The sequence below is a fragment of the Cupressus sempervirens genome, chromosome 2 (assembly GCF_028749045.1).
Source record: "Cupressus sempervirens isolate cs-2001-9-10 chromosome 2, ASM2874904v1, whole genome shotgun sequence".
NCBI classification, from domain to species: domain Eukaryota; kingdom Viridiplantae; phylum Streptophyta; class Pinopsida; order Cupressales; family Cupressaceae; genus Cupressus; species Cupressus sempervirens.
In genome coordinates, this window is record NC_143119.1 from 671,439,294 (window position 1) to 671,727,651 (window position 288,358).

Below are 288,358 nucleotides of genomic sequence, written 5' to 3' on the forward strand. Positions count from 1 at the left end.
GAATTAGGAGGCCTAATTGGGCTACTAGGTCAAATGCAGCATCTTGCATTTTGGGTTGTTGGGAGTGGATCCAACTATTGATTTGCTTTGTTTTGATCAAGTTGGAATTGTCACAAGCTTTGGTTGGTGTTAGGAAGGTTGGGAACATCAAAAACCCATTTTTGCCAGGTTGGGGTAGTAAGCCTTGTTGCTCCAAGTAGGAAGTAGTTAGTTTTATGTCTTGATTGAAGAGTTGGGATTGTAAACTTGTTGAAGAGTTTGTGAAATCAGATTATGGTCTATTGGGGAGTGATTCAAGCCCTTGAGTAACCCTTTGTGAAGATTGGAGGTTTGGGTAGAAGGTTTGAAGTAACCTTTGCTTCCTTGTGCTTACTCTGCATCAGGAGGTATCAGAGCCACTTTGATTTTTTAAGACACAATGTCTAATGGAGGAGAAGAGCTTGAGAGGGAGATCCCCTTGAGGATCACCAATGTGGAACTAGCTAAACTAGTTAAGGAATAGATGGTAGAGAGTAGGGTAGTCCGGGAAGAAAATAGGACTATGAAGAGGGAGTTGGATAGAATCGAGAATAAGATGAGGAAAGGGAGTGATGATGAATTAGAACCTGAGGAGATAGGAGGGGATGAAGAACAAGAAAACATTCTTGCAGATCAAAGGCTTTTCCTTGCTGCATTAGAGAGGGTTGGAAAGAAAGGAGAAGGGGACTTACCCACTTTTCATGGTAAGTTGGACCCTGATGAGTGTATGGATTGGATTGAAGCCCTAGATAACCATTTTGAATGTGACAAGACCCCTAAAAATTAGAAGGTTGAGATTTCCAAGGCTAAACTCAAAGGCCTTGCCTTGAGTTGGTGGAACTTCTTGCAAAATGAAAGATTGGATGAAAATAAAGAGCAGATTGCCACTTGGAAGAAGATGAAGGCATAGATTAGGAAGCAATTCATACCAGAAGACTATGAGGTGTTGGTACACAAAAGGTTGCAGAATCTCAGACAAAGGGACTTGGATGTTAGCACCTACACTCAAGAATTCTACAATCTGACCCTCAGAGCTAAGATGTATGAGACTAAGAAGAAAAAACTTGCAAGGTATGTAAATGGTTTGAAGTATGGTATACAAGATGAATTAACATTGATTACTTTAGGTTCTATACATCAATGATTTAATATGGCTTTAAAAATTGAAGAGAAACATAAGAAAAAAGGAGAAACAAGTAGTAGGGGTAGAGGTAGGTTTCATGGAAGAGGATCCTTTAACAAAATCCAAGAAGAGTCTAGTGGATCAAATGCTGATGGGGAGTCTACAAACAAAGGAACTTTTAGGGGCAGGAGACCCAATGGTGGAAGAAGGTCTAGTGGAAGGGGCCCTAGTGTGTTCACAGGCAAATGTTTCACTTGTAATCAGGTAGGACATCAGTCCTTTATATGCCCTAAAAAGAACAAGCAAGGGGATAGAAGAATACAATTGACTCAAAAGGAGGACAATCGAAGTGTCACCTCTTACCAATCTGCCACTTCAAGGCCTACACTTCCAGAGCATGGTGAATCTTTGATGATGCAAAGAACCATGATCAGAGCCCCTGCAACTGCAGAACCACCTCAAAGGAAAACATTGTTTAAAACCTTATGCAAAGTGAATAACAAAGTCTGTAGAGTCATAGTATATTATGGATCCTCTGATAATGTGGCCTCTAGGGAGATGGTAGATAAGTCGAAACTAACAACAAGTCCTCACCCTTATCCCTAAAAGGTGTCATGGCTAACAAAAGACAAACAAACCCTCATTAATGAGTAGGTATGGGTGGAATTCAAGATAGGAGAATCTAATGAAAAAGTCTTGTGTGATGTGGTAGAGATGGGTGCATGCCATTTGCTTCTTGGAAGGCCATGGCAATATGATGTATGTGCCAAACATGATGGTAAGACAAACATATACACCATAACCAAGGATGGGATTGAGGACACCATGCCACCTTTGCGTGATGATGGGAACCCTATTACAAATGGAGTGATGTTAGTAGGTGAGAAAGAATTCATGAGGGTCACTAAAGTGAAGGACACACCCTGCTATGCATTGGTTGTTAGACCTCAAAAGCACCCCATCAAACCACCACAAGATCCACACAAGGTTATCAATGTTGGGCCTAAGGAGGTAAGGGATTTTCTAGAGAAGTATAAGGGGATAGTTGTAGGCAACCAACCAAAGAACTTGCCACCTGAAAGCGATATCAATCACTATATAGAATTTATCATAGGGGCTACACTTCCAAATAAGGTAGCCTATAAGATGAGCCCAGAGAAAAATGAAGAGATAGCAAAGCAAATTGAAGATCTATTAGCCAAGGGGTTCATTAGGAAAATTATAAGCCCATGTGCAATCCCTACAGTCCTAGCTCCTAAAAAGGATGGTACTTGGGGGTTGTGTATGGATTCAAGAGCAATCAATAGGATAACCATTAGATATAGGTTTCCTATGCCAAGAATAGAGGACCTTTTGGACTATTTGGAGAAGGCAAGCATCTATTCAAAGGTGGATCTCAAGAGTGGATATCATCAAATTAGAATCAAGGATGGAGATGAGTGGAAGACAACATTTAAGACCTCATAAGGCTTGTATAAGTGGCTTGTGATGCCTTTTGGCTTGTCTAATGCACCTAGCACCTTTATGAGACTAATGAATGAAGTCCTAAAACCTTTCTTAAGTAAGTTTGTTGATGTGTACTTAGATGACATCTTGATATTCAGCAAGGACAGGGATGATCAGTTAAGGCATCTTGATTTGGTTTTGAATAGGCTTCATGAAGAGAAACTAGTGATAAACTTGGAGAAATGTTCTTTTTTTTCAGAATGAGCTAATCTTTTTGGGATTTGTGATATCAGGAGGAGAGCTAAAGATGGATCCTTCCAAGGTTGAAGCAATCCTTAAATGGCCACCACCCACCACTCCATCAGAGGTAAAGAGTTTTCATGGTATGTGTAGTTTCTATAGAAAATTTATAAGGAATTTCAATGGTGTGTGTGCTCCAATGATAGATACCATTAAGGGAGGAAGAAAATGTGTGAGGAAGAAAATGTGTATTCTCTTGGATCAAGGAGGCTAATGAATCTTTTGAAAGTTTGAAAAGGAGAATTGCAGACCAACCTGTTTTGGTGCTCCCTGACTTCTACAAATTTTTTAAAGTGGAGTGTAATGCCAACAATAAGGCAATTGGAGGTGTTCTAAGTCAGGAGGGTAGGCCTATGGCCTTTTTCAATGAAAAGCTTAATGAGACCAAACAAAAATATTCAACCTATGATCTTGAACTCTATGCTATGGTGTAGTCCCTTAGGAAATGGAGGCATTAATTATTGCCTAAAGAATTTTTTGTAGACACTGATAATCATGCATTAAGCTTCTTCAATAGGCAAGAAAAGTTAAACCATAGGCATATGAAATGGATTGAGTTTCTACAAGCTTATACCTTCACTATTAAACACAAAAAAGGAGAAACTAACAAGGTTACTGATGCACTTAGCAGGAGGAATTTGACAATTAAAGAGGTTCAGTTGGAAAGCATTGGCATACATGCAATGAAGGACATTTATGAGCAAGATGAGGATTTCAAGGAGGCATACCAAGTACGCAAGTCCATGGGTGAAAGATACCATATTGAATTTGGTGAGTACATCTTACAAGAAGGTCTTTTGTTTGAAGGGAGTCAACTTTGTGTTCCGAAGGGATCCATTAGGGAGAACATTATAAAGGAAAAGCATTATGGTAGTTTAGCAAGGCATTTTGGAGTGGATAAAACTTTGGAGTAGGTTAGGAGATTTTATTTTTGGCCAAAATTTCAGATTGATGTTAGAAGATATGTAGGGGAATGTTTAATTTGTCAACAAGCAAAGGGAGGCACATCAAATGCAGGGCTCTATAATCCACTTCCAATACCACATAAGCCTTGGGATTCAGTGAGTATGGATTTTTTTGTTGGTCAACCAAGAACAAAATTAGGATATGATAGCATATTTGTAGTTGTGGACAATTTTTCTAAAATGGCCCACTTCATTGCTTGCAAGACCACTCATGATGCCTCCCATATTGCCAGTTTGTTCTTTAAAGAAGTTGTTAGGCTTCATGGTCTACCATTGTCCATCATATCTGATAGGGACCCTAAGTTTTTGGGGCATTTTTGGAGGACCTTGTGGAGAAAATAAGGCACCAACTTGTGTTTTTCATCTGCCTATCACCCTCAATCTAATGGGTAGACTGAGGCAGTCAATAGGTCACTAGGGAACATGTTAAGGTGTCTTTCCAAGCAACATGGAGTCTCATGGGATTGTGTCTTACCCCAGGTAGAATTTTCCCTTAATGATTCCATTAAAAGGAGTACTAGCCTAACTCCTTTTCAAATTGTTTATGGAACTCACCCTAGGGGTACCTTGGTGTAACGCACCACCAAGGGATCCAAGAATTAACCTAGAGTTTCACTAAGTTTGGTAGCATTTTTTTTTTTTTTGAAACATGAAAGTAAAACCATTCATAACATAGTAGCAAAAGCAATAACATCATTCAACTGAAAGTATACATAAACATACATAACAGGTTCATTCCTTAAGGATCCCTTAACGTTGAATCACCATTAAATTAGCTAATATTAATTCCATCTAATACCATATCCACATGAAATAATAATGAAAACTCTAACGTTCTTAAGACAATAAACTTTGGTTCCAAATGTCCCTTAGTAAAGTACATTTCAGAATGCTCAGTCATCTGTTGTACATGCCACAGGGTATGAAAGACATAAAAGAATATACATGTGTGAAAATAAAGTACATCATCCTATTCTAATCCATAATACAAGTGCAATAAAGTAAACGAAACCACATGTCATACATGATACATCATCATAGAAGATATAAACATCCATCGTAAAAGATAACCATAAATCAAAACACATAATTATCTAAGTGCACGGTTCCTCCCAACTGTAAATAGCATCATTAGACCATCATGGGCCCTAGCCATCCCTCCATGCATAACATTCCAAATCACTGAAGAGATCATCGATATTATCATGGTAGGAATGTCACTCCTAAAACATACTACATCATATGCAAAAAGAAATCTAACATACTACAACATGTGCATAAGAGATCTAATCATGCATATTAAAGCATAAGATAAGTAAATAACATCACCTATCATATGTCAATCATCAATATAAGGATAGCTGTCCACCATCATAATCAAAGAATGCATCAGCCACAGTGTCTCAGACAGATCTCAAATGGTAAGAGTGAAAAAAAACTACCACCCAACCGCATGGAACCTAAACGGTCCACTCCCACCATGCTGAGGAGATAATCTCAAGTCCCAAACAGGCTATCAAATCACATAGCACAAATACTCTCTAAGTCAAGGAATCCTAAAAGTATACTAACTCAAAGGTTCCAATCACAAATTGACATCTAATCCCAGAGGCACATAAAGACATGTAAGAAACCTACTATGTAAGCAAAAAAGTATCATCGCATGGATCACGCTAGAGTTACCCAGGTAGTCTCTCAATAGACCCCGGCCCCCTAGTGATCCCTATGTGGCCACTAGTATCCTATTATACTAACGAGGCATACTACGGAATGCAAGGTCGCAACCAAGCATTCTCTCTACTCCCATCCTAGTCTATACTAGCACTCGAGGCATGGGTGAGAACAAACAATTATCTTATTAGGTTCATTTAAGTTAGTATTAGGTGTGATGTTTTCACTTATTAAACAACTTACAATGAGTTACCCTGATAGCCACTTAGGGCCTCGGCCCCCATTGCAAGCCACTTCCCAACACTACAAGTAGATAACCTACCCTAGGCTCATGGAATCATAAATCAAAAAATCACCACAGTCCTATACAAGCAACTAGAAAAATACCAAAAGATAATCCACAATAAGAGCACCAAATCTCCATGAGCAACTGAAATACATCCATAGATAATCATGAGCACAACAGTTCTCTATTGGCAACTGAAGGTATCACTGATAATCACAATATCCATTGGTTCTCAACAAGCAACGAAAATGGCATATCAAGCAAATAATACTGATTGAAGACTCCAAAATGGTCGAGTCAAAACATGTCACAACATGACATCATCAAGATCAAATAAATAATTCAATCTCATCAAGGTGACTGGAAAGTAATCCAAATACAACTGATCGATACTCATAAATGGTTACATATGTCATAGCTTACACAAGAAGACTGGAAACAATATCAATCAGTAAACCACACACACACCATAGAGCATGCCAGATAATAACCATGGTTGGGTTTAAAAAGATCGAGATAAAAAAAAATCACAATCATAACCCTCGAGCCTCTGGTAGACGTCCTATAATTGGTCAACAATCTAGTCAACCCAAACCCAAAACAGATAGCATAGAGAAAACACAAAATGCAAACACATGTTTTTGGTTCGTTAAAACCTCATAGATGAGCTAAGTATGAGGTTTCAATTCTCCATTTCAGAGTTAACTATCAAGTGAAGAAATGTTATTCATCTTCCCCATGTACTTTTTTGATAGATCAAATATTAACCCCCCCATAATTCTCTTAAACAATTTTCTAAAGTGTTTTAAGAGTGTTTTACTTAATCGCTATATTGATAAACGTTTACTCCTTTTAACAGATAAATTTCCTCTAAATTACTTTAGGAAGAATTATCTAGTTAAATCATTTATCACTTTCGAATAACTAATTTTATAATCTCAATCATTATAAAACATCCTCGCATTTTATTAAACATCCCCATATCTTCTTAAATTAATTCTAATTTATTTTAATGTTTAATTATAACTACATCTTTATTTGATATCTTAATAATTAAATAAAATATCAATAACAAATTATATAACAATTAATAATTATAAATTATTAATATATAATAATTATGAATTATTAATATATAATAATAAAAAATTATATAATATTTAATATTTAAAAATTACTAATATTTAATATTAATAACATATGAAATCGAATTACAAAATTCAATTCATATCATATATTTTACCAACGCCACTATTAAAAAGAACAAGTATACTGTATATGTACCTACGGTCCGCGATATTGACGTCGTCATTTTAAGCAATAGTGTCGTGCAAGCCTATTGACGCAGGTCTGCGACAACACGCTGACGTAGTACCTGCGGTAGCAGTGCCGCTAATACTCTATCAAGTATAATGGGGTGGGGGTACGGGTTCGTCCCTCCCCACCCCTTTTAAATTTGCAAAAAAAATTTAAAACATTTTCGATAAACATTGTTCCAAATTTTTTTTTATAAAATTAAAATTTCATAGCAGGTACACTGCAATATGCAAGTACCCTGCGATATATATATATATATATATATATATATATATATATATATATATATATATATATATATATATATATATATATATAATTTATTTTTTAAATTTATTATTATTATTATTTAAACGATTTTAATAAAAGTTTTTCCCCAAAGCGCTTCAGAATTTTATTTTTTATTTTTTGTATAAACATTTTATAAAATATGAACTCCCTCATAATGATCGATCCCAATTTTATTTAAAAGAACTTACATATATATATATATATATCAAGATCAAATTTAATGCATGAGTTCAACGTATCTCTTTTAAATTTATCTATTTGATTCTTCTAATAGGTTTTCCCATAAGAATTTAAACCCTAATCTCCTATATTCCTCAAATCTACGCATGTGGGGGTTTTCTCATATAAATAGAACATTCACGCATAGAATCTTCAGAAAGTATTCAGAAAACACGATGAAGACAGGAAGTGGAAGAAGCGATAAAACATTTGCAAAAATCACAAGTGTCTACCTGGACATTGATGCTAATTCACTTCTCCTCAGAATCTGCAAAGCAAGCTCCTTCCTTCTCCAACATTCCCGGGTCCTCCAAACATGCTCCGAGCTTCTAGGAGTGTTTGAATATAACGAGCTCTCAGGAAGCACCTAGAATGTCTCTAGAAGCAACCAGAATACAAGATAAGTGTTGCCAACTAAGAACGAGCCTTTTCCAACCTTCTAGATGAGTCACAAGATTGTAGACACCATATGCTGAATTTGTGCGCTAACTCCTGTGTTGTAGACATACGTGCATTCAAGAGGTGCACTTACTCCTAGATAGAATTATAACTTTTATTTTAATTCTTTTACCATTATTATTATTATTATTAATTATTTTTTTATTATTTTTATTATTTTTAAATTCTAATTTCTTTTATTTAATTCTTTTACTCAATTAATTCCTCATTTAATTAATTAAAATCAAAATATCAAAATATCATCACATTATATTAATTTTTCCAAAATAATTAAATTATTAATTAAATCTTTTAATTTTAGACTTAATTAATAGAAAATTCACCAAAGACCTCCAAAATAAAATATGAAAACCCATCATAGAAAAATCCATACAAAATCAGTCTAAGGGGTTAAAATCACGAATTACATCATCCGACACATTCAAAAAGTAAAACATCTCAGATACTTGTCCTACCTTTCCAAGACAAATGGTTTAGGGGTTTAGGATTTGGACTTGAGAATTTATCTCCCCTCTCTTACCATTGAGATAGTGCGATAGGGTACGCTCATCTTGGAAATTCAGGGAAGTCAATACCCGGTACTTGCAACCTACATAAAATCCATGCATGTACATACAATATATATATATATGCTAAGCTAAACAGGCAATGGCAAGAAGTAGTGCATCGTGTAGATCCTAACTAGCAGGTGACTACGACTTCCTTCCTTAACCACATTAGAAATGCCATACATAAAGAGAAAAAACACGCACACCATACACATGCAAGTATGGGGTAAGTATGCATAACAAAACACATGTGATAATAAACCATCTAACTAATCATCATCAATAACCGAAAACAATGTAATAATCATCATGCATACATGAAATGTAGAGTCTAAGTAATCACATCATATATCAACTGAATCTGTAGCACAATATCTAATAGTCTCAAAACAATGCTACTAACCATCATCATAAAACTAGTCTAACAGAGTTCGGCAATAATAGCAACAATGTATCTAGAAAAATGTAAACGAGGGTAGGCACTACACTTGGAACTTAGAGAAGTTAAAGACATAGAAAGGAGAAGTGCACAGGTTGAGGATTTTGTAGAGATCATGAGAGAAGGCCACCAATAGGTACAAGATAGGTTGCAAGATACTTCCACCAAGTACAAGCGATAGGCAAACAAAAGAAGAAAGGAACTTCAGTTCAAGGTGGGGGATATGGTAATGGTCCATCTCAATAAAGCAAGACTTCCAAAGAAAATGCACACAAAACTACAGATGAAGAAGATTGGCCCATTTAAAATAGTGAAGAAGTGTGGCAACAATGCCTATCAAATTGATTTACCACATGATATTAATTCATCTCCAATCTTCAATGTTTCTGACCTGTATGCTTTCAAGGGTGTTGTTTCAAATGATGCAGATGCAGGTACACTTGCAAATCTCAAGGAAGAATTGAAGAACACTATCCCACCAATGCCTGAACCCATGGTGGAGGGCATCTTAGATAAGAGAATCAATAATTAGACCAGGAGGAAGACTTACTATGAATACCTAGTGTATCACCTAGTTTAGTAGAGTAAAATGAACACTAACTATTAAAGAAAGCATTAACAATACTAAAATGGGTAAACACTTAAGATAGGACCAATTTGTTATCACCACAAATGGAGGCAAACCAAGAATGGTAAGCTCCAAATGGTATAACACAATGATGCAATAGATATGTCCCCAATTTAAGGTATGTATGCTCACAAGTATAGCTCAAGCTTAGATGGATGGATGGAGTGAATTAGGAAAGGTTTCAACAATGGAGTCATGGAGTGATTTTGCCATTATAATGGTATTTTGGTAGTTTATGAGCTCTCAAAATAGCATTATAACTTTGCATGGAAGGTGGATTGATTTTAGTGAAGGGAGAGGGTTCAATTTATAGGCCAAGGGTTAGAGGAATGGAGGGCCAAGATGCAAGGATGGAAAGATGGTGAGGGAGGGTTAGGATGCACTTAAAGGGGAGCACATGGATTGTGCTTGTTTAGCACCAATAGGGAGTGGACACTTTTCACAAGGAGGATGGGTGTGAGAGGATAGGATATGGGTTGGTCAAAGGCTTCATGAGGGTGGTTGAGTATGTAAGAGTCGTGAGTGAGGATGTAAGAGCCATTTATGGCTTTGTAAGAGCATTCATGGCTTGGTGGTTGGGATATTTTGAAGGGAGACTTTAGTTTGGTTTAGGAAAGTCTTAAGCTTGATTAGGAATGTGAAAATGATTAGGGGTTGGGTTAGGCTTGGGCCAGGATTAGATTAGGGATGTTAGAGATGGGCAAGTGGATGGTATTAATGAGGGTGGGTGAGTTAGTGGCTAAGCTTGGTTAGTATGGGTGGATGGGGTGGATTAGGCTAGGTGGAGGATTAAGGATAGTTTAGGGGCTATTGGATTTGAGGGTTTTATTTATTAAAGTGATTTTAATAAATTTGGGATTTGGAATTAGATAGGAGAATAGGATTAATTGATAAATAATGGGTTATTTGATTTATCAATTAGGACTATAGATGATTAATTAAATTAATCAACTAGGGGATGGCAAAGGATTTGATAAAATAGGAATTTAATTAATGATGCCTTTAGAGATAGCTAAATAGGAATACCGAAGCAATGTAATCAGATTTAGGTGTCTACACCTAGTACAGTGGAAGGGGCAAACAGCAGCAGCCGCAACTTGGATGATAGAGAAAGATCTTAAGGCTCATGGTTTTGATCTTCCACTCCACAACACTCTAGAGACTAGACCTTCTTTTATGTAGGGAAGAATGTTGTAGAGTACCTAAGAAAATGCTTGTTTTTGTTTAATGTAATAAGGTCTTGGGATTGATTAAGTGATCTCCCTAAGACCATCCACCCATGTAATAGATACAAGACCCCATGGTGCTAATATAAACCTGGGCATCATTTGGTCCAAATAAGGTGAAATTTGGTTTTTTTTATGTTTTCTAGGGTAGTTTAAGTGTTTAGAGCTTTAGTATAACATTTAGGAATGGTTGGAAGTCAATTAGGAAGAAGATTTGGTAATATGGCAAAAATTGCAAAAAGTTGCATTAGCAACTTTTGCAAATTTTTGACAACTTTTTCAAACAACCATCCCCAATGGCTAAAAATGCCATTGGGTGGTTCTACCCACCTAGAATGGCTTATAAAGGCTCTAAGCATCCGATGGATGAAGACACTAATTGTATTTGCTCTTGGGATGAATAAAATTTGTTATTTCTAGATAGTTTTGTCTGATTTTTCTTTTCTATATAGTATGACCTTAGATGATTGGAGGGTGAGAACATTGTATAAATTGGATATCCCTATTCATTTGTGAATTTTTTGTTTTGATTTCAAGTTTCTATCAATCAAGATACTCAAGTTATTGAAAATTTTAAGCCACTTCCCTGTGAAACCCTTAAAATCAGGGTTTGGCCAAAGAAATGGCCCTAACTTGAAACTCCACTGTTGGAATTTGTTCCAAATTGGCATGGAGCAAGTTAGGGTAATATATTTTCATATTTTAAAAGTCTTGGAGTAGGAGATTGCAGCAGAGAATTTTGGGAGAAAGCCCTAGGTCTAATATCCCTTATGTATTAGACCTTGTTTTATGCAATTCGGTTGAGTAATGAGAAGGAAGGAAGTTGGGGACTTTGTGTAAGAACAAAACATCTTTGTTTGGGTTAGGAGAACACTCTAAAGTTGAAGGTTTGATTTCATGAACCCATCTCTTGTCCATTTCCTTGTAGACCATGCCTAAAGTGGCTAATTAGGCCTGAGTGCACAATTTGGGTTGAGGCATGCTAGAGTTGAGTGAAGCCTTGTAACTTTGGAGTCTATCAGAACTAGAAAAAGGGTATTCAAAAATGTGTCTTGTTTTCTAGGTCCTTTGGAAGGATTTTGAGTTATTGGTGGAAAACTGAATTAGGAGGCCTAATTGGGCTACTAGGTCAAATGTAGAATCTTGCATTTTGGGTTGTTGGGAGTGGATCCTGTTGGATAGTGTTGTCCTTGATGTTACACAAAATGTCATATCAGTCTTTAATCTTAGTTAACCGAGTTTAGACAATGATAACCGAGCTCACTCGGTCATCGAAGGAAAGATGGAGAAGTCAGTTTTCACCAAGCTCACTCGGTCATCGAAGGAAAGATGGAGAAGTCAGTTTTCACTGAGCTCACTCGGTCATCGAAGAAAAGATGGAGAAGTCAGTTTTCACCGAGCTCACTCGGTCATCAAAGTGGAGTCGGTTTTACTAAGCTCACTCGGTCATCACAGGGAACTCAGTGCTTACCGAGTTCACTCGGCGACTGAAGGATTTCACGAAATTCTCTGTATTAACCGGGCTCAGTCGGTTAACACAAGAATTATTTTTTAACAGAGTTTACCATGCTGGGTCGGCCAGTAAAGGGATTTGTTAAATCTTGCAATTCAGCCGACTGTTGGAATAATTGTTTTCCAAGTTATTTGAGCCGACTTGATAATCTGAAATATATATATATATATATATATATATATATATATATATATATAGAGTTATTCAAGTTGTAAAAGTGTGTGAGAAAAAAGGTGTAAAAACAAGTGAAGAACAAGAGAAGCAAGGATGCGAAAGCAAATACTTGGATAAGAGGAGACTGAGCAAATCCTGATGAAGGATTAAAGGAGTTGCAAAGTTGTATTTGATCAGTAAGGATCCAATCAAGCCGAACAGAGATCTATAATCAGCAAAAGATAAGTTGCATATTATTCAGGTCACTTCATTGTTGCTTTATAACCTTTGCAGCAGTGAATCCAAATCTCTTAACAGAGTTGGTTTAATAGCCATTTTGTAAATCCTCTAACAAGGTGACAATTTAGTTGAATTGTTCTAAAGACCTCTAGCAAGGCCACTTCTAACAGAGTGTTTAAATCCTCTAACAGGGTCACACCTAACAGTGTGTTTTTGTAACCTTCAACAGGGTTGGCTCCTAACAGGGCTCACTTCATAAGAGTGAAAATAGTAACTAGTTACATTGGTGGTTTTTCCCATATTGGGTTTCCACGTTAAATCTGGTGTCTCTAGTGTTTGAGTTTGCTGAATTGTTTTGATATCAGTTCTTAATGATTGTTATTATTTGCTGCAATATCAAGTTTCAGTAATCTGTAAAATAGATCAAACTTTTAGACATCTAAGGGACTATGAAATGTTTTTGTAGTAACTGATTCACCCCCTCCCCCTCTCAGTTACTTCATTCTCATTTCCAACAATTGGTATCAGAGCATTTGGTACTTTCAGGAAAAGATTTCAAGGATCTAAGCAAAAGATCAGGATGTCTTACAAAAGAGAAATTCCAAAACTTAATAGAGATAACTTCTCAGCATGGCAAGAACTGATGAAACTTCATCTAGCTACTGTTGGTGATATTGGATTGAAATACCTTGAAGAAAAATATGAAGAACCTTCTGGCACACTGTCAGTCAATGATATTGCTGAAAAGAAAACTCACAACAACATGATGATAGACATAGCATTTTCTCTCAGCTATGAAGAATTTGATGACATTAAGGACTGCAAAACCACCTTTGACATGTGGAACAAGATAAAAGAAATCTATGGAGGGGATGACAATGTGAGAAGAGCAAAAGCAGAAAGTCTAAGAGGACAATTTGATCAAATGAGGATGAGAGAGGATGAAAACATTGCAAAGTATGTTGAAAGAGTTAAAGCATGTGTAAGTGCAATCAGGGCAGCTGGTGGTGACATCAAAGGAGAAACAGTTGTAAGCAAAGTTCTCAGAACCTTGCTTCCCGTTTATGCAATCAGAGTGTCTGCAATTCAGGAAAGAAGATGTGAAGCAAATCATCAGATAAATCTTGAGGCCATAGTTGGGAGATTAACTGCATTTGAACTAGATAACTTTGACAACTATGTTCCAGCTTCCAAGAACATGGAATCAGCATTTGAGGCCAAACTTTCACTCAAGGAGAAAAGGAAAAAGAAACTTCAGTCAGAAATTGAAGATGAATTAGATCTAAGCTCAGACAGTGATCTTGAAGTAATTGAAGCTCTTCTAGCAAGAAAATACTCCAGAGGCAGAGGAAAATATAAAGGTAAAGTTCCTCTAATATGTTTTTCATGTGAAGAAATTGGTCATATTGCAACTAGGTGCCCGAACAAGTAGAACAATGATGAAAAGAAGGATCATAAATGGAATGGCAAGAAAGATTTCAAATCATTCAAGAACAAAGGTAAGAAATAATGTTTCATGACTGAAAATTCTAAAGATTCTGATAATAGTGAGGATGAAATTGTTTATATTGTTGTTAAAGATGATTCTGACAATGATGAGGAAGATAAAATTGCTCTTATCTCTCATATAAGTAAGAATGATACATGGATTATAGACAGTGGTTGCTCACATCATATGACTGGTGATAAAACTAAGTTTGATCAGTTTGAAGATTATGATGGTGGCAGTGTAAGGTTTGGTAATAATGAACCTCGTTTCATAAAAGGAAGAGGAAGAATCTGTCTAACCAAAGAACTTGTTTGTAATAATGCCTATTGGGTTGAAGGTCTCAAACATAATTTGCTAAGTGTGGCACAGTTACTCAATACTAGATTCAAGGCAGAATTCATGCATGGAAAGGCAAGACTGTTGAATGAGCAAGGAAAGTTGATAGGACCTGGCACCCAAACTAAAGGTAACTTATTCTATCTAGAACTTGGTGAATGCTCATGTTTTATTGCTCAAATTGAAGAGAGTTGGTTATGGCATAAAAGGTTGCATCATGTCAATTTTGATAATTTGGTAAAAATAAGCAAATTCAAGAAAGTAAGAGGCATTCCTAACATTAAGAAACCTGAGGTTGGTCTATGCAAGAATTGTCAGATTGGTAAAATGGGAAGGACTAGTTTTAAAGGTAAAAACTATCAATCTGAAGATATATTAGAAATTGTGCATACTGATTTATGTGGACCTATTGGAATAGAAAGCTATACTGGAGAGAAATTTTTCATTCTCTTTGTTGATGATTACTCAAGAATGATGACTATCATGTATCTAAGAAATAAATCAGAAGCATTTGAGAAATTCAAATGGTATTTGGCAAGAGTAGAAAAAGAAACAGGGAAAATACTAAAATGTTTAAGGTCAGACAGAGGTGGTGAATTCATTTCACATGAATTCAATAACTTCTGCATTGAAAGAGGTATTAAAAGACAGGTTTCAGCACTAGGAACTCCATAACAAAATGGAATAGCTGAAAGAAGAAACAGATCCATTATGGATTGTGCAAGAACCCTGATGATAGAAAAGAACATTGCTATCAAATACTGGAAGGAAGCCATCAGCACTGCAGTTCATACATTAAACCGAGTACAGCTGAAAAAGGACTCATTCAAGACTCCCTATGAATTATGGTATGGCCACAAACCCAATGTAAGTTATCTGAAAGTATTTGGAAGCAAATGTTATATTTTGAAAGAATCTAGAAAAGGAAAATTTGATGTAAAAGGTGATGAAGGAAAATTTTAAGAATATTCTTGCAAAAGCAAAGCATATAGATGTTTAAATCTATCCACTCAAAAGGTCATAGAAAGTGCACATGTGAAAATTGATGAGTTTGCAGACAAATCAGAAGAAGAAAGCAAAAAGGTACCTGAAGACTACAAGAGATTTGTTTACATTGAACCAGATACTATACCAAGTATACCATTCACTCAAGAATCCTCAACTCTTGAGTCTTCAGTAACCGAGTTGCAAATAGTTCAAACTGAGCCTCAGCAACTTTCAGACACTGCCGAGCAAGTGTCTACCGAGTCTAAATCAACCAAGCCAATATCTACCGAGCCAGAACAGCAAGAATCTAAAGTACAGAAGGATAACAATGAAATTCATTCAAGAGGCAAGGAACCTGTATTAGCAAAATATGTCAAAAGACATCATGCACCAGATCAGATCATTGGAGACAAATCTGAAGGAACCCTGACAAGAAGTAAGTTGAAAAATACTTGTTTACTTGCTGATTTTGAACGTAGAAGTATTAAGGATGCACTGGCAAATGATAGTTGGATTGAGGCAATGAATGAGGAAATAGAACAGATAGAGAAAAACAAGACATGGACTCTTGTACCCAGGCCTAAAGACAAGAATATAATTGGAACCAAGTGGGTATTCAGAAACAAGTTGACTGAAGATGGTAAGGTATCCAGAAACAAAGCTAGATTGGTATGCAAAGCATACTCACAAGAAGAAGGTATAGATTATGGAGAAACTTTTGCTCCTGTTGCAAGATTGGAAGGAGTTAGAACCTTACTTGCATATGCTGCTCACAAAGGATTCAAAGTTTATCAGATGGATGTCAAGTCAGCATTCCTCAATGGAATACTGGATGAAGAAGTTTACATTGAACAACCTGAAGGTTTTGTTGATCCAGGTAAAAGGAACATGGTCTGCAAATTACACACGGAACTGTATGGTCTAAAACAAGCTCCTAGAGCATGGTATGAAAGATTGCATAATTATCTCATTCAGATTGGTTTTCAAAGAGCTAATGATAATAGTAGCTTGTATATAAAGGAAGGTCCAGATAATAAGATTGTCTTGGCAGAAATATTTGTAGATGATACTGTTTTCACAGGGCATGATGATCTTTGCAAAGAATTTTCAGAACAAATGAACAAGGAGTTTGAAATGTCTATGTTTGGTGAGATAAAATTCTTTGTTGGTCTTCAAATCCAACAAAATAAGAATGGCATCTTCATCACTCAGTCAAAATACATCAAGGAGATATTGAAAAAGTTTGGTATGGAGGACTGTAAACCTGTTGGAACTCCTATGTGTACTGGATTGAAACTTACAAAAGATGATGAATCCAAAGAGGTAGATCAAACATTGTATAGATCTATGATTGGAAAATTGCAGTATGTAGTTCATACCAGGCCAGATATTGCTCTCGCAGTTGGTATTGTTGCAAGATTTTCAGTAAAACCAAGAGAAACTCACTTGATGGCAATCAAGAGAATAATGAGATATTTGAAAGGAACTGAAGATTATGGGCTATGGTACAAATTTGGAGGTAATTTGGATTTGAAAGTTTTTACTGATGCTGATTGGGTAGGGAACCTTGATGACAGAAAAAGTACAAGTGGAGGAGCATTCTTTCTTGGAAAGAGATTGGTTTCTTGGACAAGCAAAAAGCAAAATTGTACATCCCAATCTACAGCAGAGGTAGAGTATGTTGCTGCAGCAGTAAATTGTTCTAATATTGTTTGGTTTAAGCAACTATTGCAAGGAATGAAGATGGAAATCAAAGAACCAGTTGTTATGTTCTGTGATAATACAAGTGCAATCAATATATCCAAGAATCCAGTGATGCATTCCAAGACCAAGCATATTGCAATCAAATATCATTTTGTCAGAGAATTGGTGCAAGACAAGGAGATCAGATTGGAATATGTCCACACAAAGGAACAAATTGCTAATATATTCACAAAGCCCTTGTCTAAGGATGCATTTTTATATCTTAGAGGTAAGTTAGGGGTCATTCCCCTATCTGAAGTTCACTAAAGGAAGCTTTAGTGATGCATCAACGCATACTAGATTGAAGATCTATCTGTTGATGCAGTTTAATTAGAAATCATTGCATATGAATCAGTACTATAGGTACATTGCAATTCACTTTACTTCTGTTGTCTTTGGCATGTGTTGTCAAAGAGGGAGAGATTTACTGTCATATCCTTCTGAAATTTATGAGATTTAAAAAATTTTCTATGAAGCTCCTTAAAAGAAGGAGACTAGTGAAAGAGGGAGAAGTCTGTTATCTTGTTTTCAAAATTTCATTCTGTTATGACATGTTGTGTTGCCATCAATGCCAAAGAGGGATATTGTTGGATAGTGTTGTCCTTGATGTCACACAAAATGTCATATCAGTCTTTAATCTCAGTTAACCGAGTTCAGACAATGATAATCGAGCTCACTCGATCATTGAAGGAAAGATGGAGAAGTCAGTTTTCACCGAGCTCACTCGGTCATCGAAGGAAAGATGGAGAAGTCAGTTTTCACCGAGCTCACTCGGTCATCGAAGAAAAGATGGAGAAGTCAGTTTTCACCGAGCTCACTTGGTCATCAAAGTGGAGTCGGTTTCACCGAGCTCACTCGGTCATCATAGGGAACTCAGTGCTTACCGAGTTCACTCAGCGACTGAAGGATTTCACGAAATTCTCTGTATTAACCGGGCTTAGTCGGTTAACACAGGAATTATTTTTGAACAAAGTTTACCGTGCTGGGTCGGCCAGTAAAGGGATTTGTTAAATCTTGCAATTCAGCCGACTGTTGGAATAATTGTTTTCCAAGTTATTTGAGCCGACTTGATAATTTGAAATATATATATAGAGTTATTCAAGTTGTAAAAGTGTGTGAGACAAAAGGTGTAAAAACAAGTGAAGAACAAGAGAAGCAAGGATGCGAAAGAAAATACTTGGATAAGAGGAGACTAAGCGAATCCTGATGAAGGATTAAAGGAGCTGTAAAGTTGTATTTGATCAGTAAGGATCCAATCAAGCCGAATAGAGATCTGTAATCAGCAAAAGATAAGTTGCATATTATTCAGGTCACTTCATTGTTGCTTTATAACCTTTGCAGCAGTGAATCCAAATCTCTTAACAGAGTTGGTTTAACAGCCATTTTGTAAATCCTCTAACAAGGTGACAATTTAGTTGAATTGTTCTAAAGACCTCTAGCAAGGCCACTTCTAACAGAGTATTTAAATCCTCTAATAGGGTCACACCTAACAGTGTGTTTTTGTAACCTTTAACAGGGTTGGCTCCTAATAGGGCTCACTTCAGAAGAGTGAAAAACAGTAACTAGTTACATTGGTGGTTTTTCCCATATTGGGTTTCCACGTTAAATCTGGTGTCTCTAGTGTTTGAGTTTGCTGAATTGTTTTGATATCAGTTCTTAATGATTGTTATTATTTGCTGCAATATCAAGTTTCAGTAATCTGTAAAATAGATCAAACTTTTAGACATCTAAGGGACTGTGAAATGTTTTTGTAGTAATTGATTCACCCCCTCCCCCTCCCAGTTACTTCATTCTCATTTCCAACAGATCCAACTATTGATTTTCTTTGTTTTGATCAAGCTAGAATTGTCACAAGCTTTGGTTGGTGTTAGGAAGGTTGGGAACATCAAAAACCCATTTTTGCCAAGTTGGGGTAGTAAGCCTTGTTGCTCCAAGTAGGAAGTAGTTGGTTTTATGTCTTGATTAAAGAGTTGGGATTGTAAACTTGTTGAAGAGTTTGTGAAATTAGAGTATGGTTGATTGGGAAGTGATTCAAGCCCTTGAGTAACCCTTTGTGAAGATTGGAGGTTTGGGTAGAAGGTTTGAAGTAACCTTTACTTCCTTGTGCTTACTTTGCATCATAAAAGGTTTGAAGATATTCAAAATAATATTCCTAAAGACTTGTATAAAAAACCTATAAAAAAAAGAAGTAGAGTAGTAGAAGAAGATAGAAAAATAAGAGAAAACTAAATTAGAAAGTTGTGTGAGGTTAATAATGATGATGACTTGGAGAGGATAAAGAAGGGCATTGCACCCTTACTTAGGAACAAGAGAAGAGATGTTTTAATAATGGAAGTAAACTATAAGGAGGTAATAGCATAAACTATTGAATCAATCAAAAGGTTTATGATTCTAGAAGAAAAGAGAGCAAAGACTTAGGGGTAGCAGTCCCCACAATAGTTGAATCAAAAGATCAAATAGTGGTTATGGAGAACGAAGAGACTCTAACAATATCCACACCTAAAGCTTTGTTAGTTCTAGAGGTTAGCAAGGACATTGTGATCACATATCTTTCATCATAGGTATCTATCAGTACTAACATCGTACAAATAGACAATGCTAGAATCACAATAAATACTAAGGAAGAAGATCCTTTCAAGAATTATGGAACACATAGTGTTGACAATTTGGTTAGTTATACCAGTTCTGAAGATGATGAAGAGGAAAATTAAAAAAAGGAAGAAGAGGAAAAGAAAAGAAGAGAGGATGAGGAGAGAAAGCAGAGATTACATGAAGAGAAAAAGAAGAAGGTAGGGGAAGAGAAGAAGATATAAGAAGAGAAAAAGAAAAAGCAAGAGGAGAAGAAAAAGAAAAGAGAAGAAGAAGAGGAAAAGAGAAAGAAAGAAGAGGAAGAGAAGAAGAAGAAGGAAGAAGAAGAGAAAAAGAGAAAGGAAGAAGAAGGAAGAAGAAATAGAGAAGAAAGAGGAAGAGGACAAGAGGAAACATGAAGAAGATGAGAAAAAGGCAAGTGTACCTAGTTCTTCTAGGACACTCATTACATTAGCAACATTGACAAGAATAGATGATGATGATCAGACTAAACTAATCTCATCCCTCAACAAAATCATAGAGAAAAATAAGAAGGTGAAGAGTCTACAAAGCACCTTGATGGAAGAAACACAAAGACTTGAGAAAACCTTGCCTACAAAGATGATAGAATTAGATCCCCAAGATAGAAAAAAACTCATGATACAAGCTTTTGATACAGAGTTTACCATGCTATCAAACATAGTAGAGATATAAGCATAGATTAACCATGATGCACAAATGTTCAACACTGTTTGTCAGAACATCAGATATGATTTGGAAAATCTTGATGTATGTATCAAACAACTGAGAAAATGTGAACATGAAAGAAAGACAATGTATGCTAAGTCATGTGTACTAACATTTAGGCTCACTAAGGACAAAGATGGTGAGCTGAAGAAGAAAAATGAAGAACTTGAGGCACTGATAAGTTAGCTTTAGCAGCCAAATCAAAATATTGAAGATGTTGGGGCACAAATTGAGAATTTTTATGATGAGATAAGGCTCATTAAGATGGGCAAAGACATAATTAGAAAGAGATTTTCACTTCTTAGAGAAAATCTATCTCTAAAAATTGGAACATTGGAGCAACAGATAGAAGAACTTCTTAAGGCCAAGACATCATTTGAGAAATTTGTCTATTCAAACTTAAATGCAATTGAGATTGCATATTATGGACTTTGTGTTCTTCTCAGCATATTTGAAGGCATTAGAGATTCATAGAAGAAAAACTTCAAGAGTCTAAAGACAAGCTTTGATGACTGTATGACATGACTATCAGCCTAATGCATACATATTGATCCAAATTTTGACTTATAAATAAAATTTGACATCTTTGTCATTGATGTCAAAGGGGGAGAAAAGGTATGGAAAATTGTATAGATAAGTAATAAATAAAAGGTATGGAAAATTGTATAAATAAGTAATAAATATATGTAAGTCAAAGGGGGAGTAATGTAATGTATTTAGGAGTTATAAGGAAAGATGATTGATATGATGATCCACAATTTTGAATTTTTGAAGTTTTTGTCAAGGTCAATTTTGTTAAAAGTTTTTTTTAAATAATTTTGTGAAGTGGTAACTTTCTTTTTGGGACTTAACCAATTTTCCTCACGTTGCCATCAATGACAAAGGGGGAGATTGTTGGCAATTTGGCTAAGTTAATAATCTAATGTTGTCATTTATGGTAGCATGATTTCAATATGAGTAGAGAAAATCATAAAATGAAGTCAAGGTAGTTGTACTTGGAAAATTTTCTAAGTATCATGAAGTTTATTTGGTAGATCAGATAGGATTTTGATTAGCGAGCTTCATTAGTTGTTCTTTGGCACATGCGTAGTTAGGTATGTAGAATAAAAAGTGTCATGATGATGTGGCTAAGTGTGTGTGACTATACAAACAATATATTTAAATATTTATGGTCAATTTACCAAATAGACAGTTTACAAGAAAGACAAGAGCGTGATAGAGAAATGAAGATTGTAGGTTAAAAGATTATTTTGTTTACGAAATAATTATTTAACAAATTAGGGATGACATCTTAGATGTTAACTTTAAGTTAGCAAGAATTAGTTTTGTATTTTTACCAAGTGTGTGAAAGCTTGAAGGTCGATAGGGCAAGTTTTGTAAAATGAAAAGGTATAAATGAAAGGCTATATTATGCAATGTAACGTGGAAAGTTACATATGTGATATGCAAACTTTATGATGTAAATTATGATGTATGATTAGATGTATGTGAAGATCAATGAAAGTAAGATCAAATATTGAAGATATCAACAGTAAGAGGTTTTTTATCTATCTCTTTTGTATAAAGGAACTGCATTGTATAATTGAATGTTTGGGCAATGGGCTCATCTTGTGTACCTTTTGTAATTGTATATACCAACTCCTAACAGAGTTGAGGATTTTAAAATAGCCTAGTCCTCTAACAAGGGTTGGGACACTATATGTACTTAATAGACTCCTAAAAGGGTCAACATCCTTCACCAAGGTTTGTTAACAAAATATGGTGTCATGAGTTGTCTTTGTACATGGTTATTATTATTATTCAACATTGTTTGTTTACTTTCATATGCATGCTATAAAGTAATTAACAATATTCAGTTGTGGGCAAAAGTTTGTAGAATATTGATTCACCCCCCCCCCCCCCCCCCTCTCAATATTACCTATTTCTAACAGATCGAGCTTTGTAGGATGAAATTTTCAGCTTTTCTCATGTCATTTGATTATTTTGAACGTAAGCCACCAATGCTAATTCGGTCCACAAGTAGAGGCTTGCATCAAAATGTCATGACATCAAAGGTTTGACTTGATTCTACATTAGAGATAGGTCAAGATCATGCTCTCTTTGCATGGATCTTGCATTTCTTTTCTCTCTAGTGACGCACTACTTTTGTGGATCTATCACGCCTCTTGGTGTGAATGCTTCATTTGCTTCCATACTTGATTATATTTATAGACTATCGACACATGTACTTTCAATCAGCAATATATTCTTGTATGGTTGAGTAGTGTCGTTAGGGTCACTCGTACTGATTAACGTGTCATCTACATCCTTAAATCATAGATGTTTTGCCTTTGTTTTTCATCTATTCCTTGTTTGAGGGAGATATGCAGATTATTATCTACTGTATCTTTGATTTGATTGGTAGATGTTTTTTCTTTGTTTGCCATATGCTCATTGTTTGAGTAGTGTTGTTGGGGGCACTCATGCAAATTGATCCTGATCATCACAGTTTCAAAGAAGGTTCTTCATTCAGTACCTTGGTGGTTATGATTTGACAGATGTCCACAATTTTCATGTCACAAATGATTCTCTATGTAGTTTTTTAGGGAGGGTTTTAGTCATACTAGAGTTTACCTCTTTCCTTCTTTCTTCATTAGTTGCTTCTATTCTCCTTAGTTATAATTAAGGGGGTTGTTAGTGTTAGTTATTCTAACCATGCATTGACCTTCTCTTTGGTACATAATTGACAAAATATTCCATTAGTTTTTTATTGCATTGATCAAGATCTCATCATAATTATTGTTCCAATGGTGGTTTAAACTAGATGACGTGTTGATAAAACACCAGATTTACTCCTTAATTAAACTTAAGCTTTTCTAAGAATTGCTATTGTATAAAGAATACATCAATATGCATATTGTAACAATAAATGAATAATGGAAATTCATTCTTCATTCCAAATCTCTATTTTCCTATGTTTTGTTTCTGCAATTATGGTTTCAATTTCTATCTAGATCTATGTAGTTTTAGCTGCAAAATTTTATAGTTACCATATAGAATTTCACATAATTGTTAGATCAATTCAATTAAGACATTTTTCTGCTACAATGGTAAGAAAGTAATAGTCAGATGATTTGTTAGGTTTTAGCACTACTTTGCTTGTTCAAATCTCTATTTTGTTCTATTTTCTTACTTTGATCTTTGTTTAGCTAATTCACTTATTCACATTTTCACTTCTTCACATTTTCACTTTTGTCTAACTCTGCTCGATCTTCCTTTTACTTTGCTCAGTTCAATTTGTTTCTTTCCTTCTCTTTGCTTCGCACAAATCACCAACTTAACAATAACAATTAGCCACCAAAAACTTTCTTGAACCTCTCCTTGGATAGTGAACTCTCTGCTTTCAAATTCTTCCAAGTTTTTTTGCTTAACCACATCCATAGATCTCAGATTCAATGTTTTTAGTCACTTAGAAATATAACTTTCCTTGAACTTTGTGCTCATCCTTATTGTAGACACTTAAAATTGTCCCAAACACTATATTAATTTATTTAATATTTCCTTTGACAATATAATTATTTATTTACTAATTAATTACATTTTATCATATTCTTCTACTTATTTAATTAAATAGGTTCACCTCCCTAAAGTATTTAAATTTAATTTAAATGCATTCCCTCTAATATGTTAAATTTATTTAATGCATAGTACTCCATAAATCCCCTTTTAAATAAATTCCAATTTATTTAATTCCCTTCACTTTATTAAATTCTCTAATCCCATGATTAAGTTAAATCCTATTTAATTTAATCCTAATCCCATCCTAAAACCTAGTCTACATCCACCACTCTGATCCTTCTAAGTCTATCCACTAGTTAATCTCACTTAATTATCCTAAATACCTTCCTAAACACTTTTTAGTCCCTAAAGTGTTTCCTCACACATGTGTGAGCAACTCAAGATCCAAGAAAGCCTCCCTTTTATTAATTTATTCAAAAGTGTCTTACACTCTTACACACTTGTTCCCCTTTCCTTTCTCCAAGGTTGCTCACACATGTGTGAGCAAGCCTTGAGTCATCCCTTTCACCAAAAGGCTTATCTTGACCTTTGCATGGCTTGTCCCCTTAGTCCATGTGTCTCCCTTGTGGCACCTATGTGGATGCCACCTCCCCAAGGCCTCTCTCAAGCTTATAAATAGAGCCCTTGTCTCAAGCATTTCACATCTCCCTCATTTGCATTGTTATCATGCTAATATAGAGTTAGAGCTTTCATAGTTATTTTTATGCATTGTTACTAACCCTTTGGTAGATGTTAGATTTCTTGCAATTATGCTTGCATCTTTCATGATAGATTATTGTTACTAGTTTGGTTCTTTACATTTCCATTTCACATCCTAAAATCCTTTGAGATTGACTCACTCATAGCCATTTCTTGAAGGTATTCTACACTCATTTAGTCTAGATTCACATATTCCATATTGCATTTTCATTACATTAGGATTCAATAGTTGTGTTTGGGAGAGCACATCCACATCCCTCACACTTGAGCACACCAACAAGGCCTCTTATGGGCACCCTTTTTGAGGTGCTTTGAGGTTGTATGAGGATTTTAATTTTTGGTTGCATAAGTTGTTAAACTCAATCTTGGTTTAGTTGTATTTCAACTTGTTTTCAATATTTCATATGCACAAGTACAACTAATGTTTGCTTATTTACGCATGCTCCCGATAGATTAGAATTTTTCTACATACATTTTGGCACGCCTAGTGGAACCCACATCCCTTTTCCATTATCAAAATCACTCAAAAACACAACATTTTCGACAAAAAATTGTGCACTGTCGTCTCTGTTAGGATGCAGTGTCATTTGCAAAGATGTGTTGTCATTTCTACAGATTGTTGTCTCTGTGTTTTGGCATCTCTGCCAGTGCTAGATTTAAAACCACTTGAAATTGCAAAAAAAAAAATTGTTTTGTTCTCTCCATTGTTTGTTCATCTCTGTAGACTTTTTGTTTTGTCGTCTATGTTGTGGGCGATTGAAAATTTGTATTTCCAATGAGCTCTTGTCTCTGCCTGTAGAACTATCATCTGTGATTTCCTGACCACCCAATATTTTTTTGGTAGCTATGAGTTCTGTCGTCTGCATTATTTTGGCATCTATGATTTCCCAGCCACCCATTATTTTGTCATCTTCAATTTTTCAGTAGCTGCGAGTTTTGATATCTGTGTGGTTTGGTGTCTCTTCTCTACTACTTTCATTTATGATTGACCAAAGTAAGTATCAGGTATTCACTATTTCCTCTTTTGTCATCTTCATTTTGTCATCTCTAAAGTTTTATCGTCTGTGATTTTTATTTAAAAAAAGAAAAAAAAGTATAAAAAGTATAAAATGAAAATTGACTTTTAGTGGTTCTGTAGGATATGGCCAATTCTAAGTTGATTTACGTATATAAAAAATTACAAAAAAAAGTTAAAATACTTTTTTTCATAGTTAAGCTTTCATTTTTGGGGATTTTGTTGAAGCTAATCAAATTGTTTATGGAAACATTGTCGATGGGAGCCTTCTAGAAACACCTAACCATGTTTTCTTGTAGGTTTCCTTAATGTTTTACTACTCCTAGGAATAAACTTGAATGTTTAAACACTTGTCTTCGAATGTATGTTGCAATTACTTAGATAAATCAAACACACTGTTGAATGGTTAAACTTAAAACAAACAAATCTAATATTGAATGCATAATCAATTGAAAAAAAAAATCTTTTATTTGGATGAATGTTGTTAAAACACAATCTCGAATGCCTTAAATAAATTTACAATTTTTTTTTTGGAATGAATGCTTAGAAGTCAAATACACTCTTGAATGCATAAAGGTCAAAGAACAATGCTATGATACATGTTTCAATTTGGGTTTAAAATGAATCTCATCAAATCTTGAATGCTTAAGTAAGGTTCAAAGAACATTGCAATGAACATTTGGATTTGGTGCTTAAAATGAACACTTACTCAATCTTGAATGTAATAAAGGAATTCACTCAATCAAAATTTTTTATGTTGAAGTCGATCGATTTATTTTTGTTGACAAACTTCTTGATTTTATTATGTTGACGACACTGTCAAGTTGGAAAGAACATTGTATGCTATAAACATGAGCATCTTCAAAAATAGATTACAAAACATAAAGATTCAATTGGAAAAGAATAAGTGTCTTTTGAACCCAAGACCACTTATGTATTCACTCCTTTTGTACCTTTGGGTGATCTTGAGTGCACAAGAATTAAGTGGCCTTGTTTTACATTTTTTAGAAAGCCTTCTTAGGGATTTCATCACCCCTTGGGATGACCTCAACTCTAGCATTTTGGTGGAGTATAAATATCAGGAGGTGAATCGAAAGATGCCTCTCTTGGAAGCATAATTTTTTCACTCTTGGCCAAGCCCCAAAGAACTTTATACCTTCGAAAAGTGAAGGTGGAGATTTGGGTTACCGTCTCCTCCCAACTGTGTGGCATTATTTTCTTTCATCTACAGATTTGGACCTCACGTACCTTGTGTATATTGAGGACACCCCTAGCAAGCTTGTATATCTTAGTCAAAACCTTATAGGATTGTTGGTGTGTTCGACATTCTAATTGTTCAAAAACCTTCCCATTTGAAGGAGACACACCATCTAAAATTTTCTTGTATATACTTCATTGTATGCTTTTGCATGTTATGTTTGAAAAAAATCCAAAAACATCATAAAAGTTCAAAATTCAAAAACATTTCAAAAACAAAAATAACAAAAAGAAGCTCTTGTTTTCCATATCTCTTCTTGTATTCATGCATTTCATCACATTCTTCAAAATCTCAACCATCCTAATCATTACCTCATTGTCTTAATCATTTAATCAAAACCCTAATCTTCATCCTAGTCATGGTTCATAATCCACATCAAGACCCAATTTCCTTATCCAATCTCATAATTCATCCTTAATCCAATATTTCAAATCATCATCATTCTAATCTAATCCCTTGTCAAATTCATTCTTTTCTAATCAATTCCTAAGTCAGTCCATTTACATATTCAATCCAAAATCAATCAATCATTCTTCATCTATTCAAATATTCTTTTAATTCAATTTTCATAAAATATTCCACTTTGGACATAGGAGCACCATCATAAAACTTGGACTTTAATCCTAGCTATATTGATTGACTCAAAACAATATCATCAATCATCTTTCTCCTTCATCAAGATTCAATCCAATCTTTAGGTAGAAAGAGCTTTCCAAAGTGTGATATTAGACCTTTTTCCTTAGCAAACATTGTCATAGTTACACTCTCTCACTTGGGATCATTTGTCCATCTCCAAGTGGAAAAACATATCATCATCGAAATCCAACATCCAATTGTTTGCAATATCATAAGGTTATCTCAAACCTTCATCGAAAATCAAATAAAATTTAATCCAAATCAAATTAAAGAAAAGTCCAAAATTTCTCCTATTCCTGAAGTCATGTTTCATACATCATCAAATCTATCATCACTCTTTGTCTAAGTTCCATGGATAAAAAATGGCTTAACCAAATGCTTGGGGACCTTCAAAGGAAATATGGAGTCACACCTTTAGTACAAACCCCATATCAAATCAATCCTCAAAACTTCATATCTAATTTTAATCTATCTCACATTTCTTATTCTTCTACCTTTGACAAGGGAAATCCACCTCATGATCCTTCAACCACATATGATTCCATTCATAGCCCACATAATTCCTCAAACAGAAATGTCATTGCCAAAGAAATCGAGGAACTCAAGAATTCTATCTTGAGCCTAGCAAATCAAAAGCAAAAATCTACGTTCCAAGACATATGTCCTCTTCCCCCATGTTTCGAGAACCATAATCCTCATGTCCCATCCAATCTGAATCTTCCATGTAATTCCCCATACTTTTAGCTTAATGTCCAAAACCATCATCCCAATCCCCTATCCATACCTTCACCTTCACACAATCCTAATCCTCCAAAATCAACATCATCCCACCTTGTAATAGGTTTATCTCACTAGAAACCTTGTCCAAATATAAAAACAAAAATAAAGTGATCCAATCACCCAAAGTCAGACACACAATTGCATCTCAAGACCTTCCTCTAAAGCATGCAATTATGGATTCCTCTTCTCCTCTAGATCCTGTAGTGCCTACCCCTAAGTCGCATTTCAGTTATCCTTGCCAAACTCTTTTAGGCCAATTTTATGTTTGATGATTAGTATTATTATTTTAGAGATTATCAGATGTGGTTTTACACTCAGTTATTATATGATGAGATTACTTGGTACTCTATATTTCATGCATGTATGATGATTATTCAATGTTTTCAATTATCGATGATGATTAGTTAGATGGTTTATTAGCACATGTGCTTTCTTATGGATACTTACCCCATACTGCATGTGTATGGTGTGCGTGTTTTTTTTCTTTATGTATGGTGTTTCTAATGTGGTTAAGGAAGGGAGTCGTAGTCACCTGCTAGTCGGGATCTACACAATGCACCACTTCCTGCCATTGCCTGTTTAGCTTAGAATATTGTGTCTGTACATGCGTGGATTTTATGCAGGTTGCAGGTACTGGGTATCAACTTCCCTGAATTGCCAGGATGAGCGTACCCTATCGCATTATCTCAATGGTAAGAGAGGGGAGATAAACTCTTATGTCTAATTCCTAAAACCCTTTAGCCAATTGTCCTAATTGATAATTAGGACAAGTATCTGAGTTAAGTACCCTTCGAATGCGTCAGATGACGTTAATTCGTGATTATAACCCTTTTGTTTTATTTAGTATGTGTTTTTCTATGATGGGTTTTCGTATGTTGCTTTATGAATCCTTGATGTATTTTCTATTAATTAAGTCTAATTAAAAAGGTTAATTAATGATTTAATTTAATAGAAAATTATTATGATATTTAATATTTAATTATATTTAATTAATTGAGAAATTAATTAAATAAAAAGAATTAAATTTGGAGATAAAAGTTTTAAGTATAATTTTAGAATGTGATAATATTTATTTAATTTAATAATAATATATATTTAGAGTTCATTTTTAAATAAATGCTAAATATTATTATTAATTGAATTAATAAATATTTTATCAATTAAAGTTTCTTTAATAAATTAAAAGTGGAAAAGATATTAAATTATTAAAGGTTCTAGATCGCATGATCTAAGCATGAGCTTAAATATGAGAAAATTAATTAAAAGATAAAATAATAGAAAATAATAATGTTGTTTTAATTTCATAAAGTGCGCATGGGTTTTAAAAGTAATAAAGATTAAAATAGAAGTCAAGTAGATTATTAAATAAAGTTATTTAATGATTCATTTAATATGCATTAAAAAGATAATTTTGAGTTAACTCAGTTGAGCAAAGAGTCTTCTCGGGTGAACGCACAATTAGTGCCCCGACTTGAGGAGAAAACTCTTTATCACAACTTTAGGGGTTCATTTTAGAGGACAGTAGATATTGGACACGAACTTGGGGGACCATGAATTTTTGAGACAAGAATTTTGGAGAGAGTTTTTGGAGGCAAATTTCAGAAGGAGAATTCTAGGAAAGATTTTCAGAAGAAAGTTATTGAAGAGGAGCAAGTTCTCTTCCAGATTTTGGGGATTGCGTATTAGCATCAGGTTCAGGTAGGGTCTGGTATTTTGACCCCTAAATGATTTAAGAAATTTAATATGTTCTGTCTATTTCGTGATTGTAAGAATCTTGTCTTCTTGAGTGTATCATTTCTTCGTTCTGGATCTTTTGCTATTCGTTTTCATTTGTAAATCTAGATTGAAAAATTGTTTAGGAACATCCTTCAACAAAATTAAATCAGGATTTAGGATTGTATTAAAATAGAGAAAAGAGAGAATTGATTTGGGGAGGGTTCGAATTTAAAAATAGAATCCTAAATTAAAATTTAGATGGTTAATAATACTCCCTCTATTAGAGTAATGAGAAAATCAAATTTATAAATAAATAAATAAATAAAAATTTAAAACATATATATATATATATATATATATATATATATATATATATATATATATATAATAAAGCAATTTACTTGTTGTCCATAGTCTGAGCATTTTGGTGTTGAAAAGTTGGCAATACACACTGCATGAGGCCATAGACCCTGTTGGGAGGCTGACCAGCGGTTGAAGTGTTAAATCCAAAGCTTAGAGATGTACTTGAAAAGAGATCTGTTATAACCTGATCCAGATTGGTAGAATATGTACTGCCGCTTGTGAAATTCAAGCACTGTTGCAATTAGATTATATGTAACCGGTTGTCACAAATGAGAAATTCATTACAATGAACAAAAGAAGAATAGAGAAGTACGAGCTGGATTTCATCTTGTTCTTCTTGAGTCTCAGATCAGAACTATGCTCTGCAGCGCTGTTAGACGTTTTACCCTACCCCCACCCTTATAAGCCATACGTACAAAGTGTGGAGCCGCTACGATTTTTAATCGCACGACTGCCTTAACTAGTGGCGTCTGTTCTTATACAGCGCCTGCATTGATTTATGCCGCAGGTGGTAATTTAGGTAAAAATCATTAATTTTGATTCAATGTTTTATATGATATTTAATATGAATTTTAAATATAATTGTTAAGTAAGTTTATTGAATGTGTATTATTAATTTTATATAATTAATTATATATAGTATATTTCATATATACATGTTAATATTTATTCTTTTAAATAATATAATATAATTAATTAAATTAATTTTATAATTAACTCATTAATTAATAATAATTTTTAAGTAATAATTTTATCATTAATTATTTAATTAATTAGTGAATTAATAAATGTTATTTACAAAAGGATTTGATTCATAGTTTAAATATTAATTATTAATTTAATTAATATTATTTATCTAAGAATTTTGTCAATAACTTGATTATTAATTAATTAATAATGTAAATGATTATTAGAATAAGATTGAATTAATAATAAATATCAATTAATAATGTTAGTTATATTTATTATTTAATAATTCGATTATTAATGGAATTGGAAGTAATGTATTTAATAATCAATAAATTAATAATTTAATAATTTAATAAACGATTATTATTACTTATAAGCTATCTTATGATCTGTAATTGTAAATACGAGAATGGGTTAAATAATAAGGGTTGAAGTATTAAATTTATATACTCGAAAATTGGTACTGAAACGAAATCGAAATCTTGCTATGAACTGAAACTTTACTTCTAACTCAACAATGTGCTTTCTAGATTAAACCCAACTAAGAGATTATCTTGTTTTTATGTGATGTTTATGTTTAGGGGGTTGGCTTAGTTGTTGACCAGTTTAGGTTGTTACCAGAGGCTCGGGGGTTATGTGTTTGTGATGTCATGTTGATGTTGATATCGATCTTTTATACCCAACCATGGTAATGTGATGGCATGCTTTATGATGTGTGTGTATTACTGGTTGTTATGGCTTTCTAGTTTTCTTGGTGTGAAGCTAAAGTGTATGTATTTGAGATACCTGACTTAACCATTTTTGAGTCTCGATCAGTTATACTTGGATTGCTTTCCGGTCGCTTGAGAGGACTGAAGTGTTTGTTATGTTCTTGATGATGTCATGTTTTGACTTGACCATTCTGGAGTCTTTGATCAATATTGTGATCTATTATTGGGATACCTGTTGGTTTCTCGTTGGAGAACCATTAGATATTGTGACTTATCATTGATGCCTTCAGTTGCTGATAGAGAACTATTGTGATCATTATGATATCATTTGATGCTCTCCAGTCGCTTCTATAGGGCTGAGGTGATATTTTGTGTTTTGTGTTTTCATGAGCCTAGGGTAGGTTATCTACGTGTAGTGTCGGGAAGTGGCTTGCAATGAGGGACGGGAGACCCAAAGTGGCTCTGGGGATGACTCATTGTAAGTTGTTTGTTTTAATAAGTGAAAACATCTCACCTAAATACTGACTTAAATGAACCTAATAAGATAATTGTATGTTCTCTCCCATGCCTTGAGTGCTAGTACAGGCTAGGATGGGGTAGAGAGAACACTTGGTTATGACCTTGCATTCCATAGTATGCCTCGTCAGTACGAGAGGATACTAGTGGCTGCAGGATCAGTAGAGACCCGAGATTCCTAAGGGATTGCTCGGGTAACTTCTACGTGACTTTTGCGATGACACTTTCCCGCTTGCATAGCAGGTTTCCTACATGTCTTTGTTGTGCCTCTGGGTCTAGATGTTGATCTATGTGTTGGAACCTTTGAGTTAGTATACTTTTAGGATTTCCCAGACGTAGAGAGTATTTTGTGTTTTGTGTTTTGATACCTTGTTTGGGACTTGAGACTATCTCCTCAGCGCGGTGGGAGTGGACCATTTAGGTTCCACACGGTCGGGTGGTAGTGCTTTTACTCTTACCATTTGAGATCCGTTTGGTGCTACCATGGCTGGAGCTTCTTGGGATGCTTGTTCTTAATGTTTAGGTGATGTGTTCTACCTTGGAGGATCATCTTATGCTTTATTCTAGTATGTTAGATTTCTCTATGCATATAAGGTAGTATGTTTTAGGAATGATGTCCCTATTACTATACTACCGATGATCTCTTCGGTGACTTGGGATGTTACGCGTGGGGGATGGCTAGGGCCCATGATGGTCTAATGATGTTATTGATGGTTGGAAGGAACCACACACTTAGATTAGTTGTGATTTATGATAGATGGTTTATCATTATGGATGTATGGATGTATCATGTATGGTGAATGGTTTCATATAGTTTTACTGTACTTTGTATCATGGATTCGTGGAGGTTGATGTATTTCTATTTTTACATATGTATATTCTTTTAAGCCTTTCATACCCTGTGACATGTACAGAGGATGATTGAGCATTCCGAATTAATTTGCCAGGAGGCATTCAGAACAAATGTATATTATGGACATTGGACTTTCTGATTATTCTTTCATATGTATGTGGTAGTTGTTAGACTTAGAATTAATTAAATTTAAATGTGACTCAACGTCTTGGGATCCTTAAGGAATGTAACTTGTGATGTATGTTTGTTGATGATTACATGATATTGCTTCCACTACTATGTGTTTGATGTGTATGTTATACTTTCTTATTTTAAAAAGAAAAAAAAAAGTTTAGCAAACTTAGTGAAACTTTAGGTTAATTCTTTTGGATCCCTTGGCGGGGTGTTAAAGATCCAAGGAATTCCCCATCCCATAATTTCCTTATCCCTCAAAATCCATTTATCCCTCTTAATCCATTTCATGATCCCCTTCCTAACCAAGATCAAGACATTCAATGTACCATGCATGTTAATGATTCCATTCCATCTCAAGAGTCAACATCCATAGATCCTTCACTTCATGAAGATGTTCCTTCCACTCCATCCACTAATACTCCTCCATGTCAATATCAAATCACTTCATCTCATGGTTCCATTCTCTCCACTCCATTATATAATTCCTTCCATCCCATGATCCAATTATTCCACCACACAATCCTCTTATAAGTCAAGATCAAAATACCCCTTAATTTGCATTTCAAGATCCCAATCCATCTCACAATCCTATTATCCCTTATAATTCCCATCATGATCCTAATCCTCCACATGATCCTATCACAACTATCCAATCCACTCATGAACCCCATATACATGGACTCACATCTTATATTGAAAATAATAAGTATATCCCATTGAAGAAATAATGTCTCAAGATGTTGGTACGCCTTCAACTCTTTCCAAATCCAAAATTCCTCCATCCAAACCTAAATACTCCCATCATCCATTTTCCAAGTCCATCATGGGCCCTTATATCCATATTTTGATTCCTTCCTCATTTCCATCCATTTTGGGTCCTTATGTTCCAAAGAAAAACCCTTCACCCCTTCCATCCATTTTGGGTCCTTACATACATCTAGCCACCATATCCAATTCTTCCACTTCATCCCCTCACGCTTCTAATAAATATCAACAAAGGCACACATCCTTGAATGCCTTCCAATTTTCACCATCCATAATTCCATCCATAAGCTCTCCATACCATTTATCCTCATACACTCATACCATGGCCAATGGAAGCAAATTGGATGCAAAAGATAAAGTGAATCAAGCCAAAAATCCGCAAAAATCCAAGGATCAACATGTCCCCTCTAAAAGACATGTTCAAGAGAAGAAAAATGTGATCCAAAGGAAAGAAAAAATTAGAAGGCCACAAAGGTTGAAAATGAAAAATGCAAAAATCACGTGGATTCCAAAGCTACTTAAAGTAGTAATGATTCTCAAAGAAAAGTTCAAAATGACATCCAATTTTGCTAATTCAAAGGCTTCCTTCATCCATAAATCTTCAAAGCTTCCATTTACCAACTCTATTTTGAGTCCTTATGTCCCAAAATCGACCATCCTAAATCCATCATCTCCTTCATCCATTTTGGGTCCCTATACCCCAAAATTCAAACTTTCTCCTACATATCCTTCGAAGTTTCCTCCTTTTCACCACCCTTCAAAGTGTGTATCAGTGATGATATTTCCACTTCATCCACTCTTTCACAAGTCTTCCAACCTAGCATCCATCAACCATGTCTTCCTCCTAGCCACTCCACCCCCTTAATCAAAACTTTCACAAGTCCTTGACCTCCATTTACCAACCCATTTCATCCTTCTCTTCACCATCCTACCAACATCTATGAGAAAATAGTAAAAATTACTTGCAAATAACAAAGAAAGAGAAATCAATATCAAGGGATACCATCCATGTATCTAGATGCTTGAGTCCTCCCTTTGTATCCAGTGTCTTCCAATTTCACTTATCCATCCATTCACTTTTCCTCTTCCACTTGCACTCTACACTGGGGGCAAGCTCAATCCATACCACATTGCCTTACATATCTTCCATACTTCCATCTATCATTCATCATCCTTTTCTATCTTTGATCTTGACTATCATTTTCCTTTCGTCCATCCATATGCACTTTCCATATCCCTTTCTCATTATCCACACATTATCCTACATATTTGTATCCCTTTTCACATGTTTGATCTTGACATTCTATCCATATCTTGCATCCCATAGTCCTTATCATGTTCATTTTGACCATCCTCTATCCATAATTCTACATAATTCCATGCTCCTTTCATATGTCTTTGGTCTTGATTATCCCATGGCTTTCCTCCATTTCATGTTCCACATTTCATCCATACTCTTCATATCATTATCCCTATTTTATACCCTCCCTTTCATGTCATGTATTCATTTCTCTTCCACTTTCATACCCTCCCTCCCATATCCCATACTCCTTCCACTTTCAAGCCTATGCTTATGATCAATACTAGAGGTAGGATAACAAAATGTTCATACATGCTTTAGAAGAAAACATGCCTTCACTTTCCGCATACAATATCCTTCACACCATATTTCCATGTTCATTCATCCTTTCCCACCTTTTTTCCTTTCATTTTTCCTATCCTTAGTATGGGGCATTTTAACTCCTTTGAAACATGGTCCTTAGCTCCCCATTGTCCTAAAATGAATCCTTTGATCCCCCATATTCTTTCACCATTCTATCCCCACTCTTCTCATCCATTTACTGTTGCTTGGATCTTCCTTATCAATGGTCCCAATCTAGTCCTTTTCATCAATTCAATTAATTCATTTCTCCTCTAATCTAATCATATTCCCTTCTTCTAATCCTTTCATACATATCAATTTTGATCATCAATTCGTTCATTTTTCCATCTATTTGCATATACCTTGATCAAAGTTCTAGTCTTCCATTAAGTAGACTTTCCTATAGAGAACATTTATCACTTCCTCTCTCACATTCCTCTTCCATTCAATCAAATTCTTTCATCATTTGATCACATCTTGTCTAAATTCTTTTGTTCATCATCTAATCTCATGACACTGAGCTTCACCCCCAACAAACTAAGCTTATCAAAATAGTGATTGCAAACAAACTTACACAAATTCACACTAAGACTAAATTATTTGAGAACCTTGTTCCTTTCACACAATTGCCAACAAACAATCACAAACATTTCCATACAATTCAATCAAACAATCAATTTTTGCCTTACAGGATCAATCCTTCCTACACAAGCTTTATAGATTCACCATCTAAATAACGTTCATGGCAAGAACTATGGATTAATGACTACTTGGTCATAAGGTCCTTTGTTAATTTTATCTTTGTGTGTTAGCGATAGCCTCCCCAAGTGTGCCTTAATCTTCAATATCTTGGTATCATTTGAATGACTTAACCCGATTACATGGGTCATTTTGCAATATGATCTATTTTCATGATTCTTTAGCACACCTCTGTTGGTTTTGGAGTTATGGTTATGCATTGGTCACTGGGGGGCAATGGGTTAGCACACTTTCCACCAAGATCCCTAAAATGAATTTGGGTGTGCCTAGACCTCTCCAGTATGTGTATGCCATTTGTTCCATCATGACTATGAAACCTACATCTATGTTCCTAAAGTCTCTATTTTGTTGAGAGTCTAGTCCATGCAAAATGAATCTTGTCATCTATGCTACTATAGAATTTGGTGCATAACTCCTTTTGCAATATCAAACTAGGGTGTGCTCTCCCATATGAACACAACTGAATCCCTTAGTATCATGTAGTTACAATGCATTTAGATTCATTATCTAGTTCAATCATTATCCAGTTCACCCTGCTTCATTCCAATCCTACCAACAAGTCATGCAACGCCTTCTTTTAAGCCTATTTCCTTCCCTTTTTCTTCCTGTGTCTATTTTTGAGAAAATGGGGCAAAATATATTCCTTTTTCACCCAATTTCCTCATGGGGGCACCCTCATCATCACTACAACATGACTCTTTCCACTCCTCTCCTCGCTAGGGAAACCTATATTTTCTTTTCTTTGATGCAATGTCATCCCGACACTACATCAAAGAGGAGCAAAATGTAGACAATTAAAATAATCCCAAACACTATATTAATTTATTTAATATTTCCTTTGATACTATAATTATTTATTTATTAATTAATTATATTTTATCATATTCTTCTACTTATTTAATTAAATTTATTTAATTAAATAGTTTCACCTCCCTAAAGTATTTAAATTTAATTTAAATGCATTCCCTCTAACATGTTAAATTTATTTAATGCACAGTGCTCCATAAATCCCCTTTTAAATAAATTCCAATTTATTTAATTTCCTCCACTTTATTAAATTCTTTAATCCTATGATTAAGTTAAATCATATTTAATTTAATCCTAGTCCCATCCTAAAACCTAGTCTACACCTATCACTCTCATCCTTCTAAGTCTACCCACTAATTAATCTCACTTAATTATCCTAAATACTTTCCTGAGCACCTTTTAGTCCCTAAAGTGTTTGCTCACACATGTGTGAGCAACTCAAAATCCAAGAAAGCCTCCCTTTTATTAATTTATTCAAAAGTTTCTGACACTCTTACACACTTGTCCCCCTTTCCTTTCTCCAAGGTTGCTCACACATATGTGAGCAAACCTTGAGCCATCTCTTTCATCCAAAAGGCTCATGTTGACCTTTGCATGGCTTGCCCCCTTAGTCCATGTGTCTCCCTTGTGGCACCTATGTGGATACTACATAGATGGCACCTCCCCAAGGCCTCTCTCAAGCCTATAAATAGAGCCCTTGTCTCAAGCATTTCACATCTCCCTCATTTGCATTGTTATCATGCTAGCATAGAGTTGGAGCTTTCATAGTGATTTTTATGCATTGTCACTAACACTTTGGTAGATATTAGATTTCTTGTATTTATGCTTGCATCTTTCATGATAGATTATTGTTACTAGTTTGGTTCTTTGCATTTCCATTTCACATCCTAGAATCCTTTGAGATTGACTCACTCATAGCCATTTCTTGAAGGTATTCTACACTCATTTAGTCTATATTCACATATTCCATATTGCATTTTCATTACATTGGGATTCAATAGTTGTGTTTGGGAGAGGACATCCACATCCCTCACACTTGAGCACACCAATAAGGCCTCTTATGGGCACCCTTGTTGAGTTGCTTTGAGGTTGCATGGGGATTTTAATTTTCGGTTGCATAAATTGTTAAATTCAAGCTTGTTTCAGTTGTATTTCAATTTATTTCTAATCTTTCATATGCACATGTACAACTAATGTTTGCTTGTTTATGTGTGCTTCCGACAGATTAGGATTTTCCTACATATGCTTATCTTGTTTAAATATCCATCATAAGATCTTCATTGTATTTTTCTAGTCACAAATCTTGTAACTAACTCTGACTTTCACCTTCAAACTTCTCAAACATTCTTTATTTTCATCATACTCAGCCTTAGATCTCATCATTCTTAACTTGTTCTTCCAACTCATACTTGGTTAACATTACATTGCACTCAGGCAATACATCACCTAGTTAACATTGAATTACTTGGTTAACATTGAATTACTCGATTAATATTGAAATTTAACTTCTCTTTTTGCCAAACACTTGGTTAATACTATACTCCTTTTATCTTGTTACTCAATGTATCTTGTATAGATCAATGAATACATATACTTCATTATTACATTACATGATTGCAAAACAATCAAACCAACATTACATTATCATTGTCCAACTCATTCAAGTGCCCATAGAATATGATACTTATCAACTTTGTCATCGACATATTTTCTTCAAATCCTCTTCATCAATCAAATGATATGACACTATACTGAATTAGCATAATATCTAGCTAATTAAGACTTTGACATCAATGACAACATAACAACTGATATGACTCTTTCACATACATTCATAACATTCTCAGTTATATCATCAGTTGGGGCTAACAAGTATTTCTTTTAATCAACATAATCTTTAGTGAACACCCTCAATTTAGATGCAAGGGATTCCTTTTATTCAAGTCCTTGGTATCCATACTTTGTGCTTTCACATGCATGGCCTCCAAATTCTGCAAGATCTTTTTCACAAATCCACAATGTTTATCTACACTTGGAAAGATGCTCAAACCCAATTTGGGATTGCTCCTTAGGATCAAGACATATTTGAATTAAGCATATTCCTTTTGTCTCAAGAGCTTTTGCATAAGATTGAAAAATAGTTGATCCCCATGGTGGCAGGTCTGGAGATGATACCCAGATCCAACTTTTCAACATTATCTCGACATTTGCCAATGGTGGAAGTTTCAAATTGACAACAACACTTGCAATCTTCTCATTCTACATGAAGATTACATTTTATTACCATCTAGTCTAGTATTACATAACCCATAATAGCACATTTTAACTAGTGTATTATATTTAAGAGTTTACCTTTGGGTTCCCGTCTCCACCTTTTGGGTATTTTAGATCCTCATTGTCCCTTTTGTCGTTAGTCCAAATCATTCATTCTCTTATGGTTTTGTTGAAGAGCTCAATATTACTCAGTTTGGATTCAATATTTCTTTTCCCCTTTTAATCCAACCATGTTTTCCTGGCAAATGGTCCTCTTGGGCGAAAATCCTAGATTCCCATTTTCATTCCAACAACTTTTGCACACTTTGAGAATGGAGATTTTTATTATACAATGCTTTTTTCAAATACAATAATTGATACTAATGTATCTTTGTTTGCTAAAGTTTATATTTGCAATGTTATAGATTTAGGTGCATGCAGATAAAATTACCCTTGAGGTTTCCCATTTACAAGAGCTCCTCCAGCATTAGGAAAATGCTCCTTACATCGCGACTTGAGTTCCTCTAGTTGCCTCAACTTTTGGTGCTCACACAACTTCTTGTGGTAGGTGTCGTGGTATAAGTGATTCCAATAAGGGCTTGATTCTTATTCTTAGCCTTTGTGTCATTAGTCCCCCCTTGTTGTCATTCACCATAAGGTTCTACCATGCCTTAATGCTCACAAGGTTCTCCCCTAGGCTGAGCATTAAGGACTGCACCCGCTTAACACCACCTGCTACCATTGGTTGGTCGGTTGATGACGACAACTTAGGATGGCCTCCTCTTTTAAAGGTTTCTTTGGCTTGCACTGGCAATCTCTTTTTGGAGAGAAGACAAGGAGGAAGAGGACAATGACAATGGGCAAATGCTTCTAGACCTTGAACCAACATAGGAAATTGATTGAGGAGAAACAAAGATGAGCAAGACCCTCGACCTCTTTCGTTATTGCTCTTGAGGCTTAAGGTGTTCCACTTTCAACTCATGTTCTTGGACTTTGTCAATATGACTTTATTTTTAGTCGTTTCATGTTTCTAGGTGCTACCTATATGACTTTGTTTTAGGTTGTTTCATGTTTCTAAGTACAACTCATATGATTTTAATTACAAACTCTTCCCCATGTTTTCCATCAGAAAGATTAATTCTTTAATTATTTTCCTCCCATTGTTTTACATGTATAAATTGATACTTTTTAATCTTATTTTGATAAAAAAAATAGAATTACAAATACTCCTCAAGCCTACTAATCTTTCATTACATAAATACATTTTATTTATTTTTTCACATCTCATAAGAATACCCATTGCTCACTAAATACAATTCCAATTCAACTCGCACGTGTATTGCCAATTTCACATAGCAATCTTTTATGGACAAGACTATTCTCCCACAAAAATGTACAGTTGCCCAATTTTCAAAAGATCGAAAATATCATGAATTTTTAAAAAAATTTCAGCGTTTGATCTTCATGATCTGCATAGTTTGTAGTTGAGAACAACACAAAATTTGAAAAAAAAATCACTTTATTTTTGTAAATTTGGGAAAAAAGAAGTTTGACTTTGTTCTGTCTTTGGTATTTTTTTGTTGGAGATTAGCAGCTTGCCTTCTTTTACAGGGTAAAATGAAAATAAAAGTTTAAGGGGAAAAAAAAGTTTGACTTTGGTCTGTCTTTGATTTTTTTGGTTGGAAATTAGGCTGTGCCTTTTTTTTATAGGGCAAATGAAACTAAAAGTTAAGTTCACGTATTGGCCATTCACGCCCAAAGCCTTGGCGCCAGTCAGCTTCTTCAGACTCTCGAACCTTGTATGATTTCTTCCATTTCATTATCATTTGTTTTTATGCTAATTCAAAATTATTCCATTAGCAGTCCACACGTTTTTATAGAGCTCTATCGTGAATCCGCTGCTTTTTCATCTACTTCCAGATGAACTAAAATGGCGAGAAATATGTTTGAATGGGATTGACGCGGATAAATCAGAGGAAGGAACATTGTAAATATTCTTCAGCGGGTATGGTGGCCAATCTTTTGAAGCTTTCCCTTCCTCGCGTTCTCCCCAAAAATTTCTGGTTCGTCCGTAAGTATCTGATAATCTTCACTAGCGATTAGAGATAAGATTTTCACAGTCGATTAATACGAGTAAGATGTGTCTGCAGGAAACTATATAATCTAGTATATATCACGATTCTGATCACATTGTCATCTGCCATAAACTAGAGCGAAAATGGAATTATTAAATAATTTAGTAATAAAAAAAAGAGGGAAATGAGGGAAAGGTAGAGCTGAATAATGGTATTGGATCACGTTGCAAAAGAGTGATAGTTGAATTAGAGATGTAGAGTATGGAGTGGAATTCAGATGCAAATTGAATTTACTGAGTTTTCTTCACAAACATTTTACTCATTACTTATTTTTCTAATTTAAGATAATAGATTTTATAATGATCTATAGAAATGCTACTGTCAGTTTTAAATTGAGTAAACGAAGGCTATTTAGTCTAATTTATTGAGCAATCTAATTTATTGAGCAAAATTTGATTATAAGGACGCAGGTGTGATTACAGTATAATTGGAAGGGCAAAGGCATCACAGAGACTTGATCTTGTTATTTCAGCTTCGTCAGCGTGCCACACTTTGCCTGCAACAGTATGATAGTAGCTTTTTCCTTCTCATTTTAGCCACAATCTTAACAATTTTTATTTGATGCTTGTGATGTTAAATTCAATGGTATGAATGTTGACAAACACTTTACTCAATGAAAAAGAAACTCCTATTGGAGTTCCAAAGGGCTTCTTGTATGTGTCTGACATGATTGGGATTTTTAAAGTTAAAAACAATCTTTACACTTCTATAGAGAGTTAATCATGCTATTAGTCCAATTTGTAAGAATATGTCAGGGTGTGTATGTGCCAACCAATGAGGCCGGAACCAAGATGAAACATGTATCCTGAAGTGCATTTGCGAGAATTAAGATCCCCTGCATAGTCTGAGTCTGTATAACCCACTAACCGTACTCTAGTACCAGCTGCATAGCATATCCCATATGTATGTGTACCTTGGATATAGTGTAAGATGCGTTTGGCTGCCTTCCAGTGAAGTTCATGTGCTTGTGATGGTCAAACGGCCGTCAAATTTAGTCTCGTCAATTGATGATGTTAGCAAAAAATTTAGCTTGGCTGGCTGACATGGCAGTCCGTATTGTATGTTGACTAGGCAAATTAAAAACGTCTCCTTTGTGCCAAGGAAAAGGCAGGGTGATGCAAATGGCTCACCAAAAAACACGTAACTAGATCCAATGCCAAGGTTAGATCTATGTTGATGCCTTGCTCAGATTGCTAAGGACTTGGCTAAGCTCGACTTGAATGCAAATGATGAGCTCTGATCGCCAAAAATAAATGTTGTAGATGAGCTCGATTAACAATAACCTCCAATTAGAAATGAGCTTGGGATTTGCAATGTGCCTGATGTGGAATAGGTCTTTGGACCCAAACAATGAGCTCGTTGTCAATTGGAGGGGAATGAATTTGCAATTTAGAAGCGGATCTAATTCTGTGTAAAAGCATGTGCTGGAGTAGCGGATCTGATTTCTCCTGGTTAGGATGCTTGCGAGCTCTATGTGACATCACTATTTGGATCGACTGTTGCAGTGTGTGAATCAAACCCACGTGTAGTTGTATTGGATCATCGACAATGCCCAATGCCCAAGTGTGGATTTCCGGTGTCGGAGTGTCGTCTGGTCGGGACCGAGCAGTGGTAGGTGGATTAGATACACGGTGAGTGGAAGCGCCAAAGCTCTGAAACTAGATCCCGACAGTTAGAACACTGTTTCTGCTATGCGGACGTGGACAGATGGGACATGTTCTTAAATCCGTACTGCGGCACAAATCCTCCAATGTCCATGGTGAGATGAATGGTGCCCTTCGTCGGTTAGATTGGTGCAGAGTGCAACATCTCTAAAATAGATAAGACTGGTGTTCTAGGTAGGGGAACGACCAAAACCAATATATTTGCAAGAAAGCTAAAAAATTTCTAGATCTAAAAAAACAAATAATTATAGATCCAAAAGTTAACATTGCAAATACAATACCAAGCTTAATGGGTTATCATACCGCGATTTGCTTGAGTACTTGTGATCCTTCAAATGGGCAAATCGGGCTTCCAAGTCCGATTTGCAAAATTTTTTTACCTCAAATTTGACTTTTGCTCCACATAGGCAAATTTATAGTCAAAATTTATGGAAACGGCCACCCGGACGAAATGGCGAGGTCAAATCTTGCTCAAAACTCTCCCAATTTGTGCGGATACTTGGATTTGAATCGTGGCCCTCCAAGATGAAGCAAAATGAAGCTCTCCAATGGCTATGCAATGAAGCTCCTTCAGCTCTGATACCATGTAAGAATTTGCCTAAGGCAATAATTGAACACCAAGACCAAAAAGCTCAATAGATAGCACAAGAGAGACTAATAATGATCAAATAAGAATCTCAATAATGATTAAAATAATAATGGAAATCAGATGAATACACACTAGAAGTGCCTGTATATAAAGGCATCTAGAATGACTAGGAGTTAGCAAAGTGATAAGCATCACAACTAAGCACATGTCCACCAAGAGTGGATTATCTTCCATTGAGCACAGGAGTTTGTGCGATGATGAGAGGATAAGTTTACATAGGTGTATCTCGTAAAGATATGTTGTAGACAACATGTGCTTAATTGGAGTGCAAACAACTGTGTTGTCAACATGACAACTCAGATTAATATGCAAACTCCTGTGTTGTCAACAAGGCAACTCATATGATTATGCATACTCCTAGGTGTCTACATGACAACTAATATGCTAATGTATTAACTTGAGTAAACTTAAAGTAAAGTGTAATAATAATTAATTATTTACACTAACACAATTTAATTAGATAGGCCTAGCTTTTGACATTTTGAAATAAGGTATCATCTTTAAAGATTAAACTTGTTCAAAATAAGTACTTGAATTCTGTATATAAAGGAGAAGGAACAAGAAACAGAAATCAAAACAGAGATTATTGGACGTCAATTAATCTTGTTTTATGGGTATTTGTTGAAAAACTCAGTGTTGAATAAAAGGTGAAATTTTGATGCCCTTTTTTGTGAACTGAGTAGTTGGAGTGGGATCATAGTCTCCTAGAATCAACAGCGTGGAGACGAGGAACTGTGCTATATCTCGACTCTCAACTCTATAACATCTCCTGTTTATTATATTTATAACTTCAATATATAATATAACTGTACCCTGATTTGAAATGGTAACCCAATGGCTGCAACCCACGGGAAAATCTCAACAACAAACTAAAATGCATATCTTACCAAGGGGGATAGTTTTGTTTCAAACTCTCCTCATATATTTTACATTTTAGTTTGCTGGATAGCCACTTCCTTAGTTCACTGTGACCATGTGAGTATGAAATGAACATTAACGATTTGAAAAAAATGTGACTCAAGATAGAAAGGACATTGTACAAATATATTTTCAAATAGTTAGGAACAAACCAACGGCAGGGCCCTCAATTTTTTTTCTTAAAACAGTGTGGGACTAACAGATTTTTGTACCTTATTGATTTTTATTTAGCTGCTCTGACTTTGCTGCCTATCTGAAGTTTGAACAGTGAAAGATTTGAATAACCGGTGGTAGATTATGAACACCAATAAACATAGAAATAATCTTCAAAATAAATTGAAATGCTTTTCTGAAAAAGAGGCCTTATCATGACTTAATAAATTTCATTCTCAATTCAAAGCTTCCAATTCATCTTTACCTACATAATGTCCTATTGGCAGACTGCAAGTTTCATATCTGAGAAACTAAATTCACTTAAATTCTATAATTTTTCAATATGTCAGAACTCTAGAATTATATCCTGTTGTGGCTTCTGAATTTGTACCAAAAACCAAGATTGAACAAGATTTCTCAATTTCTCTCTGTTATTCTCTTTGTAGTGTACATATAAATAATAAATTACCTATATATATATATATATATATATATATGCACACACACACACACACACGCATATACAGGCATACACATAGATTCAGAGGCTCAAATAGTGCTACTTGAGTTTCCCAATGCAAACAGACTGGGCACTGAATTCATCTGAAACAATATTTTTGTGTGGGTGTTCCTTTCCAAATTGCAATGGATCATATGCTGGAGCATAGATGAAAAAATCATCAACTTACCGGCGATAAGTAAACTTATTGTGATAAGTTTGGCCTGGCGAGTAATTGCTACATTTTCTCAGCAGACTCATTGCCATAAGTTGGCAACTAATTTCAGAGTGTTTAACAACTTATCTTTGATAAATCGATGGTAAGTGCTTTATTAACCACCCATGGCTGTATAATACTGTTCTGTGTCAAGCAAAAGGATATTTTGCATTACATCAATTGTAATTTGCTCTCCAAGCAAAAAATAAAACTGCCATGGTTTTCAAAGGTTATTTGAAAAGATCTAGATCAATTTGTAGAAGATTTGAAGAGGATTTTGAAGCAAAATTGAATTTGCAGGTAAGTTTTCAGATTTTTTTTTCTATTTAAAAAAAAAAAATCATTTCGTCTTCTCTTTGTTGTATCTAGGTTTATAAAAATTCTATAATAAGATTTCTTAAGTACTCTAAATTGTTTTAGAGTGAACAAGATTTACTACTAATTTTTAATAAATTTTTCAGTTTCATTGTTTCCTCAAGAATCTCATCTTTTCCTAAAAGTTTCAAACCCAAACACTTTTTTTCTTCAAGTTTCAAATATGTTTAAACTTATTTAAACTAATATAGCTTGTTTCCTAATTTTTTTATTGAAATTTAATATATTAATTTTTGGTTTCCATTTATGTGTTGGTCGAAATCTGATTGAAATGGCAAATGGAGATTTTTGCACAACTAGTCAGCTTTAGGGTTTGCGAGTGTGTCAGTAGATGCATGCCCATCTGGATATGTAGGCACATGTCCCAAAGGGGCTAGAGATATGGCTTGGAAGTATGCCTTTGAAGGACCCAAAATTAATTTGGTAGTTTGCATAAAATGTGAAAAAGTAATTAGTGGAGGCATAGACTGCTTGAAATACCACCTTGAAGGCGTCACAAAAAATGAGACGAGGGATTCCGACAACACCACAAGAATAATAAAAAGAGAAAAAACTGCCCTGCTTGCCGCCCAAGAAGAGAAAAAATTGCGAAGGGGAAGTGCCAACCTAGTCATGAGGGCAACAATTGTTGAATCTCAAGGTGTTCCAATCAACCTTGATGAAGAAGCAAAGACATAGTGGGCTCTCTTCATGGCCCATGCTTCCACAAATCCAACATCCCCTCGATTTTGCTACTTCTAGTAGAACCTCACCATCAACATCACAATCGTCTTCTATAGATAGATTTTTCGTGGACAGAAACACACTTGCAGCATAACCATCATTAGAGGGAACTGGGTGGAACAGGGATGTGCATTGGCAAGTAGTCATTGCCTGTGTCAATTTCTGGTACTTTAACAAGCTACAAGGTGCCTTCTTGTGTAAACTTGAGTGAGAGGGTAGTTCACTTTGTTTTAGTTTATAAATATTTTAAACTAGTGTTGAATCTTTATAGCTTATGTTGAGTTTTGATTTTTAGAGTGTAGACTATTATATTATTATTTTTTATTTATGATAATTACTCATTTTTGTTGAATTTAAGTAATTTCTTAGTCGAAATTGTGTACCTAAAGATAATGTTAATTTTACTTCGCACTTTTAGGTTTCTCACAAATGTAGTTTCTAGGAAAGAAGAAGTGGTGGACGAGAAAAAATACAATGGAAACAATGTAGCTGCACCATTTTTTTAGATGAATGGCAAAAACCACACCATCATTAATTTTTTGGTTTCTTGCAAGGATGATGTGGTGCTTTTGAAATTCGTAGATGCTTTCAAGAAGGGGAAGACTACTGAGACTTTGGCTCTAATGTTAGAGCAAGTTGTAATGGAGGTGGGAATTGATAATGTGGTGCAAGCATAACTGATAATGTGGTGACATATGTGGCAGCTGGTAGGATCCTCAAGGACAAATATAACACATTTTTTTGTACTCCTTGTGCAGCGCATGTCCTTGACCCTCTTTTAGAGGATATAGGATAATTAGATTGGATGAGACCGTTAGTAGACAAAATACATCTTCAAAATCTGAATATTTAACTTTTTTTGTATTTAAGTCTTTCATTACCAAACTGTAACTTTAATAATTAATCTTTTTGTACTTCTCAATTGTAGGTGTTAGGGCTCTTGGTTAGGGTTCTTCACTTGTTAGATGGGGATCTTTGTCAGGCCATGGATAGGGCCAAGGAGGCTATTAAAAATTACTACAACGGGGACAACCACAAATTTGACCCCATATGGAAATTATTGATAAGAGGTGGAACAATCAGCACCACCAACCCATTCATGCACTTGAGTACTTCCTTGACCCTCATTTTTCGTTTCTTGCCATCCTACTTGGATCCCATTGGAGAAGTTATGGTGGGCCTCATTGAACACATTGAAAGGATGATACTTGAGGTTGAGGTGAGAGACCTCATGTATTATGAGTTCAACATGTATGAGAATGCAAGGGTCAAGCTATTCTCTTTAGACATGGCAAATAGAGGAAGAAACATTCAAACTCCAGGTATAGTATTTGGAATTTGGAGTCTTTCACATGTATGATAGGTAGATAAAAATTTAATATGTTTTCACCTTTCTTTCTAACTCTTCAATATTTTATTTCGCAGATGTTTGGTGGTGAATTTGGCATGTGTCTTATTTCCTTAATATCAATTGGCCAATCTTCTTCTTCACTAGTAATTGCCATGTCAACTCCATGTTGGTTTTTTGAGAGAGGAGAGTACTCGGTGCTATCACTGTAACCACTTGACTCTGAATTAGAGCTTACCTTGACTGCGGTCTTTTATTCACTTGTGTTGTCTTCTTGACTTCTAGCCTCAATTATACTTTCCCTTAACGGTGCTGCGTGCTGTCTCTTTGCTAGAGGTTTCAGATTTTTTTGCTTTTCGCAACTTCCAATGCTCTCTTCTTGCTTCTAATTGTTTCTTGTTGCCGGCTACTTCCTTCACCCTTCTGTCCGACTGATTCCTCTGGACCCTCTTTTGGCTTCATCTTCTCATAAGTGAGGTGTATCCTTTGACTTTGTAGTTTCCTTAATCTTTCATTCTACCATGACTCAGTGTGCAAATCAATTGTCCTTGTAACTACCTCTTAGGAAGGATCCTGATGATCATCCCAATCGACTGGATTCAACTCTGTTGCTTCTACTGTAACTTAATCTTCTCTTAGCATATCTCCATCATCTTCCAGTTGATCGGGAATATCAAGGCCTCCCCATCTGATATCTCTCATCATGTTCATCGACAATCTCGAGAAAGCTAGCTTTCTCGCATGAAAGTCATCCTTGGCATTGGCCCAAAAGTCTTCTATAGTGGGAACATGTTTAAATGCATTTCCGTGAGATACCTTGATAAGATCATTAGGATCAAATCCTTGCCTTGCTCTGTACCATCCTAGATGATACCATTCCAATTCCTTCTTCAGAGCTGCAAAGGCTACACGATTGGGGCAACTATCATTGCCAATTCTGAATGAGAAGGTAACCTTGTCTTACCCTCGAGTTTCATTATCTTGTCATAATGCTCAAGTTGCCTAGCCAATTCCATCAAAACTACCTTGTCGGGTGGGTATCTTGGAAGCCTCTTGGGACAAACTGTGCTTCCTGCTACTCTAATGTATGTGAATTACGAAAACTGGATGAACCAACTCCCATATTTCTTAATCTTTGCTTCTGCTTCCAATGAAAGCCTCCTAGTAGGTGTCCCTTGTAATACCCTTACTGTCTTCATGGCAAAGGCGTCACAAAACATTTTATAATCTTTGTTGTTGTGCAAATGAAGCTGTGGATAGCATTCATGCACCAAATATTGCCTCGGCCCATTGCCAATTTCCCTTAAAGCCTTAAGTCCAGGATTTTTATACAATCTAGCAATCAGATAGAACAGATAGGACCCCATGTAGAACTGCTTTTGATTCTAAACAGTTCTAAGTATCAACTCTAGATTCTCTCTTATGATCCTAGCCCAATCAAATCTTCTTTTTTCTTTTTCAATTTCATCAATAAAGAAGTACATCCAATTTTCGAATTGCATACCTTGAGCTAGATCCATGATCCGGTTGAGAAGTACAATGAGATCTCTATATTTTGATTTGAAGTTTGCCACGGTGAGCCTCGATGATCTGGTGACTCCCTTCTTGCCTTCGTGTAGCCAATCCTGTTTTAGATGCATGAAATAAGCCTCCTGCTTATCTTGAAATGACTTGGCCGCCTGGTCCATCATTACTACTGTCATACTTTTGTATTGAGGGATGCTAAATGCTTCTTCGATCACCTGTCCATCGATGTTGGCCAACACTCTCTTCCCATCGTCAAAAATGATGGATTTACTAACCAAATCAAACCTGGATGCACATGCCATAACCAATTATGGATAAGGCAAGGTAGGAGGGAAAGCCGCTGTGTGTACAATTCCACTTTTGTAAATCTTCTTTGCCATGGGGGATTGTCCTTTCTTTAGTCTATCCTTTACCTGTATCATGTTCATTGTACCGATATTGGTATCGATAATTCGCCTCATTTTTGAGAAGTGGTTTTGGGGATCATATCCTCTTTGTCTTTCTTAATATTTGTTAGCCTCCTGGTTGTCTTGAAGTGACTTGGCCGCCTGGTCCATCATTACTACTGTCATACTTTTGTATTAAGGGATGCTAAATGCTTCTTCGATCACCTGTCCGTCGATGTTGGCCAGCATTCTCTTTCCATCGTCAAAAATGATGGATTTACTAACCAAATCAAACCTGGATGCACATTCCATAACCAATTTTGAACAAGGCAAGGTAGGAGGGAAAGTTGTTGCATGTACAATTCCACTTTTGTAAATCTTCTTTGCCATGGGGGATTGTCCTTTCTTTTGTTAGTCCTTTACTTGTATCATGCTCATTGTACCGATATTGGTATTGGTAATTAGCTTCATTTTTTAGAAGAAGGTGGTTTTGGGTATCATATCCTCTTTGTCTTTCTTAGTATTTGTTCCCTTAAGGTTCTTGCTTGCACTAACATCTAACATCCTAAACACTTATTTCTGCTCCTTCGTTCTAAGTGATATGGACTACCCTTATCGATCTCCAACCTTCATTCCTAAGGTGGTCTAACTTATTTCTGCCTTGCCAAATGTCCTATCATGGATTCTACACTTATCTCTCCAAACTTCAACCTATAGATGGGATGATGAAGTGGTGGATGATGAATGTAAGAAGAACCAAGAGAAACAAAACTAGACAAGAACAAGGAGTGAAATCTGCTTAAGGACTATCTTTCAACTCTAGAATGAATTGAATTCACCTTTACCAATAGCTAGGTCTTCTTTGAAGTTTGGATCAGACCTAAGAATTTCAATCCCCTTTGCAAATAATGATGCCCTAGCTGAAGAAATCAGAATTCTGTCCTCTTGAAATTGCTCATACATGTGCCAAAAATCAGGTCCTTAATCATGTACTTCTTCACCAACAAAATCGTCCAACTCCTAGGAAAGAAAAATCGCAGCCCTTCAAGAAAATTGGACCTAGGAAGAAATCGTCAAGAAAAAAGTGCAGATCTGTCTTCCAAAATCGCCAAACATAGAAAATTCTGCCCTAGAAACAATTCATTAAGGCCTTGAAATCTGCCTTAAGCACACAAATCTACTCCTCCAATAATCGCTAAGTCTGATAATGTTCTCCCTTTGCCAAGAAAAATCGCCAAAATGGAAGAAGGCTGCCTCAAAATCGCCAAGGAAAGGAAGAGACCTGCTTGTGGAATGAGAAATGAAGGAAGGGGAAAGCCTTCTTATACCCAACTTCACACATTCCTCCTAGCTGGCCAACTCGCCCCGGGAGAGAGAAAATTTAATTAGTGCACAATTCTGACCCAGATTAAATGCCAAGCTAAAAATTAATTTTGCCATAGTGAAATTTTGCATTTTTAATTGCCGGTTAAGACCAAAATTGCAAAAATAAAATTAATAAAGCCTTGGAGATGCTAAACATTTTCATTTAATGATGTTTTAGTAATTAAACTATCATTTAAAATCGGATTTGGCAAGCCAAAATCGATTTTTTCAATTTTAATTTACCAATTTCTTAAAAGATTTTAAAATCTTCAAGGCAAATTTAACCTATTTAACACCAATTTTTGCAATTTAATCCAAAATTGATTTTGCAATGCAATTTTAATTTTTTAACAAAAATAAATCATTTCTCTAGAATCTAAAATCGGTTTTCCTAATTCAATTTCACCATTACAAAATCAATTTTTTTCACCAAAAATTAAAATTTCCGAAACAATTAAATCTAAAAGAAATATTTTGAAAATGCTAAAGATTACATAATTACATCCAGTTCTCAAAATAAAACCGTCTAAGTCCAAAATTTTGTAAATTTATCTTGCCAAGTATAGTCCAAATTATCGAGAAAATGTTGTCTTTGAAATTTGTTCAGCCTAAGGATAAAATTGTCTGTTCCGAAAAATCAATCTAAAACTGGGTGAAAAACAAATCTAACCTCCTCCCTTCTGGCCCGAAGGCGTCTAAGGTGAATTTTTTTCTAAAATTGGAAACTTTTGGACAACTTCAAAAATTTTTGCCAAGGCGATCAAGAAAATGGGGGTCTCCAAAATTTTGGGGCGATGGTGTGAGAACCTCACAATAGTAGGTACGAGGAATAACAACCTAGTAAGTATTCTTCCAAGTATTATTAAGTATATGTCAATAAACAAAATATAAATCCTAGAAATTAGAATGACTTAGTGACAACTCAAGCCAATTGCAAAAGTTGAGGTGGGGTCCATGCACTTTCAATGCAAATTTACAGTACTCATTGCATTTCTTGCTTTCTATTGCAGCCCACAATAGTCATGGTCCTTCTCAACAATGACTGCCTAGATGTGGTCCTTTCCAACAATGTTTACTTCCATAGCATGTTCATTTTGGTATCCATAGCAATTTGTTATTTGACAACAATAAATAAATGATGATCATTGAAGTCTTTAGGAAGGATTCACACAGATATTGTAGATTAATTTGACTTGTAAATGGTAGTCAGCTTTATGCCATGTGTGTTTTAGTGAGCAAAACATAAAATATTTGTATTTTAATACTCACCTATTGCCAACTCATCTCAAAGAGACATTTATTATCCAAGCAATTTGTTACTTAACCATCAGCTTTAAGTGTTGCCTGACATGTGGGATCTTACAAACTTTACCTCATCTTTAGTTAGCCTTGTGCCACTTTCTCGAAACCTCTTGTTGCAAAGATTGCTCCACTCTTGTTATCACTTACACATTTTGTTTGAAATTCAATTTCTTTGTGTCTGCTAGAGTGATCATCAAAATCAAACCAACATTAGTCCTTTGGATAATCACAACAACGGAAACAATAAAACATATTCAATTATCCTTGAGATAATCCATAACTTCTTTAAAGGAAAAAATTAGCTTTTTTTCTAATTATATCTGTTGTTCTTATCTTGAAGATATTATATACATGTCTTGTTGTCTTGAAGGGAATCAATTTTAATATCACCAGCTGCTTGAAGATTGTAATTTTATCTGTTGTTCTTATCTTGAAGATATTACATACATGTCTTGTTGTCTTGAATGGGAACCAATTTTAATATCAACAGCTGCTTGAAGATTGTAATTATTTTCTTTGAGAAATAAGAATACTGATAGTCAGTCTGTGGCTGTTTCCTCTACATATAGTCAAGGTTTTACTATGTATATATGTGTCTTGTTTGTTGTTTTATTATTCTGTTATTTTCTTCATTATTCTTTGCAACTAATTTGTGCTGCAATTTTATTCAATTTTGTGGATTTATGTTCGTACGTCTACAATAGGCGATATCACAGCAATTATCTTTTCGTAGCAGTTGTGTTAGGATTTGTTGCCTGTTTTGCAATATCAAATGGTGACGATTTTGCATGCAATGTTTGTGGCGGAGAAATTCAATGGGAAGAATAACTTTGAGTTGTGGAAGCTCAAGGTGCATGATTTGTTATTTCAACATGGATTGCACAAAGCATGAAATGATCCCCATCTGATCACTGAATAAACCAAGAAAAATATTATTGTCTAAAGGCATGGATGATAATAAGACTGTCATATACTAGTTAGTTTTATCTCTGAACAAGGAGGAAAAGAAAGATAATACGATAATCGCTGCCTAAGAAATGAGTAATCGCTGTCCAGAGAGAGAGATTCAGACTGATCAAAGGTATAAAACAATTCATACATTATCACCACCCAAGGAAGGAACTAATCTGATATGAAGTTGGTTAATTAACTAATATTATTAGCTACAAGGAAGAGGTACGATTTGGTTCACTACTGAATCGGTTTGTTTGTAAGGGTCATGATCGTTGAGATACAACTTCTCCCATCATGCCTCCTCACTACATATTAAGGGAGAATCATTGACTTGTCCAAATGGCATATAGAATTGGTTTTATCTATTTTACAGAATATCGGAGCTCTCTAAGAGCCTCAGAGAAGTCATGTGAAGGTGGTGTCTATCAACCTGTTGCAAAGCCAAGAACGCATGAGCATCAATAACTAATCAGAGATGACATTAAGAGATTGCATGGTTAGAGGGTGATCATTCTGGAAAAGCTATAGGTTATATTTCCTCTTACATGATAAAATCCAATTGCTTGCATGGTTATAAGAAGATAACTCAGAAAAGGCGATCATACTTGTATTGAGCCCGCTGATTCTTCATATAGTTAGTGATACAGTTATTGATCTCATTAGGCACAGTTACTCTGTAGATCAGAAAATCTGACGTTTTCATCAGCATTGAGAACATTTATAATTATCAAGAAATACAAGGATACAATAATCTTTAACAGAATTAACATTAATAATGCTATATTTTTTTTGTGGTAGCACATCTTAAATAACAATAGAAAAAATGTTGTTAGAAAGCTTACAAGGGTCATTACAAAGCCCTGGTAGGCAAGTCAAAAGAAACCTGCATACATGATTGATGAGAATTGAGAGGATCTGGATTCAAGAGCTCTTATCACAATTTGGTTGTCATTGGTAGATGTTCTTTTCAAGATTGTTGGAGAAAAAACAGTAGTAGGCTTGTGGAGCAGAATGGAGAGCCTTTAAGTTCAAAATCCTTGACAAAACAAACCTACTTGAAGAGGTAGTTTCTATAGTTTGTGAATGAAGGTACAAAAATAGGTGTTCATTTAAATATTTTCAATACTCTTATATGGAAGTACTACTGGCTAGAGGTGCCCAAAAACAGGCCCAACATGCCATTTAATGCAGAGGAAAAGGTTTACATAAATTTTGGAAACAATATAATGCCAAATCGGCATACTTCCAAACAAATGTCTACAGGCCTGAACTTGATTTGTGTATTCAAACTACACTATAAGACACCTTGAGAAACTTTTTTAATGATACTTGAGACCTTTCCAAACCATACACGGTCACCAAGCACACAAATACACATATAATAGAGTTTTACCAGCTTGTAGCAACAGTGACAGGAAACCACATAAACAGGACAGCTTTTAGAAAACGTTTTGTTTGACCTTTCAAATCACAAAATGAATTTTTATGGGAAGTAAGAAAGTTGTTCAAAACATGCTAAACTACTCACCCACCAATGTTTAGGTCCTTAGTCGACCATACATAGCTGTTACAAAATATTCTTTAGACTGCAGATTTGGGAAACTAAAATCTGAACAGATTGGTTTTACAAAAGTGGGCATAACTTACTCATTTCTTAATGAAAATGAGTCAAACTTGAAGCAAACAAAGGTAGATTCCATACTCATTCGAAAAATATGACATGCACACCCCAACCTTTCCATACATAATCGTAAAAAGCACTGAAACATACAGGAATTAGAATTTTACCAGTTTGAGACACAACTAAGACAGTCACAAATTCTAGCATGAACCAAGTACAAGTATGGTATATTTCTGCTGTCTTCACATTTTTACGTCTTTAACACGTCTAGGAATACTTCTCATATTCATGCAACTTCCAATCAAAAGATTTATAGTGTTTTTACAAACATTCTACGTACTGCTGTTATGGCTGTCATATTCACCTTCAAAGGGACAATCATATAAAGGGACTTGATTTTCACACACCAAATATTTTCTTAAACTCGTATAATGCATTGAAGATCCTCATTCAACCTCCTTTACAATCTCAAATATTTATCCACTACTCACACATGCAAATTGAAAATCTTGATTGTTTTGACTGATATATATGAAATATCAGTCCTCTTTCATCTCAGAAACCATTGTAAATGTACTCCTCATGCCCTGCACCTGTGAGACAATTACAAACATATAAAAATAGACTAATATACAAGATTTGGGCATTTTCCCCCTAGCCAAATGATAGTTTTACATTTTACAAGTTCACAGGTTGCCCTAGGTAGGGTTTTTAATCCTTCAACACCAAAATCATGATATCTTGGTCAAACCTAAATGAAATAACTTAAAACCAATGCCAAAATAAAGTAGATTCAGAGTACTATCAACCCCAATCAATGTGAGTTCATGGGGATGAAGAAAAATGAATCAAAATAAACTATTTTCAGACTGTTTACACTGAGAAAAAGCAAAAAATTAGAGAAATTTCATTGCAAATCTCACTTCAAATCTTCATTAGTCTCTTCAAATGAAGCCCAAAAGGCTTATTTAAGCCCATAATCGTTTAATACAACTGATCTACATCCATGAGGTGACTTTTCCATTTCTTTTCGATGTTTTTTGCCCTCTTTTTGTAAAAATATTGATATTTATAACTTACCAATTTGAGCAACTTTTGCATTATAAAGCCTAAAGACTTAAAACTTTGGAAAATGGTCATAAATATTTTTAAATGTCTAAAATGACCTTAAAAAATATTATTTAACTAAAACTAAATAAAACTCCTTAAAAATCACTTTTTGCCTATATGAGGCTAATCAACATGTATAGTACCCTGCACCACATTTAATTAATTTATTAATCTAAAATCCTTCTAGAACCCTAATTTTGACCTTCAAGCATGCATTAGATGATTATGATGAAGATGATTTTGAATATTAAATATGGAATTTGGCTTGTAACTTGATTTTTCATTGTGTAATGAGATTTTGAGACTTTTGAAAGTGTTGATGCTTGGTAGCTTTACTAGGATAAACTTGTGAGATTAATTAATATAATAATAATGATTCATATTTATGTATATAGGTTAATGAGAGAGGAAAGAAAGGTCATTCTTTGTATAACCGGGCAGGAAGACCCATCTATCAAACCACGCAGGAAGGCCAATCATTCTCCCCAACGGGAAAAGACCAATCAACATTGAGGTCCTATTTGGATATATGAGCTAGTCTCTTTCTCTTTGGGAATTCAAACCAGTTGCCTCGATAGTAGGGCTATCCGCAACGACTTGTACTATTCTAAAGGGGTGCTTTAAAAGTTATCACATCGACTCCATAACCCTTATTATAAGGGTTAGGCTGTTGGTGTTAATAATAGTTAGGCTACCCACCCCTTTAGAAATAGTACGACAAGAGTGCTTGGAAAGAAAGCCAACCCTACTATTTGTCACTTACCCTTACTTATATAGAGGGGGGAGGGGTAAGGGCCCTTAGAAAGAAGCCGTCCCTTTCAGATCCTTAGAATAGTAGGGGCCACCCAACTTACCAACTATAGTTGGTTGGGGGGTGCAGATCCAGGGAGTTATAGTTGCATAGTCGGTGCTTGGAAGGCCTACAATTCTATGGGCAATCACTTCTAATGTGGAACTATATATAGTTCTCACTCTTTGTTAGCCAACTAATAGAGTTGAAGCCTAACACATAGAGTTAGTAGTAGGCCCCATAGAGTTAGCAGTGGGCAAGGATACTTATTGATATTATTCTTAGTAGACAAGCTACGCGCTCTGTAGAGAGTTCTAAGCATGCAAGCGCCATAGAATTGTAGGTCTCCCCATAGAATTGTAGGGCTTAGGAGTGCTAGGAATGCTTCTAACCTTGATGACAAATCTATCACTATCAAGTGCTTGGAAGGAAAGTTAGTTCTCACCCTGTTGGAGCAGAGTGCTTGCTCTTTGGCAATTTCAATGCAGAGTTGAGGATCAACCATTGAAAGAAAGTTAGTCTTTTGAACTAGACCAATTGCGCATTTGTACTATTTTATCCATTTAGGAATAATAATCTATTTGGGGGCACACACATGGGGATATGCGTGCGTGCAGGGCTGACCAGATCAATATACATACGTTCAGAGAAGCTCTTAAAAGCCCTATTGCCAGAGAGGACCCAAGGTCATTGCCGACCCCATAAGACTCCATCGGACCCATTCGGTCTTGTTGGATCTTGATTCTATACATACCTGACATGGACGGGTAACTCTAGGTAGGTAGGAACCAAATAAAGTACCCAACCAACAATACATCTCTGTGAATGACTAACCATATTAAAGAAACCCCTTGCACCACCCCTCTACAATTTTATGGGCCCCACATTATGAACCCCACTATTCTAAGGCTAAGAGTAGGCATGTTACATATAGAGCAGACACACCCTACTATTCTATGCCCTATCCTGCCCCTACTTAGTGGTTTGTTAGGTTGTGGGCCCCTACAATTTTATAGGACCCCCTACAATTTTATAGGGAACTTGGTTCACCAGAATAATAGAATAATAGGCTTCCGCTTATCCGCTTGAGAATTGGTAGGAGGCACCTGCTGTATCCAATAGAATTGATAGGGGGTGGAGAATTAGTAAGGGGCTGCTGTTGTATCTGCTTATCCGTTACTATATCTAATAGAATTGATAGGGGCCGCTTTTTGCTGTATCCGATAGAAATGGTAAGGGGTCGCTTTCTGCTGTATTTGCTTAGCCGTTGTGCATAGAATTTGTAGGGCCGGCTAAACAATAATCTGCCTATAGCCTATAGAAAGAATGAGGTATGGGTAGGGGCACGTCTACATTCATGAACTATCTATAATAATTGGGTCCACTGTTCCCAAGCTAAGCTATTAGACTGAATTATCCACTACTGCATATACTGCTAGTGTCAATTATTTGCTATTGTATATGATGTTAGCGCCAATTTTCCGGTATTGTATATGCTGTTAGCATCAATTATCCGCTATTACCCAGAATTACCTGCTGCCCATAGAATTTATAGGGCAATAATTTGCATGTCTGCATTCACAAACTATCTATAATAATCGGGTTTGCTGCTAGCTTTCCTATCATTTTCAGAATTCCAGTGGGGTAGTCCACATCATCTCCGCAATGAAAACGCACTTCCATTCATCGAGAGTAGAAAGGCCTTTCTCAGGGGCCAAAAAGAAGGGACCCCCTTCTCATGTGAGACCCTTTCTCTTGATCACCTTGAAGGACCTCTCTGGGTCACCAAATACCGTCAAGCAACTTAAGTCTAATCGATTGCGCACTGTGTTTAACATTGAACAAATCATGGATGGAGCCGAGACATCTACTTCTAATTGCAATTTGTATAATTTCCATGTAGCCTTTCATGTATGCAATGCCTCTAGGTACACCGCAATTCAAAACATTAGGAGGGCCTTCCCTGAACTTTCGGGGGAGCAAATTGGTGTCACTTTCTTTAGGAGATGGGCAACCCTGAAGACATATGTAGGCAAGTTCGACCCCGACACTGCATAGTGGAAAGATCCAGGTCTAAAAGGAGACTCCTAGAAACCATAAACCCCTTGTGATCCCACTCCGTACATGTTACTCCCCCTTAATGCTTCTATTTTACAAAACATAGAAGAATGTTTGGGGATGGTGGATGGTTTTGAGTCTTTTTCTTCCTGAGGAACTGTGAGATTTATGACACATTTTACAGTGGCTTTCAATGGAATAGACCTTGAGTCCTTGACCTCTCGGGTGAAAACAACTTTTGATCTAGGCAAAGGGTGTTCTCATGGGAGAAAGCTATCTCTTTTACTATCTTTCAATGGTGGCTTGAATCTTTCATCCTCCTAGGTTCATTGACGGGGAGGATAAATCTTTCCATCTTATTATGTTTTCTCATCTGGACCTTATGGGCAATGCTGCTTTCACCACAAATAGGGTGGCTTGGGTTAGATTCTTGGAAGGAATCTATTGTCTCTTACCCTGTAAAGGGCCTGATTTTTCTAAAACAACCAATATGTTGGTGGTTATAACCACAACTACAGAGTTTTGGATGTTCTCCTTTATTGATCCAAAGTCTATGGGGCTTTATTCATTCTTTTGCCTCACTCATCACCATTTTGAAACTACGTAGCCCCCCAACAATAGATCTCTTGTCAACGTATGTAGGAGGTCGATTTCTAAGTACTCTATACCAATGCCTGCTTGCAGAAAAATAGAGGGAGAGAGCATGTGCATGCATGGAGGATCATTTAGCTAGAGTAGATATGTAGAGGGATTTAATGATATGAAAAGGGCTACCAGAAAGCAGAGGTTGGGCAAGGGCGGACCACGAGGGAAAAGGAAGGGGGTTTGACTGCATTGGTTACCCGATTGGTTTCTTCGGCTACTCTTTCTTTTATTGGGAGCATGTTGCCAACGCTGTCCAATAGAAATGAAACTCCCTACTGGGCGGGGTGTGTGCATGCATGCATGCAGAGGTAGGGATATTCTATATGTAACATGCATGCTTTCCTACATGAATTACAAACTGCTAAATTGTGCTCGCAAGTGGAGAGTTTTCTTTCTTTTGCACCAACAACTAGTTACTATACCACCCACTAATGTTACGTATAGAATCTGGTGGGTTTATTTCATTCAATATACACCTTTGCACCTCCATCTACATAGCTCGTGCATTTCTATGCAGGGTTCGTTCAATGGCAATCAGTAGAGGTACCTCCGACCTATCCCCTTTTCCATATAGTGCTGGCTCGGTAGGGCCCAACTGGGCACATGTAGGGGGCTTGTTAGATTCAAACTAAAACCGAGCATACGCTATAGCCTAAAATTCGATGGGCATGAAAACCCCCTACTATTCTATTTGTCGGTATAGCATGTTACTTATAGAAGATGAAAGGGTCCCTACTATCTAAATTACTATAGTTTCCTCTACACGCACCACTAGAATTCCACCCACCCCCTTTCACCACGTTAATTCATGCAGATGCACCACTACCCTTCTCTATTCTTCGCTTTCAAGAAGGTATGTTACGTATAGAATCTGGTGCATTGGTCCCCTGCCACATCGACAATAGAATAGAGAGTCCTGTTTAATAATAGTTGGCCCATAGTAGGTGGCCTGGGGCTCTACATGCATTTTGTCGACCACATCATCATCACACACCACATGAACAACCCCTACTATTCTAAGCCTAGAGTCTTCATGTGAATGCATGTATGTAGAACTTCGTTAGCCCTTATCTGAATGTACTCTACACGGGAAGGGCTAATGCTCTACTATTCTAGGTATGCAAGGGCCCTTATCTGAATGCACTCCGCATGCACGTAAAGGTGAAAGGCCAATACCCTACTATTCTAGGCATGCAAGGTAAGGTCCTTTAGAATAATTTGAAATGCAGGGGCTGTGCATTCTGCAACACACATACCCCCTTTCACCAAACTTGTTGTGAGTTCTTGCAGGCCCCCTTGCATGCATTTGCCGACCGACCACAAATTATTGTGCCCAAACAAATTATTGCCATTGAATGCATGCATGCAGAGTAATGGCGAACACTAGTGTGCCATGTCTCTCGCTTCCGCAGTACATATGACATTCTGCACTTAAATCAATAGAATGCACAGGAGTTTACTTGCAATTCCTTTCAGACTCCCCCTTCTAAGCAACCATTCGACCCAACCACCTTAGAATAATAGGGGAAGTTTCAAGCAACCATTTGACACAAAATGAGTAAAGTAGCAATAGCCTTTAGAATAGAATTGAAGTTCTTAACATTTTAAAATAGTAGGGGCAGTTCCCGACAATTGAATTGAAGGTCCAAGCAATAATTTGATTTAGCACCAAGAGATGAATTTTGATAAACAAATAATAAAAAGCATGAGAATCAACTACCTCTTAAGGTAGTCTAGTGATTGCGATTCCTTCTCCCTACTCAGTAGAAGTTCCATTGTTGATATTGTGAGTGATACCTTTTGAAGAGGCAACCAATCTCTTTGCCGCCGAGAAAGGAGGGGGTGGCTCCCCGACCATACCTTTTCTTAGTATTTTGATGGGTATACTTGCTTCCCTTACTACCTTTTTGAAGCAATGATCCAACAAAATCAATTTGAATAGTTCTCACAATTGTGACCCATTCCCACACACACAGTAGGCTGCTACATACGCGATCACTTTTGCGTTGTAAAGTTTTCTCTATTTGGAGATATAGGAGATAGGTCAGGCAGGCGTTGGTGGAAGTGCATCCCAAAGTTTAGACTGGAGTGTTGTTTGAATTCATCTTAATGGGACATTTAGATGTACGTGGCCTCATGCATCTATCAAAACCCAGACTCCTAAGAGGGATAGAGGATGGTCGCCCCTTTGTGTCACGCTTATGGAAAGATCCAAACAAAAGTTTTCCCTCATTTAACTTCTGAACCATGGAGACAATTGGAAGGGGGTCCAATGATTCCTTGACTCCGATGAGGTCATTAGCATATCGTGCGTAATGAAAAAAGTGATAGGTGGTTCCCCATTTCAAGATGACCTGATCAAATTCGTGCAGAAAAATATTCATAAGGACCGGGGAGAGTGAACTGCCTTAGGGAATGCCTATCCTCGATACTCAATTCCCACAATTGTTGCCCTCCTAGTCAAATATGTTGGTAGTTAGAGAATTGTGGAGAAGTGCTATAAATGTTTTGTCAGATATCTACTTATAGAGTATAGTTAGCAATTTATTGTGGGGGATTGTATCAAAACAACTAACAATGTCAGCCTTCATAAAATGGTGAATCAATCCCCAACTCTCTACTAAAGCAAAGAATGTCCATGTACCCCTCCCCTTTATGAATCCATGTGAATGGTTAAGGAATATTGATCGAAATACTTCGTTTAATAGTTTAGCGGTTGCGTCCATTACTCGAACATCCTTCGAGTATAGTATTGTGAGGGGCCTAAATTGGGCTGGCTTGTTTGGTTTAAGAATTAGGAAGGGTCGCATCGCATGAAATTGGAATTCTCCTTTTTGCAACCTAGCCACCATAATAGCTAAATCCACTTCGGACATGAATGGCTCATATTTACTAGCCTTCTTTCTATGCATATTCAAGATTTGATTAATTAGAAAAGGTATTGTAGGTAGGTTCTTCGCTTTCTTTTTAAGGACATATCAAATAGCCCAATAATTGATTTAGATGCATCTATTAATGTAGACTCATTAGGACTAAAGAGGCCCACCACCCATTCCCTCCTTCCACTTGCCGTGATAGTTATCACTTTGTAGAGTGTCGCTGCATGCAAACAATCACAAGAGGATCCAATGATTGCCTGCTTGCCTCTTCACAACCATGTTTCCTCTATCGGCGACATATGACCCACCTTCTTGCTTATTTCAAACTATATTGGGTAGCCCCTGTGAATGGATAAGATTCAACCTATGCGTAGTCCTGAATGTCAGAGGAGAAAAGCTAGCAAGAGAGAGACGAAGTTTAGGCCGAAGTAGTCCATTCACGGGGGAACCCCCAACTTCTGGGACTCGGGACTGTTTGCTTGCCGCTGCTGGCTGGCTATATCTTGAGGTACTGGTAGCGGATGCAGTGCTAATGCCTTCCTTCTCGTTGCTGCAACTTGGGTTGGTCTTCGACGCAACACAAATAAATTTAGTTATTGGCTTATACGTGGATGGGGTTCGCAATCAGTTTGGTTCTCACAGGGTGGTTTGTGACGGGTTTGCGAGGGACTCTATAATAGGGGGACCGAGCTCCTGGAAGGGGGGAATGATTCATGAAGGTAAGGTCATTAGCCACCCCCCCATGTTGATTTCATGTGTGCGTAGGACTGCTAGTTGCTATAGTATGGTAGGGACACACGAAATGAAACACTAACCAAAGTTGATTGGCTCGGGTTCATTTCTTGTCTCGGTTGTATCTTACTGAGTTTGGCCTGAAAGCCAGTGAGATATTCAGATGCATAAACTAGGCTCTCTAAGGGCGACTCTCTCGGGTTTCGACCCAATTGACACATTCTCGAGATGCCCGTTCATGATCAAGTTAGTTACGATTAACGAGGAGTTGAACCCTGCCTTTGCATGCATGCATGGATTCAGATCATAGAACAATTACATGCATATATAGGGCAACTTGCGTAATCTTACTGGATTCTATACCTAACATGCCCCATTGAATAGTAGGGGGCACTTAGAATAGTAGGGTGCAAGGATTCTCTTCACACATCGACATTCTATCTACACATGCCAACCCCTACTTGAATGAAAGCCATATAATAGTTGTTTGTTGCACTAGCTGTTGGATTTGTGGGCAGGCGGGTTCTGTGACTCCTGTAGCTTGCTTCTAAAGATAGCACTAGCACTAGATTACTAATTGATAAGTGGGTTTGAATTTTAGTCCCCCTCTCTATCTCTCTCTCTGAACTTGCTTGTCTTATTTGGAATTCTGAAATTATACTCTGATATTTAGTATTTTTTAATATTGAACCTACTTCATATTTGTTAGTGTAGTTTTTTAATTTCTTAGTGGGTTATTTATTTTTCCCTATATTGCTAGGTTTTTCCTACACTTTGAACTATCGTGCTTAGGTTAATAAAGCATGTCTTATTAGGTGAGTGGTTGCGAGGTGTCACCTTCCTACATGTGAGCATCCATTAGCTATCTTGGGAAGATAATTTGCTGTCTTTAGTTTGATAGATGGTTTCTCCTCATTGCTTGCTGTTGCCACCTCCTCCCTCTTCTTAGTCTATATAAGCATGCTACCTAGCTTGTATTTGATCTCTTGCATTTGCATCCTCTTAATGCTATTTTGCTTCTAGCATTTGCATTACTCTCTTGGAGACTAACTTTGTGTTGCTATTTTGATTTTGTATCATTTGCATTCATAATTTAGATATCTATTCTTTGCACTAGTTTTATGAGTTATTAATCTTTTCAGATTCTAACATGGTATTAGAGCCATTCTATGTGCAAGAGTAGATTTTAATTTTCTTATTTGAGAGATTCAGAGGTTGGGGGGGCTAATAAATCTTATTGTAGGTTTTTGGAAAACCTAGTATGCTCTTCTCTTGCATCTTCGAATGATCTTGAGAATAAAAAAAGTTTGACAAAAATGTTTTTAATCTCTGGGGTTTACATGTGTTTTATGAAATCTGGGTGATTGCAGCATTTTTGGTTATACTGGCAACATTTTTGGTTGTTCCAACGTGTCTAAGAGGCTTGAGAAAGTCAAATTTGGCTTTCATTTCACCCGAGATTGGAGATCGTCATACAAGTTGTGAAACTGGGGTTTCAATCTCAAATCTGACAACCAACTTGCATATTTGGTATTTTCAATTAATATTGTAGGTTTCAATATGCCATTGATTGTCTTTGGTAGCTGATTCAACCTTTGCATGACGTCTTTTGGTTGCTGGGGTCATTTTTTGTTGCTAAAGGCATATAATTTACACTAGATCTACATCTTCTGGACATCAGCAAGAAAAATGCCTTTTGGGTTTTGTTCATAGCACCGAAAAACCATCTGGGTATCTTTTAGTTTTTGCATGCGATTTGTATATTTTGCAGAATTGAGCGCAGAGAAAGCTATAGCTGTACCCCTCTCCATTGGCAGTTGCAGATTTGAATGCGGTTTTCAAATGCCTCGTTCTTGCTCATACAGACTCCGATTTTGACAATTTTTATTATGATCTTCAATATTTTTTTGTGCTCTATCCACTAGTGCAGTCATTTTTTGATTTTCATGCATAAATTTTTTAAAAATTACAGATTCTCAGTCTTGACTTTGCACAATTCTTGTTTTGGGAACTTCGGAGGATCATAACTTTCTCATACGACCTCGTATCGAGGCGATTCTTTTTTTGAAAGTGCATGATTTTTCGAGTAGATCGCATTGGTGCTATTTATTTCTTTGAGTATTGTGCCAAAGTTGCATTTTCCGCGTATGCTCTTCGTGAGGGTTTTGTAATGCATTGAAATCAAGATCACTTATTATTTATTGCTAGTGGTAGTTGTAAATGCACTAATATAAAGTGCCAAATTATAGTTTCTTTGGGGGGGTTTCTTTGATTGAGTAAAAAGGGGGGAGATTGTCTTGGCTGGGTTCTTTTCTTTTTGGCATTTCTTCATCATGGATCAAACAAATATGCCCATCCTAACTCCATACAATTACTTTGAGTGGAAATCATGCATGACAATTCACTTAAGGAAACTTGGATTAAATAGGATAACTATGGGACTTGAAATTGAACCTGATAAAGATGAAGATATGCCTAAGTGGTTTAACAAATGTGATGAGGCATATGGAACATTGTGTTTGTCTGTTTCTCCTAATTTTCTCTTTCACATTGAGTCTTTGGATACACCAAATGAAATATGGACAAAGCTAGAAACACTATTTGGCACACAATATTCAATGAGGGGTCATATGTTGGAAAATGAACTAATTAGTTTAAGTCCAGGCAATTTCAATACAATTTAGAATTTCTTCACTAAATTGAAATCACTAAGGCTGCAGTTAAAACAATGTGGAATTGAAAAGGAAGATGAACAACTAATTCTAAGTATTCTCTCTAAGATAAGTTCAGAATATTTTGTGTTTGTCTCTACCTTGTATGTTACTAAGGGTGCACTTAGTACTCAATTAACCATGCCATCTTTAGATGATTTTGCTATCAGTCTCACTCGGAGTCCTGACTCTTTTTTTGGGGGTCTCTTCTCTCTCTCTTTTGGAGAAATTTTATGTACATGGGTACCTCATCGGACTTGACTTGCTGGGACCCATTTTTACATCCAGCTAAGCTTCGCTTATGGGGGGGTGTTAGTGTAGTTTTTTACATACATTGAGTATATTGATATATATATACATACATAATAAATACTAAACCATAAACCATTATATTGACTATTTGTAAAGCAATTTATCATTCATGATAATCTGATATCATTACTGTTTGTTCCAAGTATAAATCTGAAATAATTGATCTGCATTTGATCGATATTGAACAGCGTAATCTTTGCTATTTATGAGTATTGATATTGGATATAACTTCTGCCATCGATAATGTGAATTTTGCATTGATTATACAGCAGATCCAAATATTGTATTACTTGTTATATTACTGATAACAATCGGATGAGAAACAAGGTATATTTGTTTATTGAAGCAGTGCATAAACATTTCGTATGTGAAATAACTAGTTTGCATAAGCGACTGATAATGAAGAGGCGCATATACATGTTGGTGGAGAGACGGTGTCTCTCCATATGTAGTGACATGTCTATCCATCGACATGTCTCACCAAGAGAATATATATTATATATACCTCAAAGCAGATCGATATATGACAAGTACAGAAAAACAAAAGTGCAAGTCGTATAGTGTTTGAACTCTCTTTACTACATTCAGAATTTTGTGGATTCAAGTTGAGAAATAATATAAGTATTATCATTATCAGATTTCTCTACAATACTTGTGAGATATTATTGCCTCATCATTCTTGCAACAACCTGCAAAGAAGTATAAAGATTAGTAAGAGCCATATTTTAGAGACGATAACATTAAAATTAATCTACATTTCTATATGATATAAATCTAATCTACTTTAACATGGTATTAGAGCCTTGCTAAGGAAGATCCGATAGATTTGAGATTGCAGATTATCTAGAATATAAATTTTCTCTTAAAGGAGAAATCACATTCCATTCCTCATAATCACAAGCAGAATCTGATTTAAAGATCATCTTGAAGGAGCATCAAACTTTGTATCATGGAAGTTCAGGGTTTTGCTAATCTTGAAAGAAAATGAACTAGATTCAATTGTAAAAGGAAACATATCTGAACCAGAGAACAATCTTGAGAAAACACAATGGATCAAGAGGAATGAAAAGGCTATGAAAATGATTGTGGATGCAGTTAAAGACCATATAGTTTCAATTAGATCAAAATTTGATATTGCATACCACATGTTCAAATCAGTTGAAGGTACATATTAAATAAACAATACCAACAGAGCTCTCACATTGAAAAAACAACTCCATTTTGTGGAGATGAATAAGGGAGAAACTGTCACAACTTACTTTATGAGGATCATTGAATTGAGAGATCAACTTTCTACAATTGGTCATTAGATTGACAATAAGGAGTTAACATTGATGGCTCTAGGTGGACTCCCATCTCCATGGGAATCATTCATTCAGGGAATAAATGTAGGTTCAAAACTCCCTAAGTTTGATCAATTAAAAATGGATTGCTTGCAAGAAGAATCCAAATTGATCACTAGAGGGATCAACCAAAATACCATCAATGAAGATATTCATGTATTGAACACTAACACTCATAAGAAAGGAAAGAAAAAGAAAGAAAAAGAAAGAAAAACACCTATGGAAAGGGCTCTTCCAAGAAGAGGAAGTACATATCTCAAATACTATGTTTCAGATGTGATAAGTATGGGCATTATGCCATAAAGTGTCCTGATAGGACAGAACAACACGCCTCCTTTGCTGATTTTGGAAAAGCTAGCATAGAAGATGATTTAGAGAAACTTGTCTTCTATTCATCCTTATCAAGTCAAATTTCAAACAAATTCAACACCTGGGTGATTGATAGTGGATCCTCATGCCATATTACAAGATTCAGAGAACACCTAGCTAGTTTGGTGGAAAATTCTAATGAGGAAGTAACTATTGGAATAAAAAAGGATTGGACCTTGCACCATAAATTTGAAATTAGGCATCTCTCTTCAACTCAGAGGAGTATTATTTGTGCGAGGAATAAAAAAAAACCTAGTCTCCATTTTTGCACTTGAAGACAAAGGGTATAGAATAACCTTTATGGAAGGCAAAGTTCTGGCATGGCCAAATAACTCCACTATCAAGAAAGTGCATACTATAGGAATAAGACATAAATGTCCTTACAAACTATGCACTAACCCAAATCAAGACCTAATTCATGAGACTTTTAACTCAAATGAGATTTGACACAAAAGATTAGGGCATCTTCATTTTTGTGCCCTATCTTGGATTTAGAAAATGGTGACTGGGTTGCCCAAGCTAAATCAAACTCATGAAGGAGTGTGCAAAGGTTGTGCCCTAGGAAAGAATATAAAGGGAACTTTTCAAAATAGTGTTAGCAAATCTAACAATGTTCTAGACCTAGTTCATTCTAATTTATGTGAACCCATGTTTGCAACTTCTATTTGAGGATTCTTGTACTGCATAATTTTTGTAGATGATTTTTCTAGGAAAACCTAGATATACTTTCTTAAATGTAAAGAGTCTAAAGAAATCCTTATGAGGTTGAAAGAGTTCAAAGCTGTTATAGAAAATATGTCTAGAAAGAAAATCAAAACATTAAGAACAGATAATGGGAGTGAATATACTTCAAACATCTTTAAGAGTTTTATGTAAATGCTAGGACTAAGAGGGAGTTAATTGTACCTTATAATCCCCAACAAAATAGAGTAGCTGAAAAAAGAGAATAGGACCATTGTAGATGCTGCTAGAGCTATGTTGTATGATCAAAACATAGAAACTTAATATTGGGCTGAAGTCTCTAGGACATTTGTCTACATTCAAAATAGATGACCTCATTCAGTTCTAGGCAATAAAACCCCTGAAGAAGCATTCAGTGACATCAAACCTAATATAAGTCATCAAAGAATCTTTGGGTGTTCTGTCTACATTCATGCGCCTAAAGAAAAAGATCTAAGTTAGAACCCTCAGGCAGGAAAGAGTATTTGTGGGTTACAGTGAAACATCTAAAGCCTACATGATATACATACATGAACAAAAATTAATTGAACTTAGCAGTGATGTCATTTTTGAGGAATACATTGCTTTCAGGAGATCCACGAGCTCTCATGAGACAAAGGATCAAGATCCTCCTAAAGATATGGAAGAGGATCATGTTCTTGAGGCTCAAAGGGAGTCTCCCAAAGAGATTAAAAATGAACCCAACAATAAAAGGAGACCACTTTGGGCTAGGAAGATGATTCAGGAAGCAAAAAAGTATGCAACACTAGGGAATTTTCAGGGAGAGCAAGAGACAAATTATCTAGTTATGTTTCCGTGATGAGTGAGATCATAAAATCAGAACTATCCTATGTTGAAGAAGCTCTCAAACACCAAGAATGGAAAGATGCTGTGCCAGAAGAATATCAATCCATTGTAAAAAAATGATGTATGAGACATATCCCAAGACCTAAAGGAAAATCTGTTGTATCATCAAAATGGCTCTTTAAGATCAAACATGTTGCATATGGTAGCATTGAGAAATGCAAAGCACGGTTTGTTGCCAAAGGTTTCCCCTATTGCTTGATACACTTCAATCAGAGCCGTAATTTCTATTGCAACATGAAAAGGATGGAAGATCTATCAAATGGATGTGAAGACTACATTCCTGAATGACACGATTGAAGATGAAGTCTTTATAGAGCAACTTGAAGGTTTTGTCATACGTAATGCTGTAATAACCCCAATAGGTTATAACTTCTTCAAACACCAAAAAATCTTTATACTTCAGTGGTTTGACATTTCGTCAAACACTTTGCAAGCAAGCTCTGATACCACTGTAATGGCCCTCCTCAAATCTGCCCTCAAAAATGCTGATGAAAGCTCAAGGAATTTCATCAAACAATTCACATGCAAGGGACGTATGACTGATATAGTATTTCAGCTAGCTTCAAATGACTTTTTCTTCAATTTGCATCAATGAGAATCTTGTGCTAGAAGACTACAATGGACTACACAATGACCTAACATGAGTGTGCTACTAATTTTGAAAATATTCAGTGCATATATATGATCTAAGCATGAGAAATGAACACCTACAGCCAACTGGCATTTTTACAAACAGTTGGTATGCAAACTAACTAGCTGATAAATAATGATATTAAATTGCTTAAATAACACCAGCAACTATTATCTTCTTAATTGCAATGAAAATTACAATGCTCATGAAATATGGCCAAGACTTTGGCATTTACATGGATTACAAAATGATAATGCTGGTATAATGCACACTTACAGCTGAAAGCTTATAACACCCTAAAAAACAATACTAACAAAAGAACCTGGTTGTAGATGGCTGTAATAATTTCTTTCTATGCTGCCCCTTCTGCTTTGCTTTTTTCGAACTGCTTTTTCGGCCTGCTTTTTTTGGTTTTTCTTTTTCGGACTGCTTTTTCGTACCCGCTTTTTCAGCCTACTTTTTCGATTCCGCTTTTTTCAGACTGCTTTTTCGTACCCGCTTTTTTAGCTTGCTTTTTCGGTTTCGCTTTTTCGGATTGCTACTATGTTGAATCTCAAGACCATATCTTTCAATGGTGTCAAGATTTCCAGCTTGAAGGGATTTTGTCCTCCAAACTATTGGGACATAATCTGCAGAAAATTCCCCAATTTCTTCGATATTTCCAAGCCTACTAAAAAGAAGCTCTTCCCTTTCTTTTATAGTGTTCTCACAAGAGCTCAATCCTTCGTTTTCTCAATGTGGGATAAAACATCACTCCCTTTATGTAACTTATGTCTCCAATGTGTTATAAAATAAAGGGGACTCTTTTAATTTAAATATTTCCCACAAACTATAGTCTATGCATTAATAATGTTAAATATTTAAATTTAACTTTATAAAATAGCTTTATCAATGCATAACAAATCTTATCAATGATAAACAAGTCTTCTTGCCAATTTTAAACAATTACCATCGACATACTGCTGCCACTGGATGTCTGACCATCCAAGATGACTTACTATAAATAGTAAGTATGCCCAAAGTTGCCTCAAAACCCCTCAAAAAGACCTGCAACTGAAACTATCTAGGCCAAATGGCCTCTAAGCCCCTTTAATGTCCTGGTTAGCCTACGGGACCGTGGAGAAATAGGCTAACAACAACATCATGCTATGAATGCTAAAAAGGGGACATTACAGTCCGCCCTTCCCAAAATTGCTTGTCCCGAAGCAATGGTCGAACAACAACCCAATCAATCCACTTGGATCCCAAATGTAGTCATGAACTATACTGCTGTCAGTCAACATAGGCTCCTGCAACAACCTTTGAAAATTAACCAAGAGGAATCCATAATCAAATTGGCGAATACAACTCACCCAAACTCCAAAGTCAGGAACCCATGAGAAACAAGCTCTCGAAATATCAGAATCCAAGTAGAGTAGATAACCCAAACTGCCAACATAGTAAATACCATCAACACATCCCACTAGCCTATGTGGAATGTACAATACAATTCTGCAACAACGATGAATACTCCCGCATGAAACTGCACCAAATACAGAGAATCCACACACTGCACACCTACTGCAATTAACACAACTCTGCAGATCACCGGTCACTGTCTCATAACCATAACACCCATGCACTGCTGATGGTGAATAGTCATGACATGGTAGATAGCAAAAACGAGAGCCCAGACCAAACTTGTCTGCCATCAACTCCTCAACACATGGATCAAAAGAAAACCGATGAACATATCCTACAGTATAATGCCGGTAAAAAGAACCAATCCTAGTCAAAGACTCATCTTGCAGACGTGATACAACCAACTGTGACTGATCATCAGCTAAGTCAGAGGATGATATAGCCAAGAGTGCAGAATCAACATCATCACTAGTCTTTGTGCCCTCCAAGTCAAACATACCACAATGCTTAGCTGCAGCGCCCAACTCAGCTGAACCTGCCTCCAGTGGAAACGGACCAAATATGCCAATACTAGTGTCATGGATAGATATATCCTCATCTCCACTGCCTCTATCAACCTCGACCATGGACATCCTCGGATCACCAGACACCACGGTCAGTGACTGTACAAAGTTTGGTAAAGACTGAAGTCGTTCCAACTCCATGGGCACCTTAGCCAAATGAAATTGTGACTCCTCGAAAGTCAACTGTGTACTCTCAAGAATCTTAGAAGTCACCTCGAGCTGCTGAGTAAGCTCACTCACCTCATCTTCCTTGGCCAATAATGCTTCATATGTTGTACTCCTCCCACTCCATAAGATAATCTCTGTCGGCTACCAACTGCATATAATTCTATCTCAGAATCCGAATAGCCTCCCATAAAGAGTGGATCTCCGTCAAGGAAAGATAACTGCCTCCCTGCTCATTAATAGTAGGAGAACCCCATCCATAAACTGCTAACAACTGACGAGTAGCATCGAAATGCTCACAAACGATAGCAATGTCTCGCTCCCTAACTCTCAGCTGACTAGACACATGATTGTGCTGGCTGGTCAAACTTCTATACTCTACCCCTGGTACACTGTCTAAAGGAGTAACCTCATAATAACTATCGTCTGTAATACTGCCATCCGAATTCTGCAGTCCAACTGCTGAACTTGTATCATCAAACGGAGTGACTGAAGCATCAACATAAACCTCCGTATCAAAGGAAGCTGTTGAGGAGACTAAGTCCTCAAAACTGTCCACAACATCCCCCTGGGTGTCATCTGTAATAATCAAATCCTGGGACTCTTCTGTAAACTTTGTCATATTTGAGAGATCATCAACCCATTCCAACAAGAATGGTCGACTGGATACATGAACAATGCCCAACAAAGGTGTGTAAAAACTAATTCCAGCATCAAACAAGCTGCTGGCATGGATGAGAACTACACCTGGCAAACTACTAATCAAGTCCATGATGGTGCAACAGATACTACTACCAAAGAATGATAAATATCTCTGGTCAAAACGACCCCAAGTACTAAGATAAGGATCCCAACATCTAATCCATGAACGGAAACCAACTGGCAATTCAAATAAACTTCTCACCTGAGTAATGTGAACAATACCAACTGACTTCACAAACCTGTCTACAGTCTTTGAATCCAGAGTGTGAATGCTAGACGTACTCATATCATCATCAACATGTGACCCGACTGTAAACGGAAACTGAGTCCCTACTATATGCGCTAACTCCTGAACTGAACTCACCTCAAGACAACGCTCGTCCATATGTCTCTCAGGATCTTGGAGAGCCAACTTCATTGCCTCCATGCCTTCCTTGATCTGTCGTAAGTCGTCACAAGAAGAACCTGTTGTGACTCCTTTCTGTCTCTCTTGCAGTTGAATCATCCAAACGTGATTCTCAATCAATCCATGTATCCTATCATGATGGGATAAAGCCGTGACAATATTCTTGTCCCTTGTCTTCAGCTGGCTTGCCAAACCAAGTAAAAAGCTACTAGCCTCTATCTCATGTGAAGAAGCATCCAACTGTGCCTGATACTCACTTTCTGCAAAGTCCTGAATGCTCACTTTCTGATCAACTGTATAATCCTCAAACATGACAGTATCCTCAACTGCTGTAACTTCATCCAGCCCAACTGTACTGGGATCACTATCTGTGTCAATCACACAATCCGGTGTGCCTGTGATATCACCTTCTGATGCAACTGGCTCAACCTGCACAACATCTGTAACCCCTTCTGCCTGTGAAGATGATGCAGATAAATCATTACCTGAAGATGTGCTAATGTCTCCCTGTATTGACTCAGCATGTCTGTTAAACTCCTCATACAAGTTTCTGCCTGTCATAGGGAAGGTACGATCCTTAGGCCCATCAAAATGTTCAATCAGTCTCTCCATAAACTCCACATATGAGGTAATGTGTGCATGACCCATAATGACCATACCATGATGCCACCACTCGTGTGCTAACCCATCCAGGTGAATTGCTGCATACTTAATAGCTTCTTCCTCAGGCATAGGGTTCATTTGAAAGTATGTGTCAAGCTTTTGAATCCAAGCTCTTGCTGTAGACTTCCTCGAGCCATCATAATATGGTAACTGAAGTTTCCCTACTTTCTTCTGTAGCTCATAGCTCTAGTTCCTGTCATGTCCACGTGGCATATGCTTCATCCGCACATCTATATACTCCCTAAAGGTGATTGCAGCAATAAAATCTGGACCTTCGGCTTCCCAATCTCTCCTCAGCTGGTCCTGTATATTAGTGATCTGGGGCTCTGGTATGGGCTGCTCTGGAGCTCTAGGAGGAAATATGGGAATCATGGGTTGCGAACTCACTGTCCTAGTTTGCTGGGGTGCATGACCGAAATTGTTCCCAACTTGTTCGCCTCCATTATGTGCCCCATCCTGATTATTACCATTCTGATTATTTCCTCCACCGACATTAGCATTCAACCCCATTCGACAAGCCATCATCTGCATCATAAGCTCAAATCTCTGACTCTGTTCTTGTGCTCTTTGCTCTGCTGATCGCTGTCCCTGTGCTAAGGTGTCTAATAATTGTAAGAATCTTTCCTTTCTCTGATCTGGACCGGCAGTCATTTTGTCAAACATTTTTCTCTCTATCTGGCTATTCCAAATTCCCTATAAGACCTCCACAGGATGGCAGGACTTATAGCTCTGATACCACTGTAATAACCCCAATAGGTTATAACTTCTTCAAACACCAAAAAATCTTTATACTTCAGTGGTTTGACATTTCGTCAAACACTTTGCAAGCAAGCTCTGATACCACTGTAATGGCCCTCCTCAAATCTGCCCTCAAAAATGCTGATGAAAGCTCAAGGAATTTCATCAAACAATTCACATGCAAGGGACGTATGATTGATATAGTATTTCAACTAGCTTCAAATGACTTTTTCTTCAATTTGCATCAATGAGAATCTTGTGCTAGAAGACTACAATGGACTACACAATGACCTAACATGAGTGTGCTACTAATTTTGACAATATTCAGTGCATATATATGATCTAAGCATGAGAAATGAACACCTACAGCCAATTGGCATTTTTACAAACAGTTGGTATGCAAACTAACTAGCTGATAAATAATGATATTAAATTGCTTAAATGACACCAGCAACTATTATCTTCTTAATTGCAATGAAAATTACAATGCTCATGAAATATGGCCAAGACTTTGGCATTTACATGGATTACAAATTGATAATGTTGGTATAATGCACACTTATAGCTGAAAGCTTATAACACCCTAAAAAACAATACTAACAAAAGAACCTAGTTGTAGATGGCTGTAATAATTTCTTTCTATGCTGCCCCTTCTGCTTTGCTTTTTTCGAATTGCTTTTTCGGCCTGCTTTTTTCGGTTTTGCTTTTTCGGACTGCTTTTTCGTACCCACTTTTTCAGCCTACTTTTTCAGTTCCGCTTTTTTCAGACTGCTTTTTCGTACCCGTTTTTTTAGACTGCTTTTTCGGTTCCGCTTTTTTGGATTGCTACTATGTTGAATCTCAAGACCATATCTTTCAATGGCATCAAGATTTCCAGCTTGAAGGGATTTCGTCCTCCAAACTATTGGGACATAATCTCCAGAAAATTCCCCAATTTCTTTGATATTTCCAAGCCTACTAAAAAGAAGCTCTTCCCTTTCTTTTATAGTGTTCTCACAAGAGCTCAATCCTTCGTTTTCTCAATGTGGGATAAAACATCACTCCCTTTATGTAACTTATGTCTCCAATGTGTTATAAAATAAAGGAGACTCTTTTAATTTAAATATTTTTCACAAACTATAGTCTATGCATTAATAAAGTTAAATATTTAAATTTAACTTTATAAAATAGCTTTATCAATGCATAACAAATCTTATCAATGATAAACAAGTCTTCTTGCCAATTTTAAACAATTACCATCGACATACTGCTGCCACTGGATGTCTGACCATATCCAAGATGACTTACTATAAATAGTAAGTATGCCCAAAGTTGCCTCAAAACCCCTCAAAAAGACCTGCAACTGATACTATTTAGGCCAAATGGCCTCTAAGCCCCTTTAATGTCCTGGTTAGCCTATGGGACCATGGAGAAATAGGCTAACAACAACATCATGCTATGAATGCTAAAAAGGGGACATTACAAATGCTGAATCACATGTTTGCATATTAAAGAAGGCTTATATGGTCTTAAACATGCCCCCAAAGCTTGGTATGAAAGGATTGATCACTACTTTGTGGTATTAGGATTTTTCAAGAATGATGCAGATCCAAGCCTTTATTTTAAGGTAATTGATGGTGATATGTTAACTCTTATTTTATATTTTGATGACTTGTTATTCACAGGATAGGATCACCTAATCTCCCAATGTAAAGGGGATTTAGCTTTAGAACTTGACATGAAAGACTTGGGCATTTTACATTACTTCCTTGGACTAGAAGTTTGGCAGCAGTTAAATGACATCACTCTTAATCAAGGGAATTATACTATTGACATTCTAAAGAGGTTTGGAATGTTGGAGTGTAGACCCATGTCTACAACTATGGAAATTAATTTGCACAAATTAAAGGAAGCACCAGTAAATTTAGAATTTGCAAGATCCCACTCTCAATAGACAGATAATTGGATCCTTGATGTATTTGGTCAACACAAGACTAGATAAATGTTATGTAGTGAATGCACTTAGCCAGCTTGTGTGTGAACCAAAGGAGATGCATCTTGTTGCTACATAACAATTCTAATATATCATCGAAGTACATCTGGATATGGTCTTAGATACAAACATGTAGACCTAGATCTGCATGGATACATTGACTTAGATTGGGTTGTAAGTGTGACTGATCGAAAGAGCATATTTGGATGTTGTTTCAATTTAGTATCAGCTATGATCTCATGGATTAATAGGAAACAATTCTTAGTCGTGCAAAGCTCTGTAGAAGTTGAGTATATCACAACTTATATGGGAGCAAGAGAAGCAGTGTGGCTTAGGAAATTGCTAGTGGGATTATTTGGCGAGCCCTTGAATCCTACTATTATCGATTGTGATAGTCAAAGTTGCATTAAGCTTTTAGTGAATTTAGTGTTCTTTGATAGATCAAGACATATCGAGATTCCTTATCACTATGTTAGAGACATTGTAGAAAGGAATGTGATTTAGTTGGAGTATATTAGTGCAAGTGATCAGCCAACCAATGTTCTTACCAAACCTCTTTCTAGTGTAAAAGTTGAACACTTTTGGAATAAACTTGGTATTGTTGAAATGTAAGTCAAACTTGAGACCGAGTCTCAATTATTCTTTATTTGTACTAATATAAAGATGTTTAATATGTAAACTCTTTTGTTGTCATGTGTGTGACTCCATGACCTTATGGGCTCCTATGGACATTATTGAAAGATGACAGCTTTTCAAATAATGAACACTTGTATTTGACATTGCAAGGTGATGACTTTACAACAATCTATTTCACTATCATGATGGATATTATGTGACTTGATATCCATGGACAGGTCACGATAATTAATATCTCTTAGACATTGCGATAGATATCATGGGACCTGATTTCATTTGATAGATCATAATGATCTTTAAGAGATAATCATGGTGGATAATGTACCCGTGGATACACCATGATTAAACATCCATATGGTAGACATCACGAGGCTTGGTGTCAGTGCACATACCATAATATGGATATTTGAGTTATAGAGAATTTCATATGACTTGATATTCTTGATATTACAATAAGGTGATATCTCTTTCTCACAATAAATGGATCTATTGTGTTAGATATGTGGATAGATTTTATCTTCCCTAGCTAAGAGGGAGTGCTAAAATAATAGCTTCAGTTAGATAAACATGAATAGTAATTATCAATAGAATGATCTGTGATTCTATGCATGTATATATGTCAATATACATTGAGTATATTGATATGTATACATACATAATAAATAGTAAACCATAAATTATTTTATTGACTATTTATAAAGAAAATTATCATTCATGATAATCTGATTATCATTACAGTTAATCTGATTATCATTACTGTTTGTTCCAAGTATAAATCTGAAATTATTGATCTGCATTTGATCAATATTGAAAAGCATTATCTTTGAGTATTGATATTGGATATGACTGCTGCCATCAATAATGCGAAATTTGCATTGATTATATATCAGATTTGAATCAGATGATACTTGTTATATTACCTCTAACCATCGGATGAGAAACAATATATATTTGTTAATTGAAACAATGCATAAACAATTTGTATGTGAAATAATTAGTTTGCATAAGCCACTGATAATGAAGAGGTGCATACATGTTGATGGAGAGATATGTCTATTTGACATAAATCAAATCTACTTTAACAATTTGTTGTGAGGTTTTCACATTATCGCCTCAAAAATTTTGGGGATCCCCTTTTTTCGGTTGCCTTGGCAAATTTTTTGGAGTTATCCAAAGGTTTTCGATTTGAAAATTTTACACCTTGGACGCCTTCGGGCCAGGAGGGATGTGATTTGTTTTTTTCACCCGGTGTTAACTTGATTTTCCGAAGCATGTAATTTTATTCTTAGGCCTAACAGGTTTCAAAAACAACATATTTTTCGATGGATAAAACGATATCCGGTAGGATAAATTTGCAAATCTTTGGACTTAGACGGATTTTGAAAATTTGATATAATTGTATAAGCTTGAACATTTTCAGAATGAATTTTAGATTTAATTGTTTTGGAAAATCTTGAATTTTTTGGTGAAAAGGGAATTTTTTTTGATAGTGAAATTGAAATTGGAAAATCAATTTTGACTGCCAAAAAAATGATTTATTTTGGTTAAAAAATTGAAATTGTATTGCAAAATTGCATTAATTGGGTTGAATTTTTGCCTAGAAGATTTTAAAATACTAAAGGAAATTGGTAATTTGGAGTTGAAAATCAATTTTGGCTTGCTAGATTTGATTTTAATGATATTTTAATTACCAAAACATTTTTAAATGAAAATTTTGACATCTCCTAGGCTTACCTTGTTTTTATTTTGCAAATTTTGATCAAAACTGACAATTAAATGTGCTAATTTCACTATGGGCTAAGTAATTTTAATGTTGCATTTAAATTTAGGCCATTAATTAAGGAGCTAATTTAATTTTGTTTTCCCTCCAGGCAGGTTGGCCCACTTGGAGAGGCAAAAGGTTTGGTATAAGAGTTATTTTCTCATTCCTTTTTCCTCCTCCTTGGATGTGCAATTTTCTTTTAGAAGTGAATTTTAGAGTTGGGCGATTTCTTCTTGGAGCAGATTTTTTCCTTTCTTGGTGGCATTTTCTTCTTTTTTCTTGGGCGAATTTCTGCCCTAGGGTGATTTTTGGAGCAATTCTGATTTTTTTCCAGCTAGGAAAATTTTGTTAAGGCAGATTTTTTCCTTTTTTGGCAGCATTTTCTTCTTCTTGCTTTGGCGAATTTCTGCCCTAGAGCAATTTTGATTTTTTTCCAGCTAGGGCGATTTTGTTAAGGCAGATTTTCCATTTCTTGGCAGCGAATTTCAGAATTGGGCGATTTTATTTGGTGAAGAGGCTACATGATTCAAAGTTTGATTTTTTGGCATGTGTGGGCGATTTCAAGGAAGTCAAAATTCTGATTTTTGCTAGGGCATCATTATTTGCAAGGAAGGTTGAAATTTCCGAAATCTGATCTGAATTTGAAGAGGGCCTGGTTATTGGTAAAGGCAGATCTAAGGTAAAATTTTATTCATTTTTAGAGGTGAAGATTAGTTTAAAGGCGGATTCCATTCCTTGTTCTTGCTTGGTTTGTTTCCCTTATTTTCTTCTTGCACTCATCATCCACTACTTCATCATTCCATTGATAGGTTGAAGTTGGGAGATATAAGTGTAAATTTAATGATAGAACACTTGAAGAGACAGAAATAAGCTAGACCACCCTAGGATTGAAGTTGGGAGATATAAGTGTAGTCCATCCTAAGGTAACGAAGAGGCAGAAATAAATGGTAGTCCCACCCCTAGGTTGAAGGTTGGAGATTGATAAATGCAGAGATAGGACTTGGAGAGGCAGAAACAAGCTAGATTCCATTGATAGAAAGAAGGTTGGAGATTGATAAGTGTAGTCCATATCATTTAGAATGACGGGGCAAAAATAAGTGTTTAAGATGGTAAATGTTAGTGCAAGCAAGAACCCAAAGGGAACGAATACCAAAAAAGACAAGGAAGACATGATGCTTAAAACCACCTTCTTGAAAGTGAGGCGAATAAGTGATACCAATATCGGTATAGTGAACATGATATAGTTGAAAAACAAATTGAAGGGCAATCCCCCATGGCGAAGAAGATATACAAGAGTGGAATTGTACATGCGGCAGCTTCCCCCCTCCCTTGCCTTGTCCAGAATTGGTAATGGAGTGTGCATCCCGATTTGATATTGTTACTAAGTCCATCATTTTTGATGAAGGGAAGAGAGTGTTAGCCAACATCGGCGGGCAAGTGGTTGAAAAAACATTTAATATTCCCTAGTATAAAAGCATGACAGTGGTAATGATGGATCAGGCGGCCAAGTTATTTCTGGATAATCAAGAAGCTTATTTTATTCATCTAAAGCAGAATTGGTTACACGGAGGAAATAAGGGAGTTACCAGGTCATCAAAGCTCACCAGGTCAAATTTCAAATCAGAGTACGACGATCTAATTGTGCTTCTCAACCGAATCATGGGCGTGGGTCAAGGTATGCAATTCGACAACTGGAGGTACTACTTTATTGATGAAATTGAAAATGGAAAGAGAAAATTTGATTGGGCTAGAATTATAAGTGAAAATTTAGAGTTGCAACTTAGGACAGTGCAAAATCAAAAGCAATTCTATATGAGATCCTATCTTTTCTATCTGATTGCGAGACTATATGAAAATCTTTGACTTAAGGCTGTAGGAGTGATTGGCAATGGGCCGAGGCAATGTTTGCTGCATGAGTGCTATCCACAGCTTCATTTCCACAACACCAAAGATTATAAGATGTTTTATGACGCCTTTTCCATGAAGACAGTAAGGATATGACAAGGGACACCTGCTAGGAGGCTCTCAACGGAAGCACAAGTAAAAGTCAAGAAGTATGGGAGTTGGTTCATCCAATTTTCACAATTTACATATATTAGAGTAGTAGGAAGTACAGTTTGTTCCAAGAGACTTCCAAGGTACCCACCCGACAAGGTAGTTTTGATGGAGTTGGCTAGGCAACTTGAGCATTATGACAAGATGATGAAACTTAAAGGTAAGATTGTAATGTCCCCTTTTTAGCATTCATAGCATGATGTTGTCGTTAACCTATTTCCCTACGGTCCCGTAGGCTAACCAGGACATTAAAGGGGCTTAGAGGCCATTTGGCCTAGATAGTTTCAGTTGCAGGTCTTTTTGAGAGGTTTTGAGGCAACTTTGGGCATACTTACTATTTATAGTAAGTCATCTTGGATATGGTCGGACATCCAGTGGCAGCGGTATGTCGATGGTAATTGTTTAAAATCGGTAAGAAGACTTGTTTATCATTGATAAGATTTGTTATGCATTGATAAAGCTATTTTATAAAGTTAAATTTAAATATTTAACTTTATTAATGCATAGACTATAGTTTGTGGAAAATATTTAAATTAAAAGAGTCCCCTTTATTTTATAACACATTGGAGACATAAGTTACATAAAGGGAGTGATGTTTTATCCCACATTGAGAAAACAAAGGATTGAGCTCTTGTGAGAACACTATAAAAGAAAGGGAAGAGCTTCTTTATAGTATGGTTGGAAATATCAAAGAAATTGGAGAATTTTCTGGAGATTATGTTTCAATAGTTTGAAGGACGAAATCCCTTCAAGTTGGAAATCTTGACGCCATTGAAAGATATGGTCTTGAGATTCAACATAGTAGCAATTCGAAAAAGCAGATATGAAAAAACAGTCCGAAAAAGCGGACCCGACAAAGCAGGCTAAAAAAAGTAGTCCGAAAAGTGGAACCGACAAAGCAGGTTGAAAAAAGTAGTCCGAAAAGCAAAACCAAAAAAGTAGGCCGAAAAAGCAGAATCGAAAAAGTAGGCCGAAAAAGCAGAACCGAAAACGCAGGCCGAAAAAGCAGTCCGAAAAAGCAAGGCCGAAAAAGTAGAATTGAAAAAGCAGGTGGAAAAGTAGATCTGAAAAAGCAAAGCAGAAGGGGCAACATTGAAGAAAATTATTACAGTCATCTACAACCAGGTTCCTTTGTTAGTATTGTTTTTTTAGGGTGTGATAAGTTTCAGCTGTAGGTGTGCATTATACCAGCATTATCATTTTTTGTAATCCATGTAAATGCCAAAAAAGTCTTGGCCATATTTCATGAGCATTGGAAATTTCATTGCAATTAAGGAGATAATAGTTGCTGGTGTCATTTGAGCAATTCAATATTATTATTTATCAGCTAGTTAGTTTGCATACCAACTGTTTTTAAAAATGCCAGTTGGCTGTAGGTGTTCATTTTTCATGCTTAGATCATTTATATGCACTGAATATTGTCAAAATTAGTAGCACACTCATGTTAGGTCATTGTGTAGTTCATTGTAGTCTTCTAGCACAAGATTCTCATTGATGCAAATTGAAGAAAAAGTTATTTGAAGCTCGCTGAAATACTATATCAGTCATACGTCCCTTGCATGTGAATTGTTTGATGAAATTCCTTGAGCTTTCATCAGCATTTTTTTGAGAGCAGATTTGAGGAGGGTCATTACAATGGTATCAGAGCTTGCTTACAAAGTGTTTGACGAAATGTCCCCTTTTTAGCATTCATAGCATGATGTTGTCGTTAGCCTATTTCCCCACGGTCCCGTAGGCTAACCAGGACATTAAAGAGGCTTAGAGGCCATTTGGCCTAGATAGTTTCAGTTGCAGGTCTTTTTGAGGGGTTTTGAGGCAACTTTGGGCATACTTACTATTTATAGTAAGTCATTTTGGATATGGTCGGACATCCAGTGGCAGCGGTATGTCGATGGTAATTGTTTAAAATCGGCAAGAAGACTTGTTTATCATTGATAAGATTTGTTATGCATTGATAAAGCTATTTTATAAAGTTAAATTTAAATATTTAACTTTATTAATGCATAGACTATAGTTTGTGGGAAATATTTAAATTAAAAGTCCCTTTTATTTTATAACACATTGGAGACATAAGTTACATAAAGGGAGTGATGTTTTATCCCACATTGAGAAAACAAAGGATTGAGCTCTTGTGAGAACACTATAAAAGAAAGGGAAGAGCTTCTTTTTAGTAGGCTTGGAAATATCAAAGAAATTGGGAAATTTTCTGGAGATTATGTTTCAATAGTTTGAAGGACGAAATCCCTTCAAGATGAAAATCTTGACGCCATTGAAAGATATGGTCTTGAGATTCAACAGGGTAGCAGTCTAAAAAAGTAGATACGAAAAAGTAGTCCGAAAAAGCGGAACCGAAAAAGCAGGCTGAAAAAGCAGTCCGAAAAAGCAGTTCAAAAAAGAAAATCGAAAATGCAAAGCAGAAGGGCAGCATTGAAGAAAATTATTACAGCCATCTACAAACAGGTTCCTTTATTAGTATTGTTTTTTAGGGTGTTATAAGTTTCAGCTGTAGGTGTGCATTATACCAGCATTATCATTTTTTGTAATCCATGTAAATGCCAAAAAAGTCTTGGCCATATTTCATGAGCATTGGAAATTTCATTGCAATTAAGGAGATAATAGTTGTTGGTGTCATTTGAGCAATTCAATATTATTATTTATTAGCTAGTTAGTTTGCATACCAATTGTTTGTAAAAATGCCAGTTGGCTGTAGGTGTTAATTTTTCATGCTTAGATCATATATATGCACTGAATATTGTCAAAATTAGTAGCACACTCATGTTAGGTCATTGTGTAGTCCATTGTAGTCTTCTAGCACAAGATTCTCATTGATGCAAATTGAAGAAAAAGTCATTTGAAGCTCGCTGAAATACTATATCAGTCATACGTCCCTTGCATGTGAATTGTTTGATGAAATTCCTTGAGTTTTCATCAGTATTTTTTTGAGAGCAGATTTGAGGAGGGTCATTACAGTGGTATCAGAGCTTGCTTGCAAAGTGTTTGACGAAATGTCAAACAACTGAAGTATAAAGATTTTTGGTGTTTGAAGAAGTTATAACCTATTGGGGTTATTACAAAGACAGGGATTACCTTCTTATTTGGAATAGGCAATGATACTTGCCCCAATCCTGTCGCCTTTGCAATTGCAGAGAAAGAGTTAGAATGGTATCATCTAGGATGGTATAGAGTGAGACAAGGATTCGATCCTAATGGTCTTATCAAGGTGTCTCGCAAAAATATATTCAACCATATTCCAACTATAGAAGATTTTTGGGGCTAATGCACAGGATGACTTTCATGTGAGAAAGATAGCTTTCTCAAGATTGTTAGTGGGCATGATAAGGGCAATCAGATGGAGAGGCCTTGATATTCTCGATCAACTGGAAGATGATGAAAATGTTCTAAGATGAGATTATGATACAGTGGATGGAACGAAGTTGAGTCCAGTGGATTGGGACGATCATCAGGATCCTTCCTTAGAGGCAGTTACAAGGACAGTTGATCTACACACTGAGTCGTGGTACAATGGGAAGTTAAGGAAATTACAAAATCAGAAGGTACGCCTTATGAGAAGATGGAAGTAGAGGAAGGTCCAACAAAGCCATTCAGACAGAAAGGTAAAAGCAGTAGCCAGGAACAAAGAACGGTTAAGAGTAAGAAGAGAAGTTTGGAGGTTGAGAAAAGTAAAGAACATCAGGAACCTCCAACAAAGAGATAGAATTTGGATCAAGATTGGATGAGTTGGGGAAGGTTGCCATCAAGAAGAAGCATTTGGGCACTCTTGCCTCTCTCAATGTCTTTATCGGATATGCGAAAGAATATGAGAAGGATCATGAGAAGACACTGCAAGCAGCGAGCAAAATGATGAATTCAGCTAAGCTCAAGATGAAGCACACACTTTGCCCTCCCATGAAGGAAGTCAACAACAGGCTAGCAAAGTTCATTGCTTTGGCTAAAAAGATGAAAGAAAAGGGTAGAATTATATTAGAAGATCATTTGATGTAAGCCCAAGTGACAATTTCTCCTTCTTCTTGGGTAGAATAGTTGTCTGATTCTGATTGGCTACCATTTTGATGCCTTCTCATTGGTTGCCACTTCTCCTTTTTTCATTGGTCCATTGATGAGGTGGCGCCTTCTCATTGGCCGATGGGGTGGCAACCCTAATTAGGATTTTTGGGATTCAGTTTGGATTGTTGATTTTGCCTCTTAATCTCTACCAATGGTTGTAATTTAGGCCTCTATATAAGGCCATTTTCTCTCATTTGTAAAGGGTTGAAGAAAATTGTCGCTAAGATAATACCAAAATTGCTTCTCTTTATCATTGTTGTGACTTGCATGGTGATTAAGAACATTTGGTGTTATTGCATGGTTTCTACTTCCAATAGTTAAAGTTAGATTTCATTGAAGTTGTTAAAGTAGATTTCATTTCAAGAAAGTTGTTAAGTAAGAGTAAGAGTAGATGGATAGTTGCATGGTGATATTAGTGGATGTTTGATAGGGATCTATAACTAGGCCACTAGCATCCTAGCAGCTTTTTAGGAAGCCTTGCGTGATAATCTAGTCTTTTTCCTTTGAATTATTGCATCTATGGAGGTAGAGTCATTGGTAAGCTTTCATCAGATTCGATCCCCGTCCATTTGCTAATCTTTCCATTCATAGGAGTAGGAGTAGAGCGGCAAGTAGTTTAGTAGTTGGAGTTCAATCCAGAAGGAAGTTAGGAGAAGCATCATTGGCAGACACACCCCCCATCACCATCACCATCACCATCACCATCAACATCCTTTGGCATTCGTATACTTTACCAAACCCAGACATCATCACCATCATAACGAGAGTTCGACAATCCATGAATGAACAACATAAGGCCGCTTACATGATTAACCAGCAAATCACATTGATATAACTGAGTTAGTATCCACAGGTGTAAGAAACATTGGAGTTTTTCTCATGTCTTCATGAGTATTTACTTTTCAAGAGAGGGATTGAGTGTTTGATATTCAATATCAAGTATTCAATTGCTATTTGTTATGTAGTGGTACAAAACTGACATTAACACAATCTAACTATGCAATGCCTTGGGAGAATGAGCTAGGAGGATCACATCATTGACAAAAGAAGCACTACAATGAAGTTGTAAGGTAAGGTACACTAATGCTAAACATGAGTTTTTTAATAGAGGTCATCCTTAATTAACTCTATTTCTACTTTTAAATTTTTATTATTTAATGGTTGATTATAGTCACGTCGAGCCCCTTGGTGGCAATAATAAAGCACTCTAAGATATCAGTACTACTTAGCCCTTGAAACATTTTATCCATGTATAGAAGATCTTTGTAGCTTGATTTTCTTTAAATAACTCCCATTCTTAGTCAGGTCACAGACAGGCATTTAGTTGCTCCTAGTTAGGCCAAAAACTCACACAAAGGATGGTATAATGAAAAAGTTAAGCATATGTAAAGTTTTGATCACCATTACTATTAACAAAAAAAGAGGACGATAGCCTGAAGAGTTATGGATAACACCGATTTGAAGATATTTTTATACAAAGTTTTCATAAGGAACTATCATTTAAACCTTAGATCAGAGGCAGTCATGAAAAATCATGATTCCACACCATCTGATCTATGAATACCGCTTGATCTTCGAGTCTAGTTTGTGGTTCGCAGGGATTTTATTTTTAATGAGGAATTTTCATGGCTGCCTCTGACCTAAGGTTTAAATGATAGTTCCTTATGAATACTTTGTATAAAAATATCTTCAAATCGGTGCTATCCACAACTCTTCAAGCTATTGTCCTCTTTTTTTGTTCATAGTAATGGTGATCAGAACATTACATATGCTAAACTTCTTCATTATACCATCCTTTGTATGAGTTTTTGGCCTAACGAGGAGCAACTAAATGCTTCTTTGTGACCCAACTAAGAATAGGCTTTATTTAGAGAAATTCAAGCTATAAAGATCAATACATGGATACAATCCATATACAATGTTTCATGGGCTAAGTATAAAGATCTTCTATACATGGATACAATCCATATACAATGTTTCATGGGCAGCCTGAAGAGTCATGGATAGCACCGATTTGAAGGTATTTTTATACAAAGTGTTCATAAGGAATTATCTTTTAAACCTTAGATCAGAGACAGTCATGAAAAAACGTGATTCTACACCATCTGATCTATGAATACCACTTGATTTTTAATCTAGTTTGTGGTTCACAGGGATTTTAATGACAGATTCTGTCACATGACAACATCCTTGAAGGTAGCCATTACAATTCTAGCAAGAAACAGAGAAATTATTGATGCATATTCTAACCTATGAATGCTCTCATTTGGTTGACAAATAGTACAATCAACCTCGATGGGTGTGGATCACTAATCACCATCTGGTTGTGGATTAATGCCCATATCTTTACCTCTTATGGAAGATCTTTATAGCTTGAATTTCTCTAAATAAAGCCCATTCTTAGTTGGGTCACAAAGAGGCATTTAGTTGCTCATAGTTAGGCCAAAAACTCATAGAAAGGATGATATAATGAAAAAGTTTAGCATATGTAAAGTTTTTATCACCATTACTATGAACAAAAAAAGAGGACGATAGCCTGAAGAGTTATGGATAGCACCGATTTGAAGGTATTTTTATACAAAGTGTTCATAAGGAATTATCTTTTGAACCTTAGATTAGAGACAGTCATGAAAAAACGTGATTCTACACCATCTGATCTATGAATGCCACTTGATTTTTAGTCTAGTTTGTGGTTCACAGGGATTTTAATGACAGATTCTGTCACATGACAACATCCTTGAAGGTAGCCATTACAATTCTAGCAAGAAACAGAGAAATTATTGATGCATATTCTAACCTATGAATGCTCTCATTTGGTTGACAAATAGTACAATCAACCTCGATGGGTGTGGATCACTAATCACCATCTGGTTGTGGATTAATGCCCATATGTAGTCTCTCTGCAGCAACAATTTGAGTAGGAGATTTTTGGAGCTCCTATATAAGAGAATTAGCGTTGTGGACCAAATGCTATGAACTTTCCAAATGCTTTTTGCCTTGTCTTGATTTTTTTTTTGGTTTTTCATGCTATTGAAGATGTGGTCGTCTGTTCTGAAGTCCGTCTTACATGGATCTGGCCTCCTTGGAAAATGATTTTGAATGTGGGAAATTATCCTAGATTTCATTATTATGGGAAAAATTTACAATTCGTAAGAGTCATTTTTATTCTAATTTTCTATTAACTGAATATGAATTTTCTATTTAGTTTCTCTTCTGAATTCTGCTAGCCATGATATTGGAGCTATCTATGCTGCATCATATAAGAAGTTGGCCTTAATGTTTTATCATTGCCAAGGATATTTTGTTTTGAATAATTTATTCACAATGAAGATTTCTGTTAACACCTGCAGTTATGTGCTACTGAATACTGGAAAACTCTAATTAATTGTTTTCCTTATCCAAGACATGCTTTTCCAATTTGTTATAACTTAGAAAAGGATGGAATTTTGTTCAATTTTCAAATTATGCTTGTATATATGTGATTCAAGTTTTCTATGATCTGCTGTTCATATTTTCAAAGACATTTTTCTGCTTGAGAAGAGGGTCTTGCTGCAGACAATTGAAAATAGATAATTTAGATATCCAGAAAAGTCCTGATTTTTTGTCCATGCTTGCTAGTACCCCAGTGATGGATTGTCTGAACTTGCATGGATGCCTGTTAAAAATACCTGAATAAAGAACACTGGCTCTTATAAGCTCTTCTTTTCTTTCTCAAGCAATATGCTTCTGAAAAAATTATGCCAACTGATTTTGTGTGGCCTTTGTAGTCTTGTAGTTGCATCTGGAGTTCTCAGAGGCAAGGCATTTTTTCCATATTTTTTTCTTCAATTAAACGTAATTATCATCAGAGGATTGGAGGATCTGAAGATATGGGAACAAAAGTTGTTCAGTCCCTTAAGCACATTCATGATCCAGAATCAATATCATACATTTCACAGACGGATGCTGCGGCAATTGATGAACTTCTTATGGGTCCACTTGGATTTAGTGTAGACCAGCTAATGGTATGTTACTATTATTATTGACATTGATTCTGATCAATCTGATTTGGATACTAGACCATCTGTACCATGAACATTAGAATATAAATTTTAAAGTATTTTGTCTAGTGTTAGGGTCAACAAGCAGATATTTCTCAGATGCAAGATTTATGCCAATGGGAAATTTAAGTTAACTCTCATGATCATTTGATTGGATGCAGGAGCTTGCTGGCCTCAGCGTTGCAACATCCATAGCAGAGGTAGGATTTTTATTAGGGAAAAGAGAATTGTCTAAAATGATTAATCGTATTTTACTATTCCATACTGGTATGCTACCTCTTTGCTTGTAGGCTTTTTGAGTGGCTTTTTAATTCAATGGTTACCAGTCATATGATACAAACAGATCTCATAAAAATATCACCACTCATAAATTGACAAAATGATAAATTAAATTGATGAACTGACACATAAACATCTGTTTCTCTTGCTAACCAGCTGCAATATCTCAGAAACATTAATAACTTGATTCTTGGAGGTTGGAGGTGTGTCAACCTCATCCTTGATATGTATACAGATTGGGCAAAGAGCCTACTGAATCATCGCCAGGAGTCGGACAATTTTGATGCTGCTGTGTTTAATATTCTAATCTCAACAGTACTAGTGGTTAAGGTTTTTTATAATGTACACTTATCCTAGTGGTTAGTAGTTGGTCATTATTTTTTAAATTATTTTCTTCATTTGAGACTTCTGGAGTCTCGACATTGGTAAAGCTGCTCTGCAGTTAATGTTTTCTTCATTGGAGACTTCTGGAGTCTCGACATTGGTAAAGCTGCTCTGCAGTTAATGTTTTCTTTATAGAAGATATGAGACAAGATACTAAGATATTAAATATTTAGTATTAATACCAAAAAATTGGTAAATTTATAATTTTATAAATATGATATATATTTTTATACAAATTATATTGTAATTGACATTTTAACAATTGTCACCATGTACTTATTTTTTATGCTGTTAGGGTATGTTTTCTGTGGCATGATAAGTGATATGGAATTAAACAATGAAAACCTATCATCTTTAATTAATGGGTTAAAGTGTTCCCAAACTTGGGCGAATTGGCAAGCATAGTCAACTCTACTGAGTTTTGACAACTCGGCTGCTTGGCTCGGCAGGTTTTGACCTATGACTTGCCTAACTTGGTGAGTGGGAAAAACTTGCCCAACTTATTGAGTTTGAGAATGCATAACTTGGCCAGGTCCGAGCATACACTTGCAAGTTCACTTTGTAATTCAACCCTTGCCTGAGGGGGTGAGAGGGTTTATACAATTATAACATTTAAGTCTTATACTTTAAGTTGTATAAATACTGTTTCAGCTGCATAGGAGTTAAGATGCAAAATCTAGATTTTGAGGTTTTCCAATAAATTCCAGACTCTGCCAAATTCTAAGATTCAACATGCCTTCAACACTCTAACCCCCCATAACCTATCATGGCTTTCTAAGGCCAAACTGAAGTTGAACAAAGATTATCTAAAGGTTTTAAGTTTTTAACTCATTTCGTCCAAAATCCCTTTGGTTTCAATTCCATATTTGTAACAAACTCAGCTACAATTTACATTTTACATATATGTTGGACACGGATTATCTAAAGGTTTTAAGTTTTTAACTCATTTCATCCAAAATCCCTTTGGTTTCAATTCCATATTTGTGACAGACTTAGGTAAAATTTACATTTTACGTATATGTTGGATTTAGCATTTATGTTCCTTGTTTATGTATGTTGTTACCAAGGGTTGTAAAACCCTAAGTATCTCCTCTTCACTCAATAATGCGAGAGATTAGCAACTTCTAAAGTTTACAAATTATCTTGCATTTATATTATTTAAAGAATTAAATACTATTCAATTTAAATGCAAAATAATTAAATATTAAACCATTTGTAGGTCACACTAATTTCTCATATAATTAATTCTATCAAGAATTAATTATCATTATTGTAATATAAAAACAAGTAAGTTGGTTAATTAATGGGGATAAGATAAAGTGGAAAAATAATTTGAAATAATTAATTCTTTAAAAGAATTAATTATTATTGTAACATGAGGCATTTGTGGAAAATTTGTATGGGGAGAAACTATTGAGAAATAAGTTTTACTGAAAGGGAGTTATGGTAGTTGGGAAACTACTCGGGTAGAATTTCTTTAAAAGGGGAAATTCTATTGTAAAGGGGTTCTCTAGTTTTCACATGCCTATGCATTTTTGATGGAAAGGGAAGACATTTTTATTTTTCAAATTTGTAACAGAGAAGTGAAGGAAGGAGATTGTATTTACCTTGCAACTTGTTTATGGTGAGGGCAAAATGATCATATGGTTATTTTGCTTATATATTTGGAATGAAGAGAAATATTTTTGAGATCTATTGGTTTGAATTTATATTTCTTTGATTGGAAGTGATCTTGTGGTTATTCTAATCATATTTGAAATATTATCTTGCTCTTATGTATTAAGGGTTTTGTGTCTTAAAATCTTGTGGTTTTACGCACCAAATATGCAAGGTATATTATATCTCCATTTTATTTCTCTATAAATGGGAGATTGTTTAAATGGTCTGTGTCCATATATTTAATTTCCTTCCTAAATCATTTCAAATAGTCATCACATTCATTCTATGTCTATGGGTGAATGTTAGCATGCCTTGCTTGCCTTCTGGTTGGAGGCATGATCAATATTTTAATTCATTGAAAATATAGAGAAGGGAGCCTTACCTTCCTTTCAAAATTTAGAGAGCGCTTGACATAATAAATGCAAGTGACTCAATTATTGGTTTTAGGGTTTGTCTTTTAAATTGGGCATTCAAGAGTTATTTGTGAAGGATTTCATAAGAAGACAAATCTGTTTACTAACATATGTGATGACAAATTAGCTTCTATTTGATTATTTTATAGTATCTCTAAGTTATATTTAATAAAGGGTGCATGAAACAAGTTTGAAATTGTTAAAAATCTATAATTTTAAGGATTTTTTCATTTTCCCTAGTTGTAGCTGAGTTGTTGGCAAGTCCGAGCTAAGTCAAAAATCGAGTCAGCCTTGCTGAGTCTGAGTTTGGGAACCATGGGTTAAACTCTATATATTTTTTGCTCTCAATATTCTATCCTATGCAAATGCACTCTTTAAGAAAAGTAGTTTTTGATTGTTTTTCTTCAATTTTTTACATTTTTTTAAAGTCTAATTTTTTCCCAATTTTTTACCGATTTCTTAAAGAAAAGTATACTCTTCGGTTTGCCGATTTATTTCCCTAGGTAATGAATGCTGCTATGTTCATGAGACACCAATTACTGGTCATTCAAGATTCTACAAGACTTAAAAGCTGGGAAGAGAACTTTTTTGTGGAAAAGGCTTAAGAGTGATGTGTTACAACATATTAGAGAGTATGTGTAGAATGGTTATCAATGCACAATGTATAGAACAATATAACATAGATTCAATAGTACCCATAGAACATTCATTACTCGTACTAGAATACCATAGTGGTGAGGAAATGTTCTTTCTTTATTGATTACCAAAAACATGAGTACATCAACCATATTCCAAAGTTCTTATATAATGGTTTGTTGGTTGGGAAAACCAACGGATGCATCCCTTTGCTTCCTAACTACCCATCCCAAGAAAGCCAAACTAAAGCTTACTTACAATATCACTTAATAACGTACTACATTTATCCCCCCCCCAAAAAAAAAGTCTTCCAGATGACTATTCAACAAAACGAAAAGGAAATCAGACTTCAAGAAGTGAGTTGTGAAGGGATCCTTGGGCTCGGGGCTCCACGGAGGTGTAGAAGTTCCCGTTCAAAAACCTTTTGTCTGGCACAAACTCCTTGTAGAACACGCAATGTATCCATATTTTTCGCTTATGCTGTTGTGAATTTCTCTTCTAGGGCAGCCCTCTCTATCTTCCATTTCTTGTCCAGGATAGCTTGCTTGGCCTTCCATTTCTCTTCTAAAGCAGCTTTTTCTACATCCCATTCCCTTGCCAATCGTCTTGCCAAGTCCTTTTCTTGCTGAAGTTCCAAATATATATCCTTCTAAATGTAACTTCCATTTTTGCAAGTGCCTGTATGAGAGGTGGCTGCTTCGTAGCTGGAGGTATGGTGTATTAGGTTGCCCACTGCGCGGCTATGTCCTTGTACTTGTACCCACCTTGCTGAAGCAACTTCCAATCTGTATGACAGTCCTTCTTCATGAATGATACCAAGGATTTGACCGCTCTAACTATGGCCCCTAGATTCAAATTCTTAGCCTACTTTATAATTTCCTTGGTGGTATGTTCTATGTCTTGTAATTCTTTAAGAAATCTTTCCACTTTGTTTTCTAAGAAGAATATTTCCAAAGGTCCCAAGCTCTCGCTTTGCATCTCTGTTTTGTCATCGCCTTCTACCTCCAAGGGAGTTGGTGAGGGTGGAGGTGCCATTCCCTCTTCTTCAAGCAATTTATCTACCTCATCTAATATTGTGTACTCAACTGGTATGTCTTCATTAACCATTTTGGTTTCTTCCACCTGTCTTATTCTGGGCGTCCATATCTCTTGTGGGTTGTACCACCAAACCAATAGGATGTGCACCTTCTATTCCTTGTGCTGTCTGCAATCTAATCTTGTGCCCACACTTTTTTTGACACCTGAGATCTATTACCTTGGTACAAGTTTGCTCATCTGAAGGAACTAGTTTTGCCACTCTAGGTAATGAAGGTTTTGTTGTCATCTAGTGAGGAATCTCCTGCTTGCCTTTCCCTTCCTTGCTACCTTGATCACTGTGGATATTATGCGTATGGATGGCTTCTGTATGGATAGCATTTGTACAAACATCCTCTCTTGATGTACGGGCAGCCTCCGTATGGATGACCTCTCATGGTCTACGACCCTCTTCTATACGGATGATGTCTTCAGATGTATAGACGTTGTCCCTGGCATCCCCTTCGTGACTTTGGGGGATCTAGGCACTTTTTGGAACCTCTCTTGGCAGTGGCCCTTCCCAAGTTGGTAGAAAAGTGACCTCTCTCGGTGTGCCCTTGAGATGACTTAGATGAATGTGCTCATCCTGCGAGTCTGAAGATGTGTTTGCACTAGTCTCCTCCTTTGAACTGTCCTCTTCCACCTCTTCACTTGAGGTCTCCATTACTTGTTTTGTTTTGTTCTTCCTTGGCTCTCCTCCGCCTATTCCCATTCCAAAGGTGTCCATGTGAATCCAATAGGTCATAGCTGGCTTGTACAGCTCCATCCTGTTTGCCGGAACCTATATCCCTCTATGTTTAGCGACCACCTGTGTTCGCACTGCTTCTAAGAACAAGGCGATGGCATGATGTGGCATATAGAATACCTTATGCTTTAGCTCCATGAATTCTTGTAATCTCTGTGAAAGAAGTTGAGCCCAGTTATACATTGTTCCTTTATTCAACCCATCTACTACTGGTAGCATCCATAAGGTAATATTTGACGTATGACTCCCAACAGTAAGCTTGCTCTTCACCAAGTCAACAATACAACGCCATTCTTCATTAGCCAAGAAGATTTTCTTCAAACCCTGACTATTCTTGTTGCTCATAATATTCTCCTAGCCCTTTTTTGTGAGATCATCCCTGCATATTAACTTCAGTCAATTCTGTTTTTCCTCCATTGTCATTAAGGTTTTGATGAGCTCCTGGCCTTTGTTAGGAATCCCAAAAACTTAATTGATGTTTTTAGCAAAATAGGAAATGGTGAGTGTTTGCTAGGCATATTGGATAATTGGTTTATGATTCTCCTTATCATAACCAGCCACCATGATTTGTAGTGTAGATTCAAACTCTTTCAAATAAAAAATAGGCATGAAAATGACCTTGTCTACCTCGGCTTTGTGCAGGGCTTTTTTTAGCAGGTGATATTCCACAAATTTTTTTTACCAGGTATGACATTCACTTCCCACTACACTTTCAAAAGTGATGTTGTCAGCAGTAATCATATCTACAGCCTTGCATTTTCTCTTTTTAGTCAACATTTTCTTCACCTCCTTCCTCATCTACAAGACTAGTCTGTTCTTTGAATCAATGATTTTGATTTTTGCCTTACTTGGATTGCCCTTGCTTATGTTTACCATCTTATGATGGGGTACCACTCTCCAGGCGACTTTATTACTCAGTTTGCTCCAACCGTTTTGCCTTCCACGTGCTTCCCTGCTACTTGGCCTCGTAACTATTTTGTTGCTAGGATGTCATGCTCTAACTAGCTATCATCTTCCTCTTGATTGGGTACGTACGATTGTTCCATCTTGTTTGTGCTTGCAATGTAAGATTGCCTTACAATGTACTTGTGCTCCTCGTACACACATTTTCTGCCGTTCCTTCCTCCGTTTGCCTCATTCTAGTATTTGTACATGGTCTCCTCTATCACCCTGTATGCTTCTTCCAATTTGTACGCAACTGTGTATGCCTCCTTGTACATGACCTCCTGTAATTACCATGGGTCTTCCTCCGACCCGCAGCCTTGCCTGCATACGCCATTTCTACTTTTGCCTTCACTACTAGGTACACTTCTCTTCGTATGCACTACCCAACTCTTATGTACCCCCCTCCAAGACTTCCTCGCATTCATCCAACCCATCCTTGTTTCTTACCAGTTTTGCATCCGTGGCTCATCCATGCCCACACTCTAATAGAAAATCCTCCTTTATAAAAGTTGCTCCCCCAATTTATATGTATGGCAGCCTCGACCCCAATATTAGGTTTAATATTTTTATTGGGTTTTATTATTCTTTTTTCAATTCTTTCTTCCTTTTTGTTTTCTTTTCTGCCCTCCTTTCCTCCTTTATGCCTATTGAGTAAATAAAGCAATCTCCCTTCCTTAATTTATAAGGTTTCAACTTAGACCCATTAACTAGGTCCTTTAGGGGATTAATATCCAAAGTAGACAATTTTATGGCTCCATTTTCCCTTACTTCCAATATCATTGATGGCCGTAGCCATTGAACTTTAAACTTGCTTGGGTTTATCTCGTTCTTGCCATTGAATTTGAGTACTAGCTGGCCCAGTTTGAAATTCATCTTATTTAAATGCTTATTGTGCCAAAACTTCCACCTTCTTTGTGCCACTTCAGTCGCCCATCGGACTAGTGTCCTCCTTTCATCCAGTTTTATTAGAGTATTGAATCTTTCCCTTAGACTCTCGTCATCTCCTATCTTGTGTTCAACTACTATTCTTAGGCTAGGAACTGTATGTGTAACAACCACTTTTTCCAAGTCTTAATTAACAATTAACATATTCAAAGAAATACAGTTATTACTTCATTTTCATAGGAAGATAGTTATATCAGTTATGTTCATTTGAATGAGATTAACAGTTACAATTACTTAAACGGAAAACTCATAACTAACATCTGAAATCACCATCAATATATTTAAAATTTACATACCATGGTATTTGAAACCAAAATCAATCTAGGGATGCTTCTGCAAACACCTAGGTTAGTCCATAAATACCACCTAGGATCAAATGACGATTACCATCCAAGACCACTATATCAAAATCAAATGACGATTACCATAAAATACCACTTATATCAATTAGGGCATCACATACCGCTGTATCAATTACCATTGGATCATTTAGGGCATCAATTACCACTGTATCATTTGGGGCATCAGATACCACAGTATCAATTAGGGCATCGATTATAAGTGAATTGTTTAGGGCATCAAATACCACTGTATCACTTGGGGTGTCAAATACCACTGTATCAATCATTTTCTTCCTATTGCTAATTGTGTCAATAATATAAGATTAGAAGATACGCTCATAATCATTATTCATATAAATGAAAGATTGAAATAACAATCCTATAGATATATTCCATATTCAGTTGGAAGGTCAACCAATCTAATGATTACCAATTACATTGATGAGTAAAGTTGCTTACATCAAAGGAGATAATTGAATACATCGATATAAATTAATCCATCATAAATTCTACTTGTATAAATATCATAAAAATAAAAATACTTGTTACCGATAAATGTTTGAATGCTCAACTTATCTTTATTAGGTGCACGTCCTGATATCTTGTGGAGAGGGAAACCTTGTCAGGGGCTTAACCACCCAACCTCGGACCATAACTTATCCCCACACAATCTCTGACGAGAAAGACCCTGCCTACCTGGAATAGACATGGAACATCTTGTCATCCAACGAGCATTTTGGTATCTAATCACACCACTTGATTTGACAGCAGGAGAATACAATAAACATGATCATGCATGAGCTATTAAATGATATTATTCCAGATTTAATGTTTCATATCTGACTTTTATTTCTATGTCATTGCAGATTCCATCTCACCTCTTCACCTTTTCCATGGCTATACAGCCGGTGAATCCTAATTGCTCGGATCTCAGAGCAATCGGCTCCGTCTGTTGATTCTCAACTAATTCATGAATATTATATATATTCCAGCTTATCACAATCTGTGATTTGAAAAAGATATTCTTAAAGATTTGCAGAAGATATTGTGTTAAATTCCAATGGCATAATGATTCATGGATTTATATCAAGGTTACTTGGCTTTTACTTGCCATGAACAATCCTAAATTAAAGAGGATTAATCCTATAATATCAAACAAGACATAATTATGATAAATACTGTAGCTTACTGCTATGTAATTTGATGCTATTGCACCATTGAACAAGAGGAACTGTATTTGAAATATTCGATTTTGGGTATTCCACTTAACCCGGATTAATTCGTAATTGTTGCCTTGTTGGATGCTCAGCTACTTACCTCTCCTTTGCTTGCAAAACATCTATTGCAGTCTTAGCATAAGAGTGCTCACGATTTCTGGCAGAGTAAATATGAACAAGGTAGTTGGGTGTTGTAGGAAATAAGAATAGAGTGCTGCTAAACGATTTTGTACCAGCTTTTCTTTGATTTGCTTCCAGGCAAAATCACAGTATGTAAATACGTCAATCTTCAGCATAGAAGGAACAACATGCAACAGACTGTAATAAGAACGGCACTGCTATAAACACAAAGGTTTTCGAATGGAAATTGCAGAAAATTGATTGGTTTTTGCAAGATATCGGTTGTGGAAGAAAGGCAGAATGAGCTAGGAAACACTAGAAAAATAATGGAAGTCGGAAATGTGATTTCTTCTCTCTCATCTCTCTCGACCTCATGTTATAAAAAAGAATTTAAAGGCTCTTTGGTTTCCAAGAGGCCATAACATAAGGAAATGTATTGGCTCTTGGACACCAAATAAATGTGCCAAGTGTTCAATCGGTTTTCAAACAAGAAAAAGAATAAAAAGATGGAAGAAGATTGAAGGTTATAATTCGGAAAATATTATGGTTTAGATCTATCTACGTATATATAGATATATTAATGAGGTGGCATCATTTTATTATAAAAGAAATAATATTATGGTGTCACTTTATTTATATCTATGTGTACGTACATAGGTATATATTATAATAATATAGTGAAAGATCATTTAAAATCTTTGGAGGTACGTATTATATTTTAATTAAATTATTTTATGTTTTAAATTATTTATTTAATAGCTCATGCGGTTTCATCAATTGTATCTTGATGTTCAAGTCGCTAAGTCCTCAACCATGGTGATTCATGATTCATACCCATTTGCCCAGTGATGGTGATGCTTCTGTGCCCAATTCTTTTTTGACAATGCTTCGACTCCTTCAACATGCTTCCTACAAGGAAATTCTCCGCAATTAAATCATATTACCATAACAAGTTATTTAATCATAAATAATCATAATGGCTAACCGCCTTTTCAATTCTATGAATTCATGATAAATAATCAACTCGCATGTTATCTTCACATTAAATTATAATGACTAATCATCTTACCATTTTGCAGGATTATAACAAATTCAATTGTCAATTGACTTCATGTGAACCTCAATGGCTATATGAACATTTTAAATTAGGTCAAAAATTGGGATGTAACAGTATGTTCCATTGGTATCAATGCCTCTTGCTTGTACATTAGGTGAAAGGGGGTTTGCTCTGTGGTCCCCTTGTAGGAAGTCCTGTATGCTCACAATACAGCCAGAAGTCTTTCTTCCCAATCTCCCTTTTCAACTCCACAAGTCTTATACAAAATTGTCACTAATATTTTATTTGTAGACTTTGCTTGACCATTTGCCCTAGGATAGTACGAACTGGAAAAATAATGAAAGATTTTGTACTCACTTGTCATTGTTTTGATGGCCTGATTTACAAAGTGTACCACTCTGTCACTTGTCAACTGCAGTGGTATAGAAAACCTTGTTACTATCTGCTCATAGAGAAATTTAGCCGTATTGAGAGTTGTGTTGTCTAGATGTGCTCACGCCTTTGCCCATTTTGTGAGATATTTGGTTGCTACCACTATGTATTTTCATTGGTGAGTACTATTGGTAGGTAGTGGCCCTACAAAATTCAGTCTCCATTGTTCAATTAATTCCTATGGCTATGATGGGGAAAGTGGCATGAAGTCCCTTTTTAGTAGTTTGCCTGCCCTATGACATGTATCACTGATCAGGTTCCATTCTTGAGCATCTGCATACAATGTGGGCCACCATAGTTCAACCAACAATAGCTTTCGAGCTATTGCATCGGGTCCCACATGGCATCTCCTTTGGGAAGGAAGCAGTTGACAAGTATTGCCTGATCCCTTTGTACCACTGGGGTAGTATGGCAATTTGGAATAGGTGGGCATTCGGGAAGTCCTTAACTCACTCCACTTCTAGGGCCTTCCCGCCATCTTATCCTTGACAACTTGTCTGCAATTATATGACTTTTCCCTGGCTTGATTATGATTTTAAAAGTGAATTCTTCCAAGAGGATTAGCCATCTACTTACTCTCCCTTGGCTCATCAGCTTGTTTACCAAATAGATAAGTGCTTGATGATCAACAAAAATTGTAAATGGAGTAGCTAATAAGTAATGTCTAAATTTTTGAACTGCATAAACCATACCTAAAGCTTCCCTTTCAGTAGTGCTGTAATTCTGCTCCGCTTTTGATAAAAGCCTGCTTGCAAAATACACTGGATGATCAAGTCCGTCCTTCCATTTTTGGGCCAGGGTGGTGCGTATTGCATAATTTTATGCATCCACATGGACATGGAACTCCTTGTTCCAATCAGGGTAGATGAGGATCAGAGCACCCACGAGTCTTTTCTTTAACTCTTGGAAAGGATCCTCCTGTTCTTTCTCCCAACAAAGCCTCTCCCTTTCTGGTTAATTTTTCTAAGGGTAGAGACACTTCCGCAAACCCTTTTATAAATCTTTTGTAGTACCCTACGTGCCCCAAGGACTTGACACTAGTTACATATGATGGAGCTTCCATGTCAAAAATGACTTTGATCTTGTCGGGATCTATTTTCAATCCTTCCTTGTATACTATATGGCCAAGAAGTTTGCCTTGTGGGACCACAAATTTGTAGTTCTTGGGATTCAAAGCCAACCTTGCCCTTCTACATCGATCCATGCATTCACATATGACCTTGAGGTGTTGCTCCTTCCCATTGTAGATTGACCAATCATCTAGGAAGGCCTTGAAGTTCCCTATAGACATCCCGTCAAAGATATGTAGTATGATTCTTTGGAAGGTGGTTGGTACATTGTACATTCCAAATGACATCCTGTTATAGGTATACACCCCCATCTTCTACTACAAATGTGGTTTTCAGCTTATCCTCAACAATGCTGATTTGGTTGTATCCTAAAAACCCGCCCATGAAGGAGTATATTTCATGGCCGACCACCTCTTCTAGGATGCTATCAGTCAAAGGAATTGGAAAAGGATCTTTTATGGTTACCCCATTCAAGTATCTGAAGTCAATGCATATCCGAATTTGATTTCCATCCTTCTTCAGTGATATTACTATAGGGGATACCCACTCACTGGTTTGTACTTTGCATATTATCCCGACCTCAAGCATTTTTGTGATTTCTTTTTACACCTTCGCTGTACAATTCTTAGTCATTTGGTACGGTTGTTTGCGCACTGGTCTTGCTCTTGGTATTAGTGGTATCCAATGGACACAGTTCTGGGGGCACTCCTAAGTCCTTGTACATCAAAGCAAAGACGCCCTTATATTCTAGGAAAATTTTAGAAGCTGCCGCCTTTAACACCGGATCCCAGTCATCTCTTATGAGAATCTCCTTGGGTTGGTCCTTCTCATTTAGGTTAATTGTCTACAACATAGCCTCCTTGTATTCTATTTTTTTCTCAAATATATGTGTCGTTTTATTATTGATGGTTGTCGTACCCTCTCTGTATTCTTTATAGTCTTCCAGGTACTTTTTTCTGATTCAGCTTCTTGGATTTGCAACATATTACATTCTGGCTGGAATACTTCATAGTCTCTCATTTGCCAGTGAAACAAGCTGTTAAGGGAGCTGAGCTTGTTTCATCTTCTGAGCACTCCCCAAGTCGGAGCACTCCTTCATCTAGTTTTGCTTCTTCTTCGTCCTCTCCTTCTGCCTCTGAATCTGATGCTAAGTCCTGACTTACAGATTGGTTCCTTAGATCTATTGTGTACTTTCTACCATCTACCTCTATGGACAAGGTATTCCTCTTCCAATTATGGGTGGCCTTTGCTATGACTAGCCATCCCCTCCCCAACAATGCATCATACCCTTTCTTCCCCAGGGTAACCACCACAAAGTCCAAAAAGAATTGTTGTGTACCAATTACTACCTTTTGCCCTATCAGGGTTCCTATTGGCTCAATTCCATGCTAGTTTGCACCCACCAATTGCAATGTGGGTGGCCAAAGTGTAGGTTTCCCTATTGCCTTCCAAGTCTCCTCAGGTAGGATGTTCACGCTAGAACCTCCATCGACTATAGTATTTGATAGTTTACATCCCATTATTTCCATTTCCACTTTTGTTGGTGTCCTCCCCATTCCTATACTGAACAGCGTGTTGGTTTCTTTTCTCGCTTGCACTTCCTCTTTCTTCTCCTCTTTGGAGGGTACCCCTTTGATACTTGCCCCTTGTGTTATTGCTATCCACAATTGAGGTAGTGTTTCTAATAGATCCACAATTTTCACGGGGATGGTGGTTTCTAGTACTTGTTTCATGATGTTTGGTATTGGCTGGGTGTTTGGGGGTTTAATCGTACTTGCTTCTCCTTCCTTTGTCATATTGTCTCTAATGTCCCTTGTGGCTTCCTGAAATCTTTCTTTTTCTATAGCTGCATCTAGATATTCAAGTTTCTTGGCCTGCATTCTTGTGATGGCTAATACTTCTCTTCTGAGTTCTACAATATTGAGCATGTTCACCCCTTTTTGTCTAGGGCAATCGACATCCTCATGATTACCTGGTCCGCACCATTTACACAACATTCCTCGCCCTCCATTGTTTTGGCAGTCCTGTGCAAAATGGCCACATTTGTTGCATCGCCTACATTGGATCATGAGTCTTCCTTTAGAATCGTACTAGATTGCTCTCCTGGGTGTGTTGCTATTGCTATTGTTATTGCTTCCTAGCTTATTGTTTCTATACCCTCTGTGAGGCTTCTGTATTTGTTTTTCCTGGAGGGGTAGAAGGTGGTGTGGATTGTTCCCCTTGGGTGAAGAATACTTATGCATTCCGTGCCTTTAGATTGTAGGGATTGTCCTTCATTGTGTGGCCCAACACCTGATAGATTTTGCAAAAGGCTTTGTGTGGGCATGTCCCTTTTGTATGTCCTTTTTCATAATTCGTGCATCATAGTTCCCTCCCTTCTCTTTTCTCCTCCTTACTCCCTGTTACTTCATTAGCCTCATCATGTCATTCCTTAGGATTTGGATAGCCTTAGATTCATCTTTGCTCTTCTTTGAACTTTTGCTCTCGCTTCCATGTCTCTTGGCTTTAGAAGTTTTGTTCTCACTTTCTATGCCCATTGCATGGGTGCACGTGTCGGCAAATGATGATGGTGGTACAATTTTCATTTTCCTTCATAAGGATGGGGTTAATCCTTCAATGAACCACCTCTCCTTCAATCCATTTGCAAGTTTATTATCCATCTTTCTTATCAATTCCTTGAGTCTCTTGCTATAAGCTCTGACAAATTCATTTTTCCTCTTGCTATGTATTATAGATCTTTGTGACTATCTCATCATCATCACTTAGAAGTCCAAATTCCTCCTCAAAAGCAGTACAAAGGTCCTTCCATGTGGTCCCCTTCACAACCTCCAAGTTTGTATACCAATCAATAGCTATTCCTCTCAGCATGGTTGGGAATGCTTTCAACCATTCATCGAAATCATTATCTCCGTTGGCTTGCCATATAGTTATACATGTTTTGCAATGATGTTGTGGGATTCTCCGATCCTTCCCCACTAAATCTAGGGGGTTTTTGTTTGTCTAAAGCCATTTTCTTGGGACGTTCCCTCTTGCCGGGATGCTCCCTCTTGCCAGGACTCCTCCTCATACTAGGCTAGATTCATGGGTTGCTCGTCCAGTAAGATCACCTTTGCCTTATGATTCTCCTTCCCCTTCTGTGTGGCTTAAGCTTTGTTCCTGGCGATGCTCTCTTTGTGCGAGGGTTTTAGGATTCTACCACACTTCTTTCGTGGTGCTTCCGAAATAGCCAAGTTGGCTATACCTTCAATGGTGTTTTCAATCAACCTTTCCTTGATATGATTTGTACTCTTAGGTTCCTTCACTAGTCCCCTTACGTTGTGATGTCTTTCCTCCTACTTGTGGAGACGTAGAGTTCGTAGGATGATTTCCTCCTCGGTTTCCTCCTCCAACACTCGCGTGGGATATTTATTTGGAAGCAGGGGATTGAATTATTTTAGCACTTGGTTGTTTTCCTTGGAATGTCACACTCCTCTAGTTCTTGTGTTCTTTCCGCAAACTGTTGGAGCACTTGTTGTCTTCTTCGTTCTCTTTCTATTTCGACTCTTTCTTCCTCCACGCGTACCAAGTTTCTTGCCAATAGTTGAGGGGTCTATACAAGTAGATCATACATTGTTGGTGGTACAGAAAGCTCATCCTGTACCGTGCTCTTTGGGACCGCTCTCTCTCGGGCTTCCCTTTGCACAGAGTGGTCGACAAAAACTTCCCAAGTAACCACTAGATCATGTGTTACTTGATCTTCTCTCGTTAATCCTCCTCTTCTCCGTTACTATTTGTTATTTGTATACGTGGTAGGAAGGGTCTTCTCGTTACTCCATCTTGCCTAGTCGACAACCTCCAGGTTCAGACTTAGGCAACGACGCCAAAATGTAGAATGGTTATCAATGCACAATGTATAGAACAATATAACATAGATTCAATAGTACTAATAGAACATTCATTACTTGTATCAGAATACCATAGTGGTGAGGAAATGTTCTTTCTTTATTGATTACCAAAAACATGAGTACATCAGCCATATTCCAAAGTTCTTATATAATGGTCCGTTGGTTGGGAAAGCCAACAGATGCATCCCCTTGCTTCCTAACTACCCATCCCAACAAAGCCAAACTAAAGATTAATTACAATATCACTTTATCACTAAATCAAGCATCAATTTCTTTCACATTTCAATGGTTTGACAAAATGTCAAACACTTGGCAAGCAGCCCAATTACCATTGAATATATGATGTCTTAAATTTTCAAACACAATGTCAGAATGTACAGGAAACTGATCACAAATTTATTTAATTTTGGCCTTTTAAGTTTTGCATAAATAAATACCAAACGCCAATAAACAATTCTAAAATGATTCACACCGGCCTTTGAATTCATTCATCAACAAACCATATAGCAATATAATGAAAAAATGAATTTAATTGTTGGCTGATTATAAGTCAGAATTTGAAGCCAGCCTGTTTGCTTTCAAACTATTGTAATATTAACTGAATTTTACAAATTAAGAACCTGGTCTTTGTTGTAGAATGTAATTGCAAAGTCAAACTGAAAGCCACCTAGTCCAATTTCAATTTGGCGTTCACAGTCTACCCTTACAAATGCTGCCCAAAACAAATTCCAATCTGTAGACTAAACCCTCGTCCAGCAACAGAGAAATTATAATATTCAAATGTATAAATGCTCCTCGGCCACAGTTAATATAGAAAAATGAGACAATAATAAAACTCAAAAGTCCACAATACCTCAGCTGTGGATTCTCAGAATTAAATCTACAATACTTTAGCTGTAGATCCCAAATCCTTATACTTCAGCAAGGGCACAAACTTCAGACTCAGAAATGTCACAAAGACAACAAGAGAAAAATAAAATAATCAAATAATTGGATGCTTTACTCATCAAATGGGCTCATATTTATAATCTCCAAATGGCACAAAGTTTCCCAAATGAACTTCACTTAAGAAACTTCCCACACACAACATTAAAATATAATAAAGTGCCATTGTAATTTGATTTATTAATTGCTTTTGGCTTCGAAAATGACCTTTTCCACCATAATGTAAAATTTTGACACGTAAGGCCACTGTTTCTTGTTCCCATGATTTAAAACTTTTCGTCCCGGTTCCAATGAGCTATGATACTGAGGTGACCAATCAACAACACTATCAAAAATAACAACTTCAACATATTTATATGAATAATAATAATAGTTCACCCGTCTTGCGAAAACAACTGAAGAGGCATTAGAATCAAAATCTTACAACACCAAAGTGATCCTGATGATGAAAGATGATGAATGAACATGACGGGGTGACTTACTATAAATAGACGCTCCCTCCAAGATTCTTAGAGCTCAAACTGGAAGCCCGAAATAAAAACTAACAGCATCCTCCAACTCCTCTAACTCAACTAAGCTCATCGAAACCAACAGATTGACTTACTATAAATAGTAAGTTCCTCAAACAGAGCCAAAACACACCCTAGGCTGCTGGGAAGCCTATAACCACACAATTGAGACCCTCAAATCCCACTGTTAGCTCATGAGGGTCGCAATGGTGAACTGACCTGGCCAACTATAGGAACTTGCTAAAAATGGGGACATTACACTAACTACCCATCCCAACAAAGCCAAACTAAAGGTTAATTACAATATCACTTTATCACGCACTACAAAATGGAATGCCAACAAAACAAAACAGATTATGTTTTTCTAGCTGGTTATTGCAGCCCCTAACCATTCCAAATCAGAAATTGGAGAGCATATCAATGGATTTTATTATGGGGTTGTCAAAATTACAAGGTAAGTATTGTATATATGTGGTCGTTAGGCTCAATAAATATGCTAATTTTCTGGCAATTTCTTCAGAATATGAAGCCACACAAATGGTGAATTTATTTTTTAGAAAAGTTTCAGACTTCATAGTTTGCCAAATAACATTATAAGGGACAGGGATAGAAAGTTGTTCAGCTTGTCTTGGCAAGAACTCTTTCGATTGACAGCTACTAAGTTAACACCAAGTTATCTATCATCCAAAACTGATGGGCAGACCAAGATCATGAACAAATGGATAGAGGGCTACTTAAGAAACTACATTATAGGGTAGCGAACAACTTCGGTCTGGTGGCTGCATTTTAGGGAATGTTGCTACGACAATGCACATCACATGTCAATTGGTATGGCTCCCTTACCTTTATGGTTATGATGCCACTTCATTTGTGGATTCAATCCTTATGGATAGTAGAATTCCAAGAGCCAAGGATGTTCAACAGAGTATGGGCATCTTGAAAACTCTCAAGGAAAATCCGCAGTAGACTCAAAACTAGCAAAAGCTATATGTTGACAGACACCAAACTAAGAGAGTTGTTGAGTTTGGTGATATGTTCTTGAGGTTGTGATCCCACAGGAAATCTTCGAACAAAGGGAGTTGGAGCTGAGAAGCTAAAGCAATGATTTTATGGACCCTATGATGTATTGAGGAAGACTGGTGAGGCAGCTTTTTAGCTAGAACTTCCAGCTAATAGTGGAATTCATAGTATATTTTATATTTTGTGTCTTAAGAAAGCTTTTAGACAGAAGATCTGCCCTTCACAACAGCTGCCACCGATTGATGATCAGGGCAAATTGATCCTAGAACTTGAAACTGTGTTGGATGTGAGTGAAAGGATGTCGAGGAATAAGATTATTTCTAAATATTTAGTGAAGTGGAAGAATCTTCTTCTTGAGGATGCAATTTGGGAGAGTGTATAGATATTTGAACATCCAAGTATGAAACTGCTTGAGGCCAAGCAATTCTAGAATGGGAGGGCTGTGATGACCTCGATCTAGGTTGGGTCTGCCAGCCAATCATGTGGGGGTGCTGTTTAACACCCCTTTCTATTTGCTAGTTTTATAAAATAAATAATAAAGTATTAACCAAATAAAAAATTTAAAAATATTAATAAATGCTCAAATAAATTTCATATCAGCTCTAGTACATCCTAGTCAATCGTGTGGTAGGTCGATTTTCTCCTTGGGCTGATATATGAAAGTAAAGGTATTAATACAAGTTATATTGGAGATGGAGGCATCAAAAAGTATCATTCTGAGTGCACTAAAAAAATAATACATGCTCCATTGACACGAATAAGACATGTTTGGTAAAGGTATTTGGTGGCATCAACCCAATGATTGAGAAGATAAAGAATCATAAATAAGCGAGCAAGATCCTAAAGAAACTTTTTTGAACTATGTGCAAATAGTTTTTGTTGGGCAATCGAGCAAATTGACTGCTCCACTACATCTTACCTTGCATTGATTTCAAAATATTATAGAATTAAGATCATTTCTTCACCAAGAGGGTCACGTGTAGAGATTTGGAGGATGTAGTCATGAATGGATTTGTTGATTTTGTACACTCCGATGGTCAGAGGATTTCCACCCTTCGTGAAAAATATGAGAAGAATGCTCACAAGTGATGGTATATGCATGGCCAGACATTCCAAAATCTATGATCTTGTGCAATCAATCTTTTATTGCAAGTAAGTTACAGAATTTTAATCTAAAACTCTTTAAATTTGAGTAACAGTATTTTCAGGTTTAAAGTTTTATTTATTTCATAGCTCTAACTCTATAATTTTGTTTCAATTGGTTGTCAATTGGAATATACACTCCATCCACTAACTGCAACTGAATGACATCAAAAAATTAGAGCAATTTGTTAACATTAATTCCAATTTTTGCCTTATTTTGTACAAACAAAATGATTACAAGGAAGGGGAAATGGAGTTGTAGGATGTAGAGCCATAACATGCTGATTTGGATACTTGTGTATCCCAACTATCTTCATTTTTTGAGGAATTCAGATAGCCAACATACCTATAATGCAACTTCTAGTGACCCTTAATTCTTGTGACTCTTCTAGTCTACCTACACCATTTAAAGCCAATGATAGTCATGATAATGATAATCCTTATGAAGACAAACTTCTGATTCCTGAATTAGTATTTTAATATTGAACAATTAATGGATATCTGTCATGGCATTTTAGTTAGAAAAATTGACGTCGAAGTAGTTTTTTGTTTTTTAAAAGACATTTAAATACTACAAATCTATGAGTATTTTATACATAAGATAGGCACTTCTGGTACCATTAGAGGTAATCAGCATTGACATGTGCTGTTTGTAGCTTAGGAAATAATACAGAACAGATATGTTAAAGAAATGGTATCGTCGGTCAGTATGAAAGGATTAATCTGTTAACTGTGTGTGCATGCATGTATACCAGTTCACCATGTGAACTGATATACATGCATACACACACATATATTAACAAAGTTATTATCCTTACCATCAACGAACTCCACCTGACTGTGCATACCATGCTAAGTATGAAATCTGTAATTATCTCTTGAAATTGAGTATTACTTGCCAAATCGATCAAGCATTGATCGACTCTATGATCTTTGCTTTATACAGATTAGTAATGATTTGGTATCCAAACAACACTAATGAGATCGGTGTTTATTAATTGGTTAATTACAATCACCCGATTAGGATCAGGGCTTTTGGGGATAATCCTAATCGAACCATCATGTCGCTTTAGACCAATCAGACATGACCGCCCTTTGGTAGGGCTATACATATGGATAAAACACCAATCAGACATGACCGCCCTTTGGTAGGGCTATACATATGGATAAAACACGAGATAAGAACCATTGAAAACATTAATAGTTTTATTTCTGCAAATTATACTGCTGTCTTATACCTGCGATAAAATCATCAGTGATTATCTCTCAATTCTGAATATCTGTTTGATACATATAAATTCTGAACTCCATCCATCTGCAAATAATGTCAGTCTGATTTAAAGTTTACTAGTACATTTACACGTTTGAAGCTAGTAACAGCAGGAAGACTGAAAAATTCTTCTCTACAGAGGTCCTCTGATCTATGATAGCTCCCAACGGAGATTCTGAGCTAAAAATAATCTTGCTAAATTGACAAATTTATAGTGATGGACTAGTCTAGGAAATTTGAGAGGAAAAATATTGAAAGAAAATAAATAATCTCATCTCTTTCTAGCTTTAGGATTTGCTCCATTCTAGCATAGCAATGTTTTTATTTGCTAAATGATCACCTAGGATATATGATTCTGTGGCAAAGATATTCTTGATTGCAGACTCTAGATGAAATATTGAATCTTAAGAGTGTTTATGACTATGTTGTTTGTATCAGTTTAATTCTGTGTTAATAATTTTTTTTGCCTACTAAAATATGTAAAATAACTGATATGATGCCTTATATTTTTTAATATCTTTGCTGGCTGCACTTAGGTTTACAAACCAAATGAGTATAATAGAGTGCTAATTATTTGTGGCCCTGGCAACAATGGTGGCGATGGGTTGGTGGCTGCACGCCACCTTTGTCATTTTGGATACATGCCATTTGTTTGCTATCCCAAACGCACTGATAAGCCTCTTTACCATGGACTTGTTACTCAGGTACATTTTCTCTTAGATGTAGTTCCCAAAAAAGTTATTGACAGTTCATTCAATGAAATTATAAGCTTATGATAAGAGAAGATCTGCAATCATTTTTTTAAAGAATCTTATACCGTTTTCTTGTGTTTTATAGCTTGAGGCACTTGCTGTTCCATTCTTGCTACCAGATGGTTTACCAACAGAATTGGCCAGTGATTTTGACATTATTGTGGATGCTATGTTTGGGTTCTCATTCCATGGTAAGGCTGTCCACTTACCATTTTTTCTTCCTGGAGTTATATTTAGCAACGACAGTTTGGAAATACACTATAACATCTAGTCTATTTTTCATCTCCATGTTATCTTGTTAAGTTGACAGTTGCATATAAAGTTATAAACTCTTTAACAGAGTTAACTCTCAGTAATGGATAAATCAGTCCCCTGGGTACAGTGGGGAAGGGCTATTGTTATGGTAATGTGAACATCATTCAGATAAGGGTATGTAAATTAATGAATGATGATATGGCTCTATCACATTATAATATAGTTGGCAGATGATATGGATGTGGAAACAGGGACATGGTACTTATTCCTTTACTGGAGTTTCCTTATGGCTGCAAAAGATCAAGATGCCAGAGTATAGTAGAATATAAGGGAGGCACACAAAAATAGCTCATCTGAACCTTTGCAATAACTGATTATAAGAATAGCAGAATTTGAGTGACAGAAAGTGGGCTAACACCATAGTTGTCATTGATGTCACCAACTCAGACTAGAAATTGTAGTTGTTAAAATATCCAACAGGTTATGCCACAATGGCTCACCAGGAGACATAATATGCCGTTAACACTGATTATTGCTGCTGCATCATTAATAAACTGAATAGTTGCATGTAATAACCCTGCCTGGCTATAGCTTTAACAGATACTAATATTTCTGACTTTTGACATTACATCAAAACATTTAGCATACAATGCCAATACTACTGAAAAGAACTCCAAGGTTGACTAAATCACATTGACCAAGATTAGGCAATTTTTGAACAACACAGATGATGACCAAGCTCAATTCAATGGCAATGATAGATTTGCATTAGATTTACCATGTCATGTAACTTAAAAAAAACTGAACTACTCCATATTTATCTCTCAATTCAATTTACATCAGCATTGGATCAAATTTCATCTTAGAATTTCACACACTTTCTTCCAAGCAACAGTAATGACAGAAATGGATGATGCAAACCTTAAGAAATCGATCCACAATACCTCAGTTGCAGGATCAATGCTCAATTCTAAAATTACGAACCCTTAGCCAGATGCTTCAATGAGTATATAATAATCAAGATTATTCTGTAAAGATTCTGCAATTTCTGAATTTTGATCAGATTTTTATTTTGGCCTTTGAATGCTAAGAACAGTCTTCTAAGTTCTCTGAATATTGAGGATGTTTGATACCTATATTTATAATCAGAACTTCTGTACTTCTCCAATACTGATGCAAGAAAGAATAATTACTTTGCTGTGATATTGACTGAAAATATTTATGATTTAATTTACTGGATATAGATGCTAGAAGGAGCAGACTTAATTTTGTTTGTGTGTCCTCCAGAACTGCATCACCATCCTTCTAAATATCTAGACAAAAGATGTCAGACTCAAAGGTCATGTCTTTTCCTTATACTACTTTAATTATGCCTCCTCATGAACCGGCGATTTCAAGTTTAATCTAATTAGTCACTAACTAACACATTGTGTTTTTTTTTTTTTTTTTTTTTTTTAGACTGCAGGAATTGGTGCAACACGGCCCCTCTATAAACTGCAGTGCGGCTGGTAAACTTTTTAACGTGACCGGTAACGCTGGTGCAACACGCCCACCAGTACCACGAGGACGGGGGAGACTAGAACCCGTGACCAACCCCTTGCAACAGGGAAGATTTAGCCAACCTAGCTAGGGCCCCCGCCCAACTAACACATTGTGTTAGGTTAGTGTTAATATCAGATTAATATGGAAAAGGTGCCGTCTCATAATAGGAGAGCAAGGAGAGCATATAAAGTCGTCAGTAGATAATTAGAATAAGAAGAATAAATGCGACTGCATTTCCAGGCCTGTTGATTATCAGGTTATATATATTTAACGCTCCCTCTTAACTTGATAATCATACAGAGAGATATTATATCTAGCAACATCAATACAGATGTATAAGCAAGAACTAATACTCTATATCTGTCTGAATCTTCTCAGTATGTGATATCATAGAACACGTAATACAATGTCATATTACTTAACCTGTGATATGACAGATCACTGCTACTAGTGATAAGGTACAGGATAAATTTGAAGAGTGATTTAAGTTCGTCATTTATCCAAGTTTTGACTCATAGAAACTGATAACTGATATTTCTATATCACAACAAGATCCTGAGTTTAAGATCTACTAGAAAACAGGATAACCTCGGAGAATACTAAAATTCTCCCTTTATCCAACTTGTGACTTGTAAACATAGCAATGTCTACATCACAATATGATCTTGAACTCATCTAGATCTTATAGTAGATTTCTACTGTTTAGCACATTATCTAAGAGATCATCACCTCTCATAATGTTTTATACAAGTGTTTATTATTTTTTAGAGATTGTCACCTCTTAAAATAATAAATACAAATGAATACAAATGGCGGGGCCCATAATAGTCAATAGCCTGACAAATAAAATTATTTTATTAATAATCAAGAGAGTACAAATGGATTACAACTCAACCATACCAAGTCTCCTCTTGAAGTGTTCTATCTTCACTCTAGATAGAGGTTTGGTGAGTATGTTTGCTGTTTGATCTGTAGTGCAAATGTATTCCAATTTTTTAGAATTTCTGTCCACCATATCTCTTACATAATGGTAAGGAATTTCAATATGCTTGGACTTGTCATGGAAAACTGGATTCATTGAGAGCTTGATGAAACTTTGATTATCACAATGAATAATCATGGGATTCATAGCTTGCCCAAATAATCCCACAAGTAACTTCCTCAGCCATATTGCTTCCTGGGAGGCCATCGCTGCTGCAATGTATTCGACTTCTGTGGAACTCTATGCTACTGAAGATTGCTTTCTACATATCCAAGATATAATTGCTGATCCCAAACTGAAACAACATCTTGAAGTACTTTTCCTGTCTTTAACACTTCCACCCCAATCTGAATCAGTGAATCCATGTAAGTCTAGAGCAACTTTCTCATATTTGAGTCTGAGATTAAGAGTGCCTTGTAAGTATCTCATAATGTGTTTAACTGTGACTAGGTGAATCTCTTTTGGTTCACACATAAATTGACTTAAGGCATTAATTGCATAGCAAATATCTGGTCTTATATTTACTAAGTACATAAGAGGCCCAATCATCTGTCTGTAGAGAGTAGAATCTATGGATGGTGATTCTGCAGCTGCTTCCTTAAGTTTATGTAGATTAGTCTCCATTGGAGAAGACATAGGTTTGCAATTCCACATTCCAAATCTCTTTAAAATATCTGATGTATACTTCCCTTGATTTAGTATGATACTGTTAGAATTCTGCTGTACTTCCAGTCCTAGGAAGTAATGAAGGAGTCCCAAATCTTTCATCTCAAATTCTCTAGTTAGATCTTTCTTGCACTGATCTATGATGATCATCACCTGTTATTAGTAGATCATCAACATACAGTATCAGAATTACCATATCATCTTTATCTCTTTTATAATATAAATTTGGATCAGCTTCATTCTTGGAGAATCCTAAGTTGGTGAGATACTTATCAACTCTTTCATACTAGGCCCTAGGAGCCTGTTTAAGCCCATGGAGAGCTTTCTTGAGCCTGCAAACAAAAGCGTTAAGATCATGAGTTTCAAATCCTTCAAGTTGCTCCAGATATACTTCTTCTGAAATCTTTCCATTTAGGAATGCTGTTTTCACATCCATCTAATGTACCTTCCATCCCTTTGATGCAACAATTGCTAAGACTACTCTTATGGAGGTATATCTGGCAACAAGATCAAAGGTTTCTTCATAATCAATCCCTTCTTTCTAAGAAAATCCTTTGGCTACAAATCTGGCTTTATACTTCTCAATACTACTATCAACAGTATGCTTTATTTAAATATCCAGCTGGAAGAAGCAACAGATTTTCCTTTAGGTCTTGGAACAATTTCCCAAACATCATTTTTCATGATAGATTGGTATTCTTTTGTCATAGCTTCTTTCCAAGCTGTATGTTTAATAGCATCAGAGGGATTGGTTGGCTTTGTTTTGGATAAATCACTTATGTTAGCTGTATAACCAGAGAATCTTTTAGGTCTTTTGCTTTCTCTGACTGTTCTGGAAGGTGTAGCAAAATCTCGAGTGGCTTCAACTGTTTTAATGGCTCAAAGTAGTCTTTTCTTTGAATTTTTTCAAGGTTCATATTTTGAATTTCATCTTCGATTTCTTCTAAGTTCTCCCTCTAGGACCCAGATTCACTATTTCTTTCCGAACTAGATAAAGCAGAAGGTTCATCAGAACTTATGGCTCTTTTGAATGCAAGATCTTCTTCAAAGATTATATCTTTGCTAAGTTCAATAGTTTTTTGTCTAGGTATGAAAATCCTATATGCTTTAGAAGTTTCACTATACCCTACAAAAATACCTTTCCTCCTAGAGGGTTCTAACTTGGTTCTCTTTTCTTTTGGAACATGGATATATACAGGACATCCAAAAATTCTAAGATAACTTATATTGGGTTTTACTTTAGTAACTTCTTTAGGGGTTTTATCTTTAAGATAGGATTGAGGGCTTTTATTTTGAATATATATAGCAGTACAAGAGGCTTCTGCCCAAAGATAATATTTTAGGTTTTGGTCAAAAATCATAGCCCTAGCAGCTTCCATAATTGTCCTATTCTTTCTTTCTGCTACCCCGTTTTGCTCTGGGTTATAAGGAATAGTGTACTCCCTCTTAATCTTTGATTCTTTACAAAACCTTTTAAACAAGTCTGAGATATATTCTCCTTCGTTATCAGTATTAAGGGTTTTAATTTTATATCCTGAAAGATTTTCAGTTAATGCTTTGAATTTTTTAAATCTTTGTAGAATTTCTTCTAATTCCTTGCATTTTAAAAAGTAAATCCATGTTTTCCTAGAGAAGTCATCTATGAACAAGATATAATACTAGAATCCTCCAAGAGAAGGAACAGACATAGGTCCACATAAATCTGAATGAATTAATTTTAGTGCATTATTTGTTTTCCTAGTACTATCATGAAAGGGACTTTTGGTGCTTTTACCCAGAACACACCCTTTGCAAATACTAGGGTGGTCTTTATTTAATTTGGGTAATCCAGTAGCCATCTTTTCCATAGTTGATAAAGTTTTAAAATTTAGATGCCCTATTCTTCTATGCCATATTTCATTTGAATCTTTAGCTTCGTGAACTAGGGCTTGAATGGATTGACTAGATTCTGTATTCAACTCATACAAATATCCCTTTCTTTGACCAATTAACTTTTCTTTCTTGATGGAAGAGTTCTTAGCCCAAGTTCATACTTTGCCATCCACAAATGCAACATTGTGTCCATCATCTTCAAGTGTTGTAATTGAGATTAGGTTTCTTTTAATCCCTGGTACATAGAGTACACTTTTAAGAAGAAGAGTATTTCTCGATTTTAGTTTCAAAGTACAATTTTCAATTCCTTCAACGGAGTGTGCTGAGTTATCACCATTGGTAACTTCAGCGTTAACCTTCTCTGGTAAAGAATCTAGAGTTTCTTTGTATCCCGTTATATGTCTAGAAGATCTACTATCAATTACTCATGCTTTATTTGAAATTTCATTTGATAGAGAGAAATACAAAACACGGTTCTCAGGATCATAAGTATCTTCTTCTCTAATGACATTTGTACAATTTGCTTGTTGTATGGAGTTTTCAGGACAATTAGATCTATAATGTCCAAATTTTTCTCATTTGAAACACTTTATTTTAGATAGATCTTTCTTGGGCTTTCTATTCTTTTGATTTCCCTTTTTCTTCTTGAAATGCTTCTTCTTGCCTTTATAGGAATTTGTATTAAGAATGTGAAGTTCTTCATCTGCTACTTTTGGTTTCCCTCCTTTCTTTAGTTTTCTGGATTCCTCTTGAAGACAATCATTCTTGAGTCTGTTAAAGTCCAGAAGCTGATCTTTGGCTCTTATTCCTTGTGCGAATGTCTCCCATGAATCTGACAATCCATCTATAGCCATAAGTGTTAATTTTGTGTCACTAATGATGGTTCCTATGCTTGATAGTACATCTCTAATGCCGGCAACTCTTAGGAAATAAGAATTTATCGATTCTCCTTTCTTTATCTGAATGTGATTTAGTTGCCTTTTTAGTGCAAGAACCCTGGTTGCATTGTTTACTTCATATGCATTCATCATATCAAAGGCAGTTTGATGTTTTGTAAGCATAGGCACAATATCATTTTTAACTCCATCCAAGATGATTTGAATAGCTTTTCTATTTCCTTTGCTCCATATAGATTTGTGAGGTTCAACTGGGGGTTGTTTGGATGCTCCATCAACGAGTTGTTTAACATTGTTCTCTTCAAGAATCATCAAGATTCTGAATTTTCAAGCTTCGAAGTGTTCTTTCCCATCAAACCTGTCCTCGGGTCTGATTGTGTATGCCATTGAAGATAGGAGAAAGCTACTAAACATATATGAAGTCTGATAACTGAATTTTGCAGAGCCCTAGATTTGATAATTTGGCTCTGATACAATGTAAAGATTCTGCAACTTCTGAATTTTCATCAGACTTTTATTTTGGTCTTTGAATGCTAAGAACAGTCTTCTAAGTTCTCTGAATATTGAGGATGTTTGATACCTATATTTATAATCAGAACTTTTGTACTTCTCCAATACTGATGCAAGAAAGAATAATTAATTTACTGTGATATTGATTGAAAATATCTTTGATTTAATTTACTGGATATAGATGCTAGAAGGAGCAGACTTAATTTTGTTTGTGTCCTTCAGAACTGCATCACCATCCTTCTAAATATCTAGACAAAAGACGTCAGACTCAAAGGTCATGTCTTTTCCTTATACAACTTTAATTATGCCTCCTCATGAACCAGTGATTTCAAGTTTAATTTAATTAGTCACTAACTAACACATTGTGTTAGGTTAGTGTTAATATCAGATTAATATGGAAAAGGTGCCGTCTCATAATAGGAGAGCAAGTAGAGCATATAAAGTTGTCAATAGATAATTAGAATAAGAAGAATAAATGTGACCACATTTCAAGGCCTGTTGATTATCAGGTTATATATGTTTAACATATTCTCCTTAGCTACAACTTTTACAGTAGGAGATGTTGACCAATTGTATACTTCAGCATAATTGCCAAGAACTTCTTAAACGCAACCCTTATACTTCAGCAAGGGCCACAAAATATCAAAACTTAGAAAAAGCCACAAAGGCATCAAAAGAAAATGAAATATCCAAGCATGCTTTTTTCAACAAATGGGCTTGTATTTATAACCTCTAGATACCTTTTTTGTTGCCAAAATGTAACTTCATTCACAAAGCTTCACCACACAACATTAATTAGAAGCTTCCATTAGATTCTTTCACTTGACTTGGCTTAACTAATTAATAAATGACTCTTTCCAATGATAACTCAACTCTCAACTGAAGTGAAATTATAAAGTTAAATTATAACTTTATAATAAGCCATTTAATAAATTAATAATAATTTGGCCACTAAAAATATAATAACTCCCAAAATACTCATCATTTAAATATGCCGTTTGAAATAGGAGTCGTACCTATTATTTCTCCATGTGACCAAATGTACTTTCCAAAAATAGAAAAGGTCCATCTTAATTACCACCCAACTTACCACAAATAGTAAGTACACAAAACTAAGCCCAAACAAAGTCCAATTTGAGCCAAACGAAGACCAACTTGTAGCTTACTGAATTGTGGAGAAGACAAGACCCTCCCAAGTCAAGCCAAGCCACTGCCTTAGAAGACCCTCCATCCACAATAATTAGCCTATGAGGATCACAATAATAGGCTAATCCCCAAAACTCTAATGCTGGCAAAAATGGGGACATTACATTGCATTCTCCTTGGTAATATTAATTTCCTTCAGAATTGTTAACATGCTATTAATGATGGTTTAGTTTTAACTTATTGTAAACCATTGTCATTTTTTATGTTATTAGAAATTTGCATGTAGATAGTTTTTGCATTGTTTACGTTTTGGTGTAATCCAACTTTAGTTTTTTGGAAATGTGGCTAATATAGTTTTTTGTCTTGCCACATGTTGACTTAAGGTTTTACTTTTCTTTTATATATCCAAATATCAAAACATAGTTCTTGCATTTTTTTATGTTTTGGCGTAATCCAGCTTTAGATTTTTGAAAATGTGGCTAATATAGTTTTTTGTCTTTCGACATGTTGGCTTAAGGTTTTACTTTTCTTTTATATATCCAAATATCAAATTGAATAGTTGCATGCTCCCTGGTAATATTAATTTCCTTCAGAATTGTTAACATGATATTAATGATGGTTGAGTTTAACTTATTGTAAACCATTGTCATTTTTTATGTTGTTAGAAAATTGCATACAGATAGTTTTTGCATTTTTCACGTTTTGGTGTAATCTAGCTTTAGATTTTTGAAAATGTGGCTAATATAGTTTTTTGTCTTGCCACATGTTGACTTAAGATTTCACTTTTCTTTTATAAATCCAAATATCAAAACAACCAAATGCTTTGAACTTCTTGTGAATCTAGAGGGGCAGTTGGACATATTGGAAGAAGATTATATCAATATCCTAAAAGACAGAGGACAAAATTAATGGAGGAAATAAATTGGTAGGGAAAATCTTAGGCACGGGATTTGAGGGGTGATCTTGGGTACCTTTGAGTCAATACTCAGCATAGACATTGCTAGACTGCAATTGAAATGTCTCATTGAGAATCTTCCAGAAGTTATTCATAAAAGTCATTTGTCAAATCAGAAGTTAATAACTGTCAAAGATGGACAAATTCAGTGATTTTCTGGGAGTAACTGTAACAATTTATGTGAAAAGGATTTTTTGTTGACTCTACAAACACAGGAAAGTCACAACGTGAACCAAAAAGCAATTTTAAAGAACCATCTACCACTGTCCCATGCTCTTACTTCTCTGCCTGCAATAAAATAGATCACTATTCAAACCAGAAAACTTGTGCATTACAGTCTACTATCAAGAATACCAATAGTCACCTGATGTCTATCCAGATATCACACAATGACCCAATAATATGAATTAAAAGATCCTATGCATCAAAAACACCAACTGATATAATGAATCAAAAACACCAACAGTCACCTGATATCTATCTAGATATCACATGACCCAATAATATGCTCACTAAGAAAACACTCCACAATGTTCAAAACTTCTGCCAAAAATACAATGATCACAATACCCCTGCAGTAATCTGGTTTAAATAGCGCTATTCAACCTTTCCATATGCTGTTAAGAACAGAGAATTGAATACACACTAATGAAGGATGCAGCATAAAAAATATTATCGACATTACTGCTGACATAACAGATAGCTTCTGCAGCTATCAATCTTCAACACTCATGAGAGATGGGTTCTTGTGAACTTGACGCAGTGCAAGGCAAGAGAATCCCCAAAGGAGATGTCCTAGCCCCTAGCTATAAAACCACACAGCGGAAACACAACAAGAAGAAGCAATAATGCAAGATCTGATACCAAATCACAATAATATATTTATAAAATATAACTGATTATATGCAATGTGCCGGGCTGTAAGGTCTTCCCAGTTAAGGCCAAATACAAAGCAAGTAATAGTTCTGCAAGATCCCTCAAGATCCAATCCAAACACTAGCTAGTCCAGATCCACACTCTGGTAGAAACCCCCAAGCAAGATCTCAACTTGTGCTCACAAGCCCACCAAGCAATCCCCTTGTTTTCCAAGCCACAGCTACTAACTCTTCTCCAAATTTGCTCTTCAAGCTCCTCTTCTCCACGATGGATGAATAATAATTAAAGACTTCCCCACAACCCCTACTTATACCAATCTAAGCCACAAGTCGGCCCAGAACACAAATTAAATACAAATATATAAATTAAATGCCACAAGTCAGCCTGCAACAACAATTAAATGCCCAAAATCGATATCTAAGTAAAATCACGATTTCTCCTAGCTCCGAATGAATTAGAACTCGTGCTTCGAACCATAGCTAGTACTCTAGGCCCTCCTAAATCCTTGAAATGTTCATCCTTTAACTCATTGTGGAAAATTAGTTATATGGCCTACAACAGGAACCAAATTCCTAAGCAAGGCCGAGCTCCATAGACCATGCCGAGTAACCAAAGACCATGCCGAGCTCCAAAGACCATGCTGAGCTCGCAAACCATGCTGTGCTCCAAAGACCATGCCGAGTCCCATAGACCATGCCGAGGTGCAAGAGCATGCCGAGCACCATTCCTTCTTGACCGAGTACCAGTCCAAGAACTCTCCAAAGCAACTCTCGAGCCTCCTCCCATGAACTCCAAAGTAGTCACCAAGAAAACCCAAGATGCTCCTACATCAGACTCCCTAGGTAAATAGAAAAGTGTGTTTCACACTTTGATGCCCAAAGAAAGAGTAACAACCAACTTCATCTTTACCAAAGGCTTCCACTCCAACAAGGACAAGAAAACCAATCTACACATCATCCATATTTGCATCATGCTATCAAACACTAGAATCTCAACCATCCAATCAGCATGCTCACTCCCAGGAACAAACTGGACATAATGCTTCAACAACAAACCCTCATCCACATCAGCGACTAGTGAATCTACATCAGCAGCAACAAACTCCACATTAGAAGCAACATGTAGATCTCCATCAACACATGTCAAACTCACAACCCCAGCAATCTCATTGCTTACAACAAGATGCTTTGCAATATAGAACTCATCACTAACAGCAACCAGATCATCCATGACCAAGTGCTCTGCAATTTCCATGTCAGATCCAACCAATTGATCATGAAAACCATCCTCTGTCCCAGCATCAACAAGGTTAGGAATATTTTCAACAACAACCTCTAGCTGCTCTACAAGTTCTGTATTAGACTCCACAATCTGATCAACAAAACCAACCTCTTCCACCTCAACTTTGGTATGCCATCTTCTTTCACGAACAAGTCTCTTAATCAACCAAACAACTCTCTTTCGGATCGGTAGACTCCAGCTCCACAAACATCTACGGAATTCCTTCCTCACCCTATCCTTAACTCGATCAGCCAAGCTAGCTTCAAATCGAGCAAACATCTCAAAAAACCTCCTCTCCACCACATCACAGAGATCCACAATCATCTCAAGGTTTAATCCTCTTGGAGCCATCTTCCAAGATCTTCATAAACCCTCTGCAACAAATCCGTCCTATGCTCCTTGTGACAAAACTAAATTGTTTGCAAGTTAGATCTCAACCTACCACCTCGCATGAACAATCAGGAACCAAATCACAAGTCTAGGACCATGGATCTGCAATCCAAAAAACTCTCTACGATCATGCCTCAACAAGATTAGTCTTCCATCTTTGCATCCATCGACCCATCTGCAAGCCCTCTGCAATTGCAAGTTAGAACCACGATCTGCCACCTTGCAACCAAAAGATCTAGGACTCCAGAAAGAAAATCCACCACCAGATCAAGATCTACTCAGATCAACATCTCCAACCCAAGTCTTGGTGCAAATTGCCTCAACTTCAGCGATTTGTCTACACACTTAGGAATAACTTTCAATTTGATACTACCTGATGCAGTGCAAGGCAAGAGAATCCCCAAAGGAGATGTCCTAGCCCCCAACTATAAAACCACACAGCGGAAACACAACAACTGTTTACCGCATAGGGTAAGAAGTTAACACACATATAACAAGCAATAATGCAAGATCTGATACCAAATCACAATAATATATTCATAAAATATAACTGATTACATGCAATGTGCTGGGCTGTAAGGCCTTCCCAGTTACGGCCAAATACAAAGCAAGTAATAGTTCTGCAACATCCCTCAAGATCCAATCCAAACACTAGCTAGTCCAAATCCACACTCTGGTAGAAACCCCCAAGAAAGATCTCAACTTGTGCTCGCAAGCCCACCAAGCAATCCCCTTGTTTTCCAAGTCGCAACTACTAGCTCTTCTCCAAATTCGCTCTTCAAGCTCCTCCTCTTCTCCACGATGGATGAATAATAATTAAAGACTTCTCCACAACCCCTACTTATACCAATCTAAGCCACAAGTCGGCCCAGAACACAAATTAAATACAAATATATAAATTAAATGCCACAAGTCAACCTGCAACAACAATTAAATGCCCAAAATCGATATCTAAGTAAAATCACGATATCTCCTAGCTCCGAATGAATTAGAACTCGTGCTTCGAACCATAGTTAGTTCTATAGGCCCTCCTAAATCCTTGAAATGTTCGTCCTCTAACTCATTGTGGAAAATTAGTTATATAGCCTACAACAGGAACCAAATTCCTAAGTAAGGACGAGCTCCATAGACCATGCCGAGTAACCAAAGACCATGCCGAGCTCCCAGACCATGCCGAGCTCCAAAGACCATGCCGAGTCCCATAGACCATGCTGAAGTGCTAGACCATGCCAAGCTCCAAGACCATGCCGAGCTCCCAGAGCATGCCGAGCACCATTCCTTCTTCAACCGAGTACTAGTCCAAGAACTCTCCAAAGCAACTCTCGAGCCTCCTCCCATGAACTCCAAAGTAGTCACCAAGAAAACCCAAGATTCTTTTGCATCAGAACCATTCCTTGTGAAGCATGGGTCAATGAGTTTGACTCGAAAACTACATAGTTGAATCCTGATAGCAATATTACAATTTTATAAATGTGTAATGATCACCTATAGGTTTGCAGTCAGTGACTGACCCAGATTTCTCCTACAATAGGATCTATTCTCCACCTGATTTGTGTGACAGAGGACATGGGTCTGCAGTTCTAGTGGCGCTATATAAATCAAAATTTCTTGTGCTGTCCAGGTAGAAAGCGTTTGGATTTGCTTGAGATCTGGGCCTAACTCTTCACTGCAAATATTCTGAGTGATGATTGAAACCCCAATAGTGACTGGCAGTTAAATGATGTCTGATATGTGTTAGATGTGTATGGTAGTTGGAAGTGACTTTGAAATGGCGAGTCACAGATTACTTGACTCAGTTGATGTTGGTTTCTTGATTTGGTGTTCTTCCACCTTTTTTATTATTTATTTATTGATAATAAATTATAGACATTTAAAGTTAGTATTGAAAAACACTTTTGGTGAGTGGGTCTGAAGTTGGCCTCAACGAAGAGGGGACATGACATACTCTTAAAATAGAAGGCATGGACAAGCTCACAAGTCAATCTAAGTTCCATTGTAAATTATGATATGATATGTGGTGCAATGTGTTAAATATTAACCTGATATTCATGCTGGTCTGAGAAGTGCAGATTGCACCTTAGTCTTCTCCATTATATCATACGATAGCCTATATATGCACTAGACTTGGCAATGAGATAGGCAGCGATCCTTGGAGAAAATTACATCTTGTACTAACCATAACAATTTGTTATGTTAGTTAAACATTTAATTATTTCCTTTAGGCACCAATTTCTTCAAGTGGTGTTTAGGCCAACCTATAGAAGGTCATGCGCTTTGGTCTTGATATAAAGAGTAGGTATTATTGTAGTTTGAGGACACACAATAATCAAAAGTCTGCTTTCTCAACCAGTACTCCTACATAATTTACTTGCAGATATAAAACAAATTCAGATCAGAGTTAAAGGTAACAACTCCTCCTATTTCAGACCATCAAGAAGATCATCTTCAGCAATAAAAGGATATTGTAAAAGTCTGAAAAGTTTTGAACAGAATTTGTAGAAACTTTACATGGTATCAGAGCTCTAATAGTCAAACCTAGGCTCTGCAAATTAAGTAATCAGACCTTATATATATCTAGCATCATTCTCCTATCTTCAATGGCATACACAGTTAGACCCAAGGACAGGTTTGAAGGGAAAGTACACTTTGATGCCTAGAAATTCAGAATCATGATAATTCTTGAAGAAAATGATGTAAAACAATTTGTTGAATCAACATCCAGACAACCTATAGTTGAATCTCATAAATCCTTTTGGATTAAAGGGAATAAGAAAGCCATTCATATCATATTAGGTGGAGTGAAAAATGATATCGCACCCATGCTAACAAAACATCAAACAACATTTGCTATGATGAATGCACTACTAGTCGAACCTAGGCTCTGCAAATTAAGTAATCAGACCTTATATATATCTAGCATCATTCTCCTATCTTCAAGGGCATACACAATTAGACTCGAGGACAGGTTTGATGGGAAAGAACACTTTGATGCCTGAAAATTCAGAATCATGATGATTCTTGAAGAAAATGATGTAAAACAATTTGTTGAATTAGCATCCAGACAACCTATAGTTGAACCTCATAAATCCTTCTGGATCAAGGAAATAGGAAATCCATTCAGATAATATTAGATGGAGTGAAAAATGATATCGTACCCATGCTAACTAAACATCAAACAACATTTGCTATGATGAATGCACTACTAAATGCATATGAGGTTAACAGTGCAACTAGAGTTCTCACACTAAAAAAACAACTAAATCACATTCAAATAAAGAAGGGAGAATCGATGAATTCTTACTTCCTAAGGGTTGCCAGCCTAAGAGATAAACTTTCAAGTATAGGAACCATCATCGGTGACACAAAACTAACATTGATGGCTATAGATGGATTACCAAATTTATGGGAAACTTTCGCACAAGGAGTAAGTGCTAGAGATAAACTTCTTGACTTCAACAGACTTAAGGGAGATTGTCTTCAGGAAGAATCCAAAAAACTAAAGAAAGGAGGGAAATTGAAAATGGAATATGAAGATCTTCATGTTCTTAATACAAACTTCTATAAAGGCAAGAAGAAGCATTTCAAGAAGAAAAGGGGAAATCAAAAGAATGACAAATTTAAAAAAGATTTATCCAAAATAAAGTGCTTTAGATGTGAAAAGTTTGGACACTACAGATCTAATTGTCTTAAGAATTCTAAACAACAAGTGAATTAGGAAAGAAGATAACTATGATCCTAAGAATTGTGTATTGTATTCATCACTATCAAATGAAGTCTCAAATAAAGCATGGGTGATTGATAGTGGATCATCTAGACATATTACAAGATACAAAGAAGCACTAGACTCTATATTAGAAAAAGTTAATTGTGAAGTCAACATCGGTGATAATTCAACACATTCCGTTAAAGGAATTGGAAATTGCACCTTGAAACTAAAATCAGGAAATTCTCTTCTTCTCAAAGGAGTACTCTATGTACCAAGAATAAAAAGAAATCTAATCTGGATTACAACAATTGAAGATGATGGACATAATGTTGCATTCATGGACGGTAAAGTAATAACGTGGGCTAAGAACTCCTCAATTAAGAAAGCGAAGTTGTTTGGTCAAAGAAAAAGGTATTTGTATGAATTAAGTTAAGAACCTAGTCGACCTATTCAAACCTTAAATCATGAAGATGCAAACATAAATGAAATATGGCACAAAAGGTTAGGACATCTAAATTTCAAAACCTTATCAACTATGGAGAAGATGGTTATTGGTTTACCAAAACTAAATAAAGACTACTCAAGCATATGCAAAGGGTGCGCTTTGGGTAAGAACACCAAAAGTCCATTTCATGATAGCACTAGAAAAACCAACAATGTTTTGGAATTAATCCATTCAGATTTATGTGGACCTATATCTGTTCCCTCTCTTGGAGGATTCTGGTACTATATTTTGTTCATAGATGACTTCTGTAGGAAAACATGGATTTACTTCTTAAAATGCAAAGAATTAGAAGAAACCTTAAAGAGATTTAAAGAATTTAAAACACTGAAAACTTATCAGGACATAAAATTAAAACTCTTAGAACTGATAATGGAGGGGAATACACCTCAGATTTGTTTAAAAGTTTTGTAAAGAAATAGGAATTAAGAGGGAGTATACCTAGTTGCAGTAAAACACATTATGAGATACTTACAAGGCACTCTTAATCTTGGGCTCAAATATGAGAAAGTTGAATTAGATTTACATGGATTTAGTGACTCAGATTGGGGTGGAAGTGTTAAAGACAGAAAAAGTACTTTAGGATGTTGTTTCAGTTTAGGATCAGCTATGATATTTTGGATATGTAGAAAACAGTCTTCAGTAGCACAAAGCTCCATAAAAGCCAAATACATTGCAGCAACAATGGCCTCTTGAGAAGCAGTTTAGCTGAGGAAGTTACTTGTGGGATTATTTGGTCAAGCCATGAATCCTACGATTATTCATTGTGATAATTAGAGTTCCATCAAGCTTTCAGTCAATCTAGTTTTTCATGACAGGTCCAAGCATATTGAAATTCCTTACCATTATGTAAGAGATATGGTAGACAGGAATACTGTAAAATTAGAATACATTTGCACTATAGATCAACATACATTCTCACCAAACCTCTCTCTAGAGTAAAGATAGATCACTTTAGGAAAATACTTGGTATGATTGAATTGTAATTCATTTGTATTCTTTAAATTATTAATAAAATAGTTTTATTTGTCAGGCTATTCACTATTACGGGCTCCACCATTTGTATTCATTAGTTAAGAGGTGACGATCTTTGAGGCAAGAATACGTGTATAAAAGACATCATGAGAGATGCCGATCCCTCCAATGATGTATTGAATAGTATAGAACTACTATTAGATCCAGGTGAGTTCAAGATCATTTGTGACATAAGCATTTCCATGTCTATGAATCGCAACTTGGATAAAGGAAGAATTTATTCTTCAGACTTTGTCCTATGTTTTGGTAGATCTTAACTGAAGATCAAGTTGTGATATAGGATTGCCAGTTCCTATGAATCACAACCTAGATAAATGAACTTAATCTTTCTTCAGATTTTATCTTGTGTATTGCATTACATGCAATACTGACATCACTAGTATAAGTGATGAGTCATATCACAAGATGGTTATATAACTCAGTATCATATGTTACATGATACCATTTTCTCAGAAGATTTAGATAGATATAGAGTAAATACTTATTCATTGTAATTGATGACGCTAGATATGATATCTCTCAGTATGATTATCAAGTTAAGAGGGAGTGTTAAATATTAACCTGATATTCGTGCTAGTTTGAGAAGTGTAGACCGCACCTTAGTCTTCTCCATTATATCATACGATAGCCTATATATGCACTAGACTTGGCAATGAGATGGCTGGCGATCCTTGGAAGAAATTACATCTTGTACTAACCATAACAATTTGTTATGTTAGTTAAAACATTTAATTATTTTCTTTAGGCGCCAATTTCTTTAAGTGGTGTTTGGGCCGGCCTAGAGAAGGTCATGTCCCTTTAAGGGACATGCCCTTTGGTCTTGATATAAAGAGTAGGTATTATTGTAGTTTGAGGACACACAATAATCACAAGTCTGCTTCCTCAAGCGATACTCCTATATGAATCTACTTGCAGATATAAAACAAATTCAGATCAAAGTTAAAGGTAACAACTCCTGTTTCAGAACATCAAGAAGATCATCTTCGGCAATAAAAGGATATTGTAAAAGTCTGAAAATTTTTGAACAGAATTTGTAGAAACTTTACACAATGTAGGGCAACACACAAGCTATAAAAGTTAGTATGATATGGAACAAAAATTGAACAAGGATGAAATGAAAATTGATAAGAACTCAAATTGCTAAACAAATAGAATTTCTTTTTAAAGGAAAATGTTGTTTTGGATGGATGCTTCTATTTGGAGGATATGGACATGCGACAAAAGTGGGTGTAGGAAGTTTTTACTAGAAGAAATGGATAGATAGTTCCCACTACTAGTTAAGTAGAAGTTAATGATTTATTCAGCATGTAAATGAATTCACAATACCACTTATTAGATCTATCAGGAAAAATTACTTTTATGGATTTATTGGCTCTAAAATACCCCAACAAGATGGAAAACCAAACACTTACGACTTTATGAGTTGCATGGAATCTTTGGAGAAGACATATTGCTAAACTATTCCAAAAGTTGTCAATAAGTTGTCGGCAATGATTGTTGCAAAAAGCAAATTTTCAACTATTGTCTCCTAGGGCTTAACTACTTGGATATTTGCAACTCTTAGGATCCTAATAGGATGTAATGACTCATGAAACATACCAAGAGTCATTTTATTAGCTAAAATAACCAAAATGCAAGATCCTTAGGACTAAGTGAACTTTAGGTTTATATAGACACCTTAAGTTCCTTGACCAAACAAAGGATCATCCTTATTACAAACAAACATAAACCAACATATTAAGTGAGGTGGACCATCACCCCATGTCTTTCATCTTGAGCCTCCTTCTATTTTGTTAGATGACCTATCATGTCACCTAGGTGCTGTACCACACGAGAAGCTCAAAAATATTCTTTGAAAGGGAAATGCTAGGATAAATTGAGACATCAGAGCATCAATAGATGACATAGAAGAGGTAGATATTGCAATAATGGTTGTTCCATTATAGGTTAAAGAGACATTTAGGGAAATGTTGCAATTCGGTACGAGGGACAATGTGAACTGTTAATTTACGTAATATTGGTGATGATGTGTGCAGATGTAGTGGATGTAGATTTGTATGCAAATGTTACAAGAGAGATGGATTTGTATGATGTTAGTACAGATATATATTTGTAGTGGTATGCGAATTGTTTTGGTTTTATTCTGGTTGTTGTTTTAGGTATTTGTAGGGATTTATGGAGAGAATACTAACCAAATGGCTTATGGTGAGTTAATTCTGTCAACAAAGGAACATGAAGATGGAATGTAGTGGAGGTGCTTGGCACATGATGGATCAAATACCACAAGGAGGAGCAAAAGAAGATGGATAATGTTTTGGAGGAATAGGATTAATAATACTAGATAGAAAACTATAAGAAGAAAAGAGATTGATGAGGAGAAAATTCATTTGAATAATAGGAGTCGTTCTAGGGAAATGTTGGAAGAAAAAAAAAAAGTATTGCAAAGTGATGAATTTCGTTGCAAGTTGTCTTCAATTTGGAGGGTGGTATAATCACCCAACTACATTTTGTGAGCTATGCTCACAAACTTTTAGTGAGTGTGTCTAGGGGCATGCAAGAATAGAAATAGATTTCATAATGTAGATTAAAAGATAAGTGCAAAGGTGAATTGTGAGTGCAAAATGCCCAATGGAAGTAGAAGAGATTACACAACAAGAAGATGGAAGGTAGATCACATGGAGACTTGGAACTTGGAAGGGCATCACTAGGAAGAAGTGAATGGGTGACAAAGGAAAATGAAGAGGCTTCACCATACAAGATATTTTAGAGGGCGTATACCACACAAATAGAGGGGTTAAATACTTTGTTTATTTTAGCTGAAATAGAATACAATACAAAAGAGATAGAAGTCGTGTTCTTCCTAAAGTTGAAGAATTGTGAGTGTTAGAACTTGTTACATCCCAAATTTTGACCCAATTTAAAATGTTCATATAGTCGTTGAGGTTCACATGAAGTCAGTTGATAGTTAAAATTTGTTATAATCTTGCAAAATGGTAAGATGGTTAGTCGTTATAATTTTATATGAAGATAACATGTTAGTTGATTATTTATCATGAATTCATGAAATTGAAAAGCTAGTTAGCTGTTATGATTATTTATGATTAATAACTTGTTATGGTAATATGATTTAACTGCGGAGAATTTCCTTGTAGGGCGCACATCTAAGGGGTGGAAGCATTGCCGTAAAAGAATTGGGCACAGGAGCATCACCATCACTGGGCAAATGGATATGAATCTTGAATCACCATGGTTGAGGACCTAGCGATTGCATAACATGATACATACATTAGACACACATGAGCTATTGGATAATCTTTAAAACATTTAAACATTTAAACTTAATCAAAGTACATACATTTAATGGCTTATGATTGATATTCTCATCACTTCAATATATACATATATATATATTAATGTGCACATAGATATAAAAATATGGTGACACCATAGTATTAATTTATACAAGCTTATAGCTATTAAAATACATATATCTAAATATGCATACACTTGGAGAAGATATGGAGATAAATAATATTCCAGGTGATACACGTACTTAGATATGCATACCTTAGTAGGTACAACCTTGGATAAATATTAAATATGATGCCATCATAATAATATATATGTGCAAATATATATATATAAACTTATAAATTATCCTTTTGAATAAGTAACCATCGAGTTCTTTTCCATATTTATTTACTTCTTTATAAGAGGCGAGAATATACGCTTGGCATATTTATCGGTGACTGAAGAAGACGATTCTTCTTTTTATAACTGCTCAAGAGCCACAGCTTCTTGGAAGCTTTTATTATTTTTGAATGCCTCCTTTTATATATAGGTCAGGAGAACCAATAACTAGTGTTCTGCATTTTGTACCTCTCTCTCTTTTGTTTTCTTTTATCATTATTTGTTGCGAATGATTGAGGACAAATTGTAGTTACTGTTTACTTTGAGCTCTACACTATGGATTACTCACGTCAAGAGGAGTCGGCTGCATAGAGTCAAGCCAAACTCATGTCTCCCTGATCAGGTTATGTGGTTAGCCATTCCAAGTCGTACTTTGTTATATAAATATTTGCAATCGAATTTACAGCAGTAAGATATGTGTCAATAAATTCCATGAATCATTGTTGAATTGCAAAATCGAATAGACATTCGATGAGTCCATTCTTTCCATGTTAAATCGAGATCAATTGTATATATTATGCACAGATGTCTCTATTACAGTCAGATTCCAGAATCAAACTATTTCCTTGAAGTCTTTAAAGAGAAGTTCTCAAGTCATAAGAACTGTATTATGACAATTCTGAAAATATATTATTCTTTACACTAGCTGAGGTTCAGTAATAGAGTTGGATTACTCTAAGATTTGACAACTAGGACTCACCCGGCCGAATGGCCAAGAAAGAGGGTGAAGAGGTGAAAGAAAGTCTTGCAAGAACAAGCAAAACAAAATTAGAATTGATTCAACAAATTTATTTCTATTAAAGAATCATTTAATAGCTCATGCATGTCCAATTCATTCTCTATTGTCAAGTTGAGCGGTGTGATTAATTACCAGGATGCTTAGTGGCTGACAAGGTGTTCCATATCTATTCCGGGGAGGGAGGGCCTTTCTAGTTAGAGAAAGTGTGGGGATAAGTTTAAGGTCTGTGGTTGGGAGGTTAAGCCTTTTACAGTGTTTCCCCTCTCCACAAGATGTCAGGACGTGCATCAGACAAAGATAAGTTAAACATTCAAACATTTATTGGTAATAGGTATTTTACTTTTATGATGTTTATTCAAGTAGAAGATAAGATGGATTGAGTTATATCATTGTTTTCAATTATTCCTTTAAATGAAAGCAACTCTTATTGTCAATGTAATTGGCAATCAGTTAGATAGTTTGATCTTCCAACTGGACATGAAATATATCTATATGTAGCAGATAGGTTCATCTAATGGATTGTTATTTCAGTCTTCTATTTATTTGAATAATGAATATGAGTGTATTTTCCTAATTGAATGTTATTGCCCTAATTGATACAGTGGTATGTGATGCCCTAAAAGATCCAATGGTAATTGATGCCCTAATTGATACAGTGGTATGTGATGCCTATGTGACGCCCTAAATGATCTAATGATAATTGATGCCCTAATTGATATAGTGGTATTTGATGCCCTAGATGATATATTGGTATTTGTCATTACGATAAAGTAGTATAGCTATTTGTTTCTTAAGAGGTATTTTATGGACTAACTCGGGTTTTGTAGAAGCATCCCTAGACAGTTTTCGGTTTTGAATTCTATGGTATGTAGATTTTAAATTCCTTGGTAAATTCATAATGGTATCTTCAATTGTTAGTTATGAGATTTCCATTTAAGTGATTGTAACCGTTAATCTCATTCATATGAACATAACTGATATAACTATCTTCCTATGAATCTGAAGTAATAACTATATTTCTTTAATGTGTTAGTTGTTAGTTAAGACCTAGGAAAAGTGGATGTTATAGAATTTAATAATATGTACAAATGTGCCCCAACAAGCAACCCCCCAATGCCTCATTGGTCCCAACACCTCCTTTTATTGCGTTTTGAAGGGAATTTCCTATTTTAATTATAATAATTCATATTCTCTCAAAAATGACTTTTTCAAAATAATAATATCTCATTTTCAAAGGCCCCCTTAACTATATGTCCAACTTATAAAACACTTTATTACCTTTCACATGAGTTATTATACTAAGTATGAACTATGGAGTATAATATCTTTTCTTCGAGCAAGTGACCATCAAGCATCTATTACTTGGCATAATCTACCCATGATAGTAGTGAGTTTGATTTCAAACATTTTACCTCAACGAGAACAAGATTGCCAAGTCTAATATCTAATTCAAGCCAATTTTCTTGGCATTTTAAGAGTGGACAAAATATCTCTAGATAGATAAGATAAGATAAATCTATTAATGTCCAACAAACAAGCACAAAGAGGGTCCAAGGGACTTATGATACAAAAAAAGAGGCCAACCCACAATAGAGACACCAAACAATGCTTGAGAAGAGAAACAACTACAAATAAAAGCAATAAACAAGAAACAACAAGATACGAGCTTAGAGCAACCATGAAAAAATCTAAAATTGAAGGATAAGCCATAGGGTGAGAAGAGACCCTAGGCTGACCTTGAAGACCCTTGGTAGAGGAAGATGCCCATTGTTGAGTAGAATACCTGCGAGGTCTCACAAATCTGGTAGGGCCAAAAAGGGGCCCAAGTAGTTGCTTGGTACCACATGTTGAAGAGATCATTGGGAAGAAAGAGGTGACAAGCAGATTGAAATGATAATTCAGAATTTCGAAGGGAATTGATGCTGAAGAGAATGATCTCAAAGTGACAAGGCCTTCTGAATATAAAGAGCCAAGAAATGCTGGTCAATGAACGTCAAAGTGGAGAGAGAATGAGTCTCTATGAACTAGCAATAGAATCTCTCTCAGATCTCATAGTAGATAGGACATCAGATTATGAAGTGTGTCTTTGATTGAACCTCCCCCATACTGCAAAGCTGGCAAACGCTTCCCTCTCTAATCAGCCGGTGGTTAGTCTGGATGTGAAATCGATTCAATTTCATTCTGAAAGAGCCAAGGGAGATACAAAGTGAATGCAACCAACGATGAGAAACGTAAGGACAAACAATGATCCCATCCTTAACCTTGAGAAAGTGCTCAACATAGAAAGCCATCTTGGGACAAACCCCCCATGGGGGTTAACCCAAGTATGCTGTTTATACTGCCTCTATATTTATGTCCAGATGTGCATATACATCTCCAGTCTAGAAGGGAGAAGATGATAGGGGCATCTAGCGAGTACAAGAAGAGAGGAAGACGATCAATCGCATCCCAATTGAACCCAAAAGAGCCAAGGCTTGAGAAAACCAGCCATGTGCATGAACCAAAGAATCAAAAGCCACAATAGCCTCCAAAGAGCAGTAAGGTAGGAGTATCAGTGACGTCACTCAGGGGAGTCTACAAAACCATGGGGATGATGCAAGAACCAAGTCAGGTCAAAGATGGTACTAAGTTTGAAGGTGTGAGCACTGAACTCAGCAAGGATAATACTATGAGGAGTGGACTCCTTGCATCTGATAATGTGCTAAAGAAGAGTCTAGACCCACTCTACTGAGGCTCAATTCGACTCTAGTAAAGGACCCCCCCAAATAACTAAGCCATATAGAATTGATAGTCTAATTAGAGTGTCCATAAGAGTCATCTTGGACATGGTGTCCTAGAAGTGATGCCAGAAACATTGTATCTCAAGAAGGGTGGGAAGGTCTCATGCTGAAGCATGGGCCAAAGAACTTGACCTCCAGAGGTGTAAGAGGAAGAGAACCCTACCCCAAACACCCCGGAAAGATAAGTGAAATTGAGAAGACTTGAGACTATTAAAAACTATCACTTTAATTTTACCCAGGTTAATTGTCAACTGTTGTGAAACATAGAAAGAAGCAAGACCATCAAAAATTCTATGTAATGGAAGCAAGGAGGACCATGTTGTGAAATGTAGAAAGAAGCAAGACCATCGAAAATTCTATGTAATGGAAGCAAGGAGGACCATATTGTCAGCAAAGAGTAAGATTAGAAATCATAACCTAGTGCAGAACACATCTGTTTTCAGGAAGAGAGCGCTCCTGGAGAAAAACCTCTAACTCTTAAATATAAATCCCAAACATAGTAGGGGACAAAGAGCAATCCCACTTCACCCGAATGGTGCTATTGATGAAATACAATACTCTAAAAGGGGTCTTGATGTGACCCACAACCGTCTCATAGAATCTCATGATGGCAGCCAAAAGAATCTCAGAGATATCAATGCCGCGTAGTCTCTAAAATGGGACCGTCTGTAAGAACCCTGATGGTTCTAATACAATTTAACTGACAATGGAATGTTTTTTGTTTAACAAAGTATATGTTTTAACTTTTTTGTGCAATTTTCATAATATTTACTTTTTATTTTGACAATATATGGAATTGAAATTCGAAGCATGAAATTCAACTGCACTTTCAAACTTTATTCTCTAATTTATAAATGCAGATATTTACAAATGCCAAATTGCGTGCATCAACTTTATTGGAAAACAAGCCATGGAAGCTGGGTGACTGGAATATATAACTGCTGTAATCCTCTTGTAGAGATCGCAGCTTCCTGGAAGTATCTCTGACATAGATGCTGGTATTGACAGACTGACTCTTACCAATGCGAAATGAGCCTTCACCATACATTCACGGCCCCCTTGCGCAATATCTCAGCCCCTTGAATTTCTAACACTGCCCAGTAATATAGAAACACAGCCTTATGAATAATGGCCACTGCCCATAATTGATAGTGCTGTCCCAGATGAAGCCACGCCAATCTTTTATGATCAGACACAGTTCTAAAATAGACTGTGAACTGCTTCAATCCTCTGGCTGTACAAACAATCTCTGAAACTAAACGTTGAATCCTCCTCAGCAATTGAACCCTTTTAGCACGTTCATAACCTCTGAATTAAGGTCATAGCCGGCACAATTCACAGGTTAATGGAATACCAGTTCAAAGAGTGATTTTGCTCTGAGAATTTACAATTCTCCAGCCCCAAATTCACAAACCCTCAAACACTGTTCTCAATACTCAAATCACCAAAATCCACAACTGCATGAGAGGTTTGATTTACTCTTCTTGCCTTTATATTTCATTCTTGCCAAAATTGACCAGGCAGCTTCAGCAAGACACTTCACATTTTGAATTTCATACTCTGCTTTTGATGCTTACTTTTTGAAATATGATATTTCCCCCCTATTACTTAGGCGTCCAAAGTCAACTTATAATTAAAACATTTAATGCACTTAACAACTTATAATATAAGGTTATATTTAATCATTAATTAAGCGAGACTTAATTAATGATTATAAGCCAAGTGAATAATTTATTAAATCCCACAATTGATTCCCTCAAAATCCAGATGATCACCATAAAAAACAAACACCTAGGTGCCTTTCCGAAAATAACACTGACCATAAATTGACTTACTATAAATAGTAAGTCACAAGCTGAAAGCTCTGTTGACGTCCTTCACAACTCCATGCTACTAACAACTGTTCATGTGCCCTACTCAAAATAATAAGTCTGGCTTTCCCAAATCAATAACTTACTATAAATAGTAAGTGTGCCAATTTGATGCAAATGAAGAGCAATCTTGAACATCCCTAACCACTGGAGTGGGAAAATAGCCTCCAGCTCAACCAATTGAGACCTAACTAGTTGATTAGTCTACGAAGGTCATTAAAAAGGTTAATCTTCATTGCAACATGGGGTGAGCTAAAATGAGGAGATTACACTGCCCTAGGCACTGAATCAAAAGCTTTGCAGAAATCCACAAAGCAATAGTAGACCTTCGAGGAGTGATGACGAGCCTCCTCAATAATAGCTTTGAGATTCAAAATGTGGTCCACGGTATGATAGTCCAGTTTGAACCCTTCCTTCTCTCTAGCCCAAATGTGATGCTGATCCAACCCCCGAGAAAGAAGAATGTGCAAAACTTTGGCATAAAGTGGAGAATGTGACTGACCATGATGGTCCTGTAGTTATTGGGACTAGAGGCAAGGGCTGCCTTGTGGATCAGATGGATGATATGACATGACCAAGAGGGGGGGAACCCCACGCAAACCACATGGTTGAAGAGATCAGCAAGGAAGGAGCCCAACACAATGATACTGTGCTTGAAGAGTTCCACATGGAACCCTTCCTCATCTGCCGCCTTGCTACTGTTCATGGATCTAACTTCCTCCTTAATGCTAGTGTAGGTGAAAAGATGATAGTGGGAGGAGGGGTGACAAGTGGAGAGATCTGTCAATAACTGGTTGAGGGGTTTTTAGTATGAAAATGGACGCAAGTGATATTTTGACAAAATGTCTGAATTAAATCTAGCAAAACTGAGTTCTGTGTATTAAAATGATTTGTTTAAAGCATATATTCTATGTTCCCCCGAGTTTTTGGGATGGGGTCGGCAAGGGACAGTGGGATGGGTTTTCTGGATGGCAACAAATTTTTCCGATTTTGGGCACAGGGAGGGACGGCAGATGGGGACAACAATATAACAATAGGAAAACTTATACTATATAGAGAAATTTAAAAGATTCATATGAAAACATGTATAAAACATGTACTTAAACATAATAGATCCTCAAAATATAAGAATCAACATAATTCATATGCCAAATTTGTGTTACTTTGAGAGTCAAAGTCTAATTTTCTCTAGAAGTCAAAGTCAAAGTCCCCTAGGTGTCCCTAAGTCTCCAAGACGTTTCTGGGATGGGGACGGCTGAAAATATACCAGGGACGCATCCCCGGGTAACATTGCATATATTCACTGCCAGAAAGATGCAAAACTACTCAGAGCCAAGAATTTCTCACTTGCAAGTGAAAATACAGGTAATGTTATTTTTACTGCAGAAGTAAAAATGTGCACAGGAATCACATATGGGTGAAATTGAAAATCAGTTTTTAGTTGCAAATAAAGATAAATAAGAGGGAAATTAATAGATGCTATAGTAATCCATACAGAAATGAAATAAAACTATGCATACGTCCCTTGGAATTTGGATTGAAAAAAAACTATCTTCCCAAATGAGAGTTTACTGGCTCAATGATCTGTGGAGCACAAACATGGTCTAATCCTCAAGTACCTACAGTTTGCACTTCATTTTCCTGCATGATTAGAACAGAAACTTACCTAGTAAGTGCTGAGGGGAATCAAACACAGATCTCATTGTAGAGCACTCATTCTTTACCATTCAGTCATGCCCGTTGAACTAAGTGGCAATCATGATTCAACTTGTTTAAGCCCACTTTTTCACTCTATGTATCTGTTTTTCTGGCTTTTGTTTGAATCTTCTGTCTTGAAATGATTTGGTCTAGTATCTTTATCATGGATGTGAGTTTTAGGACCCTATCTACAAATGCTAACTTCTGCATATGCTGGTCAATCTTGTTGGGTGTATCCTACCATATTTGAATTTCGAATTTAAATGAATAAACTTTTTTTCCACCGCCTTTTCAATTTTCATTAAAAAAAGCCTCAAATCTTAAGAATGAAAAAGAAATGCAAGGCTTGCCCACAGAATCATCATTTCCTCACCAACGTCAACAACAGAACAGGTTCCGGCACAACAAGAATAGTACTCCGGGGAGGAGGCAGAATTGCTTTACTCCAAGAGGAATTTCAGTATCAGTCTCTAAAGCTTAGGTATAGTTCAGGGGGAGTCCTGCTATAGAAAAGAAGAATATGGTATCCTTGGCCTATTTTTCAATTTGCAAACAATGCCCATGCTCATACTAGGAATGCTTTAACAAGCTGCAATTTGAATGATTGTACTATGTTTGAATGGGGTAGCAATTGAATCCAAGATTTGATTAAGAAAATTGCATGTTAAAATGGCTTAGTTAGTTTTGACACTAATCTATTAGGTATCGTGCTTTTAATGCATGCACCACACTGAACTTACACACTGAACTGTGTAAGTGGTGGCAATATTCCATAGTGGGATTATTATTATAAAAATGTAATAAACTATGATTTTCAGTTTGTTAAGATGTTAACTCTTCTTAATGTCCATGGTCATAATATATATATATGCATTATAAAAGTGTGGAGTATTTAAACCTTGTAGGTACACCAAGGCCTCCTTTTGATGCTTTGATTCACAAACTTGTCATGGCAACTGCTTCTAGTTCCAAACATGGTGGAATGCCTTTTGTTGTGTCAGTTGATATTCCTTCTGGATGGCACGTGGAAGAAGGCGATATAAATGGCTCAGGCCTTAGACCAGATATGCTGGTTTCTTACTATCCATGCTATTTTATCTTTCTCTGCAAGATAAATGCTGCTAGTTGTTCGGCTCAAATCTATTTGGATTTTATCATATAATCTTGGCATATATTCTAACTGTATAGAAATCTAATTGTAGAAACAAAAGCCTACTGTGGCTGGTTTGTACACTTATTGTTGCTTACTACAGACATGCAATTTGCTTTTTCAGGTATCTTTAACTGCACCCAAACTGTGTGCCAGGAAATTCACAGGTCCACATCACTTTCTAGGGGGTAGGTTTGTTCCTCCAGAAGTTGCAAGAAAGTACTCATTACAGCTTCCTCAGTATCCAGATACTGCTATGTGTGTGCGCATTGGAAAGCCCCCATCAGTTGATGTGTCAGCTCTTCGGGAGAACTATATTTCTCCAGCTTTTCTTGAAGAACAATTGAAGGATGATCCAATTAAACAAGTACAAACCATTCCTGAAAGGCTGATTATTTATTTTCTGAAAGCCAAGATAAAAAAGAATGAAGTGGTGAAAATCTTTAGTATAGTTTCACGATCTACAACTTTATGTATAATCAACTTCATGACTAGATAAGGACTACTACATGATTTGATCTCAAAATTGCTAGATAATGATAACATAGTGTTATATCATTGATGTAATGCCCACTCTTTTGCAGTTCCAAGAATGGTTTGAGGATGCTGTAGCTGCTGGATTAAATGAGCCAAATGCAATGGCTTTGGCAACTGCAGATAAATCTGGTCACCCGTATGTTGCTTTATTATATGTCCATTATATATATCATTCTAATTTTTACTGTTTTTTTCCAAGAAAAGCATATTTGTTGTTCAATTAATATCATATCAGAACTCTAAATCCGGGAAAAATCAACAAGGTAGTCTAGGAATAATTCAAGAGTGGAACATTACAGTTTCTCAATGGCCTTGTACAGTAGTTACAGTTAATGTTGTTTTAATGTAGTTCTGTACGCATGGTCTTGCTGAAAGGAGTTGATGAACACGGTTTTGTATGGTATGGCTTCTTTTTTTATACTAAACTTGGATATCGCTGTTTTGATAAATACCAAGTTTCTTTCAGTTCTTAGTTGAGTTTTTCCAATAGTCGTTGTTGCTATGCTTAATATATGTGGTTCTTAATCCCTTCACTATGTGACTATTTATAGAGGGGTGGTTTTTATGGATGAATTGTTAATGATTCAGCATTAGCTCACTCTTATATTATGTGGTATTCATGATAATAAACCAGGTATACAAATTATGAAAGTAGAAAGGCACATGAAATACTTGAGAATCCTTATGCCTCTCTTCTTTTCTTTTGGGAAGGCCTTCATCGCCAGGTAAAGTGTTTGCTGTATCTACTTCAAATATTGTAGAGATGTTGTAGCATGTCTGGAGTCCCAACATGAAGCTTTTAGTTTTTGAATGTTCCTTGTGGATTATCTCAAGGAGGATCTTCCATTCCAGAATGCTACTGTGTAAACTTTAGTACTTAATCTTCTTCCATGATGTGAATTAGTGAAACAACTCTGTCATAATGATGGGAAAACATATTATGAAAGAAACGCATTGCACATTGAATTAATAAAAGTGGGTCCAGTAGCACTCTATGTTGAAGGGTTCACTTCTTAGCTGGAGCCATGCCAGACAACCAAATTTCCAAACTAAGCCTCAGGGTCATTTACATAAATAGAAAGTTATTTTAAAGGCAATAATTTTTTTAAATATAGTAAATTATGCCACTCCATATCTTGTACATTAAGTCATGTCATTTTAGTGCATCTATGCATCATCCCCTGAGTTAATATTTTTTAATGTAATGTTGTGATGATTGCTTCTTATTCAAACACAAGATTTGAAATTAACATCTAATAACTTCTATATATTTAATCTGATGTTGTGATGACTACTTTTTATTCAAACAAAAGATTGGGAAGATGCATCTAATCAATTTTATTTAAACAAGAAATGGTTTTATTGCTGGCATTTTTCCTCAGTCCTCACAACTACTCAACTAAGAAGGAATGGCTCGCTCATCTTTCGAGAATTACAAGATGATGTAGCTTTTTCATAAAGGAGTATGAATTAGTTGCATTATACTTTTTTGAGTTGCTTTGAAAATTTCACAATATGATTATAAATTCCAGTTCTGTACTAAGAAAAGCTTTTGCAAGCATGGTACATAAAGCCTCATACGTGCACTTACATGGTACATAAAGCCTCATACGTGCACTTACATGACAAGACTGATTGCTAAGTTGACTGGGGTTGTTTAGCACCAAGACTCATTGAAATGAGAAACCAAAAAATGCAAGAAAACGGGTGCATACTAGGGCAGATTTTTTCTTTATGGGCACGTTTGGTTGCAGGCATAGGAACTGAGAATAGGAATGGCTATTCCGATAACAGCTATTTTTTGGAATGGACATAAGCTCATTTTAAGGGAAAAATGAGAATATATATTCGTATTCCCTATTCCAATTGGTGTGCACCAAACAGAAAATAGAAAACATATTCCTAATTTCCGATTCCTATTCCAGCAATCAAACGGGCCCTATATGTATGCTTTATTCCATTCTAGGGTCCATGAGAGATTGTCTTATCTGCATGAGTACCAACATCTGTATTATGGTAATCGGGCTGCCTATCCAATGGGTGCACAGTTCCAAAATCTTCTACTTTTGTTATAGGCATATCATATAAGGGAACAGTATCAGCAACAGATGCAGGAAATAACTATAGGCTTAGAACAGAAAAAATATATACCAAAATGTAGCTACCACCTCTCATATGAAGACTTTATTGGCATTAATCTTCGAAAAGAAACATTGTTTTACAAAATTTCAGGAGATAGGGAATGCAATGACAATTTTTTTTCAAAATTTACAGATGGTGGGAGTCTGCAGTATAAATAGTACATAACATAATATATTTTTAAAATAGTTATAAAAAATAGTAAAATAAATTGTAATTTATGATTACAGATATATAAATAAATCTTAATGTATTAGCAGTAATTTAATAGACAGAACAATCAATAACATAATAATTAATATATATTTGAATTTATTATAGTGGGTGGTTTTTGGAGAACTTGGTGATATAGATTATTATTTATTTTTTCCAGATTTTACATAAAGAGGATTGGAATACCATTTGAAGAAGTTGTGAATATTTGGTTGTACATTCTCTCATCAAATTTATATTAAAAATGATTTTCCTGATCCTTATTTACCAATTCATGAAATGAATCCGATTTGTGCGCGTGAATCTGATCCATGGATTTGTGATTTTTTTTCCCAATTATGATTCATGGAAGATTCATGTGTGTGTCTATATATATATATATATATATATGCATTGTATATACTAAAAAATGAGAGCAATGTACATAATTCTAAAACTAAATCATTTCATAGTATGAATCCATGGATTAAAGCCATTATGATTGAGAAAATAATTGGTAATTTTTTTTCAAAAAAAAATAAATCTAGAAGAATCCAGAGGGATCCAGGCATGAATCCGGATTTGGATAGAATCCGAATCTGGATCTGGCCTCTAGGGCATGAATCCGGTAACTAAGTACTGATGTGAATTGGATCATCAAAAAAAGAATAAAGGTTACTTGAAGCATAGGCACTACCATTTTTTGACGGACCTTGAAATGGAGTTCCAGGCTTTGGAAAAGGTTGAAAAGGAAAATAAGAATTCTTGCTCTTGGTGGAGATTCCGCTCCAAGCAAATTGTTTTGTGTTGAAATGATAGCAACGTTCATATAATTATGGATGATAACTTCAATACAAATATCTGAAGATTATATGCATACACTTACATCAATATACATTATGTATATTGATGCATGTATATACACACTTATATCAAACCATTGTCTTGATCTATCACCCAGAATAAATCTGATATTAAATCCAAGTATAATGCTGATTTAACTGATCTGTACTTGATCAAATTCTACTTCCATTTATATGCATTGATGTTAAATGGATTAATGAGAAAATGGTTTCAGAATTCTACAGATCCAAGTCTGATTATGTTTTCTTAAATTACCAATAAAAAGTCACCATAATTACATTGTGTTGGTGCCAATTTGGATCGGTGTGATTAAGGAAACTAATCATTGGTCATGGAGAGACCTCCATGAATGGACATGTCTCCACTCATGTGGAGACATGTCTAGTTATTGACACGTCTTGAAATAGTTACGTATATCCAATTAGATCAGACTTAGAAGGAAGTACAGAAATCGAACAGTGGAAGCCTTCTAAGGGTTTGATCATTATTATTCATATTCATCTACGGTACTGCATTCACAACAATCAGAACTCTTCATTCTTAGGTCAGAATTGTATAATCATTGAAAGTAATAATTACCTTATTCTAATTACAATCTGCAAGAACAAATATCAGTCAATAGGAATATCTTGTGAGAGTCAAAAATTGAAAGAACATACATACAGTTCAGATCTGTTAATAAATCTAATCATTATTGACATTGTATCAGAGCCTTGCTAAGGAAGATCCGATTAAATTTGAGAGTGCAGATTATCTAGAGTATAAGTTTGCTCATTTTTCACAATCAGACAACTTCTAAGGACGCCACATTAAAGCCATGCATGGATAGAGCTTATTCTGCTCTCTTTCCATCTGCAGATGCAATCAAAATAATCACCAACACTGCTTGTATTTACCAAATGGATTATGTCCTTTAAAATGCCATCATCTGACACTACTGATCATATCAGATGCATTAGTATTGTCTACATGCTGATCAGATGCCAACAGTTGCTATACATTCTTGACATTTGACCAGTTTGGGATCTGTTCAATGTCGTGAATAAATGGTGGGCAACTTAATCCACGTGGAGTTTGTACTTACAAGATGCTTGTATTCAACGGAAGCATGACCATTGTGCTTTGATAAATATTTATCAAGAATAACCATTTTTGTTTGCATTAAAAGTGTGTGATAGAAACTCATTACTGACAGACATTGATAATGTTTGAGTGAGTATTAATTTTTGTCTCTTCAGCCTGTTGGATGCAGTTGGGACTTTGGAGTTCTTCATTGAATGAATCCTGGAAACTGTAACACTTACTTGTCATGATCATTCGAGGAAATAATATCACCAGTCAGCATTGAACAATGTCAGGAGATTGCATGTACGGTTCACAGATCTTATGAATCGAGTAAGACATCACCATGGACAGGTGTTAATGGCTTGACCCTCAAATTTGGGGAATATATAAAGGAGTGAATTCAATCAGATGTCTCATTCCCATATGGTAGGGAGCTGCTCTTAATATTACAAGCCGTGTGGTCTCACCTTCGATTTCCCGGTGGATGTGATTATGTAGACAATATTAATATAAAGATGTATAGCGAATTCTCTCCCTTTGTTAAAAACATATTGATTCATATGCATTTTTTCAGACATTAAACATAGTGTTGTCGCTTAAAATCATTTTTGAAGATCACTGTCAAAACTATTGTCCTGCATTTTGTCATCACAAAATGGAGGCAACAGTATGGAACTTTTCCAATTAAGTTTAGCATTTCTCTGAGATAACTCATTATTTAATTGGCAAAGATTGATCATTCAGTTGTTCCCAATTCATAGTTAATCTTTTTACTACAGACTGCCAAGTCCTTTTCGTGTTTTCAGTTTGTTAGCCTATACTTGATTTCTAATGCCTTCAGAGTCCCTTTTATGTTTTTAAGTGTTTGTTTGGATTGTTTTAGTCTTTGTGTTTCCTTCAATCTCTTGCTTTTGATCATGCCCTCATTTCGAGATATCTCGGGGCTTAATAGGAGTTGTCAATCAAAAGCTATAAAGGTTTTGTTGTGAGGTTCTCACACCATCGCCCCAAAATTTTGGGGACCCCCTTTTTTTAATCACCTTGGCAAATTTTTTGAGGTTGTCCAAAAAATTTTGATTTGATTTTTGAAAACTTTTAAGTCCTGGACACCTTCAGGCCAGAAGCGAGAGGGCTAGGATTATTTTCACCCGGTTTTAACTTGATTCTCCAGAACGACCAATTTCAACCTTTGGCCGGACAAAATTCAAAGAGCAACACACTTGGCAGGATAAAATTGTAAATTTTGTGCTTAGACGGTTTTTTTTTGAAAATTTGGATATAATTGTATAAACTTGAGTAATTTTCAAAAAATAAAATTTTTGTTGCATTTTAGTGTTTTGGAAAATCTTGATTTTTTTTTTGTGAGAAAATTAATTTTGTGATGATGAAATCAAATTGCAAAATCGACTTTAGGCTCTAGAGAAATGCTTTTATTTTTGTCAAAAAATTAAAATTGCTTAACAAAATCGATTTGAATTGAATTGCAAAAAATTGGCATCAAATGGATTAAATTTCCCTTGAAATTTTTAAGTCTTTAATGAAATTAGTAATTTAATATTGCAAAAATGGCTTTTGGCAAGCCAAAATCTGATTTTTAATGATATGTTAATTACTAAATCATCATTAAATGGAAACATTTAGCATCTCCAAGGCATTATTTATTTTATTTTTGCAATCTTGGTCTAATTGACAATTTAAAAAAGTAAATTTCATTTTGGCAAAGTTAATTTTGGGCCAAGCATTTAATTGGGGGCAAGTTTTGTGTTCTAATTAATATTTTTTTTGCTCCCAGGGTCCCAGTCAGCCAGCTTGAGAGGATGAGCAAGTGGGGTATAAGAGGAAGCCCTTTTTCCTTTCTCCTCACTTCTCATTCCTCCTCTTCATGGTGTGGGCGATTTTTGGCAAAGGGCAGTCTTCTCTTGTCTTTGGCGAATTTTATCTTGGAGCAGCTCTTACATTCCTTGGCGTTTTTTGTCCTTAAGGCAGATTTCTTTGTTGCCAGGGCAGAACTCTCCATGTTTGGCAATTTTTTTTAGAAGACAGATTTCCCTACTTGGCAATTTTGCAAGCATCTAGGGTTTTTGCACCTCATTATGGACTGTTATGGGCAGTATTTACTTCATTTTCAGATTTGATCCTTGTCATCATTTCTAGTATTCAAAGGCAGCAAGATCCATCATATTTGGAAACCTTCATTTTGGGCAATTTCCCTTGGAGGAGGAAACACATGATAAAGGTTTGATTTTGGGCAAATGGTGGACAATTTCAAGGGATTAAAATTCTGATTTTTCCCAGCTAGGACCTCAAGATTTGCAAGGGATTTGAAATTCTCAAGTCTGATCCTAAATTCCAAAAGGAGACCTGGCCATTGGTAAAGGTAACTTCAAATCATTTAAAGTTGAAAGGGGTCCTTAAGCGGATTTCTCTCTTTCGTTCTTGTCTTGTTTTGTTTTGCTTGGTTTTTCTTGCATTCATCATCCACCACTTCATCATCCCATTATAGGTTGAAGTTTGCAGATTGATAAGTGTAGAATCCATGATAGGACATTTGAAAAGGCAGAAATAAGCTAGACCACCCTAGGTATTGGAGAGAGAGATATAAGTGTAGTCCATCCTAAGGCAAAGGCAAGGCAGAAATAAGTGGTACTCTCACCCTTAGGTTGAAGATTGGAGATTGATAAGTGTAGTGATAGGGCATTTGGCGAGGCAAAAATAAGTGTAGAATCCATTGATAGAAAGAAGGTTGGAGATTGATAAGGGTAGTTCATATCACTTAGAATGAAGGGGCAGAAATAAGTGTTTAGGATGGTAGATGTTAGTGCAAGCAAGAACCCTAAGGGAACAAATACTAAGAAAGACAAAGAGGATATGATGCCCAAAACAACTTTCTTCTCGAAAATGAGGTGAATAGCCAATACCAATGTCGGTACAGTAAATATGCTACAGATAAAGGACAGACTAAAGGAAGGACAATCCCCTTTGGCAAAGAAGATATACAGGAGCGGAATTGTACACGCAACAACTTTTCCTCCCATCTTGTCTTGTCCAGAATTGGTTATGGAATGTGCATCCAGGTTTGATCTGATCAATAAATCCATCATTTTTGATGAAGGGAAGAGGGTGTTCGCCAACATTGGTGGACAAGCGATCAAAGAAGCATTTAACATTCCCCAGTACAAGAGCATGACAATGGTGATGATGGATCAAGCAGCCAAATCATTTCAGGATAACTAGGAAGCTTATTTCACACATCTAAAGCAGGATTGGCTTCACGAGGGAAAGAAAGGAGTAACTAGATAATCGAGGCTCACAGTAGCAGATTTCAAATCAGAATATGGAGATCTCATTGTGCTTCACAGTTGGAACATGGGCCTAGCTCAAGGTATGCAATTCAAAAACTGGATGTACTTATTGATGAAATTGAAAAAGGAAAAAGAAGATTTGATTGGGCTAGGATCATAAGCGAAAATCTAGAGTTGCAACTTAGAACCGTACAAAACCAAAACCAATTCTAAATGGGATCCTATCTGTTTTACCTAATTGCTAGATTGTATAAGAGTTCGGGACTTAAGGCCTTAGGAGAATTTGGCAATGGGTCGGGACAATATTTGGTGCATGAATGCTATCCACAACTTCATTTGCACAACAACAAGGATTACAAGATGTTTTGTGATGCCTTTGCCATGAAGACAATAAGGGTATTACAAGGGACACCTGCTAAGAGACTCTCATCAGAAGCAGAAGCAAAGATAAAGAAGTATGGAAGTTGGTTCATCCAATTTTTGCAATTCACATACATTAGAGTAGCAGGAAGCACAGTTTGTCTCAAGACGCTTCCAAGATACCCACCCGACAAGGTAGTTTTGATGGGAATTGGGTAGGCAGCTTGAGCATTATGATATAATAATGAAACACGAAGGTAAGACAGGAATTACCTTCTCATTTGGAATTGGCAATGATAGTTCCCCCAATCGGGTTGCCTTTGCAGCTGCGAAGAAGGAATTGGAATGGTATCATCTAGGATGGTACAGAGCAAGGCAGGGATTCGATCCTAATGGTCTTATCAAGGTATCTCATGGAAATGTATTTAAGCATGTTCCCATTATAGAAGACTTTTGGGCCAATGCCAAGGATGACTTTCATGTGACAAAGCTAGCTTTCTCAAGATTGTCGGTGAACATGATGAGAGATATCAGATGAAGAGGCCTTGATATTCTCGATCAATTGGAAGATGATGGAGATGTGCTAAGAGAAGATTATGATACAGTAGAAGGAACAGAGTTGAATCCAGTAAATTGGGATGATCATCAGGATCCTTCCTTGGAGGCAATTACAAGAGCAGTTGATTTGTATACCGAGTCATGGTACAATGAAAGGTTAAGGAAGCTACAAAGTCATAGGATTCCCCTTATGAGAAGATGAAGCCAAAAGAGGGTCCAACAGAATCGGTCGGACAAAAGGGTGAAGGAAGTAGCCAGCAATAGGAAACGGTTAGAAGCAAGAAGAGAGCTTTGGAGGTTGAGAAGAGCAAAGAACATCCGGAACCTCCAGCCAAGATGTCAATTCAAGTGATAAAGGGGGCGCGGTAGAGGTGAGCTCTAATTCAGAATCAAGTGATTATAGTAAGAGCACCAAGTATTCTCCTCTCTTGGAAAACCAACGTGGAGATGACATGGTAGTTAGCAGTGGAGAAGAAGATGGGCCGATTGATATTGAGGCAATAAGTCAAGCGCTCGAGGCCGTTGGTGATGCTTTGTTAGTCGAACCAAATCCAGATTTGGGGAGATGCACCGCACCACTATGGTTAAGGCAAATGCTTATGCCAAGAGGCAGTTACTGCCCGAATAGTGGAAGACATCCAAGGATTAATAGAAAAGGGTGATAGCGAGAACCAAAAAAATTGGTGAAAATGGTGGCAAAGGTAATCAGGAGCAACAATGATGGTCATCGAAAAGTTTAGATTGCTATACCAACAATCAACAAGGCATTGGACGAGATTGCGGCTTAGGAATATGAGATAGTGGAGCACAACTTGGGAAGAAACACAGATGATATGGAATGTGAAGAGATCCAAGAGGGTATAGCTTCAATCAGAGAAAGGTTGAGGAAGGCAAATGAAAGGATCGTAAAGTTGTAGGCCGAGAACAAATATTGGAGAGATTGCCAGCCTATCCAACAACTGCACTAGGCATCCCTTCCTCAAGACAGCAGGAGCAACCTAGAAGAGATATCGGCTCAATTGCATGAAGTCGGGGATTGGATCCATGATACAATCTAGGATGGGCGAAATTTCTTGCCTTCATCTCGACATTCCAGTCATTGGTGACTGTTAGAAACAAATTCAAAATATTTGAAGGGGAGTGGAAGGATTTCCTTCCAGTTAAGGATTTGGCTATTCCTAGCCTATAGGCATTCATCGGGCTTCTAGAGATATTTGGAAAGGGCCAAGTTGGTTGATGAAAGAGGATTGAGTACGGTTGAGTCTTGGTTTGTTGCCTTGACTACCAGATTGAGAACACTCGAGGAGATACAAAATGTAGTGGCACAGCATAGCCCAAGCGTCAACACTTCCATTTCAACCATGATGAGCGACGTTGGGGTGGCACTTGATTTTCAAGACATCAGAGAAGAGGACATTGATGAGACAAGACTTTGATCAAGATTGGATGAGTTAGGAAAGGTTGCTATCAAGAAGAAACATTTGGGCACCCTTTCCTCCCTCAATGCCTTTATTGGATTTGCAAAAGAGTATGAGAAGGACCATGAGAAGACACTACAGGCAGGAAGCAGTGTGATGAAATTGGTTGAGCTCAAGATAAAGCATACACCTTGCCCTCCCATGGAAGAAGTCAACGAAAGGCTAGCTAGGTTCATTGCCTTAGCTAAAAGAACGAAAGAAAAAGGGAGATTTATATTAGAGGATCATTTGATGTAAGCCCAAGTGACAATTTCTCTTTCTTCTAGGATAGGACAAGTGTCTAATTCTGATTGGCCACCATTTTGGTGCCTTCTCATTGGTTGCTACTTTTCCACTTTTTTCATTGATCCATTGATGAGGTGGCATTTTCTGATTGGCCGATGGGGTGGCAACACTAATTAAGGTTTCTAGGATTTAATCTGGATTGTCGGTTTTGCCTTTTTATCTCTATCTTTAGTTGTACATTTTGGCGTTTATATAAGGCCATTTGCTTTCATTTGTAATGGTCGGAGAAAATTGTTGCAAAGATAATGCCAAAAAATCACTTTTCTTTCTCATTGTTGTGACTTGCATGGTGATTAAGAGCTTTTGGTATTATTGCATGGTTTCTACTTCCAAATAGTTAGAGTAAAATTTCTTTTTAAGTTGTTAAAGTGGATTGCATTTCAAATTGTTAAGTAAAGAGTAAAGTAGATGAATAGTTGCATGGTAGCATTGGTGGATGTTTGATAGGGATTTATAACTAGGCCACTAGCATCCTAGCAGCTTTTTGGGAAGCCTTGTGTGGTAAACTAGTTCACTTTCCTTTGAATCATTGCATCTATGGAGGTGGAGCCGCTGGTTAACTTTCATTAGATTCAATCCCTGTCCGTTTGCTAATCTTCCATTCATAGGAGTAGGAGTAGAATAGCAAGTAGTTAGGAGTTGGAGTTTTGAAGAGGAAAGTTGGAAAGGCGTAAGTCGTAAGAACATTCACCCTCCATCACCATCACCTTCTCCATCAATATCATTTGACATTCACACTGAATCACCATCACCATTGTTCCACCAAGGACCAAGTTATCTTCGAATGAATAACGTAAGCCCGCCTACGTGATTACCAGCAAATCACATCGATATACTGAGTTAGTATCCACAGATGTAAGGAACATTGGAGTTATTGCTTATGTCTTCATAAGTATTAACTTTTCAAGAGAGGAATTGTGTGTTTGATACTCTGTATCAAGTATTCAATTGCTAATATGTTATGTAGTAGTACAAAAACTGACATCAACAGGTTTAAGTGCACAAAAAGTGGGGTTTAGTGTTAAAGTACCTTTAGTAGAAGTGAAGCTCATATTATATATATGTATTGGAAAAACACTCATATATATATATATATATATATATATACACAATAACAAAGTCAGATAATAAATTGAACCTTTTGATATTATTGGTGTTTATATTAATTTGATTCTGTTGGCAGTATATTGTAATTAGAAGTGGCATGATAAGGGTTGTGTCCACGTAGGGACATGACCCTACGTAGTGTCATGTCTCTACGTAGACATGACTCTAACCTTTAGTACATATAACAAATCGCTGAGGAGAAAAAAAAGTACCAAGGCAGTTACGTGCTTAGTATCTCGTGCAGCATTCAAAGTATCTGAAATATATGACAGTTACAGAGTCATTAATAGTCACAGAGCCATTACCAGAAAGTTCTGAAATATATACAGTCAGATTTAGTTTAATTTATTTTTGAAAGTTACTTTATGTTTTATTTCAAAACATCTAAGTTAAATATTGATATTTGAATAATATTTGCACATGATATATTAATTATATAGTGTAAATGTTATTTTTGACCCAATTAAGTGACATTTCTTCAAAAATCAAATAACCCTGTGCTTTATTGGTCTTTTAAGTTGTGCAAACTTAACTTACATGTCTATTACATGTTTACATGTAAATGCATTCCTAGAGTGCGATTTGCACTTGGAAATGCATGTAATGGACTTCTACTTTGCATGGAAAATCTTCTTTACATGTAATTGTCTCCCGAGAGTGTGATTTGCGCTAAAAAGTCATTTTATGGACTTAAACAAACAAAAGCTAAATTTTTAAAACATGTAATCCAAGGATGCGATTTGCATTGAATTGGCCTTTTACATGTTAAAGTGTTACATGTAATTGCCTTGGGAGAATGCGACTTGGCAATTTAAAACATGTAATAGCATCCCAAGACCACAATTTTGCCTTCCATGGCTACAGATGCCCAATACATATTACATATTACATGTTTTTAAAATATGTATTAGGGTATAGAGATTGTGATTTGCATTCTTTATCATTTGCATCCATTTTTAAAACAAGCAATAGCACATGGAGAGTACAATTTGCATTGTTGGCCAAAGACACCCAAATTTCTCCATTTCAATCCAGGAAATCAGTTTAGGAAGGGGTGTTTTTGAGTTTCAATCCATATTCTTGCTTTTTGCATTCACGTTTTTGCATTTTGGAGACAAAAATGACTCATTTCTTTGCATAGAGAGGGCACGTTTTTGTTACAAGATTCAAGAAGAGTTGGCAAATTAACGGATTTCCGGATGAATGATTGATAGAGGAACAAATGTGTTCCTTATAAAGAATTACAAGGACGTTGTTTCTAAAAGAAACAACGTAGACTGAAGACGGAATTAGAAACAAAACTAGAGACAGGATAGGAAACATTCCTAGCTAGACTGAAAGACGGACTACAGACAAGTAGTTGACTATAATAGAAAGTATAAGATATTATCTTAATACCCTCCCTTAATGGTCAACGTATGGATGTCGGAACATTCTGTGATAACTGAGACCCTTCCTGGATCTACAGAATGCTGAAACCAAGAAGTTTTGCCAGAAGAGTGCTATGACTCAAAATAAGTTGCAATTACAAAACTTCGTTTTTGTGGAAAAAACGGTAAAACCCAGAATCTCACACAACCTTGCGTATTACAGACAACTTGAAATGATTTTTGAGGAGAAAATCAACAAACCCATAAAAACAGAAACAAATTCAGAAGGCAAAAAATACAGCTTCGCCTTGATCAGGACTCGGAGAAGTTGGACGCTGCTTAACACCCAGAACAAGTTGATCGGTGTTTCGATATTTGAAGATTGCGATGATGCGCTGCTTCCAGGTTCCATAATTGCGACCATTGAATTTGGAATTATGCTCGAGCAGAATATTTGTCAGAGATGCCATGGCACGTTTTTCAATGAAAAACTGTGAAAATCTGTGAAGGCACGTTCTTTGAGGCAAAAGTACGAAAGACCCAGAAGAATCAAAGAATGACCCAAAAGAGAGCTTGAAAAACCCAGAAGGAATCTGCTATCGTTTTTTGGATCCGTTGGCTCAAAAATTGAGGCACAAAAATCGAGGCACCCAGAAAAAACGGACAACAACCTAGTTGAGCTCTCGAAAAACCCACCAAGAATCTGCAAACAAATTTTTTTTGACCCAAAAAATTAGGGTTTCGAAAAAAACGGCCCTAGCTGAAAAAAGCTTGAAAAAACTTCAGATTTCTTGATAAAAAATGGCAGATTTTTCTTCAAGGATTGATGTGCATGGACGAATGGGGCTAGAGTGTGCTGAACAAACACAGGCAGACCCGAGTTCGGGAATTTCTCTAGGCCAAAAACCCTAAGCGGGTTTTAGAGAAATTCAACAGAAAAAGTTTTGAAAAAATTTAAACAAATAATTTCACGAAGAAATTATAAATTTTTTCGAAAAAATTTAAGTAATAGCTCTGATACCATGTTACAAGATTCAAGAAGAGTTGGCAGATTAACGGATTTCCGGATGATTGATTGATAGAGGAACAGATGTGTTCCTTATAAAGAAGTACAAGGACGTTGTTTCTAAAAGAAACAACGTAGGCTGAAGACAGAATTAGAAACAAAACTAGAGACGAGATAGGAAACATTCCTATCTAGACTGAAAGACGGACTACAGACAAGTAGTTGACTATTATAGAAAGTGTAAGATATTATCTTAATAGTTTTGGGCAAAAATGACTAGAAATCTTCATTCCCAGCTCAATCGATCCAACTACAAGGGCATGTTTTGGTGTTTGGATGCATATGCATGCATTGAGAAAGCACGTTTTTGACCTTTTCAACCAGATATGTTTCATGTCGTTGCATAGAAAGGGCATGTTTTTCTCCAAAAATGTCCTTAGTACATGAGTTCTTAAAAAATGTTATGTATAAGGAGGTATTGAAGATCACGTTTTGGCATTTCCTTGCAAAAATGCCTCGTGCATTGAAATAGTCAAAGAGTTGTTTGGAAATTCAAATTTGGAGGAAAATCATTCATTCAAACCTCTTAATCTTCCACATTTGGCTCTTTGAGCTTCAATTAAGTAGAAGTTTTCAAACCTTTGCTATTTTGTTGCATATTTTGGCTCATCATTGTATATTTTTTTCAAAGATATGCTATGTATTTTGCAAGTTTTCTTTAAATAAAATGAAAAATTCTATTTTCAAATGCTTGGAATTTCCCCAAACTCCAATTTCGAAATTGCATATAGGAGAGCAACTCGATATTTGTCATGTTTGAGTAAAAACCCAAAGGTATGTTTTTGGTTTTGTGCATATTTTTGTTTGTTGTTTGCTTGCTGTTTTGATTTCCATTTTTTGAATAGGCTAAAGATTCTTTCCCAAGAATGCAAGAGCATTTTACACCATTTCACATTCCACCTCTTCATGCAAGTGCATCACATCTTTTCATATTTCACCAACACATGTCAAAGCATATTACGTCCATTTTCCAATATATGCAATTACATCTATTTTCATTTACATGTATTTCCATCCTCTATACCCACTTAGTTGTAATTACATCCTCTGAACCTAATTACATGTTTGCATCAAGTAACAATGTTAATCACTTTACATGTAATTACATCTAGATAACCTAATTTTGGTAAAAGTTCACTCTTTATATACCAAAGTCATCATTTGCACGTATCCTCATACACCTAGCTTACATTCCTAAAGCATTTACATGAAACCCATCCTTACCCACATGCATTCCATCCTCCTAAGTCCCATTTTGGCCCTCTACATATGCTTTCCATTTCCTATCCAAGCGATTGCATATGTTCTATAAGTATCTAATCAATACTCCAAACATATTGTTCCTTATAGATCCACCTTTGCAAATAAATCAATAGCGTCCGATGATGTTTTCACCCTTTGAAAATTTCATCTTGTAGCACAAGACATGGCCACATCTACAAAGTCCAAAGGAAAGATGAAGTACCAGTATAACAAGTAGTTAGCTCATGCATCTGCATCTCACGTCTCATCTCCTCTAGATCAAGTATCTAACACAGAGATTGGACTCGTTGACATAGTTGATTTCTTACAAAGGGTCGAAGCTTCTTCTAACAAAGAGATGCGATGCATCAAGAGAAGTAATATTCATCTAGTGTCTACTTTTCCTATGGCTAAATTGGAAGCAAAATCTGTCTTAGGACGTGCTCGACATATCGGTCCTAAGACATCAGCTTGGACCCAAATATAATAGAACAAATCTTCCGAGTTCCTCAAAGTGCAGAGTGTGTAGACCTGTCAAAAGAGATGTCTCTAGAGTTATGGAATGATAAGTAAGATTATCAAAGGTATATGAATGCATATTGGTTGGATGTCAGAACAAGTAACTTTTCAAGATGGCCCAAAAAAATTCATAGATCTGACTTCAAGCCGGAATGTAAGGATTTGATTACTCTCCTTAGTAGAGTATGTGGCCTCAAGGAATCTAGTGACTTTGAACCATGGATGTACAAGTTTATCTTTCAGATCTTTGGTAATGAAGAACCCATCTTCTGGGGAGAGCTTATCAATACAACACTATGCTAACAATTGCTTAATGTGGGAACATCAGCACCATTTCACATGAACTTATACTTGGTTTACATAGCAACATCCATGGGATCCTTCTTGGGACTTTCAAACAAAGGGGATTGACTTTAAGTTCCTATTTGGAACTATTATGATCAATTCACATTGACTCAGAGCAGATATCACTAAAGGAGAGTCCAAGATGCATATTTTGGACATTTTAGGTGTCAGTTTGATAAATAGTTGGTAATTAGAAGAGTATCGGATGAAGCTTGGAATAGGGTAAATGAATTTGGTTGCATCTTTATGCAGCTTACAACTTTCACTTATTTGAGAGTTGGTTATTTCAAAGGAGAACCATGTACCTTGCCAAGGTATGCTACTGATAAAATCATTTTGATGGAGTTGGCTAGACAACTCATGGAGGTGCAAACATATCAAGGTACTCAACACAGGGTAGGATTTGGTATTACCATAGCCAAGCCCTTGGTGATTGATCAATATATGCTCAATTTAGTCTACAAGGCAAAAGCTATGGAAGCAAAACTTCAACTTTCACATTAAAGAAATTCAAAGCTAGGTTTGATTTTGATTACTGAGGAATGCATTCAAAAATTAAAAGGGCACTCACTCATGTTCATCACATAGAGGACATATGGATTGACTTACGCATAGAGCTAGATATCATGAAGATGGATTACTGTAGGCTCATATTGCAACAAATCATTGACCTTAACATGGTTGAGATTCCACCCAATTTTCAGATTAAGGATGATGACGACATTTTTGATCTAGAATATCATTAGGCTGGCTTTGACAAGAAGTGTCCTTTTTCCATATATCGGCAGCAGAAAGGTGTTTTTATCTTTGATAGATTCCAGTCCATCTTGGAAAATACTAACAAGTGGTTGAAGATCAATCGTCTCAAGAGAGTATATCCTAGCTCTGGGTAGATTGTGATAATTTTGGACTAGTTAGAAGGACATCTCGGGTGGAGATTACAAGCAAAGATGGCACATCTTCCTTAGTTCCAACTAAATCTCTCACGGTTAAGCTCAAAGGCGGAAAGGAATCAAAATCACTTCAAGAATCCTCTCAAGTGCTCATACAGGCTCAAGAATTTGAGGAAGGATATGAAGAAGAGTTTGAGGAAGAAGATGAAGAGGAAGGAGAGATTATGATCATATCTTTTCCACAACCAACAAATACTCAAGGTTCATCCATTCAGGAAACACCCTTCTTGGATGATATAGACAATGATGTGGATTAATTCTCCATGGTTTTTACATCTGCCATCCCTTCTTTAGAAGTGAACATGTTGGCATTCCCCATCTCTTTGGCAGCTCTTATTCTCACAATTGAGTAGTGTGAGAGTTTGGGAAATGTGTTTGAAGATTTCCCAACTCTCATAGAAGATCAGGTTTCCCAACTTGATACCTCAATGGCTGGCTTCGAAATATTCATGGTAGACTGAAGCATGCACGGTCACAATGGAAATACAATTAGGATCAATGTTTGTGGTAGCCACTATCCTTATTTCAGCAGATGAGCATTTTGGTTTTCCTGTATGGTTGGGTAAAATCACTATGAAGAGAAGAAAGGTCGTAGTACCTCCAGATAATCTTCCTATTAAGAAAACTAAGTCGAAATTTTTGAAAGACGAGATTGTTTCAAGGAATTGTGGTGGATTTTGAAAAGACAATTTTGCAAAAATTGCAGAACCTTTGGTAGATAAACCAGTTGAGGAACTTAACCATTCAGATTTCAAGTGTACTGAAATTGAACTTGGTAAACAATTACGGCTGGGGTGTTTGTAGGATGCTAAAGATGCACTTGCCAACTTGTCAAAAAGAAATCATGGGTTGTGGGAGAAGAAGAATCGGCTTAAGCAAGAAGTTGCTCATCTAAATGAGGTCACCTGCCAGCAATCTTCACAACATGCAGTCATCATGTCTCAGACACCTCAGAAAAAATGGATAATCGAAGTGGCAAAGACTTGGCTTGGAGAAGTTGGCCATCAAAGATGTGGTCAAAGTTCTTGAACGTATCAGAGGTGTTGAAGAGATGTCACATGACTTGATTGCATCTTTGAATCAAGAAGGCAATACCTTAAAAGAGATATTGTGTGATTGGGATGAAATGGCTAATGCTGATCTAGACAACATGATTGCATGTGAAATCATTCCATCTTCAAAAATGTTCTACAGATGTCAGGGACTCATGGGTCAGAAAGAAGAGACACTAGGAAAACTTCTAACAAAGTTGCAAACAACTTTAGAAGACTGTCAATCAATTGAAACAAAGATCATGTGCAATCTAGAACAAATGGGATGCAATGTCCTTATTGAACATGACAACTTGGTCACATAAGAGGAAATAACCTCAAAGTTAATGCTGATCTTGATTCAAAGAGTTTGGATCATACACGATGAACATGTTTGCTGCATACAAATCAATAGCAAAGCGCCTATGGGATTCTCTTTCAGCAAATTACAAGGTTGTAAAATCAGCATATGCCAATGTAGTTAGAATTGAAGCTATACCAAAGACAATGGAGATCTCAGATCTTCCTACAGTGCGCAATTGCATTGCCAAGTATAAGGTGCTTCAAAACAATCCTTAGGATTGTTTCAACTTTCTCCGTCTTCCTCTTTCTTTGTTTTTCATGTTTGTAGTTGGAGAGGATGAATTTCATGAGATGCATTCACATGTAATTCGATTTACATGTCCTTCAGACATGTAATCCAATAATTCCTCACCTAGTTTTACTAGGTCAAAGTTGGTTGAGTTGCTCCCATTTTTTCCTCCTTTTTCTCACTTATTTTTCCTATATAAGGAGTGTCCCTCTCATTGTATAAATCATCTTTTATTGTATGCCATAAAGCTCTGAAGAAATTGTGCAAGCATAACTTTGATTGTGTAGTAGTATTTTGAATGACAAGTGAATACAAATAAGCAATTGGAGTTGAACTTTGATTGAGTGTAATTGTGATAAGTGAAAGTTGGAAGCTTTGACTGTAATTTAAATAATTTAGCATAGAGGTTTAGAGAAAAATCTGAACCGAAGCTTTAATTGGGAGCGATTGTGGTGATACATAGTCTAGGAGCTTTGACTGTAGCTTGTATTGCCTCAATTCACAAAAATAGTTAGAATTCTTTACTTCTGGAAGTCTTTGTGCCCCAATAGTAAATGTTGTTCTTATAGAATATATTTAAATCGGACTTAGAGTCAAATCAGTACGCTTTCAACTAACCTTTGAGTTAGTGTCAGTTTATCGGTATCACTGTTTCCAGTGATTAGATAGAAGTGTAGATAGAGATTTCATCTTGCTCATTACTCACTCCATGGGTAAGTGAATTCTTTCCTAAAATTTAAGAGGAAAGAATATTGGTTGTACCTTTTCAAAATCCCTTAACTTCTTGCTTACCGTGAGTTTATCCAAGGAACGGTGAGAAGGGGGAGCCTTCCCTTTAAGGTAGGAGAGACTCTGTCTCATATGTTGTGGCTGGTCTACCTTTTTTTGCAATTGAATTTAAACAAATTGTCGGTTGCAAAATATCCACCCAACAATGTGCACCTAGTATATGGGTTGTAGATTGAAGTACATACTAGCTGCAACCATACGCTCCAACTTGATTAGTATATAAAAGTATTCGCATTTATATAAGGCTTTTTGGTTAGAGGCAATTTCGTTGCAGACATAACCCAAAAAGTCCAAATTCCTTTTGGAGAACAATAACTAGCATACCTAAAATTTTAATTATTATTTTTAGAAAATTAAATCGAGAGATATCTAATTTAAAATATGTAAAGTTTAGAAATATAAATATTTCATCACAGAAACATCATAGAATTGATTTATTTTAAATAATAAAACAATAGAAACATTATAGAATTAATCAGTCAATATAATCATAACACATATAGATAGAAATTAAAAAAAATTAAAAGAAAAAATAATCAAATGTTATGGATAAGATTTTTGTAATTGGGTTCATGCACCTTCTATTATTATTTTTAAATCTTTATGACATCTAAAACACTATTATATCTATAAGATTTCACAATTTACTATTTACCCAAAATCCAAATCAAATTTTTGCATTTAGCAAATCAAAGATATTCATTCTATTCCAATAAAAAACATAATTTTATATGAAAAAGTTTTAATTTATTTTAAATAATAAAATTATTGAAATATCATAGAATTACTAATTGAATATATAGATAACAAGTAAATAAAAATATAGAATTTAGTTACTTATTGATATTTGTAAATATGCAAAATATTGTTTTTTAAAAAATTAATAAAAACAATCAATGTTGTCTATAAGATAACATAAGATAATGATATCAATGTCCAACAGAAGACCACCAAAAGGTCTATGGGACTGGAGGATTACAACAATGATGTTGGCAACAACAAGAGCACCCAATAGTGCCTGGAAAATAAAGCAAACAACAAAACAAAAAGCAAGAAGATTAGGAGTCCTTTCTAGGCAGAAAGAAATCAGTCATAGAGGGATACGCTTGTCAACGGGTAGAAGCTCTGCATTGTCTTTGGGAACTCGTAGAGGAGTGTCGCTGCTGCAAATAGCCGGTACGGGAACTGACAACTTTGGAATGACCGGAAGAGCTGGTAGAACTAGATGACCTTTTCACACCATGCAAAGGAGATAAAGGTGTGAAAAAGACCGTAATTAGCTGAGTAGAAGTATGCTGGTGAGGAAGTAGTGACTGTAGCATACTATCACGGAGCATAGTGGTCTCCTGAAGATAAAGTGCAAGACATCGCTGATCATAGTAACTGAAAAAATCATAAAGAGAGAAACACTTCCGGAATAGACAGAAAAATCTCTCTCTGATCACATAGTAGATAAGGCAATGGAAGATAAAGTGAGTCTCTGTCTCAGTCTTATCCAAAGTGCACATCTTATAGATCCGCTCCCTATTGTCAATATGATGATCGGTCTAAGCTCGAAGATGGTGAGCGCTAACTCTGAAGGACCCCAGGGAGATACACAGGATGTGAGACCACCGCTGAAAAGGGTAGCTAGGACGAACAATAATCCCATTAGAGATCTCCAAGAAGTGCTCCGCATAAAAGGACATCCTTGAACATAAACTGACAGGCAGGTTAACCCAAGTAGTGGCAATGTACAGTCTATAAATGTCAAGTCTGACATGCTCATTTAACTCAATGGTTACAAATACTAAATATAACTTTCCTAATTTGACTTCTAAACTTTTTTTTTTTCTAAATATAAGATTCGATTTTCACAAGTTTTCGTTTCAATCTAAAAAGCAAACTAATTTGTTATATTTAACCAATTAAAAATATTCATTTTTATTCTAAATAAAAGAAAATACTAATGAAAATAAAAATAGTCTAAAAGTTTACTTCCAAATTTTATGGACTTTGAAAAATATCATTAAATTGTTTTAACAACAATAATAGCTGTCAACAATGATAAAAATGGTTAGTTCTTGTTTCAGCTACAAAATTAATTAAATTAAATCAAATCATGTTAATGTTTAGTAATACTAATATGATTTATCTGCCATTTTAATATACATGACACTAAAATGACTGTCAATTTTTTTTTAAATGCTAAAAAGTTTACATTGATGAATGCTTCCAGTATAGAAAGCCTCTTGGCTTAATAAATGTTGTATAGTGCTTGTCACTAATATGTTCGGTGTTGCAATGTATTGCACCTTGAGGTTTTGATAAAAAATACTCAAACATGATGGTACCTTGTAGATGTAGGAATGTGTGATGATTAATGTGTACTGTGTAGTGAAATCACATGACGGAGTTGTACCACTGAATTTACACAACTGGCTAGTGACCACAAGCTAGAATGTAATGACCTGAATCCAATATTTAATTATACTCTAAAATCTGGAAAATAGATTCACAAATATTACACAGAACTTCACCGAAAACACCCAAACTGGTTAGCTACACTTGCATAGAAATGGCTAAATTAAAATGGAACTTATGGAACATCATTGAACATGAAATGTTTCAGATATGTGCATCCGGTAATCTGGTCTGAAACTGATCTTTTACAGCAGCAACATTAATACATTTAAACTCCAATTTATAAGAAAAAGTTAAAACCCATAAATACTAATACATCCAAAAAAGATTAAATAACAGCAGCAAAGCCCTCTAAACACATCTAGAATTACTACAACAATATTAATGGAGCCCTCAACACACATTAGAAAAGTGTTGAATTTACTAAAATCTTGAAGCTCAAATGCAACCTTTGGATGAAATTGCTGTGTGCGAACAATGGGGTTTTGTTTCTTAACCACCTAAAACTCACGAGTATCTGTCCACAAGCTTCCAATCTACAATGGATTTCCACCCACTGAAGAATTTTGCAGAACGTGAAGTTCATAAAGTGAGAAAATGCAAAGTAAAAATGGCATAATATCCCATTTTCCCAAACATTCTTTGTATTTATCTTGTCCTTGGCCAGTTTGCTGGGAAAATCTCTACTTAGAAATATTACAAATTTTCACTCCACTCTTACTTTCCAAATATGCACTTGGTGGGAAAATCATTATTATATATATTAATTTCTCACTCCACTCTTGCTTTCCAAATCTGTGCTTGGTGGGAAAATCAATATTTCAATTTCTCACTCCACTCTTGGCGGGAAAGTCATTATTATAAACATTTCACACTTTCCATTATGGCACAAAATCCAAATTCCCTTTTAGTGTTTCCAAATATTTAATTTAATATTTGAATATGCTTTTGACATTGATAATATTTGGACACTCATAATCATTAAATTAATTATTCCCCTTAAATCTTTTATCATCAACCCATTGAAGAATAAAATAGGTTACCATTGACCAAAGACTAATTTTAAACAAACGGATACATGACAAATCCTCCGTCCAAAAGTTTCTTGTCCTCAAGCAATGACAAACATATATGTCCAAAATCCTCATGCCAAGATGATTTGTGATGATAAATTGTATGTCTACCATCAACCTTATACCTGTGAAATGTTGATCTTCCTTCTCGCCCCTGAAAATTCTCTGGAAAGTGTGCATGCTATATGAAGTAGTTTGATAATAATACTTCATATGTGACTATCTGTTCCACATTATCTGTGTGCTTGTAGTATGCTTTGCATTTTATTCACAACAACTTCCCCTTTTCAATCTCTTCCAAAAACCTTTTCATCTTGGAGTTATGGGGATACTCCTAAAATGAAACAACACTTATTGCTTCAAATTTTATCTTCTCTTGAAGGATTTTGTATGCAACTTCAAAATTTGGTATATAGCAGCAATAGTACAGCCATGGAGCAGAAATAAACACCATATAATTGCAGCACGGACTCCTAACTCTGGATATTGACATTGCAAAGTGTTCTGGGTCTCTAGCTAGTTGTGCACTGTCTATGGGAAAGTTGTTGAAGAGACTACTCAAGCTTTTTATAATGGAAGTTTGATTTTTGCAACATGATGGGTTATGATGGAAACCTCCATAATATACAATGCATTATTTGGAAATAAATCTTTCATTCATCTCTGTACTGCAAAAATATTCATCAATTACCTCAATTTGGAAGATGATGTCCTCATCTTCATGAGCTGATATGTAAAAATAAGCATTTTGTAGAGGCAGAAAAGAGCATCGCATAACAAGATTTACACCACTATTTCTCAAAATTTGAATTTGCAAGCAATAATTCATTTTGGTAGGAGACTGTGCACCTTCAATGTTCTTTCACATGCATAAACTGATCACCAAAACACTCTCCAAAGAGATGCCGGCAAATACGTTGTTAGCATACCCTCTCATGATCTCATCTGAAAATAACTGCTCTTTACCCACAAAACCCTTCAAATACACAATTTAAAATGTACAAATGAATTTCCATGGTGAACAGTTAGTAAAGAAACAACAAGTTCGCTGGTCAGTTTCTGTTGCAAATACTCCCAAGAAATCTTCACTTGATTATAATTGATCTTTGATAGGAAATAGCAACAAACGAGTCTATTACAAGATAATATCATTTCCACAAACTTCTATAACAAGTTTAGAAATATCTGCTTACAAACCAGACCAAAATGCCAAAAAACATAGTGCATTTTTCTCCTTGTGTAGTAAAATATTGGTAAACATTTTTCAAACTGAAAAAATACAGTTTTGAATGCTTTGTTCTCAATCCATGACTCATCTAGAATTTGAGTCTTCACAGAATTAGGAAAGATGAATCTTCCTTGTATCACTACATCCCATAAAGAGAACTCAACTTCAACCACTTTATTACTTTCTTTATCATGTGGTCTACTTGCGAATTTCTAACAAGGATCTTGTTGTACTTGTCGACATTATTTTGCACCTTTTCATGTGAACATATAAACCATCTATAATGGAAAGACCTTTACATAAGTTTACATTTTTGTTGCTCTTTTTGAGTTCCACCTGTAAGTTGCAATCTTCCATCAAAATATGAAATAGCTTGTTTTCTTTGCACCATCAAGAAATTTTCTGCCCAAGCAACTTGCCTCTTGTAAGAAACTTTCTCATCTGAAGTAGCTGCTAGAATTTCATTAGAGACAGATCTAAAAACATCTTTTCCATAATGAATCTGCAATAACTCACCAGTGAAATGTAGCCATCCTACATCCGTAACCATGTCAATCTCTCCACACCAATTAACATAGAAATAATTATTTATTGCTTTATTCTTTAACACTCTATGAATCATGCTATTGATCAAATTCAATCCATTGTCCAACTTTAAAGGGAAACTCTCACAGACCGTCATTTGAATTGAAAGTTTAAAACCTGAAACCTTGATATTGGTGAAAGTGAAAGAGATACCTATTTTCGTTACTAATCCCATGGCAACCTTGGATTTGTGCCCTTCAGCCTCTTCTAATTGTGTTTACTTTCATCATGACTTGGCACTTACTGATGGCATGTTTTTCTAGAAATTGCAAACACTGATCTTCCAATACTATGTTAGTTCTTATATCATAGTATCGAAACCATACCTTATTTTGGCTCAATGGGGTACTCGTTTTCCCACGTATCCATTTGCTTGAAATGGTGATTTTATGAAGAATTTCAACCTGCATGTGCTTCCAAATATCTTCTTTCGAGTCTTTGGATAAAACACCACAATCCCATATGCAAAAGTATTCTTGAGCTTGGAACAGAAGATCTACATGCCCTTTTCTACAAGTTGTATCCATTACTCGATCACCACTTTTAACATGCTTTCCATGATGACAAGAACTTTGTAGTGGCAAAGAAGAAAATAAATCTAAAATATATTCATACCTTGGGCTACAATTAAGTCCTCATTCTCATTTTCCAAAAGAGAGCTGGTTAATATTTCCTCAACAACTCCATTTTTGTGACTCAAAAACCTTGAATTAGAGGTAGCCAAAATATTCTCGTCAAATGCGTACCCATCTATCAAGCTACTCTGTAAATCGTAGAATAGCTCATGATTTGGAAGTTTAGAGGGCAGTATATGTATTGGTGAATCTTCGAGTTGTAGTCTTGACTATGAACAAGTGAATCCCTTCCATCTCCTTGCATATTCCATTCTTTCTCAATGGAATCCTTCTTTTCACTACTTACAGAACCTATGGGCGTTTCTTTGACTTCTAGCTCTATTTCTTCACGTTTCTGTTGAGACATTTCATTTACTTGATGAACTTGGCTATCCTCCTTCTGATTCTTTACATGTATTTATTTATCCTTTCTCATCTAGTCTTCTTCCTCTCCAACCTTCACAAGGAACCTATCAAAAGATATTACCCTTTTGAAAGCTTCAGACTTGCACTGGTACTCTTTAAAGATTTTGATTATCTCTTCATCTTGAAGCTGTTAGAATTAAATCTTAGACAGAAATAACAATTACATGCAAATATAAACAATATCAGAAAATAATAGAGCACATAGAAGAGAACACAAGACACCAAGATTAAACGTGGTTCACCCAATCCCTGGGCTACATCCACCAAACAACAAGTCCAATATTATTACGATCCAGTGATTACAACCTGGTTCCAATCCGTAATCCCTTACAGCCCAATACCGCCACAGGAAGCAATTTTTGCATCGCCCACAAAATGAAACAATCCCTAACCTTAAGCCCTTTTATACAAGTATTTTTGTTGCTTTAGGGTTAAAATTAGTTACAACATGTCAGCCATAAAATGCCGATATAGTAGTCCCAAAAAAATTTCTCGGGGGCTTTGCCCCCAGACCCCTGACAGTCATAGCCTAATGGTTCTGACTGTATTGGGGGCTGTCGGCCCCAAACCCCCCGTTGGGGCCCAACCCGACCCCGAACCCCACCGAGGAATTATGGAGTATGTACAGTACTTCCCTATTCAGTCACCACAATCTAACATAAACATTGTGCTCTCCATTCGTTTTAAATCTCCTTGGAATTTTGGAAATCCTTTAATAACTCTGTATTCTACATACCAATTAGAATTTTTCTCTCATTGTCATTCTAACCCATTCTCTTGAACATTGAGTTGAAGAAACCCATGATTCATATCAATCATCTAATATACCCAACAGGCTGGCAAGATTATGCTCTGATACCAATGTAATGTTTCAAATCCAAAATTTAGTGATACTCTAAAATTTGGAAAATAGATTCACAAATATTACACAAAACTTCACTGAAAACATCCAAACTAGTTAGGTACTCTTGCATAGAAAGGGCTAAATTAAAATGGAATCTATAGAACATCATTGAAAATGATTTTTCTGGTATGTGCATCCAATATTCTGGTCTGGAACTGATCTATTACAGCAGCAACATCAATATATTTAAACTCAAATTTATAAGAAAAAAACCCCACAAAAACTGTTAAATGCAAATATCACCAATGTCACTGTAACACTACAAAGTACAAACTAATATTTGATTTCTAAATGGAAAATTCATAGACTATGATCTAATACAAATTTAATAACAGAAACAAACCCTTCGAAACACATCTAGAATTACTGCAACAATACTAGTGGAGTCCTCAACACACAATAGAACTGTTGAAACTACTAAAATCTTTAAGCTCAAATGTAATCTTTGGATGAAATTGCTCTATGCAAAAAATGGGGTTTCATTTACTATCCACCTAAAATTCATGTGTTTCCATCCACAAGTGTCCAATCTCCAATGGGTTTTTGTCCACTAAAGAATTTTTCAGAACATGGCATTCATACAATGAGAAATCAAAAAGTAGAAATGACATAATATCCCATTTTCCCAAACATTCTTTTGCATTTATCTTGTCCTGGCAAATTTTGTGGGAAAATCATAAATTAGAAATATTAGGAAAATCTATATTTTTATTTCCAACTCCACTCTTTCTTCCAAATTTGTGCTTGGTGGAAAATCATTAATTAGAAATATTTCAATTTCCCACTCAATTCTTGGTGGAAAAGTCATAATTAGAAATATTTCACACTTTCCATTATGGCACAAAATCAAATGTCCCACTAAGTGTTTCCAAATATTTAATTTAATATTTGAATGTCCTTTTGATATTGACAATATTTGGACATTGATAATTATTAAATTAATTAGTTCCCATAATCTTTATCTCTAACCCATTGAAGAATAAAATGTGTTCATATTGACCAAAAAATGTTTTTTAATAAGAGGGGGCATTGGATCAAAGAACCCACAAAGCATGACATTGAAAATTTGAAACTCTTGCAATGTTAGTGTAAAAGAGAGGGAGGATGCTTATTAAGGAAGTAACTAGTAAATACTTGCTTGTTATTAACAAAGATCGAGAGATCTATATATACAAAAGAATAAAGCGATATTTCCTTAGGAAACTATCAAAAAGAATAGAAACATTCTATTCTAGAGAAAGAAAAAAACGAAAGCAAACTAAAGCTAACTAGATATTTACAATAGATAACCATTAACTAATAATAGACGACTATCTATTATTGTAATACCCTCCCTTAATGGTAAATCTATCTGGAACACCAAGCTGTCCTCTAAATTTGACAAACTTATCAAGACCAAGAGGCTTGGTGAGAATGTCTGTAGTTTGATTTATGGTAGGAACATATAGTCCCATCTTCAACCAGCTGTTGTATGTAATGATAGTGAATATCCACATGCTTGGTTCGTTCATGGAAGATTAGATTTCGTGCTAACTTGATAACGCTTTCGTTATCAATAAACATAGTAGTCGGTCCTGCTGGTGACATCTGCATATCCCCAAGCATCTGACGAAGCCAAACAATTTCACACCCTGCCTTAACAGTCCCTTTGTATTCAGCCTTTCTAGAGGAGAGAGAAATTGCCTGTTGCTTCGTACTGGTCCATGTGACTGCACCAGATCCCAAATTGAACACATATCCAAAAGTTGAATTTTTATCATCAACAGAGCCTGCCCAATCTGAATTTGTGAACCCACTGAGTTTAGGATTAAAACTTCGAAAGTAGAGAAGTCCATAATCTAAAGTGCCCTTCATATAACGAAGCACACGCTTTGCTGCTATCCAATGATCATCCTTAGAGCTGTAATAAAGCGTGAAATATAGCTAACTGCGAAGCTGATATCAGGCCTAGTAGCAGAGAGGTAGATGAGGCTGCCTACTAGTTTCCTGTATGTAGTTTCATCAATGAAAGGAGAATCAGACTTTGCGGATAACTTGAGACCTTTCTCCATAGGTGTAGATGCAAGCTTGCAATCTTTCATTTGGAATTTGTCTAACAAGGCCCTGACGTATTTGGACTGAGAGATGAATATACCAAAAGACTATTGCCAAACTTCAACACCTAGGCAATAATGCATGAGCCCAAGGTCAGTCATATCAAAAGACTGACATAAATTCTGTTTGATTCCCTAAATCAAAGATGGCGAACTGCCAGTGATGATCAGATCATCCACATAAATAACCAGAAGGATGATGTCACTGTTAGTATTCTTGATGTACAAATTTGAGTCTAAAGAACTCCTCTTGAAGCCTTGATTACTGAGGTACCTATCAATTTTTATGTACCGTGCCCGAGGGGCCTGTTTCAAGCCATAGAGAGCTTTTACCAATCTGAGAACTTGATGGTCTTTACTAGCAACCTTGAAACTAGGAGGCTACGTCACGTAGACCTCTTCATTGAGATCACTATTCAGGAAAGCACTCTTGATGTCCATTTGATGAACCTTCTAGCCAAATTGCACTGCCATGGTTGTACTAATCTGATGGTGCTCATCTTTGCAGTAGGAGCAAAGGTCTCCTCATAATCAATGCTCTGACGCTAAGAAAAGCCCTTCGCCACTAAACAAGCTTTGTACTTATCCAAAGTACCATCCGATTTGTATTTGATTTTGTAAACCCATTTGCAGCCAATGGGTTTCTTCCCTGGTGGAAGATCAGAAAGGACCCAAGTGTTGTTCTTCAACAGGCTCTGGTGTTCAGATTGCATGGCCTGTTCCCACTTTGGAATTCCGTTAGCCTAGGAATATGTTTGAGGTTCAAACATGTTGTGAATGTTGGCCATGAGAGCAAAGTTAACACAATCTAGAGTCTTGCTCTTTTTCCGAGCAATTCTCTTATCAATGAGCTCATCATCACGAAGATCAACAAGTGTCTTAGCCCACCACTTAGGCCAGATAGGAGAATGACCGACATGAGTATCATGAGATGCATGATGATCAAGTTCCTCAACAAAAGAATTTGGATCAAACTCAGGTGAAGCATCTACAAAGCGAGGTGATCTTGCAGGGGAAGTTGGAGGTGTTTGTATAGGTATCACTGGTATGATTGGACCTGTAGGAGCTACTGGAGCCCTCCCATCAGGTGGACCTAAGGAAGTCAAACGCCCAAATCATGAGCCTGCATAGGCTGGTTTGCTGGATCAGGAACAAGAGAAAGAAGCATGAATGGTCCTCGCTACTCATCAAAGACTACATCTCGACTATAAATGAGACGAGATGTCTCAACATTGATCAGGCGGTAGGCTTTGTGAAGACTACTATATCCAGCAAGTATGAGTTTTTGACTCTTGGCATCCAATTTGGTGCGTGATGCATCAGGGATCCAAACAAAAGTGAGGGAGGCAAAAACCTTCAGGTGACTGATTCTGGGCTTATGACTTAAGAAGGCCTCTTCTAGAGTTTTACCTTTTACCACCATTGTGGGTGACCAGTTCAACAGATAAAATGCAGTTTTAGCTGCTTATGCCCAAAACTGCTTCGGAATATGTCTGTGTTCGAGCATGGATTGAGCCATCTTGGTGATTGTCCTGTTCCGACGTTCAACTACACTGTTCTGTTGTGGCGTCTGGGGTGTGGTTAACTAGCGTTTGATGCCATGTGTATCCAAGAAGCTGGAGAAAATATTAGAACAAAATTCCCCCCCTTTGTCTGATCTAAGAGTAATAATAGATTTCCCAGACTCTTTTTCAACTAAACGTTTAAACTTCTGAAATATAGGAAATGCATCTGATTTCCTTTTAAGGAAATACATCCACATTTTTCTACTGAAATTATCAAAAAACAATAGAAAATACCTGGACGTAAGAATAGAAGGAGTGGCCATAGGGCCACAGATATCGACATGTACAAGCTGAAGTACCTGAGAAGCTCACCATGAGTTGCCATTGGTGAAAGGTGTGCGATGTTGCTTCCCAGCCTGACATGCATCACAAACTCCAAGCTGTTGAGTTTGAATCTCTTGCAATCCAAGAACAAGCTTATTCCGAGCAAGTTGTGAGAGATAATGTACATTTAAGTGCCCATATCGTTGATGCTAAAGTGTGCTGACAGAAGACTGCCGAGCAGCCTTTGCTAAATCCTGAGAATCACCAGAATCAGTAAGTCTGAAAAGACTATGATCCTCAAGACCCACTGCAACAGTAGACTTAGTCGCCCGACCAGCGATGGTGCATTGATGTGAACTGAAGGTGATTGCCAAGTGTGGAAAATGTCACAGCAATTGACTGACTGAGAGTAGATTTAGTTCCATCCCTAGAACATAGTACACATCAAGGAATATGAGATTCCTCCCAACAGACTGATTCTGAATGTTGCCTTTGTCGACAACCGTGTACTCTTCTCCACCACCAAAAATAATAAGAGTCTGAATAAGGCTGGTAGTTAGTAAACCAATCTCTATGATGAGTGAAATGACGAGAGGCACCTGAATCAATGTACTAGGTAGATGACTTGACATGATCTGTAGGTCTTTCAGTCATGAAGGTGTAAAAGGTAGATTTTGCTTGCTCATTGTGCTCTGCACTGTTCGTTTTGGGTTGCGAACCTAATTGCTTAGACTATGCAGCTAAGCGTTTCCGACATTCAACCTTCATGTGTCCAAACTTGTGGCAGTAGTTGCATTGAATGTTCTTTCGGGAACCATCTGATGCGGGAGCAGAAGACTTTTGCTGAGATGGCTGTTGAAACTTGCCTTTATCCTTCTGAAAGGATTTCGCAGCAAAGGCTTGCTCTGTGGAAGTGGAGGTGGAGCTACTACCAAACTGTTGTTTCCACCAATCTTGCTAAGCAGCAGTGTGCAGAGATCAGTGAACTTCAAATCAACACCGAAAGATGTGATATTGAGAGTCTTGATAAAATGCTCGTAGGACTTTGGTAAACTCCGAAAAGTGATAACCACAATATCCTCTTCCTCCATCTTGCGATTGATGGTTAGGAACTAGTTGATCACAGATTTCCTGAATCCGATCTAGGTGTGCCTGGAGTGAGGTGTGCTCATCCATGACAATAGAAAACAGAGTGTTTTTTAGAAAGAAGGCTCTGCATTTGTCAGAAGTCTAATGAAGACCTTTAAGATGTGTCCAGATCTTGGCAGCTGTCTTGTGGGATGGAATCTGAGAAAGCTGATCCATCACTACCTCCTGATTATTCAGATCCCATGTATCTTGATCAAAACCAGGAGCAGTTGGACGCTTCATAACACTCAAAACAAGTTGATTAGTGTTTCGATATTCACAAATTGCGATGAGCCGCTACTTCCAAGTGCCATAATTTCGAGCATTGCATTTGGAGTTGTGCTCGAGCAGAATGTCTGTCAGAGATGCCATGGCACGTTTTTCAATGAAAAATTGTGAAAATCTGTGAAGACACGTTCTTCAAGGCAAAAAATGGAAGACCCAAAAAAAATAGTGACTTAGAAGAGAGCTCGAAAAATCCAAAAGGAATATGTTGTTTTCTGGATCCGTTGGCTTGAAAATTGAGGCACAAAAATCGAGGTACCTAGAAAAACGGACGACAATCCAGTTGAGCTCTCAAAAAATCCACCAAGAATCTATGATCAAAAAAAATTTTCGAGTTTAGAATTTAGGGTTTTGAAAAAAATATAGTCGGCGCCCATGAACGGTCGAAATGGTAAAAAATTTGTGTTTGCAGGTCAAAAAAATGCCCGTTTTTCTTTAGAACTGAGGCATTTTTGCAAGGACAGTATAGATGAGGAAGAACGGTCACTAAACGAGTAGATTCTTCACCCTTAAAATCGCGATTTGACAGACGCTCTAAAAAACGTGAATGGATGCCACGATTTGTCAAAAAATGGCCTCAGTAACAGCAGATGTGATCTTTCAAAAAAAACTCTAGAAACCTGAGATGTCTGATGACGGAAACCCATGATTGCTGAGATGGAAGTCGTGATTTTGCAGAGTTCAAAAATCGCGATTTGTAGACATGTCTAGTTCCAAACTAGAGGAAAAAACGTGATTTTGCAGACATTGGTTTCTTAAAAACCCTAGCCAAATTTCAAAATTTTTGGAGCTGATAATTTCGAAAGGAATTCAATTTTTTTGCAAAATTTAAAGTCTAGGCTTTGATACCATATTACGGAAGTAATTGGTAAATACTTGCTTGTTATTAATAGAGACCGAGAGGTCTATATATACAAAAGAATAAAGCAATGTTTCCTTAGGAAACTATCAAAAAGAATAGAAACATTCTATTCTAGAGAAAGCAAAAAAACGAAGGCAAACTAAATTTAACTAGATATTTACAATAGATAACCATTAACTAATAATAGACGACTATCTATTATTGTAATAATGCTAACATACTCACTGGGGAACTGACATGCCAAAGTCTACATTTGGACTGATATTTTGTTGTATGTTATGCCTCATACCACATGCGTAAAAATTAAATTATTTGTTGGTATGTTTTGGGATGTATAAACATGACTCTAACAATAGCTCTAGATATCATATTTAAATTTTCCACTCTTTGTTGTAGACATATATCTTATCCCCACTACAGTCTGCAACTATCTGCCTGTTATTAACTTACCTTAATTTAGTGATTTATTCTACTGCTGGACCTGATTTGGATAATTTATGCTTTAACATGAATGGTATAAATCAATGTCTTTTATGAGATTGGTGGCCTTGTATTGGTCATTTGGATACTAATTTCTGGTTTGCTGTGTTTTTCATAATAAGCTTTGTTTTTCTGTCTTTGATATTTCATACATTCAAGATCTCTATTAATACCACTTTTCATACACAGGTTAGGATAGAGGGAATTGTAGAGAAAGTTTCAGAGGAAGAATCAGATGAGTACTTTCATAGCCGTCCACGAGGAAGTCAAATCGGCGCACTTGTCAGCAACCAGGTGCAGTGCTCTATTTTAGTCATTGAACATAGCTCCTATGTTTTGATTTCATGTCTCAAATTATGCAGCTTGCATATTTCAACTTTCTTCATAAGTATTCTTAACATTTAACAATTAGGGTAGTACTTTGTTTCTTTTCTTTAGTGCAGAGTTCTGTGCTATCTGGAAGGCATGTGCTTTATCAAGCCTATGAGGAACTTCAAGCCAAGTATGCAGATGGGTGAGTCACTAATCCTTTTTTCTGGGAAATTGCTATTAGTTTGTGAAATTGATGTTCACTTTTCAGGGATTGCTATTGCTTGAACCACAGAAAAATGTTCGTAAGAGTTGACTGTTATAAGTTAATTAGAAATTGCAGTGAGCATTTTATAATTAATTGCTATGATTTGTGTTATTTGTAGACATTTATCACCTATGTAGACATTTGTAATTAGAACTGATCATAACTATACCACCTATGTAGACATTTATCACTGTTATTTGTTGGAGTAATTTTTCTGTGTACAAGGTGAGCCAGGATATGATTTATTTTAAGGGAGTACCATTGTTGAGCGAAGAGAACAATGCTCCAGTCAGTTTCATTTTCAGTTCGATAAAGCGAGTGTTTTACTTTTCAAATATAATAAAGCAGATATCAAACAGCCTTGGCTGTGGAGGGTGTGCCATAAACAAGTGATTGGCGCTACTGTAAGTCCAGAAAAGCTATTCCACCCAGCTTTCCACAATCTAAAATACTGTCTATTGTCAATTTCCCACATTAAATGCTTGTGAAAATTACCAGAGAATCTTTGGTTATATGCTTTCCAGAGATAGGTAGAGGGATCCAATTGTCAGTTGTAATGTCTTCATCAGCATCTGGACAATATTTCTCTCAGAAAATGGAGCTCCATAAAGCGGAGGGTTGTTGGTTAATCTCCTAGCTCAATTTTCTTTATAAGTTATGAATATATCAGCTTTCAATGGAAACAACTGGTTAGTTCTCTTGGACCCATTATTTGGGCGCTTTTTGTCCTGGGAAAGATTGCATAGACCTGCTAATTAGCGCTTTCTCCTTTAGATGTTGAACTAGGTTTTTCCTAATGGAAAAATGGGGATTTTCTTTTTGGGAGATGGGAGAGAGAAGAAAAGGGGCTTCTATCTTTTGAGGGGAAGAGTTGGACTTTCAATAAGCATGATAGTGTATGAGTTGTAGTAATATTGCTTGGCAAACCTCAGAGGGTTCATTACAAATTGTCATTTGGGAACTTGTGTATTGGGGAGATCCAATGAGTGAGGTTGTGGTCCTCTTATGTAACCATATAACTATGGGCGATCGGGTGTCTAGTTGACTATTAATATATGAGGAGCAAGGGATTTCCTTGCCATGAAGGGGAAGCACAAGAATGCATCAGTAGGGGATCAATGGAATAAAAAGGTTTGAAATGATATATTTGGGTTCAGAAAAATATTATGTTGCTATGGAGGTTTGGCAGTAGTTATCTATTTTTTATTCAAAGATCAGTTATGTGCCATTTGTTGTTGAATAAAAACAAGATGGCAGGTAAGTCATCACTGATACTTATGGGTACAAGCTTGAAGCTTTTGACAAATAAAGATTCTGACAACTAATAAATGAGCTTTATATGAAGAGTGTGCAGACAACCTGATCTACATTTGCAGTAGGTTATATTTCTGTCTCACGGTCAGAATGCCTTCAGATTTAATGGTTTTTCTGAACATGGCACATTTGAAAGTGGCGAAAATAATTACAAGATTGCCAATTGCACTTTGGTTTATGGCTTGGGATATGTGAAACTCCAGCCTTAAGAAACAACGCTTCTGGAAAAACTATTTAATTCTTTTTTCACCAATATTTCTGATCACCCAAAGACATTGGTTAATTGTGCTCATGATATGGAGTTTAATATTATATTGCATGTGATAAAAATACTGCTTGAATCTGAGTTCCACTTGTCATTCGTATGAAATCTGGAGTTTCCATTTTCAACGAAATGCAAGTGGTTATAAAAATATGTTTCTCTTAAGCTTCTTGTAAGACTTAGATTTGATCGAATTAAGAATCTCATCCTTGATCACACTTTATTTTCTCTTAGCTTTCTTGAATATTGCGGATTGTTTTTAGTTGGAATTGTCACAAAGAAATTAACTCACTGTATATGCAGACAGCTGATTCCAAGACCAAAGCATTGGGGTGGTTTCCGTTTAAAACCAAAAGCTATGGAATTTTGGCAAGGGCAAGTGTCACGTTTACATGACAGGTAAGTTTGTTTCATTTAATGTTTTTCTGCAGTGATATAAATTGTAGCTGAACTTGCATGCAATTGCCAATACTTATTATGGCAGGTTGCTCTATTCACAATCTGAAATTAATGGGAAGCAAACCTGGAAAATTGAACGATTGGCTCCATAGCTTGAATATTGTAGGGCAGCAAAACTTAACGAACACATTTCTGTAAGTTTAGCATCTATTTGGTATAATTAGATGTATATTTGTCTTTTATAATTGCTTCCAAACTCACAACTTCTATGCAGCTTTCCCTGTTTTTTTCAAAGTGGTCCATCTACAAAATTCAATGCTTTTGAGTATTATCAAACTGAAATTTGGCTTCTATAATTAGTCATCTTTTACAGTTTCAGGACACCATATCAAATTTTGAAAACTAGATCCAAAAGTGCCATGCACAATGATCAGCATTGAGATTATTGTAATTGTATCTTGAGTAGTGCCATGTTATTTTAGAATTCAAAGGTCTTTGTCATGTAAGATCACAATATAAAATTCCAAAATACACCCTAATGAACCTTTTGAGTTTAGTCCACTAGGCATTTTCAAAAGTCTGATTGTGTATTTCTTTTCAGTTTCGTCTGTTATTTGTAAACTATTTAACTTTGTTTAATATTTTCATTAAGGCAGAAAAAGCTGATGGAAAATTGATGTGAGATTCTCTATAAATCATAAGCCTTTTTTTGGAAATATTGCTTTTGAAGTCTCTTTAATATATGGATTTATAAGAACTTCTGTTGATAATAAAACACCTGGACTTTCTTCCCTTTTCATGACTTTTTAATTTTTCTTCCTTTTGTTTGGATATTATTGCATTGAGAAATACAATCACCATCACTGGTTTCCTATTTTTCTGGCATACGAATATCTAGCACAAACTTTCTAGCTCACCTTGTACAGATGTCGGGCAGAGATGGTTGATGATGAATTTGAGCAATATTTAATCTTACTGACAAAATAACAAATATAACAAAAGAGATTTTTTTTCCAGTTGCCAGACTCCTAGTCGACTCTGGCAACTGGATATTGTTATTTCTGGAGTAGTATTATGTCTAGGCTGATATCCCAATAACCTTTAATTAAAAACACTAAGTAGAGAGTATATGAGCTACAGCTATGAATCAGTTAATTATGATATATTAGTCTTACTATTGATTCATATTAATAGTAATTCAGATGAGAGAAGTTGAATATATTTCTATTTGACTGCATACCATGCTACAAAGATCAAGGGCTGTAGGGCAGCAAAGTTCCTGTGAAAGACTGGAAGAACAATTATGATTTATTGTGATATTGCTATCAGAATTTAACTGTGTCGTTTTTGAGTCAAACTCATTGACTCATATTCATGTGTAGTGATTCACACATGAATCCATCTCTCATGAGAATAAATGGAACACTTAGCACTCATTCTATCTAGGTGATGCTCACAGAGGTGAAGCAGCGAGACTTCTCAGGAGGTCACCCATCCCAGTTTTATTCCAGCTAAGCACACTTGAGCTGGAGTAGTAATGGGATGGGTGACCTTTCGGGAAGTCCCGGTGCTTGAGGAAACTTTGTAGTTAAGCGTGCTTGAGCTGGAGTAGTGCTGGGATGGGTGACCTCCCGGCAAGTCCCAGTGCTTCACCTCTGTGAGCATCACTTAGATCCAATGAGTACCAAGTGTTCCATTTATTCTCACGAGAGATGGATCATGTTGGAATCACTACTCTCATGAAACACGAGTCAATGAGTTTGACTCGAAAACTACACAGTTAAAACCTTATTATGTTATCTACTCTCAAAACGAACTATAGGTTTCCATTGTATCCTATTTCAGAATAAATAAGTGAATGAAAAAATAAACAGAACATATACATATTATATTTAGAGTTCACAGAGTCTGGGAATGCTCACATGCAAGCAAAATAATAAAGCTCATTATCCATGCTAGAAAAAGTTAGAATGAGATGATGAAGTTTAACAACTAGAGTGCAACAAATTTTGAAAATGAACCCATAAATACAACTACAGGTTAAGGAATTTACCACAAAGTATCTGAGACATTCTAGTGGTTCTTTGATGAATGACATCTTACCAATAGTGAGTCATAAGAGATAACAATGTTGTTATGGCTCCATGAACAAAATAAAGTACTCCTGAGCTCTTGATATGCTTGCTTTATCCGTCATGATGTCTTACCAATCAAATTTCTATAGCATTTTCACTAATTTCTTCTAGAGACGTGTTCTCAAGCATATCATATCACATTTTACATCCATTCCAAACCATATCAATAATTGAAAAAAAAAACAATAGGATCATAGTTTTTTTGTTGAAAGTATAAGCCTACACTAAATTTTATTTACCAGTCTTTGATGAACAAGCATGACTCAATGCAATAAACTCTTATGGAGTGTTAAGACACATTCTTAACACATTGTGTATTAGAAGTGGTTGGCTTCTTCATGTGTTGAGTGTATATTTTGCAACCGATTGTTTGTCCAAATTCAATCACAAAATAGGTAGATCAGCCCCAACATATAAGACAAAGTCACTCGTACCTTTAAGGGAAGGATCCCCCTTTTCACCGTTTCTTAGATCAACTCAAGGTAAGCAAGAAGTTGAGAGATTTTGTAAGGCGTGTGAGCAATATTCTTTCCTCTTATCTTTCAAGAAAGAATCCACTTACCTATAGAGCGAGTAATGGGCAAGATAAAATCCCTAACTACACTTCTATCTAATAGTTGGAAATGGTGATATCAATAAACCAACACCAACTCAAAGGTTGATTGAAAGCGTAACGGTCTGGCTCTAAGTCTTGTTTGTCTAATTTATAAGAAAAACCGCTACCATTGGGGCGCAATGGCTTCCAGAAGTAGATGATTTCTATTGTATAACTTATTTTTTTAGTTTTAATTTATTCTATAAGAAAGTCCTCTATCATTGGGGCGCAAAGACTTCCAAAAGTAGGGAAATTCTAACTATTTTTTGTGAATTTGAAATGGTAACACAAGCTACAGTCAAAGCTTCTAATCTATGTATTACCACAACCGCTCCCTGTCAAAGCTTTGGCTCATATTACTTCTTAACTCACTATGATCTATGATTAAACACACAATAATAACATGAATCAAAGACAATAGGCACAAACAACAGTCAAAGCTTCTAATTTGCGCTATCACAATTGCTTCCAGTCAAAGTTTTGAATCTATTTTCTTTCTTTATTCACTTTTCTCCCAAATTGGCACGACACAATTAAAGTTATGCTTGCACAAGTCTTACAGAGGTTTTTTTCATACAAGAAAAACTTGATTTTTACAATGAGGGGGGCACTCCTTATATAGGAAAAAGAAGTGACAAAAAAGAGGAACAAGTGGGAGCAACTCAACCAACTTTGACCCAACAAAACTAGGCGAGAAGAATTATTGGATTTCATGTCTAAAGGACATGTAAATCAAAATACATGTAATTGCATCTCATGCAATGCATCCTCTCCAACTACAAATATGAAAAATAAAGAAAGAAGAAGACGAAAGAAGTTGAAACAATCTTAAGGATTGTTCTGAAGGGCCTTATACTTGACAATGCAATCACATACTATATGAAGATCTGAGATCTCCATTGTCTTTGATATAGCTTCAATCCCGACTGCATCGGTAGACATTGATTTTACAACCTTGTAATTTGCTAAAAGAGAATCCCATAGGCGCTTTGCTGCTGATTTGTATGCAACGAACCTATTTGTCGTGTGCAATCTAAACTCTTCAAAATCAAGATCAGCATTGACTCTGTCTATATGCTCTGAGGTCATTTCCTCTTCTGTGACCAAGTTGTCATGCTCAGCAAGGACATTGCATCCCATTTGTTCCAAATTTTACATGACCTTTGTTTCAATTGATTAACAATCTTCTAAGGTTGCTTGCAACTTTGTTAGAAGTTTTTGCAATTTCTCTTCTTTGTGACCCATGAGTCTTTGACATCTTTAGAACACTTTTGAAGATGGAATGACCTCATATGCAATCATGTTGTCTAGATCAGCATTAGCCGTTTGATCCCAATCACACAAAATCTCTTTCTAGGTATTGACTCTTGATTGAAAGAAGCAATCAAGTCATGCAACATCTCTTCAACACTTCTGATACATTCAAGAACTTTGACTGCATCTTTGACGGCCTAGACTCCTTCAGAGACAACTTGTCCAAACCAAGTCTTTGTCGCTTCAATTACTCATTTTTCCTAAGCTATTGAAACGTGGTGACTGTATGCTGTGAAGTCTATTGACGAATGACCTCATTTAGATGAGTAACATCCTAGTCGTGATTGTTTACCAATTCAATTTTGGTGAACTTGTAATTTGAATGGTTAAACACTTTAGTTGGTTTATCTACCAAAGGTTCTGCAATTTCTACAAACTTAGTCTTTTAAGAATCTACGACAATCCTTGAAACAATCTTGTCTTTCAAAGATTTAGACTTAGTTTTCTTAATGGGAAGATTGTTTGGAGGTACTACGACCATTCTTCTCTTTGCAGTGATTTTCCCCAGCCATGTGGGCAAACTAAAATCCTCATTTGCTGAATAGGGACAATGGCTACCATAGACATTGATCTTGACTGTATTTCCGTTGTGACTGTGCATGCTTCAATTTGCATGACTAAATTTATGGGTGCCCAATGAGAAGATTCCGATAGAAAATTGGAAACCAACAATTGAGGTATCAAGTTGGGAAACTTGACCTTATGTTAGAGTTGAGAAATCTTCAAACACATTTCTTAAATTCTCACACTACTCAATTGTGAGAATAGGAGCTGTTGAAGAGATGGGGAGTGCTAACACGTTCACTTCTAAAGTAGGGATGGTAGATGTAAAAATGATGGAGAATGAATCCACATCGCTGTCTATATCATCCAAGAAAGGTATTTCTTGAGTGGATTTGTTGGCTGTGGGGGAGATGTGATCATAATATCTCCTTCCTCTTCATCTTCTTCATCAGACTCTTCCTCAAATTCTTGAGCTTGTACGTGCACTTGAGAGAATTCTTGAAGTGATCTTGATCCCTTTCCACCTTTGAGCTTAAACTTGAGAGATTTAGCTGGAACTAAGGAAGATGCACCATCTTTGTTTGTAATCTCCACTTGAGAAGTCTTTCCAACATTTCCAAAATAATCGCAATCTACCCAGAGCTTGGGATGTACTCTCTTAAGATGATTGCTCTTCAACAACTTGTTAGCATTTGCTAAGATGGACTAGAACCTATCAAAGTTAGAAATGCCTTTTTTTTTTGTCAATGAATGGGAAAAGGACAATGCTTGTCAAAGCCAACTTGGTGATATTCTAGATCTAGAATGACACCATCATCCTTTATATGAAAATTGGGTGGAATCTCAACCAAATTGAGGTCAATGATTTGTTGCAATGTGAGTCTACAATAGTCCATCTTCTTGATATAAAATTCTGTGTGCAAGCCAATCCATGTGTCTTCTATTTCATGAACATGGGTGAATGCTCTTTTGATCTTTGAATGCATTCGTCGGTAGTCAAAGTTGAACCTAGCTTTGAATTGATTCTATGTGATAAGCTAAAGTTTTGCCTCCATAGCTTTTGTCTTGTAGACTGAATTGAGCATATATTGACAAATCACCAAGGGTTTAGCCATGCTAATACGAAGTCCTGGCCTGTTTAGAGTATTTTGATATGATTGCACCTCCATGAGCTATCTAACCAACTCCATCAAAATGATCTTATTGGTAACATATCTTGGCAAGGTATATGGCTCTCCTTTGAAATAACCAACTCTTGAATAAGTGAAAGTTGGAAACTGCAAAAAGATGAAACTTAATTGATTTACCTGATTCCAACCTTCATCTAATAGTGATACTCTTCTGATTACCAACTCTTTATCAAACTAACACTTGAAATTCCAAAAAAATGCATCTTGGACTCTCCTATAGTGAATTTTTCTCTGTGTCTATGTCTTTTGGTCATGATAGTTTCAAATAGGAACTCAAAGTCAATCCCCTTTTATGGAAAGCCCTGAGAAGGATCCCACAGATGCAACAATGTAGATCAAATATGATTTTATGTGAAACGGCGACAATGTCTATTCACATAATGTTGTACTAATAAGCTCTCCTCAGAAGATGGGTTCTTTGTTACAGAAGATAAACTTAGACATATGTGGTTCAAAATCACTAGATTCCTTGAGGCCACATACTCTACTAAGGAGAGTAATCAAATCCTTACATTCTAACTTGAAGTCAGATCTGTGTACTATCTTGGGCCATTAGCAAAAATTACTTCTTTTGGTATCCAACCAATATGCATTCATATACCTTTTGATGCAAGAGCACCTTGGGTTGCCTTGCTATCCTTCTCATCTTTGTGGATTCTTTGGTTATTGTTGAATTGCAGTTTATGTCGAGTTCTAGTATTGGTCGAGTGTAGTAGTGACCTTGCTCTCTGTGATGGCCGAGTTCCTTCTTTGGTTGAGTTCTATGGTTATTGAGTTCCTTCAAGTGCGGAGTGAGCTCACTAGTTTGCAGATGCTTAGTTCCTTCTTTGACTGAGTTTTTCTGTGATTGGTTCTTAGTGAGAGTCGACTTGTTCATTTAATTTGAGCTATGAATTTAATGTAAGGATCGTGCATTGGGATGTATGCAAATCGTTATGAGGTTGACCTTCTCTTATGTAAAGATCTTGAATCTTTTGTAAGCTGTTTTGGCAAGTATAATTAGTGAGTCTAGTTTAGGTTTAGAGGAGGGGAGATCAAGTAGAAGGATTGTAGAATTCAGCAAGTGAGAGTCTAGATATCTCATCATAGTTGTATCATGTTGGATGCATTTTGATGTATATTTGATCATTGTATTGGCTGTAACTTGGAAGGCCTCACAACCGTGCATGTTGTTTGATATTATGATGAATTAATAAAGATACTGTTGTTTCTTCTCTCCTTAGTGTTGTTGCTTCCGTTGTGTTTACTCAGTAGGGCGTTTGGACAATGAGGTGTGCCTCTGACCCTAATTCTTCATCCATCCTTGCATCAGATGGTATCAGAGCTAGAGGTTCGTCCTAGAGGAGATTGGATTGTGTAGAACCTTGATTGGTTTTTGGTTGTAGGGTGGTAGATTTGCAAATTTGACCTATAACTTGCAGAGGGTTAAGATCTTGCAAGAACTTGTTCGTCAAAATGGTTTGAGTTAGAGGAAATATTGATAATGCCGTATTGGACATGTGAGACAAAGTGCAACCAAATTATATGTCATGGAGACAACTCAAAGGAGAGGAATGCATCTTGATGATGAGTGATGATGAAGCAATGATACCAAACCCTAATCCAAATCTTGAAGAAGATCAAGGTGACGAAAGATTGTTTAGAGTGTTTTCTAGGGAACATCCAAAGCATGATGTGGAAGTTGTTCCTTATGATGGAAAGTTGGATACCAATGTTGTGTTGGATTGGATCTCTATTATGGAGAATTTCTTTGAGTTTGAAAGCATTCCTGATAATAGGAAGGTGAAGATTGTAGTCACTAGGCTGAAAGGTCATGCCTCATTGTGGCGGGAGCATTTGCAAACTGATAGACAGAGAAGAGGAAAAGAAAAGATCATAACTTAGTTCAAAATGGTGAACAAGGTAAAGAAGTTTCTTCCTGCTAATTACAAAGTTAGCTTGTTGAGGAAGATGCAAAATTTGAGACAAAAGGACATGACTATGAAGGATTACATTGAGGAATTTTATAGATTGGACATTAGATTTGGACATGTGGATGATGAGGTTGAGAAAGTTTCCAGGTATCAGAATGGTTTGAGATTTGGAATCCAAGATTACATAAGATTTGATAAATTGGATAGTGTGGACGAGGCATACCAATATGCCCTAAAAGCCAAGGAGTTCTTGACAAAGAAGCATGAGCAAAGACAAAGAGGTAGAGGTGGTAAATTCGAGAGAGGTAGAGGTAGATCTTATGGAGAAAGTAGTGGATTTGACAATTTTGCACAAGATAAGGGTAAATCTGAATGGAAGAATGAAGATAAGGCAAGACCAAGTGGAAAAATGGTAATTCTTACTGAGGAGGTACTAGTTCTTACCAAGGAATTGATAATTTTTACCCTAGAGGTGGTTTTTGTGGTGATTGTTTAAAATGTGGTAAAGAATGACATATATCCTTTGAGTGTAAATATTGTAGTGAAAGTGAAAGTGGTAACATAAATCTTGTGGTCCAAGGTGAACCTATGAATCCTTTGAATGATCCTAAGGTTGGAGAAAAGTTGATGGTGCGAAGAACTCTGTGTAGTGAGAAAGTTGATGAAGAACCTATCCCGAGGAGACGTCTTTTCAAGACCTAATATAAGATAGCAAGGAAGTGTTGTAAAGTAATTATTGATAATGGAAGTCAACAAATTTGGCATCTGAAGAGCTAGTTACAAAATTACAATTGGAAAGATTGAGGCATCCTAAACCTAATCTTGTTTCATGGATCAAGGATGATCATAAGTTATTGGTAAGTGACCAATGTGTTTTGAAATTCAAAATTGGACACTACTTTGATGAAATTCTATGTGATATTATGCATATGGATTGTTGTCACATTATGTTGGGTAGACCTTGACAATATGATAAACATGCTATGCATGATGGTAGATTGAATTAGTATACTATTTGGGTAAATGGAGTCAAGATCACATTGTTGCCTTTGATTGAAGTTCTAGATGAGATAAATTGTACTAATATTAGAATCTGTATGGTTAATGGGAAACAATTTGAAAATGAGATGAAGAAGAACCGAGTTTGCTTTTCTGTAATCCCTAGAGAATCGAGTTGTGATAGTAATGGATGAGTAACATAAAATAGTAATGGCCGAGCAACAAAAGACAGTAGAGGCCAAGTAACAATAGAAGTTGGTAGTGTTAGCTGAGTGCCAGGAGAAGTTGAAAACTTTTTGAATGAGTACGAGGAGATTGTTGTAGAAGATATCCTCGATGGTTTACCACCAATAAGGAGTATAAGTGATTGTATCGATTTGATTCCTAGAGCTAGTTTTCTGGAAAAAAACACCATATAGATTAACACTTACTGAGAATGAAGAACTTAACAGACAAGTGCAAGAGTTGTTGCAGAAAGGTTTGATCAGAGAAAGCTTGAGTCCATGTGTTGCATCTGCTGTATTGGCACCTAAGAAAAATGGAGAATGAAGAATGTGTACTAATTCCAGAGCGATTAACAAGATAACAGTAAAGTATATGTTTTCTATGCCAAGGATGGATGACATAATAGACTATTTGAGTGGAGCCAAATATTTTACTTAGATTGATTTGAAGAGTGGTTATCATCAAATCAGAATCAGAGAAGGGGATGAGTGGAAGACTGTTTTAAAGACAAAAGATGGTTTGTATGAGTGGTTGATTATGCCTTTTGGTTTGACTAATGCACCGAGTACTTTCATGAGGTTGATCAATGAGGTCCGAAAGAGATTCTTGGGTAAGTTTGTCATTGTTTATTTGGATGATATTCAAATATTCAGTAAGACTAAAGAAGAACATCTTGAGCACATTACACAAGTACTACAAAGATTGAAGGAGGAGAAATTACTAATTAATTTGAAGAAATGCTCATTTATGCAAGATGCCTTTGTGTATTTGGGATTTGTGATTTCAGCCGGTGGTTTAAGAATGGATCCTGAGAAGGTTAAATCAATCCTTGAATGGCCTACACTTGAGAATGTGGGTGAGGTAAGATCATTTCATGGTTTGACTAATTTCTACAAAAAATTTATAAGGAGTTTTAGTTCTGTTTGTAATGCTATGACTCAGACTATGAGAGGAGATAGAAATGATTTCAAGTGGACACATGTAGCTAATAAGAGCTTTGAGACTTTGAAACAAAAGGTTGCTTTGTTACCCGTGTTGGCTTTGCTTGATTTTAATAGGGTATTTCAAGTTGACTGTGATGCAAGTGGTAGTGCAATAAGAGTTGTGTTGAGTTAAGAAGGTAAACCTAGTGCTTTCTTTAGTAAGAAGTTGAATGATGCTAAAAAGAATTATTCTGTGTATGATCAAGAGTTATATGCTATTGTTCAAGCCTTGATGAAATGGAGACATTATTTGATTTCTAAGGAGTTTGCGTTGTATACTGATCATAAGGCTTTACAGTATTCAGGAAGTCAACATAAGTTGAATTAAAGACATATGAAGTGGGTTGAGTAGTTGCAGAGTTTCACATTTGTGATAAAGCATAAGAGTTGGAGTAACTAATCATGTTGCAGATGCATTAAGCAAAAGACGTTCTTTGTTGACCGAGATGAAGGTTGAAGTTCTTGGATTTGATGAGATGGAGTTGTATGATACTGACCCTGATTTTTCCAAGGCATGGAGAGAGTGCAGAGCATTGAATCTATCAGATCAACCGAGTAAGTATGATGAGTATTTCATTCAAGAAGTTATGTTGTTCAAAGGAATTTAGTTGTGTATACCAATAAGTTCTATGATAGTTAATTTGATTAAGGAGACACATTGTGGTGGATTGGCTAGACACTTTGGTATTGACAAGACATTGACTTTGCTTAAAGATAAGTATTACTAGCCACAAATGTATAAGGATGTTTAGAAGTTTTTAAGGAGTCACATAATTTGTCAAGTTGCAAAAGGATTAAGTGAGAATGCTGGATTGTGTACACCCATTTATGTTCTTGAGAAACCTTGGATTGATATCAGTATGGATTTTGTTCCTAGATTACCTAGGACAACAAGAGGGTATGATTCCATATTTGTTGTTGTGGATAGAGTTTCTAAGCTGGAACAATTCATACCATGTAAGAAGACATATGATGTAGTGCATGTTGCAAATATTTTCTTCATAGAGATTGTTAGATTGCATGGGTTGCCGAGAAGCATTATCTCCGACTGAGATAAAAAGTTTGTTGGTTATTTGTGGAGGACTTTGTCGAAGAAGTTTGATACTAAGTTGAAGTTTAGTTCTACATTCCATCCACAAATAGATGGACAAACAAAGGTTGTGAATAGAAGCTTGTGTAATTTATTGAGATGTTTAGTTGGAAACAAATTGAGTAATTGGGATATGGTATTGACACAAGCTAAGCTTACATATAATAATTTTGTGAATAGGAGTACCGAGAAAACACCTTTTGAGGTTGTTACTGGAATGCAACCTAGAGGTATATCAAATTTGAGGGATATTGCTGGTGAAGAGAAGAGAAGTGTTGAAGGAAAAGTGTTTGTTGATTTTATGAAATCTTTATATGAGGAATTAAAGTTGAGGTTGGAACAAAGTAATTAGAAGTATAAAGAGAATGCAGATAAGTCTAGGAGACATCATGTTTTTTAAATTGGAGATGAGGTGATGGTTCATTTGAAGAAAGGTAGATTTCTTGTTGGTACATACAATAAGTTGAAGATGAAGAAGTTTGGTCCTTGTAGAATCTTGAAAAAATTTGACAGTGGTAATGCATACGAAGTTGATTTACCTGATGACATGAATATATCTCCTATATTCAATGTTGCTGATTTGTATGAGTATAATGAGTCAAAAGATGAAGTTGTTGTACCAGATGATTATCCTAAGAAGCAGATTGAAGAGATTGAACAAGTATTGGATCAAAGAGTTTGTAAGAGCACAAGAGGAAAACATTACTATGAATATTTGGTGAAGTGGAAGAACATACTAGTTGAAGATGATACACAAATTTCCTAATCTAAATTGGATTCAGCTTGGGTTGTGATACTTTCATGATTCAGGAGTATCATTTCTTTTAACTGCGATTGTTTGATTTAGGAGCATCTTGGGTTGCCTTGCTATCCTACTGGTCTTTGTGCATTTTGTCAATTATTGCCAAGTTGCAGTTTTTGTTGAGTTCCTATTTTGGCTGAGTGCAGTAGTAATTGAGTTCCTTGTGATGGCTGAGTTTTTGCTTTGGCTGAGTTCTGTTGTTGCCAAGTTTCTTCAAGTGCTGAGTGAGCTCGCTAGTTTGCTAATGTTGGGTTCCTTCTTTGATGGAGTTTGTCTATGATTGGTTCGTAGTGAGAGCCAACTTGTTCATTTAATTTGAGCTATGAATTTAATGTAAGGACTGTGCATTGATATGTGTGCAAATGGTTATGAGGTTAACCTTCTCTTATGTAAAGATCTAGAATCTTCTATAAGCCATTTTGGCAACTATAAGTAGTGAGTCTAGTTTGGGTTTAGAGCAGTGGAGATCAAGTAGAAGGCTTCTAGAAGTTAGCAAGTGACAGTATGAAGATCTAATCGTAGCTATATCATGTTGGATGCATTTTGATGTATATCTCATCATTGTATTGGCTATAACTTGAAAGGTCTCATGACTAGGCATGCTTGCTGATAATATGATGAATTAATAAAGATATTGTTGTTTCTTCTCTCCTTGGTGTCGTTCTTTATGTTGTTGCTTTCGTTGTGTTTACTTAATAGGATGTTTGGACAATTAGGTATGCCTTTGGCCCTAATTCTTCATCAATCCTTGCGTCACCTTTGATAATCCAACTTTTTCTCATTCCACAACTCTAGAGACATCTCTTTTGACAAGTCTACGCACTCTGCTCTATGAGGATCTCTAAAGATCTGTTTAGTAACCTCTGGGTCTAGGTTGATGATAAATTTACCATCATCATTCTTGATTGTTTTGGTCTTAGACTAAAATGTTGAGCACATCCTAAGAAGAATTCTAGTTGTAGGGTAGCCATAGGAAAAGTAGACACTAGATGAATGTTACTTATCTTAATGTGCCTCATCTCTCTGTTAGGAGGTTTGACCCTTTGTAAGAAATCAATTGTCAACGTGTCCAATCTTTGTGTCAGATACTTGATCCAGAGTAGATGAGACGAGAGATGTAGATGCATGAGATGACTTGTTGTCTTACCGGTACTTCATCTTTTCTTTGGACTTCGTAGATGCGGGCATGTCTTGTGTTGCAACATGAAAATTCCAAAGGGTGAATACATCATCAGAAGGTATTGACTCCATGAAGGTGTTGATCTTTGATTGACAAAGGTGGTTCAATGAAGAACAATTTGTTTTGAGTATTGATTAGATACTGATGGAGCATATGCAATGGCTTGGATACGATATGGAAAGCATATGTAGAGGGCCAAAATGAGACTTCAGAGAATGAATTGCATATGGGTAAGGATGGGTTTCCATGCAAATGGTTAAGAATGTAAGCTAGGTGCATAGAGATGCGTGTAAATGACGACTTTGGTATTTAAAGAGTGACCTCTTACCAAAGTCGGGTTCTCTCAATGTCATTACATGTAAAGTGGTTTACATGTAATTGCATGTAAACATGTAATTGGGTTTAGAGGATGTAATTACATGTCAATGGGAAAATGGATGTGATTGCATATATAGGGAAATGGATGTAATATGCACTTGTATGAAAATCTGAAATGTGAAAGGATGTAGATGCACTCGCTTTCTTGGGAAAAATTGTTCAACTTTCTTCCAAAAAAGGAAACCAAACAAGCAAGCAAACAACAAGCAAATCTATGCACAAAAACGAAAAACATACCTTTGGCTATTGACTTGGACATGACAAATATCAAGATGCTTTCCTACATATATTTCAAATTCAGAGTTTTGTGAAATCTTAAGCATTTGAAAATAGAAGTTTTCATCTTATTTAAAGAAAATTTGTAAAATACATGGCATGTCTTTGAACAATGTACAATGATAGGCCAAAATATGCAACAAAATAGAAAATTAATAAGAAAAGACAAGCAAAGCTGAATTCTTCTACTTGGAGCTCAAAGAGCCAAAAGTGGAAGATAGAGAAGTTGGAATGAATGACTTTCCTCCAAAATTTGAATTTCCCAAACAACTCTTTGATTATTTTAAAGCTTGCAAATGTGATCTTCCAAGGTCAAAGCATGAGGCATTTTTGCAAGGAAATGCCAAAAATGTGATCCTCAAACTCACAAAATGCAAAATAATTTAGAAAAATCCATGTGTTGGGAAGTTTTTTGGACAAAAAATGCCCTCCAAAAGCGAGAATATGGATTGTTTTTTTTGCAAAGAATGGTAAAAATGTGATCTCCAATAACATATATGTGCATCAAAACTTAAAAATGCCTCCGTGATAGATTTCATGGCTTGGAAGGAAGAAATCTGGGTATTTTAAGCAAAAATGTGTCCTTTCCTTGCATTAACATGAGTCATTTTTGACCTTGGGAGAATCTTGGTCTCCAAATGCATGCATATGCAAGAGTTAAAATGCTCAAACCTAGTCTATGGAGGTCTTTACATGTTTAGAATGAATGCATTTGGAGGTTGAGAAGGCAAATCGCACTCTCCATGGGCAAACACATGTAAATGACCAAGATAAGATAAGATAATTTATTAATGTCCAATAAGAGGCCACAAATGGGCCTAAGGGAATGCAAATACAAGCAGGGGCCAATAGGCAACATGACCACCAAACAGTGTCCGCGAAAGAACAAGCACAAAAACCAAAAGAAGCGAGTGAGAACTACCCCAACAAGGAGTAGGGATCCAAGCTCAAAGAAACAAAGAGAGAGAGAGAGAGAGAGAGAGAGGAGAAGAGAAAGAAAGAAGAAAGGCAAAGATGCTGCTACCTAGGAAATGTTAGTAGCCTTTTAGGACCTACTTCGATCTCGACTCCCAACCAACAGGGAAAGTGTCATGAACAACCTTGAGGTTTCTAACCACTGCCCATTTACCCTCCTATTTGGTAGCCACAACAAGAGCTCGAGCCTCCTTAAGTTCTGCCACCTATGATCTGGTGAGATCCTCATTGAGATAAATCTTGATGGGGAGAGAGAAGAGTTTCCTCTTTGTCCTATGGACCCGAAGGTGGTCAGCAAGTGAAAGGAACCAGATAAAGAGGGTATTGTCATGTCCAACCCAAGCACAATCAAGTGAGATATTAGTGATATCCAGGTGGTCTTTAAGGAAGGAGTAGTTTGCTACAAGAGGTTCGGGGCAAGGAAGAGGGAGACCACAGACCCTCAAGTTTAGCTCATGGGCACGCCTGACCCTTTCATCTACTATCTTAGTCTGGACTAGCTTCTCAATGTCGAAGAGAGCAGTAGGAGGAGTTGAGGAAGAAACAGGGTTGCTGCAAATAGATGCCCACGATTTCAGCTATTGTTCTCTTTCGGTCTATAGGGAACATTGTTTTTTATCTAGTTCCTATTTTTTCATCTTCAAATCATGGATATCCATCGGTTTTTCTTGAATTTTATCGAGGTCAGTGACCAAGTTCTGTTGTAGGCAACAGTCAAGTTGGTCCTTCAAATTTGTTTGTATACTTGTGAGAGAGTTGTCCACGTGTTGTTTCAAATCATTAAGTGTCTCGCGTAGGGACTGCATGGTATCATGAAGAGTTTGATTCTCAGATTCAATCTCTTTCAATTGATTACAGAGCTTAAGAGAGAGCGAGGATGCTGCAACAACAATGTCTTTCAGGGTTGCACTGTCAATCTCAACTTTTGTCATGCGGTCAAGTAGCTGCTGGAATGTGATTGGGTCCGAACAAAGGTCTGACATTCTGTCAAACAGTTTGCAAGCAACCCGTAGACACAAAAGCAAAATCAAAAGCAAACCTTGGTAGGATGATGTTCAAAATGCAAATCACAATCTCCCAACTCTATTGCATATATTTTAATATGCAATATGTAACATGCTTTGGACATTTTTGACCTTTGAAGGCAAAATTGTGGACTTGGGATGCTATTGCATGTTTTAAAATGCCAAATCACACTCTCCCAATGGCTTTACATTTAACACTTAACATGTAAAAGGTCATTTCCATACAAATCACACCCTTGGATGACCATTACATGTTTTAAAAATTTAGCTTTTATTTTGTCGGAGTCCATAAATTGACTTTTTAGTGCAAATCACACTCTAGGAATGCATTTGCATTAAAACAAGTAAAAGACATGAAAGTTTGATTTTACATAACTTAAAAGACCATTTAATCACACACTTAATTGATTTTTAAGTCAATATTACTTAATTGGGTCAAAAATAAAATTGAAAGTATATAGTTAATATATCATGTGCAAATATTATTTAAAAAGTAATATTTAAATTAGATATTTTAAAATAAAATATAAAGTAACCCTTAAAAAATTAAATTAAACTATATAGTTAATAAAGTCACTTAAGTGAGTTTTGTGGAAGCAACTCAACATGAAAATATAATATAAAGTGCTCTATAGTCACTTAAGTGATAAAGTAACTTAAAAACATAACATAAAGTCAAGTTATGTTATATTTTTCAAAAAGTGATTGTCAACATTAAAATATAACATGGTATTTTAAATATGCAATTACATCTGGAGAGTCTATGTCTTGGGCACTTAAATGACCATATCTTTTGACTGCTAAGTTTGATTAAGCCCTATGATATAACAAATCGAAGGGAAAACCAAAAGCAAGGGATTGAACAAAATGAAAAGATCGAAAGCAATTAAACACACTCAAAAACACGAAGAAGGATATCGAAGGCTTCAAAAATCAAGCATAAGCTTTAAAAAAAAACGAAAAAGACTTCACGAAAGCCTTCAATAAAAGGATTCATTATACAAATTGCGGTCAATTGATTGATCAATGTTAACCAATTAAATAATGAACTATCTTAGAGAAATGTGAAACTAAGTTGAAAAAGTTTTATACAGTTACCTACATTTTGTGGTGACAAAATGGAGGACAACATAATGTATCTTCCTTCGTTTATTTTTAAATAAAAGAGGGGTTAAAATATATTCAAACATGAAGAAATACAGAGCACTGACATCAAACAACCTCATCAAGATCTATTAGGTTGTCTCACTGTTGAGACAAGCCCAAAGGTAGTTGAACCTTATCCATAATATTCCAATTTTACATGTGATTAGAAGCCAATTCGGCTAGACAATCCACTACTCCCTGTAGATATGAGTGAAAGTAATGGAGTCCAAACAAATGCACAAATTAAGAATTTGGTTAACAACCAAAGCTAACTACTAATTAACATCCATAGAATATTGTCGAGTCAATAGATGCACCACCAAGATCACAAATGAGCATGATATTATAAGAGCACAAGCACACTCTAGAACATACAAAATAACAATAGTCTCCATCAAATTATTAGTATGATGACCTTTATAAACAAAAAACATAAATTGAGCAGTCCCCAAGCAATCTCTACCAACTCCACCAATACCTACCAGACTAGGGTTTCCCCAAAAAACTCGTTTGTGTTGATATTTACAATGCTTAGCGAAGGAGGACTCCACCTCCCCACCCTATTTATCTTTTGAATTCCAAAGAGAGTGTTTGCATCTATTTCTCATGAGTTGTTCTTGTGGAGGAGGAATGTGGATGTGGTTATAACAAATAATATTACTGGGGTCCACAGCCTCCAACAAGTAACATTTAGCCAAAAAAAATTATCCGAAAGAATAATTTTTCACCACAAGTGGTGAGCCTCCATCAACACATCTTCAAAGATTTGATGATATACCTCCAATTTCCCTCCAAGTAGATATACCAAATAATAAAAGAAGGGCCAAGAGTCCAGGCAACATGGAAAAAAGTAGTCTTGGTAGGAGCCTTGCCCTATCGACCAAAGAACTCGGCCAAAGAAGAGACATACCAACAAGTTTGATTCCACACATCCCAATAAACTGCCAAATACGTATAGTCAAAGAGCACTTAAAAATTAGATGAGAGAATATTTCTTCATTGTTGCAACACAACACACACATCGAGGGTCCTGAAAGCCTCCCTTGCATAAGTTATCCCAAGTAAGGCATTTATTGCGAACAACCAACCATATGAAAATGTTGCACTTGGGCCATGAGAACTTGTAGTAAACCTATTTACACCAAAGAGCCTAAATGTCCCTAGTAGTTTGTCGCACCATCTCATCCTACAAAGACATAAAACTTAGCAGACAAAACATTACTAGCCTAAGGCAGAACATTATTTCAACCTAATGTAGAGCATGTCAGAAACTCTAGAATCTAATCTAACTCCTGCCTATCTTCCTCATCCTCTCGAAGGCCATTTAGAAGGTTGGTTCTGGTGAAAATGAATTGCAAACTCATAATTCTGAGTAATCTTATTCTTGTCCTGCATTTTGTCACCACAAAATATAGGTAACAAAACGAAAAATTTTCAACTTAGTTTTACAGTTCTCTAAGATAATTCATTATTTAATTGGCCAACATTCATCAACCAATAGACCTCAATTCACTTAATGAATCCTTTTATTGAAGACTTTTGTCAAGTCCTTTTCATTTTTCATTTTATTAAGGCTATGCTTGATTTTTGAATCCTTCAAAGTCCTTATTTGGGTTTTTGAGTGTGTGTTTAATTTTTTATAGTCTTTGTTCTTTTGTGTAATCTTTTGCATTTGGGTTTCCCTTCGATTCAATATACCTTAGGGTTTAATCAGGCATGACAGTCAAAAGATATGATCATTTAAGTGCCCAAAAAGTGCTCTCTAGGCACAATCACATATTTAAAATGTCAATGCTATATTTTAATGTTGACATTCACTTTTTTAAAAATATAACTTAAGATGACTTTATGTTATATTTTAAAGTTACTTTATCACTTAAGTGACTATAGTGCACTTTATGTTATATTTTCATGTTGAGTTGCTTTTTTATTTTTCACTTAAGTGACTTTATCACTATATAGTGTAAATATGTTATTTGACCCCTTTAAGTAATATTAACTCAAAAATCAATTAGAAATGTTCTAAATTGGTCAAGTTGTGCAAACTCAATAACATGTCTTTTTACATGTTTACATGCAAATGCACTTGCATAGTCCGATTTTGGCTTGGAAATACATGTGTTTGAAATAAAAAAGCACATTTTAAATATGTAATGGACTTCCAAGAGTCCCATTTACATGAAAACTTCCTTATACATGCAAAAGATGTAATATGTATTAACACTTGCAGAGTGTGATTCGCTCTAGGAAGCCAAGTTGTGGACTTTGGCAAATTAAAAAACTATATTTTTAAATATGTAATGGGCCTTCAAGACCATGATTTGCGTGTAATATGTAATGGCTTGGGAGGGGTGGGGGTGCAATTTCGCATTACAAACGCATGTAATGACATCCCAAAACCTCATTTTTGCACTCCATAGCCAAAACTGCCTAAGGCATGACATCTATTACATATTTTAAATATGCAATGTGCCTTGGAGAGTGTGATTTGCACACAACACATGCATTTCTTTCCAAAATGTTGCATGCAATGACCCTTTTAGAGTGCAATTTGCATCTCCACCTCATATGCATGATTATTTTAAATATGTTAATGCATGTTTAGACCCCAATTTTGATCTTCCCAAAAAACCGTTTGCATTTCAAAGGCAAAATAATACATGTAATGACACTTATTGAGTGCATTTTGAGAAGCATATGCATGTAAATGCATATTCAGCTCATGCTTTTGACTATTTCTTTCCAAAATGTTTCATGCAACATCCCAAGGGCACATTTTGAACAAAAACGCCCAGAAATTTTCCATTCCAGCCCATGTGTCTGAGTTTGGAGGGCACATTTTGGAGTTTGAATGCATGTATATGCATATGGAGTTCACATTTTTGAGCATTTTAACCAAAAACAACTCATGTAAATGCATTTGGAGGGCACATTTTGCTCCAAAAATGTCCAAGGATATGCATTTTACCAAAATGTTTTGCATTTGAAAGGGATTATAGGCCACATTTTGCCATCGACATGTAAAAATGTCCATGCATTTGACCTTGGAGATCACGATTTGCAAGTTTGAATTTGTCAAGGCACTTAGTTGTTACATGTCTTGGTACTTGTAGACCCTGATGTTGGAGAAGACTTGTTCATTTAAACTTCTCTTTCCTCCATTTTTGGATCATTAAGGTCCAAGTAAGTAGAAGGTTTCAACTTCACTTGTATTTCTTGCTTGATTTGCTATTATGTTGCATTGTTTGGCTCGTTTTTGCCCATTTTCTCAAATGAAGCCCATGTCTTTTGCATTTTGTCTTTAAATAAGTTTGAAATCTTCTTATTGCAAATGCAAAAGTCTTTCAATCCCAAAAACGAAACTGCATCTAAGGAGATATTTTAAAGTTTGTCATGCCTAAGTGAAAAGCGAGAGGTAATTGTAGTTTTGTTTTTCGATTTTCTTTCTTTTGTGTAGCTTGTTTTTAATTTGTTTTTGGAGAAATGTTGAAGATTTACATTTAAGAACGCAAGTGCATCTACATGCTTTCACCTTTCATACGAATCCATACTTCATCCATCTTTCAACACATGCAATTACATCCTTCGATACCGATTACATGTTTGTCTCATATAAAAATGATGAATTTTTACATGTAATTGCATCTAGAGAACCAATTTTGGTGAAAGATCACTCTTTTAAATACCAAATTCATCATTTTTCTCATATTCATATGCTTCCAACTTGCATTCTTGGTCATCTCAACAAAGGACCTTTGTTTACCCACATGCAATCCACCCTCCTAAACCCGATTTTGGCCATTTTGGCCAAAATACATGCTGTCTTGTTCATTTCCAGCCACCAAATGCGTTCTATAAGTATCTAATCCATATTATGAACACTCACCTTTCATAGACTTATCATCAACACTCAAAATCCCAAAGCTTTCATGGATGCAATCTCATTGGAACTTTCATGTTGCAACAAGTCAAGATATGCTAGAATTTGTACAAAGAAGGGAGACATCTAGTAAAGAAAGCGTGCTTCGAATCAAAAGAAGTGGTAATTCATTTGGTCTCTATTTACCCAATAGCTGTCAGAGAACTTAAGTTCATGTGGGAATGCGCTATGCACTCTGCTTTAAGAAAAGAGAGTTAAAGGTGTTGATGGAAAGTTATTTCGAGTTTACATCCGAACACCATCGAGGATGTTTTCAAAGTGTCAGACTCTAGAATGTGCCAATCTACAATGAAAATTCATGATAATTCGAATGAGAAAAAAACTTGATCACATCAAGTTTTCAAATGACAATTAGAAACTCATCAAATAGAATGCAATGGTGCAGAATACACGAGTCTTTGATCCCACAATCATTACAAAGAACAAGGCTTTAGTTGATAGTCTACATGATTAATTCATTCAGAATCAAGAGCTTCAACATTTTCTTCAGGTATTTTTTTAAATCTTTGTAGTTTTATAAGATGAATTGCATGTGATGCAATGACATGTAACTTGATTGCATGTTCTTATAACATGTAATCCAACAATTCTTCTCACCTAGTTTTATCAGGTCAAAGTGGTTGAGTTGCTCCCACTTTTTCCTCTTTTCTCTCACTTCTTTTCCTATAAAAGGAATGCCCCTCTCATTGTAAAAACCATCTTTTATTGTATGTAAGAAAATTTTGAAGAATTATGCAGGCATAACTTTGATTGTGTAGTACTGTTTTGAAGAAAAGTGAATACAAAGATGCAATTGGAGCTGAAACTTTGACTGAGAGTAATTGTGATAGTGCAAATTGGAAGCTTTGACTGCAATTTGCATATGTTATCTTTGATTCATGTTATTGTTGTCTTTTTTAATAATTGAGCATAAGGAGTCAAGAAGCAATCAAAGGCAAAGCTTTGATTGGGAGCAATTGTGGTGATACATAGACTAGAAGCTTTGACAATAGCTTGTATTGCATTCTCAATTCACAAAAAATAATTAGAATTTTTTGCTTATCGAAGTCTTTGTGCCACAATGGTAGAGGTTATTCTCATAGATTAGATCAAAACATGACTTAGAGCTAAACCGGTATGCTTTCAATCAACCTTTGAGTTGGTGTTAGTTTATCGGTATCACCATTTCCAACTATTAGATAGAAGTTTAGTCAAAGATTTTATCTTGCTCGTTACTTGCTCCGCGGCAAGTAGATTCTTTCCTAAAAGATAAGAGCAAAGAATATAGGTAACATCCTTTTCAATATCTCTGAACTTCTTGCTTGCCTTGAGTTGATCCAAGGAATGGTAAGAATGGGGAGCCTTCCCTTAAAGGTAGGAAAGACTTTGTCTCATACACTATGGCTGGTCTACATGTTTTACGAGTGGATTTTAACAAACTGTTGGTTGCAAAATACCCACCCAACAGTTTTTGGCAATTCTATTGGAATCAAATGTGCATTTAAGAGCCTCATGCTTTCATTTGAAGAATACGTGTGTCCTTTTTCCATTGTAAATATTCATTGTAATTGTTTCAAGCATTACCAAGGACATCTAAATGGCCTAAGGCCCTTGGGGAAATGCTTTTGGACCATTGAATCTAGCTTCGCCTTTACATGCTCTTCCTGATCGCTTGTGAAAGAATTTTCCCAAATTCTTCAATAATGAACATCTTGATGAACATATTGTTGCTTTCTACATTGCATACGATGTTCATGTTGTTGGATATGGGGATGCGTTTTCTCGATTGTTTGTGGAAACTTTGCAAGGTGTAGCTATTGATTAGTTTTACCATTTACTACCGCATACTATAACAAACTAGGATATTCTCATGGTCAAGTTTGAGGAAATGTTCAAGTCTCTTGAAGATGCCCATGCATTGTTGGCCCAACTTGCTTAGTTGAAGAGGTCATCTCATGTGCCTATGCATGATTTTTTTGCTCATTTTAACAAATTGACATGAAGAATTCTAGTTGTTTTTGATTAAGTAAAACATGTTTTGAAGGGTGCTTGAAACCTTATACAAGTCTAAAGATTTTCAATAAGTGCAGAAGCAAAAGAACAATAGACAAACGAGAAACTAGTCACCCCCCAAACAAAGGGTAACCAAGGTGACAGAAAAGCCCTATCACCAGCCAAAAACAAGGACCCAACTAGAGGGCAAGAGACCGAACTGTGAACTAGATACTACAATGGAGCTCATGATTTGCCTTTTGTTTTAGATCCTCCCTTGCACGATCAGAGGTTCATTTCTAAAGGAGGAGCAGATGGCTTTGTTTTCTTTCCTTTTATCACAGTCCAACCATCCTGCACCTTAGCTGCCTCAGCAATCCAATCCCCAAAAGAAATTGAACAATGGAGCCTAGTGGAACCAGAAGTAACAACAATCTCCCTAGGAGAGCCCGAAGCCAGCTGGCCCCCAACGGGACCAGGAGGAACATTCGATATAAGGATAGGGGCAGGAGAGGGAACAAGGTCTTGGCCCTCGATAGGACCAGGGGGAGCATCCAATACAGGGGCAGGGATTGGAGAAGGAACATGGACCTGACTAGGAGTCCAAGCATCCTTCGCTATCATTGGCACCGACTGACCATCTGTAGGGGGATCATCCACAGGATCCAGAGGTGCATCCATGGACTTAACCATCGTGTAGTGCTTAGAAGATGCCCCTAACCACCAGGAAGGTGGTTGCCTTGATTTAGTCTTCACAACGACACAAGCAACAATGTGACTTGTTTTATGACATTTTCTACATCGAAAAGTGATACCTTCGTAATCCAATATTTGGGTCCAAGAACCCCTTGAGGATTCCAAACAAACCTTCTCTGGAAGACCCTTTGAAATATCCATCTCTACAAGAATTTGTGCACACATCAAATGGAGAATATCCAAAGTGTCTAAGTCCACATATAAAAAGTCACCAATAGCATCCCCAATAGCTTCGCAAACAAAATCTAGCCAGAGATGCATCGAAAGATTCAGAATCCAAACCTAGACAGGAACCCTGTTAAAAGATTCAGTAAGCGGATTGAAATCCATATGCCACCGTTTGGCCATAAGTGGATATCTGTCCTCCCATGAAAAATTGTTATCACACAAAATAGTCTTCTTGTCTTTAACAGTTTCAAAATTTACTATGAAAAATCCTTTAGCCATTGGAAAAATGTGGACATCACGGTCTAAGTTTGGTTCCCAATGCTTAGTGATCCATGCATGAAGATTAGGAAGAGAGGGCCAAAAACCTTGAAAGCGAAAAATAGCAGCGAAGGTAGAGAGCTCTTTTGCCGTACTATAAATATCATCAACTGTATTTGGATCTAAAGGTACCCTTATAGGGTTTGATACACTTACAAGGGAAACTTCACGGGGACGAGAAGGCCCAACATGAGTAGTTGTTGCTCAACCTACAATTGGCAATTTGATGTGTTTCTTTGTCAATTCTCAAATTCCTCAAGTCTATTTTCTATTAAGAAGAGTAGCCCTAGCTACTTGTGCAACTGGACAAATATTGGCAATTGAAATTGACGATGATCTTTATTCTTTCTGGGAAGATAAAAATTGAAGCATGTGGGTTCAAAGAATGTTAGCATTCTTCTATTTCATTTTCTTCCAACACAAGGACATATCATGCAGTGCAAATGCTAGCAAGTAAGTTACTTGCCCTAAATAAGCAAATAGCTCAAGGCATTTTCTTTGTTCCTCATGAAAATGTACAAAGGAGGCCTCTTTCAATTGTTGCTCATAGTTGTGTTGTTTAGAATCAACAAAAGTTAGTTTTACCATCAAAGAAGCTTACACTTAAGGAACCATTAGCAAAGGCAATAGTGAAGCATCTTGTATTCAAAGCTAGTGATCTTGCTATTTTCTTCCAAAAAATGGAATAAGACAAAGTTGGTGACTCTTGTATTTGGTGCATGCAATCTGAGAAGGTCATTGGTGAAAAGATGAGGAAGGAAAAGATTTCTTCCAAGGTTCAAAATAGTCATGTCGTAAAATGAGTCATGCAAGCAAGTTTAAATCAAGCTAAAAATGATGTATTTGTGTCTCAAGATCATAAACTTGGGTATACTTTGTATAAATGTTCTACTTTAGAGCTTGAGAAAGAACTTCTCATAAATAATCAAGACATTCCCATTAGAAGTTTGTGAGCAACAGGTTGAGCTATGCAGTGCAAAAATATACTTACTAGAATCGTACGAGTAAGGTTTTCTTGATCATCCTGAGGTGCTAGTGATTGATGAACCAAACAAGAAAGTTGCAATTGGCAAGAAGAATCTTGAATTTGTTTGGTCAATGGGATGTCCAATCTGACATTGTGTATGGTTAGAGGCTAATGGAAAGTTAGACATTCTACATGTACCCGAACATGAATATACTATTGAAGAAGAAGCCAAAGAAATATGTTTAGTTTAGCACTCCACAGTTTCAATTTATGGACCTAACATGGAGTAGATATACACATCATTCATTCTAAAAAGGTGAATTCTTTCATCTCTTCCAAGAGGTGTTACATCAGGCACTAACATCATTGCTCCAGTTGTTTGTATTCCATTTTCATGAAATTTCTTGTGAAGATTAAAGATACTACAAGTTGCTAAAAATGTAGCTTTTTTTTTGAACCTATAAATGGTTTCATCTAAAATGTTGAGTTATCAACTAGTTTTAATTAGGTAGGTTTTTCTTTGTTTTTAATAAGCGTGCTTGCACATTTTTGTTTTATTTTAACTAGATTCTCTTTGCTTTATTTGTGTTAGAACCTTTTTGTTTTTGGTCACCTAACTCTATAACCCAATGGAGTAGATGGAGGCACTTAGACAATGGGATTCTAGGCCAATCCTTGTTTCCAAGAACAAACGAGTAACATTCCCTAGACAAAGCAAACTGTTGCCTTGCATTTTGTCACCACAAAATGTAAGTAACAGAAAGAAACCTTTTTATCGTAGTTTCACATTTCTCTAAGATAATTCATTATTTAATTGGCCAACAATGATCAAACAATTGACTTCAATTAGCCCAATGAATCCTTTTTCTATAGCTTTCGTCAAGTCCTTTTCATTATCATTTTATTAAGCCTATCCTTTATTTTTGAAGCCTCCAAAATCCTTATTTGCATTTTCGATTGTGTGTTCAGTCACTTCTAATCTTATTTTTTCATCCAATCCCTTGCATTGGGTTTTCCCTTCGATTCAGTATATCTTAGGACTTATTCAGACTTGGTAGTCAAAGGATATGATGATTGAGGTGCTCAAAAAGTGGACTTTCCAGGTGTAATGACATATTTAAGATATCAATGTTATATTTTAATGTTGACATTCACTTTTTGAAAAATATAAAATAAAATGACTTTATGTTATATTTTTAAGTCACTTTATCACATAAATTAATCCATTGAGTATAGTTCACTTTATGTTATATTTTCATGTTGAGTTGCTCTTTAATTTTTCACTTGAATGACTTTATCACTATATAGCTTTAATTTAATGTCGAGTTTTACTTTATAACATCTAAGTTATATATTACTTTTTGAATAATATTTGCACATGATATATAAACTATATAGTCTAAATGTGTTATTTGTCTCTTTTAAGTAATATCAACTCAAGAATCAATTAGACATGTGCTAAATTGGTAACTTAAGTTGTGCAAACTCAATAACATGTCTTATTTATATGTTTACATGCAAATGCACTCGTATAGTCTAACTTTGGCTTGGAAATACATGTGTTTGAAATAAAAAAGCATATTTTAAATATATAATGGACTTCCAAGAGTCCCATTTACATGAAAACTCCCTTCTACATGCAAAAGATGTAACATGTAATAACACTTGGAGAGTGTGATTTTCTCTAGGAAGCCAAGTTTTGGACTTGGGCAAATAAAAAGTGTATTTTCAAATATGTAATGGGCCTTCAAGACCATGATTTGCATGTAAAAGGCTTTTTCCAACCAACATGTAATATGTAATGGGCTTGGAAGAGTGCGATTTTGCACTACAAACACATGTAATAACATCCCAAAACCCTATTTTTGACCTCCAAAGCCAAAAATGTCTAAGGCATGACATCTATTACATATTTTAAATATGCATTGTATCTTGGAGAGCGTGACTTGAACCTAACACATGCATTTCTTTCCAAAATGTTGCATGCAATGACCCTTTTAGAGTGTGGTTTGCACCTTTAGCGCCCATATGCATGGTTAATTTAAATATTTTATTACATGTTTAGATCGCGATTTTGCCTTCCCACCAAAAATGTTTCCATTTCAAAGGCAAAATAACATACGTAATGACACTTATAGAGTGTGTTTTTGCAAGAATATGCATGTAAATGCATTTGAGGCTCACATTTTTTCTATTTCTTTCCAAAATGTCTCATGCATTAACATCCCAAGGGAACAATTTGACCAAAAAAGCCTAGAAATTTGCATTTCCAACTCATGTGTTTGAAATTGAAGGGAACGTTTTGGAGTTTGAATGCATGTATATGCATATGGAGCTCATATTTTTTTATCATTTCAACCAAAAATGAATCATGCAAATGCATTTGGAGGGCAAATTATTCTCAAAAACTGCCTAAGGATATGCATTTTACCAAAATGTTTTACATTTGAAAGGGATTGAAGACCACATTTTGGCATCTACATGTAAAAACGTCCATGCACTTGACCTTAGAAATCACAATTTGCAACTTTGAATTTGTGAAAGGCAATTAGTTGTTGCATGCATTTGCACTTGGAGAACCCGATTTTGGGGAAGACTTGTTCATTTAAACTTCTCTTTCCTCCATTTTTGGCTCATTAAGCTCCAAGTAGAAGGTTTCAACTTTGCATGTATTTCTTGATTGCTTTGCTATTATGTTGCATTATTTGGCTCATATTTGTCCATTTCTTCAAATATTACCCATGTCCTTTTGCATTTTGCATGTATGGGAAATTTTTTAATTCCCATTTGGGATAGAGAATATTATTGCAATATTCCTCTTATATTATTGAATTTTTTTCAGGTACACCGATCAGCGTTGCATTGCACTCTATCTCCGTGAGTCCTTGCAGCTTCGTGATCATACTTTGCATCTTACATTTCCTAGGAGTCAGGCCTAGACACAACTTATTATGACCTTCTTCTCACCCTTAACTTCAGTTCGAGGTGTGAAGTGTCTGTATAGTTTCCCTAATACATGTCATTCTAGATCTGTGAGACCTTGCAGGGGACCTCTTTGCCAGTAACACTCCTCTCATAGCACTTAGCTTTATCACAAGTCCTTTGGTAGGCTAACTGATTAGTCGTTGTTGGAATTTTTCCTTGCAAGGACAGATACCTAATCTTTTCCATGATGTCTCCTGCTTTCTTCTTCTTCTTCTTTTGTTGTACTTGTTCTTTTGTGGTCACTGTTTGGTGCTTTGTTTGTTTGTTATTTTCTTGATGGAAGCTTCCAGTCCCATAGACCCTCGTTGTGGTCTTTTGTTGGACATTAACAATATTATCTATTATCTATTATCTTATTAAGAATGTCATTAGAATATTAAATCCATCATATTACCCTTTGTTAGTGCAAACCCAAATATTAATTAAGGGGGGGAGACATAAATCTGAATACACCAATTTTATTTTAAAAGGTAAGTGAGGGGGAGGAACACCTCATGGGGCCCACCCCACCTTACCTCATTTCTCTTAAAACCTCCTAGGTGAATGCATGAGGTGACATGCCTTTCTCTTTACAAAAAGGGAAAAAAAAAACCCATCTTGCAACATATTCAACTTTCCAACACATTCCACCTTAAATGCTTGGAAGGGTTCCCTTCCCATGAACCACACATCCTCTTTGTCCCTGCATTCAGGCTTTTTGATGTCATCCTCCCACTTTCCTCCGCCCCATTCTCCAAGGAGGGTACGCTTGCATAGGGATTGGGTGAGAGCACAAGTTAGCAAGGACATTAAATACATTGAGATATGCAACTCCCCACATTACTTCTTCCTCTTGTCCTTTTTTACACCTACTTCACCATTAAGCATCACAAGGAAGACATGGGGCAGCGCACCAAGGTCTTGGGGGCTGCCCATGGCCTTGGGGAGAGTGAACGCAAGTGGCCTATGTGGGGTTAGGAGTAGGTTAGTAGGAAAGTATAAGGGGTTGGGAGATGATTGGTAGTTGATTGTAGTTAGTTAGTAGATAATAAAGTAGAAATTGTTTTTGTATATGTGGGTTAGGAAGTTATAATAAGGTTTAGTATTATATTAATTAGGATTAGTTAGATTAATAAAGGGCTTAGTTATTAAAAGGGTTGGTAAATGTGAAGTATTTAAAAGATAGATTAGTATTACTTTGTCCTTTTGTTTAAAGACGAAGTAATTTAATGGGTCAATGAATATTGGAAATTAGTATTCCTTATGTTGTTATTAGAATTTATAGATTTAATTAAATGTACTGAAGTTGTATTGAGCAATAGTCCTTAGGTGAAACATTAAAGATGTATAGTGCTAAGGGCTAGACGTTGTGCTAGGAAGAATGGGTTGTTTTAGTTTTATTTTAATGCTAATAATATTATGTGGGATTAAATCAATTTATTTGTTTATGGAAGCATTTTAGTAATTTCTTATAATGATTTTGTGTATTTAATTATGGGCTCAATTAATTCGATTAGCTAATGTTAATGGTTGGAGGATCATTGAAGGGGTCTTGTATAGACAACTTGATAGTGGTATAGGATTATGTTGTAAGCTAAAATGTATGTCATAATTGATTTAATAGAGAATAATTAAAGTTTTAATTTAGTCCTACATGGTTAGGTTATAATTGGGATGAAGTGGTTAAAGCACTGTGAAGATCACCTATATATGCAGATTAGTACACCTATGGGTTTAGTTTTGCAAAATGAATTGAGTACAAAGGTATTAAATCAATCTAACCTAACACATGTTCACAATATAAGATTTTCGACCATTATGCTATATCTAAACATGAAATTATAGTTTAGTCAATTGACTTATTCAACCTGACCTAGGTGTTCTTGTAGCACTAGAACCTAGGGTTTTGGCCCTATGTAGTAGGATGGAATATTGACTTTGCATCCTCATGTGATATAATCTGAACTCAACTATGTACCTAGACCTTGTAACTCGAAATTAACTGTACCATGTTATCACACTTCTACAATGTACTTAATGATGTTTTACATTTTTATGTGTTAACTTAATTGAATTTACCTTTAAAAAAAAATGTTGGTTTGCTTTCATCCTTGTTTTGGGTATGACATTATCATAAATTAGTTTGCACTTAACAACTACTTATGTTGATCGGTATATGAATGTATTGATTCACTAATGTGCATTTCCTGCACATGATACTTGAATGATCATTAATATTTGATAACCAAGAAACGATTGACTTCTACAGTAATGTCGATGATCATATAAAAAGTAATTCTCTCTCTCTCTCTCTCTCTCTCTCTCTCTCTCTCTCTCTCTCTCTCTCTCTCTCTCTCTCTCTCTCTCTCTCTCTCTCTCTCATATACATAATTTTGCCTTATTTGAAAGAGTGTTATCAGCTAACTCACTATATCAAAGGATATAATATGCTTAAGAACATCAAGTCACATGACATTCCTCTTATATGTATATCCAAGTTTTTGTATGTGCACTAACATCAAGTGGCATGATGTCTGCCATAACTTGTCATGGCATATCCATAGATCTTATATCTCATAATATCCACCATGATTATCTCATAAAGAAGCATAATGATCTTCAACTGATATCAAGTATCATGATATCTATCAATATGTCCAAGTTATATTAACTATCAGATATGTCCTCGAATATCAATTCTGATGATATTCATCATGATAGTGAACTAATTATTATAAAGTCACCGCTTTATAATGTTAGGCACAAAATCTCATTATTAGAAATACCATCACCTTTCAATAATGTATACAGGGTAGGACCATAAGTCATAGAGTCACACATATGACAAAAGAGTTTACACTTAAAACATTTTTATTTATTTTTATACAAATTACAATTTCGGGACTCAATATGAATAGCTTACATTTCAACCATGCCAAGTTTCTTTATAAAGTATTCAACTTTCACTCTAGGAAGAGACTCGGTGAGAATGTATGTTTTTTGATCACTTGTATTGATATATTCCAAATGTATCACATTCCTTTCCACCATATCTATTACATAGTGGTAAGCAATCTCTATATTCTTTGATCTATCATGAAATATTGGATTCATTGATAATTTGATACAAATTTGATTATCACAATGAATTATAGTAGGCTTCAGTGGCTTTCCAAATAGTCCCACTAGTAGCTTTTGAAGCCATATTGCTTTGTCTTTGTCTCATTGTGACTGCAATGTATTCTACTTTTGTTGAACTTTGAGCTACTGAAGAGTTCTTTTTGTAAATCCATGAAATCATAGTTAATCCCAAACTAAAACAACAACCTAATGTTCTTTTCTGGTTAGTCACACTTCCGGCCCAATCAGAATCAGAGTATCCATGTAGGTCTAGACTAGTATTCTCATATTTAAGTCCATATCCAATGGTACCTTATAGGTACCTCAATATATGCTTTACAAAAAAAAAAGACGTATCTCTCAAGGTTCACACATAATCTAGCTCAAGGCATTCACTACATAGCATATATTTGGTCAATAATTAACTAGGTACATTAGTGATCCAATTATTTATTTGTATAAATTAGGATCTGCAAGTCTAGACTCTACTTTTGTTTCCATAGTTTATGAGTGTTGATAGGTTGATAGTTCCACATTCCAAATCTTTTTAGGATATCAATAGTGTACTTCCCTTAATTTAGAAAGATGCTTCTTTAATTCTAACAAATTCCCAATCCAAAGAAGTAATGTAGAATGCCTAAATCTTTCATGTCAAATTCCAATGCCAAGTCCTTTCGTGGATATATAAGGTAATATTCTCCTATAAATAGTAAATCATCAACATATAGGATTAATATAAACATATCACCATTAGTTTCCTTCAAGTAGATATTAGGGTATGCATCATTCTTGGATAATCCAAGAGCCAATAAATTGTTGACATTAATGTCGATTTGTCTATTAGTGACTTAACAATTAGTTAGTTAGTTACATTTCTACCAAGCTCTACAGTTGCTACCGAGCTTATTATTCACCCAACAATGTTAACCAAGTGTTTCAGTTGCTACCGAGCTATGTAGTGTTAACCAAGTTCTATAGTATATACCGAGCTCGTAGTGTTAACAAAGAGAATCTAGGGTTGACCGAGTCATGCAGTGTCAACTGAGTGATTTTGTATCTACCAAGTTTCTCAATGTTCACCGAGTCACACAGTGATGTCCGAGTTCGAGCTACTCAAAGTGCTTCAAGTTCAATTGGGTGCCAGAGTTTTCTAAGCGTTGATAGTGTTTTTCAAGTGTTAGAATATCACCAAGTTTTTCTTTAGATCTCAAGATACAACAGTTGGGCCAACTTTGTAAATTATGATGAATTTGGTATGTAACTAACTCCAATAAGTAATTATTTGGGTTGATATATATGCAACTCATTGTATCATATGTAAGTGTGTTAATGAGAAGTAATATGACGTGTATCAGTGTGAATTGAAAAAGGCTACAAGAAGTATAAGGGACAACAGAGGTTTATCTATCACAACAAGGTGATCATTGCAATTCAAGGAATCTCATTTGGCATATCAAAGTTCCAAATCATAGATCAACCATTGATTCATTCTAATAGGTGTGTCAGTTAAATTCTTTAACTAGGTGGATTTAATAGTCTTTTTCTAAGTCTTCTAACAGACTGCATACTTCATTGTTTGTTTGTAAATCCTTTAACAAGGTGGACCTTGTAATCCTTATTGCTTCTAACAGGGCAGATCACCAGAAGTGGTCATTTGTGAACCTTAACAAGGCAACTTTATATTGCAATACTAAAGCTTGTGATTAGCATCCCCACTCCAGTTTTACTTTCTAATTGGAAGGTTTCTAGGTCACTATATCTTGTGCCAAATTTTTATGAATGTTTTATTGCTTTCGTTCTTTTATGCATGCAATTAGTTCATAATAATATATGAAGGATTAATTGGTGAAGTGAGTTAAAGTTTTATTGGTTCTTGATTCACCCCTCCCCTCTCAGTAACCTAACCTACCTTATATATCCCACAATTGGTATCAGAGCTATTGGTTCTCGTAGAAGAAGTTTAACAACTTGAGAAAAGATCATAGGCAATGGAGGTATACAAGCTAGAAAAGGCTATTGAGAATGAAAAGATGGATCTTGAATTAGCTATTGAACAACTCAAGAAAGAAAATGATAAACTCTCTTAATCATTGCGAAGAAGGAAAGATCTTGCAGTACAAATGGATGACAATCTCTACATCAAAGAAAGAATTGAAGACTTATGTCCATAAAGAAATTTAGTTGAAGATGATGCAACAATCAAGGACCTACTTGAAAATAATTCCAACCTTCAAGAAGAAGTCAGAAAGTTGAAAAGAGAGAAAGAAATCAAATTAGTCACATTAAGTGAAGTCATGGAAAAAAAAGACAAAGCCAAAGAAGTGATAGAAAAAAAGGACAATGAAATTCAGCAACTATCCCTTCAACAAATAGACTTTATTGATCGACTCAATGATGCAAATCAAGAGCTTATCAATCTAAGGACAGAAAATGAAAGACTGTAGAATGATCTTAGTATTGAAAAGCAAACCAATGAGAGAATGATAAAATCTCAAGAAAGAATGACTCATTTGAACGAGCAAACACAATATAGACACACAAGGTAAAGCTAGATTATGATATATAGAAGAAGGTGAATCATCTCAGCAAGGAGCTCAAAAGAAGAAAAAACCTACTTGCAATCATTGTGGTAAGATAGGTCATACATCAAATAAATGTTGGAGCAATGGCAAAGAAAAATTCAATGGAAAATGTTATAATTTTAATAAGCATGGTCATAGAAAAAGTGAATGCACATATAAAACTAATTTTGAAGGAAAGTGTCACAATTGCAACAAAAAAAGACACAAATCTTCAGAATGCAAGACCAAGAAGTGGAACCCAGCAAAGAAAATTGTGAAAGCAATATTTGGTTGAGACTACAACACATGGTGTAGATCTCAATACTATGGTGAGTTTGGGCACATTGGAGCAAACTGTGTGAAACATCACATGAGGAAAAGAGACACAACAAAGAGATGTTTTGTTTGTACAAAACTTGGAAACCTTGCCAAGAACTATATGAAAATAGGTAGAATAGAAGATGAAATGAAAGACAAAGCTGACAATATCATAAAACAAATGAGGCAACGATGGGTGTAGAAATCTCTAGAAAATGCAAGCCAAAGTCCTAAAATTGTTGACACCCAATTCAATGAGTTGGGTGGCCCAACTATTTCAACTTAATTCCCTATGGAGATCACTGGAACTGTGATTCAGAAGAAGTCATCTAACATCAATTCTAGCCAGCAAGCAGAAGGATCCATATCATCATTCAAGATGCATAAGGATCATCGAGTGATAATGAAAGTTCAAGACCTTATTGAGCAAGGTCGGGTTGAATTTCTTTTTTAGGATGCAAATATCAAGTTGGTAGTTCCTACCGAGTCAGTAGACCTTACCAAGTTGAAGGAGTCTTCCGAGTATCAAAGACCAAACTGAGTAGAGGACATCTTATCATCATGTACAAAGCATTAATATTGATTGTAAAGACTAAAATTCGTTAAAAGGAGGAAATTGAATGTATTGTTTCACTGCGAATTTTTAGAGCAAAGAGTTAAGAGTGAATTCAGAGCCTCCAAGTGATTTACGAAGTTGTTGTTGAAGATTACTCCTGTGTTTGAAACCGTACTGAGCAATGGCATCTTCTAGCAGCAAGATTAAGAAAGGTTCTTAAATGTTTATTCATGGAGTTGATTGCAAGGCTTCCACATTCAAATTGAGTTTGACAATTACAGGGGCACTTGAACCTAGTAGAGCACAATCTCAAATTCTACCAAAGGTACTTCTTGTTCAAGACTCCATTCATTTTATCATTGTTCTATTCAGGAACTTGGAACCCTAGAAATAAATGAAGCATTCAACAAACTAGTTGTGGATGGTAGTATGAAACCTGAGCACAAACATTTGGAGACAAAGGGTTTGACACATATTTTGCCTATGTCGAGGGAATTTCAAGTAAAATGAATTAGACTCATCTTGAGTCGTGTTCATTATATGCAACTATGGTTAGAACATCATATCTTGATAACCAAGAAGATGATACACAAGATTACTGGATTACCCATGTTAAAAAAAAGAAAAGACCATTACAACCCTAGGTTGGGCAGAATTGACAAAGAAAACTCTTGCCAAGCGGGATGGAAGAGGCATGAAGCTAAGTGGTGTAACTAACTTGGAATTGAAGTTTGGCATCCATTTGATAGATCACAAAATCTATAGCTTAAGCTAGTTGAGCAGTATGTCATGTGAAGCAGTTGACCTGGCATACAAAGTGGTGAAGAACAATTTATCTTTCGACCTTATCGAGCTGCTATTGAATCAATTGAGAAAGAATATGGAGAGCATATGTGTATCAAAGAACAATCCATGTAAGTTCGGTTCTCTCTTAACATGTTTATTTTTTCATGTTCAGAAGTTTTTTCCTTCTAAAGGAACTGTAGTATGGAAGAAACATACTCTAGTATTGTACCAAATAAATAAATTCATAGCAGAGTTGGGAGAAAACTTTGACAGTATCATGGATAACTATTTTGAAACATTTAAGGAGACAATGTAGAGCAGATTTAGGATTCCCAGGAAAGTAGTAGAAGATTATAAGCATGACATATGTTTCATGGTTGATTGTGACAAAGCTTACATTCAGGGAGTCAGACCTAGAGTGGAATGGGTTAAGCCTCTAGAATATGAGGTTGACATTGATGACACTAAAGATATCATTAAAGCTCTATTGAATGAGCTTGTGGATCTTAAAGCTACATATTTTGGCACTTATGAAGAGGCCAAGGGTAGAATTGAGCTTGAGATCAAGTTACCTCAAGTAGTGAACAGAGGAAGGAAGAGGATAGAGAAAATAATCAAGAATTCTACGTCATCAAGTTCTCCTCTCATGATTACCGAGGGTAAAGGAGATCATATAGAAGATGGAGATGTAGAGGATGATGTAGAGGAAGTAGAACTTGAGGAGGAGTCTCCCAAAAAGAAAGGGAAGGTTATAATAACCAAACCTACCAAGTCTTCCCCTGCTGTATTTATAAAAAGAATTGCTAAATCCAAGAGGAAACTAAAGTTAGGCGAGGAAGATGAAGCTGAATAGATTATCTTTTATAGGTCTACACCTACCCTTCAGGAAAGATTAAAGAAAATGGAACAAGGAACAGGTATGGCATATTTTAAGTCTCTTAAGTATGAGACTAGGAGTGAAGAAGAGAAGAAGAAAATTGAGGATACCCTTGTCACAAAATTGGGTAAGTGGAAGTATTCACTTGATGATCTTTCACAACAAGTTCCTAATATGCTTTTGAAAGAAATTAAACCTCGATGGGTTAGTGCAATGAAAACTGCCAAAGGCATAAGTGAACAAACTTTGAGACAACTTATGTCGAGTCTTAGTGAGAAAGAGGTGAAGGAATCTTTGAAAACTAATGAGAAGAGGATCACACTCAAATTCTATACATGTCTACAACTTTTTAAAGACATTGAATCTATGGTGAAGTCTACTACTACCACATGGAAAAATATCTATGGGTTACACAAGCCTACTGACTTTGTTGTGCAAGTTGATGACGAAGATGGTGAAGATGATGCTGAAGAAGAAGTAGAAACCAAATATGATGAGATAGATGATGTCAATCTTGATGATGAGAAGGAAGAGTAGGAATCGACTGGAGGAAGTCTTCTAGAAATACAGAGTATTAAAGAATATGATGCAAAAAAGATTGCAACACAAATTATGGCTTTCTTTCCTCACTCTTTGAGCAAAGCCTTAGTGCAATCAGGCTCAAAGAAGGCTTCTACCAAGTTGGTTGAGGTCAAATCTACTGCACCAAAAACACAACCAATCTCTGGAGTTTCTCTGTCGAGTATTTCAATGATTGAAGTGCCTAACACTTCATCTACCAAGCAAGAAGTCTTCCCAACATCAGGCTTGATCGAGCAATGGTAAGATATTCCTGTTGTTAGTGTTATTTCAACTATTAGTTTTGTTGGTGCTATTCCTACTTTTTCAACTATTGTTTCCACAATGGCCAGTGCAATGATAGTTGAGAATCAATCACATTCAAGCACTGAAGTTCTAAATAAGGGTAAAGAAATTGTTCATTCTACCATTCCAAAGATTAAGGGTACAAAAGAAGAAATTGATCTAGATGAGGATATTGTTATTCCAAATTGGGATACCTATAACCTCGCCCCTGAAGAAATGGATACCATTGGAGAAATTTGGAAGAAAAGGGCTAAGAAAATGAAGCTTAGAGAAGAGAGGAAAAGATTAATCAAGTCCTTGAGGACATAAAGAGCATATTTATTTGATGCTTTGGATATAGAGGTTGATGCTAAACAACATATTTTGGATCATTTAGCTGAAATTGTCCACAAGTACAATGGAGAATTGAATGGACAAGAAAAACCGATACAGAGGTTAAGAGAAAATTTGAAAATAAAGTGTTGGAGCAAGTAGCATAGAAGATTGCTATAGATCAAGTAGAATTGTTTACTATTGTTGCTTCACTGGAAACATCTATCAATAATGTTGTTTCTATATTTTTCAAGTGACACATCTATCTTTACAAGGGAAATCAAGGATAAATTGTCCAAGATAGATGAGGATATGAAGACAAGTGCACACTAGATGTCACTTGATCCAAGTTATAGTTCTGCACACTTCACAAAGATAAGATATCTAAAAAATCTTCAAGCAAAATTATTGAGGGAAGAAGCTAGAATTAGGACGACACTTATAGAAATTTAGGGCATGATTCTTCCAAACATGGATGCACTACAAAATCACATTGAGCATGAAAATACTTTCATCCATGATAATAATATCTCCATAGATGACCACATGATGGAACTGACAACATAGGTACATATAGCCTTGCATGTAAGTAAGGTATTGCATAGTTATAGATAGCCTTGCATGTAAGTAAGGTATTGCAAAAGAATTCATACAACACTATGGTACTAATATTAAAGGTACATTCTAATTTCTTGTCACATTTTGGTATTAACTTGTAGATATTATACACCTTTTGCATTTATGTAAAAAATGGGGAGAATTAAATATTCTTAGGGAGAAGATATGTATATTATTAATAAAGGGAGAGAAGAAGATTATTTGTATAGAGTATGGGAGAAGTAAATGTAAATATGCTTAATAAAGGTGGAGAAGAATATTATACTCCAGATATATGTATATAGGAGAGATATATGTATGGGGGAGTAATAATATGTACATATAATCAGTAAAATATTCACAAAAGCAATTTTGAAAAATCAGAAAATTAGAGTAATTTATCGAGCTACAACAACAGGAAGTCAAAACCGAGTTGAAGTCACAAAAGTTTGATAAAGGAAATTTTTAACTTATAATTTTGAGAATTTAGAGTTTTGGTTTGATAAGTGTTTGTGTCACTAATGGCAAAGAAAGATATTGTTGACATTAAGGTCAATTTGTCTATTAGTGACATAGCACTTAGTCAGTTGGTTACATTGCTACCAAGCTCTACAGTTTCTACCAAACTTATTATTCACCCAACAATGTTAACCAGGTGTTTTAGTTGTTGTCAAACTCTATAGCATTAACCAAGTCCTACAATGTTTACCAAACTCACAGTGTTAACAAAGAGAACCTAGTGTTGACCGAGTCATGTAGTGTCAACTGAGTGATTCTATATCTATCGAGTTACAACAATTGGGTCGACTTTGTGAATTATGATGAATTTGGTATTGTAGCTTACTCCAGTAAGTAATTATTTGGGTTGATATATATGTAACTCATTGTATCATATCCAAGTGTGTTAATAAGAAGTAATATGAAGTGTATCAATGCGAATTGAAGAAGGCTACAAGCTGTATAAGGGACATCAGATATTTATCTATCACATCAAAGTGATCATTGCAATTCAAGGAATCTCATTCAAAAAATTAAAGCTGTAGATTAGAGGTCAACCACTGATTTTGATGTAGGAGCATCCTAGGTGTAAGAGCAAATTTGCATCATCCCAAAAATATGTGTATTTCAGTCTTTTCTATTTTAATAAGGACTAGTAGACAGGGTGGTTACTATTTATGGGAACTTGCTATTTTTAGTAAGTTTGTCATATGAGCTTGGAATGTTCTCATTTTCTACAGGAAGGTTCCTTTTAGAGTTGTAAGCCTACCATAAAAATTTCATTGCAAAATATTTAAAATAATTGTCAAAGATGTATTTGGCCGACTCTATATGTATTGTTACGGTCTGTCGGCCCTAGGTATTAAGTTTCAATATCTAGAACCTTCCCCGGTGGCATAAAATTGCCTATTTAAGAAAGCTCCGAACATTGTCTAGGATAGCTCTGGGTGATAGTTCACAGCTTGTCTCACAGATTATTATAATGAAGGCGCCCATGTGGGTTAGCATATTGTACTTATGAATTCTATAATTCCGCATTTGTAGTTTAAATAAGAAGTCCATATTTTTTTTCCACATTTGTTGTTGTTTCTTTGTTTCTATTATGAGTTTATTATATTAAGGGGAGTACCCTTCATCAAGTGGTATCAGAGCTAGAGTTCTTAAGTGTGTGGACAGATCATCGATTGTGAAGTAGTTCACACCAGGATCGTGGTTTGGGCTGAGTGCATAGACAAATCGTCAATTGTGAGGTAGTTTACACTAGGGTTTTAGCGGAAGCACAAAAATGCCTCCACCAAGGGACAAGCAGAAGAGTTGTAGGTATTACACCTGAGGGTTTTTGAGCCCTCCAAAGGCAAATGCAAGCATTGGAAGAACAAATGTGAAGAGGAATAAATCTTCTTATGAGAGATGAAAGCGAGGATGAGGATAGAGTAGAAGAAAATGCCAGAGAAGAGGCAGTTCTAAACCCAGAGGAAGAGAGACTTTTTAGGGCCATCTCCAAGACTGGAAAAATACCTAAGTTTGAGGTTCCCACATTTTTAGGAAATCTTAACCCAGAAGAGCTAATCGATTGGATCAATGAACTGGAGGAGTACTTTGAGTATGTAGATATTAAGGATTCAGATAGGGTCAAGTTCACGAAGGCAAAATTGAAGGGACATGTAAAGATTTGGTGGCAAAAGGTTCAGTTGGAGTGAAATAGAAAGGAAAATGACAAAATCACCAAATGCGATCAGACGATAGCTAAAATGAAGCAACAATTCATTCCTATGGATTATGAGCTTGATTTGTTGAAGAAGATGCAAGGAATGAAGCAAGTGGGAAAATTTGTTCAAGAGTATACCAAAGAGTTCTACTAAGTTCTCATTAGAACCGGCCATACAGAAGTTGATAAGGAGAAATTCACCTATTATCTTAATGGGTTAAGGCCAAGCATTCAAGATGAGTTGAGTTTGGTTCGAATGAACAATATTGAGGAGGCATACCATTTTGCCCTAAGAGTTGAGGAGAAATTGAGCAAGAAGTTTGACAATAAGAATAGTGGAAGAGGTCATGGTGGAAGATCTGGCAGACGATCCTATGGAGGCCGTAATGATGATCAGAAGAACAAGGATTAGGCTAGAAGTAGCAATCAGAACCAAAGGGGAAACAATTCCAATCGTTTCCACGATCAGAACAATAGAGATCAGGGAGGAAGAGGCAGAGGACAAGGATTTGGAAGAGGAGGCTTCTGTGCTAAATGTTTTCACAGTGGAGAAGTAGGGCAGAGAGCATTTGAATGTACCCAGCGCTAAGGAAGGACAGATCGAAGAACTGAAGACCCGACTAGTGTTGCACATTTGATGAAGATGTCAGATTCTCACATTCTTAAGATGTTGAAAGAGGAGAAGTCCTAGTTAATAGAATAGTCCTGCTGAGTGGTGAGAATGAACTTGATCAAAGGAGTTTGTTTTGCAAAAGGTACATATGTGAAGATAAATGTTGTGATGTGATCATCGATGGTGGAAGTACTAACAATTTGGTGTTAGAAACGATGGCCACCAAGTTGAAGCTAAAGAGATAGAAATACCTGCGTCCATATCGTATTGCTTGGGTGCAAGATGACCATAAGGTTATGGTCAATGAGCAGTGCTTAGTGAAGTTCAAGATTGGAAGCTACCAGGATGAGGTACTATGTGATATCATACCTATGGACATATGTCATATGTTGCTCGGTAGGCCATGACAATTTGGCAGGCTTGTTGTACACGATGGGCAAGCAAATACCTACACTATGACCAAGGATGGAGTGAAACATAAGTTGAAACCATTGAAGGATAAATAAGAAAAGGTATGTAGTGCTGCTAGAATATGTTTTGTTGATGAAAAAGAGTTTCCCAAAGGTATGAAGCGTGAGCATGTATGTTTTTCTATAATTCCAAAAGATAGTAAAGAAGTAGAGGAGGTACCTATAGAAGTTGCAAATATGTTGGGAGAATTTTCTAATATTGTATCAAATAATGTGCTTGATGGATTTCCCCCAATGAGGAAGATCAGTTACCAGATGGATTTAGTTCCAGGAGCAAGTTTGCCGAACAAGGCAGCGCACAAAATGACACCAACAAAAAGTGAAGAATTGAACATACAAGTTCATGAGTTGTTGCGAAAGGGGTTGATTTGAGAGAATCTAAGTCCATGTGTTGTACCAGTAGTATTAGAACCAAAGAAAAATGGAGAATAGAGGATGTGCACATATTCTCGCACTATCAACAAGATCACAATCAAGAATAGATTTCCATTGCCAAGGATGGACGATATTATGAACTGTTTGAGTGGAGTTGAGTATTTCACAAAGATAGATTTGAAGAGTGGATACTATCAGATTTGTATCAAAGAAGGTGATGAATGGAAGAATGCTTTCAAGACAAGGGAAGGACTGTATGAGTGGTACTCATGCCTTTTGGGCTAACCAATGCACCGAGCACTTTCATGAGGCTCATGAATGAGGTACTGAAGGAACTTTTGAGTAAGTTTGTCATTATTTACCTTGATGATATATTGATGTTTAGTAAGACATTGGAGGAGCATTTGATCGATATTCACAAGGTGTTTGATAAGTTGAGGGAATAAAAGTTGTTGATAAACCTGAAGAGGTGCAATGTTGTAAGGGATTTAGTGTACCTGAGATTTGTTGTCTCAACAGAAGGTCTGAAAATGGATCCAAAGAAAGTGAATGCTATCCTTGAATGGCCTACTCCAAGGAGTACGATAGAGGCAAGATCTTTTCATGGACTGGCTATGTTTTATAGAAAATTCATAAGAAGTTTTAGCAATATTTGTGGACCCTTGAGTAAAACAATGAGGGGATAGGAAAGAGTTTAAGTGGACTGTAGGAGTAGATAAGAGTTTTAATCATTTGAAATAGAAAATTACTGAGCAACCTAGTTCAACACATCCTGATTTTAACAAGGTGTTTCAAGTAGACTGTGATGCTAGTGGTACTGCAATAGGAGTTGTTTTGAGTCAAGAAGGTAGACCTGTTGCTTATTTCAATGAGAAGTTGAATGAAGCAAAAAGAAAATATTCTGTTTATGATCAGGAATTTTATGCTATAGTTCAAGCATTGAAGAAGTGGAGACACTATCTTGTTCTCAAGGAGTTTTATTTTGTATAGTAATCATCAAGCTTTGCAATATTTGAATAGTCAAGGAAAATTGAACCAAAGGCATTTAGAGTGGGTTGAGGTTTTGCAGAGTTATACATTTGTTTTGAAACACAGGATTGGGAAGTCTAATGAAGTTGCAAATGCTCTTAGTAGAAGACAACTTTTTTTGACATAAATGCAGATAGAGGTGGTTAGGTTCAAAGAACTCAGTACTTTGTATCCAAATGATCCTGATTTTGGTGAAGTGTGGAAGGCTTGTATAGAACCTGTTACACTTGACAAGACAAGGTGGTTGGATTTCATGATCTAGGATAGTATGTTGTTCAAAGGAAGCCAATTGTGCATTCCTAGAAGTTCAATGAGAGAGAATCTCATCAAGGAGAAGCATAGTGAAGGATTGGTTGGTCATTATGGTAGGGATAAAACCATAGCTTTGGTTGTTGAGAATTATTACTAGCCACAATTGCAGCAAGATGTGAAGAAGTTTGTACAGAGTTGCAGAGTATGTCAGAGGGCGAAAGGAGTGAAGCAGAATACAGGATTGTATCAGCCATTACCTATACTAGAGAAGTCGTGGGAAGATGTCAGCATGGATTTTGTTCTTGGATTACCGAGGACTCAATGTGGGAATGGTTCTATTTTTGTGGTGGTTGACAGGTTTTCAAAGATGACACAATTTATTCCTTGCAAGAAGACTAGTGATGATGTTCATGTAGCAAAATTATTTTTTAGAGAAGTAGTGTGACTACATGGCCTACCAAAGAGTATAGTTTCAAATCGAGATACCAAATTTGTTGGGTATTTATGGTGTTCATTGTGGAAGAAGTTGAAGACAAATTTGAAGTTCAATTCATCACATCATCCACAGACTGATGGATAGATAGAAGTTGTGAATCATAGTTTGGGAAACTTGCTGAGATGTTTGGTTGGAGACAAGCCAAAAGGATGGGATCTGATTTATCCACAAGTAGAATTTGCATATAATAATTATATACACAAGAGTACTAATAAATCACCATTCCAAATTGTATATGGGAGTAGTCCTAGAAATGCTTCTGAATCGAGGTAGTTGGATACAGGAGAGATAAGTAGTGTTGAAGCATAAGATTTTGCTGAACATTTGAAGAACATCTGTGAGGAGGTGGGGAAGCACGTCATAAAGATGAATACACAGTATAAGGCTAAGGAAGATGTGAAAATGAGGTATAAGGAATTTCAGATTGGAGATGAAGTCATGGTTCATTTAAGGAAGGAGCGTTTTCCAGTGGGTACATATAATAAGTTGAAGATGAAGAAGTTTGGCCTGTGCAAGATAGTGAAAAGGCATGATTTCGAAAATGCTTATGAAGTGGAGTTGCCTACTGAATTGAATATTTCACCAATATTTAATATTTTAGATTTGACAGAGTACTATGAAGGAGGTGATGGAGATGAAGTTGTAGAAGTGCAGTGGAGTATTCCAACAACTAGTTCGGCTACAAAGGAGATTGAGGAGATACTGGACAGTCGTGTTGGCATAAGTATAAGGAACAAAACTTATGAGGAATACCTAGTCAAATGAAAAGGAAGGCCAATAGAGGATTCATCATGGCTAGCAAAGGAGGAGGTTAACTAGTTTGGTTTTCCTCTAAACACTTGAGACGTGATGGAGTCACTTCTCAAATTACCTCGGGTGTCTGATGCAGGAGCATCCTAGGTGTAAGAGAAATCTTGCATCACCTCGAAAATATTTGTATTTCAGTCGTTTCTATTTTAATAAGGACTAGTAGACTGGGTGGTTACTATTTATGGGAACTTGCTATTTTTAGTAAGTTTGTTATATGAGCTCAGAATGTTCTCATTTTCTACAAAAATGTTCATTTTAGAGTTGTAAGCGTACCATAAAAATTTTATTGCGAAATATCTAAAATAATTGTCAAAGATGTATTTGGCCGACTCTATATGTATTGTTAGAGTTTGTCGACCCTAGGTATTAAGTTTTAACATCTAGAACCTTCCTAGGCAGCATAAAATTGCCTATTTAAGAAAGGCTCGAACATTGTTTAAGACAACTCTGGCTGATAGCTCACAACTTGTTTTGCAGATTATTATAATGAAGGTACCCATGTGGGTTAGCGTATTGTACTTATGAATTATGTAATTCCCCATTTGCGACACAAATAAGAAGTCCATATTTTGTTCTCACATTTGCTGTTGTTTCTTTGTTTTTGTTATTAGTTTATGGTATTAAAGGGAGCTCCTTACATTAGATTCATTCTAACAAGTGTATCAGTTAAATCCTTTAATTGGGTGGACTTAGTAGTCTTTTGTTAAATCTCCTAACAGAGAGCACATTTCATTGTATGTTTGCAAATCCTTTAACAAGGTGGACCTCACAATCCTTATTGCTCCTAACAGGGTAGATCATCAAAATTGGTCAATTGTAAACCTTAACAGGTCAACTCTATACTACAATACTAAAGCTTGTTATTATCATCCCCACCTTAGTTTTAATTTCTAATTGGAAGGTTTCTGGGTCACCATATCTTGTGTCAAAGTGTTATGAATGTTTTATTGCTTTCATTCTTTTATTTATGCAATTAGACCAGAATAATAGATGAAATATTAATTGGTTAAGTGAGTTAAAGTTTTATTGGTTCCTAATTTACCCCTCCCCTCTTAGTAACCTAGCCTACCTTATATTTCTAATATAAACAGCTATTGATTATTTCATATCAGGCTCAAGAAGCCTGTTTAAGTCCATGTAGGGACTTCTTGTATTTAAAAACATGTGAAGTTGCATCATGAATCACATAACCTTAATTTTTTTTTTTTTTCAATAGTTCCATTTAGAAATGCAGATTTCACATCCATCTAGTGGATCTTCCAACCTTTAGTGACTGCAATAGCTATCACTTCTCTAACTAAGGTATATTTAGCAATAGGTAGAAATGTTTCTTCATAATCTATACCTTCTTTTGTGAGAATTCTCTAGCTACAAAGTGTGTTTTATGTTTCGCTATCCTACCATCTGCAACATGTTTAATTTTGAAGAGCCACTTGGATGAAACAACATATTTCTCTTTTGATCTAGGCGTTATGTCCAAAACATCATTTTTTAGAATGGATTGATACTCTTCTATCATAATATCTTTTCAAACTTGATGATTGAGATCTTTAGTAACATTAGTAGGTTTAGAGTCAAGAATCTCACACTTTTATCCAACATATGTTAATTTGTGAGGTATTTTACTCTCTCTGAATGTCTCTTTAGGTGTTGCAAATTGATTGCCTTCCTATATTATCTTCATTTCCCAAATTGGTCTCCCAGGATTATTGTTTTAATTATCTTCTTGAATCTCAGGAGTATGACATTCATTTGTGGTTACTTCTGGATACTCCCTTTGAATCTCAAGAGTTGGATCCTCTTTTATAGCTTTAGGTATTTTTTGAACTTCTATTTCATTTGAGATCTTTTCTCTATTAAAAGCAACGTCTTCTTCAAATATGAATCTCTACTAAATTCTATTTTTTCGTTTTCCAAGTATGTATACTCTATAAGCCTTTATGGTTTCACTATAGCCTACAAGAATTCATTTCCTTCCACTAGGTTCTAATATTGACCTTTTCTCTTTAGGTACATAGACGTAAATTGGGAAACAAAGTATTTTTTAAGTATTGATGTCAAGTTTTGCATCCATAAAGGATTATTTATGAGAAAATGTGAGTGAGGACATCTCTTTTGAATGTGTACCATTATATTTGATGCTTCTACCTGAAATGGGATATTCAACATTTGATCATATAGAATAGCCCAAGAAGCTTCATATTGTTGAGGATTATAAGGTATGGTTAACTCCCTTTTAATCCCAACATTTGTAGAAAATTTTAAAAATATTTTAGAAGTGGATTATTTCTCATTATTTGTTCTCAAAATTTCAATTTTCTCCCCTAAAGATTTTTCTATAATTGCTTTGAATTCTTTAAACTTTCTAAGGATCTCTTCTGATTCCTTGCATTTTAGGAAGTATATTCAAATCTTCCTAAAGAAGTCATCAACACAGATTACATAGTACAAGAATACTCCTAAGGATGGTATAGACATGGGTACACATAAATCAAAGTGAACTAATTCTAAAATAGCTTTAGTTCTAGTAAACCTATTAGGAAAAGTACTCTTAGATTTTTTCCCTAAGGTGCACCCTTAACATGACTCACTATGAGATTGATTCAGTTCAGGTAGTCTAGTTACAAATATATCCATAGAAGTTAGGACATGCAAGTGAATATGGCCTAATCTTTGGGGTCAAATCTGATTTGAGTCATAGGTCTCATGAATAAGAGCTTGGTTTGTTTTAGTGTAGACTTTGTATAGAATTCCTTGTCTCATGCCTATAGTTTGAGCCTTCTTTATATTTTAATTCTTTTCTTGTGCTAGGCCTTTACCCTCTATTAATATAACTTTATATGCATCATCTTTAGGAGATGATATAGATATTAAATTTATTTTAATGTCTGGTCATAGATTACTCCAGAGAATTAAATAGAGATCCTTGATTTCAATTTTATAGTTCAAGTTCCTGTAGGATTTGAGAAATACAAATCCACAAAACTTGAAGAACACATGTATGCAAGAACCAGCCATAGAGAAGAAAAGACAAAGAAGAGGCAGGGGTTTTTCTCTGAGAATATGAAAAATATATGATTTAGGGAGAAAGAGAACAACCAAGGCCAAAGGCTCACCCAACTATCCAAACCACCCTGCAAGAGTTAACACAATGGAAGAAAACACAAGGAACAACCAATGGAGGAAGAAGAGTGAAATACTTTTATTGTTTTATCAAAACACCTTCATACATGCCTAGCTGTGAGGCCTTCTTGGTTATGGCCAAATACAAAATACAACTTCCTAATCCACGATCCAACTTTAATTCCGCATTTACAAAAACCTATGCATTCCCTTTACAAACTCTCTAAAATATGCCTTAACTCTAAGCCTAAAGACCCTATTTATACTTGCTAAAATGGTTTACAGAACATTCTAGAACATTACATAAGAGGAAGGCCGACCCAACAATGGTCTGGACACATCCCAAGAAAAGATCTTAACATAAATGTCGTGATCGAAATAAATCTCGCAAGTTGGCTCATAGAAATCACTTCAAAATGCTGACACTCAACATAAGTAGGAAAACTCGGCACATGAAGGGTCACTCGGCATACATTGGGTAACTCGGCACATGAACGGTAACTCAACATACACTGGGTAACTTGACACATGAAGGGTAACTTGGACACATTGGATAATTCGGCACATACTGGATAACTTGGCACACACTAGAATTCAACACACACTGGAGACTGGCACTCGACAAGAACTGGAAACTTGCACTGGACAACAACTGGAAATTGGCACTCGACAATAACTGGAAACTCGACATAAAGAACAAAAAGGTGCAGGATTACGAGGAAACCCAAGATGCTCTTGCATCAATATATTATTAGACTAAAACTATGAGAGATGTTTACAAATGATCAATCCTTATAGAAGGAGACCAAAAACCCCAAAAGGGAAATCCTAAGAGGTTAAAGACATTTAATAATTATTAATAACTTATTAAATGAAAATGCAAGTGCACAAAGGGAAATCTTAAGAAGGGAGTAAAGGTAATTTAATAAATGAAATGAAATTAACCTTTTACTCTAACACCACCCGTTAAGATTAGCAACAATGCAACTACAAACAATGCAGAAAGAAAAGCTTGGGTCCTGGTAACAAGGCATAATAAGGTACCCAATCACTACCAAATCTTTATGAAACAGGGAAATAGAGAAAACCCAGTGGTAAAAACCCTACTCTAAAAAGAGATAGAAAAGAATGCACAAATGAAATATATCAAGAGACTCTCTCAAGACCATAATTATAATGAAACCCCCCATGATAGAAGAATGAGACTCCATAGCCCCCCGAGAATGGCATAACTCATGTGTCGATGAACATACCGATGTGGCTCCAATATGAAAGAAATAAAGGTAGTAGACAAGGAGGGTGAAACCCCTGAATTTAAGATAAGATAATAATATTAATGTCCAACAAAAGACCAGAATGAGGTTTATGGGACTGAAAGATTACATCAAAGAAGGACAGAAACCAGCATGAGCACGCAAAGGTGTCCGAAGAGAAGCAACAAAATACAACAAAAAGCACTATGATGCTTTCATGGGTAAAAATAAATCAATCACAGCATGAAACATGTGCCGATGCATAGAAATATTATACTGTCTCCGACCATTCCTAAAAAAGTGTCGCTAGTGGATATAAGCAGAACGAGATCTGACATGTCTAGAAGGCTCATCAAGTCGAATAGAGCTAGAGGGCCTTTTCACACCACACAAGGGGGATAAAGGTGTAAAAAAAGCAGAAATGAGCTGAGTAGAAGAGTGTGGGTGTAGAAGTGGAGTCCAAATCATACTATCCCGTAGCATAGTAGCCTGAGGAAGATACAGTACAAGGCATCTCTGATCATAGTAGCTGAAGAAATCATAGAGAGAGAAACACTATCTGAACAAACAAAAGAACCTCCCTCTGATCTTATAGTAAATAGGGCATCAGAAAAGAAAGTGAGCTTCCTTTTCCACCTCCCCCAAAGTACAGAACACACAAGTCCGCTCCTCTCTGGCAATCTGATGATCCGACTAAGCTCGAAGATGGTGAGAACCAACTCTGAAAGAACCTAAAGAAATCCGCAGGGCATGAGACCAACGCCGTGAGAGATAGCTTGGCCGAGTAATAATCCCATCTGAGATCTCCAAAAAGTGTGTTGCATAAAACGACATCCGTGGGCATAACCCACCAGGAGGGTTAACCCAGGTAGCAGTAATATAACATCTATAAATATCAAGACGAACATGCTCATTCAACTCCTGCCGAGAAGGGAGAAGATGAGCAGGGGCATCCAAAGAGAACTGAAAAGGAGGGAGAAATTCAATATAAATCCCAATAGAACTCAACAAAGAAGAAACCTGCGCATACCAACACTGCGCCCGAGCACCAGACTCAGCAGCCGCTGTGGAAACTGAGGAGCAATAAGCTAAATAGGAGTAACTCAACACAAATGATACTGTGGAGAGTAGATCTATGACATCTGATGATGTGCTGTAAAAATAAAGTCTGAACTCGCTCAATCAATGCCCAATCTGAGCTAAGGAGAGAAGGGCCCCAAACCACAGAGTCATAAAGAATAGTCAGTCGAACAAGGGCATCAAGGAGAGATAGCTTAGACGTGGTATCCTGGAAGTGATGTTTGAAACACTGTTTCTCAAGCAAAGCAAGAGAACCCATACCCTTATTAACTTTGGGCTGAATAGCAGGTCTCATACTGAACCACAGTCCAGCAAACAAAACACCCAGATATAAATAGGATGAAGTAATCTTAATCTCCTGGCCCTGAAATATGAAGCGGAGATGAGAAGTCTTTAAACAATTAAAGACCATGACCCGAGTCTTACCCAAATTAATGACTAGCTGTCTCTGATCACAAAATAAAGCCAATCTATCAAGAATTCTCTATAACCCGTCAGGAGAGGATGCAAGGAGAACAATATCATCTGCAAAGAGGAGGATCAAGATCAAAACCTGATAAAGATAACAACCATCACCCGAGAGCGAAGACTTCAAGGGGAAGTCCTCAAGCTCATCAATATATAACCCAAATAAAGTCGGGGAGAGAGGACAACCCTGCTTAACCCCAATAGTACTGTGGATAGGATCTGAGAAGCCATTAGGAGTTCGAAATCTGCCAACCACAATCTCATACAGTCTCATAATAGCAATACGTAGCATCTCAGAAATACCAATCTCCCTAAGTCTCTCAAACAGAGCCACCCTAGGAACAGAATCAAAGGCTTTACGAAAATCAACAAAGCAGCAATAAACTTTTTCTAATCTGTGTCTAGCCTCCTCAATAATAGCCCGTAAAGTGAAGATATGATCCATAGGTTTATAATTAGTCCGAAAGCCTACCTGTCCTGTGGCCCTATAACCAATCCTATCAAGTTCCGCAGATAACATATTATTCAGAGCAGTGGCATAAAGTTTGGCAAAAGTATGCCCGATCATGATGGTTCTGTAGTTCCTCGGATCAGAAATAGGCCCAGTCTTATGAATGGGATGAATCAAGTGCCTAGACTAAGAAACCAGAAACCCAGTATGGATCACTCTATTAAAAAGAATAGAGAGATAGGAACCCAAAACAGAGGAACCAAACTTGAAAAGCTCAGCCTGAAAACCATCCTCGTTAGTAGCTCTACTACACTTCATAGATCTGATAGCCTCAAACACATGGGAAACGGTGAAAAGGCGGATGAAAGGAGGTGGGGGGGGGTGAATGGAGGGCTGCCCAGGAATATCATAAAGAGCCATGGTATGTGATGCAAGGGAGTGAAAGTTAAGGGTAGAAGGCGGAGGGGGATGATGGGGAAAAAGAGTACGCCAAAAGAGCTGGGGATTCTGAATCAAAGTGGAGCAAAGAGACTTACACTTGGAGATAGTGAAATTACGCTTCTTCTTCTGAATTAAGCATAGATAAGACGAGCGAATGCTAGCAAAGTCAGTGGAGTGAGCCTCAAAAGCAGAGCGCATAACACGATGAAGGGATTTGCAATCCGAATCAAACCACTGGTTCATGGGGCAAGTATTACGTCGTTTACTGCGAAGGAGCAATGGAGGGCGGTGAGGGATAGAAAGGGTGGCCAAATCAAAGATCGCCGAAGCGAGCAAGTCAAACATGGAGGTGGTCTCAGACGAGTCAGAGAAATCTGAAGGGTTAAGGAGTCTGGAAAGGTGAGCAGAGAAGAGCTCGCAATCACCCTCAATAAAATGGACGCGAATGGGCAAAAGAGCAGTCATCGAAGAATGAAGAGGCGACATGAGTGAGGGTGTAGAAAGGGGAGAGGCTACAATGCATGTTAAGAAGAGAGTGATTTGCAAGGGGAAGGCGCCGGATAGTGAAATTGCGAATACAAGAGATGAAGGAAGGATGGGAAAGAATATAATCCACGACACTAGCACCACCTCCATGAGGCCAACATGTGAAAAGCTCAGAACTAGGGAAGCAAGAGAGGCCCTTCAGGATGACCAAATCAGAGGACTCACACAGCCGCAACAAATGTCTACCATACATAGATAACGACCCAAGACCATCCTCAAAAAGTCTATGAAGCCCTAAAGAAGTAGGATCAATCTCAGTGGAGAAAATGGAGTCTGAGCGACGATCATAAAGTGGAGTTTGCAGCGCTTTGGTTCTTGCATTGAAATCCCCAAGAATAATGATGTCCCCTAAAGCAGTGAATTGAGAGAAAGTCTCGCAAAGATCGAAAAAAGGATCACCATCTTCGGTACCATGAATAGCATAGTGAGACACAGTTGGCGAAAAGTAGCATGCAGCCAAGTAGATATCCCTCTGATGGTAACCCTTATGATCAATATGGACCCACATAAATCTGGCAAATGAATCAGAGTGTACAATAGAAGTGCTACCAAAAATATCATCCTTAATCAAATAGGCCACACCCCCTGAACCCTGCACACCCCCCAAGGTACGAACCTCTTCCCTAAAAACCGATAACCACTGATATCTTGCGATACTTGGTAGAGGACGCACTGGACTCTCGTGAGTTTCAAATATGACCAGAATATCGACGGAACCCAAAGCATCAAGAAGAAGACCAAGTAAGGACCACAAGGATCCATTACCATTCTAGCAGTTAACAAGAAGGGAGCAAGTGGGGGCCTCCCTCTTGTTCGACTGCTGGTGAGACCGTCATTTGGCCTTGGGGGCCCGCTTGTCTTCCCAACCACTTGGGGCAGAATCTCTAATCACAGCTCTCAAATTTTTGATAACTGCCCATTATCCATCTAGTCTCGCTTTAGCGACAATACCACGAGCATGTTTAAGCTCTGCAACCTGTGTCTTCGTGAGATCTTCATCCAGGAAGATCTTTGAAGGAAGAGAGAACAACTTCCTCTTAGCACGGAGAGCTTGAAGCCTGTTTGCAAGTGAAAAAAATCTGATAAAAAGGACATCCCCCTGTCCAAACCAGCACCTATCAAGCTTAATCTCGGAAAGACCAAGCTGATCACCAAGGAAAGAGTGGCCCGCAGCAAGAGGATCATGGGTAGAGGGAGTCCTCGAACCCGCAGGTTGAGCTCCCGGGATCGACGCACTCTCTCATGCACAATCTTACCTTGTACAATTTTATCAATGCTAGCTAGAGGTTGAGAATCCGAGTCTTGACTTTCTATTCTGTTTTCGCAACCATTTCGGTATGTTGATCCTTGATTTTATCTAGTCCAACAAGCTGTTCTATAACTGCCTCAATATTGGATTTCAACATTGCTATTTCGGAGATGAAAGTATCTGAGAAATGTTGGATATTCGATTCAGTAGACGGTTTGAGATTAGTGAGTTCTGCCGTCATGTTCCCAATCTGATCTCTCAATAAGATGTTATCAGCTTCTAACTTGACCACTTTGTCACAAAGTTTAAGAGAGAGCGAGGATGTGTCCACAACAATATCTTTTAGGGTTGCATTTTCACTCTCTATTATTTTCATACGGTCAAGTAGCTGTTGGACTGTGAATGGGTTGGGTTGGGGGTCTGCCATTCTGTCAAACAGTAAACCCACCACGTCGCTGCAATATAGATCTACCCGAGATCAATATAGATAATACAGTCAAACACCAAAACACCAAGAACACTACACACACGGGAAAGCCCTCGCGAATGCACAGAGTGCCCTAGAGTCGCAGGACTCGAACAGATCAGGCACCAGATGCACAGGAAAACCCATGGCTCATTGCTCACGCAGGAAAGCCCTTAGCTCACGGCACACGGCTCACTACTCACTGCTCGGCTCACGGCTCACGACTCAGAGACTTCCAGTTAGCAAAGCACACAGTCAAACACCAAAACTCCAAGAACACTGCACACACGCAAGAAAGCCCTCGCGGTGAAGCTGGAAGTCCTAGCTGATGCTGAAAGGAGAATGCATGAGAATCCTAAAATGGAAGCTCCAATGGAGGTGGCATAATATGTGTGTTAAATTTTTCATCTGAGAGGAGATGTGTGTCCTCTGATATATCCTCAACAATTGTAGTAGGTGGCTTGATGACTAGAGCTACAATGGTAGGAAATGTTGAATAGAAATCATGTGTAATAGATGGAATCTAAACAGGAGGTGGAGGTGTAGAAGTCACAACACAAGTCTTAGGAACAAAACATAAGTTCAAGTGATCCGACTTCACGTCAATAGTCTCTCATGAAGGAGAGTGTGTCTTTGATAGTGGAGATAGTGGACCAAAATAAGAGAAAGAGTATAGGCAGGAAGAGTGATCAATAGTCCTATGAAAACAATATTGCATGTCTCACTATCTCTGATGTGCATTGAATCTTGTGCAAACTCATCTGTCTTTCTTGTCCCACTATGTCTAATCTGATAGATGGAGAGAAAGTTAGAGGACAAATATGGAACACAAATTACATCATGAAATGTACCATCATCAATGCCAATAGAACCTTTTGTCACATATAGTTATAATAGTTATGTCCCCCATCAAAATGTGTGGAGTAAGAGAAGCCTCAAAAGAAGAGAACAAATCCTGAGAAGATGTCATATGGTGTGAAGCACCTGAATCCAATAACCATCTAGAAGAGTGTGGAATAGTAGTTTCACATAGTGCATGACCCTTTCCTATATCTTTACCATCTGATTGAAATGATGATGATGATGATCTGTAAGAAGTAGCAAGAATATCAATGTTGCTCTTTTGAAGGAGAGTTGTCAAATCTGAAACATGTTTGGCATAGCCATCTCACTTATTCTCATAACACTGTGACTCATCATGATTGGGCTTATTACAATAAGCACACTTCAGTATTTCTGGATTTGGTTTATCTCCCTTAGGACAAGGTGGGCCTGATGTGATCTAAGGGCTAGAATCAATCTGAGACTCTATAGGATGTGACTTTTGTTTCTTCTCCTTCATCCTAGAAGATGCCCAAGTTACCAATGCATAATTCTATGAGCCTGTGAAACAATCTAACTGAGAGAGCTTAGCTTGCTCTCGAGTCAAATGATCACAGAAAATCTCAAAGGGTGGCTTGATAAATCTAGTACCCAAAGCATCCTTGGTGGAATAAAAGGTAGCAGAGAAAATCTGAAAGTTTCCACAAAGATTAGAAAGAATTAGGTAAATGCACTCAGTGTTAGTCTTGGTTTTCCCACAACCCTGCAATAAAGATCTTAGTCTTTTGAACTTCATCAAGAAGTTGTCAATCGAAAGAAAAGAATCTGGCACAAGAGAGGTAAGATTTGCCTCAATCTAAAATGCCCTAAACTCATTCACTATACCAAACAAACCTTCAAGCTTGGTCCACATACCTAAAGGGGTATTGCACCCACGAAGATGAAACTATAGACTGTCAGATACTATAAAGAAATCAACCCCATTGCCTCATCCATCTTGTTCATGTGTTGCATGACCTCAAAAGACCTTTGTAAAACTGGTTAAACTACGTCTAAACTAGACCGCAACCTTTTTGACTGGAGAAGTTGTGTCATCAAGGACTTCTATGTGTGATAATTATGATGGGTCAAAAGTTCTAGACAAGAAGAGGTATTGGCCATTGTTTGAGAAGGTGTTTTTTTTTTCTGAAAATGGTTAATTGATGTAAATAATAGAAACAATAATACAAAAAATCCCCCACAATACAAAAACGGAACCCTAGTTGCTAGAAGGAATGCATATACAAGAAAGTAGCCAAAAAAAAATCATTTTGAGAATCACATGTACCTTTGATAAATACTGATTAAAATAATAGATAATCTAGATAGTTCTCAAGAAGAGGTTTTCGACACATGTTTCGGATAAAAAAAACAAAGCTAAAACAAGCAAGTTATGTCCCCTAGAAGATAGAAAGAAACATCTGACTTTGAGCAAAAAAAACAAGTACAAAACTAGAAAAAAATCCAAAAAATACCTTCACCATCATATATGTCTCTGAATCATCTTTTTGGCACTTCTTTTGGATCCAAAAAATACCTTTGTATGCTCAAGTTAGAGCCAAAAGACTAACAGAGCCTCTAAAAGGGCAAAACAAAAATTTGAAATCCCCAAAAAACTTGCCAAGGGGCTAAAAATTTGGTCCTCAGGTCCCCCATGTGACTATAGGCAAGATGTGTGTAGGTTGGTGGCTCGTGAGTGGTGGAGCCAAGCATGGGCAGCGTGAGCAAGCGGAGACACTGGGAGAGGTGGTTGGAGGGGGGGAAGTGAGCGGGTGCTGGAAAAAGATGAACGTGGTCACTGTGAAGAACACCGCCAATGGCAGTTTGCAGTAGCCACAACGATGTATTCAAAACACCGTGCAATTAAAGAAAATTGCAGTGGATAAGTTAACCGCCTGTACTAAAAAATTGGCATTTTAAAATTACATTGAAATGCGTGTCAGAGGTCGTATGACCCTAGTATGCAAAAAAGAATTGCCTCGTCAGTCAATGTTGTCTAAAATTGACAAATTTTATATGAAAATGAGGGTTTCAACATTTTTTGAATCTAATCGTGAGGTCTGTTTTTCCTCAAAGTGCTCCAAAAATTAGAAATCCTTTTATTTTCACAGAAAACACCCGAAAATAGCTAGATCTATTCTGTCAAACCCTTGTTCTTCTTTTTCTCCAAATAAGAACAAGCTACAATAGGTTACACTCTAATACCATGTAGAATTTGAGCAATACAAATCCACAAAACCCGAAGATCACCTACATGCAAGAACATGTAATACAAAACAAAAGACAAAGAAGAGGCAAGGGTTTTTCTCTGAGAATATGAAAAATATGTTATCAAATTGAAAAGATGAGAGATATTTACAAATGATCAATTCTTATAGAAGGAGATTGAAAAACCTAAAAGGGAAACCCTAAGAGGTAAAAGATATTTAATAATTACTAATTAATTATTAAATGGAAATGCAAGTGCATAAAGGGAAATCTTAAGAAGGGAGTAAATATAATTTAATAAATGAAATTAAATTAACCTTTTACTCTAATAGTTCCAACCCCTTTTAAGAAATGTGCAAAATAATCCCCAATTGTAACTTCATCATTTGATTCTACTTGCATGGTTTCTAGATTACTGAGGTATCCTATGGTGTGCCTTGATGATTCACTATCAATTATCCATCTATTGGATTTTTTTGAAACTTGACTGGACAATGTTGAGTATAAGGAAAACTTCTTAGAATCGTGTTCTATGTTGGTCTTTCCAATTTTGGAAAATAATGCTTGTTATTTTGTTCGGTTGGGGTAATTTATTGCATAATATCCATATTGATCACATATAAAGCATTTGATTTTAGATAGGTCTTTCTTATGTTTGATCCCTTTCCATGAAATTTTCTTTTCCTCCTGAAGTTCTCCTACGTGCCCTTCTTATGGGAGTTGGTATTAAGAAGATGGATGCTTTCATCTATTAGGTTGTGTTTTCCTTTAGTTATTTGTCACGAGTCTTCTTGCAAAAACTCAGATCTTAATCGATCAAATTTATGGATTTTGGATCGAGCACTAATCCCTTGAACATTGGACTCCATTAAATTTGGTAAGCCACCTAGTGCTATGAATCTCAATTATTTGCTATTGATTTCATATCTGGCAGTTGAAAGTTGATCCCTTACATCCATAATTCTCATGAAGAATGCATTTATCAACTCTCCCTTGTTCATGTTTAAGTTATTCATTTGTCTCTTCAGAGAAGGGGTTCTACATGTGTTGTTTATTTTAAGTTCTCTTTTGGGGGCTTTGAACATACGGTACACATTTTCATTACTTTCCCATTATTTTTAATCCATTGGGTCTTTTTTGGATCATCTTTAGGTTCTTCCTTATTTTCTTTCACAAATGATTCTATTATATTTTCTTTTAACAATTTCATGATTCAAAACTTCCAACATAAAATGTTGTTAGCACCTTCAAGGTAGTCTTCAAATCTTATCATGTTTGACCTCTTAAAGAATGAAATATCACTGCAACATCAAGGTATAAATTTGATGTCTCGAAAATAATAGGATCTTTCTTACCTAGGCTTTGATACTGTGCAAATCTTTATTTCTTTTATTTCAGAATCTTACTATTATAATGTTTTATACGTTGTAGATTCAAACTTCAATGTCTATGGCTTTGATTTACTCTTGAACTTTATATGTGCATTGTTGTGTTGAAGATAAGAAATGCTTCAATAATTGAATTGTTTATTGTTCTTTAGATCTGCTTTGTATTTATTGATTTTGATACTTGCAAAAATGAATTACTTTTGAATATATAATCATATGATAAGGTACGAGGGTGAATGGACATGTCTTGAATTAGAGACATGACCATTCATCATCGTACCTTATCATAGAATAGTTAGTGCTTACCAACTGCTAATGCAAATTGGTATGTGAATGCATTGATTCACTAATGTGCATTGCCCACACATGATACTTGCATGATTGATAATATTTGATAACCAAATAAGGATCATCTTCTACAATAATGTCAATGATCATATGAAATGTAATTGGAACTGTTTACAAATTTTATATATATATATATATATATATATATATATATATATATATATATATATATATAGAGAGAGAGAGAGAGAGAGAGAGAGAGAGAGAGAGAGAGAGTAATTCAATATTATTGTGTTATTGATCTATGAGTTACTCTATTTATGTTATATATATAGGCAATTTGGCTAGGTTACTCAGTGTGATGTTGTCATTTAAGGCAACATATATTCAGTATAAAGTGAGCAAGAAGTGAAGATACAATTTTGGTATATAACTTAGAAAGTTGTCCAAGTATTATCCAGTTTTCATGGCAGTAGAGAAACAAATTTGATTGGCAAGCTTCACTGAGAGCAGATCAACATGTGGACACTTACATGGAGGTAGTACAATATGTAAGGATGATGTGTGCAAGAGCGCATGAATGTACGAATAGTATAGACATAGATATTTTAGTTTTACAGTGATAGTGTTGAGCAGACATAAATTATGTTGTTTATCAAAAAAATAACTTAAGTAATTAGGGATGACATACCAGATGTTAACCCTAAGTGGGAAAGATTTAATTTTGTATTTTGGCAAGCGTGCAAAAAGATGAAGGTCGACAGTTAAAGAAATAAGGTAACAAGGAAAGGATTTTGGATATGAAAGTCGTGTGTGAACTTGAAAGAAAGGGTGATGTTATAACTATGATGTGAATTTTGATATATGACTAGATCAGTTTGAATTATAATGATGTTTAGTAAAGAAGAGCAAAAGGCTAAATCATATATTGAAGTTATGAAGAGCGCTAGTAAAGAGGTTTTTATATCTATCTCTTGTATTGAAGAACTTTATTGTATATTGCATGTTTGGGCATTGGGCTTCTAACAAGCCCTGGTCCTTTAACAAGAGTTGGGAAATTGTATGGATGTAATCAACTCCTAATAGGATCAATATCTTTCACAAGATACTTTTGATTAGTGGATCATTTTGTGGGTACCATCTCCTTCAGGGGTTTCCCTTGGCCAAGGTTTCTCTAGTTAACACAATATGGTGTTATGAGGTACTTTACTTTATGGTTGTGTTTACTATTGAACATAATTAGTTTACTTTTGTATGCAAGTTATAATTTTGTTAAAGATATCTAATTTTTGGTAAAAGTTTGTGAAATATTGATTCTCCCCTCCTCCCCTCTCAATATTTCCTATTTTTAACAATTGGTATTAGATCTTGGTCATAGATTCGGCCGACAGTTAAAGAAATAAGGTAACAAGGAAAGGATTTTGGATATGAAAGTCGTGTGTGAACTTGAAAGAAAGGGTGATGTTATAACTATGATGTGAATTTTGATATATGACTAGAGCAGTCTAAATTATGATAATGTTTAGTAAAGAAGAGCAAAAGGCTAAATCATGTATTGAAGTTATCAAGAGTGCTAGTAAAGAGGTTTTTATATCTATCTCTTGTATTGAAGAACTTTATTGTATATTGCATGTTTTGGCATTGGGCTTCTAACAAAGCCTGGTCCTTTAACAAGGGCTGAGAAATTGTATGGATGTAATCAAATCCTAATAGGATCAATATCTTTCACAAGATACTTTTGATTAGTGGATCATTTTGTGGGTACCATCTCCATCAAGGGTTTCCCTTCGCCAAGGTTTCTCTAGTTAACACAATATGGTGTTATGAGGTACTTTACTTTATGGTTGTGTTTACTATTGAACATAATTAGTTTACTTTTGTATGCAAGTTATAATTTTGTTAAAGATATCTATTTTTTGGTAAAAGTTTGTGAAATATTGATTCTCCCCTCCTACCCTCTCAATATTTCCAATTTTTAACAATTGGTATCAGATCTTGGTCATAGATTCTAATCTTCAAACCCGTAGGTAACACAGAGGGAGAGATTGTTTGTCAATTTGTTTAGTGCTCCCCTCAAGATTCGTGATAAGGGATTAGTTTCTACCTATGTACCGTAAGTTGAGTGGTTGTATCAAGCATTGACAGATTGGTATTTTGCTGAACACATGGAGTTAATGCTCAATACAATCACTCAACTTAAATCACACGAGAGGTAGTTAAGCCCTTGTCATGAATCTTGAGGGGAGCGTTGAACAAATTTCCAACAATCTCCCTTTCAGTGTTAGGGGTAATTTGCATGTGCAATATACAGATGCAAGTGTGGACTAAGTACAACTAATAATATATGAATGTTGATAACATTTCAGCCTGACATATGAATAACATTATCTAAAGATAAATATAATCTTCAACTGAATGCACATATTTTGACATCATCATGAAAATAACTATAATCACAAATTAAGAGAATATAAAAGTATCATAGTTATGCAAGTAATCATATGTTGGTCCTAACTGATTAGATTACTAAGAGGAGGGGTGAATTAGCAATCAACCAAATAAAAAAAATTCATCTTTTAAAACTCTAATTGATACTGATGCAATGCAAGGTAGAAAAATCCCCAATGGATATGTCCTAGCCCCCAACAAATAACCACACAATGGAAACACAACAAAAATGCAACACAAATTCATGATTTGATACCAAATCACAACTCTTTATTCATAGTTATAATCATTTACATGCAATATGCCCAGCTGTAAGGCCTTCTGAGTTAGGGCCAAATACAACAGGAGTTACAATAACAATTTTATAAGATTCAACAAGATCCAACTTACAAACTCAATCTGAACTAGTCCAGAACCACAACTGGACAAGAAAACCAAGAAGAATCTACACTTGTACCCTTAGGTCCACCAAGAAATCCTTTGGTTCTCAAGTCATAGCTACTATCTCTTCAAAGTTTGCATCTAGCCTTCATCCTCTTCTCCAAGCTGGATGATAATGCCTAAAGACTCTGCAAAACCCCCTACTTATACCCAACTAAGCCACAAGTCAGAACAATTCATTACAAATTAAATTAAATCCTTTACATTAAATATATGTTAAGCCATAAGTCATCTATAACACAAATTAAATACCCAAAGTCGGCTCAGAGACAACTTGACACAAACAGGAACTAAGACCAAGCCAAGCATTAGAAAGACCAAGCTAAGCATTGGTAAATTCCCAATCATTGTCGAGCTCCTTTCAATGATCGAGTCCAAAACTCCAAGCGAAAATCCCTCCAATCATGTAGGATTGCAAGAAAGCCCAGGGTGCTCCTGCATTAGACACCCCAGGTTCGAAAAGATGTTCTCAGTAGTTGGAAGAACATATTTTGGGATTCAATGTATAAATCCCAAACTGGTTCTTCAAATATAATTCCTCCAAGTCCTCAACTTGTACACTCTTTCCCTTGTTCGACTTTTGCTTCTTCACGTCCATCCTCAGTGATCCACATGTTTTCTTTCCATGTTGATCTCTAACCCTTTCAGAATCTACCAACTCAACTAGGCTACCAAAACTCAGGTTCCTTCTACTGACCTCTTCATTTTGCAAAGGAATCAGGGAATGCTTCCTGTCACCTTTCACAACTATAAACACAATCATGCACAACCCTACAATCACATTGCCAAGGTCTATCAAGAAACACATGACAACTTTTCATGTCCACAATATCACACAACACTTGATCCTTATACTGCCCAATCTAGAAATCAACAAGGCATTGCTCCCTCACTTCCAAAGCATGCTCACCTTGCAACCAACCAATCCTATAAGGATAAGGATGTCTCACTCTCTTCAAACCAAGTTTCTGAACCATCTCTTTAGCAACAAGGTTATCAATACTACCACCATCCATAATCACATTGTAGACTTTATCACCAGACTTACAACAAGTCCTAAAAAAAACTAATCCTCTGACAATGATCTAATGTCCTCTGACCAACTAGTACTTGCCAAGTTAGTAAATTCTCTCCTTGCTCAAGTTGACTATCTTGGACTGCAACCTCATTCACAACAGCAACTTTCCTACCATGAGGACATTCAAAAGATCTATGCCCTTCTTCACCACATTTGAAAAAATTACCATTAAACCCACCTCCACCTATCCTTCTCTTTTGATCAACATGTTTTTATTCACCTTCAACACTTAGTTTAGCCTTTGCCAAGTTATCCTTCTTCTCCTTCCCTCTAGCATTACTTTGACTTTTCCTCTTCAACTTATCTTCTACCTTATGAGCATACTGATAAGTATCCTTAATTGAAGAAATATTCAGCATACCAACCTCATCCTAAATATTGAATCTCAAACCATTAATGTACCACACTACCTTCACCTTTGATAATTCTCTGTGCCCAGACTGAATCGTGAACTTGTAGAACTCCTTGGTATAATCTTTCATAGTTATATCTTTTTGCTTCATATTTTTCAACCTCTTAAACAACTCAAGTTCATAATCAGTAGGAATGAACTTAGCCTTCAACTTAGTAATCATTAATCTCCATCTAGTGATCTTCATTTCACCTTCTTCTTTGTCTCTTTGCAGTTCTTTCCACCAAAGAGCAACATGTCATTTCAACTTAGTTTCAGCTAACCTCACTTTTAGTGGATCCTTAATATCCTTAAGCTCAAAGTAGTCTTCCAATTCACCAATCCAATCAATTAGATCTTTGGCAGTCAAAGTACCTGAGAAATTAGAAACCTCCATCTTATGCTTTAGCTTCAATTGATATCTAGATCTAGCAAGCTGACCAATCCTAGTTCCAATAGGTTGCTCCACATGTCTAGTTTTGTCCTCGCCACTAGATCCAACAACTTTCTCATAACCATCATCAATTCCGACATGCCTAGGTACACCACTTAAGGCACTCACAATTTTAGCAATCATGTCACTCTTCATCAATGCAATATTAGATATGAATTCTTCTCTAATTGTCTCTTAGATCCTTTCCTCCACTACATCACTAAGATCATCAATTTCCCTAGGATCCAATCTTCTTGGAGGCATCTGAATAGGAAAAAAATAGGACCTATCCCCAACATGAATTCCCCATAGGAATGATCCAAATTGATTAAGCACAAGAAAGTGATCAATGTACAGATGGATCAAGCAATGGAGAATAGGGAGAAAAGAGATCCTATGGTCTTACTATTTGAGAAGTAAGTACTTGAAATCTGAAACAAATAGAAGAAAAATACTTACCTTGAAGTAGGATAAATATGGAAAATGTTGATTTATGGTGTCTGTGTATAGTTTTGGTGATCTATGCAACCGGTTTTGGATAGGAAATGTCGAGACAGAGAAAACCCAAATTTTTTTTGTCCTTTTGAAGGGAGGTCGACCTTGACCCAAATATAGGGTCACAATCTTACCTCGAGGCAAAATAGTACCCCGAAAAGTCAACCTTGACCTCCACTGCTCCTATGAAATTTATGTTTGCAGAACTCGCAAGTTTGATGAAAAGGGTATCCAAATCTGCTCTTTAATTCATTGTTCCACACCTGTATCTACAAGAAAAATGGTTGTTTTTGTTTGGATGAGGGCTTTGCCTTGGTCAAATCTCGATTTGGAGTCAACATTAATAATGGAATTGAAATAAGGAATGCTAGCAAGTAGTAGAAGTATATCTAACAATGAAGCTTTGATATTCAATAGATATGCAATTGTATTTGAAATGTAAACAAGTATATTGATATAAAAGCTTGAACATAACATTAGCGAATGTAAATCAAAACCCCCATGATTGTATGCTTTGAATCCACCTTAATAGAAGAATGAACAAATCTTGAAGATGAACAAAGGATCTTGAAGGAAGATCACATCACCACAATGGCTAGATCTAGGGTTTGAATGATGAATCTTGAATGCTTGAACCAAATCCCTTCAAAGACTTGAATGCTTCAATCCTTTATCTTGAATGGAAAATTGGAATGCTTGAATGATAAAATGCTTGCTCACTTGAAAATGGATGCTCGATAGTGGATTGTAGATGCTCTTCATAAAAAGTGGATAATAACTTCGCTCGTAGATTGTGGATGTTCTTATGAATCATGGATGATAAAATGAGGGAAGAAGGCTTCCTTATATAGCGATCTAGGGCACAAACTCCTAGAGAAGGCCAACATGGGAGCTTTAAATCCCAATTAACCTTAACCCTTAGAAATGGACTTATATTAAATGCAATTTAAGAGTACCATTTCGAAACCCGAAATAGCTGAACTAGAAGCAGGAAAATAAAACTTTCCAAAGCTTGATATCCTGAAACTCTCAGAACTTGAAAATTGGACTTGGGGTCAAGGATGAGGTTGACCTTGCCCTATGTCAAGATCAAGTTCGTCCTTGATCCTATGTCTGGGTTGAGGTTGACGTTGACCTAAAAGGTCATCCTTGACCCAAAAAGTAAAAGTCCTCAATTTTATAGAGAAAATTGTCATAAATAGGCTAGAGAGAGAGAGAGAGAGAGAGAGAGAGAGAGAGAGAGAGAGAGAGAGGTAGAATAGGGGGAAAACTACTAGATCCATGCAAAAACCTATTCAAGGTGCTTGGCGTGAGCCCAAACAATTTAGTTGGAGGGCTAAACACTCTTAACATGGAAGTGCTTCCATTTTAAGACGATAAAAAATCTTCTTAAATTTTCATAAAGCCAAAGCAATAGATCCACCAATCTAGAAGATCAATTAGCTACACAAGATCAACATTCTCCAACCCAAGATCCTGGTGCAAATTGCTTCAACTTCAGCGAACGGTTCACAAACTTAGGAATAACCTTCACTCTGATAAGTTCAAGGAACCAAATCAATCCTCACTTTGATAGCACCTCATGCAGTGCAAGGTAGTAAAATCCCCAATGGAGATGTCCTAGCCCCTAGAAAATAACCACACAATGAAACACAACAACAATGCAACACAAATGCAATATCTAATATTGAATCACAATTCTTTATTCATAGCTATAACCATTTACATGCAATATGCTCGGTTGTAAGGCCTTCCAAGTTAGGGACAAATAAAACAATAGTTACATTAATAGTTCTGTAAGATCCAACTTACAAACCCAATCCCAACTAGTCCAGAACCACAACTGGACGAGAACACAAAAAAGAATCCATACTTATACCCTCAGGTCTACCAAGTGTGTGCTAAAATGTTGTCACACTTCTATGAATCATTACATGTAAGAAAACTCAAGAATGAGCCCTCACAAATCGATCCATAGCTCTCTACTCATAGAGTGTAAGGGTTTGCAATGGAGGCCCTCAGTTTGACCTATTTTTGTGTCCATGCAAGTACACCATGAGATGAGAGATTCAAAGAGGAAAAGCAAGAATGCTAGTCTCCATGATCTTCAAATATGCATGAAAATAAGATGTAATCTATGAAAGAAAAATCTAATCTATAAATGCAAGATCTAAGCTAAAAGCCCATGATGGGTGCAAGAGAGAAAAAGACAAGAAAATAGAAGTTCTCCACAAAAAGCTTTTGTATTCAAACTCCTTCAAAAATTGGTCTTCAAACCTGTAGCATAACGATAGCATAATCATGGGTGTCTAACATGAGGAGAGGGCTCTCCCTTATAAAGGAAATTATGGAGGTGAGAGGCTTCTCACAACCAATATGGGATAATAGAGCTTGATCCATGTGAGACAAAATTCCACCAATGAGAAAAGAGGAGTGGTTGAGAAGAAAGTGGTGATCCATGTGAGACAAGATTCCACCAATTAGAAAAGAGGATTGGTTGAGGAGAAAGTGGAAAGATAAATCCCACTTAGATCACATTTTTAAGTGTAGAGAAATTAAATAAAAAGAATTTATTTTATTTCCTTTTTTCATCAAAAGAGATATTTAAGTGGGATTTTTATTTAATTAAAAGGGAGCAAGTTCTTTTTAATTAAATAGAAGATATTTAATTAAATTAAAAGAGAGGTTTTTCTCTTAATTAATTAAATGTGGATGAACTGTTTAATTAAAAGAGAGGTTTTCTTTTAATTAAATGGGGATTTTATTTTATTTAATTAAAAGAGAAGATTTTCTTTTAATTAAATAAGACTTGGAATAAAATGATCAATCTTAGAAATGAAATAAATCGAATTTGATCAAGGAAATTGATTTGAATATATTACAAACCATTGATTCAGAAAATTTGATAAATTGATAAATTGAATAATGGGGGCCCATAGTCTAGGCGACCATTTTTGGGTGCATACACCAAGAAGTCCTCTGGTTCTCAAGCCGCAACTACTAGCTCTTCAAAGTTCTTATCTAGCCTTCATCCTCTTCTCCAACCTAGATGATAATTCCTAAAGACTCCACAAAACCCCCTACTTATACCAAACTAAGCTACAAGTTGGTCCAATTCATTACAAATTAGATTAGATCGCTTACATTAAATATAAGTTGAGCCACAAGTTGGCTTCAACACAAATTAAATACCCAAAGTCGACTCACAAAAAAATTGGCACCCACAGGAACCAAGACCAAGCCGAGTGTCAAAAAGACCAAGCCAAGCATAAATAAATTCCAAAGCATTGTCGAGCTCCCAGTGCATGTCAAGCACCACAGTTTAAATCAAGATCCTTGAGAATGTCGAGCTCCTAGTGTATGTCAAGCTCCTAGTGAATGCCGACCACCACATATTATGTCGAGCTCCTAGTATCCACTAAGCTACCTTTAATTACTGAGTCCACAACTCCAAGCCAAAATCCCTCCAATCATGCAGGATTGCAAGCAAGTCCAAGATGCTCCCGTAGACAAGACAACTTAACCTATCAAGAGCATGCATAAAGAAGAAAATTTTAGTTGCACATGTATATTAAAGATTCAAATAAGATTGAAATACAACTAATTCTACTAAATTTTTAAAATTTAGTGCAACTGAAAAGAAAAGTTCTCATGCAACCTCAAAGCAGCTCAACAAGGGCGCCCACAAGATGCCTTATTGGTGTGCTCAAGATGATGGATGTGGATGTGCTCTCCTCAAACACAACTATGAATGAATCCCATGATTTGATAAATGATCAATGATATGAAACTATGCTAAGATGAATGGAGAACACTTCAAGCAATGGTTATAGATGCAACCATCCTTGAAACCATTCAAAGGATGTGAAGATGGATGCAAGTAATCAAAACAACAATGCAAATCTAGAATGAGAATGCAATATCTAGGACTAGAATGCAAACAACTACCAAAGGTTAGCTCTAAGCATAAAAATCTCTAAAAGCTCTAAAAATAAACTAACATAATAACAATGTAATGGAGGAGATGAGAAATGCTTGAGACAAGAGCTCTATTTATAGGCTTGAGAGAGGCCTTGGAGAGGTGACATCGATGTGGCATCCACATAGGTGCCACAAGGGAGACACATGGGCTAAGGAGACAAGCCATGCAAAGGTCAACATAAATCTTTTTGGTGATAGAGATGGTTCAAGGTTTGCTCACACATGTGTGAGCAACCTTGGAGAAAGGAAAGGGGGACAAGTGTGTAAGAGTGTAAGAGGCTTTTGGATAAAATAATAGAAGGTAGGGTTTCTTGGATTTTGAGTTGCTCACACGTGTGAGAAAACACTTAGGGGCTAAAAGGTGCTTAGGGAGATGTTTAGGATAATTAAGTGGGATTAAGTAGTGGATATATTTAGAAGGATGAGAGTGATGAGTGGTAGACTAGGTTTTAGGTGGGATTATGATTTAACTTAATCACTAGATTATAAAATTTAATAAAGTTGACGAAATTAAATAAATTAAAATTTGTGTAAAAAGGGATTTATGAAGCACTATGTATTAAATAAAATTAATACATTGAGGAAGTGACCATTTTTTATTAAAAAAATTTAATTTAATAAGTAGAAGAATATGAAAAATATAATTAATCAATAAATAATTAATTATAATGTTAAGGGAAATATTAAATAAATTAATATAGTGTTTGGGACAATTTTAAGTGTCTACATTTTGCCCCTTTTTGATGTGATGTGAGGATGACATTATATCAAAGGAAAGAAAATATAGGTTGCCCCAGAGAGGAGAGAAGTCCTATGAGTTGTGTCATGCCCCCTTGTGAAAATAGAGGAAAAAAAATTTCGCAAAAAATTTTTGGACAAATTTTGTGAAAAAAGAGCCAAGAAGAAAAGAAAGGGTAGGAAAAAGGCATAAATGAACATTTTGCATAACTTGGGGGTAAGCAAAGGTAGACAGGGTCAAGAAATGGGTATAGGCTCAAAAAGGGACCTTGGAGGGCCTATATAAGCCTCCAAGGGGCTTTTGAAAGAGTCATTTGCATGCCTAGAAAGTAGAGAACCAAAGCAAACGATGGATCTGATCGAGAGATTACTGCTTGGAGAGAGCTCGTTTGGGTGCACCAGAGACTAACCAATGTTGGACTACCGGTAAGTCGACTATCCTAACTTGTTAATTTTTTTATTACACTTTTCAATTGTGCATTTTTAGAGTAGGAAACTGGGGAAAAATTGGGTTGGGACAGAGACAATAGTTCTTTGCTTCGTTGTCTGCAAAGATGACAAACTAGAGAAATGAGCTCTGCAAAGACGATAGGGTGCATCCTATCGTGTGTGCAAATGAAAGAAGAGGGTCAGGATCAGGTAGGAGACGATGATCTCTATGTTGTCTTCTCTGAAGATGAAAAAATAGTAGCCGCTCATGTGAAAATCGATGCTTGTAAAGCTATCAAAGATGCTAGATCAGTGTCTCTACATTTTGGCGTCTTCACTGATTTGGACGAATTAGCAGATTCAGATGATAGGGATGATCGGGGGGATGGATAGAGCAAGATGGCCTATGCGTACATAAAGGATGAGAGCATAAAAATAAAGGTAGACTAACTATTGCATGCTCATGCTGCAAAGGTCGATGGTGACATTTCAATTTTGGGAGCACTATCCAGGGATGATGGTGCTAGGGGAGAGACTCATAGAAGCGGAGTGGGGACATGTGCAACTTGGTGGATTTGAGCATGTTCACGAGTGGCAAAACTTGAGGGTGCACTCAACGCAACTATCAACATTAATGGAGTGGTGGCATACATTGACTTCAAGCTTTCATTTTCCTACAAGAGTGGCAACAGTGACCTTACTAGATGTGTGGCAGATACTGCAAGTATTGATCCATGGAATATACCCTGAGTACATACTAGAGGGAGTAGATCCATATTTGTAGAAATGCTTTGGATGAAGGAGACAACGATTGTCGATTCAACGGTCATGGCTAACTTGGAGGGAGGTGCTAGACTAGAGACTGCCTCGGCTAGCTCTTTACTTGGCTTCACTCATATGGAGGATGGTATCGGACCATGTTGGGCATGGATTTCCGATTGGATGGGCACGAGTGCTTAGCACTCTATTATAGGATGACAATACAGTTTTCTACTGGGGCCACACCATCTTAGCTCAACTTTATTATGTTTTACACATGTGTGCCTATAGGACACACAAGACCATAGGTCCAGGATTGAATCTATTGATGGTATGGTTGTGGGAGCATATAGGCATTACACAACCTATTACACGATGGGAGACACGATAGCCTAGGGAGTCGTACGCATGTTGTTATGGACCACATCTCTAGTACACATCTACTGAGTCGATAGGATTCTGGCGATGGTGTCTAGATGAGATTATCATGTTTGATTGGATGCCATTCGTAGACTACGAGCATTGGGGAGCCATACTACCTGTAGGTGGAGAGGATGATGTTGAGGAACAACTTTGCTTGCAATATGCTTAGTCAGACTATTAGTTGATCAGTTGGATGGTACAAATTGTTATGCCAGAAAAGTTCTTGTATCCCATGGTGTCTCGGGAGTATGGTAGATTGTGGGGTTTTGGGACCACCATCAGACTAGTGAGGGCCTCATGGAATGGCATGTAGCTAGTGCCATAGGTGGATGGGAAGGATCAGGGAGATGTTGGGATGACACGAACATACAGTGGTGGGCATCTCATTAACCATTGAGGCTGACAATACTAGGGGAGCCTCCACTAGTAGAGAAAGTATGAGGTGGGGGAGATGGGGTTGGAGGGGGAGAGGCACCATCAGGGCCACTGCTAGTGTAGGGACAACAATAGGGGCCATAGGGATGGTGAGTGCGGTAGAGGAGAGAGCAGGCACCAGTAGGACCACTACCAGCACAAACACCACAGTCAATACCACAGGTACCACTGGGGCCACCTTTGGCACAACAGGGGGATATAGATACGGTTAGGGCTGAGTGGGATAGTCTCCAGACAAAGGTTTCCAGACTGTAGGGAGAGGTAGTGGCTGAGAGTGTCAAGGCCACAAGTGCAAAGGCATTGAGAGGCAGAGTAGGTCAGGGAAGGCGATGCACATGAGGCCCTGACTGCACTACATGTGAGGATAGATGCAGATGATTTCAGTGATCTCACGATTTATACAGATGAGGAGGAGCTATCAAATTTAGACACTTTGCGACGAGATGTGGCCTCCCTTCTAGAGGATAGAGAGACCTTGCAGCACTGAGAAGATGAGTATTGTAAGTAGTGAGACATCGCTAGGCAGATGGTTTAGGATGAGGGTATGATCACTATTATCCAAGAGGCCCTGACTGCATGCTGACATGAGGCACGAATTGGGCAAGAGGCAGCCTACTATAGGATGTTATATCTTGAGGTCATGTTAACAGAGCATCGACAGCTAGATTTTTGGGAGGCATCTGGGTCATGGGTCACAAGTGGTCGATAAAGATGAGAGCTATCAATTGGATAGGGGAGGCCTCTACGAGGAGGTGGTATAGGAGGGGCAGGGCCCTCATAGCCAAGACATGATCCCTAGAGTGATCAGTTTTGACATAGTGATGTAGATGTAGCAAGTTTTTGACGATGTATCATGCATCTTTTTGACACTTTTTTTTTGATATATATGATGACATGATTCGTTGATCCTAAATGTGTATGCATGATGATGTTTTATGGATGTTTTATGTTTATGAAGTTTTATGAGTACTATATGTAATGCATGATGTTTATGATATTGTTACCAACATTCGTGATGTAGGATGTGTATGATGTGATGTAGTATTTCCTATGATGCATATGTGATGACTAATGTGTGGATAATGCAGGTCCTATATAATGGCGATGTATGAGATGTATGCATTTTGTTGTTTTATAGGAATGGACTAACTATATGATTTATGATAAATGTATCATGATGTGTATGTAACTAAATGCAATGATTGTAATGATGATCTCTAATGGATTAATGTAATGAACAAATAATATAACCTAATGATGAAGAATGCATAAGTGAGATGTAATGAATGTAATAGACAAAAAATGAATGTATCCTAAATGAAAATGTCAATAAGATAGTAATCATGAATGACCTAAAAATACAAAATGAAATGATGTAAGCACAAAAGCGTAAATGAAAATGCAAAATGAATGAGACCTAAATGATGGACTTGTGTCGGACTATAGTTCATAGGAATTAAGTAGCCTAGCATAGGAGGATGGGTAGGAAAACCATAACCCTTGTCTCAAGTAGAATGCAATGAAATCCTAGACTACATGATACTGAGGGATTCAATTGTGTTTATATGGGAGAGCACACCCTAGTTTGATTTTGCAAAATGAGTTATGCACCCAATGCTATAGAAGCATAGATAACAAGATTCATTTGTGTGGACTAGATTCTCAAAAAAATAGAGACATTAGGACAATAGATGCAGTTTTCATAGTCATGATGGAACAAATGACATATACACACTGGAGAGGTCTAGGCACACCCAAATTCTTTTTAGGGATCTTGGTGGGAAGTGTGCTAAGCTATTGCTCCTCGTGAGTAGTGCATAACCATAACTCGAAACCAACATAGATGTGTTAAAGAATCATTAAAATAGATCATATTGCAAATGACCTATGTAGCCAGTTGGAACCATTAAAGTGATACCGAGATATGGAAGATTGAGGCACACCATAAAAGGCCACTACTAACACACAAAAATGAAATCAACCAAAAGAGACCTCATGACCAAGTAGTCATTCAGCCCATAGTTTTTGCTAGGAATGTTAGTCCAAGAGTGAAGGTTATAGTACCATGTGTAGGAAGGAGTCATCCTATGAAACATTGTTTGTCTAAGTTGTTGTCATCAGTGTTCATTGGCAAAAGCTGTGAAAAGAATAAGCTTCTCGAATCATTAAGTCTCAATGGTGATTTGTTTAAGTTTTGTTGCAGTCATTGTTGTGGGAAAAAGCTTAGTATAATTTGATATGGGTGAACATTCCATGGGTAAGTGCCTCATAGACTAGAGGTCTTTTGAAAGATGAAATTGGATGGAGGCGTCGCAGATAAGAGGTCTTTTATTGGATGTATGAAAAATGCAATTCAGATAGGACTTCTACACAAAGATGGGATGAAATGGGGGAAATGCGATGAAGTGGGATGAACCTTATAGATAATGGACCTTATTGACAATGTAATGTCCCCTTTCTAGCATTCATAGCATGATGTTGTCGTTAGCCTATTTCCCCACAGTCCCGTAGGCTAACTAGGACATTAAAGGGGCTTAGAGGCCATTTGGCCTAGACAGTTTCAGTTGCAGGTCTTTCTGAGGGGTTCTGGGGCAACTTTGGGCATACTTACTATTTATGGTAAGTCATCTTGGACATGGCCGGACATTCAGTCATAGTGGTATGTCGATGGTAATTGTTTAAAATCGACAGGAAAACTTATTTATCATTGATAAGATTTGTTATGCATTGATAAAGCCATTTTATAAAGTTAAATTTAAATATTTAACTTTATTAATGCATAGACTATAGTTTGTGGGAAATATTTAAACTAAAAGAGTTCCCTTTATTTTTATAACACATTGGAGACATAAGGTACATAAAAGGAGTTATGTTTTATCCCACATTGAGAAAATGAAGGATTGAGCTCTTGTGAGAACACTATAAAAGAAATGGAAGAGCTTTTTTTTGTATGCTTGGATGAAGATTAATGTTATGTTGCTGGATATCTAATTATCGGGCTTGGAGGACGGAATCCCTCTTTGCTAGCATTCTCTTCGCTGTTGGAAGACATAGTAAAGAGAATCAATGGTGTTTTCACTTCAGGAAACACACTGGGTTTCATTTGGGGAGTTCCCATAAAGAAATTTACAAGGGTTTGAGGTGTAGATATGAAGTTAGTTATTGCTATAGTGCTGCATGAACAGTATTTTTGCTACAGTCGGCATGAACAGTATTTTGCTACAGTACGGCGTGAACAGTGTTGGTATCAAGTTTACTTGTTTTTCCGGCTGATTAGAAGTTTTGAAGGCTGCCGACTACATCTGCATAATACTACGGCAACTAATTCCAGGTTTCTTCTGTCAAATTTTGATACTTTGCATAATAATTGTTGAATACAAGTCTGAATAGTTGTTGTAGCCTTTAAGGCAACTGTAAGTGCACATCTACATATAAAAATCACCCTTTATCAGCAGATTGAAAGAGTTTCCAGATTTTTCATACATTGTTGAATGTGTGCCAAGTGTTTGTGAAAATGTTATGATGGGTATTATGCATTTTAATGTCACTTCATAGTTGTTCGTAAATCTACTCATTGGAAAGTAATTTATTGAAGAAATCAGCTTTATGAGTTTGCATACAAAGTGTTTGACAATATTCCTTAAGTTAAATTTCTACAAGTCAAAGTTCAAATCAGGGGAGGATATTATAGTGGTATCGAAGCTATAAGTCCTGCCATCCTATGGAGGTCTTATAGGAAATTTGGAATTGGCGGATAGAGGGGAAAGTGTTTGATGAAATGTCAAAACACTAAAATCAGAGCATTTATGTTTGAGCATGCGACAGGGGCCTTATAATTTCCACAATACCAGAGCAAGACAAAGTAGGAGTTCAGACCTGCAAAGCAAACAATCTAGTTCATCTGTACAAGGGGGTATAGAATCCAGTCATACAGACACATCAGAGGTATTCTTTGATCAAGACAACAATATGGGTGACCGAGATGACATGAATACAAGATTAGGTGGAGGCGGGAATGCCAGTCCAGAGCCTGGAGAGGAAATATTCTTACAGTTATTAGAGACCTTGGTACAGGGTCAGCGAGTAGCAGAACAAAGGGCACAGGAACAGAATCAGAGATTGGATCTTATGATTCAAATGATGGCTCGTCAAATGGGGTTGAATGCTAACATGGGTGGAGGAAATAATCAGAATGGTAACAATCAAAATGGAAATGATCAGGATGGGATACATAATGGAGATGAACAAGTTGGGAACAATTTTGGTCATGCACCCCAGCGAGCTAGGACAGTGAGTTCAAGGCCCATGATTCCTACATTTCCACCTAAAGCTCCAGAGCAGCTCGTACCAGAGCCCCAGATTATTGATATACAGGACCAGTTGAGGAGAGATTGGGAAGCCGGAGGGCCAAATTTTACTGCTGCAATGAACTTTAGGGAGTATATGGATGTGCGGATGAAACATATGCCACGTGGACATGACAGGAACCAGAGCTATGAGCTACGGAAGAAAGTAGGGAGACTTGAGTTACCATATTATGATGGCTCAGGAAAGTCTACAGCAAGAGCTTGGGTTCAAAAGCTTGACACATACTTTCAATTGAACCCTATGCTCGAGGAAGAAGCTATTAAGTACGCAGCAATTCATTTGGATGGGTTAGCACACGAGTGGTGGCATCATGGTATGGTCACTATGGGACATGCACACATTACCTCATATGTGGAGTTTACAGAGAGGCTGATTGAACGTTTTGATAGGAAGGATCCAAAACTCCATTTCAAGGAGTTAGCTCAGCTTAAACAGTGGGGATCATTGGAAACATACATTTCAGAGTTTCAGAAACTTGCAGTATTAGTAACAAATGTATCTGAATGGAGGATACTAGTTCTATTTATGGATGGTTTAGCTGATCCGTTGAGAGGGTGGATTAAAGCTCTCAACCCTCCCACTTTGCAAGAAGCCATTAAGAAAGCTTGTGACATGGATTCCTCTTCATCTTCAAAAAATAAATTCTAGGCAAAGAGTTTCCCTTCAAGGAAAGATAAGGACAGGAAACCTTTTCATAAAGAGGTTCAACCAGCTAAGGAGGAAAGTAAGAGGTTGGACAATGAGACACTTAATGATCTCAGGAAGAAGAAGCTTTGTTTTCATTGCAGGGAGCCTTGGGATTTGTTACATAAGTGTCCATTGAAAGCGAAAGCTAAGCAGATGGAGTACTTTTCAGCCGAAGAGTTAGTAGATGGAGATTCAGAGCAGTCATCCGAATCAGATGGAGATGATGATAGTTCTTCACAGGAGGAAGCACACGGTGATAGCACGATAGCTCAGTTGTCAATTATACAGGAGGCCATCACTTTTAGATTTAGGGGAACCTTGGATGGACAGAGAGTTGTGGCACTCATTGATACAGGGGCGACACATAACTTCATTGATGAGAAGTTTGTGACACGCAGAGGGCTACATACAGAGGAGCATAGGGGATTTAAGGTGATGGTTGCCGATGGCTTCAAAATTGAATGTACCAAGAAAATCTCCAACTTGCAGCTTCATTTGGGAGATTATGACATGACAGGATATTTCTTTGTGGTCAACATTGGTGATCAGGATATGGTGCTTGGGATGAACTAGATGAAGTCTCTGGTAGAGTTTACATTTAACCTTGAGAAAATGGAAATGAGGTTTGAGGCAAATGGTAAGAAGATAGTGCTCAGAGGTTTGTCAGATGGGAGACTTCGAGTGGTGTCACTCAAGCGGATGCAGAGTTTCTTTAGACATGATCAGGTGCAGTGGGCAGCAGAGTTTAGAGTAATGCCTAAGATGATAGAGTAACATAAACAAGAGTATCCACCTGATGTACAAAAAATAACAACCAAACATACTAAGGTGTTTGGTGAGATACCTCCAGGGAGACCCCCGGATAGGGGAATCGAGCATGTTATTGAATTAGAGGAAGGGGCTAAGCTAGTTATCATCACACCTTACCGCCATTTGAAGAGATGTAAGGATGAAATAGAAAAGGCAATTAAGGAGTTGATTGACATGGGGCACATACGACCAAGCAAAAGTCCTTTCGCTTCTTCAGTAGTATTGGTGAAGAAGAAGGATGGTACAATGAGGATGTGCATTGATTATAGGGAGCTAAACAAGAAGACAATCAAGAACCGATACCCTATCCCGTGCATCGATGAGCTTATTGATGAATTGCATGGTGCATGCTACTTCTCCAAGATTGATTTGAGATCCGGCTACCATCAGATACGGGTTAGAGAGGTGGATGTGGAGAAGACAACTTTTAGATGCCACTATGGACATTTTGAGTTCTTACTCATGCCCTTTGGGTTGACAAATGCCCCTGCCACTTTCCAGTCCTGTATGAATAGAGTGTTCAGAGATCAGTTGAGGAAGTTTGTGTTGATAGTTTTTGATGATATACTGATATACAACCGTACTTGGGAGGAACATTTGAAGCATATTGATACAGTGCTCAGTATTCTAGAGAGGGAGTCATTATATGCCAAGATGAGTAAATGTGAGTTTGGGATGACAGAGTTGCTCTATCTAGGGCATATTATTAGTGCAGGAAGTGTTCGGGTCGACCCAGACAAGATCAGGGCCATTCTGGATTGGCCACCACTGAGGAACACTTCACAACTCAAGGGATTTCTCGGGCTTTGTGGGTTCTACCGCAGATTTGTGAAGCGATTTTCACAGATAGCAGCACCACTTACAGATTTGACACGGAAAGATAGTTTCAAGTGGTCAGAGAGGGCTCAGGATTGTTTTGACAGGTTTAAGGAGCTGATGAGTACATGTCCTATTTTAGCCATTCCAAATTTCACCAGGCCCTTTGAGCTGCAGTGTGATGCCTCGGGAGAGGGCATAGGAGCTGTTCTCATGCAAGACAAACATCCCATCACATATGAGAGTAGAAAATTACGAGGTGTGGAGAGAACCTACAGCATCTACGACAAAGAGATGCTAGCAATCATGCACGTGCTAGCTAAGTTCAGGCAGTACTTAGTGGGAAGCCGATTCACAGTAAAAATAGATCATAATAGCTTGAAACATTTCCTTGAACAGAAGGACCTTAATGACAGGCAATAGAAATGGGTGAGTAAATTACAGGCCTATGATTTTGACATAGCCTATGTCAAAGGGAAGAAAAATATTGTTGCAGATGCTTTATCTAGAAGGCCTCATTTGCTTGCTGTTGGGATAGTCATGGCTGATTGGAGAGAGATGATCTTGGCAGAATATGCTAAGGATAGTTGGGCATCTAGCATTATTGAGGGAGCTATTCAAGATAGTCGATACACTATCGTAAATGATTTGATCATCTACAAGGAAAGGATTTATTTAGTACCTGGGTCTGCTATGAAGCAGAAGATTTTGAGGGCATTTCATGATTCACCAATGGCAGGACATCCCAGATTCTTTAAGACATATCGGCAGGTGAGAGAGCGCTTCACTTGGAAAGGACTCAAATCAGAGGTGCTTCAGTTTATGAGGGAATGCCCTGTGTGTCAGCAGAACAAACAGGAACATTCTTTTCTGGGTGGTTTACTACAGCCCCTACCCATACCAGAGAAGAAGTGGGATAGCATTTCCATGGATTTTATCACAGGCCTCCCCAAGGCACAGGGTCGGGATTGTATCTTTGTTGTGGTAGACAGATTGACGAAATTTGCACATTTCTTTGCAATTTCGTCTACATATTCAGCAGCACAAATAGCAGAACTATTTTTTCGAGAGGTATTCAGACTACATGGGATACCACGGAGCATAATCAGTGACAGAGACAGCAGATTTATGAGCCACTTTTGGCAGGAGTTGTTCAAGTTATGTGGAACAAAGCTCACTCTGAGTACCAGCTACCACCCCCAAACTGATGGGCAGACAGAGATAGTGAACAAATGGGTTGAAGGGTACCTTTGAAACTACATTGTAGGAGAGTAGAAGGCTTGGCTGAAGTGGCTACATCTAGGGGAGTACTGCTATAATACCTCTTTCCATATGTCTATTCAAATGTCCCCTTTTATGGCACTGTATGGGTATGATGCTCCTAATTTTTTGGATTTTTTATTTGGGGATAGCAGGGTGCCTAAGGCCAAGGATACTTTGCAGGAGTGCCAGGACATTATGCGATCCTTGAAGGAAAATTTGCAAAAAGCACAAAATCAGCAGAAGCAATACGCTGATCAGCACAGGGTTGAGAGGTCTTTTGAGGTGGGAGATATGGTGTACCTCATGTTACAGCCGTATAGACAGTCCTCTCTCAAGAAGAGTGGAGCAGAGAAATTGAAACCATGCTACTATGGACCGTTCAAAGTAATCAGGAGAGTGGGCAAAGTAGCTTATGAGTTGGAGTTGCCTGCAGACAGTAAAGTGCATAATGTGTTCCATGTGTCACGCCTTAAGAAGGCATTGGGTCACAATGTGGTGCCTTCAGTAGTATTGCCACCTCTTGATGATGAGGGAAAGCTTATCTTGGTTCCCGAGGCCATACTTGACTCCAGGGAGAGGGTGCTTCGCAGGAGGACTATCAGGGAGTATCTAGTGAAGTGGAGGAACCTACCTGTCGAGGATGCTACTTGGGAAAATGAGCAGATATTGCAGCATCCAGAGCTGAAATTTCTTGAGGACAAGCAATTTTGGGAAGGGCAGATTGTAATGTCCCCTTTCTAGCATTCATAGCATGATGTTGTCGTTAGCCTATTTCCCCACAGTCTTGTAGGCTAACTAGGACATTAAAGGGGCTTAGAGGCCATTTGGCCTAGACAGTTTCAGTTGCAGTTCTTTCTGAGGGGTTCTGGGGCAACTTTGAGCATACTTACTATTTATGGTAAGTCATCTTGGACATGGCCGGACATTCAGTCATAGTGGTATGTCGATGGTAATTGTTTAAAATCGACAGGAAAACTTATTTATCATTGATAAGATTTGTTATGCATTGATAAAGCCATTTTATAAAGTTAAATTTAAATATTTAACTTTATTAATGCATAGACTATAGTTTGTGGGAAATATTTAAATTAAAAGAGTTCCCTTTATTTTTATAACACATTGGAGACATAAGGTACATAAAAGGAGTTATGTTTTATCCCACATTGAGAAAACGAAGGATTGAGCTCTTGTGAGAACACTATAAAAGAAATGGAAGAGCTTTTTTTTGTATGCTTAGATGAAGATTAATGTTATGTTGCTGGATATCTGATTATCGGGCTTGGAGGACGGAATCCCTCTTTGCTAGCATTCTCTTCGCTGTTGGAAGACACAATCAGGAGGATCAATGGTGTTTTCACTTCAGGAAACACACTGGGTTTCATTTGGGGCGTTCGCATAAAGAAATTTACAAGGGTTTGAGGTGCAGATATGAAGTTAGTTATTGCTATAGTGCTGCATGAACAATATTTTTGCTACAGTCGGCATGAACAGTATTTTGCTACAGTATGGCGTGAACAGTGTTGGTATCAAGTTTACTTGTTTTTTCTGCTGATTAGAAGTTTGGAAGGCTGCCGACTACATCTGCATAATACTATGGCAACTAATTCCAGGTTTCTTCTGTCAAATTTTGATACTTTGCATAATAATTGTTGAATACAAGTCTGAATAGTTGTTGCAGCCTTTAAGGCAGCTGTAAGTGCACATCTACATTTAAAAATCACCCTTTATCAGCAGATTGAAAGAGTTTCCAGATTTTTCATATATTGTTGAATGTGTGCCAAGTGTTTGTGAAAATGTTATGATGGGTATTATGCATTTTAATGTCACTTCATAGTTGTGCGTAAATCTACTCATTGGAAAGTAATTTATTGAGGAAATCAGCTTTATGAGTTTGCATACAAAGTGTTTGACAATATTCCTTAAGTTAAATTTCTACAAGTCAAAGTTCAAATCAGGGGAGGATATTACAGACAAAAAGTTTTTATTTATTTATTTATAAAAATGCAGATGCAAATGACAAAACATCAGTAACAACAGAACGAAGATGATAGAAGAGGAAACAATGAATACTTGATACTTACTATGGTCGATCGCAGAACGAAGACGCCATACCATGCAACCAATATAACTTGCAACTGGCAAAAAAATTGCAGATGATAAAAATAGGAGTCACGTGCCAAAATGTATACAAGAAAACCTAACCTTTCGGGAGCACGCATAAAGAAGCAAACATTAGTTGCACATGTATATTAAAGATTCAAATAATATTGAAATACAACTAATTCTACTTGAGTTTTAAAACTTAGTGCACTTGAAAAGAAAATTCCTCATGCAACCTTAAAGAAGCTCAACAAGGGCACCTCACAAGAGGCCTTGTTGATGTGCTCAAGATGAGGGATGTGGATGTGCTCTCCTCAAACACAACTATAGATGAATCTCATGATTTGATGAATGACCAATGATATGAAACCATGCTAAGATGAATGGAGAACACTTCAAGCAATGGTTATGGAAGAAACCATGCTTGAAACCATTCAAAAGATGTGAAGATGGATGCAAATAATCAAACTAACAATGTAAATCTAGAATGAGAATGCAATATCTAAGACTAGAATGCAAACAACTAACAAAGGTTAGCTCTAAGCATAAAATTCTCTAAAAGTTCTAAATCTAAACAAGCATGATAACAATGCAATAGTGGAGATGAGAAACGCTTGAGACAAGGGCTCTATTTATAGGCTTGAGAGAGGCCTTGAGGAGGTGGCATCTATGTGAAATTCACATAGGTGCCACAAGGGAGACACATGGTCTAAGAAGACAAGTCATGCAAAGGTCAACGTAAACCTTTTTGGTGATAGAGATGGCTCAAGGTTTGCTCACACATGTGAGCAACCTTGGAGAAAGGAAATGGGGACAAGTGTGTAAGAGTGTAAGAGGCTTTTGGATAAAATAATAAGAGGTAGGGTTTCTTGGATTTTTAGTTATTCACACATGTGTGAGCAAACATTTAGGGGCTAAAAGATGCTTAGGGAGGTGTTTAGGATAATTAAGTGGGATTAAGTAGTAAGTAGACTTAGAAGGATAAGAGTGATGGGTCGTAGACTCGGTTTTAGGTGGGATTAGGATTTAACTTAAACACGAGATAATAGAATTTAATAAAGTGGAGGAAATTAAATAAATTGAAATTTATTTATAAGGGGATTTATGGAGCACTATGTATTAAATAAATTTAATACATTAGAGGGGATGCATTTAAATTAAATTTAAATACATCAGGGAAGTGAATCTATTTAATTAAATAAGTAGAAGAATATGACAAATATAATTAATTAAAAAATAATTAATTATAATGTTAAGGGAAATATTAAATAAATTAATATAGTGTTTGGGATGATTTTAAGCATCTACAATGCTTGCATCAGATACTCAACTCAAGTGCATCAAATAAAAGAATCTATTAAATGAAACTATTCACACATTTCACATAGATTTGGAAAATTTAATCAAATCACCTATCATTTATCACTAACTATTAGTTTCATACTTCAATCATCTCACTCTTCTTCTCTACTAACAACAACCAACATATGCATCTTAAGTGATATCCCTAATGTTCTCTTGATGATTATGCATACTCAAGCCTCCTTGACAACAAGCTCAGAATAATTGGTCAATAATTGACATTGATGAATATACAATAATTGATCATCAAGAAATCAAATCGTCACTCTTCTTACCATCATCACATCTTTCAATCTACAACTACTTTTCTAAAGAAGTAACATCCTAACATCAATTCACATCATAAATATTTTCAATATGTTCACTTGAATAGATGCAACTACATCTTCTTCTAGTTCAGATCTAATGAGTGAACCACCCCTAACTTGCACCTTAGGTACTCAAACTCTACTTGGTAGTGAATCAAATAATTTTCCTCTATCGTTGGACAGTAATAGGCTAAGGAAAGGATTTGGCCTGAATATTATCTCCCCTCTCTTACCATTGAGATATTACAATAGTGCACACTCATCCTAGTAATTTAAAGAAGTTGATGCATGACATGTACAATATTGTATAAAATATTACCGTGTGTGTGTGTAAACAAATAATAGTGGGGAGTGGTACATTGTGTAGATCCTAACTTGCAGGTGACTATGACTCCCTTCCTCAACCACTTTGAGCATGTCAAATAGACATGTGCAATATACAAATAAAAGAATGGGGTAAGTGCAACTAATAAGATATGAATCTAAATAATATTACATCCTGACATATGAATCACATTATCATGAAGATAAATATAATCTTCAATTGAATGCACATACTTTGACATCATCATCAAAATAACTATAATCACTAATTAAGAGCATATAAAGTATCATAGCTATGCAAGTAATCATATGTTGGTCCTAAGTGATTAGATTACTAAGAGGAGGGTGAATCGTTATTCAACCAAATAAAAAATAAATCATCTTTTAAACTTCTAACTCATAATCAACTCAAATATATCAAATAAAAGCATCTATTAAATGAAACCATTCACACATTTCACATAGATTTGATAAACTAATCAAATGACCTATCATTTATCACTAACTATTAGATGCATACTTCATCAATCATCTCACTCATCTTCTTCACCAACAACAATCAACATATGCATCTGAAGTGATATAACCAATGCTCTCTTGATGATTATGCATACTTAGTCCTCCTTGGCAACAAACTCAGAACACTAGGTCAATAGTTGAGATCAATGAAAAGACAATAATTGATCATCAAGAAATCAAATCATCACTCTTCTTACCATCATCACATTATCAATTATACAAACAATCTCCCCCTTTAACTTTGATGGAAACACATGTAAGGATTAGCTAGACTTCATGCACAAACATGATCATCAACAATAAGTGAAAATAAAATGTTTGCACTTATGTCTTTACCTTAACATATTTGTTCTCCTACAGATTCACCCCCTTTTATTGCATTTCTCATATGCCTCTCCATTTGTACAAGATCCCTCCTTTGTTATCTCAAGTCATTCGTTGCTTCTCTAACATGTAGTTACTTTCTCCCTTTCTATACATTCTTATAATGAAGACATTCAATCTCCCCTTTTTCTTTACTTCCTTAAAGTCCTTCTGATGAATTCGTTCACTTCCCCTTTGACAAAAATATCAAAGGTTACAATGCAAACTAGTTCTTTTTTCTATAGCCTTTGTTTCCTAAGTACACATCTTTCAATCTACAACTGCTCCATTGAAGAAGTAGCATCCTAACATTAATTCAATTAATAAAGATTTTTAATATGTTCACTTGAATAGATGCATCTACAACTTCTTCTAGTTCAGATTTAATGAGTGAATTACCCCTAACCTACACCTTAGGTACTCAAACTCTACTTAAATCCATAAAAAAACATAACAATATATGTTTCCAATAATTGTCTTTAATAGTATACAAGAATCCTGCTCCATGAAAACTTTTTGATCAAAATCTTAGACCATTTTCTTAGATAGTTCACAGTAAGTACTAACAATAACTGATCTTCATCAAATCCTTTGTAACACCATTGAATCATCTCACAATCATATGTGATGGTAAGCATAGTGTGTAAACTTGTTGAACATCATTCCATGATGTCTACAAGCATAGAGGAACCAAATTGTCTGCACCAAACTTATCTCTAAACTAAACAATAACTAGTACACTATTTGATAAAAAAGTATGTTGATATCAATGACAAACATTAATGTGAAACATAATGAACAACAATTTCACTCTCCAACAGTCCAACAATCTTTTGAATAATCACAATCTCAATAGAAATCCCACAACTCAATCAAAGGCTCCAATAGTCCCTCCATGGCTTTCCAATACAACATCTCCAAATTACATAAAGAGAATAATCTTATGTCAATAAGATCTAAGATGCTAATGAGATCTCACAAAATATAAGGAATAAAATCAAAGAGCTCCTCCATGACAACCACCAATGCATAAAATAATCCATCACTAAATGATGAATCTGTACTAATCCCTACATTTCCCCCTAAATCATGATAAAAAGCTCTCCTCGGCACCATGATAAAAACCATGGTCTATACACACTCAATTCTAATCTCAATAACTCAAGAGAATAAGGTAGAACCAATATTTCCAAGCCCACAAGATATAGCCACCATAAAAACTTCATTGTCAAAAGCTCTAACTAAAGTGTGTAACCAAGTTATCCATAACATCACAACAACAACAACATGCTACAAGTTTGCATAATTGACCACACAAGTACTCTAACCATCATCTACTCTCATTTCCAATATTGTACTTCAAATTAAGCTTTAAAATTCATCAACATTCTAAGAAAGGTTGAATCTTCTCAAGGCTTCATTAACGCAACCTCCCTACAACTCAACACCGTTTTTCTTTTTGTTATATGTGGGTATTTATATTGAGAGAGAATGGTTGCATATCCAAAAGAGTTGAATTACACAAAGAGATTCAAATTCATAAAGTAAAACAAACATCAATGTTGTACCTTAGCCACATTCCCTGGCACTTTTTCTGCAAAATTTTGAAGAGATGATTAGAGCAACATCCTAGATCAGAATTTGTTTACAATATTTGTTGCAAACTAGGACTATGTCCCCTAGTCACACAATCCTACATTTCAACTCCAAATTGTAGTGATGGGTTCCTTTTTATTCACTATTCCAAATCTATTTTTAAGGTTTTCATATCTAATTTGTAGCTTATTTATGTTGAATATTCTTAAAAACACATTATCTAACCTAGTTCTCACATTTAATAATCAATTTCTTTATCAATGAATGCAACCAAGAAGGATATTTTAAAATGTCTAAAGTTGGTCCATCAATGTGAGTTGATGTCAATACATGTAATTCTTAGTTGGTATGAGTAGATCACTTCCAACCTCCTCGCAAAGTGTAAAAATGAGATGGGGGCAAAAATGTTTAAATTTTACAAGAGATAAAAAAATGGTCAAATTCTATGTCAACCTTCATTTGTTTAACCACTTCATCCAATGATGAGGCTTGTTTGTGTGTAAGGAGACATTTATAAAATTGTCTTAAAAATCCTTATGATGAACACTTTAGAAAAATATTTTTCCAAGAACACTTAGAAAACCTTTATTCAAGAACACTTAGAAAAACCTTTTTCCAAGCTCTTATTCAGCATCTAAATCTAAACCATAAAATCTACAAAATAGCAACTTGTAAACATTGATATAATTGAGCATTATCGTAGCTTCAAAATTTGCAACCACAACCATGGCTCTAATACCACTTTGAAGAAATCATACAAGCTTGTAGAGAAAAACATGTATTCAAGTTTTGAGTAGTTGTAAGTAAATATCAAAGACATCACAAAATAACACAAGATTTAACCTTCCAAGAAAATAAGCTCAACCTACAAAAAAACCCCACACAAGTATTTCTTAACAATTTAGGATGAACTTGTGAAATCTTTATGAATACTTTTGAAAACATCAAGCTCCTCTCAAGCATCCTCCATGAGTTAAAAATATATATCCATACATCCCATGTTATATTTGATAAAGGCATTTGTCACCAAAAAAAAATACATAACGAAAATTGCCAAGACAATATATCTAATAGTCAATCTCAACCACTAAACACATACTTGCTTTAATAGAATCAAAATCGCATAAAACAACTAAAATGATATGATAAAACCATGTTCTTCAAAAAACAATCACCTTCACTCATTTTTTTAAAGTAAATTTATCTTTATATTAAATATTTTGTCACTTGTATTCCCACATAAAATAGCTAATCTAATATTACAACTTCTACATATGTATAAATATTTAATGTGGTTACATATATTTTTAATTGAAAAAAAAATGAACTACTACAATATGAACTTCACCAATTCATAAATTACTTGAGCCTGTTCAAAGCTTACATCCACTCGAGAGTAGAATTGGAGAATTTGGATGCTCTGGACTTTTGTACCCCCAACTTTGAGAAGTCCAGCAGGGAAAATAAGTCTTTTGAATTTTCCTCGCATTTTTAGTGTGAAAAACCCAATGACATCTCTGAAGTAATTATGGTCTTTTGGAAATAAGTTCTGTTAGGGTCCCTTGTTTCTGGCTCTCTTATAGTTCAGTGGAGATTTTCCCCTATTTTGCTAGCGACCTTGTATCTAGGTTCGCATTTTTGGCGAGCTCCTATTTCTTCTCTTGGTCAGAAGACTCCGTTCTCTAAAGTCTAATTATGACGTATCCCAGGGCCAGTAAGGATATTGTAAAATGTTTATTTCTAAGATTATACAGCACGAATAGTATGTTATGTTTAGTTTCAGTTTAATGTATTAAGTTTAAGCCAGATGACAATACGCTTCTACTGGTAGCTAACTCAGAGGCTGGCTAGTAGGTTAGTATTCCAAGCTAGTCATTGTATTTACTCATTTCCAAGTTATATAAAGAATATTTTAGTGATAAGTTCAATTGGTCTATGCCTTCTTTGTGTGCATGTTTTGGTTTCTACAGCGATAGTTTTTAAAATTGCTTTTGCATCTGGGAATCTATTTGGGCTCTCTCTTAGCTTATGTGACAGTTTATCAGTGCTTTCAAAGCAATTTCCATTTTGGGTTAGGAATATGAGATGGAAAATCAATTTATAGCTCCTTATAAGATTAATTCAGCTAGGTTAAAAATTTAATCTCAAAGGTGAGTTCATTAGGCCCCATTTGGTTGTGAGAATTGGTCAATGTAGAATTCAACTATGCTGGAATAAGATCTCTTTCGAAATTCACGCATTCTGAAAATAAATTCTAGAATATCATTTGGAGGTGTTTGGTTGTCTTGGAAGAGGAATCGGTAGATGACTATTCCGTGTTTGGTTGCATCAATAAAAATAGGAATTAGAATAAGTTTTTTTAAAATCTTAATATGAATTTGTAAAAAATATTGTTTTTGTTAAGTTTTTAAAAGTCAAATTAATTTACTACCCTCTTCATTATAAATTGACTTTATCAGTAAGAAAGGTATATCACATATTTCACTTAATACTGAGTTAAACATGTTTCAAAGTTTAAATTTTTTAAATATTTAGACCTCTCTTATCCACAAATATATTTTCTTGCATAGCCCACACTGAAAACAACCAAGTTTAATCAATTCGCTTCGTCATACCCATGTTTTTGGATCTTAAATTCATTGGATTTAAATCTTGTTATTTTAAAATTATATTCAATATTGCCTAAAATTGTTTCCATTATAAGCATGATTTTTTAATATATATGTTTATTGTTAAAGGAGTCAAAAGTTACAATTTTTAATTATAAATATTTGACAACATTTTTTAAAGTTTTGATTACATTTGAAGAATTCAATTATAAATACTATTTGTATGCATAAAGAATATAAAAAATTATGTTATATATAACTATAAATTTGAATATAATATCAAAACTAAATTTATTTCTTTTTTTTGGGTAAGAACCGTCAATGACTGATAACCTTAAACCGTGTGTGAAGGAAAGTCCAAAGACTATTCCCGTCCTTATCAAGAGAGATGCCACCTATCTCTCATTTTGACGAACACAAACATTTTTGTTTTAAATATATAAAAAAATTAAAATATACAATATTTGAACCTAGTTTTATTTAGAAGGCTAAAGATAAGATTTATTTGTAAAGATAATTTTAGCAAAAGTTTTGATTAGGTAAAAACAGGTTTTGAAAGGTCTTGAAACCGTGTACATCAAATCTAAAAATGTTACAATATAAGGCCCAAATACATCAATGTGATTCACCAAACAAAGATAGGGAATAACCAACAAAAGTTTATAATAAATATCAAGTCTAATACTAGACATCTTGTCATTGATAAAAATCCTTATACAAATTATAGTTACGCATTTTTCGCATATGTTCCCAAAAAAAAATGCAATTAAAGACAAACAAGACATCATAAAAAGTAAATTTCAGCCTTCTGACTATTGCAACACTTGCACTCTACTCCATCATCACGCACTATACTTGTTTGTGCATCACTAGCCCATTCAAAGAATCCACATCCATCGTGTCCCTACAGTAGCAAATCTTCATTAGTTCCTAGTATAATAATTATTTATTCATTATGCTAATTCCTAAGAAAATTAATAACAACCTTTTTCTTATTCGAGCAAGACCAAAATTTACGCCTAAGATTTTTTTGTGTGTTGGAGATTTTCAACAAACAAGGGGCAGCACCACATCGACATGTTGGTACATTAATTAAAGCCTTCAACCCTGCAACATAAAAAATACATTAGTTATATGAAAATACACATACTATAATATAGGTCTTTTAAATCACTATACAAAATCTTTATAATCATTATTAAAAGCCTATTTAAATATCAATTTATATAGCCAAGGAGTCGTTCACAACAAAATACATCACTGTATCTATTTCAGTGGTGCAAAATTGAAATTCGATTGGATCGTTATATCAAGCGTTATGAAATCCTAAAAATGGTAAGTATAGCATCTCCTACTACTGCATTATTTATGGGAGTGAAGAATCAAATAATAGGCTTTTGAAAATGAGAAAAAACATGACTAGAAAGAAGATATCAACATTGTGCACACCCAATAAAAAAATGACATTGTCCAAATTAAGACATTATCCATAGGAGCCAAACAACACAAGAGTTAGTAATGTTGATGTAGATATTACTAAGTAGCACAAGAGTTAGTAATGCTGATAGGAGTCAAATAGCACAAGTGAAATGTTGATGCAGACATTAGTAATGTTGATGTAGATATTACTACCATCTATATTCCAATGTGCGAGCTACTATGAAAGAATGGAAAGACATACTTGTTAATGGAACATGTGATTGTAAAAGAAACTCACAGGATGTCTAGTTATAGCCAACCATGGCAATACAACCTTTTGAAAATGTTCATGATCATCAATAAAATCCTTTACAACTGGCACAAATGCAGGGGAGGGGTATCATGGTTTTAATAACAATTGGGAAGGCAATGTTCAAATAGGAGGAATTGCTATTATCAAAAAATGAAAAAGGTGTAAAACAGAGGATATAAGAATCATCATAGTATTCAACATTTTACCCAACAAAATAATGTGAAGTGGCCTAGACACCACACAAACTGTTTGACCAAATGCCTATCCAAGTAGCTCAATAGAAGTCAGAGACCAATGTGTAAATAATTTGGTACCAATAGCTATCAAATTTGCAAATAATTCTATGATTAATGCAAATGACTAAGTCCACCGATCCCTCTATGTGGGTTAATTTATAAGAAGAGCACGTACAAGAATCTTTAAATATTTAAACAAGTAAAGGCAATGATTAATTTTCCATATACACATGTCATAAAGTCATAAAGGAGTTGATAAAAATATGTTTTCAGCTGATAAAAATATGTTTTGCAGCTGATAATATCATAAGGCATGCTATGAAGCAATCAAATATAAAGGTCACTATAATTTGAAATAGTTTTAACAAAAATTCTAGAGTCCTCCATACTTTAGTTGTATGTATTTGACTCTCTCCCCCTCAGTCATTCTCAAGAAGCCTTTTGCTCTTTTGTTTTCAACTAAAAAATCATCATAGGCCTTTATCATTGAATCTTCACTAATCCCAAGAATGCCTTTAAGGGCATCATATATTTTCTCTCCAATAGATTCAGAATCCTCTTCATCCACTTTGACAATGTAAGGCTTTAACATGCCCTCGTGGATCCTATTCATGACTTCAAAAATGGTATCCATCGAACTAGCCATGCTTGCCTTCTTTCTCTTTCCCTTCCTTGATGAAGATGGTGATATTCTCTGACTACCACTTGCACTTGATTGGTTGGATTGAGCAAAGTCTTTATCCAAATGACTATCAATATCAACTGGTATACTGAAATCCCTAACATCATCAAGATCAATGGCCTCATCCATAATGTTCCCTTCCTCTATCTCTTGAGCCATGGTAGCTACATTACCTTCTGCTATGTCATTTCTCACAATGAAGGCTAACTCATTATAGTATTGGAATGGCTGCCTTTTATACACTTTTGTGTTTTTGAATTCTTTCCTCTGTAAATTGGGAAACAATTGAAATGTTTAGTTGTCTTTCAATACTAAATTTACTTAAACAAAATGAATATTAAATACCATTTTGCCTTCAACAACTCATTCCAAACATTGTCTTCAGCATCCATGCACTATGTACCCTCATTCCAAGCAAAGCCACTTGTATTTCTTAAATCTCTCATGACTAAATCCTACTTTCCATGTTTTCAATTTATTCTTCAAATTATCCTTGCTCAGATTTTGCTTTAGCTCATCATTAAACCGCCTTTTAATGGCAGTCCAAGCTTCCTTTTTGAAACCACCTTCACCTTTTCGACCTAGCTATACTTGCTCTTGAAGCAACTCAAGGAATTTGTGCTCCATATCCCTAGTCCATAACACCCTATTCGTAGAAGGTGGATTGTTGACTTGTGTTTCTTGAACCATGCTAAGAAACATAAGAAAAATGGGTAAAAAATACTTGACCATATAATACTAGACCTTAGTAATGTTATGGAAAAATGAAGATGATCAAATAAATAAACATAATACAAACCCACACCAATCAATATATATACAACCACATTATGTATCAATAAAATTCAACATAGATTGCATCAAATATGAAAACTAAATCATAAAGTACTCTTTTTGAACTTTAACACGAAATAATTTAGAGATTATGTCTTGTGTTCTCTCCACAACTGCTATAGAACTGTATAATTATTTACCTAAGAAATCAAATTATTACAATATATGCAATCGAAAGTGTGTTTTCCCTTGAATTACAGAACACAAGCACCTAAGATTCTATACAATGTGGCATAAATCCAAATGATTTCTCATGGTTTGCTTGAACTAGAGGCAAGTCATTAAAACTTAGGTCTAAATATTTTTCAACAACACCATCATCAATAGTCAATGACATTCAAGGATGAAACAAATATCTTAACACAAGAATTCAACAAAATCTAAAAAGAGGGCACCTGACTATTCATCTCAACATGTGATAGCCTTAATAAAATGCACACTTGTACATGGACAAGAATATAAAACAATCTCCCAAACCATTAGAAGGGTGCCAAAAACTCTATTTTCATAATATGTGGTTTAGTATCAAAATACATAAATGTAAATAGACAAACAATGATCCATTGGAAATGAGTAGCTCAACCATGATTGTTTACTCAAGGTCAAAAAAGAAAAATAGAAATAACAATATTGGGACATTTTTGCATTAACATTTAGTTGCATATAATCTACAAAAATAGGGTCTAAGAACAAAATGATGAAATCCGACCACTTTAAAAGGACAATTGAGCGCAACATATAAATCATTACCAAGAAAGAACGCTTTGTATTTAACATAATGTAAAGATGTTGATGTTTTACTTCCAAGCAAGAGAACCTTTCATTAAACCAAACCCTGTAGGACTTTTTTCCATAGTTCAACATAAAAACATATTATTGGAATCACATGTGATGAGTGGCCTGCCATAAAATATACATATATTTTATGTAAACAAGTAGCACTTTATATGTAGATAGGTATGTTGTTACATAACAAATCACACAACATTTTCCACTTGATTTTACCCCTTCCCCCTTTCTCCATTTAATCAGAGCTTGATTTGCTAGTCTAGAGCTTTGATTTATATAACTAGATTTATGTACTTCAGTCTTGCCCTCAAAATTCATGACATGACGAGAAACTCAAAACTGTCCTAATAAACATTACTGTTAGTTACAACAAAGCAGGTTGGATAGCATCCTCACAACTGAGAGTCTACTAGAAACATTATTTCTGATGACAGTAAAGAAGAACTAGAGAAGAGAATATCACTTGGTGTCAAATTATATATAACGTTGCATCATCAACTTAAGGATCCACTATCTTTCTTCAAGCCAACACAGAAAGACCAAATGGTGAAATGTTTGTGTGCTCAGTATCTAGAAGAAATAGCGTCAAATATAACTTCAGTCCAGTTTGTCTCATTTAATGGCTCAATTCATGCCACTACAGCCTACATATTTAGCAAAATTTAACATTTATAATTGTAGTTTATTTCCATATGTAGCATACTATGTTACATTTATGTTTTAGTTTTTTTTTTAGTTTATAGTGAATATTGAAAGCCATCATTTTACTATTATTTAACATAGTTCATTCACATGCACGTAAAAATATCAAATCCATTGCAAGAAAGGAACATCAATTGAAGTATTGATTTCTCTTATTAGGAATACCATGGAGATTTAAGATCTTATTTCTATGTCGATAACAAAATGGGAGCTAACAAAAATGTGGTTTGTGGTCTTATTAAAAGCTATAAATCATGGGTTATGCACAAAATGGAGTTTTTAGGTCTTTGAACTTCAAGGTAGATTCAATGTGCTAGAAAGAAAGGAAGAAGAAATATTAGAGGGGTCGATATAATAAACCTCGCTAATCACATAGTAACAAGTTGATGAGTAGTGAATGTTTGAGTTCATCACAGTGGATAAATCAAAATCTACTCGAGTAGAAATTGCAGAGAAGAGAAATGGATATGGATTGGAAAAATTATACCCAACATAAGTTCCATCCTCAAGTTGCATTCTCAAATAAAGGGGAAGAACTTGGAATCTAGTGCTTGACCAAATAAAATGGATCATAAGATACTTGAATAAGATAGACCAGAGTCTTAGTTGGATTCCAACCGCTTATCATAGTTCAATGAAAATTAATTTGGAGAATTTAATTCTAACGAAAACATACCGCAAGTGCATGTACTTGAATTTCAAATCTTACTAAAATGGGTGGAGTTAATAAATAAATAAAATTGAAAACCCTATTTCTTATATCATGTTATTCTATAACTACGTCTCCTCAAAACAATATTGAGAGAAATGTTATGGTCCTAGATTTTGGCCAATAGGGATCAAAGACAGTCTTGAAATGAATAAAATAGAGTCTATTTCCCAGGGGGAATATCACCAAATGCATATTGAGCATGAGTCATGCACGGATTGATTAAGGAAGAATAAATATTACATGGATGGATTGAGGAGGAATAAATATTAAATGGATTTACAAAAATTTTTTTTTATAAAATTGAAAGATTAAGTACTAAACCAATCATGGTCTTTTTGTTTGGTCTTTGCAGTTGTCCATTTGCAAAAGTAGAGGCAAGTTTGAATCTTTGAAAATCCATGCAAAGAATTTTACATTTGCTTGCTATGAATTTTACATCCAATGTAAGGCAACACAATGACATGGAGCTTCTCTAGGGCACCCACCATAAAATATCCCACTGTATTTCCCATACCTCAACAATGGAGCAACTGCCATGACATTTGTACATCAGTCAGATATTCAAAGTTATTAATGAGATTAATATTTATTAATATCTATCTCTCATGAGAATAAATGGAACACTCAACACTCATTAGATCTAGGCAAAACACAAATAAGATGAGGAAAAAAATAGAATACAACCAAAAATGAGAAATAATACAAAGCAAAATAGCTTATGTGGCGTAAGTCTATTGAACACTATCAGTCATGTGACTAGAGATTGTATAGCACCACACATTATAATCTCTCAAAATTCTTGACACCGTCTCTTTCTCCATTGAAAACACTAGTCACAAGACACTAGCATATGCATTGAATTACAAATCAAAGAAACAAATATTATACAAATTCACACTAGTCAATATACTTACAGACACATTATAATGATGATGAAAATATCACATTTAATTCATTCATTTGAAATAAAACACGTGTCAATATATATATCAAAAATATCTGCTAATATATATTCTACAACAAAATGTAATGTTCCAACTATAACTAATCATGTGTTCTATAGTCTTCCCACATCCTTCGAGTTATTTCATCTCAAAGGTTTCCCAATCATCTCTATCTTGCTGAGTCATCCCATATGTCTCAAGTATGGGTACATTTATCCCATCGTGCTCATCCTCTTTAGTTTCAACTTCACAAGGAATGTCGTCCTCTATCATAATGAAGTTGTGCAAGATGCAACATGCTAAGACAATCTTAGTCTGTGTCATGATTTGATACAATGTTGCATGCCTCAAGATAGGAAAGCATTGCTTCAGAATGCCTAATGCACACTCTATTATATTTTGAAGTGAGGAGTGTCAGTGATTAAATAGCTCTCGTGGATGGTAGTGTATACATCGATAAGGGGCGAGAAATCTAGGTACATTTGGATATCCTGCATCAACCAAATAAAATTTACCTACACAAATGTACCAAAATTATATTGATATAACCTTGACACGTCTCTAATAAAATCAAAGGAACTAAACATGAACAAGTTGATTGCACATACCGGGGGAATTACTAGTGGGTCTAATCTGGACAAAGCAGAAGCAAGAACATGACTATCTGCTGCAAACCCTTCCCAACTAGCAAGAATGTATTGAAACTTATAATCAAAGGAACACACACAGACATAACATTCTGTGATAGGTTGCATTTTCTATCACGATATTTATCTTGGTTGTCAACATCAATAGTAATCAGTATATGGGTCCCATCTATTGCTCCAATCCAATCCTACAAATCGTGAAGTTGCATTAAAAAAAATATTATAATGAGTAATAATCAACATAACAAATATATGGCAATAGGAGATGTACCTTGAAGTAGGGATCAAAATGATCCTTCCCATGAATTTGAGGAGTGTTTGGCTCAACGGGAAACATATAGTCAGCATGGAGAGCTAAGATAGCCCTCAAGACCTTGTCGAAGTGTCTACTAATTGTCTCTCTTGAATGACCAAAATTATGAACAATCTTACGATTCCTCAAATTGTGCCCAAGTGTGTGGAGGAACATCACTAGTTGTTCTTCTAAAGTGATGTTGCAAGAATCTCCAATGATTCCTTTATGCCTAAGAATAGTGGATAGACGAAAGAAGGTTGTTCTAGTCATACGAAGCTGGTCATGGAAATCGATCTCACTTGAATGAATAATACTCTTATAAAATGGGATTTCATCTCTTCTACGCTTATGCCTCTCTCTTCTTGCTTCTTGTGCAGAGGTCACAATGGATATTGCAAGGGCGACAAGAGCAGCTACAAGAGCAAGCATGATTTTAGTCCTCCTACCAATGAGACCATGAATCCTTGGATCATTAGCAAGATCCATCAATGACCTAAATAAAAATCAGTACCAAAGATGAAGAAAGAAAAATTTGAAACAAAATCAGTTTGCTAACATGAATACTAACCTTTAAATTATAAGCTTTCCCTATACATTTTAACAAGTTATATAAGTTATTATTTCATTTAGAAGGCAGCGTTGTGTACACCCAACTTTCTATTATATTAATTAAACTAAGGTCAGCAGTGAATGTGCGACAATATAGTGACATAGAACTCAAAGAACACCATAAAACAACTAATGACAATTGCATCTCATACCTAATGCACTTTCTAGATTTCTAACCTTTCACTTCCATTCAATTTGTTAGCCCATATGAGCTATTCTACCTAACCTATGCACATAATCATTGTCATCACCAAGATATTCATACTAAATAATGTATAGCACTTTTAGAAATCTAGGCAACTTTCAGCATCAACCATCATCATTAGAAAAACAAGAAGAAGGTAGTTTACAAGTAGAGACTCGAAAAGAGGAAAAAAATCACATTTTACTGAACTATTTTATAGGCAAAGACTCGAAAAGAGAAAAAAATTCAAAAGTTGATTTGATTGGATATCAATTGGAAACAATGAAAAGACTTGAGACATTTGTCGATCTTTCTCTTCCTTTGATTGTTCATGGAAAAGAAACTCCATTGATTTTTTTAGTTTGGAAGTTGCAGGATGCACTTCCCTTAGAAGAATTGACTTTACATTTCAGTCAAGGTCCATGGTCACACAATAATGATCCTATAAAAGTATTGTTATGTGGAGGACAAGGAGAAAGAGTTCCTTGTAGCATCCCTCCAACTTTTTTTTATATAGAGCCTTTGGCTAGGATCACTAATATTGAGAGTAGCCCTGTGGTACATTGCAGATAAATAGAATTGAAGCTTCAGTAGAAGGTGGATATCTAGCAAGATTGAGGTCATCAAGAACAATGGAAAATTCTGACACTTCCACATCATCCAAAGAAGGAGAATCTACAATTGATTTGAGTGGCACACAAATGAAAAGTGGGCCTTCATTGGGAGATGCCCTAGTGAGAGAACCACAACAAAAACATCAAGGAGGATTTAGTGATGAGGTATGCAAGTTTAATTTTCAATGGTTCCAACTTACTCCTTGATATGTCTAATTACATTTCGATCAACATTTAGTAGTAGATTACACATAAAAATCATGAAGTTAAAATTACAAATTAACCACACAGTTAAATCTTGATAGCAATATCACAATTTGACTTGTTGTGGAAATTATCTCCTACTTATCAATAGCTACCCTCTTTAATGTTTTAATAAATCAAAGGCAACCTTAAGTTTTGACTATTTTTGCTGTTAGATTATTGTTGCTCTTGGTTGTCTCTTGTTGTTCTTTAACGCTTTTCCTTTTATCTCTATGCACTAATAGGAAGCATCTTTCCATTCAAATCATGAAAAATAGGCCATCTCCCCAATTCTAATTACACAAAGTTGATGATCTTTAAAATCTTGTGAATGCATTTCTTACATACTTATAAAACTTTCACATGGTCTTATCAAATTCAGCTCCACTATGAAAAGCAAAAGGCACTATAACCAATATGCCTTCATCATGAATTGTTATAGTTCTACCATCATTTGATAAATACATTGTTGAATGTCATATTGTGTACCATCCACTTCTCATAAATTGTATATAATTACCTGCAATACCCCACACAAACTACAGATCACTTTGTTTCTTCCTATCATTTGATTTAACAATCTAAAGTAAACTTTTCTTCTTGAGAAAACCCTATTCATTTGTGATTTATTTTAAATATTTCTACTTGTTTAGCCATGCTAAAATTGGTAGCTAGATCATCCATCTTTTATACCATGTAAGAACCATTAAGTATTACTCCCAATACAAGGATTGGCGTATGACGTTCGTCAAGAGATGGCTATGACATATTGCAACCAACCAAATGCCTTAATCTTTGGAATAGAGAGAACATGTTGATTTGCCCTCATTTGACCTTTTCTCATTCATACATCTCAAGTGCACATCATGCTAGTACGGTGAGCTCTATTTTGTCGAAACTATTAATGCTAAATATACAATTTTACAAAGGCTTGCACACATTCCTATTTATTCATCTTATATATGTCCTGATACCTTCTAGGACATTTGCATATCACACCGTCGTAGCAATCTAAGAGCCACTGTTATTGGGGCATTTTGTCATATATTTTCCATGTGAATATCCTTATATAACAACACTGTAAGAAACTTTATACAAGTTGTGTGACTTCCTTTTCAATGCACTCAGATCTAGTTGAGGTCGAGGAAAAACTAGATATAGTTTCTTTGATGGATTTTTCCATATCCACGTCACACTTCATTTATCCTTACCCACCCCTTTGATCTCAGTCAAAAAGTTCAAAAGAACTTTAAGCAAATAGAAATCCTGTGTTGCCTTTTTCTATATTGACTAACTTTGCACATACCAGAGCTAAGAAAAGTGGTGGGATTTGGCTTGTATTCAGTGGATTGCAAACATTTATAATTATAAAAAATTCTTGACACTTCACCCTTGCATGTTTGGCACCCCTTTTTTTCTACAAGATTAAATTTAAAATATGAACACCTCTGTCATAACCAGTAGAAATATTTAAAATAAATTACAAATAAATAGGGTTTTCTCCCTATCATTTGATTTAACCATCTAAACATTGGAGCTAACATAACACCAGAATAAGAAAGCTTCAAGTATACAGAGTGGAAAACATATTAAATTTTTGGAGCTAACATAACACCAGAATAAGGAAGCTTTTGACTTACAGTAAAAAAGAAAAGTGCAAGATTCAAGCTGAGTATTTCCACAGGAGTTATCTCATTAACTCATTTGCTTAGATATTTGTAAAAAGCAAATTATACGCTCGATGTACAAGATAGACACACTACTTGCGACTGTACAAATTGGTACAAAAACATTGTATATTATATCATCATATTATTGCTTTCCTTTCTTTATTGGGTATGTGTCATACTTGTTTTGAAAATCCTTTTTCCAAGACCCAATATGTTTAAAGGATCGTATCTTGCCTTCCTCTATGTAAACCTCTCCCATTTGCCTCTGAAATGATTCTGCCACTAAGATTCACTCGTATAGTAGGGCAATAACAATCACAAACTTCTTAATCCCCAGAAACATAAGGAAACACATCAAGAAACATAAAACAACCACTCAAAGATACACGAAAAACTCCATCTAAATTTGCAAATAAACATTTTGAGAAGCTTCAACATACTCCCAACACAAACCCTAGTTGCAGATGAATACTTTGTGCAAAGATCTCCCAAATATCAACAAATCTTGCATAGAAAAACAAACCCTCATCATTTGTCGTTAATAAAAATTGAAAAAAAATGAACTCTGCAAAAACTCATCATCCATTTCAAGAAAACATTACCTTTTCTTGTATTCCTGCATTGACTCAGGTTGGCCCAACAACATGGACAGCGAAAACCCTGTGTGAAAACCCTAGTCAAAAGCATCTAAAAACTCCACAAGTGGCAAATGTGTGAAAACCCTGGTCAAAAGCATCTGAAAACTCCACAAGCGGCAAACAAAAAGCATCGAGCGACAGAAAACTCACCTTTCCTTCTCAAGGACCCGACAAGACATGTAAATGAGTTTATAGAAATATGGTATAAGCATCGCTTATGCTTATTCCATGCTTTTTTAGGAATCCCACTCTTCCCAATTTGAGGTCAAATGAGGAGAGTTCAATTCTAATTCTGATTTGGTGGCTCGCAAACAAACACAATATTGGTGAATGCATGAATTTGGGTTTTCTTACTAAGCACTTACCAATTTGGGATTTATAGTTGGAAGCTTTGTTAAACCTGTTATGTTTCCTAATCACTTTCGTATCCCTTTACTTTTGGTATCTACATCTCAATTTTAATCATTAGCAACTTTATTTGTGGGAGCTCTGTTTATGGAGTATATTTAATCTTCCATAGATCCAGAGGAAGGAATTAGGTTATCTTTACAGAGTATTTCGATGAGGAAACCATAATTAAAGTAGTCCTTCAATTTGATGATTATTCTAGCTTTGTTCGCCAAGTAATGACAGCATTTGCTTTGCTTAATTCAAGGTGTCCTAATTCTTTCTTTAAGTATTGTAGTAATATTAAAGCTGATAGGTCTTTGTACTATGGTAATACCTTTAGTTTTTTCATTACTCAATGACCCTAGTTTTTAATTTAGGTGAGATCTTTAAATGGTTTTCTTCTACCATTCTAGCATATCTGGTTAACCTTTGCCTTCGTTTTCCTCCTTCCCAGTATTTGTGTTTTCTTTCGGTTTAACTAACAATTCTAACATCTTCTTTAAGATGTATCTATGAGCAGCAAGATAACGAGGGGAAGGTTATTCAACTAAAATAGACAAAAAGAGGCACATATGGAAGCACTTATGCTTCGAATTATCTAATCCTATCTCATAATGTTTTAACCGAAATTAGTGAAAGAAGAAGTTTTTTAATAGAGGATTTATTTCCTCCTCCTATATTGATTTTAAAAATCTAGCATTTGACAACTAGGGTATGCCCCTTTTATTTTTGTAATAATAAAAGACTATAGTCCCGAGCACCCATTTGAACAGAGCTACTCTACTATATTTATTTTTATCAAGACTTTAGCCGTTTATCGATTAAAAAAAACAATTCACCAATTCATAAAATACATTTTAAACAACATAATTCAATTATACACTGCACACCACATATCCACATATTTCTAAGAGTGGACAATGGGATGCAACAATGCATCCCAACAATGTCATTTTGTACACCACCTATTCCTAACCCAACAATGTCATTGTACATCAACTATTCCTAACAATGGGATGCATGCATGCATCTAAGCAATGTCATAGCTTTAGGACATAACTTGACCATTTAAAGCATTTAAATCATTAAGAAAAAAAAATATTAAAACAAAGCAGAGTTCAGACAGGAGTCCTTGGGAAGGATTACAGCTCTATTTTTAAAGTAAAAGAGAGCTCTATTTTTAAGGTAAAAGAGGTCTCATTAAATTTAGGACCTGAAACTTTTCAGAAGCCCCTCCATACGACCCCAGCTTAAGTACAGTGAATCAAATAATCTCACGTAATAAAAAAATCACCATTAAAATAGAAACTCTAGACTATTAAATAACTCTTTTACCAAATTTTAGTTCTAAGACTTTTAAAATATATATCCTTAAAAACTTCGAACAGTTGACATCAGCAATCAACAGCTCTATTTCTCTATTTTAAAAGAAGCAGCCACTCTATTGAACCCCATCTTAACAAATTATAGAAGAATTTTGACCAATTTCTCAAAATTTATGTTTGAGGTAGCAGGCAGTGTTGGCTCTTCAAAATCATCTGCAAGTCCGTATAACTCTTTTGAGGGATCGTTATTGACCTGCAAAACTATGTCCTTCAAACTTATGTAACAGATTGAACGCCCAGTGCTAATTTTTGATAAAAACGAAACAACACTAATTAAATTTTCTACCAAATGTAACTTAAAAATAAAATAGAAATCCCTCAGGGAGATGGCATATTTCCTGATTACATGGCAATGATGTTTTAAACAAAGATTGAAATTTTGAAAATGGTAAGAGCGGCAATTTTGCAATAAACGAACCCAAATTTCAGAGCCTTAATATTTCTCCATGAAAGAGACATCAAGAAGCAGAAAAAGAAGTTTTCGAAATTCTTCAAACACAGAAGAAAACATGTTGTCTATATCCAGGTTAATCTTGAATGAATTGGTAAATCTGTAAGTGAAAGAAAAATAAATGTAATCTTCGGATATCGTCCTGCTCAGATACAGGGCACAAATATCTTACTCTTCCGAAAGGCAAAAAAATCTGTCCAAAACTTTTTATTTCTCGGAAACGCATTGCATTTTAGAGGGCCTAGGGTTTGAAACAAAATTCGCGCACTTCCATAGCGGAGGAGAAAAATTGCGAGGACAGGAATTCGACGGCGTAGGAGTAGGCGGTCGCGGAGGCATTTCCTCATCATCTTCATAATTTTCATAATCTTCGTCACTGTAAATATCTTCAAAACCGTGAACTTCAACAACGAAACCCTCACCATCTTCCTCTTCCTCTAAAAATTCATCCTCAACCTCAACATCATCTGCAACCGCCTCAGTCCCATCTTCTTCCTCTTCCTCTTCATCTTCCTCTTTAGATTCATCCTCAGCCCCGATTTCATCCTCATTTGCCAAATTAGGGCTTGCTTTTCCAATTTCATCCTCATTTGCCAAATTAGGGCTTCCTCTTCCATCCTTTGATAGACGAGGCTCATAGGCAGCCTTGTAAGCCGCCAAACCCTCCATTGACAGCCTACGGAGATCCGACACGAAAGCTTTGCGATCTAGAGTGGATGGAACGGGCCATGACATGGTCATGGAAACAAGAAATGCCAGATCTCCTACAGAATCGAGATAATCGGGCAATTGCAAGCTGAATTTCTTCCGGCCGTCTCGATCTGCAGAGTGAAGAGGACTCCATGTCACGGAAGCCATATCTGCCCAACCGAATTCAAACATGGTTTTTCTTACCCAGGCGCAATTGGCGTCAGGATCTTGTTGATTGGAGATGAGAGCTTTCAAGAGAACACTTCTGCACAAGGAAGAGTTAACACCACAAAAGAGATCGTCCATGAAGCTTCTGGTGTCCAAATCCATTGCCTCTCTTCTTCCCCTGGATTTGAATTTTAGGGTTTCCCTTTGTTTTCTCCTCTCATTGGACTACTTGTTTATATACTGGAATTGGGGATGGTAGTCTGGGGGTTTTAGAAAACATGCAATTATAACTCACAAAATGACTAAGAATTTCTTCTTTTTATAAAAACTTTCATCAAATCTCTCTTTTTAATGGGGCTTAAAAACTTGTCTCCAAATCTATTATCTCTCTTCTTTGAATTTGAATTTGTATGTTTCTTTCTTATAATATTTAGAATAACAAGTTATTTATATATAGTAGTTGCTAAATAAAACGTCATGATGGATCGTGATGGTTTTGTGTCCAAGAAAAATTACAATTATCAAGATGGGTCGTGGTAATTTTGTTTGATATAAGAAAAATCACTATTATAATTTGACAAGAAATTGTAATATCAACAATCTTCTTCTTTAAGTTCTTTGATATTTGGTTAAGTTTATTCGCACATGAGAAAATGCCCATGAAAGTTCTTGTGTCCAAATCTATTGTTTCTCTTCACTGAATTTGAACTTTTTAAAAGTTTTCTTTTCTTCTCTATTTTTCAAAGATAGGACAACTTATTTAAATATATGAGTATATAAATAAACATCTCTATTTTTCATAAGATAGGAAAACTTGTTTATATACGAGTATCTATATTAAGTTGTGATACCAACAATAAAGGTGAGATAGGGTGGATGATTGCTATGCTTTTATGCCATTTAAGAAAAATCACAATTGTAATTGACAAACTTAGAATACCAACAAACATTTTTTTTTCAGCTTAATTTTTCAAAAACTCAGTTTTTGAAAAAAAGTTATCAATTGTCTCTATCATTGTTTATGATAGGAGACTTTTATGAAAGATATGATTAAAATTTTAGAGAGATTTTTTTTATTATGTAAGGATATTTAAATAAATAGAAATATTAACTCTTTACGTAATTTAAATTTAATCAATATAAAATATATTTTGAAATATTTATTATAAAATACAATTAAATATTGAAAAGTTTTGTGTAGAGTATTAAAAATTAGATAAAATTATAATTAGAAAGATATATCTAAATATAATCAATTAAAATAAGATATAAGCACAAGTTTGAATAGGTAAATGTATTATATAATATGATTACTTAAAATAAGACATAAGACAACTTTAACTAGGTAATGGTAAAGAAATGTCAACGCCTTCCTCTCCACACTATACAATGTCAAATTGGTATTTAAGTTTTATATTTGCTCAGATTTTTTAATAAAAACTATTGGTCTAGTAGTGAAGTTGAAAGGCTCACAAAGAGCCCACTAGGGATCAAAAGTCTTATTGAAAGCGAAGTCCCAACATTTAAATTTTGTAAATAGATATTATTATTAATCTACCATCCACGTTCCTATTATTGTTATTATTATTAATACATAATAGACCTTCTACCTATTAGTCTGCAATAAAAGAAAATCTAAATTTCTAAGACTTAATTTATGTCTATATATATATTTTTTAATTGGGCCTTTCCAAATTAATGGGGTTTAAACTATTTTTCCAATTTCAAAAAAGAAGGAAAAAGTATATATAAAGAATATTGCATTTATTATCTTTTGTTAATATTTTAATGTGCATATTGGCAGGAAGCAGCAAAAAGGTGGACGCCGACATTATGGAAGCGGTCCTACAAAGGTTCTTACTTTAAGTCTGATGAATTAAATTCGAAACATGTGTAGATACCAAATTTTATTTATTAGTATTATCTATGCATACTAAGATAATTGTACGTACATATTTCAAAATTTAGGTGGGCTCATGCAAGGTAGTTTATCTTTTTAAAGAGTTTTCAATTTTTAAAAAATTTTAATAGCATTTATATTGAAACTTCTATTGAAACAAGAGTTCTGGAAATTATAATCTAATATTGAAATTTTAACAATTAAGATCAATTTATGAAATACATTTTAAGTTTCTAAAGCTTCAAAACTAAATAAATTTGTATTAAAATTTTGGCAATTGACTTATGTTAATCTTTGTAAAGAGGAAATCTTTGTGTGAACAAAATAAACTTAATACTCAAATATTATTTTTCCATTTATAAATTGCACAAGGGCGAGACTTAGGCTCTCTCGAGAGCTCTTGTTTAGAAGAGCGATGGTTTATGTGGTGACTCAATAGTATATCCACATTTGTTCACAATTACATTTCTAGTAATTTATTCATTTTTTTTAACATTGATTTCATAAGACATTACTAGTTTTCTAAGTAAATGCATGCTTGTAAAATAATTTACACAATTTTGATATCTTTATCTAACAATTAGTCAAGTATTTATAATTAGATGTAATATTTTAATTTAATTTAATTTAATAAAATAGTTTTTCATTATACATGCAATCAATACACATGAGAGACGGTTTTCAGAATGAGGGAAAAGGGCTTCAATTTGGGGAAAGTGGGGGATGGGGGTGTTGTAGTATACCATATATATAATACTTGAAATGTTAGTTATGAAATTATGTTAATACTATAGGAACTAATACATTATAATACCAAATACTTGAACATATCAAAATTGCAACATGAATATCAAAAATATCATAAAGATGATTACACTAAGTAGTATGATATTAAAACAAGTACAAAATCATGTGCAAGCATTCATAAATATGCATATTAAGTGTTTGTTTATGTGAGTGAGTTAGTGAGTGAGTGTGTGTATTGGCGAGGGGATGGGGGGATATTCTATCACAAATGTTGCATCACCAACTTCTTGCAGAAACTCCAGCGATGAGATGGTGGCTTGAAGGTGGTGGTGGGGGGACTTGGGAACATGAAGTCCTTGACTTAGGGACATCCCCAACCTTGGTGCATGGGGTTGGGGGGATGAGTCCACGTGTTACACATACAAAATATAAATTACAGTACAATTAAAAATTGTTAAAACGTGATAAGTGATTTGAACAAGATTTTTTTAGAGAATCTACACATTTAGAATACATTATTTGTGTGTGTGTGTGTGTGTGTGTGTGTGTGTGTGTGTGTGTGTGTGTGTGTGTGTGTGTGTGTGTGTTATTCCCTTTAATAAGACATTTTTATCATATAGGTATAATGACTATTCATAGCAATTCTAAATATGAAAAAATCCATAGATTTTTAGAGAACATTTTTGAAAGCGTAACTAACCTACTTTATTATTATAAAAAAAGTCAAGATTAGATTTAGAAAAAGATAGCCACCTTTTTACAATTATTTAGGACATAATAAAATATTGTCTTGATCAAAAAGTATTCCTAACAAACTACATTTTCTATTTCATTAGGATTAGAAAGCTCCATGTATCAATTATGTCATATTGTTTTGTTTATCAGTGACCTCATCTAAAAATGTACTGACTAAAAAATCTGGTTAATAAGATAGCTACTTTTAAAATATAAGAGCTAAGCTTAGAGGTTGGCATCATAATAATGGGTTACTTTTTTCCTGCTTCCTTTGACACTAAGATGTACATTCTAAAAAATTGTAATGCCCCACTAAGGAACCCAAGAGAAATCAACCTGAACATGTTACTAAGTTTATTGAATAGGTTTTTCCCTTATAAGTTTATACAACATCAAGATAACAATGCAAAATCAATATAATGAAACACATTAGATACACAGATGCAAATCAAAACATAGATTAGATTTCTCAAGCATTCCATAAAATAAAATCACATGTGTGTAAATTTTATTAAGTAGAATAATTTCAAGAACAATGTCCACAACCATAAATGAACACGAGTGCATTATCTCATAACAAAGACATATATACAAGTAGTACCATAAGATTATCCAACAACATAGCATCTATTGGACATGTTGTAGGGTATGTAATGATAATCCAATAGAATACATCATCCCATAGGGACCTCAAAGATGCAAAGTACATAATATATACATACATCAAGATGGAATAAGAGAAAGTCTCCAAGTCCTACTCTGATAAAAAACCACACAATCAATAACACAAAACCTAGGCAAGGGATCTTAAAAGCTCTCTATCTCAAGGTTACCACAAGCTAATGATAAATAAAAGATTTTTAAAAATACCAAAATACCAACAAGAACCATTACCAATATCAATACCATATACCAAAACCAACCACCAAATACCATTACCCAAACAAATATTAATGCCAAATAAATATCATCCACTAAAGGCAAATACAAAATATATGGAGACTTAAGCTACATATTAGGGAGTGTTGTCACATGGTCAACTACTTGAGTTACCTAGGATTGGTCTCTCTCTAGACCCTAGACCATCAAGCATTGAATTGTCATAGATTGGTCACTCTAGACCCCAAACCCTCAATGTAACTCGTGCAAAATCAAAATACCCTCTCATGAAGATGAGGAATATAAGTCATATATACCATCTAATTTCCACCATTAGCCAATACAAGTGCTCAAGGCATGGGTGAGCATGCCACTAATTATCATTTTAATGTGTTATACAAATTTTAATAACTAAGTTATTGCTTTTTCACAGCCCTGTGATAGATTACCCTTGAACTGGCCACTTTGGGCCCCAAACCCCAATTATAAGTCACTCCCTTAAGATCTACCAAGACAATCTCCCCTAAGTTCATGAAGTCATAAATAACCACAGATCGTCATGAATCACAAAAGTTGCACTCTCCAAATGATTCAAAATCATACCTTGAATTGAGGTCAAATATAAAAGGTCAAAACCATAATCCCCCATGTAGAATATGTAACACATACATCTTTAGAAGACAACTTCCACACAATGGAATCATAAAGGTAAACACATAGATACATAAGATCAAATCATAATAAAGATCAAAATAATTGTCAACACGTAATTTATGAAAAAATGCCCAAAGCTTCTTGCATTCCAATTCTAAGGTCAAAGTAACTCACAAGAAATAAAATTGACTAATCAGGGTTTAAGTAATAAAGAAAAAAATCTGTAAATCAATTATTAAAGAAACATCTTTTCTCAAGTAAAACCCTAATTGATTTAAAAATAAATCCAACCCATACAAGTGATTGTACATATGAAAATAGCACCCATTTAAACATTTTTCATATGTCATATAAATAAAGGACTAAGTCAAACATGTAGTGCCTCTCATGTTTGTAGTCTGTACCTTGTTATATTTTGATTTGAGAGATATTGTTACTCATGTTATGTTTACATTTGAGATGACCTGACAGTTAGATGTTATACTTTGATTTCTAGTACCATAGGTGTTAGATTACTATGCTATTCAGTTGATCATATTTGCATGATGATGCCATTTTGAGATGATAGTATGTTTTATGATGATATTTGGTTATCTGGTATTTGGACATATCCCTGATTATGTTATATGTTGGATTTATGCTATGGTATTTACTTCATTCTTGCCTTGTTATGCTTTATTATGGATTATTTTAGTATAATAGAATAAATGCTTAAATTGGGTTATTTAATGCATTTATTGCTTCTTCTATGTCATTATTTGCAATTGCACTTGCTCATGTGTTTTAGTGTACAAGATTTATATCCCTAGCAGTACCACATTGAGTTAGTGATTCGACTGTTCATATTTTACCTATGTCATTCATGTATCGTCTATGTATCTTATTTAATTATTTAAATTAAACCTTCTAGTGATTTGATTAAATCCAAACTCATTTACATTATGTGATTAGACCCATGAACATGTCTATGCATTTAGGGATTCACATTGTCATGAAAGTTATTATGGAATTTTTGTGATTTTGATTTAAGGGTTTTCGGGCTTTATTTTAATTAATTTTAATTTTTGGTAGCTTTTCCATAGATGAATTCCAATTACTTGGAATAGCCTATTTTTATTTGGGTTGATTCAGGGTTTAACTAGGTTACTTAGTTATTTACCCTAATCGATTATTCACTTGAAAAGTGAATAAGTATCCAAAGAGGAAATTAATTCCTCACTTCTCACATTTGGAAATTAGAAATTTGAGAGCTTTTTCCAACATCGTCTTCTGGAGGATTGTGTTTCTATTCGTTGTGAGAGCTATAGGAGTGGGATCTTCGTGAGATCAATCTCATTGGATCTAGCTTGGGGAGACTTTTCTTTTCCATAACTTTCGGCAGCTTTTATGAGTTATCTATTTTATTGTGTTGATTCATGTTTTTGCCCTTTTGGCTGTCAGGTAAGGTTCTCCCATTTTTGTGTTTCAGCTCTATTTATGTTTCTATTTCTGGTAGTTGTATATTAGAAAGTTGAGAACTAGTGTTCCCCTTCATTTCTAATTACTGGTTCTAACCAGTTGGTTAGGTATGAATATTCTCTTAGTTTTGGAAGGAAGGTTTGGGGTTTCACACCATTATGTTGGTCAATTTTTCATACAGTGCCCAAACCTAAGTTTTATTGGATTTTCATGGCTTTTGTTCCCTAAGACTAAATGGGTTTTAATTTCAAAGTTTTGAGTTTTGAGGTTTTTACCTCTATTTGTGTGCTGCCCAATTTTCTTAGGTTTTCTTGGCATGATGTTGGTCATGGACTTGGATTATCCATAGGATGTCGATCAAACCATTATTGCACTTTTATGTTTCATTGGGATGCATGTCACATCTGTTCTCCCAAGCTTATTTTCGATTGAGTGTTATTTTTGCTTTTGTTCTCATCCAACCCTTATTTTATGATCTTCATGATGGTGGTGTGCCATACACAAGCACATGCACATGCAATTGTCAGGTGACTTGTGAGGCCCAATCTCTCGGTTGTATTTTGGTTGAGTTATGTTCATTTGGAGTTGGGTTGGGAATATGCATGCCTATGAGCACTCATCGTTGTGATGAGCATGGGTATGTAGGGTAGCATGAAGGGGCTTCTCTCACAACCTTGGTGACTATTTCCCAAAGGGTTGATGTAAAGAAGTTCTAATTAAGTGATAACTAAATAAATTAAATGGGTAATAAATTTAAGATAATAATATGTTAAGTGAGCACCTGATTTAGTTTGAGGACACTTGTTATGTGAGCACTCGGTTAAGTCTGACGACACAAGATTGTGCTCCTTCCCAGGGAAGCAGAGCTGCCACCACTAGCTTGGGCTACCTGATGCCAAGCTACTTACCATCCAGTGAGACCCTACATAGTTGACCCATAGAGTGTCTGACCAAAACTTGATCCACTTGCATTATCTCATGATCTTGGTTTTAGTTCTCTTGACTGTCTGGCGTGAGTGTTAGCCATAGAAATTTGTTTTATGTGTGTTTGTGGTTGGATCATTATCTCCGTCAACATGATAGGAGTGGACCTATGGGTTCCACATGGTTGGGAAGCGTAGCTACCTATAACACTTCTGGGGAGTGGTGTATTACCGGTGCTTGATTTCACTTGGTATATTCAGGGTTCTGGAGTATGCTTCCTTATGATTAATGCTTTCATTGGAATGCTTGGATATCATGTTTAAATGATGTTGGTTTATTTTATAGCATTCCTATATTATGATGTTTAGCATATGATTAGATGATTTGACTCACTTAGTTGGAGTATCTATTGCTTATTGGTTTAGCATGTTAGATTTCCTTGTTCTTAGGATGTTATTACGTTTTAGTAGTGACACCCTCATAAGACAACTCTGACTATCTAGTTTGCAGTTTGGGATGTTATGCAGAGGGCATGGCTAGGGCCTTCAAGGTCTCATGATGCTATTATGGTTGGGAGGAACTGCACATGAGTATTGTTGTTTTCTTATACATTGCGATGCTACTTTCTATATGCTATGTTATAGTGCTATGATTGAGATTGTTAGTTGTATTTCTATTTGTTGCTTTTGTGTTTGAGTGTCCAAGCCTCAACTTGTGGATCTAGTACTCCCTAGTGTGGAGGTCCTAACTCTCTGTTTTATCCCTTTGAAGATTCTTGTACCATTTCTTGCATTTTTGGGTGACAATGTTCCAACACTAGGCAATACTTATAAAGTATTGCATGCTCAAAGAAGGAATATCATGCGATACTGGAAAGTATCACATGCCTTAAGGGAAAATGTTGTCTGATATTGGAAAGTATTGCACGCTCATTGGTGAAATTTTATACGACACTAGAAGAGTGTCACGTGGTCTTGGAGATAGTATTGCCCGGTCCCTGAAAGTATCGCACGACCTCTTGAGAAATTTCATACGATATTGGAAAGTATCACCCATGCTATATGAAAATATTGCACAACTTTGTGAGAAAACCTACTCAGGTGACCAACATGTACTTTCCAACTTGAATGAGAGGTTTTGAGAGGTGTTTGGGATACCCATCATGGAGTTCTTGAACCCTAGTGTTTGACCTTTTGAATCCAGGATGTTTTAGATTTGAATTTGTTTTGTGACTTCAATTTTTGTCGTTATTGATTAATAGCGGCATTTGGAGATCTATTGGTGTTTGTATGTTTGTTTTGTTTTCCATTGTGATCTTTGTGATCCTTTTATATTGATTGTTGCGTGCATCCATACTTTAAAAAAAAACTACTTTGGCTTATATTTATCCTTGTTCCAAGGATCTCTAAGCGAAGCATTACATCTAGTATTAGAGCCCATGTTGCAACATTAGGATCTATGTGTTATGCGTCCACTATGATGTTATTTTTAGTGTGTATGTTGCTATCTTATGTTGTTATTTTGATATCTTGTTATGGTTCATGCTTATGACTCTTATGTTTTGACATGTGATTCTGACCTTATCATTTTGCTTCCATAATGATGTCTCCTAGACGTAGATGTGGTGGTCAGGGTAGTAAATAATGAAATAACCATGAAGAAGAACACCATGAGGAGGAATGTTAGGAGGGAGAGGGAGTACATGGTAACAATGATCGGGGTGGAATTGGGGCACTAATGCTTTTGCTATAGGAGATCATAGCTCGGTTGGGACCTTTTGTAGTGGAAAACCAACATGACCATGTCGAGAAGAGGAATCTCACCATGGAGATTCCCACATGTCTGAGCATAGAGAGGAGGAGCATGAGCATTCTTGTACACTACCTAGTGGCAAAAGGCACCATCAGGGTGGTAGGAACCACAATGATGAAGATTCCATCCATTTGGATATCATGAAATCTCTTCAACAATCCAAACCACCATTCTATGATGGCAAGGGAGGTGGTCTCAAGGAAAAAACTTAGTTATTGGACATGGAGCGTTGCTTTACCATGTATCCATATGCAACCAATTTGAAGGCCTATTGTAAAATTACACAACTGAGGGACAACACATGCATTTAGTGGAATATAGACCGATAGAAGCTCCAAATTAGCATCGTAGATCTCACTTAGTGATCTTTGAGGAGAGGTTCCAAGAGAGATTTTTATCTCCTTAGTTTAGGGAGGCTCATGGTGATGAGTTCCATGAGATTAGAAAAGGGAACATGCCAATGGACTAGTATGAGATCATATTCTTTGAACTTAGGCAATACTCATGCTATTATTGTGATGAGATACTCCTTACTCAACATTTTGTCCAAGGTCTAAAAGACTTCCTTATTGGAGAGGTTTGTATGCATCAACCTAGGACACTTATCCTTACTACGGAGAAGGCACAAATTGTAGAGAGTAATTTTCTAGAAGGTTCAATGGTAAATTAGGTCCTTAGAACCAAAGTGCTTGAAATTCATGGTAGAATGTATAATTTACTCAGTCCTCAAGAAAGTGTTAGACCCAGTTAGCACCCTCTCAGGGTGGCCATTGTCGTAAGAATCAACAATGTGGGTATTGGTCCAAGGGTGGACATTAGTCAAATGACTTAGAGAATAAAGGGGATGACCAGAGTCATGGTCAAAAGCCTCAACAAAATCACCCTTCTTAGAGTAACCATCAAAACTCTAGCAAGGGTAGTGCACCATATTCTAGTGCTACCCAGGGTGGACATAGGAACAATTCCAAATTTCCAAGAGAATGTTTTTCTTGTGGTAGATCGGCCATAAAGCATGGGAATTTCCTATTAAGACATCTTTAGGCCCTAGTAGAGGCATAACCATATTGGAGCCTACTATGGGAGATGCAAGTATAAATTATCGAGTATTTGCAATAGTAGATAACTATCAACCTAAGCACCTAGGTACCATAGTTGAGGCTATAGGTACGTTGCATGGTATTTCATCTTCAATATTATTTGACTTAGGTGCTTTAGAATTTTTTATTTCACCATCTCTTGTTCATCAATGTGAGCTAGTGGTAGTGCATCAAGTCAATAGGTGGCAAGTTGAGTTAGCCACAGATCCAAAGTGGTTGTAGATTCCTTGGTCAGTGGTTCTAGTTTGAACTTTGGAACCTTCAACACCATAATGGATCTTTGCATCCTACCTCTAGGATCATATGAAATTGTGTTGAGCATGGATTTGTTAGCCACCCACCATACATATATAGATTTCTGCCGTAAGTTAGTATAATGTTTTGATGACATGGGTGGGCAGGTGGAGCTTGTAGGGGTCCAGAGACTAGTCTCACTTTGGATGATCTCAGCTAATCAGCTAAAGTAGAGTGTGCGAAAGGGATGTTAGATGTTTGTAGTTTCTGTTAGTGATCTTGAGGAAGCTGAGAGTTGTACGGTGACACTTGATGATCATCCACTCTTTCATGAGTATGCAGACATGTTTCCTAGTGAGATTCTAGGTATACCACTGTAGTATGAGATTGATTTTTGGATTGATCTCATACTAGGAGTGGAGTCAATTTCACAAGATCCTTACTACATGAATACTCAAGAGTTGAGTGAGCTTAGATTGTAGTTGGAGGAATTGTTAGCCAAAGGCTATATTCATCCTAGTGTATCCCTATGGG

At 36.0% G+C, this 288,358-nt stretch overlaps 1 protein-coding gene and 1 pseudogene across 28 annotated transcripts; one reads left to right on the forward strand and one right to left on the reverse strand.

The window, feature by feature from the left end:
• Positions 1-41,513: 41,513 nt before the first annotated feature.
• Positions 41,514-176,431, forward strand: LOC149575138 (pyridoxin (pyrodoxamine) 5'-phosphate oxidase). Of its 28 annotated transcripts, none has more exons than XM_089814993.1 (17): positions 41,514-41,705; positions 41,827-41,977; positions 42,452-42,545; positions 89,805-90,041; positions 90,239-90,277; positions 110,702-110,869; positions 111,003-111,108; positions 139,215-139,381; positions 139,584-139,826; positions 140,044-140,132; positions 140,346-140,396; positions 140,631-140,721; positions 173,353-173,457; positions 173,607-173,677; positions 175,620-175,715; positions 175,801-175,909; positions 176,089-176,431. In XM_089814993.1, the coding sequence occupies exons 4-16, from the start codon at positions 89,907-89,909 to the stop codon at positions 175,865-175,867; spliced, it is 1,428 nt and encodes a 475-aa protein (XP_089671119.1). In that variant the 5' UTR covers positions 41,514-41,705; positions 41,827-41,977; positions 42,452-42,545; positions 89,805-89,906; the 3' UTR covers positions 175,868-175,909; positions 176,089-176,431. The 28 variants fall into 28 exon arrangements, 17 of the variants coding, with proteins under 17 accessions (XP_089671119.1, XP_089671108.1, XP_089671121.1 ...); XR_016360133.1 differs by having other exon boundaries at positions 41,569-41,705; positions 42,445-42,545; positions 173,602-173,677; XR_016360130.1 differs by having other exon boundaries at positions 41,569-41,705; positions 42,445-42,545; positions 173,602-173,677; positions 175,624-175,715; positions 176,089-176,276.
• Positions 176,432-263,050: 86,619 nt separating this feature from the next.
• LOC149575139 (U6atac minor spliceosomal RNA) lies at positions 263,051-263,187 on the reverse strand (annotated as a pseudogene).
• Positions 263,188-288,358: the final 25,171 nt, after the last annotated feature.

Excerpts from the sequence above, each read along its gene's own strand:
- LOC149575138 (XM_089814982.1), top strand. The coding sequence starts at position 41,857 with ATGGGATTGACGCGGATAAATCAGAGGAAGGAACATTGTAAATATTCT. Across the intron at positions 110,870-111,002 it reads ACCATGGACTTGTTACTCAG|CTTGAGGCACTTGCTGTTCC; the intron begins GTACATTTTCTC and ends TGTGTTTTATAG. Across the intron at positions 140,133-140,345 it reads GCAGATAAATCTGGTCACCC|TTCTGTACGCATGGTCTTGC; the intron begins GTATGTTGCTTT and ends GTTTTAATGTAG.